Source organism: Biomphalaria glabrata, chromosome 6 (assembly GCF_947242115.1).
Source record: "Biomphalaria glabrata chromosome 6, xgBioGlab47.1, whole genome shotgun sequence".
Taxonomy (NCBI): Eukaryota; Metazoa; Mollusca; class Gastropoda; family Planorbidae; genus Biomphalaria; species Biomphalaria glabrata.
Window position 1 is genome coordinate 11,741,289 of NC_074716.1, and position 288,358 is coordinate 12,029,646.

Below are 288,358 nucleotides of genomic sequence, written 5' to 3' on the forward strand. Positions count from 1 at the left end.
CTCAACCCATCGTATTCGTGGTCTGCCGTTTGATGGCCTGGATTTTCTTTATCTAAACATTACCAAGGACTTTCATTTGAGCTTGATGCTTGTTGATATACTCTTAAATACAAGTAGATCTAGATAAAGAAGGCCGATTTACAAAACAAACGCGGGCTTCTTTCCACCATATTAGATAACCAACAGCAACACACACTTCCTTATCCGCTATGGGGATTAACTCTCACACATTACATCCTTCTTTCTATTATACACCTGAGCACATATTTTATAAAAATAAACAACATACCCGGTATTAACAATGCTGATAAAATAAATTTAAAAAAAAAAAGAGCTACATTGACTAAAAAAATATATAGTTTATATTCATAGTCTTTTTTTGCCCTTGTTGACACGCACAAATATAGAGAGACAAAAGTTGAAAAAGGCAACCGGTATTTATACTTCATTGATGGAACGGTACCGTAGTTGATGTGTTCATCTTAGGCAGCCAGTGCCTATACCAATACCGGTATATTATAATATTAATGTTCAGGAAAGTTTTGCGAACACCTGTATGCCTAATGAACTTCTCTTATATGATTTAGTCAATAGCGAAACATTGTATTGTATGTGGTTAGGGACTATTTTCAAGCAGAGTTAAAGAAATGAAATCTAAGACAATCAGAACGAATTTCATCGGTCAGAGAAGAATGCAACCCCATGAAGAAACGACATGCCATTTGTGGGCCGGTTTATATGGTAATGCCCGCGCCGATTTTGATACCCAGTCCGCCCCTGCGAATGAAATTATATCAAAGACAAATGAGAGATAAGAATGGAGAAAGAAGGTTAACAACAGATCTTGTGTAGTGCCCCAACCGTCCCGCAGATCAAAGGATACGTGAAAGTGAATGTAAAGTTAGATGTGAACCTGGCCTAACTAGTTTGTGGTCTATAGGGCAGATGATGTAAAGTTCATCTGTTTTTGTGGCCTACGGTTAACGAGGGTGTCATGTAGCCAGCACAACGACCAACCGCCTTTGCTTTTCCCCAACTAATGTCAGGTACCCATTAGAGCTGGGTAGACTCAAAAGTTGAAAATCCCAGTCTTCACCAGGATTCGAACCCGGGACACTCGGTTCGAACTAAATAAGTTAATTGTTTTGAAAAGGCTCAATCTCATAGTGGAATCCTCAAAAAAAAAAAAAAAAAAAAAAACGCTATATAGAAAAAATGTTCACAAAAATGATATTTATAAGATTACTATTTGTTTTAAATTAGGTCTAACATATAATGCATACTAATTAGCTTTTTCTTATAAAAAATTGCTTGCAGAATTAATTTTAAAAATTAGAATTTTCGCTTTCAGGAAAAAAAAAAGTAGCCGTTGCATCAGAACTTTGAATGGTCTAAAATATTGTGAAGTCGGATTTTCAATATCTCTTCTAGTTTACGAGATCTAAACGGGACGGACGGACAGACGGACAGACATTTCGCACAAAACTAATAGCGTCTTTTCCCCTTTCGGGGGCCGCTAAAAATTGCACAAATTCTCTGAACGAGATAATGGATATTACATTTGAAAAAAAAAAAAAAAAAAAAAAAAAAAGGAATTTGACAAGCCTCGTGAGAACTCTAAATTTAAAATATTTATAAATTATTGTTTGATTATTGGTTTGCAATCTAAGCTGCAAGTCAGGTCTCACTACCGGTACTTTACCATACACATTTTGAAACTTTTTCAAGAACAAATCAAGTCTTAAAATTTCCTTTCAAATTCGCCATCTTCCTAATACATCAGCTTCCTTCGCAACAGCCAATGAATTTCAACTTGTGAAGTGAGACAAGTCATTTTACTTTGTTGATTTGTAAATACAATAAGTTGCTTGAATCTATTAAGGAGATCCTAGACTTCATTCATAAATTATTATTTTTCTACCAGCTGTCTTAATATTTTAATTGTTTATGTGACAGAGAAGATCTGTGAAAATGCGAATTCAGAGAGCCACGTGGAATTTTCTAAGATTACACATTCGGTAGACCAATTTTTCTAATGAAAAAAAAAACACAAAAAAAAAAGGGTTGCAAAGATAGTTTGTGTAGGAACATAAACTCAAAATCGGCCCCCGAGGTGGTCCACCCAGGTAGGTAAAAAGGCAGGTTTCAATATTTTCAGAAAGAAATTTCAGAATGAAATTCTATCAACGGCAAATGACAGAGAAGAATGGAGAATGAAGGTTGACAGATCTTGTGTGGTGACCCAACGGTCCAGCAGACCAAGGGATAGGTGAAAGTGATGGTGAAGTTAGATGTGAACCTGGCCTAGCTTATAACATATAATGATTATCTAATTGATCTAATTGTTTTGTAAAGGTCTATCTCTTATTCGAAGTCTCACGAAAATACATTTCCGTAAAAATAAAAAAAATCCTTTAGTTAAGTTTTTAATATCATTCGGTCTCCACAGCAGTTCACGCGATAATATGAAAAAATACTTACTAATTGTTGTTTTAAATTAAGTTCCTTTTAAATGCATACCGGTACTAAATAGTTTTTTTTTCTAAAAAAAAAAAAAAAAATAAACAGTTTTTTTTTTGTAAATGTTATAGTTAATATGACAGAACTTATTTAACTTAGCAACTTTTACATCTGTAAATATATATGGTTTTTTTTTACAAAAAAATCTAAAACCGTTAGTATAAATGTGTTAAGTATATGATAATTGGATATCTCCCTTAATTAGTGCATGGAATGGGTCATTGGTTAACATGCATGACTAGATAAATTACTCTTAAAAAAAAACTTGAACAAGTATCAAAAGACTTGCAGACTGAATTCATGTAAACATAGAGTTGAAGCTAGGTGCTGAAACAAATGATACATACATATATTAAACATAAATAAATAACAGCACCAGGGACCAAGTTTTTAAGAGAGAAAGTAGTGAATTAAAATGCTACGAAAATAAGGACATGCGCCGACCGAGGATCGAACCCGTGGCACTGGATTCGTCACCGCCGCCTAGCGATAACGCAACAAGCGAAACTAACCTCTAGACCATCGGAATGTCCAAAAAAAACATTCTTCTGATCCAGAGTCATTTCGCCCATGACACTTGATTCGACACTACCGCCTAGCGGTTCGAGCCTAACGGCTGTATGTGTCGGCTCTATCGAAGTTGTTAGTGAACGGATGCTGCGAGGGTGGGGGAGTGGCTAGCTGGGTCTTGTGACCTTTGACCACTGGGGTGGTAATTTGCATACGGGTGATGTACACGAACTATTTTTTTTTTGTGTTGATTGGCCCGCTTTGTGGTACTTAACAACAGTTTCAGGAATTCAATCGCACCAACAATAACACTTATATTTCTTGGAACCTTTGGGCTTCCATAGGAAATGAGGACAGATCCTTCCGAAAGAATCCCAATAACTTCGTTCGTCTCTTAAGTACTGAATAAAAAAAAACCTTCTACGCGGGCTGGACTTCGTCCGTGAGCTATAGTTTGCCTATCACTGGTATGCACCATGCTTTTAGCCTAGGTAGTGTGTTAACTAGACTATAGTTTGCTTGTTCCAATAGTAGCCAAGTAATATGTATATACCTACCATATCTATGTTATTTGAAACTACATTTTAAAAAAATATTTTCTTGAGTTTTTGTTTTGTGTTGTTTTTGTTTTAGAGAATTTGTGATGAATGGGTTTACAAACTCAGTCTATAGAAACAATATTAACGACACTCGAGCCAACATTAATAAATGACCCTTCAAGGTACTTGCAGTTAATGACCCTTGAACTAGTTGACCACAGTTGCAACAACTTCAATAATAATTCAACTCAGACATACTAATCATATGATATTGCCAACAGATTTTAATATAAGGCTACGTGACTAATCCACTCTTTTTAAAATGAGTTATTATTAGTCCGAGGCGCGTTGGCTGAGTGGTAAGGCGCTTGGTTTCCGAACCGATGGATCACGGATTCGAATCCTGGTGAAGACATTTTTTTTTCTTCATGATTTTAAGGGCGCCTCTTAGTCCAAGCAGCTCGAATGGGTGCCTGACATTAGTTGGGGGAAAGTAAAGGCGGTTGGTCGCTGTGCTGGCCACATGATACCCTCGTTTACCATGGGCAATAGGAACCGATGGCCTTTACATAATCTGCACTATGCATCGTAAAGTCTGAATACATATATATGAACTCTATTGATTTTAAAGGAGAAAGTGGAACTTTAACTTTTGGTGTTGAAAATGACGATATTGGTATTTCTTGTTCTTTCCTTTCTTTCCAATTGTTATATAGGTGTTACCGTCACCTGTTTCTCACTGCTATGAATATTTAGTACAAATACATTATGAAAATATGTTATAGTTTTTAAAATGAAATCATTTAATAATTTTTTCTTTTTTTTTATACACTATTTCACCCAAACGACTTTATTTTCTTAAAGTTGCCTCCATTAGTCGTAACATTTAATCTCTAGGTATACATCATAGACTATATATTATATAGTCTATGGTATTCATTGCGAGTATTCATGAACTAGAGAAGTTACCAGGTATTTCAAAAGAACATGAAGTTTGTTGAAAGAGAGTTGTTCTCCTTGATAAAGCGGAACTATATACAGGTAATGGGAAATAATAATAATAATAATAGTGTGTCGTTTCTTTTACTTCTTGATTTTCCTTCCACAGGCAAAAAAAAAAAATGTCCGAAATCTCACCACTGCATCTTTTTATGGCAAGTGGCCAACATATTAAAGTCAAACACACCAGTTGAGATCTAGTTCCATCCCCCCCACTCCCCCCCCCTCCCCACCATCGATGTTTCATGTCATCAGAACTCAAGGCAGTGCTAGCCTCAAGTGGTCGAGGAAAATAACTTTGTGGTGAAGTGGCCCGATGAGGACTGGCGACCAGTGGCCGGAGTCTGTTGACCTCGGTGAAGAGTGGGATAGTTTGAGGCAAAGTTGCACCTATTACGTGTGTCATAACTTGTGGCTTCATACATGCCAACTACTTGCAGGGGGAGAATTTTTTTTTTTTTTTTTTTTTAAGCAGACGACTTAATTGCTTCATGATGTCACAACTCTAAGTGAATGGAAGGTATTGCTACGTGACAAGGACTACACGAAAGACAGAGTGGATTGGGTTACATTGGTAGCGGCACGGAGTTCAGATGTACTGTTTTTACAAAGCTTATATCAACTCTGTCTATCAGATGAAATTTTTGTTTTTACAAAGCTTATATCAACTCTGTCTGTCTGTAACAATTTTTGTTTTTACAAAGCTTATATCAACTCTGTCTGTCGGGTACAATTTTTGTTTTTACAAAGCTTATATCAACTCTGTCTGGTACACTTTTTGTTTTTACAAAGCTTATATCAACTCTGTCTGGTACAATTTTTGTTTTTACAAAGCTTATATCAACTCTGTCTGTCTGGTACAATTTTTGTTTTTACAAAGCTTATATCAACTCTGTCTGTCGGGTGCAATTTTTGTTTTTACAAAGCTTATATCAACTCTGTTTGTCTGTAACAATTTTTGTTTTTACAAAGCTTATATCAACTCTGTCTGGTACACTTTTTGTTTTTACAAAGCTTATATCAACTCTGTCTGTCGGGTGCAATTTTTGTTTTTACAAAGCTTATATCAACTCTGTTTGTCTGTAACAATTTTTGTTTTTACAAAGCTTATATCAACTCTGTCTGGTACACTTTTTGTTTTTACAAAGCTTATATCAACTCTGTCTGTCGGGTGCAATTTTTGTTTTTACAAAGCTTATATCAACTCTGTTTGTCTGTAACAATTTTTGTTTTTACAAAGCTTATATCAACTCTGTCTGGTACACTTTTTGTTTTTACAAAGCTTATATCAACTCTGTCTGTCTGGTACAATTTTTGTTTTTACAAAGCTTATATCAACTCTGTTTGTCTGGTACAATTTTTGTTTTTACAAAGCTTATATCAACTCTGTTTGTCTGGTACAATTTTTGTTTTTACAAAGCTTACATCAACTCTGTCTGTCGGGTACAATTTTTGTTTTTACAAAGCTTATATCAACTCTGTCTGTCTGGTACAAAGCTTATATCAACTCTGTCTGTCTGGTACAAAGCTAATATCAACTCTGTCTGTCTGGTACAATTTTCGTTTTTACAAAGCTTATATAAACTCTGTTTGTCTGGTACAATTTTTGTTTTTACAAAGCTTATATCAACTCTGTCTGTCTGGTACAATTTTCGTTTTTACAAAGCTTATATCAACTCTGTCTGTCTGGTACAATTTTTGTTTTTACAAAGCTTATATCAACTCTGTCTGTCTGGTACAAAGCTTATATCAACTCTGTCTGTCTGGTACAAAGCTAATATCAACTCTGTCTGTCTGGTACAATTTTCGTTTTTACAAAGCTTATATCAACTCTGTCTGTCTGGTACAATTTTTGTTTTTACAAAGCTTATATCAACTCTGTCTGTCTGGTACAATTTTCGTTTTTACAAAGCTTATATCAACTCTGTCTGTCTGGTACAATTTTTGTTTTTACAAAGCTTATATACTCTGTCTGTCTGGTACAAAGCTTATATCAACTCTGTCTGTCTGGTACAAAGCTAATATCAACTCTGTCTGTCTGGTACAATTTTCGTTTTTACAAAGCTTATATCAACTCTGTCTGTCTGGTACAATTTTTGTTTTTACAAAGCTTATATCAACTCTGTCTGTCTGGTACAATTTTCGTTTTTACAAAGCTTATATAAACTCTGTCTGTCTGGTACAATTTTTGTTTTTACAAAGCTTATATCAACTCTGTTTGTCTGTAACAATTTTTGTTTTTACAAAGCTTATATCAACTCTGTCTGGTACACTTTTTGTTTTTACAAAGCTTATATCAACTCTGTCAGTCGGGTGCAATTTTTGTTTTTACAAAGCTTATATCAACTCTGTTTGTCTGTAACAATTTTTGTTTTTACAAAGCTTATATCAACTCTGTCTGGTACACTTTTTGTTTTTACAAAGCTTATATCAACTCTGTCTGTCTGGTACAATTTTCGTTTTTACAAAGCTTATATCAACTCTGCCTGTCTGGTACAATTTTCGTTTTTACAAAGCTTATATCAACTCTGTCTGTCGGGTGCAATTTTTGTTTTTACAAAGCTTATATCAACTCTGTCTGTCGGGTGCAATTTTTGTTTTTACAAAGCTTATATCAACTCTGTTTGTCTGGTACAATTTTTGTTTTTACAAAGCTTATATCAACTCTGTCTGTCTGGTACATTTTTTGTTTTTACAAAGCTTATATCAACTCTGTCTGTCGGGTGCAATTTTTGTTTTTACAAAGCTTATATCAACTCTGTTTGTCTGTAACAATTTTTGTTTTTACAAAGCTTATATCAACTCTGTCTGGTACACTTTTTGTTTTTACAAAGCTTATATCAACTCTGTCTGTCGGGTGCAATTTTTGTTTTTACAAAGCTTATATCAACTCTGTTTGTCTGTAACAATTTTTGTTTTTACAAAGCTTATATCAACTCTGTCTGGTACACTTTTTGTTTTTACAAAGCTTATATCAACTCTGTCAGTCGGGTGCAATTTTTGTTTTTACAAAGCTTATATCAACTCTGTTTGTCTGTAACAATTTTTGTTTTTACAAAGCTTATATCAACTCTGTCTGGTACACTTTTTGTTTTTACAAAGCTTATATCAACTCTGTCTGTCTGGTACAATTTTCGTTTTTACAAAGCTTATATCAACTCTGTCTGTCTGGTACAATTTTCGTTTTTACAAAGCTTATATCAACTCTGTCTGTCTGGTACAATTTTCGTTTTTACAAAGCTTATATCAACTCTGTCTGTCTGGTACAATTTTCGTTTTTACAAAGCTTATATCAACTCTGTCTGTCGGGTGCAATTTTTGTTTTTACAAAGCTTATATCAACTCTGTCTGTCGGGTGCAATTTTTGTTTTTACAAAGCTTATATCAACTCTGTTTGTCTGGTACAATTTTTGTTTTTACAAAGCTTATATCAACTCTGTCTGTAGGGTACATTTTTTGTTTTTACAAAGCTTATATCAACTTTGTCTGTCGGGTGCAATTTTTGTTTTTACAAAGCTTATATCAACTCTGTTTGTCTGTAACAATTTTTGTTTTTACAAAGCTTATATCAACTCTGTCTGTCTGGTACATTTTTTGTTTTTACAAAGCTTATATCAACTCTGTCTGTCGGGTGCAATTTTTGTTTTTACAAAGCTTATATCAACTCTGTTTGTCTGTAACAATTTTTGTTTTTACAAAGCTTATATCAACTCTGTCTTGTACACTTTTTGTTTTTACAAAGCTTATATCAACTCTGTCTGTCGGGTGCAATTTTTGTTTTTACAAAGCTTATATCAACTCTGTTTGTCTGTAACAATTTTTGTTTTTACAAAGCTTATATCAACTCTGTCTGGTACACTTTTTTTTTTACAAAGCTTATATCAACTCTGTCTGTCGGGTGCAATTTTTGTTTTTACAAAGCTTATATCAACTCTGTTTGTCTGTAACAATTTTTGTTTTTACAAAGCTTATATCAACTCTGTTTGTCTGTAACAATTTTTGTTTTTACAAAGCTTATATCAACTCTGTCTGGTACACTTTTTGTTTTTACAAAGCTTATATCAACTCTGTCTGTCTGGTACAATATTCGTTTTTACAAAGCTTATATCAACTCTGTCTGTCTGGTACAATTTTTGTTTTTACAAAGCTTATATCAACTCTGTCTGTCTGGTACAATTTTCGTTTTTACAAAGCTTATATCAACTCTGTCTGTCTGGTACAATTTTCGTTTTTACAAAGCTTATATCAACTCTGTCTGTCGGGTGCAATTTTTGTTTTTACAAAGCTTATATCAACTCTGTCTGTCGGGTGCAATTTTTGTTTTTACAAAGCTTATATCAACTCTGTTTGTCTGGTACAATTTTTGTTTTTACAAAGCTTATATCAACTCTGTCTGTCTGTTACATTTTTTGTTTTTACAAAGCTTATATCAACTCTGTCTCTCGGGTGCAATTTTTGTTTTTACAAAGCTTATATCAACTCTGTTTGTCTGTAACAATTTTTGTTTTTACAAAGCTTATATCAACTCTGTCTGGTACAATTTTTGTTTTTACAAAGCTTATATCAACTCTGTCTGTCTGGTACAAAGCTTATATCAACTCTGTCTGTCTGGTACAAAGCTAATATCAACTCTGTCTGTCTGGTACAATTTTCGTTTTTACAAAGCTTATATCAACTCTGTCTGTCTGGTACAATTTTTGTTTTTACAAAGCTTATATCAACTCTGTCTGTCTGGTACAATTTTCGTTTTTACAAAGCTTATATCAACTCTGTCTGTCTGGTACAATTTTTGTTTTTACAAAGCTTATATCAACTCTGTCTGTCTGGTACAATTTTCGTTTTTACAAAGCTTATATCAACTCTGTCTGTCTGGTACAATTTTCGTTTTTACAAAGCTTATATCAACTCTGTCTGTCGGGTGCAATTTTTGTTTTTACAAAGCTTATATCAACTCTGTCTGTCGGGTGCAATTTTTGTTTTTACAAAGCTTATATCAACTCTGTTTGTCTGGTACAATTTTTGTTTTTACAAAGCTTATATCAACTCTGTCTGTCTGGTACATTTTTTGTTTTTACAAAGCTTATATCAACTCTGTCTGTCGGGTGCAATTTTTGTTTTTACAAAGCTTATATCAACTCTGTTTGTCTGTAACAATTTTTGTTTTTACAAAGCTTATATCAACTCTGTCTGGTACACTTTTTGTTTTTACAAAGCTTATATCAACTCTGTCTATCGGGTGCAATTTTTGTTTTTACAAAGCTTATATCAACTCTGTTTGTCTGTAACAATTTTTGTTTTTACAAAGCTTATATCAACTCTGTCTGGTACACTTTTTGTTTTTACAAAGCTTATATCAACTCTGTCAGTCGGGTGCAATTTTTGTTTTTACAAAGCTTATATCAACTCTGTTTGTCTGTAACAATTTTTGTTTTTACAAAGCTTATATCAACTCTGTCTGGTACACTTTTTGTTTTTACAAAGCTTATATCAACTCTGTCTGTCTGGTACAATTTTCGTTTTTACAAAGCTTATATCAACTCTGTCTGTCTGGTACAATTTTTGTTTTTACAAAGCTTATATCAACTCTGTCTGTCTGGTACAATTTTCGTTTTTACAAAGCTTATATCAACTCTGTCTGTCTGGTACAATTTTCGTTTTTACAAAGCTTATATCAACTCTATCTGTCGGGTGCAATTTTTGTTTTTACAAAGCTTATATCAACTCTGTCTGTCGGTTGCAATTTTTGTTTTTACAAAGCTTATATCAACTCTGTTTGTCTGGTACAATTTTTGTTTTTACAAAGCTTATATCAACTCTGTCTGTCTGGTACATTTTTTGTTTTTACAAAGCTTATATCAACTCTGTCTGTCGGGTGCAATTTTTGTTTTTACAAAGCTTATATCAACTCTGTTTGTCTGTAACAATTTTTGTTTTTACAAAGCTTATATCAACTCTGTCTGGTACACTTTTTGTTTTTACAAAGCTTATATCAACTCTGTCTGTCGGGTGCAATTTTTGTTTTTACAAAGCTTATATCAACTCTGTTTGTCTGTAACAATTTTTGTTTTTACAAAGCTTATATCAACTCTGTCTGGTACACTTTTTGTTTTTACAAAGCTTATATCAACTCTGTCTGTCGGGTGCAATTTTTGTTTTTACAAAGCTTATATCAACTCTGTTTGTCTGTAACAATTTTTGTTTTTACAAAGCTTATATCAACTCTGTCTGGTACACTTTTTGTTTTTACAAAGCTTATATCAACTCTGTTTGTCTGGTACAATTTTTGTTTTTACAAAGCTTACATCAACTCTGTCTGTCGGGTACAATTTTTGTTTTTACAAAGCTTATATCAACTCTGTCTGTCTGGTACAAAGCTTATATCAACTCTGTCTGTCTGGTACAAAGCTAATATCAACTCTGTCTGTCTGGTACAATTTTCGTTTTTACAAAGCTTATATCAACTCTGTCTGTCTGGTACAATTTTTGTTTTTACAAAGCTTATATCAACTCTGTCTGTCTGGTACAATTTTCGTTTTTACAAAGCTTATATCAACTCTGTCTGTCTGGTACAATTTTTGTTTTTACAAAGCTTATATCAACTTTGTCTGTCTGGTACAAAGCTTTTATCAACTCTGTCTGTCTGGTACAAAGCTAATATCAACTCTGTCTGTCTGGTACAATTTTCGTTTTTACAAAGCTTATATCAACTCTGTCTGTCTGGTACAATTTTTGTTTTTACAAAGCTTATATCAACTCTGTCTGTCTGGTACAATTTTCGTTTTTACAAAGCTTATATCAACTCTGTCTGTCTGGTACAATTTTTGTTTTTACAATGCTTATATCAACTCTGTCTGTCTGGTACAATTTTCGTTTTTACAAAGCTTATATCAACTCTGTCTGTCTGGTACAATTTTCGTTTTTACAAAGCTTATATCAACTCTGTCTGTCGGGTGCAATTTTTGTTTTCACAAAGCTTATATCAACTCTGTCTGTCGGGTGCAATTTTTGTTTTTACAAAGCTTATATCAACTCTGTTTGTCTGGTACAATTTTTGTTTTTACAAAGCTTATATCAACTCTGTCTGTCTGGTACATTTTTTGATTTTACAAAGCTTATATCAACTCTGTCTGTCGGGTACAATTTTGTACTCGCTATTTCTCCCAGGTCCCATTCTGGGATCGAGTTGAAGCTTTGCACAATAATTCATTGTTCTCAACCAAATATGAACTAACAAAATGAAACAAAAAAAAACAATTAATTAATTTATTAGTGGTAATTAATTAATTTATTTTGGTATTGATTAAGGGTATTATAATTTTACAATATTGATATATATGGCTATAAATACACAGTTCTTCCCCTTAGAAAAGTTTTTGTTAGAAGTTTGTTTTTTAATATATATATATTGCTTGTTTTTTGTTTTTTTTTGTGTAGATTAAAATAGATTAATCATTAACATACATCTGCTGGTAACAGACTACCTGAAACAATGTCTTTGGTCACGAAGGTGCGCAACCAGGACTTTACTGCCCCTCGATTAGAGGTCATCCGCAGTGGTGTGTCAAGTCACGATACTTATATTTTATTTTCCTATTTATATCAGCATTAATATCTGGCATTATAAAATAGTGTTTTTAAACAATAGCTCTGAGGGGGGTAATTTTTATAGAAAAAAAAATGTAACCAATTAAAATTGCTAAAAAAAAAACACCACTTTTTTTTTATAGAAACAAGTAACATTTTAAAAGTTTTTAAAAAGACAATTTCTCCTTTATGCAGCAGATGGCCTTTTGTAAGATGACCTTGCTCTCAATAAGTAATGAATGATAGATTCTTTGAAAAAGGGAAAGTCATTAACCCTCCCCTATTCCCCAACTCGTAAATCGTAGGCCACAGAAACAGATGACCTTTACATCATCTGCCCTATAGACCACAAGGTCTGAATGAAGGACTTTACTTTTTTTTTTACTGTTATTCCCACCACCCACAGAAAAAAAATCCTGGTGAAGCGTATGTATAAATCTAATCAAAGTATATAAAATTTCTAGTCTGTGGCAGCATTAAAAGATAGAGGTCTAGACTGAATACTGGATCTAGACCTATGGAATAAAAAATTTCTAGTTCTCTGATCAAGTCGGTGCGCTAAATGTTCCCCAACATTTATTTATTTATTTAATGAAGACATGCGGGAATACCCGCTGACGTTTGTGTGTTCAAGATTAAAATTGTCTAGACCTCCAGACCAAAAGTAATTTTAGAAGATGATGTTTTGAAAAATGTAAACGGTCAAACCAGAGTTTACCCTGTGTGGTCCAATTAGTTAGTACCGGTAACTCTTTTCCAAAAGATATCCACAAATTATCAAATTTTAGGAAAATCTTTAGCGCCGTTTTCGAGATCCGTGTCCAACCACCTTTAACCTATAAGAGTTTTTAAGCTGATAAGAGGTACTATATAAATGATTGTAAAATAAGCACAAATTAAGATAAGGAAATCTTATTCTCTCTCACCTATCTGGAAGGATTAAGCACATCAGTTTCTTTGATTGAATTTAAAACTGTACATTACAATATAAATTAAAGGCACTGAAACCAGTTAAACTACACTTTTGTATTTTCGATCTAAAAAAAAAATGTATTGATTCTTGCATTGTTCCTACAACCGGACCTCATGTTTCGAAACTTTAGAACTCAATGAATTCGCTACAGGGCCGGTCTTAGGCCACTGCAACCTATGCGCCGCAGTGGGCCCCGCACTTTCATAGGCCCCGCGAGTAAATTATTAAATTAAACCATTTTAACTTATTATTAAAGGGTTCCTGGAATTCTCCTGATATTGCAAAATCTCCTGAAATTATTAAAAATCTTCTGAAAACTCATGCAAATCTCCTTAAAAAACATACAAATTATCATTTCGGGTTGTCATTCAATATGGACAACGCCAATCCTACTCGCGATAAAATAAAACGGCATTGTCGGCTTTCATGTAATAAAAATGTAGACCTAATAATAAGTCGAATTTTAACCAAAACAAAAAGTTTGAATACCACACTGGCATACAAATATTGATCTCAATCTATCTCGACCTCTTCAAAAAAAAAACAAAAAACAAAAGCAATACTTTGCTAGTAAATCTAAAAAGCAGATCTGAATGTCTTTGTTGGAAAACTACTAGCTACTGCAGATGGCTCATAGAGTTAATTTGACAGTGATTTTGTACTTAGTAAAGTTTGAATATAATGCAAAGACACATTTATTTTCTAATACAAAATCTTAATTTTCACTTATTATCCTTATTCCTACCCAGACTGGGTCCCGCGCAATCTGTTTCGCATAGGGCCCCGCAATCTGTAGGACCGGCCCTGATTCGCTACATTCTATGACGTAGACATAGGCATTACCTTACAGCGGCGTGAGCAAGCGATGATCCCCAGAGCTATCACTTTAATGCCCCAAACAAAAACAACAGAGGACTAATTACCTCAGAAAGTATCACATAGACATAGGGCATGAAATGCTCTGAAAATCTGTAAAATGCCTCGAGGCTTGTTTACGCCGCACTGCTATCTACACACGTGCAGCGTGTCATCACATTAACTCAGCCTGGGCCTCTAGAGAAAATTAATTGATTTATTTAATTTTTTTTATTTAAGAACCTCAATTCTAAATGAATCTTAAACCTATTGTTAGTAAATATTAATTTCTTTAATATTCGACCGTGTCAAATGTACAATAAGGCTATCTTCTATTGACCTTTACTGTTCATAGCTACTCCCCCAGATTTTAAAATATTTTTTCTTTATTTACCCCCCCCCCCCCGCTTCACCAACACTCGAGGTACACGATTGTCCAATCAGGACCAGTGGGTGTGTGACTTTTTTTTCAATATATTTTTTTTTTGGGGGGGGGGGGCACATCCCACAATCTTATGACTTTCCCCACTGATAACACAGGGAACCCTATCGCGGCCAATCTCATGACTTTCCCCACTGATAACACAGCGAACCCCATCACAGCCAATCTCATGACTTTTCCCACTGATAACACAGCGAACCCTATTACAGTCAATCTCATGACTTTTCCCACTGATAACACAGCGAACCCTATTACAGTCAATCTCATGACTTTTCCCACTGATAACACAGCGAACCCTATTACAGTCAATCTCATGACTTTTCCCACTGATAACACAGCGAGCCCTATTACAGTCAATCTCATGACTTTTCCCACTGATAACACAGCGAACCCCATCACAGCCAATCTCATGACTTTTCCCACTGATAACACAGCGAACCCTATCACAGCCAATCTCATGACTTTCCCACTGATAACACAGCGAACACCATCACAGCCAATCTCATGACTTTTCCCACTGATAACACAGCGAACCCTATCACAGCCAATCTCATGACTTTTCCCACTGATAACACAGCGAACCCTATCACAGCCAATCTCATGACTTTCCCACTGATAACACAGCAAACCCCATCACAGCCAATCTCATGACTTTCCCACTGATAACACAGCAAACCCCATCACAGCCAATCTCATGACTTTCCCACTGATAACACAGCGAACACCATCACAGCCAATCTCATGACTTTTCCCACTGATAACACAGCGAACCCTATCACAGCCAATCTCATGACTTTTCCCACTGATAACACAGCGAACCCTATCACAGCCAATCTCATGACTTTCCCACTGATAACACAGCGAACCCTATCACAGCCAATCTAATGACTTTCCCACTGATAACACAGCGAACACCATCACAGCCAATCTCATGACTTTCCCCACTGATAACACAGCGAACCCCATCACAGCCAATCTCATGACTTTTCCCACTGATAACACAGCGAACCCCATCACAGCCAATCTCATGACTTTTCCCACTGATAACACAGCGAACCCTATCACAGCCAATCTCATGACTTTTCCCACTGATAACACAGCGAACCCTATCACAGCCAATCTCATGACTTTTCCACTGATAACACAGCAAACCCCATCACAGCCAATCTCATGACTTTTCCACTGATAACACAGCGAACCCCATCACAGCCAATCTCATGACTTTCCCACTGATAACACAGCGAACCCCATCACAGCCAATCTCATGACTTTTCCACTGATAACACAGCGAACCCTATTACAGTAAATCTTATAACTTTTCCCACTGATAACACAGCAAACCCCATCACAGCCAATCTCATGACTTTTCCCACTGATAACACAGCGAACCCTATCACAGCCAATCTCATGACTTTCCCACTGATAACACAGCGAACCCCATCACAGCCAATCTTATGACTTTCCCACTGATAACACAGCGAACCCTATTACAGTAAATCTCATGACTTTTCCACTGATAACACAGCGAACCCTATTACAGTAAATCTTATAACTTTTCCCACTGATAACACAGCGAACCCTATTACAGTCAATCTTATGACTTTCCCACTGATAACACAGCGAACCCAATCACAGCCAATCTCATGACTTTTCCACTGATAACACAGCGAACCCTATTACAGTAAATCTTATAACTTTTCCCACTGATAACACAGCGAACCCTATTACAGTAAATCTTATAACTTTTCCCACTGATAACACAGCGAACCCTATTACAGTAAATCTTATAACTTTTCCCACTGATAACACAGCGAACCCTATTACAGTAAATCTTATAACTTTTTCCACTGATAACACAGCGAACCCTATTACAGTCAATCTTATGACTTTCCCACTGATAACACAGCGAACCCAATCACAGCCAATCTCATGACTTTTCCACTGATAACACAGCGAACCCTATTACAGTAAATCTTATAACTTTTCCCACTGATAACACAGCGAACCCTATTACAGTAAATCTTATAACTTTTCCCACTGATAACACAGCGAACCCTATTACAGTCAATCTTATGACTTTCCCACTGATAACACAGCGAACCCTATTACAGTCAATCTTATGACTTTCCCACTGATAACACAGCGAACCCTATTACAGTCAATCTTATGACTTTCCCACTGATAACACAGCGAACCCCATCACAGCCAATCTCATGACCCACTGATAACACAGCGAGCCCTATTACAGTCAATCTTATGACTTTCCCACTGATAACACAGCGAACCCTATTACAGTCAATCTCATGACTTTCCCACTGATAACACAGCGAGCCCTATTACAGTCAATCTTATGACTTTCCCACTGATAACACAGCGAACCCTATTACAGTCAATCTCATGACTTTCCCACTGATAACACAGCGAACCCTATTACAGTCAATCTTATGACTTTCCCACTGATAACACAGCGAACCCTATTACAGTCAATCTCATGACTTTCCCACTGATAACACAGCGAACCCTATTACAGTCAATCTCATGACTTTCCCACTGATAACACAGCGAACCCTATTACAGTCAATCTTATGACTTTCCCACTGATAACACAGCGAACCCCATCACAGCCAATCTCATGACTTTTCCACTGATAACACAGCGAACCCCATCACAGCCAATCCTGACTTCCAGCTTTACGGTCCTGCCTATCTGACTGTGGAAAGCTAATTACGTCCTCAGCATCAACACAACAGAGGCGTTACCTCATAGCTTTGAACTTAAGGTTAAAGAGAAAAAAAAAATCATATAGATTTTATGGGAAAGAACCAGACTATTTTTTAGCATATAAATTAAATCTTTAGTAACTCAATTATTCTTTTTGTTTATTGCTTTAAAATATGTAGGCCTATAGTATTATTTTTAAATAGATTTTTCTTTAGAGTTACATTGTTTTGGATGTTAATCTCTATATATACAAACTTTTCTATGTACCGTATTTAAATTTTCTGGACAACACATTTTTTTTTTACATTTAGATTGTTCGTTAACTATTATAGGAAAATTTAGATTTAGATTTTCGGATTAAAAAAAAAAGAATATATTAAATCTGCGATTGACATTAAACTATTGGATTTACTTATAGGCAGCGTAAGCTCAGATTTAAAAAAATGTTTAGTATTAAATTGCCTTATTTTGATGACAAGGAGCCCATTATCTCAAATAGCTTAGGGCCTTATCAAGGCTAAATCCGGCCCTGTCTTAAACCACATCAGCTTCAAGTAAAAGGAGACGCAAGATATATTATCTTCCAGATTATAGAAGAGCTAGTTTGTAGGTGCTTTATTCAGTTTTGAATATTTGACCAAAAAGGCCTAATTGAATAAACAACAACAGAATTCTAGTGCCTACCGGAGTTGCTAATAATTCAGAATTCTTTATTTAAAAAGTGAAAACCAAAAGATTGCTTATGAACGAATATATGTCTTCTTATGTGCTCCTTTATTTTAACACTTAGTCAGTCAGCTAAAGAGAATGACTCTTTTGCAATACGTTGTGCCGCCTTTACATGCCCTGTCCACTTTTGTCCAAGTGTTTGTCTACATACACACTTCCGTTCAGATGAAAGCTAAAAAAAAATAATTCATGAATGAACCTTTCAGTAGCAGACTCGAGAGATGACCAATGGTCTAAGGTTTCATTAAGAGGCTAATCGGTCCTTTGTAAATTAAGCTCCGGCTGTTTGGCAGACTTCAGTGTGAACTTGTAATACATACAATTATCTTATCACACTTATCTCATCATCTGAATTAAACACATACACACGGATAGTCTCAAGATACTAACAGCTATGATGGAGCACATTAACAGCTGTGATGATTCACATAAACAGCTATGATGGTGCACAGGCTAAAGTCTTAGCGTATTGGTCAAATTAAAAAAAGCATAGCAGTGGATCAAAGCCCACACCATGTTTCGTAAAAACCAAAATGGACTAGCTGTACTATTTTGTATAGCATGTGTGACTCTCTGTCAGGTAATAAGCATCGTGTTCTCCAGTATTGTATATTTTATATTTAAATCAATATTCTTGAGATATATCCATTGTTGTAGTGATTGTTTTAATAAACTGACGTGACTTAAATATTTAAAACAGCCGTCTGATAGTACGATGTTCTGGCAAAGGAAAAGACTCCAACGAATTTATTGTAAATTGCGATCTAATCAGGTTAATCATAACTTAAACAGGTTACAAATATACACAAAAAAGTTAGAGCAAAAGAAAATTTAAACTTTTTTTAAGCAGTAAAATTAGTTTTTTTTTTTTTTAAGTTTTTTGTAAAGATTAGTGACTGAATTGAAAAAAAAAACCCACAAATATCCGAAAGTGTTATACGTACATACATACATACACCCATCCATACGCTTTACTTTCTGCTTCATAGTATAGTTACGTTCTGTATTTAATATATTGAAAAATGAAAATACTTTTAAAAAGGTTGTATTAGTTCTGATTATTGACCTATCAATTCTGTTTGGATTAGTCATGTAATACGATTTGTAACCTATCTAGAGTAACAAAAAGAAAATCTGTGCGAATGAAGATATCTTTACCAATTGTTTTTGTTTAGCGCAATTTAAAACTTTTAGCTTTCTAAATGCGCTATGATCCTATCACTTGTTAATACACTAACCATTGTGTCAGCAAAATGCTTATGAAAATCAAAGGTTTCATAGCTATCTATTGTTAATTTCAAGCTTTTAATCAACGACCTAATTCTCTATACAAAATATAAAAGGGACGAATTAAACATATAAGCTTACCGCCACATCTGTCAAGTATCATTTCTTTCTATTGTTCAAGACCTAAAAAAATACCAATAATTAAATAACTTTATGATTAATTTGTGTTACTGACTCTTGAATTGTCAGGTGTAAGAAATAACAGCGCAAATTTCAACTTAATCCATGATTGGTTGAGTGAGAAAAAAGTGTCCAAAATTGTACCAGACAGACAGACAGAATAAGTTCATATAAGCTTTGTTTAAAAAAAATGAATGACAATCCAAACTCTGGACTTCAAGACCACAGCGATTGTCCAGATCAGACTGACCACTTCATGTTATTGTTATTAATCCAAACTCTGGACTTCAAGACCACAGCGATTGTCCAGATCAGACTGACCATTTCATGTTATTGTTATTAATCCAAACTCTGGACTTCAAGACCACAGCGATTGTCCAGATCAGACTGACCACTTTATGTTATTGTAATAGTCAAAAGCAGATGTCACATCCATAAAAAAATCAGCAATTGGATGTTGACCTCTATTGTATGTTGTTATCAAATTTATTCAATCTACTTTAGAACCCTCTAAATTATTTTTTTTTTTAAAAGAAGACGCTATGTCAGTTTAGAAGATTACAACTTCTCTTACAAATGGATAAAAGAGGCCAGTTCAGTTAGTCACATCAAAACCATTAGTTTCGTCTATCTTTTCTTTTCTTCCTACTTGATGACTACTTAGTCGTGTCGTGGCCACTCGTTAGAGAAGGCCTGAACATTGACCTGCGACGTCACAACCTGTGGGCAGTCCCCCAGACGTCGAATGTCAGTGTTCAAGCCTTCTATAACGCTTGGTCTCGGTCGTATCCGCTCCAGGCCAACCATGTGACAGTCTTGAACCGAAATCCTCTCGGCCATTATTATCTGCTGTCTAATTTATGTAGACTTGACAGATTTGTTTGTATTCAATCCTCTAGATCAGTGTTTCTCAAACTTTTTCTATAAAGGAACTTTTCTTATTTTTAGGTCAGATCAAAAATAGTTAAACAATATTCTCAATTTAGATTTTTGAAATTATTTTCAAGTTGAAAGCTATGATAAAATATACAGACCTAAGCATCAGAAAAAAATGAAGGTTTAATGACTTTGATGGAATTGTGTGTTCTTGAAAGTTTAACTTCTTAATATCAGGCACGATTTTTGATAGGTTAAATTTTAATATCTGAGGGGTATCAAGCCACCTACATATAGGCCTATACTTTGACTTTGTTGCAATATAATTTTTTTAAAAGTCCTGCTTCTCAAGGTTATAGGAAATAAACATATAAGAATAGAAAATAGTGTTGAAATATTAAGATACTCTTAAAGACAAATTGATCAGATATCTTTTAATGGTTGAAATTAGTTTCAAAGTAAAGTTAGAATCTAGATTAGTTCAAATTTCATAATGATGTTATATATGTATTATTTTTTTATGTTACCGATAAGAACTAATAAAATCAATTTTTTCTTTTCTGTCTACTTCCGAATAATTCATGTGTTGGCCTCCAAGTTAATTGTTCCAATAGTTCGTGGAACACCAATTCCAGCCTCACGGTACCCTAGTGTTCCGTGGAACACAGTCTGGGAAACATTGCCCCAGATCCAAGTTATTTTTTATGCTTACATTTTCATAACAATTTTTACACAAATCTACAGCTTTCTTGAAAATGCATTGCGTATTCTATTATTTGTTTCTTTTTACACATTAGCATAATGAGACCATTTTTTTTTCCACTATTTGTATTGACTAATTAAAATATTTATTCTTTTGAATTCAGAGCGTTTCGGCAGCGACATATTACCGCAGCAGATACTATAAAACATACGCTCCTGCTAAAGCAGCGACCAAAGACAGCGGCTCAATTTTTCCTCACCCTTCAAGACATGGGTCGGCCACATCGACGTCTTCCACTACAGCCAGAGAGGCTTTCCAAAGAGAAATGTATCCCGCAAGAAACATAGAAACAAAGCGGCAGACTTCAACAACTAAATTCTACCAGCCGATACCAACAATGAAATTAGTGAAACCGACACCATGGCCTGATATAAAGAAAAATACAGTCACGCAAAAACCAAATCTGATGACACAGCCTTTAAAAGTCAATGAGGCAACATTAAAAACATTGACGGGAAATTCAACTACGACTTTCAAAGCAGACGATGTTAATATGACCAAAGGATCATTGCGTTATACGGCTTCCCCTGATTATAAACCCAATTTCAAGATAACATCAGCACAACATAATGCAAGCAAAATTAATCCTGAAAGTCGTATCTTTGCGTCGCCTAGCTTAGCATCATCAAGGAGTACAGCGCCAATTACTCAATATTTTACTTCCGCTAAGCAAAAACATAAAAACAATCAGGATGATATAAAAACTACAATTTTGTTCAAACGAGACAATTTCGAGGATTCCCCTAACACACCTTCAACAAATAAATTGTTTTCTTTTTCACAACCTACACATGATTCAAACACACAATTACCTTCCATAGACAACAAGGGAGATAAAATGGAGAGCACCCCTCCACAAAATACATTTGTGACTAAAGATAACTTTAAACAAAGTGTCACGGAGGCTAGCGACATTTTTCCCACATTCTCTGACAGTGTCAGAGGCAATGGTAAAACCACACAATCAAAGGATGGATTCAGGGCGGAAACGAAGGACTCCACATCTAAGAATACTAAAAGCAAAACATTGAAGCCCACGTTAAATATAGAACATACCGAAATATCTTGGTATGAGCGAAGGTCTTCTACTGGACATAGAATTGTGACTAGTGGAAGTACTGACGTTACACAGGACTCCAAGTCAGAGCGACAGTCTTCTTCTGGACTTAGAGTTGTGACTAGTGGAAGTACCGACGTTACACAAGTCTCCAAGTCAGAGCGACAGAATTCTTCTGGACTTAGAGTTGTGACTAGTGGAAGTACTGACGTTACACAGGACTCCAAGTCAGAGCGACAGTCTTCTTCTGGACTTAGAGTTGTGACTAGTGGAAGTACCGACGTTACACAGGTCTCCAAGTCAGAGCGACAGTCTTCTTCTGGACTTAGAGTTGTGACTAGTGGAAGTACTGACGTTACACAAGTCTCCAAGTCAGAGCGACAGAATTCTTCTGGACTTAGAGTTGTGACTAGTGGAAGTACTGACGTTACACAGGTCTCAAAGTCAGAGCGACAGAATTCTTCTGGACTTGTTGTGATTAGTGGAAGTACTGACGTTACACAGGTCTCCAAATCATTGAGGAACTTTTCTAACGAAAGAGATGTAAGCACATTGTCCTACAAGATACCGTCGCGGTCAGAACCACATAGAGTAATAACAGCTCATAGTAAAGATATAATGTCTTCAAGTAGCTCAACTCCTGAAGTCAACGAAAATAAATTAAATAAGTGGGAAATAAAAACCCAGAAGTCCTTGGAGGGTAGAACGCATTCCAAGTCTAGTGCAACGCTTAACCCTTTGGAAAACGTGGGAAATAAGTTTTCCAGAACCGGCGAAACTTTCACGTCAAGCCAACAAAGCCAAGTGGATACAAACGTAATTAGCAGATTGACAACTGCTACCGTCAGATCCGAAGAAGTAACCACACGGGAAAGATCAACACCCACAAGTGCAACTCTTAAAACCACCTCTACAACAACACCGCTGATAAACACATCTACAAGGCTTGAAACAGAAGACTTCAACAACGGGAAAAATAACAGGGACAAAAGTAGACTTCCAGACAGAAAGGAAACACAGACTACCATCGGCAGCAACAGACATGGCGGAGATACGACCACAGCAACAACTAAGACTTCAGGTGAGCTTAGCCAGCATTCTGCACCACCAAGTTTTTCAACTCCACTTAACACAACTACGTCTAAAGTAAATAACAAACTGGCATCTAGTACAGGTCAATACAAACTGGCATCTAGTACAGGTCACTACAAACTGGCTAATAGTACAGGTCAATACAAACTGACTAATAGTACAGGTCAATACAGTCGCTCTACACACACGCGCCTTACCATACCCTTCAGTTGGCCAGGAGACACTTCCGTAAATAAGGCTCTTGAGGATGACGGATCTAGAAGTTTAAATAGGACATTTGGCCAAACGTCCATTTCCACTAGCAAATCTACAACACAAGCTCATACTAATGCGACAATACTTCCTGTAATATCTTCAACTATAACCGCTATGAATTCTTCTTTGTCAGATAAATTAATTATTACAACGGTTCGCTCAGTATGGCACGATAAAAATTTTTATGAATTAAAATTAAAAGAGTATTTTAAAGCCCTGGAAAAAGTGTATAAAAATACTTCTGCTGTACCAGAAGAAAAATCCACAAACGTACCGCTCTCTCAAAGCAGTTCTGACAAATTCCAAGTAGCAACTGATGCCTCAACAACAACCGATGATTCTAATAAAGAAATAAAGACACAACCATTTCGTAAAGATGAATTGGAGGGGACATGGAATAATAACAATATCAATGATGATAAAAACCTCGAGAGAGATGTATCATCCAGTTTTAAGTATAAAATGTCACCAGGTCCTAACTTTAAATCAAACATGGAGCACTATTCCGGAATAACGTCACCAGAAACTTCTTCAGAATCCAAGTTTTATACATCAGTTGAAAGCATCGCCACTACAAATAGTGTAACGTCACCGGATAATTTAGGTACGCAATTGCTTCAAAGTACTGCGAAATTTAATTTGAAAGTTACAGATACATCGGAAATACCTTCAAACATACCAGTAACCAGAGCTATGTTGGTGGATGAAAAGATATTGCCGTCGGTAACTAACAGTGTCGACAAATCAATAAAAGTCATACCGAAAAATATTAAAGGGGAATCAGCAACATTAAAAGTAAGCAACACTCCTGCAGATTTAGCTAAATCAACATTCTCATTGCCAAAGGTGTCAGAAACATTTACTCCAATACACACCAGAAAGATATTTGCTATCCCAACAGACAGTCTTAGAAGCAGAGACCCAAAGAAGGCTCCAGAGCTTTCAACTTTATCATTTTTAGAAATGAAAGGAAATAATATGACGACATGGACAAAGCCAATGGCAAGCACTCCAATACGTTTGGTTGCAGAAACATCAACCAGCACTCCCGAAAATTTACTTACACCAACTTCACCTAACTCTCCAGAAAGAAAGACTACAGCAGCAGCATCAAGTACAATACAGTCAACTACACCCTCGAGCAAGTCCAAGCCTATAACTTTAGAAAACTCTGAGGCAACAGCGTCGACATCTCATAGTAAATTTGAGCCTTCTAGTACAGTTTCAAAGATAGTTAAAAAACCAACTTCTTTACACAACAGAGCAGCAACAGTCCCAACAACCTCATTAAAAACAAAACTGTCGTCTGCTACTTTTTCAAACTGCACTACAACAGCAACGACAACTCCAGAAACAACATGGACTTTTTCAAACGTATTTAACAAATCACTGACATTGACAACATCTTCACCATTAACTCACGAAACATCCAAAACTACATCAGAAATAGCAACAAAAACATCTATTACATCAAAAACACTAGAAACCAAACCATCAATATCAAGTTTAGCACCAACAACAACAAGATCCACAACAACGTCAGCCCAAACAACAGAAGTCATTACATCAACCTCAGCAGTACCATCCGAACCATCTACAGCAATATTTACATTATTAACAAAACTATCCCAATTAAACACAACTAAAATACTTAATATAACCCAAGTTATAACAACAGAAACAACAGCAATAAAAACTGAGCTTTCTGTAACAGATCAGATAAAAACAGATTCATCTACAAAATCCGAAGCATTCACAACACAACTTTCTCCAAAAACCGAAGCATTCACAACACAACTTTCTCCAAAAACCGAAGCATTCACAACACAACTTTCTCCAAAAACCGAAACATTTAAAACAGAGAAATCTACTCAAAGCCAGGCTATTACACAAACATCTACTAACCAGGTATCACTAAAAATTGATTCAGTGACCACAGAGTCATTCAAAACATCAAATACACCATTTACTAATATGCAGGCAATAACCAATGAACCATTTACAACAATATCTGAAAAAACAACTGCACCTAGCACGGCCAACTTGCCGAGAATAAAATCTATATATTTTCAAACACTTCTAGAAACTACAGAAAAATCCTCCTTTCTGCCATACACAACAAATACCATCTTCATCACAACACCACAACCAACATCACTGCCCGATTCAACAGAGTCTACCAGCACCTCAACATCAACATCTCAGCCCGATTCAACAGAATCTATTATCACCCATCATGATACAACAGAGTCTATTATCACACAGCCCGATACAACAGAATCTATTATCACACGGCCAGATACAACAGGATCTATTATCACATCTCCATTGCCAACACCCCAGCCTGATACCACAGAATCTATTATCACACAGCCAGATACAACAGAATCTATTATCACACAGCCAGATACAACAGAATCTATTATCACATCTCCATTGCCAACACCCCAGCCCGATACAACAGAATCAATTATCACACAGCCTGATACAACAAAATCTATCATCACAACATCATTATCAACACCTCAGGAAGTCCTTCACATAGGTAGTCCATGTTCTCCAACAAGAGATCGTTGCTCCATGTTTGTCAACGACACTGTGTGTCTAGAATATAAGTGTACATGTACATGGTACGCTTACCCCGTCTTTAATGTCACATGCAAAAAATGTGAGTATATTATCTTTATGATAATAACTATAAGTATTCATTTAGCTGTTCTTTTTCGCGATTAAAAAATAAAAACTCTAACTATATATTTAAAAAAAACTAATTACCAGTCAAAAATTAAATATAAGTGGGAGCCTAGCCTAGCCTAATAAAATAACCAGAAAAAAAAAAGATTAAACACATTTGTTATTCCATATGATATAATAAATGCTATTTCTTCATTAGAGCACAGAACGAAATATATGGATGTGCCAGGAGAAAAAAAATTATAAGGCCTACTTATTAGCGTTCAAGTATCCAATTAGGAAATATGTAAAACTTTTTTGTAAGGAACGTCTGTAATTGATAAAAGAAGCCCATGTAAATAAAATAAAGTTACCCTTTCAGACCTTGATAACTTTAGGTCAGATGATAAGGACATCTGTTTCTGTAGCCCACAGTTAACGAGGGTTAACATAACTGTTCCCCAACTAATGTCAGGTACCCATTAGAGCTGGGCGGACTCAGAGGCGCCCAAAGATCCCGAAATTAAAAAAAAAATCCTAGTCTTCACCACGACCCCCCCCCCCCACTCTCCCTTGTAAGCCTAGCGCTCTACCACTTAGACACCGCCCCCCCCACCCCGCCCATGTAGACTGGAGAAATTATTATTAACAGCACTATTTGAACAACTTTGATTGATTAATGTGCACTGCGACAACCCCAAGTAAACGTCCGAAGATAAGATTTGTGTCGTAAAGTTATGTTGTCTTTGGTAGGCTCCGTGATAAGCTCATTTGGATAACAACTTTAAAATAAAAAATTAGCATGAGTTTGTTTTAAGATAAAAATGCTTTTTTGAAATAAGTTGTATTATAATCAAGAAGCTTTCAGTGCAATTGTCAGTGTAATCGTCACTTTAAATGAAACTTTAGCGTTTTTGTATAACGTTATTTTCACAGATTCAACTGAGGACTTCACACAGGTCCGTATTCTCAAAGTCACCAACGACAGCATACTGCTACAGCTGCCGACAATTATGTCCCCAGACCATCGTAATGTTTTAGACACTGAAATAGCCTGGTCATCGCCAAGCTTCTCTACTTCAGTATGGACACGTATGTCCACTTACCATCTGACCAGTCTGGTACCTGGCACAGTCTACACAATCAAAGTGCAGATTGTAATGAAGTCACACCAGGACAACTCTAGGACGTTACAAGTGGACTTTCCCTTGTTGTCGGCCATGACAGGTACATTTAACAATAACCTATATCAGCTTTTCCCAAACTTTTTCCATAACGGAACACTTCACACATTCTGGGTGTTTAGCGGAACATTTTTTTTTTGTTTTAGGAAGGTTAAATCACATGGTGGACAACTAGTTAATCATTTCCAGAAGTTTGTGGAACACCTATTCAAGCTTCGCGGAACTAGGGTTCAGCGGAACACAGTTTGGGAAACACTGGTCTATATCGAGCTGCATTACTCTTGCACTTTCTTCTAATCCACAGAAACCTTCTGTCCTTGCCGCCACTTTTCCACGTATTCTGTTATCGACTATCAAGAGAACAAACATATTTATGTTTATAAACTAAAGTGACTTGAGCCTGATCGAAGTTTAAAGTAATATCTTGTAATCCTGGGGGAAAAAAACGAATATAGGCTAACAATGAAACGAAGAGTTTAACATTAAATATGGAATATTCTGAGCTAGAGGACAGAAACTCCACAGTATTTCCTGATAATTCTTATTTAAGATAAGATAAGATAATTTTTATTGATCCAATCAAATAGAAATTCAGTTTGGACAACGATTGACAACCTCAGCGTAACAACTGTAAGAATAACATTTTAGATGCAAATACGAACAACATTCACACACGAAACACATACACACTCACAACCAGCGCTTTTTGAATTAGACTTCTATGTACTTCTCGATGATGACAGATAATGTTGTAACACTCTGACCGACAAAGGAAAGGAGACAACCACTTCGTTCAGATCTTATGTAACAGTGGTTTAATGGGTGAAGGTTATCTTTGAGAATCGAGAGTGTTTTGGAAAGGCATCTTCCTTGGCATTGTTTCTTCTAGAGATGGTAGCTGTGTTATATACGAGTGATATACGATGCTTTTTTAAAGTGAAGAAGCAGAACTGAAATAAACTTTGTGAAATAAAACGCTTTTATTCCCCATCCTGGAATCAAGAAAATATTGAACACTCACTATAAATACACAATTTAATTTAATTTCACTTGTAAATTCACAGAAGTAGACATAATAAACTTATTTTGAATAACTCAACGACCCCGCTTGTTGTCTACCCGTGTGTATAAACCCAACTCCTCAAAAATAGCTGGAAATTTCAATGTCTATTATGAGAGCAAGGTATCGCTTTTGCTCAAAGCTAATTATTTGTAAACAATATATTTATGCAAACAACACAACTTTGTGGCGTAATTAGGAGTATCTTCTCAAATTAAATTTGCTATAAATATCTTATTTCTTCAGACCATGAGACCTTGACGCGTCCATTACGTGACAGTGACATCCTGATGGGAGGAAATTTTTCCCATTGTCGGACCCCCCCCACACACACACAGACATATACACAGGCAAATACACACACATATACACAGACAAATACACACATATACACAGGCAAATACACACATATACACAGGCAAATACACACATATACACAGGCAAATACACACGTATACACAGGCAAATACACACACATTTACACAGACAAATACACACACATATATACACAGGCAAACACACACACATATATACACAGGCAAATACACACACATAAACACAGGTAAATACACACACATATACACAGGCAAATACACACACGTATACACAGGCAAATACACACACATATACACAGGCAAATGCACACACATAAACACAGGTAAATACACACACATATACACAGGCAAATACACACACGTATATATGGCTCCTTTTGTCTCGAAAGGCAATGGATGCTCCCAATTGAGTCACTGGTTTTGGCTTAATCTTGAGACGGGGCAGAATCTGGTGTGGCTAATCAAGCCAATTCTAGAACGGCAGACTTTGCCACAATTCGTACATGTGTATGCCTCTGATTTATTTAAATCTTATTTGTTTAAGACAACCAAACAAGTTGAAAGTACAATAACGTCTGTTAATAAAACTATCTGATATCAACATTTCAGATCCACCGGAAGTTGGTGAGATGTATGGTGACACCGGGCAAGACGGCATTTTAACATTCCGACCTCCTGGTGGACATTTTGACGGATGCGCCGCTTCAGTGGTGGAATTAGACTGGTTCAACCAGTCTGTTGGGTAAGACACATGATAGTTTGAGAATAACACAAGTCTAAACGAGCCTGATTTAATGAATTCTTAATTACTTTTGATCAATAAAACCCTTTCCCTAGCTCGATGATAAGATAAGCCGTAGGTTTTTACTAGATAGGATAGACTAAAAGGAATACTAGTTTTGGCATTTTACTTCCTACATTGAGCAGTGCAAGAGGCACATATCTGTTGCCCATGTTCTTAAAAGAAGTCATTGTTAAAGGTAATAGTGAACAGTCAACAATTTAACAGCTTTAAAATGATTTCATCTATGCAGTATTGTATTATGATCCAGTTATCATATACTTTTTAGCTGGGTTCCACGTGGAGATGATTGCTTTGGTCCCCTTTCCAAGGATTCTGGCTATTTTTCAAATTATCAGCACAAGATCGTTTCCTATTCTGTTAGCCTTTGAGAGACACTAACATCCTCATTAAGTCTTAATTCATCCTTTCTTTGTATCACTGTCACTTCCCAAGCCGTGGATTCTGAAATACAGTCTTGTTTTATTCTTATTTAATTTAACTTTATCTTATTTTATACATGTGTCATTTTGTGTGACCTCCTAGACACACTCAGTGGACAAACTTTAACTGCACACATCTGAACATTGACCGCCCTAAGCCTGGTTACAACTACATAGTGAGTGTGTGTGTGAATGTCAGTGATGGTCACTTGGTGACCAAGTCCAGCAGCTGGAGGACTTTCTTTGTATCGCTCACCGGTGGTGGTAAGTGGACAAAAACATTTTTAAATACACGCTGGGCCAGCAGTAGACAGAGCTGACCGTTTTCTCCAAAGTGCGCCTGGCAGGGGCCCCGCAATGCACATTAAGCATATCACTATCAGTCACGGCTCTTGTCACAGGCTTTTAAAGATTTAGGACTTAAAAGGGTTAACATATTCAGTGTATCGTACGATTGGCGCAAATTAACCAACTTGCGCCTATTGTGTTCGAGCTGCTTCCAATGCATGATGTGTATTAAATGCTGTTATTATCATAATATAATAATCTAATTAATAGTAATTGTTGTTATTGTACACTATCATACACTAAATTGGGCCCCGCAATTCGTAAGGCCGGCTAAGAAAACACATATATAGCTATATTTATATTGCCACTCTAGTAGTATTGGGCGCTTCATTAACTAAACGACAGAACGGAATTAATAATTATGACTAGTAGATGCAGCGGATAGATTTAACGGTTCAAATATTAATTCAATTTTCAAATCTTCAATGTTGATATTGCTAACTGTTTAAGCGTTGACAGTATTAACTTTTTTTTTCTTTTCATATTTTTAACATGCTCAGAGCGCTATGGTCCAATCTCTTTGGGGACCAGTTGGGGGAAGGGGGGTATTATATGTGGTAGAAGGTTTTTTCCGTGCTTTCTTTGGGCGCTCAGTAAACACAACTCTTCTGGAGTCGGGGGTCAAACTCAAGCCCTCTATATGGGTGGAAGAGAGGCGGTATGTATGGTGGAAAGAGTTCAAATGTCAAAATTTTCATGTTATTAATTGGTAACAGTTTGCTGTTAAAATGTTGACATTGTTAGCTTTTAAAATGTAAATAATCATCTGTAAGCTGTTGATATGCTGATGTTGTAAAGTAATAAATAGTTTATATAATATTATGGTCAAGTTTAAAAATGTTGATATTGTTAGTTTTGAAGTATTGATATTGTTGAAAAAATAGTGATAGTCATTTGCTTGTACAAACTGCACTCCAATCTCACAACATTTCTAAAAATGTGGAAATCTTGTCCTGGATTTTCAGTTTGTTTTTAATAATGTTGAATTACGGATATTTAAATAATAATAATAACCAATCAATACACCCTGTTGTTATAGCAACCTCGCGGACACACTCGAAGCCCTAAACATTCCAAAGAGGATCCTTATTACCTGCAAAAAGGCTTTACTGCTGCTTTTGTAAAGTGTTTTTCATGTTTCGGATGTTCCTTCAGAGTTGAAGATAGTTTACTTCCTAGTCCAAACCTCCCGCAGGACGACGGGGGATGGGAGCTTGCAGGGTTTGAACCCGGGACCATCGATAAATCCAAACGACAGTCCAGCGCGCAAACCGCACGACCAGGCAGCCATCCTGTTGACAAGCCACATCATCAGAAAATTTCTCACTGGACACTGTTGAGGGGACTACATGGAATTTTGTTTCCCTTTAACAAAATTCGACACTGGCAGTGCCAGAGAATGAAAATTTATTATTTCCAAAATAGTAATAATAATAATAATAATAATGAAGCATATTCTAAAACTCGATGTTTCAATAATCTGTATTATCCTTGTGGACATTTATCTTACACTTGTGCATTGCAAATAACATGACACAACAAGTGTTTTATGTTTCTCTTGTTAGTACCAGGTAAAGTGGAAGATCTCACAGTGACAAATATTACTAGCACTTCGGCCCTAGTAACGTGGTCAGCTCCGAAAGTAACCAATGGCTATATCACTTCATATGACGTCATTCTGAGGTCATCTCATTGGCAATGCTATGCCACTTTGACTAATGCCGTTAGAGAAACTACCCGGCAGTCTGACCAAATGGTAATTCATTTCTTTTTCAGTTTTTTTGGCATTGTAGATGTAAACATTGAATTTTTTTTTTTAATTAAACATAAAATTTAAACTTTGCAGTTGTTTTTTTTTTAAAGAATAATACTATTTGCTTTCACTTCATATCATTGCCACAACTAAATCAAAAATTTTAGCCAACATTCTGACAACATTTTGACAACATTGCCCAACATTAGTCCTTAAACCAAAAACTAAAATCTAGGTTAAAAATTATTATATGTGAATACATGTATATATGTATTTGTAACTTAATTTCTTTGTTCGTAAAATTTTTGCCTAACGATGCAAGACATTAATTTATAGTTTCTGCACTTAAAAGTTAAGTAGACAGTAAATTTATGGGTTGTTTTTTTTTTGTGTACGCAGTAAAGTTTATAATTTTGTAAGAAATACATGTAAATGTTTGATTATAATCATTTCAAAATTAAACTTTATGTTCCCAATAGAAACTTCATTACCCACTGTGCTCGGTCGAGAGGGAATCACGTGGAAAAAATGAAGGAATAACACTGATGAACTTGACTTTAGCCACTGATTACGTCATCAGTCTGGTGGTACACAACAATTTCAACAGCAGTCCAGCAGCAACCATACATTTAACTACAGCCTCTGAAAGTGAGTTGCCCTGAGTCGGAGAGTTGCCAAATTGAGATATTTATTTAACCAAAAAAAAAGTGATTAGGTCAAAATGTCCATTGTTGTTAACATTTTAAGAGATTTTCATAAAAAAATCTTATCTTATAAATTACAGACGTTCCTTCATAAGAAACGATATTTAATCTTTAAAAGATTGTGCATATTAATTAAACCTGTCAACTGTCAGTACTAAAACGTATCAGGAAACAAAAACAAAGCATTATTTCCCAAATAAAAAAAAAACAAGAATATTTTATTGAATAGTTATACTAGGCCTATATTTTTTTAAATAGATACAGACTTTGATATATTTATCAAACAAATACCTAGCAGATCTAGTCATCTGTTTTTATAGGTTATAGATTACAAAAGTGTTATGTTTTTAAACTAAAATACTTTATTGTCAGTGTTTGCTTTTGGACTCTCTAAGTCTCCATCCATACTCTGCAAGATATGATAAGAAAGGAAAAGCTTAACAAAACGAGCCACAGTCTTTTTATAACTGAAGGCAGCCAAAGTGTCTTTAACATAGAAGTCTCATTCATAAAGGGTTGGTCATGTGTGTGTGTGTGTGTGTGCGGATGTTAAGCATGTGAATGTTGTTTGTGTTTACATGTATAAATGTATTGTTATTGTTATAGTATTAATACTGAGGTGGACAATTGGTACTCTTAGTGAATCTCCATTTGTTTGGACCTATCAAATTATTTTATCTTGAATCTAATCTAACATACTAGTTAACCGTATTTACGTACATTGCAATACAAAATAAAATAAGAAGTAATAAGATGCAACTTTGGAACATAGAGTTCGTCCATTGAAGTCCGATGGTGACCACTTTCGTCATGCAGGGGGGGGGGGGGGGCTGAGGGCTTTGCACGGCGGTTTTTATGCCTCCTCGTGTGGCTGGTGAGACCTATGTGAGCCCGGAATGTTCGGCTGTAGACTAAGCATGTAATTCCAGATGTAGCTTATGTCAGTTGCTAGTCGCTGTGCTGGCCACATGAACCTAGTTAACCATCAGCCAAAAAAAAACCAACTGATGAGCTTACGTTGAGGTTGTATGTGTTTAATCGGGGGGGGGGGGAGTGCACACAATAAACACTTTCTTGCAGTTACACATCATACAGTATAATAAGTATTGTTTTTGTGTTGACGTCACTTCAGGGCCATTGTCTCCTCGAGACGTCACGGCAGGAACAACAGCCTCATCTGTGATCATAAGATGGACACCACCTTCAAGATATCCAGGGCCAACTGATTACGTCATAGTTTTGACAAACTCTACTTCAGTGATAGGTTATCATGTGACAGGTTCGTTATTGGCGTACTTTTCCTTTAGCATTTATATAAACTTATTTCTAACAACCCTAATGTTATCACTTATAGTGCACGCAATGACCTAAATATAAATATTTATTAGTAAAAAAATATTGGTATCAATGTAGCAATCTACTGGAATTTTCTTTTTTTTTTTAATTATTATTTTTTTTTGCATATATTCATGCCAATATGACAAGCTTAATGCGCTCTGATCTCCTTACCACAATAATTGTTTTGTCATGTAAATTTTGGTCGCTCCTTCCAGAAATGAAGCTTATTACCTCATAGCCCAGACATCCTTCTGGACAGCAGGGTATAAAAACAGACAGGGTTTGAACTCTGGACCACCATGACGACAGTCAGAAGCCCATATCAGACGACCAGGTAGCCATCTCCTAGTACATGTAACTATCGCTTCATATCTCATCTACCAGCTGGGTCTCGGCTTTCGTCGTCGTAGGGGCGCTGTGTGTAATAAAATCCCTTCACTTTTCCCGGGCAGCTGTCTCTCTTAGAAGGATATTTAGTGAGAGGCCGGTCGATTCTTTTACATTGTCCTGCTAGATTTTCCTTGAACTACCATTTCTGTGTGCTCCCTCCACTGTTGTCTACAAAGAAGGATGACCATGGCATAGCCGCATGCATGAGCTTTCTGGTACCCATACACTACTGTAGCTACTATATCTTATAAAGTGTGTTCTAGTCAACATATGTTGAAAGGGTTGTCAGGATTCAAAATGGCTGTTTCTTTCTACGCTATGCGCAGAGTTTAGTCGGTAGCCTCTAATTGACGAACCCTGCGAAAAAGACTTACGCAGAAAGTAGACAAGCTCCAATACGTATGTTAAATGAAGAACAGGATGGCTGCCTTGTGGAAAATGGCTGCCTGCTCGAGGATAGCTGCCTGGTCATGCGGTATGCGCGGTGGACTATCGTTTGGCGTTCTCGATGATCTCGGGATTATTCCTGTCCGCTGCCATCCCCCTTCGTCCTGCGGGAGGTTTAGACTAGGAAGTAAATTATCTTCAACTCTGAAGGAACATCCGAAACACGTAAAGCAATCCTTTACAGTTGCTAACATAAATATTGATACATCTGTCTGATTTTGACAAAATATACTATTCTCTTAAGGTTATAACAGCAGCAGTGTAAAGATTCCTAACCTAAAACCGGGCACATGTTACACAGTACAAGTTAGGTCCAACACGACACAAGGCACATCAACCAATGTGACACTACACCATGTATGTACACTGGAATCTAGTAAGTGCTCTGCTGAACCTGAACAGCTTTATAGTATGTAAGTGTTCATATAATACTTTAATAGGACTAATATGTCGTAACTCAATGATTCTCAAACTTAACCTGTGAGGGCCCCTCATCTATACTAAGTAATGCACGTTTGTGCCCCACTGAATGAGAAACCCTGTATTACGCACTCTTTTAACTGTTAACATTATAGCAAGCAAAATTAAAAAAAAAATACTTTAAAAAACTTATATAAGAAACGAACTGGACATATCAGCCATATATCTCAATTCTGTAAGATTTATATCCCTTTTCCTATATCATACAGAATCAATTAAATACCACTGTTTAATTAACTAATAAGTTAATTTTCTGTTAGGGTTAATGAGTAATTGTGCAAAGTTTAAACTTGAACCGCGAATTGGAATGTGAGAGAAATAATGTAAGATTTGTACTAGACAGATGGGCTGAGTTAATATAAGCTTTGTACCAGTGACGCAGCTAGGGTGGGGGGAGAAGGGGGGAGAATTTGAAATCCCCCGGGGCACCCACTTGAGGGGGACTCCCAAATGAGTGTTTTTTACATTAAAAATTAAATATTACTCAAAGTGCAGAAGCCCCCAATCAGGTCAGGCCCCCCGGGCCCCAAAACGATGGGAAATTCCTAGCTACGCCCCTGAACTTTGTACAAATATCATTTTAAAAAGTGCAATTTTTTTTTTATTAAAAACTTATTTTTCCTCCTCTCCCCCGCTCCCCACACCCAAAAAAAATCTGCTGTTACTAAAATCTATAAAAATCTATTATATATTACTATATAAAATAATCTAGTTCATGTCACCCAATCCTAACTTAAAAAATAATTAATGACAAGAGAATTTCAACAATATTCTCATCATATAAAACGCACGGCATATAAAAATCGCTTTGGTCTATTAATAGCCCTCTAATTGTAAATATAGTAGGCTTACATCTTTCTCCACTGTAACATTATTCAGAGTCCGACAAGGTGACTTGGTTGAATGTCAGTAGTGATCCTAGAAGTATTCACTTGGCGTGGACGTCTCCAGAACATGTGAATGGACGTCTGCAGGGCTACGTCATCTACCTGTGGGCAGGTGCAGTGTGCTTGGAACAAGTATTGCTGTCCCCTGACATGCCAATCCAGGTAAAGCAATTTTAAGATGTAACAAAAAATATCCCAACAATCTTAAATGTTAAATAAATAGATAGACTTTTATAGAAGAAAAGTAGTTAATGCGTTATATAATGTTTAATTAAATTCTTGTTAAATAAAATCTGACACCTAATTATTTGTGATTTTTAGCGTCCTTCGAAAGAGGAATAGACCTGTCATTTGCATTTGATAGAATTTCATTCTGATATTCTTTCTGAAAATATTAAACCTGCATTTTTATCGGCCTCGGTGGACCACTTCGGGGGCCGATATTGAGTTTGTGTTCCCACACAAATTGTTTTTGTAACCTTGTTCAAAAAGAGTTCGTTTATTAGAGATAAATCAAGCTCGTGTCTTATCTGATCTCTCGGTTAAAACTTCACCACCTAATACAAATTGTGATTTTGTTGTACGCAATATAGATCTAGATTAAACAGCCAGACCGCGATTCTACATTATTCTACAACATAATAAGCTGACATAAAAAACTGACATTAAAGGCAAAGTGATAGTTCAATCAAAACATGGGTCTTTCATGTTGATGTTAAGATAACTTGTTTAGAAACCGCCATTTGTAAGCAATAATTACTTCGTATTAGAAACGAGATTTTCTGATAACTGTTCTAATTTTGTTTGCGATAATCAAAAGTCGTATTCATTTTTTTTTGTTCCTAATGAAGCTAGATGATGCACTGAAATGCAACAATAAGACTAGAGTTTCTGCTATCAGTCTTGCCGACAGAACGGCGAAATACACAATACACCAATTAGTATCATGTAAGCAGTATCTTGTCAGTATCGCTGCTATTAATGGAGCAGGGGTTGGGATGACGTCAAACACAACAGTCACCACACCACCACAAGGTAAGAACCATTCTTTTCTACTGTTACCTTCAATGAAGTCCAGTAGGGAATCAGCGCCGACGGCGCCGTTATCTCGTTGATGGTTAGAAAGGCTTTTATCCAACGAACAGGCCTGGACATGGGTCTCTTCACCCCTGTCCTTTCTGAGGGCTCCCAGTAGTAGCGGCCATAGACTGGGCAGAGACCGTGCCACATAAACAGCGGCACCGCTCCCGGTCTTGGGTCCACTCGCTATAAGTGGCCGACGGCAACGCTAACTATGGGGACACTGATGACGGCCCCCTTTGTGGAACGGCGTGGCGGACTTGTTAGATTGGGGTGCTGGCATTTGTTCCACCCCCACCCCGAGTGAGATAAAAAAAAAAAAAAAAAAAAAGCTCACACATGGTATCTGGCTTAGGTCTAGTTCGCTACCCGGTACTTAGCCTATCTAGTTCCACTACTAGACGTTTCCACGGAGGCACCACGCTGAGGCGGCGGGAGCTGTAATCCTCATTCTCCTGCTACCAACTGCCACTAATTTAAAAACTACTAAGCTATTATGTTGACACTTTTACATGACACTATTGTATTTAATTGCATCTCTTAATTTTACACTTCTTTAGTTTCCTCTAGGTTTAACAAAAAAGCTACCTGGTAAAAAAAGGGAGCAAAAAAAAAAAATAATAAAAATGTCACGTCAAAATGTTATTTTTATTTTTAAAAGATTGTAACCTATGGTATTTCCATTGTGTGTGTGTGAAATATTCTCTACGATTTATATGATCTACAGGACAACAAATTGTTAATTTGATAAATAGCAAAAGTTATAAAAATAAAAATTGTCTTATGCTTGAAGATATATTGCAAAGAAACATCACTAGATAAATTGTTGTATAGTTTCAGTCATGGGCGTAGCCAGGATTTTTTTTCGGGGGGGGGGGGGGTTGAACCCCAAGAACCCCCCCCCCCCTGGCTACGCCCATGGTTTCAGTATAGACCCCCCCCCACCCCGTGTCAGTTCTATTTATGAATATGTTTCTGTTTGTCTTTATATCAGAAAAGAGTCCTTGTAATCACTACACATTTCCATAAGGATCAATAAAACTGTCTTAGTCTGTCTTATTCTTTGAGATCTTGCGATCTATACTGGAGATGATGACAAGGTCATCTGTTTCTTACTCTTACTGTTAACAGGGTGTCACGTGGCCAGCTTAACGACCAACCACCTTCACTTTCCCCAACTAAAGTCAGGTACCCATTAGAGCTGGGTGTAATCAGGGGCACCCAAAAAAATCCCGAAATTCAAAATCCAAGTCTCCACCGAGATTCGAATCCAGGACCCCAGGCTCGGAAGCCAAGCTCTTAACTACTCAGGCACCGCGCCCCCTTTACTTTCAGTTCTCTATGTTCCTCTATTCCGTTCATATGAAGCTCCTGTCCATGATAGTGGAAGCTCAACATAGGTCGATGCTTGTATTTTTCAGTGCCATCTATTTTGCTGAAATGTAGAAGCGAAGCTCCTGGAGCCATAACTTTTCATTGGGAACAGCCGCAGCATTCCAACTGCAACATCTCTTATCATTTGAGTCTGTACAGAGGCAGCAACTTCTATACCAGCAGTAGCAACACTTACACGGTAACTAATTCGACAGGTAAATTGTTTTTATGTTTTGACTTGAAGTATTTCTTAACGCAAAACTTTTTGACCACTTTGTGAACAGGTGCATTTGCGTGTGGGGCTGTGTATCTGTATAGGCCTATATATAATATATATAATATATATATATATATATATATATATATATATATATATATATATATATATATATATAATTAAAGTTCCTCTTTCAGACCTTGCGATCTATATAGGGCAAACGATTTTAAAGTTATCTGTTTCTTTTGTTTTACGTTTAACGAGCAGGGTGTCATGTGACATTTGGCCACAACGACCAACCGCCTTTACTTTCCCCAACTAAAGTCAGGTACCCATTAGAGTTGGGCGGACTCAGGGGCGCCCTAAAATCGAATATGAACCCAGGACCCAAAATATATTTTTTGCGAATTGTTCGTATTTTAATGTCCAGCCTCACTGCAGATATCAAAACGTGATAAGTGTAGACTGGGTCACTAAGGAGTTCTGTCTGGTAGTGTGCTATGCCCTTTCCTTTACCACCCTCACGCTGTCCTGCAGAAGATGCACAAGGAGGTAGTGATCTTCATTTCTGAAAGAACGTTGGATACTTATAATAAAACATTACGGTGTATGTTTGTCTAGTGTCTGGACTCTGGTGAGATATTTTATAGGATTGATGCAGGGAGGGTATGAAAGGGGTGGACGGAAGAAACGAGACGACATCAGACAGAACCACCTGCAACCATTAGGCTATACATCGTAAGCACTAGTCTTAAAGTGAGTTGAACTAGATCTATACTGTTTCAATTATTGGACATCTTGTAATTGAATGTGTTTGTATACTTCTATACATTCATTTGATTTGTTAAACCATCACTTGTTATCTGTTTAAAATGACTAGTTTTATGTGTTTGACTAAAATACGTTATGAGAACTTCAATAATGTTTATGTTGTAAGTAATATACCCGCAAGTTGTAAGTTATTTGATTTAAAGACCGCATCTAAAACCGAGAGATTGGAGACAGGCCTACTAAAGCGATTGGACCCCACGATGACCTGATAACTAGTGTAAAAACACGGAAACTAAAACTCTATGGCCATGTTAGAAGGTCTTCGGGGCTCGCAAAGACTTTCCTTCAGGGAACAGTACCAGGAAGAAGAAGAAGAAGCTGACAGAGAAAGCGATAGGAAGACAACATAATAGCATGGACTGGCCTGCCGTTGAAAGAGGTTCTAGCCAAGGCAAAAGGCAGAGAGGAATGGAGAAAGACGGTCGACTAATCTTGTGTGGTGTCCCAACGGTCAAACAGACCATGGGATAGGTAAAGGTGAAGGTGAAGAGTTATGACGAAGTGGACCAATATTTCAAAGTGATGAGGCAAAAATGAAGTTTCCGAATCTCTTTCAAAGCTTCAACTATTCAGTAAAGATGTCAAAACCTGTAAGTTACGATCAATTTTGTCCAAATTTGAAAGGGAAGATTCAATCACGAATCTGTCAAGAACGCAACACGTATTGTGCATCAGATACTTTGATGAAACCACACTAAGAAAACTTGCATGGCGTTGGTATAAATACCAAGCTAGGCGACTGATTACAAACGACGAAGAAATGGATGAAATGGGAAATGGATAGACACGAAGGAAATTTTCGATGATCGACTTGAACATTTCGATAATTAGATCAAAGCGCCGAAAGAAGTCGATATTTTCCCCATCGTTTCTATCGATACCATAATGAAAAATGTAATTTGGGAAAATGACAATAAATAAGTCTTTTCTAAAATTCGAATTTTCTTGTTATGTTACTCTGGGGAGGGGGGGGGTATTGTATTGAGTTTTTTTTACCAATTGGGGAGGGGTGGTGTAAAATGGGGATTTTTCGGCGTTTCTTAAAATCAGAGCAAGTTGTGGCCTAAGTTGGTATTTAAGGCGTTTCTTAGGGGACCTCTGAAACGCCATCCCCCTTTCGCTCATAAAAAAACCCCAATAAGGTTGCCTTTACACATTCTCCGCCCAGAATTGCTAACGAACTATAGGCCTAATTATTATTAAATCAATAAAAGACATTTTCTCAACATTAATGATTACTGGGATCTTGCCTCCCCATTAAAAATATTCAGCTCTTAGGTCTTAAAAAGAAAAAACTTTTTCGCTTACAATGTGGTTGACATGTATACGCATTATTAATTAAATTTGTTAATGAACAGAAAAATTCGATTTACATACATGGCGGAAAATACTAGATCTATAGATAGGTAGCTTTTTGGTGTAAGGAAAGAAAGTGCTGACAATCTATGTTTTTTTTCCTATGTACTTTTTTTTACCTTTACCTTTACCTATCCTTTTTTTTCAGCACTTTAGAATCCAATTTTCTTTCTTCCCCTTTGTAGTACAAAATAATGCTCAAATAGAGGAAGCATTTATTACTTGCAACTTACAAACAAATGGACAACTAACTAGCGGGTATAAAGTAGATTGGATACGAATAGAGCTATTGAAAAAAATCAAAGATATCAGGATATACCACTGATTCGTTTAAACCAGTGATTCCCAAAGTGGTCTATATAGACCCCCAGTGGTCTAGAAGACTTTCAAGTGGTCTACGAAAGTGAAAAAATAAATTCTTTCATACACTAATATATGTATGTATATAATATGTACCTTAGTTAATCCTTTACATATCTATCTTGCTATTCAAATGAAAAATTGTTGTATTTAATTCCAATACTTATTTAAAAGCTTAATTTTGTCTACATGTGACTAATTTTTAACATAAAGAAATGTAGACTGTACAGCAATAATAATTTAAAATTGGGAGATATTCTTTCATTGTCAAACAAGCGGTTGCCTAATTGCCTTTTTATGACAATATGAAACGAATTACGCTGGAAGATCATTTGAGACGATGCCATCCTGACAAAATAGATAAAAGTTTGACAAACTTTCGAACAGTCAAAATAAAGAAGAGAACCACAAAATCTCTCCTACATTATAGAGAGAAGATAATGGTTTGTGAGAGTCTTACAATATCTCTTTACTTATAGCAAAGTACGGAAATACTAATAGATACAACATTGATTTTACCAGCCGCTGTAGTTTTAAAAGTGTTTTACATAAGCCTACATTTGATAGTATTTAAAGAATTTCTGTACGCAATAATACAGTTCAAGGGCACTTCGGTGGCATGAGTCATACCATTAAAAACTTCTTATAACTCTTTGCAAACGACATATATACAGTTTTGTATCTGCGGCGTCGCAGGCTCTGACAGGGTGTAGCGCTGTGTGCTGCAAACTGCATAAAGTTCGCCGGCTCCTAATTTTTCCTCAGGGTCGACCCTCGAAAACTTTCCCATGTTTGGGTATAGTTGCAAGGCAGCAGAGTTTTAAATTCAAGTGGGTAGCAAACCTTGGCTAATGAGCCTTACTAGTTTAGAAGCCAGTTATCGCCCTTAGTGACAACTGTTCCGCGGACTCCAATATTTGTGCCGCACCTGAAAGATCAAGAAATACTCGAGAAACTGCTCTTTACGAAAACTTTTACAATGATACTTAAGGCAAATTAATTAATTGATATTTAATGTTTGAAGAACTACAACAAATTCCCATATGAAACATAATATCCATAACAACGGATGATACACCTGGAAAAATAATTCCAGTATGTTTGATGATTCCAGCAATACATAATACATATTAATTGTTATTTTAATTGGTTTAAATTTGAATTTTATCAATAAAAAAGATAGATCTCTATAACTTAATTTGTAGCTTTAAATTACTTTTTTCACTCTTCAACTCACTAAAGTTAGAAATTAGTTTTAAAAAATGATGAATGTGCAAAAATTGCAATGCAAGTTCAGCAGGGGGTCTACCAAAAACCAGAAAACATGGCAAGGGGTCTACGAGACAAAACGTTTGGGAACCACGGGTTTAAACTCTAATGATTGTGGTTATTATGGATCATTAAAACGAACGTTAGCGGTAGGTGGGTTAGATGATTTTTTTTTTAAGTCTATTCTAAAGTTTGATTTTGTTTTCATATTTCAGAGACGTTACACACTTCGTTGACATTTGAGAACCTGGACATTTACTGGCCACACAAAGTGATACTGAATGCGTCTACATCATTTGGCGCGTCCAGCAATGTTCACTCTGATATCTGCAGATCCCGAAGTGATGGTCAGTTTATTTTATAGAAATACACTTTTGGTGTAAGCTTCTCAAATATTTTTTAGTATCATTAACCAGGGTGACCAACAATTTTTAAGTGTCAAGATATCCGAATATATATTCACAAGAAGCATAAATTGATGAAGTTATATGTTTTGAAACTCTTCAAATAACTTCACAACACTCTCAATTTATACTTAGACTCTTAGTTGGCAACAGCTTTAGTTTATAGGTGACTTTTTTTAAAAATGTGTTTGATTGTTCTGTATCACTATGAATCTATGGAACAAAGAGATTTAGAAATTAACTTTGTATGTTGTGTTTGCACTGATCAATGTCTTGTTCATATGTCTATTACCCGATATGTCTTGTGATTAGTGTCTGTTCATGTGTTTATGTCTTGTAATCAGTGTCTGTTCATGTGTTTTAATTATTAATCATTTAGACCCTCTAATCTAATGTCTTGTTGATTAGTGTCTTGTAGATCTATCTTCTCTGTGATGGTAAAATGTTAAATTTGTGATCTATAGACCCCTATAGTCCTATAGTAGTATAGTCAACTGAAGTCATTGCTAATGATTCCTCTTCTCTGTTTTTGTCCAGTTCCTGGCCTTGTTAGCAATGTGATAGTGTCGCTGCCTACAAGTGATCAACATGTTACTGTGACCTGGGAATGTCCAACAGAACTAGATCGGCATGGTGACATTCAGGAGTTTCATGTCAGTGTATCAGCTGAGGTAGGTATACACACACGGTTACCAAACTTAATAAATGTGTCAACCCCAAACACATTGATATTAACTTATTAAGACTTTTTCTTAATTTTACCTTCATCTTCTGATCAACCTAAACCGGGAGGATGGTGCAGGCAAAAGTAGCAGATGATCTGTTGCTTGGTGATGCCACATGTAAAGCTGCTTTAAAGATACCAACCTAAGAAGTGAAGAGAGAAGCAAATACAATAATGTAGAAAAGATCAACTGATATTATATTAATACTTGTTCATGATACTTGGTAGGCCTACTAGTCTATCTTTATATCTATGGCCTCCTTCAGTCATGAAGCATCTGTGGATAATCTCATATACATGAGAGAAATTATCTATGGTAGGAACAATGTGAAACAGCAGTCGCCCCCCCCCCCCAATCTGATCTATCAAAAGGAAAGACAAGTGCCGATACAGTTTGAGATCAACGGAGCTGCAGGCTCTGCCAGGGTGAAACACTATTTGCTCACTCTTCTGATTTTTCCTTAGGCTTGACTCCCAAAGCCTTCCCCATGGTAGCAGAGGTTTGAATTCAGTTTTCCTTCTTCTAGATGGGTGGGCCTACTATTAAACTATTAGCCTACTGGGGCATCAAATTTGGCTTACTAGTAACTTAGGCTATACATACACTTGGTAGGCCTACTGGGGCATCAAACTTGGCTTACTAGTAACTTAGGCTATACATACACTTGGTAGGCCTACTGGGGCATCAAACTTGGCTTACTAGTAACTTAGGCTATACATACACTTGGTAGGCCTACTGGTACATTATACTTGGTAGGCCTATTAGTAAATTAGACTTGGTATGATTGGTAACACAAGGCTTATTTTAAAATATCGCTGTATATGAAATTGTTCTATTTCTTTAGAACTGAACTTTTATCTTTTAAAATATCAGACAGAAAAGATGAAAACTACAAATATAATCTGTAACAGGGCCGGATTTAAGTAAGTGGAGGCTCTGGATCAGGATTTCGTGTGAGCCCCTATCCTTATTCACTTATTCAACAACTTTAATAAAAATCCACTTTATTATAATGCTTCGATGTAAAAGCTTGCCATATCTGAGAAGAAATTAAAAGAGTACTCTTAGATTTAATATCATTTTCCTTTTTTTTAGGAAAAAAAATACTAAGAATATTTTAGTAAAAAAAAAGTATGTTGCTGAGTTTGTGGAGGATCACTAAACTACAGACAACCAACCATCAAAACACATTTACTAAATAACACCTTAACAAAAGAATCAAATCCACTGGAGCTCAAAGTAGGCACGCTTGAAACAATTGAAAGCTATAAAAAAACAGCTATCCATATTTATACAGACGGATCGGCTTTCAAAGCTACCATCAATGCTGGTCTTGGTGCCTTCCTGGTCTTCCCTAAAAATAAACACTTTGAGATAAGCGCACCCTGTGGCGATTACTGCTCAAACTTCCAAGCCGAAATTGAGGCAATTACCATAGCACTCCAGACAGTGGAAAACAAATTATATGAAGGAGTGCAACCACCATCAGATATTGTTGTATTTACAGACTCCCAATCTACTCTACAAGCACTTAACAGCAGCACCTCAAACAGCCCAAGAGAGTTGACAACACTCATTGTGATAATCCATCAGATGATATCAAAATTAAATATCAATATCACACTACAGTGGATCCCTGGACACATTGGCATCATGGGAAATGAAAAGGCAGATAAGCTATCAAAGGCAGGTTCATCTATGGAACAACCAGATAGACCTGTTAACTACCTCACCCTAAGGTCAATGTTAGTCAACAATCACAAAGAGGAGTGGCTCAACCAATGGGCATCAGGAAACACAGGCAGAGCCATGTACAAAGAAATGACTACGCCTAACAAACTGGACAGTATTAACTTCCTCCCCCGCAAAGAACATTCTACAATCTTCCAACTAAGAACAGGACACACACCACTATTAAATTACCACCTGAACAAAATAAACTCCACACAACTACCCTTTTGCAGACACTGCGCCCACCCCTTTGAAACCGTAAACTATATCCTCTTTGAATGCCCCTCCCTAATCCACCTTAGGCAGACCCTACTTCCACTACAGCCCAACATAACCACCACCATGTATGGCAGTGCTGAACAACTGAAGAAAACAGCACACTTTTTTTCCTTGGCACAGTCTGCAAAAGATCTCACAGCTCAGCAGCAATAATGCTGGCTAGAAGAAGAAGAAGAATGTGGAGGATCACCCCTAAGTTGACACACTGCTTAAATCTGTAGCTGCATTTATGTATTATTAGTAGTAATAATTAAAAAAAAAGTAAAGGTTTCTGATCCATTGAAATTCTGACATACTTTTTTTACTATACTGTAATGGCCTCTCCTGCCCTCCTTTAAATCTGGCCTACACCCTCTGAGGCAAGGTGTCCTGGATTTGAGTCTCGGTGAAGGATGGGATTTTTAATTTCAGGATTTTAAGGATGCCCCTTAGTCTACCCAACTCTACTGAACTCTACCCAACACTAATAGTTACCCAACACTAATAGTTACCCAAAACCTATAGTTACCCAACACCTATAGTTACCCAACACTAATAGTTACCCAACACTAATAGTTACCCAACACCTATAGTTACCCAACACTAATAGTTACCCAACACCTATAGTTACCCAACACTAATAGTTACCCAACACCTATAGTTACTCAACACCTATAGTTACCCAACACTAATAGTTACCCAACACCTATAGTTACCCAACACTAATAGTTACCCAACACCTATAGTTACCCAACACTAATAGTTACCCAACACCTATAGTTACCCAACACCTATAGTTACTCAACACCTATAGTTACCCAACACTAATAGTTACCCAACACTAATAGTTACCCAACACTAATAGTTACCCAACAGCTATAGTTACCCAACACTAATAGTTACCCAACACCTATAGTTACTCAACACCTATAGTTACCCAACACTAATAGTTACCCAACACTAATAGTTACCCAACACCTATAGTTACCCAACACTAATAGTTACCCAACACTAACAGTTACCCAACACCTATAGTTACCCAACACTAATAGTTACCCAACACTAATAGTTACCCAACAGCTATAGTTACCCAACACTAATAGTTACCCAACACCTATAGTTACCCAACACTAATAGTTACCCAACACTAATAGTTACCCAACACTAATAGTTACCCAACACCTATAGTTACCCAACACCTATAGTTACTCAACACCTATAGTTACCTAACACTAATAGTTACCCAACACCTATAGTTACCCAACACTAATAGTTACCCAACACCTATAGTTACCCAACACTAATAGTTACCCAACACCTATAGTTACCCAACACTAATAGTTACCCAACACTAATAGTTACCCAACACTAATAGTTACCCAACACCTATAGTTACCCAACACTAATAGTTACCCAACACTAATAGTTACCCAAAACCTATAGTTACCCAACACTAATAGTTACCCAACACCTATAGTTACCCAACACTAATAGTTACCCAACACCTATAGTTAACCAACACTAATAGTTAACTGACATAAATTGAGGAAAACTAAAGCAGTTGGTTGTTGTGCTGGCCATGTCACACCCTTGTTAACCATTGGCCATAGCAAAAAGATGAGCTTTCCTTCACCTTAGAGATCGCAATGTCTGAAATGGGTTTTACTTTTACATACAACAGATTACTAACATGGTCTGAACAAAGTAAGAATTTAATTCAGATAATTCTTATTAAGAAAATTTCCTAATACATTTTTGATATTGGAATGAGAAATGATACACTTTTTGAAAACAAATAATTGATACAATATTAACAGTTGCATTTCTTTTTAGTCTCTTCAGAGACATGACTTGAGTGACACTTTAACTAGAAAACCCATACATTCCACAATATCTGCTGGAAGACAACCCTGCCAACGCCAGTACAGTTTCTCAGCCAAAATGTTTCCACAGATCAACTATACACTTCAGGTAAATATAGAAAGATAGAATGCTTGAGCTAATGAATTATTGTTTTCTACATTTATAAATTAAGACAACTACTAATTCAAATGACAAAATTTATAACTAATTCATATGAGAATGCTTTTTTTTATTTTAAGTCAAAACAAATTTTGATTTTATCTTGAGGGAAAGAGAAATATTAGATTTAATGATAAAAGTGAATACAAAATATAGTGTTCATTAAGAAATTTCTAACTAACAATCATCCATCCATCCATCCCTGTGGTGTGACAGCCGATGGAGGTCTCTGTCTTGCTTTATCACATCCCTCCATTTAGATCTCTCTTATTCCTTTCAACTCTACGCCCGAACCAAAGATCTGCCTCATGGCTACATGACACCCTTGTTAACCATGGACCACAGAAACAGATGAACTTTACATCATCTGCCCTATAGATCACAAGGTCTAAAATGGAACTTTACTTTTTTTAAAATTTTGCAAGGTTGGGGCTTTAAACTAGATACGAGCTTCTGCTTTGGCTATGGTTGGAACATTGTTACCTACACACCATTCCCTCTCCCCCCACCCCTCTATATGCAGCTATTGGATCCAAAGTGAAATGCAAATATCAACATTATAGCAATACATTTTCTTCCTTGTAGGAACATCTGTAATTTACAAGATAAAACAAGATAGAGATGTAGCAATATATATTTATTAAGACTTAATATAATTTTAGTAGATTGATGTACAATTTATTTACTATAACATTCTCAGCTTGACACTTGACAAATCAAAGGTAGAAATTTTACCCAAAACTCTATGGCATGTCTGTAGGTACTTTAACAAAGTACTTTCTTGCCCACTAAAAGTACCAAACAATTGATATCTAGCAGTAAGCCTATAAGTTTAGCTTTCTGTCTCAAGCTGTTTACCCAAGCTCTTGAAACTGTATTTGGGACTGAAAGAAAATTTATCACGAGGAATCTTAAGCAAACTTTGTTACGTTCATTGCTTTGTATGAAAAAAAACTAGTTCTTAATATATGCAAATTTAAAATAAAATATTAATATTTATGAAATGCATCTGTTCACATTAAGATACGAGCCAAAGTGAAAGATGTGGACCAACTGGGAAAACCTGAAACAAAAAGTATTTATTTACCTGCCCAAGGTTAGTACAATTAATAAACTCGTGTTTTTCTAAAAATGTTTGTGCACTGGCATATAAAATATTTATTTAATTTTAATTAAATATTAAAAAATATTTATTTAACATTTAATTTTACTTATTGTTCTATTACCTATCTATTATATCAAACAAAACACACTTAAAGTTTTAAGTGGATGGTTTTGTTATAAAACAAAAAAAAATATTTTTTTTCAGAAATGAAGATTATTATCTTATCTTAAGTAAAATTACTTATTGTTCTATTACCTATCTATTATATCAAACAAAACACACTTAAAGTTTTAAGTGGATGGTTTTGTTATAAAAAAAAAAAAAAAAAAAAAAAAATTTTTTTTTTGTTTTATAACAAAACCATCCACTTAAAACTTTAAGTGTGTTTTGTTTGATAAAACATCCTTACCCAAACATTCTGCAGAGCATGAGGTGATGGTTGAGGGCAGGTCTGATCCATTGTAATGAGAGTCTGGAGCACATACTACATGACCAAAAAAAAAACAACTAAAACAACCGAATTATGCATCCTATACTTCTTTCAAACTGAGCTTCCTTTGTAAAAAGGACGAATGCAATTTAATATCTAAAGTTAATTACCGGAACTGATGACTTTTCTCATACAGCAAGTTTTAGCAATAGTCCTTGGTTTCTATTCAATCCTTCATTCCTTCAGAAAACAAAACAAATAAACTCAGACAGGGAGGCTCAGATCTTAAAAATATTTGCAATGCTTTCCATATCAGGCAGTCCTTTTAAGGAGCTACTCTGGGTCAGGCATCTCAACATGGCATCTTGATTAAAAAAACAACTTAGAAAGACGTGCATCTTAGTTTGGTAGTTCACTCATCATTTTAGTAAACATATGATGTATTATTCCGCTGTTCCCTGTTCAGTTCTAAAAAATTATATTTTGATCGAATGATCTTGTTTAGAAAGCCTTAAGTAAAAATCATATTTTCAGCGATTTGGGTAACAATTGGACCTTCTTTGAATTGTTACCTTTCAAAAACCACTTTAAATTTGTTTACTTAATTCTTAGCTAAGTTGAGACACGTCAGAACAACATGATTTTATTGATATTTTTAGCAAATAATAAAATTATTTTTTTTTTAAGCTCCACTAGCTCTGCTGAATACAGATAACTTGTTGAAGCACTGGACATCTACTGACTCAACAAGCAATAGTTCCATGAGTGTCAATATCTGTCTGAAGACTTTGATGGACAACAGTCATGGAGAAATAGTAGCTTTTGGTGTTCTAGTGGCTATATGCCTGGATGAGGCTTGTGGAGCAGGTAGGTCTTGTAGACTTGAATGGTCAGATAAATCATGAATCGTTAAAATATTGTCTGCTAGAACACTACAAAGGCAGTCTGATATATATACATATCATAGTCCATAAGGTTGACAGTCTTTGGGGGTACTGATTATAGTTAGAGTATATTAAGATTTGTTTTTAATAATTACAATAACATTTTCAAAATACATTTTTATCACATTTTTGAAAGATAGCATACCATCTATTACCAGGAAAAGTTTGCAATATAGTGACAAAGTTAAAAACATGAGTGACCTCTTTGACTATGACATAAATTAAATTAAAAAAAAAACATTGATGGATATCACTTGCTTATTGAAAGGGAATGTTTCGTATGATTGACAATGATATGGTACTCAAAAGAATGGAACTTTGAACATGTTGGTTATTAAATCTATAACAGGACACTGTGCTAGTCACTTGATATTGTCCTTACTAGAGCATATTAATCTATTTTTCGGTCTTAAACTGTAAATCCTAGACACAGCTGAGCAATTTAACAAATGGCCAACATTCTATCAAGATCAACTAACATGGAGTCAAGCCAAGGAAAAATCTTTCACCCAAAGCTACCGAGCTACAGATGAGAGCTGGGAGCAATTCATACGAAAGAGTCACACAGGTAAGTCTAGCCACTGGCATGTTCCCAGTGCAATTAATTTTATAGTAGCAATCAATGGAAAATTGAAATCACATCAACTCGTTTATCTATGTTTGATTTAATAATAATAATTATCCTTGAGAAAATGAGTTTTACAATCATGAAATACAAATAATACATTATTAAAGCAAACAATGAACAATAGCACACAAAATGTACATTCATTCCCCAGTGTCTCTTAAACATTACATGTGAAATGGACAACAGGAAGTTACATTTGGCTCAACAACTTCATTGTCAAAGGAACAAAAGAGTTCTAGTCTCTATTAGTCTTTGTAATCAGTGTCTTATTTCTTCTTTGTGATGTTAAAATGTTCAAATCATGAACTAAAGAGTGATTTTTCTGAATAGCTAAAGAATTACTCAACCCCAACCAAATCTTCAAGGAAATTATCAAGTGGAATATAGAACAGACTTATTTATTGTGCAGGCAATGCTATACCACTGTATTATGCACATTTATGAATTAAATATCCCTAATGGAGAAAATAAAAATATTAATAATCAATTTTTTGTTCTAAAATACTAAATTTAAATTAACTTAGGAATTAGCATAAAAAATGTTAGAAAGTGATTTTGAAAAAAGTTTTTTGTGTATAGAGTTTAGAATTTCATGTTTAATTCTTTTTGTAATATCTACTGGATATATAAACTACAAATGTTAATGTTTTGTTGTTGATCTTTCAGAAAAAGTTAGCAATGTCAACTTTACAGTTGGTGACAATGCCAGTTGTGACATGTCCCATAAGGAAGTGTTTTGTAATGGACCTATATCACCTGGGCAGCATTTCAGGTAAGTTTTGTTTTTCAAGACACCTCTCCATTTTAAAAATCTTTTCTTAGAGATTAGGGATGTTTCTTCAGAAAATTGCAACCCTTTAGGTATTAATGTTGTAAACTGCACTGTTTACACTATTGGTTTTCATGGAAGGCTGATATGTATCATTTTCTAATGGCACTTTGAAATTAAGTGTTCTTAAATGATTTTTTCCTAGCACATAAACAAAGAAATGTACTTATTCTTATCATTCTGAGAATGTTTAGGTAGCTGTTGCATTTATACACTCCCACCCTAACTACTGCCTTGCTGTGCTGGCCAGTATACCTGATGACAAATTGCTAAGTTGCAGCATATTCAGATTAATGTTGCATGGATAGTTCTACAGAAGACATAATTCTACATACTCTCCATTGGCTTGTTGTGAATGCATGAATTAACTAAAAGTTGGCCACACTTTGTTATCAGTGCATTTACAACAAAGAAATGCCCTCGTACCTTAGTGAACCAATCACTTCATATGTCCCTCAGAGAGCTTTTTCCTTAATGCATTCCACATTTTCATTAAAGAACACAATTGTTTGTGGACTATTTTATAACAATCACCAATAGTTTCAAACTAGCTTGCTATTGTGAAAACCACTTTTTTTCACTACATTCAAGAAAAACATTAGACCTACTTGTGGCTGAACAGATTAAATCTTGTGTAGCAGTTTCCTATGGACATCATTCATAAGCCATATGGGAAGAATTGCCTAAGAAAAGACCTGGAGCAGTCATCCAAACAAAATAATACTAATAATATTCACAGCGAACTCAAGAAAAAAGATTGTTTAAAGAAATATGCTTTTAACACTAAAAAGATCTGATACACAACTTTATAGTTTCTTCTTATCTTATCTTATATAATACAAACGTTACTTCAAAAAAGAAGATGATTACATCCAACGCATCAAGCATTCAGTCATGCATATTAACCAATGACTTAAATTCTGCCAAGTCACTGGTTTTCCTGGCTAGCTCAGGCAACCCATTCCATGCTCTTAATAGCAATAGGGAAGAAGGAGTATTTGTACAAATTTGTCCTAGCATATGGGATGAGGGATGTGCCTTTATTTTTTGTGTCTTTATGAGTATTTTATTAAATTTTGTTTTTGTATTTGAAGATTATGGTTCAGTGTTTTATGTATAATTGCGACTTTACTTTCAAGTCTTTTATCTATCCTGAAGACTTTCTAAATTTAGTGATTTATCTAAAGGTGTTACTCTAGGTGTTACTTATAGTTTCGACCTGATTCAGTAACATGGCATAAGCCAACATGAGTAACATGGCATAAGCCAACATGAATTATTTCTGAATAGTCAAAAGAAAATTTTAGGACATTCATAGGAGTGTGTCAAGCATGCATTCTCTTCCCATGTTTTTAAAACATGTTTTTATATAGCATATCATGAAACTCATGAATTATTTATTCTTAGCTTGACCTTAAACAGGCAGCTGGTTTCTCAATTTCAGGTTTGTTAATGATGCTGAAGAAAATGCAGATTTGATAGAATCTCTCCTTTTTTTATATATATATACTGGATGCTGCAGCCAAAGAAGTACACATGGAAATTAGTGATGAAAAATAATTGTTTATGGGGGAGATAATATCAGATAATACACACAGCCAAGTGGTCAAACATTAAAAGAAATTGACTCATTTAAATATCTATGATGGAACATATTAGAGCGGGGGGAAGGGTTAAAAGAAATAAAAACTTGTTTAAGCCTAGCATTCTATGTCAGAAGTAAATTGTGGAAAATCGGAAAGAGTAATATCACCTTCCAGTAAAATAAAACCTGTATTCTTTGCTAGTGGCTTCTTTAGTCCTATAGCATTGTGAAAGTTGTTTTGATTTCTGATGTTCCTTCAGATTTGAAGATTATTACATCCTAGCCCAAACTTGCTGCTGGACAGGAGGGAATGACAACAGGCGAGTTCAAACTCATGACCATTGAGACCATAAAATGATTGTTGGACACTGACCAGTGAGGCTGCAAGAAGAATTCAAGCTTTTGAGAGTATATGGTACAGAACACTCCTGGGCATCAGATATTAGGAAAAGAACAAACTTAAAGAAGAACTCCTCATAAATGTAAAGGTACAGTGGAGGGAACATTAAGAAAGTGTCATCCAAAGAAAAACTGGCTGGATAATATAAAAAAAATGAATCTGACCTCACTCTTGATATTCTGCTAAGCACAGCTGCTAACTGAGAAGAGTGAAGACATTTTGTTTTGCAAATCATCCCAGCACCCTCTTGATGTTGATAATAGGCCAACTAGTCTTTTGTTTAGTTCATTAACTACCAGTTCATCTTTTGACTCATTGCTTCTGAGAATGAGACACCAAACATGGCAATGTCTGCTCCATTATCTCAGTGATACATCAAGTGAAGCTAATCTCTCCTTCAATGTCATATGAATGTCTATGCTTGCTGTTAAGTCTCTGCTGACTTTGCAATGGGAAATTGTTAAATTTTTGCCTGTATTTTGAATAGAAATAAATTAATATAAATCAAGTTTTTTTTTATTTTTACATCCAAACAGACTTGAAGTATTTTCTTGCACCCTTGGTGGCTGTACTTCAGTAAGTTTACCAAGGCTATTTTACTCTTCCCGTAAGTATATACCTTGTCGTTCAATATTTTACTATAGGACTAATAGAACTTACGAAACAAACACAAATCTTTTTAAATGATTATGTATGACATTGTCAAGCACATTTCTAAAGATTGATTCACAATTAACTTGATAATTTGAATGATAAATATTAATTTTGGATAGAAGTTGGTTATACTAGATAGTAAGATAGACATGGCCAATAGCAACTGAAATCTACAAAAATAAACTGCAACTAAATTAATATTTCAATCTCTTCTATAGAAGATTTCAGGCAAGGATTTTGTTGCACTTTATGTCTTCCTATTATTTTTAATTTTGTTTAATAAATGTTTTTAAAGTCAATGGCTCCTATTAGCTATTTTATTTTCTGTTGTGGCCTGCATATTTAGGTAAAAATCCAACCTTTGACTTCAAAAAAAGTTGTTTTTTTTTTCATTTGTTCTAATTTCAGCTGTTCACACTGAAAGTTCTTCCGACTCAATTGTCATAGGTGGAGCTGTAGGTGGGATGACTCTAGCAGCTGTAGTGCTCATCATTGTAGTAATCATCAGACTGAGACGTAAACTAAACAAGTAAGTTGTAACTTTATTTTAATATAGAAAGTAAGTTGTTACATTATCTTATTTAATCAAGTAAGTTGTAATTTTATTTTAATATAGCAAATAAGTTGTAACTTTATCTTGTTTAATCAAGTAAGTTGTAACTTATTTATCAAGTAAGTTGTAACTTTCTTATTTACCAAGTAAGTTGTAGCTTTATTTCATTTATCCAGTAGTTGTAACTTTATATCTTATTTATCAAGTAAGTTGTAACTTTATCTTTTTTATCAAGTAAGTTGTAACTTTATTTCATTTGAGCAAGAAAGTTATAACTTTATTTCTGAATCAATTTGTAATAAAGTGCAGCTCAATACAAATGAAGGAAGACAATGGAGTAAATAAAGAGAGCATTACTTGATCATTATTCTATTTTATATACATTTTAATTTAAACATAAATTTAAATGTAATGTAAAAAAAAAAAGAATTAAATGATTTTTTGACTTTGTTGGTTTCAGATTTCACATATTAAGTCATTGTAAGAAACGAAACAGTGAGTTGTCCCAAGTGGTAGCTCTGAATGATATAGACGTTTGCAAGGATGATGGGAAATCAAAGTAAGTAGTTGTCATGAGAATCTCCCTCTACCAAGATTTAATGGCCTGTTTTCTGACCTAGACTTCATATTGCTTTTCAGGAATATCTTCAGCTTTTTAAAACATGTATTAGCTGAAAATATTTGAAAAAAATGTTTTGCTAAAATTAATTTTTAAAATTATTTTCTTTTCAGACCAATTAAAATACGAGAATTTGAATCTACATGGTCCAAGTTAACTGCAGATGAGAACACCTTACTGAATTTAGAATATCAGGTAAGTTAAAGTTTTAATTTTCAAAGATTTCTATGACTCCTAAAAATGGATCAAAAAAATGTTTATCAGTCTTACTAAATAATATATATATATACTATCATGATTTTTTCAAACTGTGCTCCTTATAAATGAACTATGATACTCTCTGGCCTCTGATATACCAATGTATTTTAACTCTTATTTTAACTATTTCTACTTTAAAGTGCCATAGACATAAATAGTTTCTACATATGCCAACTAGGATAAGAATCATTTAGTTAAAATGCCACATAAAAATGAACAAATTTTTCTAGGAGCTGGATGAATTAAGTCCAATCTACTCCATGGATGTTGGCTCTGATCTGGATCACAGAGCAGACAACAGATGGACTAACATTATCCCTTGTATGTTAAAGAGTTTTTCACTTTACATCATGAATATTATAATAGATTAAAAATAATATAAAATGATTATTATAATACAAAAAATACATAAACTTTGCTAAATAAGAATGTGTAAATACATGTTTAATGAAATGTTTGTAAGAAGTAGTAGAAGTATACATTCTTGCCGCAGGTTGAAATTGTATTAGCCACATCTATTGAAGGTCTCTTCAAGACAATGATAACAAAAATAATCAAAACTTAATATCTTAAAGTGAAGGATCTTCTGAAATCATATTATGATGCATTATAAAAAAGCAGAGAAAAAAAGAAGAAATGAATAAAAACATCCACTTCTGTTTGGTCTTCTTTAGCTAGACCAGCGTTTCCCAAACTGTGTTCCATGGAACCCTAGTGTTCCACAAGACCTGAATAGTTGTTCCTTGAACTACTGGAATAAATAATTAGTATCTCTCTTAAAATTAGCAGTCTTCTGCTAAATACTCTGAATGTGCCAAGAGTTCCATTAAGGAAAAATGTGTGTAACACTGAGCTAGATCATTGAAATCTAGAAACACATAACTCCTGTTTGATGGTCTGTGGTTGGTATTTGGAAGAAATCATTGGTTTGATGACATTTACAGCGTTCTCAATTTTTTATAATAATTCTATAAGAGGGAAAGAAGTTAAAGAATTTCAGCAAACATTGTACTAGAAAAATAATCATCAAAACTTTAGTTTGTTTTATTGACTAATTTAAATAGTTTTATCATTTGATAAAAGATGATGTCTTTAGAAAATAATAATTTTTTCTAACATCCTTTAATTTTGCAGTTGATCACAGCCGAGTGAAACTAAAAGTCATCCCAGAGGACCCACACGCACAGCATGATTATATTAATGCTAATTTTATATCGGTAAGTGATGGTGTCTTGTACAACTGGAAATCAAAAGCTTATTAAATGTAACAGTGCTATTCCATACAAGAAGATGATTCATTTGTATTAGAGCTAAAGTTAGGTGCTCCCATGCCAAAGCTAATGCTGTCTCCTAAGTCTCCTTAGAGATTGATCATAGCCTTGGTTTTCTATTCAAATAATTATAATAATTAAATAGACTAATAAAAGAACAATAAAATGAAATAAATTGCCAACTGAACCTTGTATGACTACCTTAAGGTTTAGACTTGATAAGATTTGCTGATAGATTCTCTACTTTCTAATCACTTTGTGCTGTATGTTGTTGGGTGGTTGTTAAATCTAGTTAAGTGTAGTGTAGATAATGTTGATTACTTGTAATGTTATCTCTGAGTTTCATAAGTAGCCTACAACTCACCACAGAACAAACAGTATTGAATGAAATAATACAGCCTATTTAAACAACAATTTATTCTAGAAAATAAGTGCACTGTTGACAAGGTCACTATTTGCTACAAGCCCTCTCTTCGTCTTTCATCCATATATTTTTGAACCTCTTTCCGTTCTAACTTTTAAATGTAATGCTGCATCACTAAGGAAAAAACTCAAATTAAACCCAACTTCTACGTGTCTTTCTATTGAGTCATTATAATGTGTTTCTGCTATAAGGATTATAAAAGTTTAATTGTACTTATCAAGTAGACCTATACAAACTTTTCTGTCAGAGGCCAACAGATGAAAGCCCCAAAATTCTTATCAATTAGATTAGCCCTTTCTTTTTTCTCTGTTCCATATGAGTGCCATCAGAACTTATTTTTTAATCATTTTTAGCGGCCCCCGTAAGGGGAAAAAGCCGCTATTAGGTTTGTGCAAAATGTCCGTCTGTCACACTCAGATCTCGAAAACTAGAAGAGATATGAAAAATATTATTTCATCATTAAATCCGGCTTGAAATGTTTAGGTGCAACGGCTACTTTTGGTTTTCTAAAAGCAAACCGTTTAATTTATAAAATTAATTATGCAAGCGATTTTTTCATAAAAATACACCAATTCTAAAACAATTACGTAAATGTAAGGGAGGCAATGTTACAATATGCTAACAAAGATGGACAATTTTTGTGTATTTTCAGTATCACTAAGTCAAATATATTTTAAAAATGTACAGGAAATGTTTACAACAAATATAAATAATAGTTAAAGACGTTTTTTCTGGTCAACTAGCTGCTAAAATTAAAAGAAAACATTTCTGTTTGTTTATAAAGGCTAATAATGCACTTTGTATGTAAATATCAGTAGCGTAACGTTGCAACATGACCAGGTGCTAAACCAATTCCTTAAACTTTTTTTAAAAATCAGATTTTATTTATTTTTTGTTTAGTGCCCCCATCCGAATAAAAGAAGCTTATTTTTGTGCGTTTTGTCTGTTGGTCGGTCTGTCCGTCACGATTAGATTTAAAAAACTAGAACTCTAAAAGCTATTGAAAATCTGATTTACCCTTTAATGTTTCTCCCATAACATCTCAATAGTTTTAAGTATCTAAAATTGATTGTTCCGGATTTTTTTGTGCAAAACTAATCAACGCCAACAAATGTTTGTTTGCTCTTCTAACTTATATTACATTCAATTTCCATGCTTAAACGTTGCAAAAGCACATTATCAATAATATGTTGTTCCGTTTTTTATGTAAATAGCATATTAATGCTAAATCAAAATCTCTATACTGACTTATATTTCATTAAGTGTAAAAATGTTCCGGATATTGTTTTATAAAACATGAATTATGCCTAATGATTATTTGAAATAGCATAAGGCTTTTAAAAAAAGTAATTTACTAGAATTGATTACTGAAAATTACTTTTTAGACATTTAATTTTCTTGTAAAACATAACATAGAAGTTTTGTAATCGATAAAGAAAGTTCCGGATTTTGTTTCTTACAAATCGTCGCCAGAAATTTCCGAATTTATTTTAAAATCTACTAACGCCAAATAATTGTTTGAACTCCCTCTTCTAATTAATAAACAAATAATCTTCTCATTTACGAAATAATGTTTTTACGGATTTTTATGAAAAATATTTTAACTCACTACTCTCTTACAGTACATTTAACTTTCTACCTAAAACATAAAAAAATCTAATTATCGTTAATATTATGTTCCGATTTTTAAGGAAAACAGAATCCAAACACCAAAGTAAGGTATGAAAATCTCTCCACGTGGCTGTAGTACATCTAATTTTTATACGAGACCATCCAAAAAATTTAATTAACGGTATTACATTTATCTGAAATTCTCTTTTTCTTTTACTATTTATACAAACATCCGGAACAATCTATTATATAAACTTTTCAATTGTGTTCATACCTAAAAATTATTGCGATGTTTTGAAACGTAAAATAAAGGTTAATCAATTTTTAATAACTTTTAGTTGTTTTTTTTATATCAAGATGACGGACAGACCGACTGACAGACAAAACGCAAAAACAATGCGGCTTTGATCCTTTTTAAATAAATTCTATTAGAACTCAGTGCACCAATGTCTATGAACCCTCGTTAAATATCTTGTGTAAATAAAGACATTTTTTTTTATGGTACCGGTACTAGCCTATTGTGAGGTAATGGAATTTTTTTTCTTTGACGTCATATGAATGGACTCTTTAAATGTAATGTTAAAAGAACGCACTTGGTGCACCAATGTCTATTAACCCTCGAAAAAATTGCTTTTTTTAATGAAAACATATTTTAGTCTAACTAAGCCGTGTGACGTAGTGTTTTTTTTTCCTTTGACGTCACATGGAATGAATTCTTTAAATGAAATGCTAAAAGAACGCACTCGGTGCACCAATGTCTATGAACACTCGAGAAATGGCTCGTGTTGATGAAGGTGATTTTTAGTCTAGCTAGGCCTTGTGACGTAGTGTTTTTTTTTTCCTTTGACGTCATATGGAATGAATTCTTTAAAAGAAATGCTAAAAGAACGCACTCGGTGCACCAATGTCTATGAACACTCGATAAAAGGCTCGTAATGATGAAGGCGATTTTTATTCTAGCTAGGCCGTGTGACGTAGTGTTTTTTTTTCCTTTGACGTCATATGGAATGAATTCTTTAAATGAAATGCTTAAAGAACGCACTCGGTGCACCAAAGTTTATGAACACTCGATAAATGGCTCTTATAGATGAAGGCGATTTTTAGTCTAGCTAGGCCGTGTGACGTAGTGTTTTTTTTTTCCCTCTGATGTTATATGGAATAAATTCTTCAAACGAAATGAAAAAAGAACTCGGCATAGTAATGTTTATTAAGCCTCGTTATGTGACTCGCGTTTAAAAAAGGAATGATATCTTGATTTAGATCTAATCTAGATTTTTTAAACTAGATCTAGATTTTTATTACAGTATATCTAGATCTGGATTTATATTCTAATTAAAATTATTTTAGAGTCTAGATCTAGAATTTCTAGATCTAGTTTAGACTAAAATAGACTAGATTAAGATGTAGAATTTCAATTTCTAAACTTAAAGTGTAAAAAAAAGTGTAGATTTTCATTTCCAAACGTTTTGATCAATATTGTAATGTAAAAATATACTAAAACTTATCTACTATTTTTTATTAAATTTAAATTTAAATTTACGGCAAATGAATCTTTGAAACATTATTACTTTGACCATCGGATGGCTGCCTGGTCGTGCGGTTTGCGCGCTGGACTGTCGTTCAGATTTATGGATGGCCCAGGGTTCAAACCCTGCCCGCTCCCATCCCCCGTCGTCCTGCGGGAGGTTTGGACTAGGAAGTAATTATCTTCAACTCTGAAGGAACATCCGAAACGTGTAAAACATTTTACATCAAAATTAAATCACCTCTTGAATATTATTTGCGAATATGCAGATCCGACAGGGATCCGACTTCGACGGGGGCCGCCTCTGAGTTTGTGTAACACAAACTCTCTTTGTAATCTTGTTTTTTAAATTTTCTTTATCTTGAAAAAACTTTAAAAGTCACAACATTATTTGCAGGGTGCTGACACAAGCAGAGACTACATAGCAACCCAGGGGCCACTGACTAGAACTGTTGCTGACTTTTGGAGAATGGTTTGGGAACAGAAGGTGTCTGTGATTGTCATGTTGTCAGACTTTGAAGAAATGGACAAGGTAGTGCTCTAATCACTTTTTAGGAAACATTTACATCTATCTATTCAATAAATTATTAATCCAAATTTCACATATTTTTGCAAACTTCATTTTAACTTGCAAGCTGAAATAAGATGTTTGTTAAACATAGAAAAACCAGCCCACATTTATCAGACTGTTATTCAATATATACTAAATTATGGTTTAGATAGATCACTTTGGCAAACATATGTAGGTTTTGAACAATTTGAGGTAGAGTAGTTTGTGTTTGTTTGTTAGAAATATTATCTTAAAGTATATTGTGTTGGCCTCCTTCAGTTGTTGGTAGAATGACCTATAATTCATCTCAAAGAGCACAATCTGTCATCATGATCATACACTGCACTAAATTGTAATGTTACTACTAAATAGTAATGTTATAATGCCTACTTTATTCTATCTGAATTTCCTGAATAAAGAGAACCTCCATGATGAGGGAAAAAGTGGCCAAATATTATGAGGATGATGGTGAGTGTAACACAGCACAGCATGGTCACATGTTGATTACCAGGACCGGGAAACTAGACGCAAAGGACTGGGAAATTCGAACCCTTAAACTGACTCATACCACAGTGAGTTTATGACAATATTATAAAATCTTGATGTATAAGTATATTTTATTATTCATAATAAATGTCTAGATATAAAATTTCTATATTTATAATTTTGGTTTTGTTACTGAATGCTAATTCACTTCACTCTGTATAACATTTTATGTATGTCTATATTGTTGTTTTTTATAAACAAACTTAGTAAGTATGGTTATCAAATCTTTTTTTTTTTAAGCTACAAAATGTAACATAATGTACCTTGGTATTAATGCACAGTCATTCTTGTAAAGTAATTTTTGCACTTTTTGTTTTACCAAAGTACATGTATAATTATAATATCCAAAAGGATATAACGATACCAATTTGATAATTTTAACTTTAAGCATGTTGATCTATCAACCAGGAAAAGAAAAGTCGTTTTGTAAAACATTTCTTCTTCAAATACTGGAGTGACCACGAGGCAGACATCAACCCTGAAGACTTGATTGAGTTTGTCCGAGTGGTCAGATCAGAGACCAGCAGTGAGCCACCTGCACCATTGGTTGTCCACTGTAGGTGAGTCTTGAGGACCAAAGCTTTAAATTTTGTTGTCAATGCATTCTACATTAAATGTAAAATAATTAACTCTACATATTTTAGACTTCTATTCAGCAAGGAGTGTGTCTGTGCTGTTAAAGGTTGATATGAGTCTATATAATAATAATGAATGATCTTTAACTTTTTTTATGTATTTGCCATGACTACTACCTTTTAATCTTTATTTTTTTAATTATTTGTATTCTATTGTTGTGATGTATTTTTTAATGTGCAATATTGCTCACATAATTATTAAAATTAAGTTTGACTTCCAGAATGATAAGACATTTTCTTGTTATCCTGATTTTTTTTTTTTTTTTTTAACTTTTGATTTAACAAAATTACCTCCCCTGTACCTTTTCAGTGCTGGTGTAGGAAGAACTGGAACATTTATCGCAGTTGACTACTTCAACAAGCTGATCACGCGAATCAAACAACGTGTGGAGAAAGGAGGCTCAGCCAGTGAGCTGGACAACTGGACAGTGGATATCTTTGGAAGAGTGCTGAGCATGCGAGAGAAAAGAAGATTCATGGTGCAGACCAGAGTAAGTATTTTGAAATGAAAGGGTTGTGGTTCCTGGATAAGCTTGAAATCAAAGGCAATGATAGTACATAGTGCACACCAGGTTATAGAATGCTTTGTTTTTTTTAGCACAGGCATTAGAAATGAAGAAGTATTGAAGTTATTCCCCTTTAATTTCAACTAAAAATAGTCTTTTTTTTTTTCAAACATTAGCTCATTCTTAAGAAACTGATAGCTGCTTATAAGAAATGTGCATTTCTTTTTACATTTTTTAAACCAATATTTTTTTTTTTTTGCTTTTAAAAATCTGTCATTGATTAGTAGGCCTACAGATTGACAGCATTCTGAATGAGGTATTATTAAGAATCACTAAGTATTTGTTGTAGGGTCTAGCACGAGGATCAAAATTTTATCTCAAATTTAGAATCATAAGTGAAAAACAAAAATGTTATGCAGAACATTACCAGGTAAAATAGTTTTGTTCCTAATTCCCATTTTTAATTATAAAAAAGTAAGACAGTTGGCATTGTTGTATTGAAAAAAAATATAAAAAATTAATTGATTATCTACATCTCTAGATAGGCAAAGCTAGGCTTGGTAAGTTAATCATGTTAATCCCCATTACAGGTGTAGGACTTAATCATCTTCTTTTTTTGAAGTAATGTCTGAATTTGATAAGATAAAATACTTCCCTAAATAAACTTTTGCAAAAAAAAAAAAAAATTGTTGTAGGCTCATTATTTTGGCAGAAACTAAGAGATAATAACTTCAGTCTTTGTGTTTTTTTGTTTGTTTTATATTTGTTCTTGTAATGTGTGGCCGTTTTTTTTTTCTTTTGCTGTTTATAAATTGTAAAAAAAAGAACTCTACTTGAATTACCAAACACTTTGTTTTATTGAACAAGATCACAGTAAACACATTCACATATGACTAATCAATTGACACACAGTGGACATGACCTTCTGACATGCTGGACACGGACACATGCGGAAACAAACAACTCAGTTATACTACAGAATTATTCAAATCAAAATAATTAAGCTTACAATTGTTTTCTAGAATTTCAATTAATGAGCAATGCAGTATTTCCTGCGGCTACGTATCCCAAGCTGTGACCTACATTTTTTGCCACATTTAGGGCAAACATAATCATTGTCCGCCGGTGGTCGATTAAGATTTTCTTTTCGCCATCTGCATCTGTCCTCGGCAGAGATTAATAAATACAAAGCATTTGTTTTCAAACTTAAAGCTTTATTTGCATATCCAACTTAATATATTATGAAGGTAGGTACCAATTAATGCATATCATATGACATGCTACTTATGGGCTGGTTCAAATGGTCTTGCCAGGGCCAATTATTCCACACACTCCAGTCTTGCTTTTGGTACTTTCACTTCTCACTTCGCTTCCTTCTTTGCATTGCTCTAACTAATAAGTACAGCAAAGTTCTTTTTAGTTTAACTTTTGGTATTAATTTCATTTGTTCTAAGGCCCAGTATGCATTCATTTATAATGCTGTCAAGGTAATGCTGACCCAGGCCTTCAATCCAGGAGAGCACACAGCACGTTCTGGCCAGAGAGAACCTTCAGGACCAGCCAGAGAAGACGCTGTTTATGATGACGTAGGTAAGCCCTAGCAATAACGAAGCTCTTAATCCCAGATTCACCCTTTGGTTTGGGAAACCAAGCAATTAATCATGAGACCACTGTGCTTTTGCTTGTATTCAAGAGATAAACCATCATTTTATTCTAAATTTTCTAAGTTTTCTTTATATTGCTTTTTTTTTCTATTTGTAGACTCACTGAAAGGTCAAGTAGCTCCAGAGTCCATACCTACCAGCACTCTTTAAAACAGAATTTGTCTCAAAGTGAAGTTTTTAAGGATTTTAAACTTTCTAATGGCTATTTTTAAATAATGGGAGCAAACTTCAATTTTGTTTATAAAGCATCAGAAATGAATACAGGAACATTGTATTCAATATGAATCTACATTCGAAATCTTAAACTAGATGTTGACCTAAAAATATTGTCTAAGATCTACTATACATTCAATGGTCATTGACACAACATGCAGTTCAATGTACCAGAAGAGTACTTTTTATTGGGCAATGGCACAACCTGCACTTACTGTTGCTCTTTATCTATTTTACATTTAATGATCAATATCACAGAGTGTGGAATATTTATGAACAGTAAATAATGTCAAGAATTCAATATAATGTATTAACAATATAACGTCATATGAATAGTTTTCATGCAATGCCATGCATATGTTGGAGGTCTATGTTGGGAGATTGGTTTGTAATGTTCATGAATTAACATTTTCTGTTATTTGTATATATTATTACGTCTTTTATTTATTGTTATGCATATTGCATAGGCATATATGTATATAATATGTACATTAATGTAATGAAAATGAAATAAATGTGTACAAAGGGATGCAATATATAATGATTATAACAAAATGTATATTTATACAACAATATGTGTACCATGTTAACTCATCAGCTGACAATACTCTGTGCAGATTGTTAGAAACAACATTATTATATACATTTAATATTAGTATACAATTTCTGAATGCTTTTGCCACAATTGTCAGCATTTATCAAAGCTATTCATTAAGCCAAAATATCCAAATTGATATCTAACATGTTTGTACAATATAAGATAAAATAAGATAAGAAAATTTTAATGGTCCAAACAAATGTTATTCAGTTTGAATGCCATTGTCCATCTTAGTATTACAATTATAACAATAATAATATAAATGTTAATAAAACCGAAGACAAAACAACACATCACAAACACACACACACATGACCAGTGCTTGATGAATTGGGATTCTGTGTACTTCTCAGAGACGACAAATGACCTTGAAAAACCCTCGCTGAAAGTGGAATAAAAGAGTTTTAAAAATCTTTCTGTACTAGTCTTATTGGAGAGAAGCTGAGCACTTCATCCAGATCTGATGGAACTGTAGTTTAATGGGTGTAGATTATTTTTAAAGATTTTATATGTTTTAGTAAGGTATCACGTTCTTCAAGTGTTGGTAGCTATCTTTGATTCTTCTTCTGTCTAGCTTTTTGCTGCTGAGCTGTGAGCTCTTTTGCTGACTTTGCCAAGGAAAAATAGTGTGCTATTCTCTTCAGTTCTTCAGCTCTGCCATACAGGGTGTTGGTTATGTTGGGCTGTAGTGATAGTAGGATCTGCCTAAGGTGGATTAGGAAGGGGCATTCAAAGAGAATATGGTTTATGGTTTCTACAAAGGGGGGAGTTGTGTGAGATGTTTTGTTAAGATGGTAATTTAACAGAGGTGTGGGTCCTGTTCTTAGTTGCAGGGGAGGAAATTAATACTGTCTAGTTTGGTCTTTAGTGATATAAGGTAATGTTTAATTAGTCCAAGGCTTTCTGACAGAGATCTGTCATCTTCAAACACTTTTGTATTTTTACTTGTCTTGTAAGTTAAACAATGTTTAGGTAGATTAACATAAGCAGCTTGTTTTCTTGGTTTTATTTGTAACAAGTATCTTAAGATACTTTTCTTTGTTTGTAAAAAATGTCTAGAAATACTTTTTTTTATTTGTAACAAATGTCTAGAAATACTTTTCTTTATTTGTAACAACGATCTAGAAATACTTTTCTTTATTTGTAATAAAGGTCTAGAAATACTTTTCTTTATTTGTAACAAAGGTCTAGAAATACTTTTCTTTATTTGTAAAAAATGTCTAGAAATACTTTTTTTATTTGGTTTGAATCTAGTTAGTAATTATTAGTAATAATAATATATATAATATGATGTTCTTAAAATGAAACCTTTTTTTTTTATTTTGCTCAAAATATTGAAGAAACCAAAGAAAATTTAAGAGAAAACATACATTTGAATTTGTTTAACTTTTGTTTTATTTATTTATTTATTTTTTACAAAGAAATTATTAGATCAAATAGTTTGATGCGTTTTTGCTTTTTACAAATGACTAAACTGTTTTTGTATTTTTAAATTTTTTATTGGACAGAATTTTTCCTTCTCCCAGATACCTCCTCCCCCCTCCCCCCTTTCCATCTGGCCCTCAAAAAGGACCATAGCACATTAAGTTATTCTATAAGCATTAAAGCTACATGAAACAATAACAGTTGATACAAATATTTCCACTTGAACAAATTATTATCTAGATCAACTAGAAATTACTTACATGATTGAATCAAAATAATTAATGCAATTTCACTCAATATAAGTGTGACTTCTATTTAATTATTTATTTTTTTTTATTTTATCAAAATTGTAAGCTCTGTCATCCAGGGGGCTTAGGGCTTTGCACATTGGGGTTTTGTGCCTCCTCGTGTGGCCGGCGAGACCTAAGTGTGGTAAAGATATTTGGCAGCATACTGGACAGGTTATTCCTTGTTTCAATACCATTGTTTCATAATGGATAGTCTGTATTTTTTATAATCTCTTATTCCCAATAGAAAAGAAAGGAGTAATTTATAGGTACTTTGCAATGAAGGCTTTCTGAGACATTTTTTTTTTATTATGTTACGAATTTAAAAAAATAATTTTCAAGGGGAAATAAAGCAGCATTTTCTAAATAAAATCTTATTATTTCCCTTTATCAAGCATAAAATTCATGGTGTGTATCTCCACACCGGTCACTTCACCGCCAATGAAATAAATGCTTATAGGCTAATGCATTGAAATGAACAAGGAATCGTTGTTGTTGTTGTTGTTTTATTTAATAGTAATAGACGTACAAGGGGTAAATATAAAAACTAATTGGATCTTTTCCTTACTGATTGGAGCCAGATACTTCAAATCACTCAACTATGAACAAAAATAATAGTACTTCTTATTTACAAGTTACACATTTTTTGAAGAAAACTACCGATTACCTTGGAAGAATCTGCAAATATTTATTTTTTTAATAGTAAGCTCTCCTTCCTGTAGGAGGTTGGGGCAAAGAAATGAGAAACTTCATTTCTCTAAGATCACCCCAAAACTTTCTAGTCAAGTACACGAATTATTAGTTCAACTTCATACATTGAACACAGAATATTTAGCACAATATTTCCATATTAATATTTCACTTGCTAGAATTAAGATTTTATAATGCAATCAAATATTTTTTCTCCTATCTGCTGGGGAAATAGAATTATGAGAAAGCGAATTCATTTGTCAAACATTTTATTAATCTCAATTACACGGTTCCCTCTTCGAATATGTCGACATGAAATATAAACATCATATACTAAATAATTTCTTAATGGAGATTTGACGAGATGAAAGTTTTATGATGATACAAGTGATTGGCCTTGACATACTAAGTAAACCATTCACTAAGTGTTTTATTCGTGGGTGGCACGAGGAGAAGAGGGACTACGAAATAGGGGGGGGGGAGCATTAGGAACAGGGAACATTTTTTTTACTTACTTCAGTGCGGGCTTCTTGAGTCCAACAAGTTTTTGGGGAGGAAGAGGAAACTCGTTCTACTGACTATTTAGTTCAACCCAGTCTTGTAATAACTTAAGTAAGATCAGCCACTTTGTAGGAACGAACAGGCCGGATGTCACATTGTTGGAACGAACGAACAGACTAAATGTCACATTGTTGGAACGAACGAACAGACTAAATGTCACATTGTTGGAACGAACGAACAAACTAAATGTCACATTGTTGGAACGAACGAACAGACTAAATGTCACATTGTTGGAACGAACGAACAGACTAAATGTCACATTGTTGGAACGAACGGACTAAATGTCACATTGTTGGAACGAACGAACAGACTAAATGTCACATTGTTGGAACGAACGAACAGACTAAATGTCACATTGTTGGAACGAATAGACTCGATGTCACATTGTTGGAACGAACAAACTAAATGTCACATTGTTGGAACGAATAGACTCGATGTCACATTTTTGGGACGAATAAAAAGACTAAATGTCACATTGTTGGAACGAACAGACTAAATTTCACATTGTGGGACCGAAAGTACTAAATGTCACATTTTAGGAACAAACACTTCAATCTCACTTAGTAGGAACTAACAGACTAAATGTCACATTGTAGAAACGAAAAGACTAAATGTAGCATTATAGGAACGAACAAGCCAAATGTCACATTGCAAGAGCTAACGTACTAAATGTCACATTGCTGGAACGAACAGACTAAATGTCACATTGTGGGACAGAACGTTCTAAATGTCACATTTTAGGAACAGACTTAAATGTCACTTAGTAGGTACAAACAGACTAAATGTCACATTGTTGGAACGAACAGACTAAATGTCACATTGTAGAAATGAACTAACAGACTAATGCGTGGTCGAGAACTTGACTTGGCTACTAATGAAGTTGTGTTAACTGAGCGCGTAAAGGCAGCACGGAAAACCTTCTACCAGATACCCCTCCCCCCACTGGTCCACAAATGAGATTGGAACATAGCACTCTAAGCATGCTACTAGCATGAAAGTAGCGCCATATAAAAGCTGTAATTTTTTTTTGTCACATTGTGTGAACGAACGACCACGTTTTTTAGGTCATTGATTTTGTAGCAGATTAATAGCGCACTTGACTTCCAAGGTGAGTAGGCTATAATAGGCTCGGATTCTAAATATTTCCATCAGAAGTGGTGAGAAGTTAGAAGTGATGTGTAGTCTGGTGGTAATAGTAATGGTATTACCTTGGCAGTAAAAAGTATGAAATCTCCTGTATCCAATGATTATAAGCTGATACTCTTTTTTTCTGTTGGCGATCATAAAATTGGTCATTGTTCAGTCAACACGTTATCTCTGGTAGAAACGTGTCAATTCAGCTTTTCTATCTTAACCTCACAAGAAGTAAATTCTACTACATAAAATTTCTCGAGTAACTGTTCTTTGTCCCCGAATGTTACTGATAGATCAGCATGTAGCAGTCAAGTGATTACAGGTTGATACTAGTATTGATTTTCTGGAGTCTATAAATTATTTTTTTTAGCTTCGCCACTCGAGTGCGAAAAACATTTAACTTGTGTTGTCGACTTTTGCGTAATTAAAAGAAAAGGTCCGCAATTAAACGTCTTAATGAACTCGATCTTACGACGACCACGTTCATTACACACCGTACGTGCGTTCTATGTACCTGGAGTCTTGAACAGGCAAATGCAGACTCTTTCTGAACTTAATTCTATTCGACCTACGTCTTTCTTGGTTTATTTGCTTCTTTGTTTGTTGTTGATGCATTTTAGTACTATGAACGATACGCCAGAAGAAAGCAGAAATCAGAAAAACGCTTCAATACTTCAATACCAATATCTTACCCTTTCTTTTTTTAACCCTTTTTAACCTCTAGTTATCGAAGCCAGGAGTGTGACTTCTGAAGCTCTGAACGGAGGCTTAGGTTTGGTGATGGGAGTCCATTTCCCTGACAAGCTGGGGTAGATTGCAATATTTATTCCCCTACTAACTCCGGAATTGTTTTTCTAGTGTACAAAAGATTTGTTTATGAGAAAATACTTCCGAAAAAAAAAAGATTGAATGGACATACCTTAATGAATATTCATCGCCTAATTGTTAAGGAGTGTATGAGTAAGTCTGTGTGATTCTATGGTGACTGTAGGACGGTAGTTCTGAATGATGCGAGATAGATGACATTGTCGTCAGTCCTCACTCAAACCTTTTTTTTTTTTTCCTTTGGGGGTAGGGCAGAGACTTTGAAAAAAAAACTGCTTTAGATTTTAGACTTAAGACCGTGTGCAATATTCTTTGTTGAGTTCCGTGTCTTAACTATTGTGTATGCCTCCAGAAATATAATCAAGACATAAACTAGCCAGCAGTAGAGTCACTAGGGTCGGTGTCAATAGGTGCGGTAAGCTCCCCAAGAAAAAAATAATCTCCCCCTAAAAAAACAAACTCTTGTTTATTTTGTTTCTTTTTGTTGAACATTAATACTGTAAGCTAATTAATTGATTGGTTACACACAAAAAGGGTTTTCGATTCTATTTTTTTTTTTTTTTTACATTTATCAAAAGTTATAACGTAAATTAAAATTGTCCAAATATTGAATTTAAAAACATTATGAGTTTAACATATGTAGGATTGGCGTTTTCCATATTGAGTGACACCCCAAAATGACAATTTTTGTGTATATATTTCCGTATATTTTAAGGACTTCATATATTTTGCATCTTCGGGAGATTCCCAGAAGCTCTTGGTAAATCGACAGATGGGCGCGGGAAATCTATTTTAAGTTATAAAATGATTTAATTTAATAATTTATACACCTTGAATTAGCGCGGGTCCTATGAAAGTGCGGATCCTATGAAAGTGCGAGGCCCACTGCGGTCGCATAGGTTGCAGTGGCCTAAGACCGGCCATGCAAATAACAGCGTATTCTACGCCGCCGGTCGACTAGTGTTTACTAATTTTCATATAGTTTGCAAAGAGAGAGAATAATAATTTTTCAAACATAATTTACAAAAAAAAAAAAAAGGAAAATAATAACTTAAATTTAATATAATTCTTTTTTGTTAATATTTGTATTGTGTTTCAAATAAATCGTTTAATATATAAAAATACGATAGAAAAAATATCAAAATTATTTTTATTTAAATAAAATCATGAAAAATCTGGTATAAATGTATTACAAAATAAAACAATATATAGAAATTTAATTCGCAACTTATTATACCTTGAATAATGAAGCATTATTTACAATGAATTTTTTCCACAGCCACACCAGTGGCGTAATTATAGCTAATCCAATTGATGCAGATACTATTGTAAAGAATCAGATATTTGGACACTTAATGTCTATTCCTATTCCTCACACTCACCAATTACTATCAAAAAGCTTCAGTGGTTCACAACCTTTTCAGTTCCGCGACCCACTTTTACAACTGAACACTATGCGGCGACCCTCAACCGTAAAATAATATTTTCGCTAATGTTATAAAATCGTATTAATAATGTAATGTGATATGAATTGCCACAGCTGTATGTTTAATCATGAATCACTAACTATTTCAGCTTGTAACGAAAGTACAAAAATAAAAAAAAAATTAACTTTATTACCCATTTATTTACTTATATATAGCGTGATCTTATATACATCTTTTATACTTATATGGCAATTATGGAAGCATTATGGAGCATACATAATAAGCATACATAATAAGCGAAGACAACTGTATTCTACAATTGGGAAAAAAATTGTTGCCCCTGTTGGGTAAACTATGATTGTGAAAGTTGAGTTTATTTCTGTTTCCTTAGGTCCAAATTTTAAAGGGCTAACAGACGTCCGGAAAAAGAAGGACATGTCCACTTTTCGAAGTCGCGTCTTCCGTAAGGTAGGCATGTGAAAATGTCCGGCTTGTACTCTGTTGTTTACTACAATGACATATTGTCCAGCAGTCGAATTAAAATCCCTTAGATCTCTTGGCTTTAACATCCAGTAGCACTCATTAATTTTCTAATTTCCTCACGGGTAGTAAAGATTATTATTATTATTATTATCTTAGAAACGAACGAGTATTCAATCTTTAGCACTGCCAGGGTCGAGTTTCGTTAAAGAGAAACAAATTTCATTGTTGTTCTTTTATCAGTTTCCTCTGAGAAATTTTCTGGTGATGTAGCAGACATAAGCCTATGTTCGCTTTTGTTGGCCTTAGAGTTCCAAGTGGGACGCACAACTTTACTAGACAGTTTCAGATGGTGATGTAGCAGTACCGCCCTCTGACAGGCAACGAGAATCTTCCTAGGAATGATAAGGGATATTTTGTTGAATTCCTGGACGAGTTTTGACTATAACATTGAAGAGTTTTATCATCACATTTATTTATACGGAGGAACGATTTGATAATGTCTATATTCATTTCTCTCGTCCATTTGATCCTTTTGGCTCCTCTTGTTCTACCACCAACAGCACCTCTCAATTGTGTGGGGGGCGAGTTAGGGAGTAGACCGACCTCTTGTGTCTGGTCATGAGATTGTAAATTATCTTCAGTATTATTATTATTAAACGAAGTAATGATAATACTAAGGCTTGTCTCGAGTCCGAAGATTAATGAGGAATGCAGTATTTCCAGTGGCTACAAAGGCCCAGCTGTGACCTACATATTTGTCATGCATACAGCATATAAATGTATCAAGTGTTGATATGGTAAGCTATGTATGTATTGTTTGAGTAGTGTTGCTGTTTCGTAATTAACTGTTATAGTTATGTTACAGAATCAAATGCTTTAACTATGTTAAATATATATATATATATATATATATATATATATATATATATATATATATATATATATATATATATATATATATATGCGTGTTTGTGTATAATGTTATCTTGGTTTGATCTTTCTTTCTCTTTTCTAAGCCTTAGTCTTTCTTTGGGCCTCAGGCTTCATGTAGCATGGTGATTTTCTAATGTAATTACCAATTTGGTCATGTACTTTGGGGTAATAGAATTTGGACAAAGTGAATTCATTTAGTCATTACGTTCCACAAATCACGAGGAGATGGGGGGGGGGGTTCGTCTTTTATGGTGACATGACGTTCAATAAGCAAATAATAATTCTCCTTACGAAGATTTGATTGGGCTATTGTTGATTGATGAGAGATGTAATTGGCCTAGACATACTCAATCTATTAAACAAGTTTTCTTTTTGTTTTCCATAGCAGAGTCACTAGAGTTAGTTACACTATGTACTGGTGGACGTTAAGTAAAACAAAGTCTCTTGTTACATGTTTTGGATGTTTCTTCAGTGTTGAAGATAATCTACCTCCTAGTCAAGCCCTCCACTGGATGATGGCTGCAGGAACGGTATGAACCCGGGATCATCGAGACCATTGAACGACAGTCCAGCGAGCATGTCGCACGACCAGACAGGTAGTAGTAAAGAAGTTGTAAGAAATATATGTCTTTGGAGCAGGGCCTGTTTGTAGTCCTCTCTAAGTGCTGGTGCCGAGACCAATGTTCACTTCTAATCCGTCTTCTATTTCTGAAAAGGACAGTCAGATTAAGCATATCGTGGGGGATCTATCATGTCATAAATCACATTCTATGTAAAATAACAGGTTCATACTTTCAAATTAGTTTTGGTTGGCCTCCTTCAGTCGTAGAACGACTATGGTTCATCTCGCACACTTCCTCTTGTGGCTGTGGAGACCTATTATGGAGAGACACTACCGTCCAGAAATATCGCAGGTCTAGTTGATTTCGCTTCGGTGGTAGAGGAGCTGGCCATTTTTCGCATTGTACGTTTTTCTTCCTGAGCTGAGGCCCATGTTCTTTCGCTGTCCATAGCTTTCTTGGTCACTGTCTCTCTCCATCTGGTGCGGTCTAGAGCTATGTCTTCCCAATGGTCAGTATTAGTTATTGTATTAGTAACATATTTCCTTGGTTAAGAGTAAAACGTGTTAACTTTTTAAAACCTTTTTCTCTTTCAAATGTTACCGATGGATCTGTTACATTATATATAGACTCTTTTTTTTTGGTAACGATATTTAAATCTATATTCACTTTGAAACCTCGACAATATTTAATAAGAATCGCTGAAAAAAAAAACATTAAAAAAAATTGTCAACAATAAAAACCAGAGCAACAACAAAAAAAACTCTGAAAATAAATGTTTTGTTTCACGCCTGGAAATAGAGATCTCCACATTTTATCGAGGTGAAAGAAAAACTCTGAACCTTGCGCAATGTTCTGTTTTCATTGAAAGTTGACATTTCATGACACCAAGCAACAGTTGTGCTTGTCAGCTTGTTATGGAAACAGGAATTTCTTCTAGTATAAAGTCATTGGGAAGACAATGCTAGTTAGAGTGTCGGATCGTTTGTCGTCATGTTCTGGATGTTTTTGTGATATGAAATCAAGTCAGTCTTTTTTGCGTTTCAAATGAGTCTTAATGTGTCATTTAATTTACCTCAAGGGGTTTTATTCAAGGTTATCTGACATGACCTCCAAATGTCTTTCAAGATACGCCGCTGAATGGGCAGAAGTGACTGTCAGGGGGAAGGTATGGTGATAGTGATTGTGTTATTTCTTTGTTGATATTTTAGTACAAAAGAGTTTTATCCCTTTGTTTATTTCCTCATGTATGAATGTGAACGGTATACACGTGATGGGTTTAGTTCCTTGTAGGATAGAGAGAGCTTGGTAGCCAGTTGCTTCCTGGACTTGTGTTTGTGTTAGTTGTTACAGTAGAAGAGGACAGTTTTGTGTTTAGTATCACTGAGTGTTTTGTATATAGATAATTAACGTGTGATTTAACGAGAGAGAGACTTTTTCTAGATTCTTTTAGAAATATATTTGTTATCAATAAGTGTTTACTATAGATCTGCAGTAATCGTTCGTAAGTTACCCCTAATGAGAAACTGACAGGGACGTAGACAGAAAAACAGTTAAGAGGTTTGACGTACTGGCAGAAGGTTTGACATACTGGCAGAAGGTTTGATATACTGGCAGAAGGTTTGACATACTGGAAACAAGCTTGTCAGTATCGCGCTGCTCCGTTGACACCTTAATAATAATAAGGCTTGTCTTCGAGTCCGAAGATTACTGAGGAATGCAGTATTTTTGCACACCGGTTACACCAAATAACTTTGTATTTATAGTTGTTTTTAATTCGCCAATAATGAAAATATGCGATAATATGACCCGCCGCTTTATAGGCTTATAAACATTAGGATGCTAGATCGGGTAGGGCTATTGATACGGATATATTTACTATAGTTCCGGCACTGCCTGTGGCGCTAGCTATATGTGTGTCCAGGCCCAAGACAAAAACATTGTAGAGATTAAAGAAATTGTCCGAAACTTTGATACTTTCACTGTGACCTACATTAGTCCCCCCCCCTCCCGCCTTGGCACCACCCGACTCCGCTTCCAGGCCAGGTCTGACATGGGCTCGTGGTGTGGGCGTGATCAGACTTTTTCTACGGCGCATTAAACTCTGATGACAGAGAGACCAGAAAAAAAGGAGGGGGGGGATATTATAGCGAGAGAGAGAGAGAGAGAGAGAGAGAGAGAGAGAGAGAGAGAAGGAGCGAGTTACTCACATGGAACTTAATAGATAGCTAGTGGGAGAGAAACTGAGCAGTGTGTCCAGTAGTGTGACATGGAGTTTTAACATTTCTCATTAAACTTCATAGATAGCCAGAAAGAAAGTGACCAGTGTGTCCAGTAGTGTGAGATGGAGTTTTAACATTTCTCATTAAACTTCATAGATAGCCAGAAAGAAAGTGACCAGTGTGTCCAGTAGTGTGACATGGAGTTTTAACATTTCTCATTAAACTTCATAGATAGCCAGAAAGAAAGTGACCAGTGTGTCCAGTAGTGTGACATGGAGTTTTAACATTTCTCAGTATAAAGTTTCATGACTATCCTCAAAGGTTAGTTTTTTTTTTTGTTGTTGATTACATATTAAAATAACATGTTTATCAGGTCTTCAAACTTTTTATGTTGAAATCTATATCCCAAACTTTGAATGTAACATCACTTGATAACCAAGTGCAAACAAAAGTGGAAATCAATGATAGCAGGCAGTGCATTGAAAATTCTTTTTTTTTTTAAATCTACATTAGAAAATAATTTCCCATCTATGAATGAAACTTTTATCATTTTATAGATGCCCCCGAGAGTCCAACAGCCGCTAAAAATTTTGTGTCCGTTAATCCGTCTGCTAGTAGAAAGAAAAAAAGCATTGAAAATAATATTTCACCATTCGCGGTAGCTGGATAACTATAGGTAGAATATCTACATTTGGTTTTCTGAACGCTTATCCAAAAGATCCAAAATCCAAAATTAATTTTCAAGTTTGACTTGTAAATCTAGTCAAATGTAGGTCAGTGCTACGAAAGAGGAACAAATAAAGAAAGGCAACTGAACTTTTGGCCAAGCGCACTTGTGATTTAGAGATCTGACTGTCATGAGTATCAAGACTTCGTCTTTTATGGCTCGAGGCCAGCGCTAAGGCTTACCTCTACCGCCCCGCGTGAAAGTAATTCTTCAAAGTTGGTTGCAAGAAGGTGTAAATTTGACATACCTGTATTTTACAACAAGTTCGAATTGTCTGGACCAGCGACTCGGACATTCGACAGCTGTTTGGTTTACTTATGCGACATTGAAAATATGTCTAAATGGTTGTTGTGGGATTGTGGTAGAGGGAATCTTTAAAGAAATATAATAAGGCTTGTCTTCGAATCCGAAGACTTATGAGGAATGCAGTATTTCCCGTGGATACGCAGCCCCAGCTGTGACCTATATATTTTGCCACATCCAGGACAAGCATAACTATTTTCCGCGGTGGTCGATTAAGATTTTTTTTCGCCCACTGCGTCTGTCTTCGGCGGCGGATTTTCTTTTGGTCTAATGAAATTTAAGGCTACATTAAAATTTCTAATAAATTAGATGTTTGTACTTTTACGATTTCATTCTCTCAACGATATAAAGGTGACCTAAATCTGAGTTGAAAGTGTTTTAAATCTGAGTTGAAAGTGTTTTTAAATCTGGGTTGAAAGTGTTTTAAATCTGAGTTGAAAGTGTTTTTAAATCTGAGTTGAAAGTGTTTTTAAATCTGAGTTGAAAGTGTTTTTAAATCTGAGTTGAAAGTGTTTTTAAATCTGGGTTGAAAGTGAGATTGCAACCCAGTTCATCATATTACTAGTTTATTGAAGCGAAAGTTCAGATTAGAGGAGCGAATGAAGCGAAAGAGAGAGAGAGAGAGAGAGAGTGAGTAAAAGAATTTTAAAAAAAGAAAGAGATAATGAAAAGAGAGGGAGCTTGAGAGTAGAGACAGGCAGAAAAAGAGAGCGAAAGAGAGATGTAGACAGAGACCGAGAGAGGGAGAGAGACAAAGAAAAATCAAATGGAATATACAGTAGGAAAAGAGAGAGAGGAAGAACAAAAATTAGACACAAATTATTTAATTATTTAATTGCTTTTTAGATAGCGCAGCTTTTATGCTTACAGACATGCTCAGAGCACTATAGTCAGAGCACTATGGTCAGAGCACTATGGTCAGAGCACTATGCTCAGAGCACTATGGTCAGAGCACTATGGTCAGAGCACTATGGTCAGAGCACTATGGTCAGAGCACTATGGTCAGAGCACTATGCTCAGAGCACTATGGTCAGAGCACTATGGTCAGAGCACTATGGTCAGAGCACTATGGTCAGAGCACTATGCTCAGAGCACTATGGTCAGAGCACTATGGTCAGAGCACTATGGTCAGAGCACTATGGTCAGAGCACTATGGTCAGAGCACTATGGTCAGAGCACTATGGTCAGAGCACTATGGTCAGAGCACTATGGTCAGAGCACTATGGTCAGAGCACTATGGTCAGAGCACTATGGTCAGAGCACTATGGTCAGAGCACTATGGTCAGAGCACTATGGTCAGAGCACTATGCTCAGAGCACTATGGTCAGAGCACTATGGTCAGAGCACTATGGTCAGAGCACTATGGTCAGAGCACTATGGTCAGAGCACTATGGTCAGAGCACTATGGTCAGAGCACTATGGTGCAATGTTTTTTTTTTTGTAAACTAGTGGGGAAGGAGGAATCTGGGAGAAGGTTTTCCGTGCTGCCTTTAGGCGCTAAGTAAACAACTCTGCTTAAGTCGTGATTCGAACTCGAGTCCCCTTGCTAGGTAGCCAAACTGTTGCAAGGGGTTTTGGCTTCTCAACCACACCGTTCACAAAGCAAAGCATAAAATAAAGTGATTCAGAAGGACAAAGACACTGAGACAGACAGAGAGAGAGAGAGGGAGAGAACTAGACAGAAGTCGAAATGTATAATATATTTAAATCTAAATGCAAAGAAAATGTCATAGTTTAAATGCGATTTTTTTTATGGCGTTACTATTTCTAGTACCAATTCTTGACATTTTCATACTTTAATGACGTCACACTTACACGCAGCAAAAGTCCAACTTTAAATTTTTAATATGAAACAATATTGCGCAAGACCCAAAAAAAAAAAAAAACCTTTTCAATCATTTTATTTTGAACTGAAAATGTAAAATTGTATGAAGAGTCCAGAGAGAAATATGTCCTACTGTGAAAGATGATGGCCTGGGTTAGTGAGGTTGTGGTTATCGATCCCTTGTAAGAACTATCGTTTGGTCTTGGCCTAGACTCCAGGCAATGTTGTCAACTATTGCGTGCCACATGGACAGCGAATATTAATGCAATAAAGTAAAAGAATTAAATGGGCTATTTTCATAAATGAAGTCTTTGATGTCTCCCATCTACAAAATACGGAAATATTGATAAGCCATTTAGTTCACAAATCAACTAATCATTTCTGTGCACTTTTGGAACCTAATTACTTAGCTCTTTGGCTTAAAGCAAAAAATATTTAATTCAACTGTGATCTTTCTCTCTGTAACAAAAAAAGAATTTTTTACCTCTTTCAAACCTTGCGATCACGTGTCATATGTTTTTGTGACCCACAGTTAACACGGGTGTCTCATGTGTCTCATGTGGCCAACATAAAAACCAGCAGCTTTTACCTCTTCAAGCAGCCATTAGATTTGGTAGGACTTAGGTCTGCACACACAAAAAATCCAGAAATTCAAAGTTATAAACTGGGATTCGAACCAGAACCCTTCCGTTCAGAAGCCACGTGCTTTACCACTGTGCCACCGTGCATCCTTGTATTGTTTACTTTGTGTATTAAGTCCGAAATCTCTTCCAAAATTACTTCTTACTATGCGTATATCAACTCTGTCTGTCTGTCTGTCTGGCCAAAAGTTTATACACGTTATTTCTCCGACACCCAATCTCGAATCAAGCTGACATTTTGAACAATTATTTCTTTTACCTGACAACACAAGAATCAATAATGAAAATAAACCAATTAGTTAAATAAACTATTGGTATTAAATTGTTTTGTTTGGTATCTCAAACAAGGAAAGAAATAGTACTTGACTAAAGTGGTATAAACTGAATTAGTCCCCTTTATAAATTGCCGTTTGGGGCTTAATACAAATTTAATTACATGACTGATCCAAACTAATTGATACAGTTTTTTAAAAGTATTTTTTTTCTCTTAGTCTGGAAATTAGTAGCTTTTAAAAGTAGAATTACAAGACCAAAAAATTGGAATACTTGCCGATTGTCAATGCAACAATTAGCATCTGTACTATACATGGCCAAGTGTTGTTAATTCTATTATTGAAATCAGCTTAAGGTTAATGTTTTTAATATGGGGAAAAACTATGTGCATAATTTCACGTTTACTCTGACGCTGCGATGTCGCATTATGTCGCATTATGTCGCTCCTCTGTCGCCGTGGCGTTGCTTGAGTCGCGCCCATGTCTCTGCAGTGTCCTTACTATGTCGCAGTAGTGTCCCTACCGAGTTGCTCCTCTGTCACTTTGGCATGAGTATTGTGTCGCTCAACTGACGCTGTCATGTCGCTAATGGAAACACGATTTAATATCAAAACATAAAAAAAAGATTTGCATTAATGCATATTTATTTCTAAAGGTTTTAATAATCATATTTTAATTTTCACTTAAACTTCAAATGTTTCACTTTCTTGTATTAATTATGAAATAAATACACCTAGAGCCTAGCTAAACCTTTTAACTGATTCCCGTGACCCTGTGGATGTTATCCTCTTCACAAACCTTTCTTCATTGTCTAGTGGAAATACGTTTTGAGACTCACTGATCAAAACATTGGCCTAGGATTTCATCAAACGTATGTAGGATGTTGCACTTCGACAATCTCCATGAACAGTGTGAAAGATTGACCTAGACTTAATACACTAACAAAAAGCTTCTACTTAAACAAGTGAAGAGCTTTTAACGTCAAGCAATACCACTACCCCCACCAACTATGCAAGTGAAGGACTTGACAACAAGTGTTTGTTTTTTTTTTAAACACCTCATTAAAAAACAGAGAAGTAATTGCTAAGGTCTAGAATTTCTTCTAAAGACACGCACAAAGCAAAACAACTTGTTGAATAGCAATAAAAATAAGGATACTGACGTCATCACGGGGAAACATTACACCATGGAAACAGATTTGGAATGTGAGCAGCCAGTGAAATGTGCAACGCTCCTACCGATTGATAACATAGACATTATTTGATGGCTGCTTGTACACATTAATTGTCTCTTGTAGCTAGCGAAATAATTGAGACTTCTTATTATCTTAGTAAATAAATAAATTTCTGTGCCAAATACACAAATATTTTATTTTCTTCATGGGCATGTAAATTAAAATATATTCCGGTGTATTTATTTTAAATAAACGATGTATTCATATAAGCTATCAACAAATAGTTAGACTTGGACTTCCGCTATCAAGTCACAGAGAGTAATTTCTTAAGTTCTAAGAGTCCTACTTAAATTACACAAATTATACCTTTTATATAGCGCTACTTTCATACTTCAATCCAATCTCAGTTTTGGAGCAGTGGGGGGCGGGGGGGGGGTATCTAGGAGGTTTTTTCTTGCTGCCTTCAGGCGCTCAGTAAAAACAACTCTGCCCTCGGGTGTCGAACCTCGAGCCCTCTTCATATGTAGCCAAGCCAAGCCAAGTTCAAGCTCACTTAGCCTCGCGACCACGCTTCCCTACTTAATATCTTATCTTATCTTATATGATACAGACGTTACTTCAAAAAAGAAGATGATTACGTCCTACGCGTCATGCATTTAGTCATGCATATTAACCAATGACTTAAATTTAGCCAAGTCACTGGTTTTCCTGGCTAGCTCAGGCAACCCATTCCATGCTCTAATAGCACTAGGGAAGAAGGAGTGTTTTTACAAATTTGTCCTAGCATATGGGACGAGGAATGTGCCTTTATCTTTGTGTCTTTCAGAGTGTTTTATTAAATTTTGTTTTTGTATTTGAAGATTATGGTTCAGTGTTTTATGTATGATTGCTACTTTACTTTTGAGCCTTCTGTCCTGAAGTCTTTCTAAATTTAGTGATTTTACTAAAGGTGTTACTCTAGTCAAATGTGAATATTCGTTTGTTATGAATCTCACTGCTCTATTTTGTGTCTGTTCCAGTTTTTTAATGTTTTCTTGAGTTGAGGGGTCCCAAACAGAGGATGCATATTCTATTATTGGCCTAACCAAGGTTAAATAACATTTTAGTTTTATGTTCTTATTTGATTTATAGAATTTTCTTTTAATAAATCCTAATGCTTTGTTTGATTTTTTTTTGTAGTTTCATCAATATGTGGATTCCATGACAGTTTTTCATTTATTATAACACCTAGGTATTTTGCGTTTTTAGTCTGTGTTACTGGTTTGCCATGAATAAGATAAGTGGAATTAATTTGTTTTAGTTTTTTTGTTATTCTTAACAAATGACATTTTTCTGGGTGGAAATTTGATTCCCATTTCTGTAATTCATCTAATTCTCTTTGTAAAATATATGTGTCTTGTGTTGTTGTTATTGTTCTATATATTATGCAATCGTCTACAAATAATCTGACTTTTGTTCCTGAAGTAATGCAATTTGGTAAATCATTTATGTAAATTAAAAATAGTAGTGGACCCAAGACTGTTCCTTGAGGTACACCTGAGTTTACTGTTATCGGTGTTGATTTAGAGCCATTTATTATTACAGTTTGTTCTCTCCCTATCAGATAATCTCTAATCCACTGATGCAGTGGACCATTAATGCCGAAATATTTTAATTGTTTAAGCAAACTATGGTGGTGAACTTTGTCAAAAGCCTTCGAAAAATCTAGTAAGATAGCATCTATTTGTTCACTATTATCTAAACCTTTTGAAAAATCATCAATTAGTCCTATTAGTTGTGTTTCACATGATCTATATTTCCTAAAGCCATGTTGGTATGGTGTGAGGACATTATGTTTGTCTAAGTGGTTTATGATGTTGCTACATATTATGTGTTCTAGGATTTTACATGTGATGCTGGTAAGTGATACTGGTCTGTAGTTTCCTGGGTCAGATTTTTCTCCTTTTTTAAATGGGGGGGGGGGGGGGGTGGGGGTGACATTAGCTTCTTTCCAGTCCTTTGGTACTCTGCCCTGGTTAAGTGAAGCCTGAAAGAGTATTTTGAACACTGGGGCTAGCTCATTGCTTAGTTCTTTGAGTAATCTAGCTGGAATACCATCAGGTCAAGAAGCTTTATTTCGTTTGGTGTTAGCTAATAGTTTTTGAATTCCATTTTCTTGTACTACTATATCTTCTATGTTGTTTACTTTGTTCAAATTCAGTAATATGTAATATGTCATCATCATCATCATTCCTTTGAGTTCCTCATGGAACATAGGGCCTCGACATAAACACGCCACTCTCCACGGTCTCTTGCTAGCTTTTTGATGGTGTCCCAGCTCTTCCCGGTCTTCTCTGCTTCTTCAAGTACACTGCGTCGCCATGTTCTTTTTGGTCTTCCTCTGCGTCTTGTTCCCTGGGGGTTCCACTCTATGGCCTGCCTAGCTCTGTTGCTGGTATCTTTTCTAAGGGTGTGACCAATCCATCTCCACTTCCTCTCTAAGATCTGCACTTCTATATTTTTCTGTCCACTCATCTCCCACAGTTTGGTGTTTTCTACTTTGTCATACCAGTGTATTTTTAGGATATTTCTCAGGCATCTGTTGATGAAGGTAATATGTAATATGTAATACTAGAATATGTAATATGTAATACTAGAAAAAAACATAGACACACTTCCCAGTGTCGCCCAGGTCTCCCAAACAGTTGACTAGTATCACACAGGACAGCACTTAGCCCCAGACTGTTCAGACTCTCATGACTTCAGCCAGATCTACAACAGTTCTTCCTTCCTGTATCTACATGTCTTCAACTACTTGTCTTGAATGCTGCTCTGATGCGCACCATCAGTGTGGTGTGAGAGAGGAGTTACAACATTGCCCCTTTCGCAGCATTGTTCGTCCCGAGCAGATTTAGGTGCCCTACAAGGTAGTGGACGTTGGTCAGTGCAGGTGGAGGTCGGTATGTGGGAGCCACAGATGGCAGGGAGCGTATTTTCCACGAAGCCATTTGCACTATTCTCTGAGGGTGCCGCTTTCTCTTTCTCCAGTTGGCCAGTCCGTTCTTGAGACGATGTCGTGATCGTTGCGTTGACTTCTTCATGACCGTTGTCGTATAGAGGTAGTGGCCTTCCCTGTTGTTGTCATCAGAGCAGTTGGTCCGGGACGCCGCTTCAGCAGACCTTCTCTGTGGACGTCCCATGACATACTTGTAGACCCACACGTTGCCATGGTTGCAAACACATTGTGATTGTCAGCCGTGTCACTAAGGTATGCCCACGAAGCATCCTTGCAATGTTCAATGTGTAAAAGATCATTAAGTGCTGAATCGGGTCCAGCTGAAAATGTTTCACCATTGTTCATGTTACTCTCTCTAGTGAAAACAGAAGTTTCGAAGTCCATTAGTTTCAGACCCTGTTGGTGGGTTTCTTGATATTTGCATTCCCATCGTGAAGCGCCGCATTACAGTTCTTTGTTTAACTCCAGGTAGCAGTCATCAAGCTTCGAAGTCTATTCGTTGACACTGGACGATAGATAGGGTTTTTTAAATTTTAAAGCGACAGGTTCGGACGCTGGCCCAAAGTTGTCCAGGTCGTAGTGGTACTCATAACAGGTACAGCAATAGATCCAGTCACAAAGCAGGCTTCTTCTCTTTCTTCCACTGTCTCTTTCTTTTCAGGTCTGTTATAATCGTTGAAATCATGGTAGCAATCGTTTTCACATTTCTCATCTTAAAAGGCATAATGGTAGGACTTGTTATCGTTGTCACAGACAGCACCAACGCATTCTTTGTAGCAACAGTCTTGAATGAGTGACGGTACCTTGTTGAATAATGTTTGACTTCTCTCTCTTAAAGGATCGATCCGGCCTTGCACGGAATGTATCAGTTTGTCCATCAAATGATTCATCGAATCCTGCAAGGCTCTCTCTCTTAAAGGATCGATCCGGCCTTGCACGGAATGTATCAGTTTGTCCATCAAATGATTCATCGAATCCTGCAAGGCTCTCTCTCTTAAAGGATCGATCCGGCCTTGCACGGAATGTATCAGTTTGTCCATCAAATGATTCATCGAATCCTGCAAGGCTCTCTCTCTTAAAGGATCGATCCGGCCTTGCACGGAATGTATCAGTTTGTCCATCAAATGATTCATCGAATCCTGCAAGGCTCTCTCTCTTAAAGGATCGATCCGGCCTTGCACGGAATGTATCAGTTTGTCCATCAAATGATTCATCGAATCCTGCAAGGCTCTCTCTCTTAAAGGATCGATCCGGCCTTGCACGGAATGTATCAGTTTGTCCATCAAATGATTCATCGAATCCTGCAAGGCTCTCTCTCTTAAAGGATCGATCCGGCCTTGCACGGAATGTATCAGTTTGTCCATCAAATGATTCATCGAATCCTGCAAGGCTCTCTCTCTTAAAGGATCGATCCGGCCTTGCACGGAATGTATCAGTTTGTCCATCAAATGATTCATCGAATCCTGCAAGGCTCTCTCTCTTAAAGGATCGATCCGGCCTTGCACGGAATGTATCAGTTTGTCCATCAAATGATTCATCGAATCCTGCAAGGCTCTCTCTCTTAAAGGATCGATCCGGCCTTGCACGGAATGTATCAGTTTGTCCATCAAATGACTCATCGAATCCTGCAAGGCTCTCTCTCTCTCTTAAAGGATCGATCCGGCCTTGCACGGAATGTATCAGTTTGTCCATCAAATGATTCATCGAATCCTGCAAGGCTCTCTCTCTTAAAGGATCGATCCGGCCTTGCACGGAATGTATCAGTTTGTCCATCAAATGATTCATCGAATCCTGCAAGGCTCTCTCTCTCTTAAAGGATCGATCCGGCCTTGCACGGAATGTATCAGTTTGTCCATCAAATGATTCATCGAATCCTGCAAGGCTCTCTCTCTTAAAGGATCGATCCGGCCTTGCACGGAATGTATCAGTTTGTCCATCAAATGATTCATCGAATCCTGCAAGGCTCTCTCTCTTAAAGGATCGATCCGGCCTTGCACGGAAAGTATCAGTTTGTCCATCAAATGATTCATCGAATCCTGCAAGGCTCTCTCTCTCTTAAAGGATCGATCCGGCCTTGCACGGAATGTATCAGTTTGTCCATCAAATGATTCATCGAATCCTGCAAGGCTCTCTCTCTCTTAAAGGATCGATCCGGCCTTGCACGGAATGTATCAGTTTGTCCATCAAATGATTTATCGAATCCTGCAAGGCTCTCTCTCTTAAAGGATCGATCCGGCCTTGCACGGAATGTATCAGTTTGTCCATCAAATGATTCATCGAATCCTGCAAGGCTCTCTCTCTTAAAGGATCGATCCGGCCTTGCACGGAATGTATCAGTTTGTCCATCAAATGATTCATCGAATCCTGCAAGGCTCTCTCTCTTAAAGGATCGATCCGGCCTTGCACGGAATGTATCAGTTTGTCCATCAAATGATTCATCGAATCCTGCAAGGCTCTCTCTCTTAAAGGATCGATCCGGCCTTGCACGGAATGTATCAGTTTGTCCATCAAATGATTCATCGAATCCTGCAAGGCTCTCTCTCTTAAAGGATCGATCCGGCCTTGTACGGAATGTATCAGTTTGTCCATCAAATGATTTATCGAATCCTGCAAGGCTCTCTCTCTTAAAGGATCGATCCGGCCTTGCACGGAATGTATCAGTTTGTCCATCAAATGATTCATCGAATCCTGCAAGGCTCTCTCTCTTAAAGGATCGATCCGGCCTTGCACGGAATGTATCAGTTTGTCCATCAAATGATTTATATCGAATCCTGCAAGGCTCTCTCTCTTAAAGGATCGATCCGGCCTTGCATGGAATGTATCAGTTTGTCCATCAAATGATTCATCGAATCCTGCAAGGCTCTCTCTCTCTTAAAGGATCGATCCGGCCTTGCACGGAATGTATCAGTTTGTCCATCAAATGATTTATATTGAATCCTGCAAGGCTCTCTCTCTTAAAGGATCGATCCGGCCTTGCACGGAATGTATCAGTTTGTCCATCAAATGATTCATCGAATCCTGCAAGGCTCTCTCTCTCTTAAAGGATCGATCCGGCCTTGCACGGAATGTATCAGTTTGTCCATCAAATGATTCATCGAATCCTGCAAGGCTCTCTCTCTTAAAGGATCGATCCGGCCTTGCACGGAATGTATCAGTTTGTCCATCAAATGATTCATCGAATCCTGCAAGGCTCTCTCTCTTAAAGGATCGATCCGGCCTTGCACGGAATGTATCAGTTTGTCCATCAAATGATTCATCGAATCCTGCAAGGCTCTCTCTCTTAAAGGATCGATCCGGCCTTGCACGGAATGTATCAGTTTGTCCATCAAATGATTCATCGAATCCTGCAAGGCTCTCTCTCTTAAAGGATCGATCCGGCCTTGCACGGAATGTATCAGTTTGTCCATCAAATGATTCATCGAATCCTGCAAGGCTCTCTCTCTTAAAGGATCGATCCGGCCTTGCACGGAATGTATCAGTTTGTCCATCAAATGATTCATCGAATCCTGCAAGGCTCTCTCTCTTAAAGGATCGATCCGGCCTTGCACGGAATGTATCAGTTTGTCCATCAAATGATTTATATCGAATCCTGCAAGGCTCTCTCTCTTAAAGGATCGATCCGGCCTTGCACGGAATGTATCAGTTTGTCCATCAAATGATTCATCGAATCCTGCAAGGCTCTCTCTCTCTTAAAGGATCGATCCGGCCTTGCACGGAATGTATCAGTTTGTCCATCAAATGATTTATATCGAATCCTGCAAGGCTCTCTCTCTTAAAGGATCGATCCGGCCTTGCACGGAATGTATCAGTTTGTCCATCAAATGATTCATCGAATCCTGCAAGGCTCTCTCTCTCTTAAAGGATCGATCCGGCCTTGCACGGAATGTATCAGTTTGTCCATCAAATGATTCATCGAATCCTGCAAGGCTCTCTCTCTTAAAGGATCGATCCGGCCTTGCACGGAATGTATCAGTTTGTCCATCAAATGATTCATCGAATCCTGCAAGGCTCTCTCTCTTAAAGGATCGATCCGGCCTTGCACGGAATGTATCAGTTTGTCCATCAAATGATTCATCGAATCCTGCAAGGCTCTCTCTCTTAAAGGATCGATCCGGCCTTGCACGGAATGTATCAGTTTGTCCATCAAATGATTTATCGAATCCTGCAAGGCTCTCTCTCTTAAAGGATCGATCCGGCCTTGCACGGAATGTATCAGTTTGTCCATCAAATGATTCATCGAATCCTGCAAGGCTCTCTCTCTTAAAGGATCGATCCGGCCTTGCACGGAATGTATCAGTTTGTCCATCAAATGATTCATCGAATCCTGCAAGGCTCTCTCTCTTAAAGGATCGATCCGGCCTTGCACGGAATGTATCAGTTTGTCCATCAAATGATTTATCGAATCCTGCAAGGCTCTCTCTCTTAAAGGATCGATCCGGCCTTGTACGGAATGTATCAGTTTGTCCATCAAATGATTTATCGAATCCTGCAAGGCTCTCTCTCTTAAAGGATCGATCCGGCCTTGCACGGAATGTATCAGTTTGTCCATCAAATGATTTATCGAATCCTGCAAGGCTCTCTCTCTTAAAGGATCGATCCGGCCTTGCACGGAATGTATCAGTTTGTCCATCAAATGATTCATCGAATCCTGCAAGGCTCTCTCTCTTAAAGGATCGATCCGGCCTTGCACGGAATGTATCAGTTTGTCCATCAAATGATTTATATCGAATCCTGCAAGGCTCTCTCTCTTAAAGGATCGATCCGGCCTTGCACGGAATGTATCAGTTTGTCCATCAAATGATTCATCGAATCCTGCAAGGCTCTCTCTCTCTTAAAGGATCGATCCGGCCTTGCACGGAATGTATCAGTTTGTCCATCAAATGATTTATATCGAATCCTGCAAGGCTCTCTCTCTTAAAGGATCGATCCGGCCTTGCACGGAATGTATCAGTTTGTCCATCAAATGATTCATCGAATCCTGCAAGGCTCTCTCTCTCTTAAAGGATCGATCCGGCCTTGCACGGAATGTATCAGTTTGTCCATCAAATGATTCATCGAATCCTGCAAGGCTCTCTCTCTTAAAGGATCGATCCGGCCTTGCACGGAATGTATCAGTTTGTCCATCAAATGATTCATCGAATCCTGCAAGGCTCTCTCTCTTAAAGGATCGATCCGGCCTTGCACGGAATGTATCAGTTTGTCCATCAAATGATTCATCGAATCCTGCAAGGCTCTCTCTCTTAAAGGATCGATCCGGCCTTGCACGGAATGTATCAGTTTGTCCATCAAATGATTCATCGAATCCTGCAAGGCTCTCTCTCTTAAAGGATCGATCCGGCCTTGCACGGAATGTATCAGTTTGTCCATCAAATGATTCATCGAATCCTGCAAGGCTCTCTCTCTTAAAGGATCGATCCGGCCTTGCACGGAATGTATCAGTTTGTCCATCAAATGATTCATCGAATCCTGCAAGGCTCTCTCTCTTAAAGGATCGATCCGGCCTTGCACGGAATGTATCAGTTTGTCCATCAAATGATTTATATCGAATCCTGCAAGGCTCTCTCTCTTAAAGGATCGATCCGGCCTTGCACGGAATGTATCAGTTTGTCCATCAAATGATTCATCGAATCCTGCAAGGCTCTCTCTCTCTTAAAGGATCGATCCGGCCTTGCACGGAATGTATCAGTTTGTCCATCAAATGATTTATATCGAATCCTGCAAGGCTCTCTCTCTTAAAGGATCGATCCGGCCTTGCACGGAATGTATCAGTTTGTCCATCAAATGATTCATCGAATCCTGCAAGGCTCTCTCTCTCTTAAAGGATCGATCCGGCCTTGCACGGAATGTATCAGTTTGTCCATCAAATGATTCATCGAATCCTGCAAGGCTCTCTCTCTTAAAGGATCGATCCGGCCTTGCACGGAATGTATCAGTTTGTCCATCAAATGATTCATCGAATCCTGCAAGGCTCTCTCTCTTAAAGGATCGATCCGGCCTTGCACGGAATGTATCAGTTTGTCCATCAAATGATTCATCGAATCCTGCAAGGCTCTCTCTCTTAAAGGATCGATCCGGCCTTGCACGGAATGTATCAGTTTGTCCATCAAATGATTTATCGAATCCTGCAAGGCTCTCTCTCTTAAAGGATCGATCCGGCCTTGCACGGAATGTATCAGTTTGTCCATCAAATGATTCATCGAATCCTGCAAGGCTCTCTCTCTTAAAGGATCGATCCGGCCTTGCACGGAATGTATCAGTTTGTCCATCAAATGATTCATCGAATCCTGCAAGGCTCTCTCTCTTAAAGGATCAATCCGGCCTTGCACGGAATGTATCAGTTTGTCCATCAAATGATTTATCGAATCCTGCAAGGCTCTCTCTCTTAAAGGATCGATCCGGCCTTGTACGGAATGTATCAGTTTGTCCATCAAATGATTTATCGAATCCTGCAAGGCTCTCTCTCTTAAAGGATCGATCCGGCCTTGCACGGAATGTATCAGTTTGTCCATCAAATGATTTATCGAATCCTGCAAGGCTCTCTCTCTTAAAGGATCGATCCGGCCTTGTACGGAATGTATCAGTTTGTCCATCAAATGATTTATCGAATCCTGCAAGGCACTCATTTGTTTCGCCTTGGTTTCGTAGCAAGTCCTGCCTGGTGTTCAGGAGCTCGCCAATATTGATAAGCCTTTAAGTGAGCATCTGAACTAGTGTGACGTTGTGCGTTGTCTGGGAATTTACATTCTTCCTTTTTTCGACTTTTTGTAGATCATTTGTTAAGGTCATTCATTTGTTAAGGCCATTCATTTGTTAAGGTCATTCATTTGTTAAGGTCATTCATTTGTTAAGGCCATTCATTTGTTAAGGCCATTCATTTGTTAAGGTCATTCATTTGTTAAGGCCATTCATTTGTTAAGGTCATTCATTTGTTAAGGCCATTCATTTGTTAAGGCCATTCATTTGTTAAGGTCATTCATTTGTTAAGGCCATTCATTTGTTCAGGCCATTCATTTGTTAAGGTCATTCATTTGTTAAGGCCATTCATTTGTTAAGGTCATTCATTTGTTAAGGCCATTCATTTGTTAAGGCCATTCATTTGTTAAGGTCATTCATTTGTTAAGGCCATTCATTTGTTAAGGCCATTCATTTGTTAAGGTCATTCATTTGTTAAGGCCATTCATTTGTTCAGGCCATTCATTTGTTAAGGTCATTCATTTGTTAAGGCCATTCATTTGTTAAGGCCATTCATTTGTTAAGGTCATTCATTTGTTAAGGCCATTCATTTGTTAAGGCCATTCATTTGTTAAGGTCATTCATTTGTTAAGGCCATTCATTTGTTAAGGTCATTCATTTGTTAAGGCCATTCATTTGTTAAGGTCATTCATTTGTTAAGGTCATTCATTTGTTAAGGCCATTCATTTGTTAAGGTCATTCATTTGTTAAGTCCATTCATTTGTTAAGGTCATTCATTTGTTAAGGTCATTCATTTGTTAAGTCCATTCATTTGTTAAGGTCATTCATTTGTTAAGTCCATTCATTTGTAAAGGTCATTCATTTGTTAAGGTCATTCATTTGTTAAGTCCATTCATTTGTTAAGGCCATTCATTTTTTAAGGCCATTCATTTGTTAAGGTCATTCATTTGTTAAGGCCATTCATTTGTTAAGGTCATTCATTTGTTAAGGTCATTCATTTGTTAAGGCCATTCATTTGTTAAGGCCATTCATTTGTTAAGGTCATTCATTTGTTAAGGCCATTCATTTGTTAAGGTCATTCATTTGTTAAGGTCATTCATTTGTTAAGGTCATTCATTTGTTAAGTCCATTCATTTGTTAAGGTCATTCATTTGTTAAGTCCATTCATTTGTTAAGGCCATTCATTTGTTAAGGCCATTCATTTGTTAAGGCCATTCATTTGTTAAGGCCATTCATTTGTTAAGGCCATTCATTTGTTAAGGCCATTCATTTGTTAAGGCCATTCATTTGTTAAGGCCATTCATTTGTTAAGGCCATTCATTTGTTAAGTCCATTCATTTGTTAAGGCCATTCATTTGTTAAGGCCATTCATTTGTTAAGGCCATTCATTTGTTAAGGCCATTCATTTGTTAAGGCCATTCATTTGTTAAGGCCATTCATTTGTTAAGGCCATTCATTTGGCCATTCATTTGTTAAGGCCATTCATTTGTTAAGGCCATTCATTTGTTAAGGCCATTCATTTGTTAAGGCCATTCATTTGTTAAGGCCATTCATTTGTTAAGGCCATTCATTTGTTAAGTCCATTCATTTGTTAAGGCCATTCATTTGTTAAGGCCATTCATTTGTTAAGGCCATTCATTTGTTAAGGCCATTCATTTGTTAAGGCCATTCATTTGGCCATTCATTTGTTAAGGCCATTCATTTGTTAAGGCCATTCATTTGTTAAGGCCATTCATTTGTTAAGGCCATTCATTTGTTAAGGCCATTCATTTGTTAAGGCCATTCATTTGTTAAGGCCATTCATTTGTTAAGGCCATTCATTTGTTAAGGCCATTCATTTGTTAAGGCCATTCATTTGTTAAGGCCATTCATTTGTTAAGGCCATTCATTTGTTAAGGCCATTCATTTGTCAATTTCTTTTTTTTTACTTAATTGCATTATAATTTTTTTTCTAAACAAAAGTACTGATTGAAAGGATTAAATACTTATATATTGCTGTTTTTTTTTTTACAAAGCTTATTCAGCCCAATCTGTCTGTCTGTATGGTAAAAATTTGAACAAGTTTTTCTCCCATTTCCCATTCTCGGATCAAGTTAATGCAACATCCGGAAATAAAACAAGTGCCCCAACCAGATATAAGCGTGCAATTATGGAAGCAAGTCTAGTATTCAAGATCATAGAAAAATACTTTCCATTCCACCGTTTCCTGACAAGCCAAAAACATATCTAGTAATCCATTAGTTCTTTGTCCTCTTTTACGCTGATATTTTATTTTTATTTTAGAATTTATCTAACCCCAAACTCCATTATCTGTGCGTGTTTAATAATTCAAAGTTAATAATAAATAGATCTAAGAACTTGTTCGAAAATTGTATGATACTAACCATTGTTTGATACCGTGATATCATAACCAAGAACTACATCATAAGGACACATTCTCTTTGATGTCCCGGACTTCGTAGAGATAATGAGCTTACGTAATAATAGAATGAAACTTTGATCACGCTGAGACTACAAGGTCTGTCGAATAGAGGGATAAAATGGAAGGATCGAAGTGAAAGATCTCATTTTGTGTTTTTTTTGTTTGTGTGTGTGGTGTGGTGGTGGTGGTGTGTGTGTGTGTGTGTGTGCTGTCGATGTCTTGTTGTTGTTTTTCATTATTTAAACACTTCTTACTATTAAGAAATGATATTTACTCATTTGAACTTTCAGATTTAGAGCTAACAAAGTGGCTGAATTGGTAAGATAATATTTATATGAATATAATGGGGCTTAACTAGCAGTATAATATGTCTGATAATAATATTAGTAGCAATGTCCTCGATTACTGGCGACTGCAGTGTTTCATATGAATAAGCAGACCCAGTTTCGACCTGCATATTTTCCCACAAATGATGCTAACAAAGCCGTGTCCGCCAGGAGTTTATTTAAGTTTACGTAATGTGCGCCTGTCTACTCAGGGGGCTTGTCTTTGATCCTCAAATGTGTGTCAATGACATATTCTCACTGATACAGTTGGCAAGACTATTTGATATTATTGGAGCCATGTTGAGTACATCTGATCTAGCAACTAGACGTCACGTAAATGTATGCGTGTGCTGGCGATGATAAATACGAGACGATGTGTTGACTGTTTACATAAAACCTTGTAAGAACAGTGCTACCAGTGAGTCATACCCAATGACGTCACTTACTCACACTATACGTGTTCTTTACATCCGGTCTCTAATTACTGTAACCTCAGGCACATTACAAGGAAGCATATCAAATTAAAAAAAAAAAAAAAGCAAATGGGGTTTTGAATATCTTGACATCGAGTCTCGCCCACCTAACAGCACGAGATCCAATGTCCAGCTGTTCTAATTATTGTGGGTTTGATACCATTAACGTCTGCTCCGCCCAGCATGTCATGTGACATTTAGATTTGTTATTACTTTCACAGGTGCACGTGCCGACCTTTGTGTTAACTCAACGGATTTGTGCTGATCTATTAAATCTATCAATCACTGGCGGATCCAAAACTTTTGAGTGGGGGGGGGGGGCGATTTTTTCCAAGCCCCAACCCTAATGCCCAGTAAACCCTAACCCTATGTATAAACGTGCGTACAGCATATATATATATATGAGAATTTTTAAAAAGCAGTATTTCTCAACCTTTGGCGAAAAACAAAACAACTGAGGCAGTGCTATAAGGTTCTTTTGTGGGGTTCAGGGCGAAGCCCCGACGACAAAAGCGTTTTCTTGCTTTTTTCACTGCAGAAAAGTATTCTCCTGACATTTACAGCTCATTATTCATCAATGGAATTTGGGGCGAAGCCCCTCCGCCAAAAGTGTTTTCTTGCATTCTTCATTGCAGTAACGCATTCTCCTGACATCTACAACTCGTTATTCATCAATGGAGTTCGGGGCGAAGCCCCGCCGCCAAAAGCTTTTTCTTGCATTTTTCACTGTAGAAACGCATTCTCCTGACATCTACAGCTCATTATTTGTCAATGGAGTTCGGGGCGAAGCCCCGCCGCCAAAAGCGTTTTCTTGCATACTTCACTGCAGAAACGTATTCTCCTGACCTAAAGCTCATTATTCATACTATTAAAAAAGGACCTTTTGAATAATGTTGTACTTGAAAAATATTCTAATATGAATTTATAGGCCCTTAATACATTGCAAAAAATCCTATTTGTTCCTTGAAGATACCCCACATATTTAGATTTTGGCTTTGAGGATCTCCGCCGAAAAAAAATTATTCGATAAATAATATTCAATAAAATCAAAGTATAAATTTTTATAGTCCCAAATTTATTTAAATATCAGATTGAGTAAAGGTTAGAAAAAGGCGACTATGAGAAAATGATTTGGGTTTAGAACTCATCTCAATCGTGACTCTTATACTGAAAAATTTCGTTAGAATTCTAACTTTTCCAATGCAAAGTCTTTCTTAAAATAATTATGATAAATTCATGTGAAATTGCATAAACTCTGTCTGGAAATGGGAGGGGCGGTAGAGTGAAAACGATTAATCCTCGCTCCTTTAATAATTTCTGCTAAAGATTGCATTTGGCATTAAAGAATAGGGGTGGGGCGACTCGATATAAGAATTTAATTTATAGTATATATAAATTATATTAGTGACAGATGTTTTTAATTTGTAATTTCTTTATCACATCCACTTTAGTTTTCAGGGTTTTCATTCCCAAGTTACTTTGGCATAAAAAAAAAAAAAGCCAGCCGGAGTGAAAGCAGCATTGTGGATACCAACTCATTTTTTTGTTGTCCCATATACTATAGAAACCACAGGGGGAGGGGGTTGTTGTGAAGTCCGATGGATTATGACAGATTGTTAAGGATTTCATTGATCCTCGCTAAGTGCTATGAACTTGGTTTCATGTGGCAGCTCGGCGGATGACCTTTGATTATATCAGGGCCGGCTTTAGGCATAGGCAAACTAGGAAGGACCTCCGATTAGTAGACGGCTGGTAAAGGATCTCAAATACTTTTTTTAAAGAAGATATTAAGAAACTTATCCCCAACGTCATAGTTGGAGTACTTTAGGTTTTTAAAATAATATAGTGCGTGATTTTTGTTTTTCGCTGTTTATTTTTGCAATTCATTTACTAGGACTGAGATCCTCCCGCGACTTTCGCGAAATTGAGCTCTATCCACAAAGATCTGTTACTGGCGATGTCTGAAACATCTTTTCCCCGGGTGTCCACTGTTCTGAGGTCTTCCATTAAAGTGTGGGGCCATGTTATACGAGGACGTCCGTGTTTGCGTTTTCCTTCTATTGGTCTTGCCCTGTCTCCGCAACTCTTGGTAGGCGTAATTCATTCTGTCGGAGAACATGTGCCGCAGACCTCGTGCGACGCTCGGTCACAACCTCATTTAAGTGGTCGATTCCTAGTTCTGCATAGATTTTCCTTGTTCGATACCCGATCTGTGTAACTGACTCCTAAAATCCGCCATTTTTGTAGAGCTATATTTATTATTTTCTCAACTTTGGCAGATAACTGTTTTTATTATGACTGTATTAGATATATGTATTTCATTTGGGGCCACAAAATTCACTTTGCCTAGGACCTCCAACTATCTAACGCAGGGCCTGCTTATAATATAACAAAAACAAAAGTCTTTTAATTTCACGTAAGGCCATGCCTTGTTTTGTGTGTTAACACCTGACTCTCTTCAGACCTCCCTCTACCTGCAGTGAACACCCTCGATCTTTGACGGAATATTACAATTAATGAGAATTCAAGCCACAGTGAGCAACACGATATAACCCATTTTTACTAATTCCATTAACCGAGTTACTGGCGAGGTTAAAATTGCAAAGCAGACATACACAGTATAAACTAACGACCGACTATTTATAGCGGCTCAACATTTACTACAGAAAAAAAAAATTCTGTCAAGGAACAGCAACAACAACAACATTTTTCCCAGGTGGAAGTTGAGCTTCGTTGAATCGATTTGAAAACCATTTTGTCAGGAAATAGGGCAGCCCCAAATGTGACGCTGGCAGTAAGTAGGTCAGACATTGTTTTCTAGCTTCTGTTAGATGTGGTAACAAGTTGACCTTTACGAACTGTATCAACTGTACAACAATGCAGACATAAAACTGGATGGCTGTCTGATCTTGCGGGTTGTGCGCTGGACTATAGTTCGACGTATATATATTCCCGGGTTCAAACCCTGCCAGCGTCTTGCGGGAGGTTCGGACTAGGAAGTAAATTATCTTCAACTCTGAAGGAGTACCGGAAGCATATAAAACATTGTACAAACAAAACTTTTTTTTTTACTATAATGTTATATCGTATTGATATGCCTTGTATGCACCCTATTGTATTATATTATACTTTGTATTGTACCGTCAGTGGCGTATCAAGTTACCTTTGGGCCGAGACCCTTCGTTACAGAAGGCCTGAACACTGACTTGTGACGTAGCAACCTGTGGGCAGTGGAGACCAATGGCTCGTTGCAATGTTGTACACACCTGTGACGTGGCAACGAGCTATTGGTCTCCACTGCCCACAGGTTACGACGTTGCAGGTGTCCAGGCCTTCTAAGATGACTGGTCTCGCTTGGGCCCGGGTTTAAGAATATGACACTAGGCCGGTACGTTGAGTGTGACTTGAGCCCAAATCGAGCAATATTGTATCTAATAATATAATAATATAAGAGAAACATAAAAAACGACAACAATTGAACAATTTTATTTTGGCTTTGCCACAAAGCACAAGTTCTACAAAAGCAAAGTAACCAATAATAACTGTATACAAACAAGCAAAATGCTCAAATTAATAATAAAAGTAATAGTAATTATAATAAAAGCGGTAAAAATAATAATGAATCATAAATATAATAATTAACAACACTACCGCAACCATCAGATCTCAAATGATACTTTCAGTGAAATGATTATCTAAGTGTGCATGTTCCTCATGGGATAAATGTAAACGAGGTTCTCAGACTTCGGGTCATTGGAAAGGTCACTGTCATTGGTTAAACCATGTAACTTGCTAGGAACCCGATTCACGTGCTGAATGTTCAGATATTCTGAATGCGCCTTGTTTGTCACACTTTTAGGAGCCTGAAGACTTCCCACAGTGCTTTGTTTTACATCAACTTTATAGAGGACAACAGTTTTGGAAGCTCCCTTGTTTAGATAGAAACACCTATTCTACTCATTATATAGGTCATGTGATATCAACTTAAAGGACAAAAGTTTTGAAAGCACCCTTGTTTAGATAGAAACACTTATTCTACTCATTATATAGGTCATGTGATATCAACTTAGAGGACAAAAGTTTTGGAAGCACCCTTGTTTAGATATAAACACTTATTCTACTCATTATACAGGTCATGTGATATCAACTTAAAGGACGAAAGGACTAATTGATAATTTTTCAATAGGACTAGACAATAATGAGCAAGTATGAAATAGACGCCCATTTAATTAGACGTTTCTACGGCGTTTGTCAAAATTTACCATCATATATTTCTTAAAAAAATTAAAATATTTTGGCATTAATGGTTCATTAAATCAATGGATTCAGATTTCCCAATAGGAGAGAATAAACTGTAATAATAAATGGCTCCGAATCAACACCAATAATAGTAAACTCAGGTGTACCTCAAGGATGAGTCTTAGGCCCTCCAATTTTTCTAATTTACAGAAATGACGGATCAAGTTTTAGTTGAGATTATTTGCAGACAATAGCATAATATATAGAACTATAAAAACACCACAAGATACTGACATTTTACAAAAAAACAATTATCAAAGCATTCACCTTCACCTATCCCTTAGTCTGTTGGACCGTTGGGGCACCACACAGGATCTGATGACCGTCCTTCTCCATTCTCCTCTTGTCTTTTGCCTTGACTATAATTTCTTTCAATGGCAGGCCTGTGTATTTCTTAATGTTCTCTTCCCATCACTTTCTCTGTCTCCCTCTTCTTGGTTTCCCTTGTCTGTAAGACAAGATTATAAGATATGATTATAAGTTCGAATGTGATCACGAGCTTGGTTTTCGTTGACATAGTTTGAAAATACTTCAAGCGAATGTGAAGAGTCATTGTCTTAGGCGGATGTCAGTGTTCAATGAAGTTTTATCACGCTCATATCTGCAATATTTTAAGTTTCAATATCACTGCCTGGTATGGCAATCTGAGCATTAAAAATAAAAATAAACTTTATAGAATCCTAAATGCTGCTGGTAAAATCATTGGCATAAAACAAACCCCATTTGGGCAGTTGTTTGATACAAACATCTATAAAAAAGCTAACAAGATCCTCGAAATAAAGAATCACCCTTTGTGTCAGGATTTTGTGATTTTACCATCACAAAAGAGATACAAGACACCGATAGCAAAAACAAACAGACACAAACACTCTTTTGTTCCCCTGGCAATCAAATCATTAAATAAGAACAATCTGGTATAAACTTTGTCACGTGTAAATTATGAGTGAGTCTGGTGTGAATGTACACTTTGGTTTCTTATAGTTATAATGTTTTTTTTGTTTGGTGTAATGCACAAATTGTAAGACAAATTTACTTACGGACAATAAAGATTATTATTTTTATTAGTAGTAGTAGTAGTAGTAGTAGTAGGATGATGTGCAATCGAACAAATTCATATCGAACTAATTAACCATTGATGGATTTTTATTTTTACTTTGATGATACATAGGGCATTCAACAGACTAACACTTTTTAACGTTGCTTCCATCTAAATGAACACCTCATGAGTGAGCAAAGCTTTTCCTCCTGTTGGCTGCCACAAGACTGTTGAACAACCAACACATTATACCTTTTTTTTTTCACTTTCCAAAAGATACATTGCATAAAAAAAAAATTAATTTTATGGTATCACAACAACAAATGTAAGAACTTTGTTCAGAATTGTTTATAGTTCTCGGTTTCCTTTGCTTGTCCCTTTTCCAGCCCTAGACATACAAGCCACATGGGCTTTCATCTCAAACGAAATGCATGATCTTCGAGTTTTGAATGTCAGTGTCTTTATTTACTGGTAAAGTCCAACAGTTCTAGGACATATACACACACAGAAGTAGTCGCAGATATATATAGGAGCACCAGCGAGTGGCCAAAAAAATATATCAGTCTTTCATGTTCATTACAAGGTCGAAGATCCTAAACTATCACTAGTCAATGATTTCCTCGGATCGTTCACCAGCTGACAGATCAGCCTGAAGGCCCATTGATCTGATGATATTATGTCCAACACTTAAAGCTGGGCTAATCAACAATGTTCCTGGACAACACTGTCTGAGTAAAAAAGAAGTAATTACCCAAACAATGAAATGTTACAAATACTATTTACGTATACTATTAATTTATGTAATTAAAATAGTAGATATGTACAGTAATATTAAGGAAAGAAATGGCAATTAAACAAAAACAAAACAGAATTTAATGAAACGCCGTACTGACAATTAAAGAGCTACCTCCCTTTATTGAATCATAATTACAGTAATAAAAATTTACACGATATATTTTGCTCGACCATAAGAGATATAATTGAAGCGTAATAAATACAAAATACATTTAAATAAAGTAATGTATTCATTTGAATCATTTCCATTCTTTAGTCAACACATTTTTTCCTTTACTAGAGCTATTGTGGGTCATTTATTTGTCGTGAACGCGGGCGTAAAAGATCACTCCGTGGCATGGCTGCTGTGGACGATGTACTATACTATATTGAACTATATTGTGTTATACCATATTGCATTGTAAAATACTGAAGGTACCATATGGTAAAGTACCTTACTGTATTGAACTATGTTATATGTACCATACTGTATTGAACTATGTTATATGTACCATACTGGATTGTACATTGTCATTGGGTCACGTTCTGTTGTATCTTGTTGTGTTGTATCTTATTGTGCTGAGCCTTATCTTCAGCTTCACATATTCCATAGTCAGTTAGACCGTTGGGGCACCACACAAGATCTGTTGACCGTCTTTCTCCATTCCTCACTGTCTTTTGCCTGAATTTCTTTTAAAGACAGGCACGTCCATTAACTAATGTCTTCCTATCGCTTTCTCTGCCTCTTCTTCTTTTCCTGGTACTGTTCCACGAAGGAAGGTTTTTGCGAGCCCTGATGTTATTATGATATCATCATCATCATCTCTTCTTTCCTTTGAGTTCCTCGTGGAACAAAGGACCTCATTAAAAACACGCCACCCCCACGGTCTCCTGCTAGTTCCTCATGGAGCATAGGGCCTCAGTAAAAACACGCCACCCTCACGGTCTCTTGCTAGTTCCTCATGGAGCATAGGGCCTCAGTAAAAACACGCCACCCTCACGGTCTCTTGCTAGTTCCTCATGGAACACAGGGCCTCAGTAAAAACACGCCACTCTCCACGGTCTCTCGCTAGTTCCTCATGGAACGTAGGGCCTCTGTAAAAACACACCACTCTCCACGGTCTCTCGCTAGTTCCTCATGGAACATTGGGCTTTCATATGAAATATTTATTTATTGCTAGTTAGTTACCTATTTGTTTTTTTTAAGAAATAAAGTCATAGATTGAAAATCCAATGCAATCCTTATATTAAAATTATTTTGTGATACAAACCGAAGCACTTTAAAAAATTGATTCTACGTAGCTAAAACTGCAAAAAAAAAAATTATTATTATTAATCCTTTACCATTTCAAATGTACAGCTTAAAAAACAATTCCTTTCATTTTGTACGCCGGATACACCAGAAAGCTTGCGCTTCTAGTTTTTTTTCCCATCATGTCTTAAATCTTGAATAAAAATGATAAACCTGCAATTAAAGGTTTGTTATGCATGGATGACTGTATGAGGCAACTGATCAGACATAATTAAAATAACAGCAAGCAAAAAGAACAACAAAGTGAATTCTTTTTCCGTGTGTGTGTGTGTGTGCATGTGTGTGTGAGTTGTCTTCGTCTGTGTCAGGGTAATATCTCTTCTTAATTTTCCGGTTTTCCTGACAAGAAATGTGGGATCAAGGATTAATGTTTTATCACAAATGCTGGTCGTTGTGTGTGTGTGTGTGTGCGTGTGTGTGCACATCCGTTTGTGCATGCGCTATCTGGACATTGAATGGAAATAAAGGCGTGGGCTACATATCTCAGCTAAAGTACATACACCTCTCTCTCTCTCTGTCACTCTTTTTCTCTCTCTCTCTCTCTATCTAACACACAAACACGAGCTAAAACACAGACACAGATGTCGGTCAACATTCACACAAAGGATATATGACCACCACTAATCGCTTGGTTAACCTTTCTCTGCTGAATAATTCAATTACGCAATCGAATAATTGGTAGAATAATTGAACAACACGGGGGCTATGATTAAATACAACACTGTTAGGGTCAACGTTAACCCAGGCAATAAATAGCCTAAGTTCCCAAGTTATATCATTTATCATCAGATTATCGCATACGTAATTTTACCTCAACATTTTCTTTGTTATGAGAGCGAGCCACTGAATTCAGCAGACTGCTTTAGACTCGAGTTAAATCGCAACTGTGCTTATGACGAAATTTCTGTTTATCTACTCTTACAGGCTATATTTTCCAACTGGGTTGACCCAAGATCCCATAACGGTGCTATCATGGTGCAGGGTTTGGGGTGTACATGACTGCATATCGCCCCTAACTTTTCTGTTGTCGGATGTTTTAGGCTACGCTTTATAATGTAGTCTATACCTAACTTAATTATTATTGAAACTCTATGACAAGTAGCTGAACGAAGAGAGACAGAGAAGATAAGGATGTTTAAATAGTGGGATTAGGACTGAGATGATGAGTCTTGGTTCTTCGGTTCTACTCGTCCAGAAAGTTCGCAGGTGACGCCCCTGGTGTACATGTACCTCCATAGTGTCCCAGTCAGTTGCCCCTCTACAGTTGTCCCAGGAATGACCTTAAACGACAACCTACACTTCCCGGACAACAAAGTACCTCTGGATCTACTAGTTCCTCAACCCTATTAGCCTGTCCACTGGTAAAACTCCTTTCTTCCTGCTAGTTCTCCTGTTGGGCGGAGCGGAACAAGCCTCTAATCGGCGCCTATGACATAGGTCACGGAGGTCACGCTCTAATGCTCTTTCTTGTTCTTACTTCTTGCTAGAAGACGTTACTTATCTTCTTCACTTGGGCGGAAGCTGATATCGCCAGCTTTCATCACAATATGTTCCATCCCGGTTCTGAGCGGTGTGCTGGTGCGTAACTGACTATTGGTGCCAGAGCAGAGGTGCACCAAAGTTGCCATGCCTTAACCAATTGCCCTGAATGGGATCTCCGACATAAGCAGGTTGCCCTTTCCTCCCCGTTACCTGAATGAAATATCAGTTCAAGTAATTTTTAAAGTGAATGGTAAAAAAGAAATTAATTTCAGAGATATTTAAATCTACCGATAATAACCTCAGATAACAATCCTGGACAAGGAAAGTGCAAAGTCACGAAAGGAGCCTGAAGATTATTTTTTTTTTAACCAAGAAACAAAAAAAATCAACAACTTTAGAAGCCTGCAATAGGGCCTACCAAAGTAATTAGCTCCAGGCCTCCATATTTTTAGCTCCACTCTCGAAGAGAGTATTTTTAAAGTAAGCCGAGTAAGTCTGTTTACCGTGACATTGTCAAGGTCTTCTTCCACTATACATATGTATGTGTCATGCTAAATGTACCCAAGTCCTGGATAATACCATAATGACACGTACAATGACAAAATAAGATTCAGAATGCCACTTTACCGACATATAACATGTTTAATTACATTATTTTCACTATAATACAGAAAAATAGTTAGAGTCTACACTTAGACTATATATATCCAAAAAGTCCAACTGTCCTGGACTAGGAACAAAAAACACTGCCTTATCATGAGTTACATTGTTCAACAAAACATCTCACCAAATAAAAACAACCCAAAACAATAACAGTTTTGAAATCAACCACCTGAATTGCCCCCCTTCTCCTCTACAGTAAACAGGAGACCCAGGCTGACCAGAACTCAGTCCTGACAGACATACGAATTTAACATGTCTGTCATGATATAACATTTTGACAAGTATATCTGTCTTTCATGATATAACAGTTTATCGTCTATGTCTATGTCTTAGCTATGTCTATGTCTTAGCTATGTCTATGTCTTAGCTATGTCTAAGTCTTAGCTATGTATTAGCTATATCTATGTATTGTCTTTGTTAATGTATTGTTACTATCTGGTCGAATCTTGACTTCATGACAGCTATTTATAGAAGCATTAATGAGCACCACATGGGGCTCCTACCGAGTACAACTAGTGGGACTCAAACTCTACTTAGTTTAAATGGATGAGGTAGAGCATTGGGATTTCAACTCAGTGCCAGAAACTCAGGGACTGAATTCAACGAATTCCCTCAATCCCCAACTGCGTATAAGACAGTTGGTAGATATTGGCTGCTACTTTTTATTGTTTACACTTTACTTTAGATCTAGACAACTAACATTTTATAGTAGACGTGGTCAGTTTCAAGGCAACCTCTGAAGATCTCTCTCTGTCTCAATATTCTCAGCATGGCCCTAGTCACTGCATCAAGTGTAAAATTAAATACTTTATGCAACATTTAAAAAAAACAAGATTAGAAAACAATTATCATAAGTAATTAAAACTAAAAAAAAGTGAGTACATTCAGGAATAATTGTAGAGACGATGTGAATGTCGGTTGCAAGTTGTATTAAAATTTACCAAGAATTTTCATATGTTGTTTGTTATTGCTTTAATTAAACTTTGAGATAAAATTTACCGTGTATGGTAGTATTGCCACTGATGCCTGTGTATATGTTTTTCATTTTATATATATGATGTAATATATTATATTATATATATATATTTCCGAACTAAAGACTAAGTACTTTAAAAAAAATTTTTTTTTAAATCTCGCCTGATATTGAAACCACTTTAGTTACTTTTGTTTAAGGCTATTAACTGTACTTTGAAGATTTCAAATAGAAAATATATAACATATGTAGATCTGGATCTGAGCTTGTTACTAAGTTGTCAACTCCCCTTTCTCTGCTTTGTTAAATACGAAACTGTTGGAAACTACGTGATTATCTATCCCTGATCTTCTCAGTGGCGTAGTCGCCCGTAGTCATGTATAATTGCTATTTTACTTTTAAGTCTTCTATCTTGAAGGGTCTCTAAATTTAATGATTTTACTAAAGGTGTTACTCTAATCGAATGTGAATATTCTCTGCAATTGGATTCAATGAATTGCAAATCATCGGAGTTAAGAAGTGTTTTTAAAATCAATTTGTATTACTTTGGAAGAGTATTTGTATCCAATTTAATGATTTGTCCAGCCATAGGTTTTAAACTAGAACTAGAGGTCTACACTTCAACTACTGACGTGAAAGACAATACAATAGAACACCAACATGGCCGCCCATTCATGGAGAGAGAACTAGTACCAGAAAGCAATCATGAACATTGACGCTTGTAATGTCCCCTGAAATGTCAAGTGTTTGTTCTCGTCTATATTTAGACTCCAAAGAATCGTTAGAATTGACCGTGAAAGTCAGCCAATGTTGACCGAAGGCCAGAGATTTATGTGGTTCGGTGTCGGTTGCCGGGCACAACGATTAGCTTAATTTACTCACAGGGTTGGAGTGGCATTCACAGGATTGAACATTCACACTCAACAATCACACATTGCAATAGTGAGTTCCAGGCGGACCACATGCAGATCTATTTAAGTCACATAGCAGACATACGCATGGCATACGCAGACATATATAATACGAGTATACGGTAAGAAAAGCAGGCGAGGTGGCTGAGTGATAAAGCGCTTGGGTTTGAATCCTGGTGTAGACTGGGATTTTTAATTTCGGGATGCAATGGGCATCTGACATCGCCTCCATGGTCCAGGGTTCCAATCCTACCCGCCGCTATTCCGCGTCACCCTGTGGAAGGTTTGGGTTTGGATGTAATAATCTTGGACTGTGAAGGACCATCCTGTAATAATGCCGACGCACTGTTCAACACTTGGGATGAACGGTTGTTGAGACGAACTAGATGGACAGTTGATTCCGGCTAAGTGAAAGGAGAAACCAAATTAGAAATTGAATCCGCCTAAAGCTATAGAAGAGAACATCGCCAGTGGACAGTCCAGCAGGTGAGAGACAGAGATTTTGCCCTGCTCCGTCAGAACTACGACTCCCGAAGCCGTCACTGTGGATAGAGCGTCGAAACAGTGTCGCACATCTTGTACGAGTGTCCCCAGCTCCGCGAGCTGTATGGTAGCTATGAGGCACTACGCCGAACGGCCCAGTTTCTTGCCAGAGCACTACGGGACGACTAGTCCTTCCTGCTGTGTTCCCAATCAGAGTTCATCTCAGGTGAGAAACAGCGAGCATTCTCTGTGTGGGTTGTCTAGTGAGGAAGTCTGGGAAACTGTGGAAAATTCGTTCCTGTTAAAGTTTTCTTGAGACAACCAGAAGATAGAACTGAAACACTGTTTTAGTGGAGAGATACTGAACCTTGCAAGGACATGAAGACACATAGGCGGCGCCAGAGAAAGCTGTAGGCCACATTTGAGACCTGATAACAAAGACGCATGTATGTCTCACATCTTTTATCCCTTGTCAATAAAAAATTATTCATCCATTAGTCTTTTAACCTTGATCCCTCGTTGAGTTGCCTCTCTTAGATCCGTTACGTGTATCTTGTAAAAGCAATGATTCTCAAACTGTGGTCAGCGGACCTCCCAGGGATCCGCAAGACGACCGTTAAGGGTCCGCATAAAGATGAATTGTATACAATTAAATTAAAACCTTCGCTAATAACCCGTTTATACAATATAATAATTTGAATAATGATCAACTGGTCGTCACCACTGATTACTATGTCTGTTACGAGCTACTCTATGACTATTGTTGACGCAGCTCGGAAAAACAACAATGATTGTTAACTGTCCAATGATAGAAGTGTATTTTGTGTACGAATATCACATTTTTTTTTACAAACCAATCAACGTCGTTCTTTCAAGTTCTCTGATTTTCAAGCTATTCAAAGAAGTAGGTCAAGCCTCGTTTTAAAGTTTCCAACTGAAGACCCTGAGACTTTACACACACCGACATCAGTCTGGTTACTATGATTAATATGAATGCAAAACAGTAGAGAATTATTAGCGCTGTGACAACAGTGTTGGTACCGGTCGTTGACTTGTAGCACCAAACTGCTGGTAGACACCTGAGCCGTTGTAGGCGTTATGTATCTTATGTAATAAAACTTCAAATAATTTCCTTTTGTGAACAAACTAAATAACACTTTATTTATAATATAAATAGAGCTGAGTTGAAATCAGATAAAAATAACTGTAGTTGATTTAAGTAATACTATTCTTTAACAAAATGTAACTCACTACAATAACACAACCTTTCAGTTTCACTTTCTGGTGTTATCGCTCCTAACTAAGACCAAGTGACGACAATGCCACCCACCTATGTTACATTACTCTTTTGTTCCCCTGGCAATCAAATCATTAAATAAGAACAATCTGGTATAAACTTTGTCACATGTAAATTATGAGTGAGTCTGGTGTGAATGTACACTTTGGTTTCTTATAGTTATAATGTTTTTTGTTTGGTGTAATGCACAAATTGTAAGACAAATTTCCTTACGGATAATAAAGATTATTATTATTATTATTATTATTATTATTATTATTATTATTATTATTATTATTATTATCATTCACAACCAATCGCTAACCTCTTCCCACCATCACCATAGAAACACACACACACACACACTCCATAACAAACAGGAAATGAGACCAATCTAAAGGCTTCATATGTTATGGCATTGCGAATCGAGAAGATGGGATAAAAGCACACACAGTTGCCGAGAGTTTGAATATGCGGCTTTAGAAATATGCGATGTTGGTCAGACCAACCAGGCTGCGTTAAAGGGAGGGGGTCCGCCATTATCGTTCTGCTGGTAAAGGGGTCCCTGGACTGAAAAGTTTGAGAACCTGTGATGTAAAGTAATAAAATCAACCACTACCACATAGACACATATACTCTACGATGTGGTACGTGGTCACGAAGTCCAACTTGCTTTATCTATTTCTTCTTTTTATTTATTCTCAACTACCAACTCTTTCGCCTCTCTCTCTCTACCCCCTCTGCCCAGAAATGACCCCTGATGTTGACATCGCCAGATGCCAGAGTCTGTTTGCTTTACATTTCCGTAACCTTATAGTCGCCATCTTAGTCAGGGGACATCATTCAATAATCTCCAGAGCTATAACCAGTAAGTCCTCGGAATCGAGTTTTCGTAAAAAAAAAAAAATATGTGCTAAATAAAGCCTAGGTCTTGTTTCATACAAATAAAAGCATTTGAAAACTATACTCTCTCACGAAATGAAGTACTCGACACTGAAGAAGAGGAATATAGTATGTCGGTAATTTAGTGATTGTACCAAGTCTTATATTCTACGTATATTCTAAGAGTATCAGTTTTGATTGCACTAAATTCATATCTATAAAGTGGGATATAACTCTAAACCGACTCAAATAGTTCAAACTCAAAAAAAAAACAACATAAAGATATTTCATATACCGGTACTGAAACAAATTCTCGCAAGTATGCTAACACTTTTACCAGTGCCGTTAGATAATGCAATAAACAGGAACTAATGATTATATAGACTTTAAAAAGTCTCTAATTAACATAAACGACTAGATTTAACATGGTCAGGACTATTTTCCTTTAACACATGTAGGAGTTTATATGGTACGAAAATAGATTTTCGAAGAAGTAATACTTTGACATTGACAGAAACATGTCGCAGGAGGATCTCTGATAATAATAATAATCTTTAGAAGGGTGTAAAGTTGTTAATATAGTTTACATTATTATTATTAGTATTATTTCAATAATTTCATTTATATGCAAAAATTATTTAAAATAAACAAAATCATACATAAACATGATTATATTTCTTTTCAAATCAATATATATCTTATAACACACATACTCCGTATGTTACACTTCCACAGTGTTTTTGATATACACATGTAATTATGCTCTTGTTTATGTTATACAGTGTTAGGCGTTTCCGCGCTGTCTTCTGCAGATCTCATCAAACGTAGGTAACACTTAAATAACAAAATCCAGTAACACAGGCAAAAGGCCAACAATAGGCCTATAATATAGTCGACGCTTATAGTAAATGTCGAACAAGACGTTTAATAATAAGAAAGGGAACCGTCGAATGTCGTCAAGTTCAATCTTTATAAAAAGCTGCCTCTCTCTGAAGCCGTCAAATGTATTCTGTTAACATTTCGCTATTCTTTCTAAATTCCCAGTCTTGCTTTTATTAGTCTGTAAAAATGTTTGTTAAATGTTTGACATGTTTCGGATGTTCCTTCAGAGTTGAAGATAATTACTTCCTAGTCCAAACCTCACGCAGGACGACGGGAGGATGGAAGCGGGCAGGGCTTGAACCCGGGACCATCGATAAATCTGAACGACAGTCCAGCGCGCAAACCGCACGACCAGTAAGCCATCCTACTAGTCGCTTCATTGTCTTCAAGTTGAAACTTTCCCATTCTTTGAAACAAATAACTAATGCCTAATCGTGCCATAGCAAGTGATACATTAGTCACCTAGCCAAAAGTAATTGAGGCAGACACCTCAGATCCCGTTCCTAATGAGGCGCTGGGGTTGCCCATTTGAGTTTATAAGTTGAAATAAAATGTATTCCGTTAAATGGGCAAGTGTTGCACTTTGAAATCAAAAGCCTCGTCTTCTGCGTGGTGATCTCCTCCAGGTCCAAAGAAACAATCAAGTCTTTCCTATTCCTTTAAGTTATTACACTCGTTAACTCAATGTTAACTCGAGGTTTAGGGTTACGCCCCTGCAGAGGCGTAGTCAGGGGGGCAAGGGGAAAAAAATGCACCAGAAGCCACCCTCAGGGGGGTGCCACACGCAGCCTATATTTCTATGTAATGTTCGTGGAAAATGGGGGGAGGGTGCGCCAATACAGTACCTTGCCCCGGGCGCACGGTTTTCTCAATACGCCTCTGCATCCCTGGGAATTGATCGTGAATGACAGCCTGGTCGTGTCAGATTCGCTTTGAACTGTCATCACGAATGTGCAAAACTCAAACTCTGCCCTCCTCTGCTATCCAACGGGAGGATGGGGCAAGGATGGGTCATGATCTTCATTTTTGTAAGAGATGACTGAAAGATGTACCACAAACAAAACTATGGTCTAAGTCGCCGCCCCTGCAACTGCATGGAACTAACTGGTCAGTTGCTTTTTTTTTTTAATAGCTTTTATATAGCGCAATTTTAATGCTTATAGCGTTCTCAGAACGTTTTTGTTGACCAGTGGGGGAGGGGGAATCTGCGAGAACGTTTTTGTTGACCAGTGGGGGAGGGGGTATCTGCGAGAATGTTTTTGTTGACCAGTGGGGGAGTGGGAATCTGCGAGAACGTTTTTGTTGACCAGTGGGGGAGGGGGTATCTGCGAGAACGTTTTTGTTGACCAGTGGGGGAAGGGGTATCTGCGAGAACGTTTTTGTTGACCAGTGGGGGAAGGGGTATCTGCGAGAATGTTTTTGTTGACCAGTGGGCGGAGGGGTTACTGCGAGAATGTTTTTGTTGACCAGTGGGGGAGGGGTATCTGCGAGAATGTTTTTGTTGACCAGTGGGGGAGGGGGTATCTGAGAGAATGTTTTCCGTGCTGCCTTTTTGGCGTTCAGTCGAACCTCGATCCTCCTCGACAGGTAACCAAGCCAAGCCCAAGCGTATCTAACCTCTCGGACACTCATCCCATTCTTTGTAATGCTCAGTTCAATGGTTTAGATCAGGGGTGGGCAAATTACGGCCATCGAGCCAAATACAGCCCGCCGGAGTGTTTTATGTGGCTCGCGGACACCTACTGAAATCAGGTGTGCCCACAGTATATACATATAAATGCAAATATATAAAAAATAATTATAAATATCTCTATAAATGATTGAAGCTGTCTCATTATAAAAAGTTTCAAGTACACGAAGATTATTTTTATTGGCTATACTTCAATACACTTAGTCAAAGACACAACCTCGATGCTACGAAGAACTGTGTTGAGTGTTTGGTATGCTTGGAACAAGATGGCGAGTGTAACAACTGATAGAGAAAACGTTTATATTTTTGTTTTTTTTTAAATAAAGAATATCCCAACCACAAACTCTAAACAGGAAAGTTTGCACAAAGTTGCACAAAACTATAACATATTATTGACCAACAAATTCAAAAGTTCTCTCATATCAGAGCCAATCAGAGGTAGGAGATCTAATCTACATATCCACAAACAGCTCCAAAAAGTACGTGAAGAATTAGAAACAAAATATTTTGCTGCAAGCCTAGCACGGGCATGGTAATGAGAAGAATATAAAATCTCAAGAAATGTTTATGTTCCTTGAAGGACATTGACTGTGACTTTGTTACTTTTATTTCTAATGAAGAGTGGGAGACAGATTTCATGTATTTCATGAGAACTATACCTCTGAGAACTATACCTATGTGAAAAAGTATTTTTTTGTGGAAAGGAAACAAACGTAATCCCAAGTCGATTATGACTGACTGTTATTTGACAGTCCCAAGGATAACAACTAGTAAGCTAGTTCCACAGTTCCGGAACATTACACACGAGTGTAAACAGTTAAATACTTTGCAATAGGTACAACTGTACATTTTTTATGAATTCTTGTGATTTTAAAAAAAATCCTAATTGGTTTCAGAAATTGCTAACTCTTGTTGTAATTCCTCAATAGGGAGTATGAAAAAAAAAATGAAAAGTGAATGTATAATGCAATATAAATATGAATTAAAAGACATTATACACAGCGAGCGTATTTTTGTAAGTTGTGTTAGATAGCTAGTTTAGTTAGTTGGGTTACGCACTTTAATGTACTGACAGTGAACGGATATTTTAGAATGACGACATAGACTTTGGGGTTAGAGGTTAAGATTGACTTTTAGAAATCAGTTACCGCTAGACTCTTGAGGGGATAACATCGTTTTAAAGTGACAGACTAGACTGTGGCCCATTCTGTAATAAACGTTTGTTTGAAGTTCACCTTGAGTCAACTTGGTCATTGAGTCTGTGTTCCTGTTTAGTACCTTATCTATATTTGTGACTTGTGCATGTTTTCCAAGAACTCGCGATTGAAATACATCAAACAAGGTACGCATGCACTTAGACTAAATAATCATCTTTAGAAATACTTCAGCTACATCTGACTTACACATGCATCCGTTACAGTTGTAAGTACATACAAACGCACACGCACGTATATTATATCTTTGTGTCCATTTGACAATATGATTACTTTGTTTTTGTATTTCCTTAGTTACGTATATATATATTGTTGTAAACTTGTTCCCCCCCCCCCGAGTGACCTCTTGTTTTCCCACGTGAAAAACTTGTTGAGTTGTGTTTTGTGCTTGGAGGGAAACTGACCTGAGGGGTGTGCTGATGTGTTAACAGAGGAGGTATTAGTTTGGATTTCTTGATTGAGGATTGTTTGTTTTTTCTATTGTGTTAGTGAATAGGGATATGTAAATTCGATTTGGAGATTGTGACATTATTTCTTTTGATCGGGGGTATTAATTGATCATAGTTGGATTGTGCTTCTGCAATCGGAGAGATACCAGCGATCCTGAGAGCACGGTGAGTTATTTTCTTTCGTTCAATGCCACGTCGTAACAATACTATATGTGTGCGGCCCCGCATTCCATTTTTTTTTAATGCGGCCCTTGATACTAAAAAGGTTGCCCACCCCTGGTTTAGATTACAGGGTTGCTGTTTTTTTCCTCATTTACTGCCGGCATGCCCCAGTATGTCGCGCTGAAGCTCGAACGCATGTTTTATGTAGACTTGTTTATTTGTATAAGTGTTTATCTTGATAGCGAAATACATTTACATCACAACATACACACAACATACACACAACATACACAACATGCACAACATGCACAACATACACAACATACACAACATGCACAACATGCATAACATACACAACATGCATAACATACACAACATACACAACATACACAACATACACAACATGCATAACATACACACAACATACACAACATACACAACATGCATAACATACACACAACATACACAACATACACAAAATACACAACATGCATAACATACACACAACATACACAACATACACAAAATACACAACATGCATAACATACACACAACATACACAACATACACAACGAAGTTACAAAGAGAAAAAAAAAAAAGGGGGGGGGGTCTGTCGATGTACGGGCTGAGGATTGAACCTGCCACTTTGGCGAGAAGACGCTTTCTCTACAGTTCCCTGTAAGCCTGTCATCTTCATATTACCACTGTCAACCCCAGCAAACGACATAAAATAATAATAAAAAAAAAAGAATAAAGCATCAAAAGAAACGAAACGCAAATCTTAGATAATTGGATGTGACATTTGTCTCGCGTTGATCTCTCTTCAACGTCCACCCTTCCCTTTCTATTTCTTTCTTCAAAAACATTACAAGCGACCACCCACCCACCCCTTTTTGACTCCCCCATCCCCTCCGCCACAAACACACACACAAACACAAAACGTAGTATCTTCCGCAAAGAATAGTTCAGCCGTTTCCGGAAGGCGGTAGCGATTATGAGAAAAAAAAAAAGGACTCCTCTAAAGCAGAAATAATTCTGTGTCCATTTTTTTTTCTATGTTTTTAGAAGATGAAAAACGTGGGCGGGGCTTATCTAAAACGGCCCCCCCCCCTCCAGATATAAAGCTCTAGGAAATGTTTACTTTAGAAAGGTCAGATGTAAGGCTCTTATTTCATTAGAATCTGCGAGTAGCCGCGGGTCATTCATTTATTTCGGAACAAGAACGACTATAGAATCCTTGAATTTAGCACGCATGTACTCTATGAATGTGTAGGTCTACGTGTGTTGGTAATGGACGCGTGTGTATGCTGCTGAGGACGTGTGTGTATGTGTGTGATAATCATTTGAAGTCAGAAATAACTTAAATTTTTTAAAAAAAGGAAATTAACACTCACAACTGGTTTTGATTGCTTCTTGTGAGTGAGAAAGAGAGAGCGATGGTCAGATGAAGAGAGAGTGGAACAGAAAGAGAGAGAGAGAAAGAAAGAGAGAGAGAGAGAGAGAGAGAGGAAATTGGAAAGAAAACTACAAATATTTTAATTTTGTTGGTTCTAACTTTGGAAAGAGTACACCCACCGTCAAACAAACAGATTTAAATTAAAAGGAATTCTCAAATGCTCAAACAATAACTGCTCTAGAAATTCTTTAGTTTTGTGTAACTGTGAAAACTTAGAACATTTCTTTATGACTAAAATAATGGTGTGTAACAAAACAGAGTAATAGATTCTTTTGGCACCAAATTGGAGGCAGCAGCAGCTACGGGATAACTACTACAGAAACCACACAGTTAAGTTTGTTTATTTCTATTGTAGTTATCTGAGTAGCTCTTCACTTTCAATGTTATTTCTCTTTACACAGTCTGATGAAAAATGTAAAAGTCAATGGATAAAAGACTGCATGATGGGAAAAGCCCCGCAGTTCATTTTTATATTTCCGGTTCCGTTTTCTTTCAGGAAGACGTCTGACATTCTCCTAGTTCCAGGAGAATTAAATCATCAGCAAGGATTTGTGTGGAATTAAAAAAAAAAGAGTATTCCTAAACAATTGTTTCCTATGTTCTAAAAAAAACAAACAATTCTGTTCTAAAATGGACAAATAAAGAAACCTGCCGCTAAACACGCTGTACTAAGAGACAGACAGTTAAACAATTTCCTTATTACAAAGCATAGATCAACTCAATTGGTCTGTCTGTTTATGTGTCTGGTAAAAAGTTTCTACAAGTTATTTCTACAACATCCATTCTCGGCTCAAGTTGAAACTTTACACAATTATTTATTGGCGTAGACAAAACATGAATCAATTAAAGAACCAACCTACTTTTCAATTAATTACTGGTTATTGTTTTGTTTGATACCAACAAGGGACATTAATCCTTCAGAATAACAGATATGTCTAAATGCGTAGGATTTCATCCCCTTAGCTAAGTGAATACGTTATTTTCCTAAACCCATTCTCGGATCAATAATAATAATACTGGCATTCATAATACTGACATTTATAATACTGGCATTCATAATACTGACATTTATAATACTGACATTCATAATACTGACATTCATAATACTGGCATTCTTAATACTGACATTCATAATACTGACATTTATAATACTGACATTCATAATACTGACATTCATAATACTGGCATTCATAATACTGACATTCATAATCAATTTAAAGTAAATCCAACCCTTTACAACCTGAGGTCATAATAAATGTCCGAAAGGCATGTCATGGGCCGCATCAAGGCGAAATGGTCGTTTCCGTTGGTACTTTAAGGCTTCACTATGCTTAGGCGTCAACTTTCCTTGGCTGACATAGAAGAGAGCACCTGGTTGCATGCGGCCTCAGAACGAGACAGTCACGAAGGCCGCGGGATACACATTTGAAGCCAAAAGAAAATCCGCTGTCGAGGACAAACGCGGCGAAAAGAAAATCTAAATCGACCACCTGCGGACAATGGTTAAAGCTTGCCCTGGATGTGGCAAAATATGTAGGTCACAGCTGGGGCTGCGTAGCCACGGCAAATACTGCATTCCTCACTAATCTTCGGATTCGAAGACAAGCCTTATTGTGTGAGCAGAAGTTTCAATGAGTCAGACAGCACTGCGTCACGGGCTGGTTATAGCCCGCGGTCCATAGTTTGTCCGCCTTACAAAAACGTTGCGTACAACCATTTGTTGTTTCCTCGTCAAGGCTCAATGAGGGAAGAACGATGAAGGGTCGCCCAGAGAAAAGCTGGCTGGAACAACGTGACAGAATGGACCTGACCTCTCTCTTGATGTCATCCTAGAACAACTGATGACAGGGAAAACTGGAGGGATCTGGTTACGCGAACTGTCACAGCAAACCCACGACAAAAGTCAAGGGACAGATGATAATGAAGGTGATTCTAGAAGGTCACGTGATATATTTATGTGCTGGTAGGTAGAGTGTCGGCCTAAGGTAATTGGAAGCCCTAGGAGAAACACACATAAAATAGACCTAAAAATAAAATTACGCAGTGAATTCAAACCTTCCTGCATCTTTATCTAAATCAATAAATAAAATAAATTCATAAAGCTAAATTCCCGTAGCGTTTCGTATGGCACATTAAATCATAGTAGAAACTAAGAGTTTGGCTACTAGACGAATCATCGACGTCTGCTATGTTTGAGACTTGATCCGAGTTTCGCAATGTTTTTCTCTAAAATTGTTTTTTGAGTCCTTGCGCCCCCCCCCCCCCAAACCTATCAGACTCCCAAGGCTGTCTAGTTTGCCTATGCCTAAAGCCGGACCTGATAGGTATCTCTATAATAGGTACTCCTTACTTCATAGATACGTATCTCTCCTTGCTCTAATAGATATGTCAGAATACATTAATTTATTATTAATAACAGTAATTATATAAATATATATACCCGCAGCTGGCAGATAATTGCTTAAGAAACAGAATTAAGGCACTCCTTAAGACTTGATGTAATGCTCTTATCTTCAACTCGAATAATATTCATGTAAAAATAAAATCTGTATATCTCTGTGGCATCAGGTCGAATGGAAGTAGATCTCCATGGTGCTGGGGTAATCAAACGAGTTTAATCTCTCCCTGGATATATTAATACATTTACATATCAACTAAATATAGATGCACGCGCCGTGATGACACGATACATTACACGGGAAGTAATCGATGAAGACAAAATATGACGTCTTGCTCTATAAATAGCCGCGATACATCAAGGGAAGTTATCATAAGGCAGCATTATGAAATGACAATGTCACGTGATTTAGAGACCTATCAGTGCTGTCTAAGAATTAATGTAAGACTTGATATTGATAGGCAATGGCGACAGGGTTATGATTGAAAGCAGGCTGATGAAGCATAAAATATTCACAAGAAAGACAATCTAAAGCTAGGTCAGTCAGGTTCTGAAAGGTAACAGAAAAATCAACTAAATCTAATGTTATATATATACATGCATTTGATAGTGCACAGTACCACATCAAATTTACCGTTATATATTTCTCTGGTTCTGGCTTAATCTGCTTGTAGACACACAAATCAATGCAAAGACATCGACAACTCCAATTTCAGTTTCTAAAAACTTTATTTACGATTCAAAGTCTTGCGATTCGTCACCCTACATAATCAGACTTCTCTGCGCTTACTGTACTTCTGTTGTGGAATTAGCTTTTTTCCTAGGTGATGGAGAGGTTAAGCGATTGGTTGGTGACTATCCAGTGAGTATGATGAAATTACAATAGGTTCTAGCGTAATGCAAATGTGAAACAGCAGACGATCTTAAGACAGGAAAGGGTACAGACGCTTTGTAATGAGTTAGATTTCGTTTAAATATCTGTTTAATTCTTAACTATTACATCTATATCTAATGTCAAGTTAAATCTGTGTATATTGTAATAAAAGTTATATTGCGTTTATAATGAAGTTTGTTTAAGTTTAACTTAGTTCGTTAAATATATAATACGCCTACATCGGTTATGTTATACTCGCTGTTGGGAGATACAAGCTAACAACCAACAACATCTTCCCAGCACTTTAATGAACATTTCTGCATCTAACTTTTCTCAACTGTATAGTGCCGTTCTGTGCTCTACTCAACTGTTCCAAGTCGCACTCAAATCTACCGAATGGTAACTGTACCAAGCGTACATCTCACTTAACTGTATTGACCCTCTTGGGTGTTAGTCCTTTAAATTATAAAAGCTTTAAATTGTAAATAGCTCCGATAATATGGCAGAGGCATACAGCGCTTGTCGGGTTTCAATTCTGAAAGAGCAAGTGACTATATCACTCACCGACTTGTTTGCAAACGTACATTGCAGGTACAGGCTGACCTCAGTCAAATGTGTCGCTGGAGTCACGCATGGTGACCCGTACCTGTCCAGGAAGTTCAATTATGACAATATTACAATATGCAATATGCCGAGATATTAAAACTACAACCCGCGAGCCATAAGCGGCCCTTAGAAAACTCTTTCCTCCCCACTGTGCATAAATGAAGCTGCAGAAGGTTGATTGCAAGGATTTTTCGTTGTGTTGTTGTCGGTCGTTGACTTGTAGCACCAAACTGCTGGTAGACAACTAAACCACTGTAGGCGTTTTATATTTTAAATGATAGAACTTGAATAAACTTTTTGTGTGAATAAAACTAAATAGAACTTTCATTACAATCTAGACAAATTCAACTTGAGAAGAAAAATCTAACGCACTACAAAAAGAAAGTCTTTACACTTAAGCATCCTGAAGTCGTCTCCCATTCTTAACATAGTTTATGGTCAAGCCGCTTGTATTGCATCATTCTACTAGACTGTAATTAGACTAACATTAAATTAATGCTCCCTCTCTCTCTCTCTCTTTCACTCTCCAACTAACAATAAATACTTCCCTTTCCGTATTACCTAGGAAACTGTCATATACTCTTTAACACGCGGTGATGCGGTTCGTGACAAGGTCGAAAATGATTGGGTAATGTTGTGGTTTATTGACAGTGTCGTAACTAGAAAGTGTTTTCTATTGACAAATTGATTCAAACAGCCCCAGGCGTAGCTGAACTGGATAAAAAGTATTGAATTAAAAGGCCAACTTATTGACTTATTGAATGTGTGGCAGAGATCCTAAGTGAGATACATTCAATCACTAATCAACCGAATAGCTGACAGTCCTTGAATGGTCTAAAATATCATGATGTCGGATTTTCAATATCTTTGCTAGTTTACGAGATCTAAACGGGACGGACGGACAGACCACACAAAACTAATAGCGTCTTTTCCCCTTTCGGGAGCCGCTAAAAATAATATTTTTGGGACTTCCAAAAAATACAACTTTTCTAATTCGACTTTTCTGTAGTAGAGTTTTCAGCAAAGTGAAAAATGCCATTACGTGAAAAACAAAACTCCCCCAAATTGAAAGATTTTAAAATTTGGATAATTTTATTTGCATAAATTGCATTTTGTTTAAATGTGAATTTGAAATTTTAAAAGTTTAAAATCAATCGCTGAGAGAAAGGCAGACATCTTGCTGCATTAGTTGGACTTGAAATACTACAAGCACAGATTCATTAATATCCCATGGGGTTTGACTTGCTTCTTAATGTATGACATTGTTGTGTTCAAAAATGTCAAGGTAACACTGAGACTGTTATGGAAACGCTGAGACTATCAAGGTAATACGGAGACTGACAAGGTAACACGGAGACTATCAAGGTAACATGGAGACTTTTCAAGGTAACATGGAGACTTTTCAAGGTAACATGGAGACTTTTCAAGGTAACACTGAGACTGTCAAGGTAACACGGAGATGTTGTCAAATCAAGGGAGATAAACAAGTAAACCAAGGGATGACCCTATAAAGTCACCACTGGATACTTTTCTCCTTTGAATATTAAACTGTACATTGGATATAAAGTCACCCTAAGAAAGACGCTAGTAACACCACGACATTTAGATCTACAAACTGCAGAAGTGTTTACAGCTCATCATCATAAAGCTGGCTGGAAGAAGAATAACAATGATGGATTTATAAAACTATTTAATAGAGAAAGATGCTAGATACTTTTATAAATAAATGGTATCCATAGAATAGAATCCATAGAATACTAATTTAATCATATATATATATATATATAACTATATATACCAACATACAGAGAGAGAGAGAGAGAGAGGGAAAACTATTTTGCCTTTATTTGATTGGTTGGAATCTCAAGGGGATGTAAGCAGATTAATCACGAGCCAGACGTAGGAAAGAAATCAAAGGGAAATAATAAGACATGTTTAAATTGATAAATGTGTCCGGGCTCTGTCAGTTCATTTTTCTGCCTTCACTTTTTGTTGGTTTGTCTCTTTTTGGTTATTACATTTATTGACATCCTTCGTTCTACTTTAAATAAAGAATTTGTATTTAATTACTACAAAAAAGAAACAAATATCATTTACTAAGTTATTTGTTTATATTATGTTTATATAAAAACTTCAAAAATGCGTGCTCCAAATGTACCCATAGCGGTAATATTACATAAGAATACCCGTGGAATAACGTTACCTTGCATATGATTCATTTCAACAGCTCCATTTCCTTGCATCATAGATCGAAGTGCTATCGTATCGATCAATTCAGTAGCCCCCGACTATTTGAAAGTCCCAATCGGGTTGATACAAGCCAACCCAACTGTACTCCGAAAACACAATTTGAATCCAAACGGGGGCGGGTGAGAAAAGTGCTCACGGGTCGGCAAAAATAAAATTAGAAACATTGTCCAAATATACTCTAATGATAATCCCAGCTCCGCGCTCACCCTATCCTCTATACTCCCCCCCCCCCCCCCCCCGATATGATTTGGCAGGGCTCCGGTAAGATTGTCGGCCACATAACAAGCGCGTCACTTGTTGTCAACAACATCCTTTGTTTTGTGATATTGTTAGTCAAGAAACCCACCAACATTCAGGCAGACAATCAAAGTCCAATATTGCGGTTCAAGACATATCTCATAGCAACCAATCAAACCTCACGGTCGCTGTAACAATTTAAAAAAAAACATTAAAAAATAATTTAAAAAAAAATCAAAGTTTATATCAAGTGTACTTGCATCAATTAGTTTGGATCAGTCATGGAATAAAATTTGTAATAGATCTTGACTAACAATAAAAAAGACACATAGAAATAAAAAAAGAGAACGACCTGAATTCGAACTCATGGCGCAACCTTCCTAAGCCGACACTGTAACCACTCTGCTAGTGAAGAGCCTATAAATATGGAAGGCTGTATAGTTATCTATTGTTTCTATAGTCTCGTCCTATTTTCCAGGGTTGAGATCCCCAAGACTAAAACAACAATGTATAAGGGGGGCAAATTCAGCCTTTACCACCACTTCAGTCAAGTACAAATTCTTTCCCTTGTTTGAGATACCAAACAAAATAATTTATTTCCAATAATTCATGAACTAATTTTTGTTTTAATTCTTGTAATGTCCGGTACTTGGGTGTGGGAGAAATAACGTGTACAAACTTTTGACCAGACATACAGAGTTGATATAAATTAAATTATTATTCTCTCTCTCTTTCCATCTATATCTATCTATCTATCTATCTATCTATCTATCTATCTATCTATCTATCTATCTATCTATCTATCTATCTACCTATCTATCTATCTCTCTCTCTCTCTCTCTCTCTCTCTATATATATATATATATATATATATATATATATATATATATATATATATATATATATATATATATATATATATATATATATATCCGGGCGTTAGTGATTTGAAAAGTCTGGTATTTACTTACAGCCGTCTTTCTGGTGTTCTGTGAAAGATCAGTGATGATTTCTCTCACTAATAGTAGGCTACTTTGTATAACGCTTTGTTCCCCGATATATCTTACCTTAATTTTATGTTTACGTACGACGCGATACCCCCATATGGATTTTCTTGAAATTGTGGATGAAATGGACCGTTTATAATATTCCGCATTCGGTTATCCGGACACACTATATGTTGGCATATCTGGAGGGAGAGAGAGAGAGAGAGAGAGAGAGAGAGAGAGGGAGAGAGAGAGAGAGAGAGAGGGAGAGAGAGAGAGAGAGAGAGAGAGGGAGAGAGAGAGAGAGAGAGAGAGAGAGAGAGGGAGAGAGAGAGAGAGAGAGAGAGAGAGATGCCTAACTTGTTAGTTTACAAAACATCCTTGTCAATCTGGGCTTCTTCTCGTCTCTCAGACCACTGAAAGTGATTGCATTATTTAGTCAGGGCTCTTAAAAGACTCACAAAGAACAAGTTCAAGACACCACCGAGTATAGTTCAACACTGATCAAGAAACATTGCCCTAGAGAATTAACAAAGCTCACTTTATTGACGAGCGGCTGGTTTTAATTGGAACTTAGGTCTGTGTTTTTCGCTCTTATTTATGGTTTCCTTTTTTTTTCAGTACGGCTAAAACAAAGTTGTGTTGGGTTTTTTTTCTCTGTCACGTGATGTATGACACCAGCTGGGGAAATCTCCTTCGGCTTTTGTTGTGATCATTTTCATCATGGCATTTCTGCTACAGGATGTGACATTCAAAAGAACATTTTCATCTTAATAAAAATAATCTTCAGATAATTGGTGCATTTCCTGGGAAGAGAGGATCATGTGACAGCGGCCATCTTTTTTTCTGTGTTTCTGCTCTTTTAGAAGGAAGATCAGAGATCTCCAACCCCACCCGCCTCTGATAGGGACCCTAAAAGACCCAAACTTCATCTTAGACTCGCATGGAAAACATTCGGCGACAACCACTGGCGGATCTAACCAACGAACACACACACACAGTAACGCAACAATTTGCAGAGAAAGTTATTTATATGTGTAGAGAATGGAGTAAACCACCAATCTACTTAATACATCCTATTGTTAGATATTTTAAAGTATTCTTGAGTTTTGTTGTCCCCCTGTAATATAGAAATCTGAACATCTAGATCAGGTCTCTGCCAAAGATAAAGTTTTCTAAATGTAAATTAGAGGCTGGAATCAACATTTCTTAACTTTTACCTCGACCATCTTCAGCTCCACCCTAACCCTAACTACCATTTTACTATCACATAAACTTTTTTAAAAACAATTCACAAAACAAATAAATCTCAGAGAATGGGAAGACTCAAATCCACATGTTAAACGAATCAATCGCTTCCTTTCATTCACTTCACAAGACAAATATCACGGACCTATATAGAATACATCTATGTCTGTGGCACGGATTAAAGGGACATTTATTTGGCCAGGGCAGTCCACGAAACGTCCCCCAACCTTGAACTTGAATGTCTATCTCTACTTGTGTTATTGACAACTGCGTAATTGTGCCAAACCATGCAATAAATTATGTCATAGTTTTTCAACTATCGCCCACATTTACTTAAAAGTTCTTTTGTCCTTGGCAGTCACTAGTCAGTCTTCCCGTAGGTAAGGCCTGAGAATTCTTACTAAAACCGCTTCAGATACCTTTCAGGGTAAAAATAAAAAAATAGCGTCATTCCCAGAAGAAACCAGACAACGGATGGCATTAATCGACCCATCGTTTTCTCTAGCGACAACGGCTTCATCTTCCTCAGTGGTGATAAATTATGCCATGATAGCCAAACCAAAATGCCGCTATCGCACGATCGGTTACAGTATACGAAAAATTTTCTGTTGTTGATTTTACGACAAGTTATTTTATTTCTTTATTGTTATTTATGTTATTGTTATTTCTGTTATTGTTATTTATGTCCTTGTTTACAAGATAGTGATTATAAAAAAAGACGTTTTGTTGTCGTTTGGGGGCTCGGCGATCAAAACGAAGTTAACATTTTAGGGCAGTGACGCCCAACCTGAATCGTCGTGCGGGCCATTTTCATTTCCAGCACTCGTGTCGCGGGCCTCATCAACGAAAAGATACAGGGGATTTTCTACACCTTGTGCCGACGTTTCGGCGGGCCTGATGAAACAATTTCGCGGGCCCAATGTGGCCCGCGGGCCGTATTTTGGGCATCACTGTTTAGGGTTTCGACAAAAGTTTGTTATCCTTTGCTTGCGATGACTAAGTCATGTTGTAGAACGCGATGACTAAGTCATGTTGTAGAACGCGATGACTTAAGTCATGTTGTAGAACGCGATGACTTAAGTCATGTTGTAGAACGCGATGACTTAAGTCATGTTGTAGAACGCGATGACTAAGTCATGTGGTAGAACGCGATGACTAAGTCATGTGGTAGAACGCGATGACTAAGTCATGTTGTAGAACGCGATGACTTAAGTCATGTTGTAGAACGCGATGACTTAAGTCATGTTGTAGAACGCGATGACTAAGTCATGTTGTAACTGTTTGACCACATTTCAGTAGGTCCAGTGCGGTGAGATTGTTTGCCATGGATGTAGTGACGTACTGGGACTTGTAATTTCAATTATTTCTTTTGAACTGAGTTAATTAAAGACGGCATGTTTACTACGTGATGAAGATGGTAAGCCCCTAAGTGTACTTTTGTGGCAACATTTCCCCAGAGATAGCCAGAGAAAACAGAGCATGTTTTACTAAGGAACTTCCGAATAATGAGAAATGAATCGTTGAGGCTAACAAATAGAATGTCTGAAGATTAAACATAAAGGTCTAATTATTTTTAAATCTCATCCTCTATGTGTGGCATAGCTCCGGATATGTTGTTAAAATTCAATGTATACTGGGTATAGTATTTATTAAAGTTCTATTCAGTTTCTTTTTGTTGTTTAAACAAGAGGCTAATTCAAGTCTGATTAAAGTTCTTATTAAATACCTTATGTCCCGTAGCATAGAGCAGCTGTTGCATTAAATTTATTTTTAGTTTTCTACAAGTTTTCTCCAAAGCAATGTCAAGGTTGATTGTCGACGGGTTCTTGGAATGAGCTTGCTTTTTTTTTTTTTTTTTTGCAACAGAAGCGATGTTAGTTCCATCAAAGGAGCGAGATTTGTTTGTTTCTTGTTAGTTGTTGCTAAATATAGTTTGAGGGAGGTAATAAAACATCGTTAAAATGACGGGTAAAGTCAGTTGTAGTTATGAGCTGGAAGGAAGAGAGTTAACTTGTTGAATTGTATTGTACAGTGTGTATTTGATTTTAGTGATTCCTAGTTCCAGATTAAAAGCTTTGTATTTATTGTTAAAAGATCTTAGTAGTTTGAATTGCTTGTTTGCATTTGAATCTCCAGCATAACGACATTATTTGAGTGTTCAGTAATTGTTCAAAAAAAGCTGTCTACACTAAATTATATCGTTACAAACGCATTGTCTGATCAACACAATCTCATCGTAACATCAAGACATAGCTGCATCTATCACCAATGATCGTTACATCGTATATACCACGTCTACATCGGTCTAGTTGTATCAGCTATTCAGGGCTACAAACCAAACTACAAATTATTAACACTGATACTACGGAGGTAATAACATTAGTTTATGTTTCGTGTCTTGTTGAACCAATGGAGCTACGGGACACTGCTTCTTAGGCGTACTTGGGTAGGTGATGTAATTACAGGAAAAACTTTACACAAATTATAAATGCTAGAATACAGAAGTAATTTTTTTTTTGTTGGTATTGCTTAGGTAGATGGAGTGACTATGATCGATGCGTCAGATGCATTCACTTGGACCACAAGCCTGGCGAGCTAATTCAGTTTGGTACTGGCACTATTCACTGTCACTTACCCATATCTCGGGAGTTTGATGTAGGAATTAGGTCGCACGTCTGTCCCATGTCACTGGAGGTCATACAATATTGATCAAACCAGTAGCAGAGGGTGGGCAGGGGGAGAAGAACTGAATAGATAAGGGAAGGGGGGTAGATGTACTTTGTTTTGCTACACTATGACTTCTTTTAGTTCATTTATAGTGTTGCTAATTTCTATATAAATTTGAATACGTATGATCGCTGACACTTGCGCCATTTATAATTGTAACATGAATTTCAAAACAAAATGCTTTTTAACCTTTGTTTTACTAATAGGACAACATACGACCCCTGTTTGGTAACCCTCAACTCAAGAAAGCATAATTAAACTATAACAGGCGTAAAAATAGAGGACGCAATTATTTTCTCTCTTGAAAGAACGTCTATAGTCTATAAGATGTTATTTTATAAGATATTACTAACATTATACATAAGTCTATCACACGACGCGTAAAATATCATAAAATATCATAAGAGTCAGAAATAGTGTCTAGTTCAGGGGTGGACAAATCACGCCGTGGGCCACTTTGTATTACTCTCCTTTTTTAAAACTCCCGGCTCCAGCTTCTTTCAGTTTGGCCCATCTCTGGGGTGAATTGGAAAAAAAAAGTTGAACAATTCATGTACAGTTCTCAAAAAAAGATGACAATCGCTGGATCTATGTTAGCAGAATGAAGAGCTGCCAGGTTCAGAGAGTGATTATCACAGTTCAGAAATGTTGCCTTTGGATTTATGTCTTAGAGTCAGACGGCCACTCATTGTGGCTGCTTTATCATAGGTTTGACCTCTGCACAGATTAAAGTCCAGTCCAATGTCTTTAAGAGTTTTCAGAACAAGTTCTTCATAATGTTGTTCATCAGGTTTCATAATTTAAAAGTAACCAATGAATGACTCTTTTATTTCGAAATTATCAACATCGAAGTAACGAACTATTAGGGATACCTGTTCTTGACGAGAAACATCGAGCATCAGAGAAAAGTAACAAACTTGCTTTACTCCCCCCCCACCCCCAAAAAAAAATATGGCTTTTATATAGCGTTACTTCATGCTTATAGCATGTTCAGAGCGCTTTGGTCCAATCTCAGTTGTGGACCAGTGGGGGGAGAGGGTATCTAGGAGGAGGTTTTTCAGTGCCTTTAGGCGCTCAGTACACAACTCTGCCCGAGTCGGATGTCGAACCTCGAGCCCCTTTCCTACAGCCAAGCTAAGTTCAAGCACATTTAGCCTCTCGACCACGCTTCTCAACAATAGATTCCCAAACTTTATTGCCCATCAAGATTATTAACTCAATTTGAATTTCTGGTGACAAATAATGTGTCTTCCCATATTCGATTCTATGTAAGTGGTGTTTCGTAACTTCATCAAACTTTGCAAGAAATTTCAAAGATGCTAAGAATTTCCCAGGATTGGGTGAATTGAGTTTTTTGTTGTGACCACGTAAGCTTGAGTTTGTTTTTGCTAAGTACTAAATAGCTGCTGCTACAAGCTTCAGAATATCTCTCCAATACTGCTGATTTTTTTTAATTTTTGCATGAAACATATGTGACAGTTCATCTGGTTCTGCCTTAAGCTTTTCTTCTTCTAGCTTCCACTTCAAAAGAGCTTGTCTGTGGTGGACTTCTTCTTCATGGTCTTTCAGTCTCTCAGGTTTCTTCCATTTGGTGAAACCAACTCCAGTTAGCCTCAGCCTCAGAAAACAGTACACATGCAAAACTAAATAGACATCCCAAGTGTGGAGAAAAGAGGAGTTCAGATTTCTCCTGTTGGAAGCTTTCTAGTGAACCATGATGTCAAACTTCGTGATTTATTTTGGGTAAAACTCTACTGGAAACAATACCGTCCATCTTTGTTTTGGAAAAATAAGTTACCATTTAACAGAATTTTGCTCGCAGTTCCTCAGATAACATTCCAGGCTGGATCTATCCGAAGTATTTGTACTTAATTACAGCTTCTTCCACTTCTGGAGAAGGTGATTTTGGAAAACCATCACTTGACTCATCATCTATATCACTTACTTCAGATGTTTTCTCTGACTGTGGTAAAAGGTATTCCCCTGGAGTTTCTTCAGCATTACTTCTCTCATCAAGATACATTTTCACTTCTCCAACTGCTGTATCTTTGTAGTTAGTGATACTTCTCTTCGACACGTTCATGGTCTCCTTTGTTTTCAGTGCTCTTATCAGGTTTCTTCTTAGATAATAAGGATGATGAAATAAACTACCTTATATACGAAGTTACTTACTGAGAGTAACACGGCACTAGTCAGCGCTATGGATGTTACTCCTTAAAATTGAGAGTAACTCCTCACGGAAAGAGTTACTACTCTGTGTGGAATACATGCAACAGGCTCACTGACTTATATAACGTGAAAAGCAAGATTACATGAAAGTGACGTAATATTTAATTTATTTAAAAACACATCTCGGACACTCATTTAGGGGCCCCCCTCGAGTGCGGCCCAGGGAGATCTTCAAATTCTCCCCCTCCTCCTCCCAACCCTAGCTACGCCACTGATCAATACTGAATAGTTTGGAACATACGGATGCTGTGATGACTTGAACTATGCGCACTTTTGGAAGCAGTGTTTGTTCCCTTAGTAAGTTGGTGATATAGATGTTTAAAACTTTGTGTTCGAGATAAATGTCTATGTCTACCTTAGTTAATATAGATGTTTAAAAAACTTTGTGTTCGAGATAAATGTCTATGTCTACCATAGTTAATATAGATGTTTAAAACTTAGTGTTCGAGATAAATGTCTATGTCTACCATAGTTAATATAGATGTTTAAAAAACTTTGTGTTCGAGATAAATGTCTATGTCTACCATAGTTAATATAGATGTTTAAAAAACTTAGTGTTCGAGATAAATGTCTATGTCTACCATAGTTAATATAGATGTTTAAAAAACTTTGTGTTCGAGATAAATGTCTATGTCTACCATAGTTAATATAGATGTTTAAAAAACTTTGTGTTCGAGATAAATGTCTATGTCTACCATAGTTAATATAGATGTTTAAAAAACTTTGTGTTCGAGATAAATGTCTATGTCTACCATAGTTAATATAGATGTTTAAAAAACTTTGTGTTCGAGATAAATGTCTATGTCTACCATAGTTAATATAGATGTTTAAAACTTTGTGTTCGAGATAAATGTCTATGTCTACCATAGTTAATATAGATGTTTAAAACTTAGTGTTCGAGATAAATGTCTATGTCTACCATAGTTAATATAGATGTTTAAAAAACTTTGTGTTCGAGATAAATGTCTATGTCTACCTTAGTTAATATAGATGTTTAAAACTTAGTGTTCGAGATAAATGTCTATGTCTACCATAGTTAATATAGATGTTTAAAACTTTGTGTTCGAGATAAATGTCTATGTCTACCATAGTTAATATAGATGTTTAAAAAACTTAGTGTTCGAGATAAATGTCTATGTCTAGTAAATGTCTACCATAGTTAATATAGATGTTTAAAACTTTGTGTTCGAGATAAATGTCTATGTCTACCATAGTTAATATAGATGTTTAAAAAACTTAGTGTTCGAGATAAATGTCTATGTCTACCATAGTTAATATAGATGCTATTCTGATAATTGTATTCAAACTAGATTGGCGCTATGCTGAAAATTCTTATATGGCTCACAAATAGTACTATAGATGCTGTAGTATGGCTCACTATCGGTGCTGTACATGTTAACTTTTGGCTAACAAATGGCTCTATAGATTCTTTTATTTGGCCCACAATCGATGCCATAGATGCCAACATTTGGCTCACAATTGGTCCTATAGATGCTGACATTTGGCCCATAATTGGTACTATAGATGCCAACATTTGGCTCACAATTGGTCCTATAGATGCTGACATTTGGCCCATAATTGGTACTATAGATGCCAACATTTGGCTCACAATTGGTCCTATAGATGCTGACATTTGGCCCATAATTGGTACTATAGATGCTGACATTTGGCCCATAATTGGTACTATAGATGCTGACATTTGGCTCAATTGGTACTAAAGATGATGACATTTGGTCCACACGAGCTGCAATTATATAACACAAGCATTCTAATCGGAAACGCAAGAGGCTCTTGTTAAGGGGCTGTAGTTAGGAGGCTGTACTGTGGCACACAAATTTTGAACCTAATAGTTTAGAAAGTTGATTACGCAATACAAAACTGTTGTGACCTTTGTCGGTGTTTGAATAATCCCGTGATACAGTCAACTATCAATTACAAATGTAATTTTAAGTTATCTGCCCCTGAGGCCTAAAAGTGGACACGAAGGCCTCTAAAAAGAGAGGTAACTGACGACTTTTACGATAGTTGCAGGAATGCCTGAGTAGTCACCCTTTGTGCTTGAATTAATGCCCTTGTGAAATCAATGATCAATCTTTTTTGTTATTCTAGTGAAAGCTTACAAGCAACTTAGTTTGGAGATAAACTTTTTCGATGTTATAAGGTTCATCCGCCCAGGTACTTGCATACATAATCAAGGGGTCATTTTTAGCGGCCCCCGAAAGTAGAATAGACGCTATTAGTTTTGTGTGGTCTGTCTGTCCGTCCGTCCGTCCGATATTGAAAATCCGAAATATGATATTTTGGACCATTCAATGTTTTGATGCAACGGCTACTTTTTTCTTTTCTTAAAGAGAAAATTTTAATTTTTAAAATCAACTATGCAAGAAGTTTTTTCATAAAAATACACCATTTTTACAACTATTCACTATTAATAGTAACAATGCACTCTCGTGGTTTTTAGGTTTTTGGGCAAAGAAATTTTTTGTTTACAAATGTATTGCTAAGTTAAGTAAGTTCTGTCATATTAACTACTACATTTACAAAAAAAAAAGTTAATTTTTAAGTAATTTCATTGCATTCTTAAGTAATTTCATTGCATTTATAAGTAATTTCATTTCATTCTAAAGTAATTTCATTTCATTCTAAAGTAATTTCATTTCATTCTAAAGTAATTTCATTTCATTCTAAAGTAATTTCATTTCATTCTAAAGTAATTTCATTGCATTCTGCATGTACACTTGTATACTGTGTTACTGTCTGACGAGTCAGGTCAATTTGCTTACTCTTCAGTTTCATTGCAATGTTTCTCTTTCCGTTTGTTTCCTAGTAAAAGAGCGAGGATCTCTATCATAGCTGCATCTTGAAACCTAATGTTGTTGTTTTTTTTGTCATTTTAAAGTAACTGTGTGTAACAATAGTGTGATCTTGTAAGACGTGTTCCTACATTACTATCAGACAACGAACTAACGTTATGTTTCAATGAGATGTGTGTGCCTTGACTTCTGCAACCAGTGTAATGCTTTCTTTCAATATAACACTTATAGAATAGCAAACTGTTCCCCACCCCTTCCTTCTGAGCATCTTAAAATATCTTCCAGCAAACAAAAGTACATTATCTATTTCTGTCTCGTGGCAACAGGCCGCTTCGGTTTCTTACATTCGAGTGGTAAATAAGTGCTAAAAAAATTGTTTTTTCTTTTGACATTATGAATTGGAGTCTATGATTGGTTAAGTGTATGCCACAGTATTTGTAACAGCAGAAAGATACTTTAAATTTTAAAAAAATTCTACTTAATATGCCTATAGTTATTTTCATTTATTTTTATTTATATATTTATTGTTGCTTTTTGACGTAGTGATAATATACAAATTATGAATTTGTGTTTTTTTTTAAGAAATACATAGTCCTTTATTATTATTTCATGTCTAGATAAAATTTAATATTATTATGTATTATTCTTTATTAACAACGTATTGGGTAAGCCTCAATGGCTTCTCTTGTGTGACACTTTGACTGCCTTGTATAAAGACGTGATTTAGTTTGAAATGGTCAAATGGTTACCTACGAAATAATAAAAATCCTAATAATTCCAGTCTTAAAGATTACATGCTACAGACAAAGTTTTCAAGGGCAGTAATGCACCTCACGTGTCCAGGTTTTGATTACCTTTTCCTTGACACCATTACCAGTTACAATCGATAAAAATTTACGGAGCCAAATAGTGAGACTATCGATCTCTCATGGATTATCTTTTGTATTATATCTTCTTTAAGAATTGAAAGATTGTGGTTTACAATCCTACAATCATAGACAGTTACTCATAACTATGATCATTAACAGTCAATCTAAACCACCATTTCAAACAAGTAAAATCAATAGAAATTTAAAATATAATTTTTTTTTATAAACATTATAAATTACACAGGTTTCCCCACACCTTATACAAGCTGCCATCATTACGTTTGAGTTAATCAAATCATCACCAGAGTCAATTAAAGCTGCTTTTGCCACAGTCCATCAGATTCAACCCAACCCACAATCATCGTCAGAATTCAAAGCCCGACCTTCACATCGTCAAAGTAAAAGAGAAACGCAATCATTGCCAGAGACAATAAAACCATACTCCTCATCTTCAGAGTCGACGAAAAGATAAAAGTACAACCATTCCTCAAGTCACTGATATGGCATCTTACACAACTCAGTGCCGAGTACATTCACTCGTAAGGGACGTAAGCGACAATTTCAAGCACGCGCCGTAGATCAATGACCTAACTGATCTGACACAATTTTTTTTTTGGAAAGATACGCAACAGGAAGCCATGGACTTAGGTATCAGTTTGACGAAAAAAGTAACTAGTGAACTCCTAGAACCACTGCCCAGTGCTCAATATCGTTAGGAAATTGAACGAAGCCATGACGGCTTGTTAATGGGTCATTCCTTTATCTATGTTCCTGGTCCAGACCGCCTCAAATGACATTCCACCAAACCCCTTCCCATTTCCTAGTCACATAGCGTCATTCTTAGCGACGGCAAGGGAATGTACTCTAGTGGATGCAATAACCGTTCAATGTACTTTAACAGACAAAAACCGTAACGATAAAAATGACAGTGTTATTATAGAGAGTTTCTAGTAAAAGGTTTCTTATAGTGTATTCATATTAGCAACCTCGATGAACTGAGTTAGAGTTACCAATGTTATCAGTATTAATTTTCCAATACTGAACACGCGTTATAGTTTTTAAATGCACTTTAGCGTATATTGAAAAGTTTTAGTCATATTTATTGGTGTATCCGGTGTATGAAATGTTGATAATCTAGGTGTTGTCAACAGCTTACAATATATTGTGTTTTAGTACCGCAGAATACAATTACTATGCTTGAATTTCTAATCCTACGCTTGTAGCGCATGTTGGCAATCTTTCATATGCTAGGATAAATTTGTACAAATGCTCCTTCTTCCCTAGTGCTATTAGAGCATGGAAGGGGGTTGCCTGAGCTGAGATGAGCTCCCATTGGTGACAAGGCGGGGAGACCTAGGTTTCCCGTAGTGCCCTGGTAAGGAACTCTGCTGTGTGGCGTAGTGCCTCATAGCTTCCATACAAATTAAGTGTACCACTGGATACGTCTACCCGCAGCTCGCGGAGATGCGGACACTCTTGCAAGACGTGCGCCACTGTTTATTCTGATTCCCCGAAGTGTCGGCAACGGGCATCAAAGTTTGGCAGAACCGGGCGAAATACGCACCTATGGGGCAGTGTCCCGAACGCCACTGCGCTATTATCGATTGTTCCGACCTTTTTAGCCTCCACCACGGGTCCTCTCGATTTGGGCGACGCATGTGCTGCCAGACTCCCCAGGCAGTTTCGGAGTCATCCCAGGATTTCAACCACTTGTCATGTACCCACTCCCGTATAACTGTGGTAGCCTGTTGGAACGTGCTTGGTGTTTCGAATGTGGGCACGGCCAGCGCTCCTTCTCGTGCTAGAGCATCAGCCACGGCATTGCCCCTCACGCCGCAGTGCGAGGGCACCCACTGCATAAAGATGGCAGCTCCAATAAGTAGGCGGATGTTATTTGCGGTTGCCCGAGCTAGCCAGGAAAACCAGTGACTTAACAAAATTGCATAATATGCATGACTAAATGCATTACGCGTAAGACGTAATCATCTTCTTCTTTGAAGTAACGTCTGTATTATGTAAGATAAGATATTGCATCGTTCACATATTTTATGCTGCCTGTTTATTTCCAAATCGCTTCCAATTTTTCATTTTTCATTTTGTTTCGTTTCTATTCTGGTCCCATTATATCCCCCTCACATTTACACTTTTTCATTTTCCATGTTACTGTATTTTATTGCTTAAAGAAGTTCAACCGAATAAAAAAAAAAACAAGGTTACAAAAACAGTTTGTGTGGAAACACAAACTGAAAATCGGCCCCCGAAGTGGTCCACCCAGGCAGGTAAAAGACAGGTTTCAATATTATCAGAATGAAATTCTATCAAAGACAAATGACAGAAAATAATGGAGAAAAAAGGTTAACAGATCGTGTGTGGTGCCCCAGCGGTCCAGCAGACCAAAGGATAGGTGAAAGTGAATGTGAACTTAAATGTGAACCTGGCCTAACTGATGACTTATAATGAATATCTAATTGATCTAATTGTTTTCCCCAACTAATGTCAGGTACCCATTAGAGATGAGTGGACTCAGAGGCGAAAAAGATTCCAAAGTTGAAAATCCCAGGATTCGAACCCGGGACCCCCGGTTCGGAAGCCAAGCGCTTTACTGCTCAGCCATCGCGCCTCCCCTGGCCTAACTGATGTCTTATAATTGATCTAATTGTTTTGAAAAAGCTCAATCTCTTATTCGAATCCTCAAAAAAAAAACAACTTATAATTCATACTAATTAGCTTTTTCTCTTTAAAAAAAACTGCTTGCATAACTGATTTTAAAAATTAGATTTTTCGCTTTCAGAAAAAAAAGTAGCCGTTGCATCAGAACTTTGAATGGTCTAAAATATTGAGATGTCGGATTTTTAATATCTTTTCTAGTTTACGAGATCTAAACGGGACCGACGGACAAACGGACAGACATTTCACATAAAACTAATAGCGTCTTTTCCCCTTACGGGGGCCGCTAAAAATATATTTTAAAAAATATTTTCTTTGGTTAGGTCTCCTATGGCAGTTATGAATGGTCTTCAATATTGTGATGTCGGATTTTCACTATCTTTTCTAGTTTACGAGATCTAAAAGGGGCAGACGGACAGACAGGCCACACTAAACTAATAGCGTCTTTCCCCTTTTCGGGGACCGCTAAAAATATGAACAAAGAGCAGATTACTATGATTAACTTAAAGAAGAAACTCCCCAAGGCTATGACTGTTAGCGTACTATTTTGTATTTTGACTCTTTCAAATACTTCAGTGCAGGGTACTGTCGTAGAGCATCAATACAAATCCCTCTCCTGTCAGAATGTTAAAAATGTGGCATGACCTTCCCTCACCACTGATAACGGGGATAACTAATGGATCAGTTTACTCTCTCAGCAAAACATTTGTTTTAGTTGACTACTATTCTGAGGTGCGTGTACTTTAATGTGGGCAGGAATTGATTGAGTTCTTGAAGAGTAACAATATGCTTACAATGTTTATTAAACTAACGAAGAGATTAGAGACTGGGTTACTACAGCTATTGGACCCCACGATGACCTGCTAACTATTGCAAAAAAACAAAACAACCGCAAACTGAAACTCTATGGCCATATTACAAGGTCTTTGGGGGCTAGCAAAAGCCTTCCTTCAGGGAACAGTACCAGGAAAAGAAAACGAGGCAGACAGAGAATATTTGAAGGTGAAGGTATTTTACTCTTTGATAAGTCAAGAACTATAGATTCTTCTAATAATAAGATATGCAAACATAACATTAAAAAAAAACTTATTAAAAAATACCTTTAAAAAACAAAAGCTCATACGAAGTTTTAATTGTATCAATAAGTATGGTTTGGATCAGTCATGTAATTAAATTTGTAATAAATCTAGACCAACAACAATAAATCTGAGCGAGTAATAATAAATATACCAATTGTTTTCGTTTAGCGTTATTTCATGTTTTTACCTTTCTCACTACGCTATAATACTATCACTTATCTGGACCAGTGGGGAAAATGGGGGGAGGGGGGGTAATAGAAAGAGATATCTGGGTGGATTTTACCGTAATTCGATTTTAAAAGCATTTCCAAAATAATAATAATAATTCGAACTCGTGGCTCACAACTACTCGGGCAGACGTGCTAACCACTCTGCTAGTGAGGTACTTATGACTAGAGAAGATTGTAGAGTTATATATTGTTTGTTTCAATTTAGAGCAGCGACCTATGAAGGGGACTAATTCAGGTTATACCACCTTTTCAGTCAAGTACAATTTCAATCCCTTGTTTAACCCTTAAAGTGCTGAGCTGTTTTACAATGAGTGCATACAAAATGGAATTACCATTCTGATGTTTAGAGGCTAAACTACCACACGCGTTTTAAGGGTTAAGATACCAAACAAAGTACCAACAGTTAAATAAATGATTGTTGTTGTTGTTTTTTTTATTGTACTTGTGTTGTTAGGTAAAAGAAATAATCGTGCGAAATTTCAGCTTGATCGAGATTGGGTGTCGGAGAAATGACGTGTACTAGCTTTTGGCCAGACAGACAGATAGACAGACAGACAGAGTGAGTAAAATTCTGTAAAAATTCCAATCACAAATTTTATTGTAAACAGTAACTTACAATTCTCTGTGTCTGTAGAAATTATAATTTTAACTCTACTCTATGTATGCCCGATGACTGAAAAATGTCACGCGTATCGTAAAGTACCTCCAAATTACGAACGCTATAAAAGATTCGAACTAGGAACTTTCGAGTTGCAGGGAAACGCTTTGTTGCCAAGTCAGCAGACCTTATCATTGATTCAGTTTCGCTGATTATGTTATATTGTGATTAGTTGCTAATACTTTGCATACTATGACTAAAAATAAAGTTTGTGGGAGATATTCAAAATTGAGAATGTATAGAGCTAGAAGAGGATAGAACTCAGGTAAACACTCCGGGTGCCTGTTGTGAAGCATAGCTTTTGTTACTAATGTTACATCTCGGAAAAGCCGAATGTAGTTGTGTGTTGTGTGTGCCAAGTGTTCCGGTCATTATGTTTGTTATAGTCCTCTCTCAACTTAGGGCTAGTACAAGTGCCCCCTTCTTCCCTAGTGCCATTAGAGAATGGAATGGGCTGCCTGAATCAGCCAGGAAAACCAACCACTTGGCAGAGTTTAAGTCATTGATTAAAATACATGACTAGATTGACGCATGCGTAGGACGTAATTATCTTTTTTTTTTTAAAGTAACGTCTGTAATATATAAGATAAGATGAACTCCAACGTTGATTGGTTTTGTTCGTTTGTACTTTCAACATTTTTATGGAATGTTCGTTTATTTGAAATTACGTTCGTTTAAGCCACCTCGTAATTTTAAAAACTCGTTTTATTTCTCTCTTTCTTTTTTTCTTTTACACAACCACTCACACACATTAACACACACGCACAGACACTAACACATCTGTTTTTTTTCTCAATCTTTTTGAAACACCATTTCTTTCGAAATATCTGTTGTTCGGATGTTATTTTCTTTTTACAAATACATCAATATTGAACTTAAATGTAATATTTTATTGTAATGAAGTATCACCATTAAACCCCTATCAACCAAAAATAACACTCCGCCATGTTCGCTTTTATACCTAGTTCAGAGTTAATGCTAACTAAACCACCCAGATCCTAGCCACACATTTCTCGAGCTTCTAGTAATGATGCGAACTGACCTTAACTCACGGCCACAGAGTCCTTCAATCATACAACTCACTCTGGACAGCATGAACTAAGGACATGGGCAGGATTCACACGTGTTTTGTTTTTGTTTTGTTTTGTTTTTTAATTTATATCTCAAAGGAGAAAAAAATCAGCCATTTTGTTTGTAATCGTAATAAACTCAGAAAAACAAAAACTGAGGAGAACAAAACGTGACTGTTAACCCTTTAGACGCGTATGGTAGTTTAGCCTCTAAACTCTAAACACTAGCATTGTAAATCCAGGTTTTTGTATAATTGTAAAGAAAAAAAGTTCAGCACTTTAAGGGTTAAGTGTAACACCAAATGTCGACCTAAAAACAACTGAATACCGATAATAAAAATGTTATAGTTTAGCTTCAGTCAGATTGAACTGGGTTGAGTCAAATCTTAGTGGGTGGCCATAATTTCTAACTGGGTTGATATTTAATTTGACTGGGTTGACATCTAATCTGAGTTGATATCAAATGTAACTGGGTTACTGTCAGATCTAACTTGATTGACATCAAATCTAATTGAGATGACGTCAAATCTAACTGGGTTTAGATCAGGTCTAACTGAGATGACGTCAAATCTAACTGGGTTTAGATCAGGTCTAACTTAGATGACGTCAAATCTACCTGGGTTGATGTCTAATCTAACTGAGATGACGTCAAATCCAAGTGGGTTGCCACAAGATCTAACTGGATTGTCGGGGTTTCTATCAATAATACTGTATCAAAGTTCTTTTTATTGATGGTCAAGCCAATAAAAGCCAATAAAGAAAGAATAACTTTTTTTTTTTCAAAAGTATTACATAACTAAGCTCTACGTCATTGCATAGAGAGCATTATGCACCATAAGGGGACAGACATTTAAACATAAAAAAACTTAATCTGATCACGTGTTATCTAGAATTATCCAGCCTTCTTTATGTTTTCATTGTCCTTTGTAAATAACAGCCAGATACGTAATGGATAATTAAGTAAGGAAAATATATTGATTCTGTTTTTCATTTTGTACCAAAGTTTATGTATAGATGTTGTTGTTGTGTTTTGTGTGTGTTTCTGTTTGTCAGAGAAACGCGGTAGTTTCCTGTTCCTACCGTCGGTACTGGTGTCAGTATTTATGTCAGTACTTACGCCTGGTACACATGACATCTATTCAACGTCAATGCTGAGAGGTATTAAGTGCCAAAGAGCAACAAAAAAAAATTCCTGTATGGTAAAAGAAAGAAAGAAATTCTCTCGCGCATGCCTAGTTGAAATATCCGGTCACGCGAGTCTGTTTACCTATCGATTCTCTCCCATGTTATTTATGGCAAGGTATCAGGCAATGTAATAGAATTAAATCTGATACATCAATGACATATATACTCCCTAATGGTCATTCCATAAAAGTTAATTCAAGGTCAGCATAGCTTAAATTATATATACACTGTCCTTGACTTTGTACATTCATGGACACTCTTGGACGAAATCTTAAAAAGTAAAGTAGCAATAATGTATACAACACAGATTCATTACTTGCAAATCCAAAAACATATGTAATAGCATGCAAAGAGAGTATGTGTTCGGGCTTTAACTTTGTGGCGGCCCCTATAGGGTCCACCCATGGGTCACCCGTTAGGTAAACCATGCAGATCATCAAACAGATTTCAATATATTCATCAAGAAAAATCAGAAGCTATGATATCAAGAACTCCCCCCATCTTCCCCTCCCTCTATAAAAAAAGACGTTTGCGTGGCGAAAGTGTTGCAGACGTGATTGTATTGTCTGGCCTGCTGACGGTGTTTATAATTACATTGTCAATATTGGAAGAGGTAAATAAACTGATTATCATGCCAGCCTGACCTAACAGATGTGCTGAAATGATGATCTTTATTGATGATTTAAAGGTTCTGATGGATGTTTAATTTCCCATTCGTGGTTACTGGAAGGAGAAGAATTATAAGATCATTCAATAACAACATCAGTAAGGCCAGGTTCTCATTGAGCACTATCACCATAACAACGAGTTCACTAAATAGATATGAATATTTACAATGTAATAATTATATTAACATTTATATTCCCCAGAGCCCTTATGGCATCATGCCTTTATTTTGCTCATAAAATACAATAATATCGGAGACACTTTGGCCACGCGCACACGTCTTCTTGTACTGTCCGCGTTGTGGTTGTTGATCATTTGTTGTTCATAGCTTCTGATATTCATGTTGGGAATAATGCCTGCCTGAGTTGAGCACTCACATTTAGCGAGAAAAATAATCGATTCTAAGGGCTATAATCATGAAAACTATGCTATAGAAGATCTTTCAAGAGTTAGCGAACTTTGTTAAGTCGTGATCTAAACTTCAATAAATGTAAAATATAAAATAAAATGTATTATTTTTTTCTACTTCAAATATAAATTATTTAAAGCTTTTAATAAATCATTGCTATCTTGTACTAATAATAATTTCTTGTTAATTCCCAGTGAATAAACAAACAAAATCAAGGACCAGCCACTCCTATTTTTTTTTATCTCAACTAGGGCCATGACACTGCTTAGATTTAACTTAGAACAGTGTTTCACAAACTGTTTCTTTAACTGAACACTTCGCACATTCTGAGTATTTAGCAGAACGCTTTGCTTATTTTTTTAAGAGAGATTAATTCATGTGGTAGAAAGCTAGCTAATTATTCCAGTAGTTCGTGGAACACCTCTACATCTCGTGGAACACCTCTACATCTCGTGGAACACCTCTACATCTCGTGGAACACCTCTACATCTCGTGGAACACCTATACATCTCGTGGAACACCTATACATCTCGTGGAACACCTCTACATCTCGTGGAACACCTCTACATCTCGTGGAACACCTCTACATCTCGTGGAACACCTCTACATCTCGTGGAACACCTCTACATCTCGTGGAACACCTCTACATCTCGTGCAACACCTCTACATCTCGTTTAACACCTCTACATCTCGTGGAACACCTCTACATCTCGCGGAACACCTATACATCTCGCGGAACACCTCTACATCTCGTGGAACACCTCTACATCTCGTGGAACACCTCTACATCTCGTGGAACACCTATACATCTCGTGGAACACCTCTACATCTCGTGGAACACCTCTACATCTCGTGGAACACCTCTACATCTCGTGGAACACCTCTACATCTCGTGGAACACCTCTACATCTCGTGGAACACCTCTACATCTCGTGGAACACCTCTACATCTCGTGGAACACCTCTACATCTCGTGGGACACCTCTACATCTCGTGGAACACCTCTACATCTCGTGGAACACCTCTACATCTCGTGGAACACCTCTACATCTCGTGGAACACCTCTACATCTCGTGGAACACCTCTACATCTCGTGGAACACCTCTACATCTCGTGGAACACCTCTACATCTCGTGGAACACCTCTACATCTCGTGGAACACCTCTACATCTCGTGGAACACCTCTACATCTCGTGGAACACCTCTACATCTCGTGGAACACCTATACATCTCGTGGAACACCTATACATCTCGTGGAACACCTCTACATCTCGTGGAACACCTCTACATCTCGTGGAACACCTCTACATCTCGTGGAACACCTCTACATCTCGTGGAACACCTCTACATCTCGTGGAACACCTCTACATCTCGTGGAACACCTCTACATCTCGTGGAACACTAGGGTTCCACGGAACACAGTTTGGGAAACACTGCCTTAGAATATCATTAACATCTAATGAAAAGTAAAATGAATGATACCACAAACCTAGTTATTTCGTGGTATTTATCTTACAAACACTTCTCTATTTTTATTTTGGAAAATTTAATCATTTTTTTGTTCTCAGGCAAATATTAGGATTGAAACTATTTTCATAGCATTAATATTTAAATTAATATTTTCTGTTTTTCGACCTTCAAAACACTGTTCACTAATCAACTTAATTATAGCATGAACTATATTTAAATTAAAAGTGATGAGTTAAGCTACAATGAGAACTTGTAATTTGCTATGTTATTATTTTTAATTTAACAGTTTTCTCCCTTAGGTGTAGTCTCTTTCAGAAATGTAAATACAAAAATGGTTTCAATAAAATATTTATTTCTCATCTCATCACTAAAGAGGTACATTTTATTTTACATTCCCTGAGTGACGTTATTGTTAATAACTAACGATGGCGTGGACGCGAGATGGCTAAGAGCCTAAACGTTTGGCCCCCGAACCTGGAGTCTTGGGTTCCAATCTCAGTGAACCGGGATTTGAATTTGGGATTTATACGGCGCTCAGAGTACGCCCATATGACTGATTCTTGCTGGGGAAAGTAAAGGCGGTTGGTTGTTGTGCTGCCCACATGACACACTGCTGGTCAAAGAAACAGATTAACATCATATGCCCTATATATTGCAAGGTCTGAAAGGGCAACTATATTTTTTAACGATGGCCTCATGTAGTCATACCAATGTCTAAGTGATTTCACATTTCTTCAAAAGATTTTCACGTATTTGAAGTGCTGCAGGTCGCTTTAAAAATTTGTTTTTTTTTTTTTTTTTTTAATACTGCGCGAGTCACATTTAAGCAAGTAATTTCGTTTGTAACATCGTCTTTTGTTAGGCCTACATATAACTAGCCTTATCCACTGTAGATGCGTCTCGAACAAAGGGACATAACTAGTTAATTACAAATGAGATTTTCGATTTCCTCAGTTAGTTCCCTTTAATTGATTTAACGTTACTTTTTTTTAAATGTATTAACTTTAGTGAATATAACAATTTTATGTTACTTTAATTTTAGACCATGAGTGATAACATCTTACACAAACCTGTGACCTTGACCTTGGTGACGAGACCACCACGAAAGAACTGACCACAACAAATACACCTCCATCATGGTGTCTGTCGTGGCCCTGGGTGTGGTGTGTGGATTCGGAGTGGTGGCCGCACTGTTTGTTGGCGTCTTGGCCGTCTATCTGCTATGCCGACGCCGAGGGGCGTCCAGCGGCTCCCTACCCGTGGACCGGAGCTCCTACGAGGCAGTCGGGGACTACAAGCCGCCGTCCTTACTGTCCATATCATCAACGACGTCTCAGGTGAGTAACGTAGAACAAAGGGACAGACATGTGTTCCCTCGTTAGAGTTGTTTTAAAACTTAAATCAACTCTGTCTGTCTGTCAGTCTGTCTGTTTGGTAAAAAGTGTGTATACTTTATTCCTTCCACACCCATTCTCGGATCAAGTTGAAACTTCGCACAATTATTCATCGACATTGACAAGACGTGAATCAATACATACAAAAGTAACCATATTAAAACAATTAATTACCGATTGTTAATTATTTTGTTTAATAGCAACAAGGAAACTAATGCTTCAGTGTTCACAGTGATCAAGTTAATCTTTTAAACAATTATTTATTGTAGCTAAGGAATCATGAATCAATAAACAAAAATACTCAATTAGTCCATGAATTATTGGTAATTAGTTATTTTGTTTGATATCAAATAAGGGAAATAACTTGTACATTATTGGTAAATATAGTTTTAAGGACGGAATTCCTCAACTTTAGATTTTTTTATTTTTTTTTAAAGGATTATTTCTATTTTACTTGTGTTAATAATGTAGTTATCCCTGAGTGTGCCTGCGTTTGTCATTTTAGCTTATGTAAGTTGTAATAGTAAACTCTTGAACAAAAGATCAGACGTGTTACTTTTACTGACATCACGTGAGCAACTGTTATTGGTTACAGCAGGTATAGAAATAGAGATGGAAAACTTTTAACCTGGGACAGATGATCTTAAAAACGGTTCTACCGATTTTCATAGAAATCTAACAGTTGTTATCGCTGAGAAAAGAATTACTAGCTCGTTGGCCACATGGAGAAAACTCTAGTTTGATCGCTATAAGTTTTTAAAATAAAAAATAAATAAATTTAAATTTGGCTAGAGACTTACAAATCTGTCTAGGTCTAGAGCCAACATGGCGTAGTCAGTGTATTACCGTAATTATGCGATAACAGTAAGTAGGTATAAGGTTGCTTCAATTTAATTGAAGTTTCTAAGCGTTGTTTAAATTTTTACGTAAATCTAATATAGCTTACATCTACCAACACAATCTAGAAGTAGACCTCGACTAGATCTTAAAGAGATTTAAATCAGAACTTTAGGTCTAGAGTTAGACCTAGATGTCAATATAATAAAATATACCATTAAATGATCACATCATTATGATTCAGAAAACGCGGTCTTTCAAGACAATCAAGCAGCTTACGATTTGACAGGTTCGAAACCCAAATGGATCAAATATTTTTTTATTATTTTTTTCTAATTACTCTATTATATTTAGGCTTTAATGATAAAGGTTTTGTCTTTTTTTTTTTAAAAAATAATTTTTTAATGTTTTTCTTGTTGTATTTGTTGGCATTAAAAAAAATGAAATGTTTCGCATTATAAACTATAAAACACTAAACAATGTCTTCAAAGTGGTAAAATAAAAGGATGGATGCAGGATTACATTATGACATTGCTCACGTTCTGGACCACTCACAGTTCGTCTCTCTCTCTCTCTCTCTCTCTCTCTCTCTCTCTCTCTCTCTGTCTGTCTCTTATTATTCTCCACTCTTTCCTTCTCTCAGAGTCTCTCTCTCTCTCTTTTTTTAAATTTCTTGTCAAATTTTTCCCAAATCTCCCAAATTCCTTTCTCTTTTACCCTTTCTCTCTCATTTAGTCTTTCTCTTATTCTCGCTCTTTCTTTGTCTCTTTCCCTCGGATACTTTCTGATCTGACTGCTAATTCCACATTTCATTATACAGTCCTCCGATCTAATCAAATATTCATGAGATTGAAATTCTATTTCCGGGTGAAATATTTTATCCGTTTGTCCTTGTCACATTTCAGCTCATTACCTCTGACACCGAAGATACAAAAAAAATATTCATCAAGTTTGACATGGCCACAGTAACACATCATAAACACACTAGCACGCACTTACCTATATATATATATATATATATATATATATATATATATATAGATAGATATAGATAGATAGATAGATAGATAGATAGATAGATATATCATGGGCGTAGCCAGGGGAACTTCCCCCCCCCCCGGAAATGAAATCCCCCCCCCCCCCCCGAATTTGGTGACTGATTTTTTGCTTCGATTTTGTTTAGGTGAGATTTTAATACTAAACCATCACTTGCTCCAGCACAACCAAGGGGGTTTTGAGTTTCAAACCCCTACCATGGGGTTTTGAGTTTCAAACCCCCTACCAGGGGGGTTTGAAACGGGTTTGAGTTTCAAACCCCCTACCATGGGGTTTTGAGTTTCAAACCCCCTACCTGGGGGTTCTGAGTTTAAAACCCCATACAGCAGGGGTTTTGCAGTTAAATCCCCCTCTTCTATAAAAGAAAACACAAAAGATGCAAACGACAATCCCCTAATTCCAAGAGCACAGTTAAGGAAGATTTTGATTTTAAAACACCCTCCAAAATTTACAATAAACCCCCTCTTCCATATAAAAAAAGAAAATTACACACTCAAAATTATATGAGCGTAGCCAAAGGGGTTTTGAGTTTATCCCCACCCCCTCCTCTTCAATAGGCTTTGAAGCTAAAAAATACCTCTCAAATATTTGTTAAAAAGCAAACTCAAAATGTTATGAGCGTAGCTAAATGGGTTTTGACTCAGTTTTAAGTTTAAAACCCCATTCAGCGGGGTTAGAATTGAAGCTAACAATACCTCTTTAATACTAAAAACAAAGCAAATTATACAATCAAAATTCTATATTTGCATTAATATGGGTTTTGAGTTTAAACTCCCCTCCAGTGGAGTTTGAAGCTAAAAAATACAATTATACACCTAAAATCTATGAGCGTAGCGTTTGTAGCTAAAAAAAATACATCTTCAATATAAAAAAAAAGCAAATTACGCACTCAAAATGTGTGTGTTCGTTGGCTGGTCTATGTTTGTATTTCAAAACACATCTCTTATACGAACATGTAAAAAGATAATCCTAGCCACCAATAAATTAACAAAACATACTTTAGTTGAAAACTGGTTTTAAAAAAATTAACTTTACCGATACTAGTTATTGCATAGTTTTGAAACACAGATCCTTCTTAAACATAATGTAATAAGATAAAATATGAACATATACCTATCTTAAGCTTTCGCTTAAATTGAAGTTTTAATTACACTTAAACATAGAACTCAAACAAGGAAGGCCATTCCTTTATTCTCTGTGGGCTGATCACAAAATATAATTAGTTGCATTAAAGATAATTATGTTTTAAATAGCCTCTATCTGAATGGCTTCGTTTTCGCAATGCATTGTTATAAAAACCCTAAAAAAAAAAATTATGATAAATCTATTCGCTGCATTAGTGCCAAGGTCTCCACATTAATGTTTTTACTGGAAACAATTTCTCACATATATCCAAACTCTGTTTTCTTTGGAGCTGTGTATGGCCTTGTATTTCCTTACAAATAAATAAAGCTTGTCTTGGAGTCCGAAGATTAATGAGGACTGCAGTATTTTCCTTGACTACGCAGCCCTAGCTGCGACCTACAAATTTTGCCACATCCAGCGCAGGCAAAACCTTGATTGATTTCGATTTTCTTTTCGACGTCTACGCCTGTCCTCGGCAGCGGATTTCTTTTGGTCTCAAATGGGTACCCTCCAGCTGTCTATCTCTGAAGCCGCCTGCAACCAGGCGCTCTTGTTAAAGCAAAATGGCGCCTAATGACGCTGATGTTTAAAGCGTTTCCGTTGGGCACCTCTGTTACGTCGACCACCTTTCAGCTCACCAAAAAAAACTGCTTTGGGCATACGTTACAAATTATAACGAAATATTAAAACACGAGCTTATTATTAACATGTAATTAACTATTGAATGACTATCAATTTCGGTCAATGGATGACCCGTACGCGAACTGGAGATGGACTGGAGATGGACATCTATGAACACATCGGTCACATGGGAAACATTCTATCCCTCTGACATCAAACAGCAATCCAATTTTACTATAAAGGGCAGAGCAGACCAATATTAAAAGTAAGGGGAGAAAACTCTATATTTAATCTTGAGATTTAATGCAGAGAAGCTTTATATTGAAATTAAGAGCAGAGAAGTCCAATATTTGGATTAAGGGTAGAAAATCACAATATTGAGATTTAGAGCAGATCAGACTAATATTTTTATACATATAGATTAACTGCAGAGATTTTAAACTAAAATATGCATGTTGACTATTTAAAGAAAATGAAACTAAGATTAAATTTAGGAGTACAATCTTTTTCTAAAATTACTTTTCTATATAAGTAACAGTGGCACAGATGTGATAACAGTTTCAGCATTAGAAAAAAATTTGCAATACACTCAACGAAAATTCTGCCCCGGGGCCTCTATTTACCTAAATCCGGCCCTGATTATGAGAACGCTACAAGTGAACCCCTATAACCACGACAATGTTGCCGATCGTGTTCTGTTATGCGTTGTTATTAAAATGTGAGAAAATGTCTATATATGGTAATTAATGAACACTTAAAAGCTTCTGACCCCCCAAAAATTTGAATATTTTTTTTTAAATCTCTACTGTGGTGGCCATTCTCTTGTGGAGACCCCGGGGCAGAGGCGCCACCTGCCCTCCCCTTAACCCTGCCCTGTCCGGACTGACGTTATTTGACATCCCTTCAGTAATGAATAGAGTACAACTTGAGGCACAAAAATTAAGACCCATACAAAGTTCACGTCTGCTTTATACATATTCCAAGGCAAAGGTCAAGGAAAGATTAGATCACACCATTGTTTGAACGTCTGCAGGTCATTACATTATTAGTGTTTATGTCTGGTCTGGTAAGAAAAGGTTATTAAACTCTTTCTAAGGGTCAACAACCTGGATCGACCTGTCGTATTACTCACCCCTAACACAACAAATATCGTGCTATATCTTCCATCAGTTCAATATAACCAAATTGAAACTAGGAGGCTTATATTTCAGACGGACCTTCGAAAAGCTTAAACTTCTCTACTCAGGAAGGAATCGGGTAAATTACAATTTTGTATTCTCATTAAGAATCAACTCGATTTGTGTATTTAAAGTTTTGTCTCAGTCGGCAGTAAGTTGTACAGTTCGATTCTTTGAAGTTTGATTTTTCAGTTGTAATTGTACTAAAAGATCAGAAGTAAATTGGTAAGGAATGTGTCTGTCTAGCCTCAATTTAGTTAATCATTTGATTTGCATTTTACCACAAAGCATGAATGCAAAACATAGAGAGTAAATTTAAGCAAATACAATTGCACAAACAAATATGCAAATAAGACTAATTATTTTAAATACAAACACATCAATACTCACCCCGATTAAACAAAATAATTAGGGAATCTGAATTATTACAATAGAAGGGTTCACTTAATAGACCCGTAGAAACCTTATAAATACAAATTCTACCTGGCTACACACCATTTTTTTTTATTTTCGAGCTTTATTAGAAGTGAAGAGCTCGAATCAAGGGGAAATAAGTGACTACCTACTACAGTGGTTAAATGAAACCTATCTTGTCAGCAGGAGACATGCCAGCAGGAGACATGCCAACAGGAGACATGCCAACAGGAGACATGCCAGCAGAAGACATGCCAACAGGAGACATGCCAGCAGAAGACATGCCTTATTTGCCATTGCAATAGTTTAACTGATAGATATCCCTTATGTTTGGTAAATTGATCAAAATTGATCTAATTGATCAAAATAAAATTGTAGACAGATTCGATCTTTAAATTTTAAAAGAAAATGAAACATAAACGGAGTTTGAAGTTTCGGAGCTGAAACTAATGATTAATAAACATGACCTGAGACATATGTATCACAGATTTCTGATATTGCTCCTCCTTGTGATCGAAGATGAGCACAATTCTCATATCATATGAACTCGAAGATGACTGTAAAGTCCAATCCTCGCTTTAAAAACCTGCAGCATACAGTGGCATGGGTAGGTTTGTTCAGTTGCAGATAGGCCTGCATCTTCTCTCAGCTTTCTGTTGGTTCGGCGCTCTTTCACCCTGGCCACTCTCCTTGCTTTGTATCTCGTGACTCCGACACTCACAGCCTCACGCCATGAGAAGCGATAGAGAGCTGGTGCTTCCCAGCCGTGAATGTCAATATCACACACATTGAAGGAGCTTTTAAGGGTGTTTTTATAGCGCTTGTATTGATCACACTGTAAGCACTGTCCTGTACAAAAGTCGTTTAGGAAGTCGATTGCCTGCATTCGGACTGCATGTCCCGCCCATCGAAATTAGGACCTTTTTACTGTGGCATTGATACTATTCATTTTAGACAACTTTAGGATTTCAATATTCTGTATGTGGTCAGATAAATGCACCTTATGAATTTTGCTTAGACAGCGTAGACGGAAGGCGTTTAGCTTTTTGATGTTGCGGAAATATAAGGGTCTGGACTCTAATACATATAAGAGTGTAGGGAGCACTAAGGCATTGTAGACTTTCAATTTTGGGGATATGCTGAATCCTCTCCGTGCACTGACACTTGTAACACAGAAGTCCACTTCATCCTCTAGGTTGGCATTTGCTTATATTGTGCTTCCCAAATAGACAAACTGTTTAACATTTGCTAGTTTCTGGCCATCTGTAAGAATGTCTGGTTCTGTGACATTTATTTCGAGGAGGTTGGTGCAGCACTTCTGTCTTTGTTACATGTAGGGTGAGGCCAAAGTATTGCAGGCGTTAGTGAAGAGGGACAGAATATGTGTACCACAAAATACTGGAATAATTTACTAAAACGTGAATTGATCTCTCTAAAAATAAGCAAAGTAAATACTCAGAATGTGCGAGGTGTTCCGCTAAATACTCAGAATGTGCGAGGTGTTCCGCTAAATACTCAGAATGTGCGAAGTGATAAGGAAAACGTTTGCGAACCACTGCCCCACTTCAGTAGTTTAATACTAAGGCTGAAAGTTATCGTTGCAATAGAATAACAAAATATGCTTTCCATAAGGATTTTTTTTTAAAATCTGGAACTGAGTCTGTCTACTTCAGTCTGTCTACTTCAGTCTGTCTACTTCAGTATTTCTCAAACTTTTACCTTTGACCCCCACCCAACTAGAAATATAATTACAGAATCATTTTCCGTTGCTGTTTTTTTTTAAGCATATAAATTTTCCGAATGTTTCGAATGGAATTTTACGTCAGGAATGTTCAGTCTGTTCAGTCTATTTTCTTTCCAAAGTAGTTTTGTGTAGATACTTTCTACGTACCTTGTACAATAGAAAAAAAATCTTTTTAAACATAGTAGTTGTATGAAAACACTATAGGAATACTGAGAACTCCCACTAGCGTCAAGCGTTTTCCTGCTTTCTGGGCCTCACAAATTCATTCACCTGGCGTCGTTAAATCAATGATTCTAATAGAAGGGCAATAGTCAAATAAAGTGAAAGCAAAAACAAAACGGTGGGTGAACTTTCTAAATGATTCTACTTAGATGATGAAACGATTTTTCGTTATTGAAGTTATTTGAATATATATCAATACATTGGCAATAGATGCCATTTTTACTACATCAGTATTCAGATGTGGATTTATAACTACGATGAAAATACACACAATTTTGTTTTTCGCTTGAAAAATAGTGGAACGCCTTGGCGCCCCTTGTCAACACTTCGCTCCACGTTTTGGGACGGAGGGCGCTTCACAGTTTGTTTTACACTAGCGATGCCTTCGTATGTATACATCAATCACAATTTGTTTTCATCATTTGGACCACATTGAGCCAATTCTATGTTAAAGAATTGGATGTCATGTAAAGAGAACATTTGTTCAACTCTGTGAAGGTTTTATACACTTTGAATAAGTTTACCTTGGTCTGACCAAAAATAAAGCGTCTTAAAACTGTGACAGTACAAAAACATGTTCCATTTAATGTCCATCCTATGAATCGTCTCACTCTCCGTACACGAGACAACGATGTAGGCGTTCGGTCACAGTGGACAAGAATAGACATAGATAATGGATCATAATGTAGTTGTCTCGCAGAGTTTGAAAACAATTATACTGCTAGTATATTAAAAAAATAATTTTTTTAATGTGTAATTAAACAGAGAAAAATAATGAGAATTAAAAAAAAAAAAAGAATTGTGGGTAGAACTATAACGTTATCAGTCGGGGTTAAGAACTTGAATTAGCTTTGTCTAGCAAATGCGAGTAACACTATCAAATACTTAAAGGGGATAAAAACAACAGAACTGTGTCCACATTTATCTTCATCTTTTATTTGAAATCAAACTCAAGTTTGTACAAAAAATAACTGTACATTTAAAACGAATTAGAAAAGTTATTGACCTAAATTATCGACTCTTAATTCTGTCTTCGAAACATTTGAACCGAGTTCTCGAACGCGAGTCGACTGGCTAATTGATATATTTACCGAAAAGTCGTAAAATGAGTAGATTCATCGATTGGCAGACTTGGAGAGCTGCAGACGACACAAAGGTCAATGTCACTCCACCATTGGCCAGTTTTCTAAGACTGACTTCAGGCAGTCATGATTGATGCCATACTTTGCTAAGATTTCTTCAATTTCCTTGCCTATTTTTTTCTCTGAAATTTTTAAACCAGAATAATAGATGTTAGATTTAAATTAAGGTATACTAACAGGTGTTAGCACTCAAAGTTGCAAGCACTAGTTGTTAGCATTTGTTTATTTATTTATTACTAGAAATTGTTAGCACTAGACGCTATCATAAGCTTTGCAGTTGTCAGAATTAATAGAAGTTTGGTTGTTTAAAGATTTATATAACTTCAACAGAAAGAATTTTTAAACAAATTTTGCTGACCATTAAAAATTATAGTTTGTCAGAATGCTAAAAAGAAATACGTATAACTTTTACAATATGATAAACTGTAACTCATTAATTAATTTGTAGGAATTGTATTGCCTCTAAACAGAATTTAAGCCATAAAATATATATTACTAGCAAGGCTCATCATTATAGAAACTCCTTGTTGCACAATGTAATTACATTTAGTAGAAAAACAAAAAGTAGAAGTTCTTAAAAGTCGAGAAGTGTCTCTGAAATAAATTTAGAAAGCCTTCAGGATAGAAGACTTAAATGTAAAGTAACAATTACACATAAACCATTGAACCATAATCTTCAAATACAGAAACAATATCTAATAACATACTCAGAAAGACACAAAGATAAAGGCACATTCCTCGTTCCATATGCTAGGACAAATTTGTACAAATGCTTCTTTTTACTTAGTGCTATTAGAGCATGGAATGGGTTGCCTGAGCTAGCCCAGGAAAACCAGTGACTTGGCAGAATTTAGGTCATTGGTTAACATGCATGACTAAATGCATGACAAGATAAAAGTTGAACGTAATCATATTTTTTTTTAAAGTACTAAATGCATGACAAGATAAAAGTTGAACGTAATCATATTTTTTTTTAAAGTAACGTCTGTATTATATAAGATAAGATAGATTAGATAAGATAAATTAAGATAAGATATAAGTATATTAGGACAGGTCTTTCACCTGCCACTAGGCTCTCACTCCTTCTCTTGTCCAGTAAGAAACAGTGACATTATCTATTTTGTGTAATAATCTCGTTAAATAGAATCATGTCATTACTAACAGCGTTTCAGGCGCCCACTGTTCTATGGCGCCCCCCGGTGGTTTTCCCATCGATTGCGTGACGTCATTGCGGCTAAGAGATTTAAGCCGTACGTGACCCACAGCTGTTTAAGTCCTGAACGTCAGGCCTGGCACGGACATGACAAATTAGGGCACCTCAGCACTGACCAGGTCTGTCCGCTGACACTGTCAAGAGACTGATGTCTCCGATGGAACATAGATCAATGTTTTTGTAGAGATAAGATCATAATCATTCGTTATCTATCTATCTATCTATCTATCTAGCTAGCTAGCTAGCTAGCTATCAATCTAGCTATCAATCTAGCTATCTATCTAGCTACATCTATCTATGTAGTAAAAAAATATATAATTGTTCTTAGATATAAAAAAGTTCCACTTTCACACCATATGATCTATAGGGAAAATGATGTGAATGTCTTCTGTGTCTGTGGCCCACGTTTAACGCGGGTGTCATGTTGCCAACACAACGACCAACCGCCTTTTCTGTACCCTAACTAACGTCATGTACCTATAAGAGCTGGTTGGACTCAGATATAAGAGCTGGTTGGGGCTCAGATATAAGAGCTGGTTGGACTCAGATATAAGAACTGGTTGGACTCAGATATAAGAACTGGTTGGGCTCAGATATTAGAACTGGTTGGACTCAGATATAGGAGCGTGTTGGATTCAGATATAAGAGCTGGTTGGAATCAGATATAAGAGCTGGTTAGACTCAGAGACGCCCAAAGGATCCCAAAATTATAAATTCCCATTCTTCACCAGGATTTCAACCCAGGATCCATATGTTCGGAAATCAAGAACTACCACTCAGCCACCGCGCCTCCTTCAATCTATCTGAACTGATATACATCTACACATCTATTTCAGACGAAGGGGTTCATTTAACCTATACCTTTCTTTCCTTATCCACTACATATTTAATACGTGTTACTTAAAACTGAATTATTGGATCAGCATGTTACACAAACAGAAGGAGTGGAAAGGGTTAACTGCTGAAAGCTCACTCTTGTGGAACGATGAAAAATGTTGTTTTCTACACACTGGACACAGTGGCGTAGATAGGGATTTGGAGCCCCCTGGTGTGGATGGCTTGACCTCTTTATGAGCCTCTGCACCCTCTGCATTTTGACATTTGGCATGAGATATGTAAAAAAAATCTGACACTCAGTTGGAGGCCCCTCTCAAGTGGGGGCCCTGTGAGATTTTCCAATTTAGACCCCCTCTCCCCCACTCTAGCTACGCCATTCACCAGACGTAGGCCTTTTTCATTGTTCAATTTGCTCTATCACCACCTGAGTCTAATACTGATTGCGACTAACTGGGTCACAGTGTTCTTATTAGGTCGATAACTCATTGGACTAATGAAGGATTGTTGGCTACTATCTAGGCTACTTACAAACTGGGTCAACTACTGATTGAGACGTCTAATAATTGGGTCACTTAATGTTTCGACTATTGGCTGGGACTATTGTTAAGTTCATCTGTCCTACTCACAGAGTCAACTACTGTTTGCGATGAATGCAAATGAGGTCACCAGTCACTGTGTCAACTACTGCATAGATTATAGATGTATGCTAATGAAGTCACCTGTCACTGAGTTGACAACTGATTGAGATTGCTACTCCGCTCACCGTGTGACGCCCGTGTCTACAGATTGAGATGTAGACTACTTGGGTCACCTCACACTGTGCCGACAACTGATTGAGATGCATACCAATCGACTAATCGATCACCTACTGAAACGAATATTCAAATAAATCAACGAACTACCATATGTATTAAGCTGATGATAACAGCGCGCGACACTTAGACGACTGACGTCACATCATGATGAGCATGTTGCGCAATTCCAATTCTCCCGCCCCACCCCTTAGCGCCCTTACCTTCGCAGGACTCCACCACTCTCCATTGGCACATAGTCGCCCCCCTGACAGAAATGCCCAATAATGTGACACGTTTCCAATCCATACCCCCAACCCCCTCTCTTTCCGCCCTTCTCCTTTCTTTCCGAGAATAACATTTTTTTTTACCAAATGTGTAATGCTTTTCTTCCTTTGTGTGTGGAGTTTTTTTTTGTCTTGCGTGTTTTGTGTTGTTTTTTTTTTTTTGGAAAGAAAGACTGCTTAGGGTTAGGGTAAAGGTTAGGGTGCTTATTCAAATTTGAATAACCTGTATGATTTGTGCTTAGGTCTCGGGTTAACTCTCACTGCGACCGCTCCATCATGACATGCATCCGGTGGCCCATCACATCTTTTATTCTTCCTACGACGCCCCTCTCTTCCACCACCTCGAACTAAGGGCGACAGCTGAACTAGGACGTGACGCCCGGGCAGCGGGCGGCAAAGTTTATAGATTTACTTTCTGACAGCAAGCGCGGGATAAGCTCGGACCCCGCCAGCGAGGGTAATAGAGTCCCCCGCCTCACACACACACCAACACTCGCCCCCCCCCCACCCTGTCACACACGCGCACATCAACCCCCCCCCCCCTCATTTTCATCCGGTCTCCAGGCATGGGGGGATGAAATCACAGCGGTGTTTTACTCAACCAACGCAGCAACTACGTGATGTTATCAAAGGCCAAAAAGGCTAGAGAGTTATTACGGAGATATAGGATTAGGCACACATTGTGTTCATGCTGCGGTCTACGTTTAAACCTGGTGTGTTCAGTTAGACGTGTGGATGGATATTACTTTACTTATTCTGTTGTGTGTTCCAAATAGAGAGCGACCACAACCTGCTCTCGATAGTTACAAGTATAAGCCAGTGTCTCACTCGATATGTACATATTGAACAGCCGAGAATGACTGGTAACTATTGCATTGCTATGGCCCGGCGTGCCGTGCGGTGTTAGTTGTTTGTTTTCTCCATGTTAAGTGACATAGACAGACATAAACACAGACTAAATTAGCATAGACAAACTAGACATATACGAACTAGATATAGACTGAACTAGATATAGACTAACTAGACATTAACACAGACTAAATAGATATAGACAAACTAGACATAGACAAACTAGACAAATACGAACTACATTTAGACTAACTAGACATAGACACAGACTAACTTTCGCTCTTGTAAAAGCTTATTGTGTAAGAGTAATTATTTTTACAATTATGAATACATGGAATGCAAAGTCAGAGAATCAGTCCCGGGCAGAGATCAATAGGTGCGAACAGGTCACTAGCATTCAGAATAGCTAAAGAAAAAAAAAACGCAAGCATAAAAAAAAAAATTCAAATCACATTGCCTCGATAATATGTGACCTATAACCTATTTATGACTCCCTGGTCGTTCGATATGCGCTTCGGACTGTCACCACGGTGGTCCCGAGTTCGAATCCTGCTCTCTTCCATTCACTGCTGCCTAGCAGGAAGTTTGGTTACAGCGTAACAATCTTCTAGTCTGGTGAAACGTTCACACAATGTATTAACAATCTTCTAGTCTGGTGAAACGTTCACACAATGTATTAACATTAACAATCTTCTAGTCTGGTGAAACATTCACACAATGTATTAACAATCTTCTAGTCTGGTGAAACGTTCACACAATGTATTAACAATCTTCTAGTCTGGTGAAACATTCACACAATGTATTAACAATCTTCTAGTCTGGTGAAACGTTCACACAATGTATTAACAATCTTCTAGTCTGGCGAAACGTTCACACAATGTATTAACAATCTTCTAGTCTGGTGAAACGTTTACACAATGTATTAACAATCTTCTAGTCTGGTGAAACGTTCACACAATGTATTAACAATCTTCTAGTCTGGTGAAGAAACGTTCTCACAATGTATTAACAATCTTCTAGTCTGGTGAAACATTCACACAATGTGTTAACAATCTTCTAGTCTGGTGAAACATTCACACAATGTGTTAACAATCTTCTAGTCTGGTGAAACATTCACACAATGTGTTAACAATCTTCTAGTCTGGTGAAGCGTTCACACAATGTATTAACAATCTTCTAGTCTGGTGAAAAAACATTCACACAATGTATTAACAATCTTCTAGTCTGGTAAAACGTTCACACAATGTATTAACAATCTTCTAGTCTGGTGAAAAAACGTTCACACAATGTATTAACAATCTTCTAGTCTGGTGAAAAAACATTCACACAATGTATTAACAATCTTCTAGTCTGGTAAAACGTTCACACAATGTATTAACAATCTTCTAGTCTGGTGAAAAAACGTTCACACAATGTATTAACAATCTTCTAGTCTGGTGAAACGTTCACACAATGTATTAACAATCTTCTAGTCTGGTGAAACGTTCACACAATGTATTAACATTCTGTTCTTTTCTTTATTTTTTAATTCTTGGTAATATTACATCATAATAATAATCATAATATTCGTTGTTTTTTTTAAGTTGGTGGCTGGGGGGGTTGGGGTGGAAGCATTAGCCGTATGTTCATTACATAAGTTCTGACCTAAATAAACTTTCTGACAATAAAATCTCTCTGAAGTTTAATTGGTTTGGACCAATCAATTTATCGTATCTTAATTTTTTTGTAGTTCGAGAATCAAGTTTCACTGTTTTCTACAAAGCCTATATCAATTCACTCTGTCTGTCTGGCAAAAAGTGTGTACACGTTATTTCTCTGACACGCAATGTCGGATCAAGCTGACATTTTGCACAATTATTTTTTTTACCTGACAACACAAGAATCAATTTAAAAAATTAACCAATTAGTTACTTAGCTGTTGGGGATAAATTATTTTGTTTGGTTTCTTAAATAAGGGAAAGAAATTGTACTTGACTGAAGTGGTGGTATAAGCTGAATTAGTTCCCTTTATAGATTGTTGCCTGGAGCTTAGTAAACACAAACATGAAATAAAAACACTAGAAAACTGTATAATCTTCCATGTTAATAGACTATTCGCTAGTAGTGTGGTTACCGAAGCCTGAAATAGCTTTAGCCCACAAGTTCGAATTCAGATTGTTCCCTTTTTTCTTTAAAATACATTGAAAAAGCGATCACCCAGATACACCGTTATTGCTCGCCCTACCCCCTTTCCAACTGGTCCAGACAAGTGATAGGATCATAGCGTACTGAGAAAACTAAAAGCATGAAATTGCGCTAAACAAAATCAATTGGTAAAAAAATATTTCTAATCACACAGTTTTTGTTAGTCTAGAAAACTCTAGATCTATTACAAATTTAATTGCATGACTGATCCAAACTAGTTTTTGATAAACTTATAATATTATTTCTTTTTCACATTTCTGAATTCCAGTAATGACCACACACACAAAACAACAACAACACTTCTTAAATCACATTCCATTTCCGTCCTCGCTTTGTTGTTCTGGTCAGTACTAGTTTCAAGGATGTCACCTGATTAGGTGCTGTATTGAGTCTGGAGAGAAGTACCAGAGGATAGATCTAAACAGTTTCAGTTTAAAAAACGTCATTCTTGTTGATGATCTTGAGATATTCAAATTCCTTTTGTAAAAACTCTGAACAGAAACGCTGCGCTTGTTCCCCATGCATGCCATAGAATTCAAGAGCAAGTCACTCTTGGTAGGATAACCATCAGGATAACGAAATAACATTTATTTCTCAAACTTTTAAAAATATTTTTTTTGTTTCTTGTAAATGTAAGAAATGATTGAATATGAACACATTTTCAAGTCATGAATGATTAAATAATCTACTCTTAATCACCACTCTGATAAATCTGTATGACTTGAAATTCTGAACAAAGCCTAAGTAGTAGGCTATTAAAATAGAACGTGGTAGGGTCTACAATGTACACAGAGCCACACATCTCAAATAATAATAAGGCTTGTCTTCCAGTCCTAAGATGTTAATGATGAGTACAGTATTTCATTTGGCTACCCAGTCCCAGTTGCAACCTACATATTTTGCCACATGCTGTACAGACATAGCCGTTGTCCGCCGATGGTCGATTAAGGTTGTTTCGCCGGCAGTAGATTTTATTTTGGTTTTAGACCAGTGTCCCGCGGCATTTGTAAGAAATCTGATGCTGTCTCGTTCTGTAACCGCCTGCTGCCAGATGCTTTCTGCATCTGTCAGTTAAAGCAAGTTTGTGCTTAAGCTGATCTGTAAGGCATTTCTGCTTTAAAGAATTAAATACGGTTTAGAGAATATATCTAATTAATTTCTTTACTTCTCAGCGTGAAGTTTAAACATTTTTCCATGCTATAATCGAAATTGAAAAACAAGAAAAATATTAAAATACTTTTAAAAAACGCTTATATTCAGTGCAATTGTGTCAGTTAGTTTGGAGAGAGAATGGGAAATCTGTGTGAAGGTTACCGTGATAGCTTTTTAAATGTATTATATAAAAAAAAAAGTTGTTTGACTTTAATTCGAACTCATGGTCTCAAGCCTCGTCAAGCCAATACACGAACCACTGTGCCAGCGAAGTGCTTATACAGTTTTATATTATTTTTGACAAAACGACTTGCCTAAGAAAAGTTATCCTTTGATCTTTATATCGTTGAACTCGCACTATGAGATCTAAAGAAGTCAGAGCACACACTGAAGATTTCGACTTATATCTAGATCTAACGATTTGAAAATATCTTACGATGTCAGCTATAGTCGTATAGGATTTATCCATAAGTCAAAGCTAAAAATACTTAAAAATAGAATTGTCTTGAAGAATGTTTAGGTCTACCCCACAGACCTATATATATATCTTATATCTAGACTGGAAAACGGAAACCAATTATAGATTAATGCACAGACCTATAAATATATCTAATATATTGTATTGTATATAGATATTTTCTAAGGTGTAAGGGAAGTCTTATCTTATATGATACAGACGTTACTTCAAAAAAGAAGATTACGTCCTACGCGTCATGCATTCAGTCATGCATATTAACCAATGACTTAAATTCTGCCAAATTCTGTTACTAAAGTTTAGAGATTTTTACTATTGGTGTTACTTTAGTCAAATTTGAATATTCATTTGTTATAAATCTCACGGCTCTATTTGGCGTCTGTTCTAATTTCTTTATGTTTCATAGAGTTGAGGGTTTTTATTATTTTTGGTCAAACTAAGGTTCCAGGTTGATTTGTAGACAATTTCTTTGAAAACATCTTATTTCTTATACATTGTTTCATCTTCTCATAGTTTAATTTTTTTTTTTGGGTGGATGAATGGTGGAATTTAATGATAATTTTTCATGTATTATAGCACCTAAATATTTCAAGTTTTAAATCTGTGTAACTGATTTACCATAAATTAGAAATTTATTTGTATTTTTTTTTTGTTACTCTTAATAATTGGCATTTCCGGTTGTAAAGTTTCAATTTTTTTTGTTTAACCATTTATAATTGAAACATTAATAATATCGATTTGTTGTCTACACATCAAGAAATACTGAATTTGTTGGTGTAATTATGTAATACCAAAATATTTTAATTTTTTAAACTAGATACGAACTGTGTCGAATGCCTAAGTCTTAACAAAATGGGAATCTTTGCTCATTATTCTATACCCTTTGAAACATCATCAATTAAATCTATTAGTTGATGTTTAATGTAAGTGTATAATGTATATGTGTAAGTGTATAAGTGTATAATATAATCTCCCAATGATCGTCCCAGGGACTAGAGAAACTATTGAAATCAAAAGTGTGTATTTTAATAAGCTTATCATTACTTAAATAATGTTATATATTTTCTTGTCTGGGAAATGTCTGTCAAGATAGTCTGCGGGGAAAATACGATTAACTTCAAGCAATATCAAGTCTGTTTAAAGAAAACATGCCAGCCAACAAATAATATTCAACATAAACTGGCCAAACAAGAAACCAATATTGTCCAGGGACACGGGATGGTTTACTCCTCCTGTTGTTAATCCTGCAGCTCGCGAAATAGACCCCCCTGATAGATTACTCCGCTTCTTCGTTCGTTTCTGTAGTCGAGTGATTATCTCTTCTTTAGGTTCTCTGCTGTGCAGTACAGAAAAAGAAAATCCCCCCCCCCCCGGACCCCCGATTGCAACAAGAGTTTGAGTAAGGGCATTTCTATAATGGTCAATACTAGGCTACACCTTCTCTACCCCTTCTCTCAACTGCTCCTCTTATGGGTTGAGTTTGAGTGAGCAATGTATTTCGAGTTACCAGCCCTTGGTTTCCTGAAGTACAAGTCTCATGTCAGGGAATGAGGAAGTATGATCTTTTGAATTCAGTGGCCAGATTTTCTCTAGGAAATCTTCTCTGCCAGAAAAGGTTAATCTCCCGCTCTTTTTGGTTCTATTAGTTTTCAGCCATTAGTTGTTGTTGTTTTTTTAATGTAAATGATACGAAATTCATCATTTATTTGTTTGTTGGTATAATGGATCAAATACAAAAAAAAAAAGTTTTTATAAGTTTCCAACAAGAAAGATAGTACAAAGTAAACATAATCCTCTATGTTGTCTTTGGGAGATCTAATTCGTTTTTGGTTTCAAAGTCTTATACATTTCTTAATTATTATTATCGATTGAAAAAAATCCAGTACTTTTTTTTCCTTTTGAAAGTGAATCCTTTGAAGCGAAAAAAAAAAATCCTATAGATCTTTATCATTATAGAGGTCGGTCGTTGTGGAGGCCACATGACACTCTCGTTAACCGTTGGCCACAAAAAAAAACAAACGATGGCCTTCATATCATCTGCCCTATAGATCGCAAGGTCTGACAAGGAAACTTATCGTCATAACAAGGGAGAATCATAGCTTAGAAGTAAAGAGTTTGGCTTACTAACCGATCTGTCTCCGGTTCGAATCTCGGTGAAGACTGACATTTTTGCGATTCGGAATATATAGCCCCCCACCCCTCAAGTCCACCCAACTCTAATCTATACCTGACATAAGTTTGGGAAAATAAAGGCGGCTGGTCGTTGTGCTGGCCACATGAAACATTTGTTAACCGTCAGCCATAAAAACAGATGATTTCTACATCTATTGGATGTAGATATAAATCTATATATATATTTCGCAACACACAAACATACCTTAAATATTCAATACATATTATACTTACCCCCAAGCCTCCATGCACCTTCCCCCCTTCCAGCCTAATTTTAATCCTAAGTTTTTTTGTGGTTTTTTTTTTACCAGTTTTGGTGTTTGTCAGCATATAGTAGCCAACGTGTCAACAACGCTGTATTTGTACCATATTGTTTATGTTTGTTTAAATAAACTTGGCTTGGATGTGTTTCTGTTCGAGCAGAGAGAAACGGTTTAGGAGACACACACATAAAAAAGGGAGAAAGATTCAAAGGGCCATAACCCGTGTTCACTTCTGCCGTATCCAAACCAACACCAGAAATGTACCTTCACGAGCCTTTCTCTCCCCTTTCTGGGTGTTCAATTTTAAAATTGAGATGGATGAAGGTTTACTGGGCTTCTCCACGGGTTATGGATTACGTCTGATCACATGACCTCTGATCGCATGACCTCTGATCACAGTTATTAGTATTGAAGGTCACGTTTGGTGAAGGGGTTCCTATTGAGACATTATCTCATGATTCGTGTCATTGGGGAAAATGGGTGTAGGCTGAGTTCAAAAGATGGAGGTTGTTTTTTTTTTACTCAATGAGCCACACTTGTAAGACTTTGCGCAGAAAAAAAAAAGTATTGAGATAAAACTGTGTGTCCGACACTTCTCTAGCATCATTATCGCAATGCAAAACGAAGCACTCTCTATCTATTGTTTAGGTCATTCTATGCACGTGACTCTGAGGGTGTCTTAATCATGGTAAACTATTAAAAGGTACCCCTCTCAGACCTCGCGATCTATGGGGGGGGGGGGGAGATGATGAGATCGTCTGTAACAGTCTCTCACGTTGAGCGAGAGTTTCATGTAGACACCACAAGGAGCGACCACGTTAACCTCATTAGAGTTGGGTAGACCAAGGGACAGTACTTAAAAAAAAATACGGAATCAAATGCCAGTACTCACCGGGACTAGAACTCGGGACCCATTGTTTCGGAAGCCAAGTGCTTTACCATTAGGCCATTACGCCCCACTGTCTTAAGCATGTAGAATGTAATCGCTCTCTGTTAGCAAGTTTAATTCTGTCCAAGTGATGCTGAAAGGGGGGGGGATTAAAATTGGTCAAAATGGTAACATGTCCGAACATTAGCTCGTCATCCCCCCAACTGTAGATGACTTTTATGTTCTGCACCATTCTTGAATGTACAACTTTTTTTTAAGTAACCATCAATCGTGAAGCGTCCATAATTATTCTTCACATTCCTATCCACACATAGCCCCATACAATCACAACATATCTACACATAGCCACAAACAACCACAACATAACACATAGCTACATACAATCACAACATATCTACACATAGCCACATACAACCACAACATATCTACACATAACTACAAACAACCACAACATAACACATAGCTACATACAATCACAACATATCTACACATAGCCACAAACAACCACAACATATCTACACATAACTACAAACAACCACAACATAACACATAGCTACATACAATCACAACATATCTACACATAGCCACATACAACCACAACATATCTACATATAACTACAAACAACCACAACATAACACATAGCTACATACAATCACAACATATCTACACATAGCCACATACAACCACAACATATCTACACATAGCCCCATACAACCACAACATATCTACACATAACTACAAACAACCACAACATAACACATAGCTACATACAATCACAACATATCTACACATAGCTACATACAATCACAACATATCTACACATAGCCACATACAACCACAACATATCTACACATAGCCCCATACAACCACAACATATCTACACATAACTACAAACAACCACAACATAACACATAGCTACATACAATCACAACATATCTACACATAGCTACATACAATCACAACATATCTACACATATCTACATACAATCACAACATATCTACATATAGCCACATACAACAACAACATTACTACACATAATCACATACAACCTATTGAACCTATATACTACATACTTCATTATGCACTGAGGGTATAATCTAGTATTTCATGTTAGCTGAGACACTGCGGGTCAACTGGTACTGACATATAGGTAGTATTTCTAAGTTAGCTAGAATACTGTTGGTCAACTGGCACTGACATAGAGCTAGTATTTCTAAGTTAGCTAAGACACTGTAGGTCAGCTGATACTGACGTAAAGCTAGTATTTCTAAGTTAGTTAAGACACTGTAGGTCAGCTGATACTGACATAAAGCTAGTATTTTATTGTTAGCTAAGACACTGGCGAGTGGAAAGGTGTTTGAGTGTGTTTCTGTAAGACTGTTTATAGCTAGGACACTGGTGAGTGGAAAGGTGTTTGCGTGTGTTTCTGTAAGACTGTTTATAGCTAGGACACTGGCGAGTGGAAAGGTGTTTGCGTGTGCTTCTGTAAGACTGTTTACACTTGTTCGTGCTCCAATGTTTGTGTATGTGTGTCACACAAATGTGACATAATCATCTGTTTTGATAAACCAGCTCTTATATTACATGATATGATAAATCAATCAACCCATATGACGAGGCGCGTGACGGGAGTCAGGCCTGGAAACAACCCAAAACAAATGCATAAAGAGCATTAGGTCAACATAACATTGCACAATAACACACACACACGTATATGCAAACACACATAAACAAACTTGCTTACATAGCTGTCGACGTACTTCAGTTTCACACATACACACACACTTCACCTTGTGGGGGGGAAACAGATGTGTGGGCGCAAGAGATCAATAACAGGAGTCCTTTTTTTTTTTAATTTTAATTTACAATACCGAAAATAAGACATAAACATAGACGTTAATCTAGTTTCAGAAGTTACGAAATTTGCATGGCTGTAAAAGTCGCAGTAATAAATGTTACAACATGTGTATAAAGTACTGTGAAGTGGGACTGGTACTACTGTGAGCGACCAAATGTTTGAAGTGAGTTCTAACACATAGACATTAAGGTTATTGATTCATACTTCTCCTCTTACGTAGTAATTGGTTGCTTGCTCTTCTCACAATAACCCGCTAGAGTGTGTCCTATGTTTAGTGTGTAATACTTTATAGTGTGTAAAAGTTATAGTGTGTAATGCTGATATATTCAAAGTGTTTTGTGGTGGCGTTTCATACAATATCATTGCAATATCATTAGAATACGTTTCAATGAAATCAAATTTCTCGTTGGCTGTGTAGTTATAGAAGAGATAAAGAGGATGTGACTTATAGGAGAAGTCAGTGACTAGTTGTAGACCAATCGACATCAACACCGGAAGAAGACAAACAAAAAAACTTTCACCAATCTTGAACAATGGAGCTTTGAAATCTCAACAGCTAGACTTTTTTTTAACCAGAGCTGGGCATTATCGGATTGGGACAAACCAGTTCATGTGTTAAAAACTATTAGATTAAACAAGACTAGGGTGTTTTGGTGTTGTTGTTTTCTCTCTTTCTTCTAAACATAATTTCTTGAGCTCACAGAGTTCATGTCTGCTGGCTTGTTCTCTGAAGTTGATTACTTAATTGAATGAACTCATGTCTGCGTTGAGTTTGTTGGTTGTAGCGTAATACTCAAGCCAGTCTAGCAGAGTCAAACTTATGACGATTGCAAGAATTATCAGCTTATTCGCTCGCATCAACAAAGCTAAGATTTCTAGTGCCCTTGTCGCAAGGAGAGGGACGTTTATGGAAGCTTTAAGGGCAGCCGTTTGCTTGTTCGCTCCAATAAGACGATTCTAAGAGCTTCTCCCAGACATGATGCAACTGTCAAAATTTTTAGCCAAGTTTAAATCGTCTCCGACCACTCCCGAGGCTGCCTTCCGCCAAACGGTGGAGTCGGCCATGAGAAAGCATCACGCAGGGGAAGATCTCAGTGGAATAAACAATAACGAATCTGAATCTGAGGTAAGCCATTAAGGTCACGTAGAACATCAAGGTCATCTTGAAAGTAGACTAATATCAGCAACTGTCTTTTTAAAAGAGTTGTTTTTAAATGGATAGTTCTCTTTTCCTACTAGGTAGCTGTTATAAAAACTTAAGGTGATATAACAATGATAAATATGAGAGCTGATATACGCATGATATCGAAACTAAATGTAGAAGGGGATATAAATATGATATTTAATGTATTATGAATTGCTGATATCTTATCTTCTTATCTTATATAATACAGACGTTACTTCAAAAAAGAAGATGATTACGTCCTACGATATAAACAGGAAATCTAAAATCTGATATAATTAGGATAACAGATAAAAAATATGGTAGGTTGAAATAAATATTGCAGGTGATCTAAATATTATTGCTATAAATAAGATAAGAAATCAAAAGAAAATCATGATTTTATATTAATCACAATTAGCTATGTTTCTGAATATCTATACTATAAAGTAAAATGTGAGGTGTATGTATGTTACTTATAGACATTAAAACCACTTGACCAATCTTGATAAAACTTGGCAGGAATGTTTCTTGGGTACCAACTTAGACTTTAGTGTATGTATTGTAGCCCTAAAACAAACGTAAGACCCTAAAAAAAATAATGTCCGACTCTATTTTATTTTATGGATCTAGGCCATGTCTACAATGTTGACAAAATGTTGACAAGATCGAAAGGATTTAGACCTAGATCTAATTTTAAGAAATACGCTTTGCTCAGATAGTTTTTTACTTTGATACATGAAAATACAAAAGAAGATCCATTGATTTCATTATATCATAAAATTAACCTTCAATTTTGTGTTTCAAAAGCATTTTTTAAATAAATTAGTTCCTGATATCTGTGACTACAGATTTCCTGGCGAACATTCTTTCATTAGACAATACCGTAATGAATTGCGAACTAAAAATTAATTCGTTTAATTGGTTACTTTATAATCCCATCCCTAGATCTAAAACTCTAATTCAACTCTAAGATGATAAAACTTCTCTTTGCACAGATAGTTTTATACTTTAACACATAAACATACTAATTATAGTCCATTCATTTCATATTTTGATCAAATAAACATTCAAATTTTGTTTTCTAAAGCATTTTTAAGAGACTACATTAGTTTACGAAAGCTGCGAAGCCGAGTTGAGATAGACCTAGATCTATATTCATTCATGAATCGAGTACTTAAAATTATTTCGTTTAATTGTTCACTTTATAATCCCATTCATTTAACAAAGCTATCGCTCTTTTTGTTTTTAATAGATATGAATGTATCGGCTTCGGGTAAACCCATTTTCGCAAACCTAATTTTATTTTCGTAGCGAAAGAGAAAAAACTTGAAAGGATCTCTAAACACAAACTTAGACCCGCAGGCCGCGGGTAATGTCAGGCTAGTATATATATATATATATATATATATAATTTGTAAAGTAGAATGTGAGGCGTATGTATGTATGTCCCCGTATAAAAATCAAAACCGTTTGACCAATCTTGATAAAACTTGGCAGAAATGTTCCTTGGGTACTAACTCTGTTTGGGACCTTTCAACTGAAGAAAACATTAAGAAACTGGAACAGGCACAAAATAGAGCAGTGAGATTCATAACAAACAAATTTGACATTTAACCCTAACCCTAACCACATTTGACTAGAGTAACACCTTTAGTAAAATCGCTTAATTTAGAAAGCCTTCAGGAGACAAGACTCAAAAGTAAAGTAGCAATTATACATAAAACACTGTACTATAATCTTCAAATACAAAAACAATATCTAATAAAATACTCAAAAAGACACACAAAGATAAAGGCACATTCCTCGTTCCATATGCTAGGACAAATGTGTACAAATGCTCCTTCTTCCCTAGTGCTATTAGAGCATGGAATGGGTTGCCTAAGCTAGCCAGGAAAACCAGTGACTTGGCAGAATTTAGGTCATTGGTTAATATGCATGACTAAATGCATGACGCGTAGGTCGTAATCATCTTCTTTTTTGAAGTAACCTCTGTATTATATATATATATATGAGATATGAGATTATGACTTCGTTTTGACCAATTTTAGGTTATCACCTTGTAGCAGCAAATTAACCACATTAAATTTATGAAACAAGTCTGTTAAACAGATTATGTCCGATTCCCGCTTTTTTTTTTTTTTTGTTTTAAAATTGGATCTTTAGCACTCAAGAACTCAGACAAAATATTGTCACACTGTTCAAGTCACACATAAGCCTTTCGATAACTATCATACTTCAGTGTGATGGAGCTATTGATCAAAAAGTAGTTCTTTATAATTTCTTGATTGATAACAAAACAACAACAAATATATGATAGTAATAAAACTGTTATCAGGCAAGATGAACTAGTCTATCTTTTTGCTTTTAGAACTATGTCGTTTGCAAGTAATTACATAAGACTTTAGTGTCCTAACTTATTCTATCATTGCACCTTTGAGCTGTATTGTTTTTCAGAGAAATTTTTTCTATGATATCAAATATAGCAATGTGTAAAACAGATTTTAAAACCTCTTCAATAGTTAGCAAAGTCAGTTTTTTTGCCTATAGTATGCAGTTTTCTAGAGTTTGATAAAGTAAAGTATTGTAAAATGCTCACAAACATCTTCTTTTTTGTGATGTTTAATCAAACATTTTTTCTAATGTGGCTTTCTACAGTTCTTTTTAAACTCGGTCATGTACAATATTACTTTCATGTAGACAAAATTAAACTTATTAAAATAAGATGTTAAATTTTAAAATAAAAAAAAAATCATTCAACAGGGTTAAAATTGAAAGGATTAACTAAGGTACAAATCGTTAATAGAAAATTAAAATAAAAGTTTAGACACGCTTTAATAAGAGCCACTATCGTAGACCCCCATTTACAGCTCATAGACCCCCAATTTATTTTTTCACTTCCGTAGACCCCTTGGAAGTCCTCGTAGACCCCTGGGGGTTTCTATAGACCACTTTGGGAACCTCTGGGTCTAAACCAGGGGTTCTCAATCTGTGGGTCGCGACCCCCTTGGGGGTCGATTGACGATTTGCCAGGGGTCGCCAAAGACCATCGAAAAAGTTTATTTTTGTCTATTCCTCTATTGCTGTGGGGGGGGGGGGTCGCGACAGAGTGGGGGATTGTAAAAAGAGGTCGCGAGCTTAAAAAATTGAGAACCGCTGGTCTAAACTACAACGCAGTGAATCACAAGAGTAGAGAAATGTTTTTAACACACACACACACACACTCACTCACACACACAACATTTTTAAATTTTAAAATGCTTTCTTTTAGGCAAGTGAGTTATTGTGGTCTAATTATTTTTAAAATAACATTTTGAGTATGTCCTATTTTTTATTATTTGTAAAAAAAATAAAAGATTTATACATAATAATATTGATTAAATCTTTAGTTAGGCCAATATTAGGACAAATTCGTAGTATTTATGTACACCATTAGGATGTTGAATATTTTAAAAAAAATTAATTTAATGTTTCTCATCTTAATGTCCTCAGGGATTGTTCTCCCAGTTATTGTACTTGTTCTCTAACATTGACAAGGCCTGTCTCAGCGGTTGTCAGCCTCTTTAGCTCGGCGACCCCTTTCTTCTATTCCCCACTTTGCGTCGACCCCCAGCTGTAACATTATTTTCGATCATAAGCATAAGTAATTGTAATCTTAAGGCAAATATCTAATAGGTATTGCAAAGGTTTATGTTTAATCACGAAACTAGATGCAATTCTATTATTGTAATTTATAGTCTTCGCTTTATAATTAAATTACAAATAAATGAAAGTAAATCTTGGACTTGCTTTTATATAGGCCTACTTGTCTGTTCATGTTATATAAAATAAGTGACAATTTGAAAAGCATGGCGAAGCACGGGTGGTTGATTCATCATAATAAACTTCACTGCTGCAATATTCTGAGCTTGTTTCTGTTTCACCAGCTCGGAGTTCTCAGGACATTCTTTGCAACATCTTCTGCATCGAGTCTTGTTCTATATTTAGACTTCATCACTAACAGGCTGGAAAATTCGAAACTATTTCTTCCCGTGCTAAAAGTCGAGATCCTAATTGTACGGGCTGTTCCAGAATAAAACGATTAGCTTCAATAACATGCACTATAAAACGATGGAGTGGTATTGATTATAAACGAAATACATTTTTCACAGATATCAGAAATAATAGCTAGGATTTCAAAACGGCGTAGCTTAACGTTAATATTTAGCCTGCAAGAAAGATAATGTTTGAAATTATTCTGATTCAACCTGGATCGTCTATCCTCGAATGACAACAAAATTGTAACTTTTAATTTTAAAAACTTTGTTCAAAACAAGTTTTACGCTTTAGAATAAAAAAAAAAATTCAATATTTTCTATGGCCTTAGGCGTCCCCTGGAAAATTGTCATTCGACTCCAAGGGGGCTGCGATCCACAGGCTGAGAACCCCTGGCCTATTGGGTTCATAGTGCTTGTTGATTATGATTATTTCTCTATTTAGCTTGTCTAGACAGAAAACATATTAAATTTGAGGTCACAATGACTTTAATGCAGATCTACATGAGATGGTTAAATTTGGTCGGTCACATCTGGGTCTACATAGCCAGTTGAAATACTGTACTTTAGGCTTGGACTTAAGACTAATCTCCTTGTGACCTAGGTTAGCTTAGCAGACACAGTACAAACCACATTTAGGCAGTTTTTGAGAAAAACATTCATACGAAAGCTAAAAAGATTTTAGAAATTAAAAAAAATCATCCTTTGTTTAGTGCAATGCACACATTTTAAGACGAATTTCGTTATTAAGGATAATAAAGATTATTACTATTATTATCTAACCTCGTAACAACAGACATTTTAATTACAGTACAATTTTTGATTTTTTTTTTAGTGGCCCCAGAAAGGAGAATAGCGCTGTTAGTTTTGTGTTGAATGTCTGTTCGTCCGTCTGTCCCGTTTAGATCTTGTAAACTAGAAAAGATATAGACAATCCGATATCATGATATTTTAGACCTTTCAAAGTTCTGATGCAACAGCAACTTTTTCTTTTCTAAATGCGAAAATTGTAATTTCTAAAATTAACTATGTAAGCAGTTTTTTCATAAAAATACACCATTTTGCAACTATTCACTATTAATAGTAAAAAAAAATCAGGGGACACTATATAATAAAGGGCATCACAATTTACCATATTTTAGCACATGCTAAAGAGATTCACGAGAGAACAGTGAGATTCATAACAAACGAATATTCACATTTGACTAGAGTAACACCTTTAGTAAATTCCCTAAATTTTGAAAGCCTTCAGGCGAGAAGACTCAAAAGTAAAGTAGCAATCATACATAAAACACTGAACCATAATCTTCAAATACAAAAACAAAATTTAATAAAATACTCTGAAAGACATAAAGATACGGCATACACTTTGTCCCATATGCTAGGACAAATTTGTACAAATAATCCTTCTTCCCTAGTGCTATTAGAGCATGGAATGGGTTGCCTGAGCTAGCCAGGAAAACCAGTGACTTGGCAGAATTTAAGTCATTGGTTAATATGCATGACTAAATGCATGACGCGTAGAACGTAATCATTTTCTTTTTTGAAGTAACGTCTGTATTATATTAGATAAGATAAAAAGATAAGACATTTATACAAATTGTTTTATATTCATAGTCAAAAATGCATTATTCTTTTCATTTTTATTACTAAATTAAATAATTTCTATCATACTAACTATTACATTTACAAATAAAATGTTTTTTTTCAAAGAGAATTTAAATTGAATATAATTTAAAACAACATTTTAGTACTGTCTTATGATGTACACATGAACTATATCGTATAGTGTACCATGCCACTTTAGCAAAGGGAAAAGTCATTTTTGTTGCTGTTGTTAAGAGATTGGCCCTTTAAAAAACAATTAGATCAATAACATAAGTAAGGCCAGGTTGGGTCACCACACAAGATCTGTCCACCGTCATTTCTCTCTGTCCTTTGACTTAAATAAAATTTCATTCACTGACGGGCCTGTCCATTCTTTGATACCATCGCTTTCTCTGTCTTCCTCTACATCTTCTTCCTGGTATTGTTCCCTGAAAGAAGTTCTTTGCGAGCTATGTAAACCTTGTGAAGTAACCATAGAGTTTGGGCTTACGTTTTTTGACAGTCATCATGAGGTCCGATCGCTTTATTAATTCTGTTTCTATCTCCTCATTCGTGATGCGGTCTTTGTAAGGATTTAACAAAGATTTAACTATAGCTTCAAAACTATCACTTCACCGAATACATATAAATATAAACAAAGTAATTATAATAACATTAATAAATCTCCGTATCCTGTGATAGCAAGTCGTTAGTTAAACTAACAATACATCAGTATTGTCAACACTTTTGTCACGAGCACGTCTCTTCTTGTTGTATCGATGGAAGTAGGATTGTAGTTGTTGATAGTTTGTAGTTCATAGTTTCTGATATTCTTTTTGAAAATATTGAAACCTAACTTTTTACCCGCCTGAGTGGGCCACTTCGGGGGCCGATTTTGAGTTTGTGTTTTCCCACAAACTGTCTTTGCAACTTTGTTTTAAATTACTTTTTGAATATCGCACCTTTAATATTTATAGCATGCTCAGTGCGCTACGGTCCAATGGTTCAGGTGGATATGTGTGGCCTTCTAGCTGGTAACTCTTTCCCAAAGATATACACAAAATGTTACATTTCTAGGAAAAACGTTGAAATCATTACCGTGAAAGGTGTCCACCCAATTATTTTACCCCACCACTTTCGCCTTCACTCCCTCCCCTCACCCGAAAACAAAATATCCTGGTTAAGACTTTATGTTATTCTAATTTTAAGCCTATAGATCTAGACTCGGAAGACGGTGCGCAAAAGGTTCCTGAACATTAATTTATTAATCACTTTAAGGAATTGTGGCCATCTATCTATTAATTCTTTTCCCAAAATTATACATCAACTGTGAAATTTCTAGTAAATTCGATAGAGCCGTTTTTGAGATCCATGTCTAGGTTCCATTTGTTGAATGTGTAACGTGAATAGAGGAATTGTAATAATAAGAATATTTTTTATGTCTCTTTTGTACTTTTATTTTCAACCAGCAAATAAATAAAGTCTTTTGATGGCAGTAATTCTCTTGTAATTGACACTTTATACTAACTGTTAATTGAGAAATTTTTAACGACATTCTACATATATTTCCACCAAACATTTTTTTAAAACTTATATTGTTATTATTTTTGTTTGTTTGCAATTGAGACAATATTTTCAAGCAAGTATTTCATTAGCCAGCATGCACGTCACGTCTGATACTTAATCACTTCTGACACCAAAAAAAAACTGCAATAACAATATCAATAACATGTCTGCAACGAAATGTTAAGTTGTCATTGTCTACCCCCAACAGGATCTGCAGATATCCCGAGAATCACGCGCCATTCAGCCTAAAACATCGTCCATGTCAACAACGTCACGTTCGAGCATGCGCAGTGAACAGTTTACAGACGACACCAGCAGCATTAGCGCCAAGAGCGACGCCAGTGTGGATAGTCTCATATTTGATCCCAATTTCGGTAAGTTCCGGTTCTGTACGAATGGAAAGAGTCAGGTGACATAATTTGGTCAAGTGTTAATTGCAAAGGCACGGGTGCAAGACAAAAGTCATGTTTAAATGTGTAGAGCAGGGGTTCTCAACCTGTGGGTCCCGACCCCTTTGGGGGTCGATTGGCGATTTGCCAGGGGTCGCCTAAGACCATCGAAAAATGAATTGTTTTTGTCCATTCTTCTATTGCTGTGTGTGTATGCGGAGGGGGGGGGGTCGCGGCAGAGTGGGGGGTTGTAAAAAGGGTTCGCCGAGCCTAAAAGGTTGAGAACCGCTGGTGTAGAGTGTCGATCTATTTGCTGACCACGTAGACTAGGAGATACAATGTATCTGTAGAAATGGGACTTACTTGGCTGGATTTAAGTAACTGGAGGCCTTGAGCCAGTGGCGTTGCCAGGGTTTTGGGGGCTCGGGGGCTTGATCTCTTTAGAGGCTCATGCATTTTGACATTCCACATCATGAATTGAGAAAGTGGCGTAATATTTAAAGTACAAAATAAATTCGGACACTAATTTGAGGGCCCATCTCAATGGGGTAGGGAGGGGAGCGTGGGGATTTTCAAACTTGGATACTCCCCATCCCTCATCTTAGCTACGCTAATGCCCTAGGAGAAGAATTTTTTCAGGACCTTATACTTTTTCGGAAGCTTTAATAAACATATACTTATATTAAGAGTAATCTAATAGCATGTCTAGAATAAAGAAATAGAGTATTTGTACATTTAATCTAATTTTTTTCTTTAAAATAATAATTTTGTGTTGTGGAGGGTAAGACCGTGGTTTGACGCATTGCCGCGAATTCTGAGCTGCATTTATATATGACGGGCACTCTACAAGTGGACACTTATTTAACCACGATAGTTCTACCAAATGTATAAATAAAACAATTACAATACGGAACAGTTTTTACCCGTGAAATAAGTATATTTTTTTTTTGGCTCGTTTGTAGGGGCCTCTCTCTTGTGGATACCCCGTGTCAGTAGATCCCATCTACCCTCTCCAAAATCCGGCCTTGGGGAATTTTCTAGGATCTAAGTCTCATCTACCCTCTCCGAAATCCGGCCTTGGGGACCTTCCTAAGATCTAAGTTTCCAATTCAACGTGAGAGTGTAACTTTCGGAGACTGAGGTTTTTATCTTTGAAAAAAACAAAAACATTCCATTTATATAGCCTCCCCCAATAACTAACACATTAAAATTTATCTTCTGTTATTTATTTCTTATAATTTCACTTCTCAACTTACAAATTCTTTACCGGAAAAAAGGTCGGAAGCAAAAAACAAATAACATGACACGCTTCTCGAAAACGGCTCTCACGATTTTCTTAGAAAATGTGACAATTTATGACAGTTGATGTATATCTTTGGAAAAAGAATTTACTAGCTGAACGTCACACTGCTTTTTATAACTAATATTATCCTGTAAGTAAAATTTGGTCTAGACAATCTTTATCTACGTCAGCGAGTGTTCCTGCATGTAGACCTTTTTTATGCTTGACTAGATTCATGACGCGTATGACGTAATCGTCTTCTTTTTTGAAGTAACGTCTGAATTTTATAAGATAAGAAGATAAGATAAACATTCATGTCATTTTTTTTCACACCGTCTGGATATGTAGATCTACCACCATACTCTGAGTAGATTTATACATTCGCTTAGCCAGGATTCTTTTCTCGGAGAGGTGGAATGTTTCTTTTATGTTTTAATCTATCATTAGACTTGTATAATCGCTCTTAGGAAAATTAATCAGATTCATAAAGTTAAAAATGTTTTGTTTTTGTTTTGTTAATTTTTTTCACTTTTTAAGTTTCTTTTTTTTTTTGTGTGTGTGTTTTGCATTCAATATTTCACAAATACTAATCCTATGAATGAGATGACAAAACAATAAAGAATTTGTAATATTTAAAAAAAAATTAAACAAAGCTTATACGAAATGTAATTGTATCAATCAGTTTGGATCAGTCATGTCATTAAATTTGTGATAGATCTAGACCAACAGCAATAAATCTGTGCGATTAGAAATATTGTTTTACCAATTCTTTCTGTTTAGCGCTATTGTATGCTATTAGTTTTCTCCATACGCTATGATCCTATCACTTGCCTGGACCAGTTGGGAAGATGGAAAAGAGCAGGGGTGGGGGGAGGTAAGAAAGAAAGAGATATCTGGCTGAATTTGACCCGTAATCACTTTTCTAAAGCATTTAAATAAAATAGGGTAACAAACTGAATTCGAAGTCATGGCTCACGCCTCCTCAAGCAAACATACTTAACACGTATATGAAAATAGATGATAGTTTTTTTCGAGCTTACTTTAAAGCGGCGACGTGCAATGGGGACTAATTCAGCTTATACCACCACTTCAGTCAAGTACATTTTCTTTTCCTTATTTAAGATTCGAAACAAAACAATAAATTATCAATAGTTAATTAACTAATTGCGTTTCTTTTTAATGATTATTGTGTTGTTGGGTAAAATAAATAAAATAGCAAAAATTTCAGTTTGATCCGAGATAGGGTGTCGGCGAAAGACAGACATACAGACGGAGTTGATATAAGTTGATATATAACGTAATAGAACCACGGTGTATCATATGTATGTCGGTCATCTAGCTTTGTCAGTTTTATTTATCTCCTAATAGCCTTAGCGGTTATGTTGTATCTAGTAAGTCCACAGAAAACCATCCCATAGAGGGGGAAAAAAAGGAAGAAAACAGATATATCAATTGTCCAGATTGGGCTATCCAGACAGAGTAAATGTCAAATAAATCTCTGGATATTTTTTTTATTGTTAGGAAGAATTGGGACAATGGATATTGGCTTTATCGACGCAAGATGGTGAATATGATAGAAGCGATTTATATTATTACCCGATTATGACAGAAATATTAGTCTAGCTTTCTCTATCTCATAGATGTTATATGCATAGATGTTATATGCATAGATGTTATATGCATAGATGTTATATGCATAGATGTTATATGCGTGTGCAAATCGTTCTGTTTGCTTAGAGTGTTCTTTTCTTAAATGAACTACAATATTAAAAATACAGTGTTTCTCTGTTTTATTATTTTCGTTTCTGTACTACTTTCTTTTAAAGTGATATGGACTTGTTGGTTTTTTTTTACTAGTATAGCTCTAGTTCAGGCTTACTAAATATTCGATAGAAAGAAAGACACGACCTCCTTTTTTTTCCCCTAAATGATGAAAATTCTGGCTTTCATTTTATTGTTGATGGAATCGTATATTGTTCATCAATTGAATTGATTCTTTTATATCTTCTTGATTTAAAAAAAAAAAATTCAACTTTTTCATAAACAGCAGAAAGGTGTTCATCTCCATCTTGAACACGGGTTTGTAGTTCAAGTGTTCATCTCCATCTTGAACACGGGTTTGTAGTTCAAGTGTTCCTCTCCATCTTGAACACGGGTTTGTAGTTCAAGTGTTCATCTCCATCTTGAACACGGGTTTGTAGTTCAAGTGTTCATCTCCATCTTGAACACGGGTTTGTAGTTCAAGGCTGTTCGAAGGAAACGTTCTACTCACCTAAGTTAACGCGTTAAGGTCCCATGAGAAGTGTAAACAGGAAGTTGATTTATACATTGGCTTTTCGTAGCTTTTGGTTTCTACTTAGAAAAGTAAATATTTAGGGAAATTAATTAGAAATGAAACCATTTTTTTCATCCCATATTTCTAAAAATCTCAGATAGAAAAACTAAATTTAAAGGAGAAAAACTTATTTACATAATCTATATACACATACTCACTCACTCCATATTGAGGAAGATTATTTAAAAACTAATAAGGTTTTATTATACATCTTTATCTAATACTGAATCGTCTATGGAAGAGATAATGTATGTTCACTTGTTCCTCTAACCAACTGTCAACGTCCATTTTTTGACAAAAAATCTAAAACCATTTGCATAAATGTGTAAAAAAATATGGTAAATAGTTATCTCCCCTACTAAAGTGCCTTCAATGTTTGTTGCTTTTAATAGTGAATATGGTTTAAAGTGGTATATTTTTATGAAAAAAAAACTACTTGCATAAGTGATTTAAAAAGATTTTCACTATCTTTGCTAGTTTACGAGATCTAAACGGGACGGACGGACGGACGGACAGACATTCTCACAAAACTTATAGCGTCTTTTCCTCTTTCGGGGGCTGCTAAAAATCAATTCCTTCCTTATGAAGCTGATGGTGCTCTATAATTTCTCATTTTATCTATTTCTTGTAATTCTTCACGTCTGCAAATAATCTTTCTAGTGAGCATACACAGTTACAGTCAATTTCAAGTTGATTATATTTTGAAAAAAAAAAAAGGTCCAACTAGAGTTTTCTTTGTGGAGCCAATTAGCTAGAAATTGTTTTACCATAAACTGACAAATTTCTTGGATATTCGTTGAAACTGTTTCCTAATCTGTGTCAATTCAGTGTCTTCCTATGAAGAGTTTTGCAAGCTAATAAACAATTCGGTGTCTACCTGTGAAGAGTTTGAAAGCTTATAAAAGGAACTGTAAATTTTTAAAAAATTCTATTTTAAAAGAAATTAATGATCTTTAATTAAGGACTTTTTGGTTCCTTGTTCATGCAATAAATATTGTACCTCTCTAAAAATGGAATAGAAAGCCATTTTTTTCTATAGTGTGAGGGGGGGGAGGCAAGGAAGGGGTGGGTCGTCGCGGCACATTCGTGGAACTGTCCATAAAAAGGAACTAGATTAACAGGGAAAAGTGACCATAACCTTCAGTGATGTTCAACCCTGTACATTGCGTGTGCTGAGAAAGTAAAATGCTCGCTTATCATGTGTCAGTCGCTACGCCTGACGGCGGTCGCATGCTGCCGTGGCGGCATTTCAACAGTTATGTAGCATTACAGGATAGATCAGCCTCCGCACTCGTTGGATAGGGGCAACCGGATGTAGCTCAACGACTCTTGACCCTTAAACAAAGGTATCTCATTAAAGGATCATTTAGTTGATGGCGGAATTCGGAACTAGAGAAGTCAATGAAAGCCAATCTCTCATTCTCGGCCACTGGGAGAAATCTTTTCTTGTGGTTAAGAGTCTCAAGGGTCTTCGTCCCGATTCGTTCAGAGGGAAAGGATGGGGCAACAATTGGACGCTAGAACTAAATCCATCATCTGGTTTTAAATAAAACACCCTTCTTGCATTTGTTGAAGGAAAAGCATGTTTCCCTTTTTTATATTGAAAAACACGTTCCTTTAAATCAGCGGTTCTCAACCTTTTAGGCTCGGCGACCCCTTTTTACAATCCCCCACTCTGCCGCGAACCCCCCCCCCCCCCGCACATACATACAGCAACAGAAGAATAGACAATAACAATCCATTTTTTCGATGGTCTTAGGCGACCCCTGGCAAATCGTCAATCGACCCCCAAGGGGATCGCGATCCACAGGCTGAGAACCCCTGCTTTAAATTGAAGCGAATGTTTCTTTTTATTGAAGCGAATGTTCCTTTAACTTAAAAAAGCATTTTCCTTTTAATTGAAAAGATGTTTGTTTTAATTGTAGCGAATGTTCCTTTTAATTGAAGCGAATGTTCATTTTAATTGAAGCGAATGTTCCTTTTAATTGAATTAATGTTCCTTTTAATTGTAGTGAATGTTCCTTTCCATTAAAGCGAATGTTCCTTTTAACTGAAGCGCTTGTTCTTTTACATTTAATGACAATCCTTTTTTTTATTTAAATTTTTAACAAAAAAAACTTAGCGTGACCATTGTAGTCAAATAGTTTCCCTGGTCTTGATTATAAAAGTACAAAAGAAACAAAATAATTTCAAAGCCAAAATAGACTTAAAAAAAAAAAACAGGAACTCCAACGTTCTAGTCTATCTGGCCAGGAAGTCAATCAGTGGAAACAATTCGTCACTTTGGACAGGTCAAACTTGGTGTTGACTGTCTAAAAGAAGATTTAAATTTTCCATATCACCAACTTCCAGTGACTTCAAAGACGTCATAGCAAAAGGTCGTTTGCACCAATCAGGAAGAGAACGGCGGAAAGTTCTGGACTTCTTAGGCTGACAATGCTATCGATCGTATTTTGTTTTTACATTGACTTATCTTATAACTACTAAAGATAAAGTTTAAAAGTTGGATTATTTTATTTCTACCGATTAAATTTCTTTGAAGTACTGGATCAAATTCGTTTGTTATTATTATTTCCAGCATATATATTTTTTTAGAAAGTAAAATATGATCACTAATGACCTAATACAGAAAATAGTAACTCGAATAATCTCTATTGGTGATTCTCGTGCATGGCAAATTTATATCTTGCAATGTTTTCTTGGTGTATCTGGTGTAAAGAATAGGAAGTAGTGATAAGTGAAGTAGGCGGCTAATTCACCAAATAATAATGCACTTCGCGGCATTGTTTAATCCAATCTTTCAACTCTTTCGCTCGAAGCATACATTAATTTTTTTAATTGTTTAATTGGCGACATTGAGTTTTGTAATGTGTTGTCCTTGACATTGTGTTCATTTTTGTTCCTTTATTTCCAAATCTCTTCGAATCTTTTATTAACACTAACCCCTAACCCTAACCTTTTTTCTTTTTCTTACGTTCTTCTTTGGGTTCCATTTTATCACTGACCCTTACTTCAGAGCTAGAGAGGAAGATCCTGGCAATGGAATTGAGATGCTACAGAAAGATCCCAGGTAACAGATACAGGGAGATTAGAGACAAGATTCATGCAGCGATCGGACCCCACGATGACCTGCTAATTACTGTCAAAAACGCTAACTAAAATGTTATGGCCATATTAGAAGGCCCTCAGTGCTCGCAAAGTCCTTCCTTCAGGGAACAGTACCATGAAATAGAAGAAGAGGCAGACGGAGAAAGCGATAGGAATATAAAATAGAGGAATGGACAGGTCTGTCATTGAGGAAGATTATGTCCAAGACAGAGAGGAATAGAGAAGGGCGGTCAACAGATCTTAAATGGTGCCCCAAAGGTCCAACAGACTAAGTGATAAGTGAGGGTGGTGAAGGTGAAACATTCGTAAATAAAAGTCAAGTATATTTTCTGTAAATTATATTTTTTTAGCCTTCATTCAAGATATTGAAAAAAAGTTGTACACCTACAAGGACTTGTTGGACTATCTGTCTGGAGCTAGGAGCACTCTCAGCAACACTCAATAGACCAGGGGTTCTCAACCTGTGGGTCGCGACCCCCTTGGGGGTCGATTGACGGTTTGCCAGGGGTCGCCTAAGACCATCAAAAATAAGGATGGTTGTTGTCTATTCTTCTATTGCTGTTGGGGGTGGGGTCGCGGCAGAGTGGTATATTGTAAAAAGGGGTCGCCGAGCTTAAAAGGTTGAGAACCGCTGCAATAGACTGTGAGAAGAAAGAAAGTGAAATGGACAGCAGAATGAGCCAAGATATACGCTCTAACTAAACCATGATCATAACTCAGTGATTGAACTCTTTCTCTAATTGACTCAATTTTTAAATCTGCTCTTCCTTATAATTCTGGGCATCCCGTCAAGCACAAAATCAATATCTGTATTGCCTTGAACGTATTTTGAAATGGTGATTCTTTTTTTTTACTAATAGTTGTCTTGTAAAAAGAAACCATAAGAAAGCATTGGTAGCCGTAGGCTAGAGAATCGAGACGTTCTTTTTTTTAAAAATATCTATTTCGTTCGTTCCTGGGGGGAAAAAAATGTTCCTAAAACCTGATGCTATTTTTGGTAGCCATTAGAAACCAAGGGCGCTAACTCTTGGCTATCGGCAAATGTGGCTATTGGAACGGGCCCTAATGGTAGCCGGCGACCTAATAAAATGTCAAAAAGCTGATGAACAGTTTATGGGGGGGGGGGCTTATATTTGAGAACAAAACGTTGAATAGGGGAAACTACATTTGAGTGTTAGGTACAAGCATCCTAGGCATAGAACGTACATGTTGAACAGGCTTTTCCTAAACAGGACACACTATCGTATATCTATATGTAGAACTATCTACATACGGCTGTTAACGGGAAATTGGGGTTAAAAAAACAGCAGCCTTATTAACTTTGTGGGCCCATACAAAATTGAAAACCTGATTGAATGCAGTACGAAATTTTGGTACAAAACATAAAACAATGGCACATTCCTGTCTCACTAGTCTCTCTCTCTCTCCCTCTCTCTTCTCTCTTTTCTCTCTCTATCTCTCTCATTTCTCTTTCTTTCTCTTCTCTCTCTATCTAATCGCTCTCTAGTTGCTCTCTCTCCCCCCTCTCTCTTTTTAAAAAGTACTTGTATGCGTTAATTCTTTAAATCATTATTACCCCCTTCCAGAGCAGGCACAATTTAATTTTGGAATATAAACACACCAGGTCTTATGACATTATATTAATGTACAGCTGTGGTGTTAGTTGTTTTGTTTTTTATATTTGTCGTACTTTATATGTGAAGTTTTAGTTCTAAACATAGCCTGGACATCTGAGAGTAGTGTTTTTGTTTGCAGGTTTGCATTAAAGAATATTAGTTATATCTCATTCTTGATGTCTTCTAGAAATAGCCAAACTGTTTCATTAGTAGGCGGCAGGCCTTATTATTATAATAATTATAAACATTAAATTATTATTCATTATTTCTGAAACAAAAATAGGTTTTAAAACAAGGTTACAAAAGACAGTTTGTGTGGAAACACAAACTCGAAATCGGCCCCCGAAGTAAAATGTTTTACATAATTCGGATAATCCTTCAGAGTTGAAGATAGTTTACTTACTAGTACAAACCTCCCGCAGGACGACGGGGGATGGGAGCAGGCAGGGTTTGAACCTTCGATCGTCGATAAATCCAAACGACAGTCCAGCGCGCAAACCGCACGACCAGTGGTCCACCCAGGTAGGCTTCAATATTTTCAGAAAGAACATCCGAATGAAATTATATCAAAGACAAATGAGAGATAAGAATGGAGAAAGAAGGTTAACAGATCTTGTGTAGTGCCCCAACCGTCCCGCAGATCAAAGGATACGTGAAAGTGAATGTAAAGTTAGATGTGAACCTGGCCTAACTAGTTTGTGGTCTATAGGGCAGATGATGTAAATTTTATCTGTTTTTGTGGCCTACGGTTAACGAGGGTGATGTAGCCAGCACAACGACCAACCGCCTTTGCTTTTCCCCAAATAATGTCAGGTACCCATTAGAGCTGGGTAGACTCAGAAGTTGAAAATCCTAGTCTTCACCAGGATTCGAACCCGGGACCCTCGGTTCGAACTAAATAAGTTAATTGTTTTGAAAAGGCTCAATCTCATATTCGAATCCTCAAAAAAAAAAAAAAAATTTCCGCTACATAGAAAAAATGTTAACGAAAATGATGTTTATAAGATTACTATTCGTCTTAAATTAGGTCTAACATATAATGCATACTAATTAGCTTTTTCTTAGAAAAAACTGCTTGCATAATTGATTTTAAAAATTAGAATTTTCGCTTTCAGGAAAAAAAAAAAGTAGCCGTTGCATCAGAACTTTGAATAGTCTAAAATATTGTGAAGTTGGATTTTCAATATCTCTTCTAGTTTACGAGATCTAAACGGGACGGACGGACAGACGGACAGACATTTCGCACAAAACTAATAGCGTCTTTTCCCCTTTCGGGGGCCGCTAAAAATGTAGCGTGATATTTTTTTGTTTGTTTTTGTCGTTGGGCCGCATATGAGCCCTTGAAGGGCCGGTCCATACCGCGAGCCCGGTGTTGCCCACTTTTGTTCTAATGAAATAAATCTGGGAGAGTGCTACACAACTGTCTGAAACCATGGATACCAGCTAATGATTGGCAAGGTGAAAAGTGAGTGTCAGGTTCGGTAACCCTAAATATAATAGATAAATGTACGTCGCAGTCACTTCCCCTTGTACCAGCCTTGCAGTCTATTGTTACGCTTTCTATGAAGAATTTCCATCTGTCATTCTTACAAATAGAAGAGTTCTCTGTTGAATAGCACACGGTCCTATGTATGGCCACATATTCAATCCAGTTATCCAGATTTTACAGTCTGGTCAGTCCTGAGAAGAGATGACAAAAAGCGCCAGAGGCTGATGCTCAATTACAAAAGAACCTGAGCAGTACAATCAATCACCAGTTGTACTCTGTCTGTCCTATGACACCAATTCTTTCATGTTGATACCACAACGTCCAAATTAAAGTTCATATGACTGCACTCTTTCCTATGTAAAAATGTAATACTTGAATACCATTAAATGTGAAGTCTGATTATTTTAATGCTTCTGCGTTCTTATTCTAAACTTGAAGGGTTCAGAAAACTAGTGTTAGACATGAGAAGAACTGCACAGTGGTTTCCAGTTCATAACATTTTTACAAAGCTTAATAATAATAATAATAATAATAATAATTTTATTTATAAAGCGCTGTTAACAAACAAAATGTAGGCTCAAGGCGCTGTAATAACATTACAAACACTACAATAGAAATCAAAAACTAATCTAAAAAAGTTTTAATTAAGTAGGTCTTAATGTTCTTCTTAAAAGTGGTATAGAATGTTGTCTGTCTGAGATCAATGGGGAGTGAGTTCCAAACCTTTGGTCCGTGCACTGAAAAAGCCCGCAGACCGTAGCTTTTGAGGGAGAAACGTGGCACCACTAAAAGCGTTGAGTCCATTGAGCGCAGGGCTCTCTAGGGCACATATGGAGTAATCAGTTCGCTAAGGTACAGGGGCATCTCATTGTTATATATACACCGATGACAAAGCTTATATCAACTCACTCTGTGTGTCTAGTAAAAAGTGTGTACACGCTATTTCTCCCACACCCATTCTCGGATCAAGCTGAAACTTCGCACTATTCTCTATTACATCTCCAGTCCATAGGCCTATCTCATGTGGCAGTCGCCCTGTGACTTGCGGTGTACATCTCTAAGCCGCAGAAGGCATCTACTGTTGATGCGAATGTGGATTTCCTGGAACCCTGCTCTTCGCAAGACTTGCTCGTTGGGGATTTTAAGTTGTCACTACTAATATTAATTGGAGGCTCGGTGGCTGAGTGGTAAAGCGCTTGGTTCGAATCCTGGTGAAGACTGGGATATTTAATTTCGGGATCTTTGGGCGCCTCTGAGTACACCCAGCTCTAATGAATACCTGATATTAGTTGGGGAAAAGTAAAGGCGGTTGGTCGTTGTGTTTGCCTCATTCCCTTGTTAACCGTTGGCCACAGAAACAGATGACCACCATCTGCCGACAGACCACAAGTTTGAAAGGGGTACTTAAGTTGCTGTTGTTTTTTTTTTTGAGAAAGCGCCACAAAATTGCTCACACTGTAACAGTCATAGATAGGTCATTTAGACTTAGTTTTATGTGTGCTCTTATGAACTTATGCGCTGATGTTCATTGGTTATTATTATAAGATGTGTTTCACTCTAGCAGCCGTCTCCAAACATCTCGTAATAAAGAAGTGAACTAATTGGATTCTGTTCTTTCTTCCTTTTTTTAACAAATGGAATATCGATTGAATCTCAGATACAGTATAATAAAAAGAGAAAGAAATGATTCCATGACTGTGCTTTGAATGCAGATTTCTCTAACCGAAGCTCAGTGCTTATGATACGGAAACGCTCAGTGTGATTAGTGGGTTGAAACATTTCATTATTAGAAGCCTATGAATGGTTGCGTATATCTCCCAGATAGATCTAGTTCATGTGTTCTTTATCATTCTCTCTTTTTTTTTCTCTCCCTCGCTATCTTTAATGTTCATGTAAATGTGATCACTCTATCTTCAAATAAAAATGTTCTTGAAATTTTCTCTTTCTCCCTCTTTCTTTCTTTCTTTCTCTCTTTCCGCCAGTCTCTTGCTACTCTTCATTTTATCTTAATGTGTTCTCTATTTCTTCCTTTCTTTTTCTATCTCTTTCGTCTTTCTTAAAGTCTCTCTGACTTCTCTTTCTGTTTCTCTGACTTGTCTTTCTGTCTCTCTGGCTTCTCTTTCTGTCTCTCTGACTTCTCTTTCTGTCTCTCTGACTTCTCTTTCTGTCTCTCTGACTTCTCTTTCTGTCTCTCTGACTTCTCTTTCTGTCTCTCTGACTTCTCTTTCTGTCTCTCTGACTTCTCTTTCTGTCTCTCTGACTTCTCTGTCTGTCTCTCTGACTTCTCTTCCTGTGTCTCTCTTACTTCTCTTTCTGTCTCTCTGACTTCTCTTTCTGTCTTTCTGACTTCTCTTTCTGTCTCTCTTACTTCTCTTTCAGTCTCTCTGACTTCTCTTTCTGTCTCTCTAACTTCTCTTTCTGTCTCTCTGACTTCTCTTTCTGTTTCTCTGACTTCTCTTTCTGTCTCTCTGACTTCTCTTTCTGTCTCTCTGACTTCTCTTTCAGTCTCTCTGACTTCTCTTTCAGTCTCTCTGACTTCTCTTTCTGTCTCTCTGACTTCTCTTTCAGTCTCTCTGACTTCTCTTTCTGTCTCTCTGACTTCTCTTTCTGTCTCTCTGACCTCTCTGTCTGTCTCTCTGACTTCTCTTTCTGTCTCTCTGACCTCTCTGTCTGTCTCTCTGACTTCTCTTTCTGTCTCTCTGACCTCTCTGTCTGTCTCTCTGACTTCTCTTTCTGTCTCTCTGACTTCTCTTTCTGTCTCTCTGACTTCTCTTTCTGTCTCTCTGACTTCTCTTTCTGTCTCTCTGACTTCTCTTTCTGTCTCTCTGACTTCTCTTTCTGTTTCTCTGACTTCTCTTTCTGTCTCTCTGACTTCTCTTTCTGTCTCTCTGACTTCTCTTTCAGTCTCTCTGACTTCTCTTTCAGTCTCTCTGACTTCTCTTTCTGTCTCTCTGACTTCTCTTTCAGTCTCTCTGACTTCTCTTTCTGTCTCTCTGACTTCTCTTTCTGTCTCTCTGACCTCTCTGTCTGTCTCTCTGACTTCTCTTTCTGTCTCTCTGACTTCTCTTTCTGTCTCTCTGACTTCTCTTTCTGTCTCTCTGACTTCTCTTTCTGTCTCTCTGACTTCTCTTTCTGTTTCTCTGACTTGTCTTTCTGTCTCTCTGGCTTCTCTTTCTGTCTCTCTGACTTCTCTTTCTGTCTCTCTGACTTCTCTTTCTGTCTCTCTGACTTCTCTTTCTGTCTCTCTGACTTCTCTTTCTGTCTCTCTGACTTCTCTTTCTGTCTCTCTGACTTCTCTTTCTGTCTCTCTGACTTCTCTGTCTGTCTCTCTGACTTCTCTTCCTGTGTCTCTATTACTTCTCTTTCTGTCTCTCTGACTTCTCTTTCTGTCTTTCTGACTTCTCTTTCTGTCTCTCTTACTTCTCTTTCAGTCTCTCTGACTTCTCTTTCTGTCTCTCTAACTTCTCTTTCTGTCTCTCTGACTTCTCTTTCTGTTTCTCTGACTTCTCTTTCTGTCTCTCTGACTTCTCTTTCTGTCTCTCTGACTTCTCTTTCAGTCTCTCTGACTTCTCTTTCAGTCTCTCTGACTTCTCTTTCTGTCTCTCTGACTTCTCTTTCAGTCTCTCTGACTTCTCTTTCTGTCTCTCTGACTTCTCTTTCTGTCTCTCTGACCTCTCTGTCTGTCTCTCTGACTTCTCTTTCTGTCTCTCTGACTTCTCTTTCTGTCTCTCTGACTTCTCTTTCTGTCTCTCTGACTTCTCTTTCAGTCTTTCTGACTTCTCTTTCTGTCTCTCTGACTTCTCTTTCTGTCTCTCTGACTTCTCTTTCTGTCTCTCTGACTTCTCTTTCAGTCTCTCTGACTTCTCTTTCTGTCTCTCTGACTTCTCTTTCTGTCTCTCTGACTTCTCTGTCTGTCTCTCTGACTTCTCTTTCAGTCTCTCTGACTTCTCTTTCTGTCTCTCTGACTTCTCTTTCTGTCTCTCTGACTTCTCTTTCTGTCTCTCTGACTTCTCTTCCTGTGTCTCTCTTTCTTCTCTTTCTGTCTCTCTGGCTTCTCTTTCTGTCTTTCTGACTTCTCTTTCTGTCTCTCTGACTTCTCTTTCAGTCTCTCAGACTTCTCTTTATAGGCTCTTTTGTCTATCAGCTCTCTGTCTTTCTTTCGTTCGTTCTCACATTCCTTCTCTCTCTGTCTCTCTCTCTGTCTCTCTCTTTCTTTCTCTCTCTCTCTCTCTCTCTCTTGCACCATGACTCTCCAATATTTATGCTCTACTATATTTCTCTCTACTTTCTATCTCATTCTTTCTTATTTGCTCTCTCTGTCTCTCTCTCTATGTCTCTCTCTCTATGTCTCTCTCTCTGTCTCTCTCTCTCTATGTCTCTCTCTGTCTCTCTCTCTGTCTCTCTCTCTCTGTCTCTCTCTCTCTATGTCTCTCTCTGTCTCTCTCTGTCTCTCTGTCTCTCTCTGTCTCTCTCTGTCTCTCTCTGTCTCTCTCTCTGTCTCTCTGTCTCTCTCTCTGTCTCTCTCTCTGTGTCCCTCTCTCTGTTTCTCTCTCTGTCTCTCTCTCTGTCTCTCTCTCTGTCTCTCTCTCTGTCTCTCTCTGTCTCTCTGCCTCTCTCTCTCTGTCTCTCTCTCTCTGTCTCTCTCTCTCTCTCTGTCTCTCTCTCTGTCTCTCTCTCTCTGTCTCTCTCTCTGTCTCTCTCTCTGTCTGTCTCTCTCTCTCTCTCTCTCTCTCTCTCTGTCTCTCTCTCTCTCTCTCTTTCTCGCCAAAGATCTATGTACTGACTCAGAAGACAAGTTATTGGAGACGTCAATACATTTCCCATTCCCTGGTTTAATATCTTTGGATGCATGCTTTAGTTATCTCCCATTTCATAGATTTAAAATATTTCTCTCTCTCTGTATCTCTCTCTTTCTCTCTCTCTCTCTGTATCTCTCTCTTTCTCTCTCTCTCTCTCTGTATCTCTTTTTATCTCTCTCTCTCTCTCTCTTTTCCCCTTCTCTTTTAACTCTGCTGTTATTACTCTTTGTTTCAGATATGTCTGTTTACTAGTGCACACATATACTATAGCCGTATAATGTAGTGAGTGCCCTGTACAAACTAAACACACGCCGGCCTCTTGTTCTTTTCCGACGATTAGGCCCAATTATCGATTCCTCGGGCGCCCTTCTGCTCAGGGTGTTATTCGACCTTTTCTTTCATGTCCGTCGTCCTCTGTCAGGTCATCCTGGACAGACAGCGTTGTCTTGCATGTCTCTCAAATTGGGGGACACGTATTTAGACCGGAAGTGAGGAGAAAACGTCTCGACGTCAGAATGATCTCCACTCATCCTGACGTCCTCTGTACTGCTTTGAAGAATGCGACAGCGATTTAGGTTGTGAAAGATTCTGAGGCGCGTCTCGAAAAGCCAACTGTAATTCTTAAACCAATATGGCCGACGTCTGCTAAAAGCGACAGAAAAAAAAAATTTCATGAACGAATTTTCAAAAAGAAAAAGAAATAGAAAAAGTTGTTATTTCAAATTGTCTCTTTCTCTCTTTCATTCTTCTTTTCTTTTTTTTTTCTATCTTTTTCATATTCTCTCTCTCTTTCTTTTTCTCTTCGTTCTCTTTTTCTCTCTCATACTCTCTCTCCATATCTCTTTCATGTTTTTTCTTTCTTTCACCCTCTCTCTCTTTCTTTAAAGACAACTCTTGTTGTTTATAGCTTGGTTAGAGCTAAATTTCATTTTCTTTCCTAATAGTCATCTATAAACAGAGCAACTGGATACGCAGTTCTATTAGGTTTAAACTAAAACCTTTTTTTTTTACTGGCGCCAAGATTTTTTTGAGCGCCTTTGATATCACCTTTAAGAAAAACCCAACTTCACTGAACTGAGTGATAGTGTATTGTTTCAAAGACATGTGATCTTTTTGAAGTTTGTATTTTTTAGTTTGTTAATCAAAATTTCTTCGTCAAACTTTTGAAGTGAATCTGGTGTGAATGTACATTTTGTTTTCTATAGTTATAATCTTTTGTTTGGTGTAAAGCACAAATTGTAAGACGGATAAGAAAGATTATTATTATTATAATTATTATAATTATTATTCAAAGAGAGAAAAGCTACATGTATTATAAAAAAATTATGGGTAAAAAAAACTTTTTTAAAAAAAGCTTATATCAGGGGAAATCATCACAGCATCACTACCATTGCTCGCAATACTGCATGGTTTATCTTATTAATTACCACCAATTGATTAACTAATTGGTTAAATTTTTGGATTGATTCATGTATTGTCTTCGACTATGAATTATTCTGAGAAATTTCAACTTGACCAGAGAATGGGAAGTGGGTGAAAAAAAATGTGTAATAGAATCTTGCCAGATAGTCAGACAGACAGACGGAGTGAGTCAATAAGCTTTGTACAAACAAAGTTTAAAAACAAAAGTTGCGTTTTTATTTTGTTTTTTTGTTGGATCAAGAATGAGGGAGCTGAAAAGAAAAAGAAGAACAAGAGAGAGGTCTTGAAGGGAGACAAGATCGAGAAAAACTGACAATCGTTTCTTTTTAGTATGAATTTCTCCCCATTTGATATACATCAATCAATATGGACTGCTTCATGCTACCTGCAGATCTAACCTGCTGCTTTTAGTTCAATATCAACACTCTGTTATAAGAAAAAGTTCCCCTTTCAGACCTTTCTATCTATAGGGCAAATGATGTTAAGGTCATCTGTTTCTTTGGCGAACGGTTAACGAGAAGGGTGTCATGTAGCCAGCACAACGACCAACCGCTTTTACTTTCCTTAACTAAAGTCAGGTACCCATTAGAGTTGTATGGACTTAGGGGCGCCCTGAAATTCCCAAAATTCAAAATCCCAGTCTTCACCGAGATTCCAACCGAGGACCACAGGTTCGGAAGCCAAGCGCTTAACCGCTCAGCCACAGTGTCCCCACTCTTTGATATTTAATAGCTGTATGTTGAATGGGGCTTTTTAATGTAGCAGCTGTTATCTTACTGAGGCTCCATTTTTTAATTATTGTAAGTTGACTGGGCACTTTTTTAACAGCTTTACTTTGACTGGGGCTCCTTGACAACTAGGTGAGAACCCAGTTATCTGTGACCACTTAGAGAGTTTATTTAAATATCTGGTTTCTCAGTGTAGAGTTTTGAGCGCTATTGATTTTGTCCAAGCTCTCACCAGTGGGGAGGGGAAGGATTGGTCAATTTGGTGCTTGGAAAAGATAACACTCTGCCTTGTGAATCAAATCAACCCGTTAAAGTTTTAGCCTGGTCTCATGACAACTGATACAATCAAACATTTGATAAATATCTCACTTAGGGAAACGAAGGCTCCAAACTTGCGGGAGCGTACCCAGGCGATGTGGATTGGACGGTAGGACGATAGGAATTTAAAGAGCTCCTAGGAACTCATTCCGAAGTGAACGAAAATCCCATTTATTTCTTTTTTGTAAGACATAAAATTGGTTTGTAAGAATGCAAATATCGTAGTTTTTTTTCCTCTTTTATAAACACTAAAAGAGAGATACGCCTCTGTAAAGTCTGGGACAAGTATCAAAATAAATTAGTTGTCTGCTGCGCAACGATGTTATCAAATAAGTTAGTAAACATTTTTTTTCGCACTTTTCAATGGTACAAAAACTTTCTTGATTTAGGAAGTATTGGCAGACGTCAACAAGACCCACATCATCTGAAAGTTTCGTATTGCTGTATTCTTACTTACTGTCACGTAACATAAAGCAGCCATTGCATTTAGTTTATTTTTAGATGTATATCTGCAGCGGAAGGTCATGGTTGTATGTTGTTAACAAGTAATGACAAGTTTATTTCAAACGATGACGGGTTTTCCCGTAAGCTTTGAAAATAGTTTGGAAGTTTCTAGAAAGGGGGCAAGATCTAGTATTTAAAGACTTGCTAATTCTGTTTCGAAAGAGCGACGACTAGAGTAAAAGAATTTAAATTGAACTGTATTGTACATCTACTCGTATGTGGAGGCCCCGGGGCAGCATTTTTGAGAAGACCCTTACACTTTTCGTAAAGCTCTAATAAAGATACACTTATGAATACAACTACTTATGTCTAAAAGCATGCTATATTTTAGAAGAAAGGGAGTTCTTGTATATTTAATCTCACTTTCTTTTTAAAAAAAATATTCAATATGCATATTTTAGATTTTTAAAAAGTGTATAGTTTTTGGAGGGTAGGATCCTTGGTAGAAGCACTGGCGAAAATCCGGGGCTGTATTTATTTATTCCGAGATGGTACAAACGTTAGCTTCTAAATCACGAAATTTATGCCAGCCTTTAAAATGCGAAAAAAAAAATATTAGGAAAAAAAAACAAAACAACTTGAAAGTTTCTGACCCGTCGAAATTCGGATATATTCTTATCTCTTTTGTGGAGGCCCCCTTCTTGTGGAGTCCCCTGCCCTTCCTTAAATCCGGCCCTGACCTAACCCTTCTTGTAAAGTCCCCTGCCCTTCTATAAATCCGGCACTTGCCTAACCCTTCTTGTAAAGTCCCCTGCCCTTCTATAAATCCGGCACTTGCCTAACCCTTCTCGTGGAGTCCCCTGCCCTTCCTTAAATCCGGCCCTGACCTAACCCTTCTTTTGGAGTCTCCAGCCCTTCCTTAAATCCGGCCCTTGCCTAACCCTTCTTGTGGAGTCCCCTGCCCTTCCTTAAATCCGGCCCTTGCCTAACCCTTCTTATGGAGTCTCCTGCCCTTCCTTAAATCCGGCCCTTGCCTAACCCTTCTTGTGGAGTCTCCTGCCCTTCCTTAAATCCGGCCCTTGCCTAACCCTTCTTGTGGAGTCTCCTGCCCTTCCTTAAATCCGGCCCTTGCCTAACCCTTCTTGTGGAGTCCCCTGCCCTTCCTTATATCCGGCCCTGGCCTAAGTTCTCAGCAGCGCTAAAGAGTTAAATACTTGCCTTACCATTCAGCAGCAAATGAAAGCTTTCTATTCTCTAAAAATATATATTTACTTCTTGACTTGTTGAATTTGTCAAGGACACTCTTGGATAAGATGAAGATAAAGGAAAATTGAGAATTCGAAAGAAGAGCTACACACATGGGAAGTATGGTGAAGGGGGGGGGGAGAGACAAATCAGAACAGAAAGCAACCTTGTCGATAATGAGGTCTAAACATTCCCCCCCTCCTCCAGCTACCTCCCCTCTCTTCTTTGTATCACTTGTTGCTCTGTCCACCTGTCTGCTCACGGCAGTCTCTGCTCTTCTCTCTCTCTCTCTCTCTATCACACACAGACGTTCGTGTGTGAGTTAACCTCTCGCTCACTCACCACTCATCCTCTGTCTTCTTCAGATTTCCTAACCCCCCCCCCCTTTTTTTCTTGCCCCAATCCCCCCCCCCTTTTCCACCACCACTGTTCATGTCTATCGATTCCTCTGGACAGAAATACACCTTATGACGTCATCACAAATGGCGTCTTTCAGTCGTCGGTGTTTTTGTTTTGCAGCCTTTTAGGTCGTTTTATTATTTGTTTCAACGTTGTTGTTTTTATGTTTACATTTTCTTTTTAAATACGTATTTCCTTTCTACTGTTCTTGTTTCTCTTCACTTAAACATAATTTAGACAATTAAATTTTTCGTGTCATCTATCGGTATTTTTTCTATGTTTAGTGGCCAGTTTTTTTTCAATGAGTCTGGCCATAACTTTAAAATTCAATTGAACGTTTCATATCTCACTTAAAAAACAAGTTTTCGATTTTAAAATTATTTTTCTATGTATTTATTATTTAATTATATTGTGAAATCATGTTTTTTTCCATAAGTTTTTTAAATTGTATTATATATAACTACAACACAAGCACTTAATTCGACAGTCAGCTTAAAATTTTTAATGAATGACCTAATTCTCTACACAAGGTATATCTCCCTTAGCAGCTTAGTCATGGATACAAATGTATATAGACTGGAAAAAGGAAATAACTTCATGTAACTTGAAAACCTGTATATCTATTGTTGTCGGATTTCCGAGTTCTGAAAAGTTGCATGATCTTCAGCCTTAGGGATTAAATAACACTAACTTCATGTAACTTGAAAACCTGTATATCTATTGTTGTCGGATTTCCGAATTCTGAAAAGTTGCATGATCTCAGTCTTAGAGATTAAACAAAACTACACTGCTTATAAATCATCATCATCATCATCATTCCTTTGAGTTCCTCATGGAACATAGGGCCTCGACATAAACAAGCCACTCTCCACGGTCTCTTGCTAGCTTTTTGGTGGTGTCCCAGCTCTTCCCGGTCTTCTCTGCTTCTTCAAGTACACTGCGTCGCCATGTTCTTTTTGGTCTTCCTCTGCGTCTTGTTCCTTGTGGGTTCCACTCTATGGCCTGCCTAGCTCTGTTGCTGGTATCTTTTCTAAGGGTGTGACCAATCCATCTCCACTTCCTCTCTAAGATCTGCACTTCTATATTTTTCTGTCCACTCATCTTCCACAGTTTGGTGTTTTCTACTTTGTCATACCAGTGTATTTTTAGGATATTTCTCAGGCATCTGTTGATGAAGGTCTGTATTTTTTTGTTGTGGCTTCAGTTGTTCTCCATGTTTCAGAACCATACAGTAGGACAGCCTTGACATTAGAATTAAAGATTCTTAGTTTAGTCTTGTTTGAGATGTAAGGAGATTTCCAGGTTGGTTTTAGCTGTGTAAATGTCTGACGTGCTAGATTTATACGGCGTTTAATGTCTTCATCTGTTCCACCTGATATACTGACTACACTCCCAAGGTATATAAAATTTTCTACTTGGTCTATTGTCTGAGAATCCAATACTATGTCTCCACTTTGTTTATTGTTTACTTTAAGTACTTTAGTTTTTTGGTGGTTTATTTTGAGGCCTACTCTTTTTCCTACTTCGCTTAAAGCTGTGACCTTTTCTTGCATATCCTGTAGTCTGTGTGATAATAGGGCTATGTCATCAGCGAATTCCAGATCTTCCAGCTTTTGTGTGAGAGTCCATTGGATTCCTTTCCCTGCGTTAGAGTAGGCTTCTTTTGTGACCCAATCCAGTACTAGAAGGAACAGGAGTGGTGAAAGAAGACATCCCTGTTTGACTCCTGTTGTGACTGGAAATTCCTCTGACAGCTTGCCACAGTGGGTTACTTGGCAGGTGAAACCATCATAAAGGTTCTTGATTATGGTTATTATTTTATTGGGGATCCCATAATGTCTCATTACAGTCCAGATAGATTCTCTGTCGACACTATCAAAAGCTTTTTCAAAGTCAACAAAAGTTGCATAGAGAGGAGATTGCCATTCGACACATTGTTCTACAATTATCCTGAGTGTAGCTATTTGGTCAGCACAAGATTTCCCTTTTCTGAATCCTGCCTGTTCTTCCCTTAGGTGTTCATCACATGCTCCCTTTATTCTGTTTAGTAGGATTCTGCTAAAAATCTTGCTTGGTACTGACAGCAAAGTGATGCCTCGCCATTTCTCACATTGTGATAGATCTCCACTCTTTGGTATTTTAATTAGCAAGCCCTTTTTCCACTCACCCGGAGGTGTTTCTGTTAACCAAATTTTGTTGAATAGTTTGTGCATTTGGTCAACTATTTCACTTCCTCCTTCTTTTAGGACTTCGGGTGGTATGTTGTCAATTCCAGCTGCTTTACCTGTCTTCATTTGTTTGAGTGCATTCCTTATTTCTTCTTTTGTTATTTCTTCCATGTTTATGTCTAGTGTTGGTCCTGCATTTAGATCTGGTGGATTTCGTGGTTTAGGTCTATTGAGCACTTCTTGAAAATATTCTTTCCATCTTTCAAGTTGTTCATTTATTGAAGAAAGTAGTTTTCCGTATTTGTTTCGGACTGGAACATTGCAATTAGCCTTTTTGGTACTGAGAAGTTTGGTGATTTTGTATAGTTGTTTTATATCTCCTTTACCTGCTGCTTCTTCTGCCTGTTCTGCCAGATTATTGTAAAATGATCGTTTGTCTTGTCTAAGCATTTTGGTGACTTTCTGTGAAACTGCTTGGTAGTCTTGTTTTGATTGTTGCTTGTGGTTTCTTGTTTTTGCTAGGTTAACTGCCTGTTTAGCGCATTTCCTTTCTTCGATTAATTTCCATGTCTCGTCACTAATCCACTGTTTTTTCTTCTTAGGGTTAAGGCTTAGTACTTCATTGCTTGTTTCAGTAATAATTTCTTTGAAATTTTGCCAAGATTTATCGACGCTTTGTTTGGCCTCATCTAGTTGTAGCACAGCAAATCTATTTTGAAGGGATAGTTGGAATTCCTTTTTAATCTGTGTGTTGTTGAGCTTGTCTAGGTCAAATCTTTTCCTTTTGTTTCTTTCTGTTTTATTGCTGGCCAGCTTCATTTTTAGTTTGGCAACAACTAGGTGGTGGTCTGAGCCAATATCTGCTCCTCTTCTGTTTTGTACATCTAGTAATGTGCTTCTCCAGTTCCGCCGTATGGTAATGTGGTCGATTTGATTCTCTGTTTTATTGTCTGGTGAAACCCATGTCACTTTGTGGCATTTTTTGTGGGGGAAAATGCTGCCTCCTATCACTAATTCATTAAATGTGCAGAAGTCTGCAAACATTTCTCCATTTTCGTTTATGGTGCCAAGTCCATGGGTGCCCATACTTTTCTCTCTCTCTCTGTTGTCACTTCCCACTTTGGCATTCAAGTCTCCCATGACGATCAAAACATCTCTTGTAGGTATTTTGTCAACTATACTTTGCAGTTGGTCATAGAATGTATTTTTGTCAGTATCACTTGCAAGGTTGGTGGGAGCATAGCACATAATGATGTGAACATTTTTGAACTTAGACAAAAATTTGGCTCTAATTATTCGTTCTGAAACTGGTTCCCATTCTAAAAGACTTTTGAAAGCTTCCTTGTTTAGTAGTAGTGCTACACCATTTTCATGTAAGTCATCTTCTTTTTCCTTTCCAGAGAAGAGAAGGGTTTCTCCTGATTGCAGTCTTGTTTCACCGAATGTGTTCCATCGAACTTCACTCATTCCCAGGATCTGTAGTTTGTAGTTGGCCATTTCCTTGGCAGTTTGTGCACATCTACCTGGTTCTAGTAAAGTGCGGACATTCCATGTTCTTAAGTTAAATGCTGCCTTCTGAATAAGGAAGTGTTTCTTTTTCATTGGTTTAAGTAGAGTGGTCGGCCTCACAGGATTCGTTTGACTTTCCCTGCATAGCTTCATAAGTCTCCTTTGTGGAGCTCTACTTTCGCCTCTGACAATGTTTAGTGTTTGTGCTTTTGTTCTGGTTTCTATAACACTTTTTTTTTCCATGGACAGGTTGTTAGCCTATCGCACAACCCCTGTGTCCCGGGGAGGGGGATGCACCTTTTGTCTGGCCTCTTTCCTAACAGACCTGTCCGGCTTGGTAGTACCTGCCAGGAGTGATGAGCTCCCGCCGGTATAGCTCTGATGGTCATTGAGGCACTCAAGCTGTCACACCACGGCAAGGTATGTGCATCAGGTGACAGACTGCTTATAAATGCTGTATAATAAAGTACACAAAATCGCAAGTCACAAATTTTCGTTTCTACATTAATTACCACAATCCTTCCCAGAGCAAAAAAAAAATGTTCAATTAATTTTTTAAATTTATTTATTTTTGCTTTTTATCGGCCCTCGTATGATGAAAAACCTTAAAAACTTTGTCTTTCTTTATGTCACCTGCCACTTTTATACTTAAAGAATTTAAAGGCATTGAAAAGCTGATGTCTTCTTTAAATAAACAAATATATATCCTTTAAGCAGAAATCTCATGATCGATAATAGGTTGCTCAATCTAAAACAAGGCTAAAAGATTAAATAGCTTTTCTAACATATTGTATAGTTGTTGTTGTTTTTTCCAAAAGGTATAGAAGTCTCTTTATCGATAATATGTAGAGTATTCAGTTGCCATTTTTTTCAAGTTGAAGGCAAAGCCAAATGATTCTTTAAAATTGTATTACTTTAGAGTTTAGACAGTCAAAACCAAATCATGGCCCTAATTATTCTTTCTCCACTGGCGGATCTAATAGGGGCCGCCTCTGGGTGGACTCTGAGCTACTCTCTTTCTAATCTTGTTTATATCTAACTTGTTTTATTTCATTTCCTTTTCTGCTCCATTAGTTCTAAACTATTCTGCTAATTATTTTTAATTTTTACTCTGTGATGCAAAGCGAGATGCAGAATAAGAATAACAATATCTTATCTTATCTGATAGTAGATCAATTGTCTTTAAGTCTTAAGTCGAGACATTAAGGATTACTGAACTAATGAAAATATGCGTACTAAATAGTTTACCTATTCCATGACATAAATATTTTATATATATTAAACATCTTTGAAATGTTTTTATTTGTATTTGTTTCTGTAAAATGTGCTTCCCCAATACAAAATAATATAAAGTCAGAAAAATAAGTGAAAAAAAAAATTGCATAAAGTCAAAAAAGTAAATTAAATTTTACATGAAATGATGATCTAAGAATGTAAAAAAAATATGAACTCTTGATCTATATCCAGATATTTGTAGATTAGGTTTTACACACGCCGTAATAGTTCTAGAATCCATGGGGCGTAGCCAGGATTGTTTTTCGGGAAGTATTCTATTGTTTGAAGGATCCCCCCCCCCCCCGATATAGATATATATATAGATATAGATATATATATTTTTTTTATTTATATATATATATATATATATATATATATATATTTATTTATTTATTTATATATATGAGTGTGTGTGTTTGTAGAGGTAATTATTCGTTACTACATTCTGACCCTTCATTCTTTTGGTAGACGTTTATTGTACCCTAAAATAAGTTCTTCCTGGGATTAGTGGAAAGATTGTAGACATCCTGCCCTTGCCAGCTAGTGGGTCTAGGAAAGAGCTGGGCTTTCCCCCAGCGGGGTTCGGGCCGGAGCCTCGCCGTCAAGCATTATTTCCGGTATTTAAAACAAAAGAAAATGTATATTCTGAGGTATCTACAGTGCATAATCCTGTTATTAAAAAGTTTATTAAAGAACCCAAGCGACTGGTAGAAATGTGTAACCTCTCTTGGCTACGCAAATGGAATTAGGTGACTAGGTTTTTTTTAGATTCATATCGAAAATGGAAGTTTTATCGTTAAAACCATCTGTTTGGGGGGGGGGGGGGGCGGGGAACTAAAAATCTTTAAAGATTTAAAAAAAAAACAACTCAAAACCCCTTTAGCTGCGCTCGTAGAATTTGGTGACCTATATTTGCTTTAAAATAATAATGAAGAGGGGGGTTTTAACCACAAAACTATCTGTAAAAGGGGGGGGGGGGTTAACTCAAAACCATCTGGAGAGGGTTGTAAACTTAGAGCCCTGGTGGGGGGGGGGAGGTAAAGTAAAAAAAAAACATGGTTTTTAGTATCAAACCCTGCTGGAGTGGGCTTAAACACCTAACCCCTCTTGGCTACGCTCATAGAATATGATGATGTTGTATGCTTTAGTCTTATATTGCATAGGTGATTTTGTCGTAAAAAAATTGGAGGGGGTTTTAAACTCAAAATCCCTTGGCTACGCTGGGGCAAGTGATGGCTTTACATAAAATCTCATCTAAAATAACAAAATCAAAGCAAAAAATCTGTCACAAAACTCCACGTTCCCCCTGCGAAGAGGGGATTTCATCTCGGGGGTGGAGGGGTTTAAGCCCAAAGAATTCCCCTACTGGCTACGCCCATGCTAGAATCTATATATCTCGAAAGCTGCAACACTTTTGTGAAGGTACCAGATCTAGATCTAAATCTATAGACTAGATCTAGTAAAAACAATCTTTAGGTTACGATCATAGACATATATAAATATAGACTGGCCGAAGGAAGTAGCTTCATGTAACTTGAAAACATGTATATCTATTGTATTCGGATTTCCGAATTATGAAAAATTCCATGATATTCATTCTTAGAGATTAAACAAAACTACACTGCCTCCTTATTTACAATATTTATATATAGGTGTGTGGCTGAAATAGATATAAATACTTAACTTTTATACTGCTCATAAATGCTGTATAATAAAGTACATAAAATTGCAAGTCACAAATTTTCGTTTCATAAAACTCTTTATTCGGCCAGTCTATATTTATTTATGTCTATGGTTACGATTTATCCAATAAGTCTTGGGTCCTTAGTGGTGATGTAGAAAAGACAGCAGATATATCATATAGGGAATATTGACACTTAACCCCACGCTGCAGCTTAGCATGCATGACTAGATTAACACATGGACGTACCATAATTCTCTTCTCTTTTCAAGTGACCTCCTTAATTAATAAGATAAGAAGGTAAGATTTCTTTTACAAACTATACGGGACTAACGTGGACATATATTAAATAGACATTCACGATTGTTACCTGAGTTGCCCTGTAACTTCATCTGAATAATATCTTGAATAATTTAAACAAAATATAATGTACTGTAAATAATTGACGTCTTGCTGTCACTAATCTTTCACTCATTCTCCCCTTTGGAACGCTCACACCTTGACAGACACCCTCGAGATTTCATCAGCATCAATTCAGCCAAACCTTACGCACACCTTTTTTCCTCAGTGCATCAGAAATACACACACACGCTTCATAACAATTTTAGTCAAACTGAATTTGCATTTGTTTTGACCAATAAAATTATCTTATTTTATCTTATTTTATCTTATTTTATCAACAGTACTTCAAAATATGATGCTCAATATATATATATATATATATATATATATATATATATATATATATATATATATATATATATATATATATATATATATAGTTGACAGCTCTTTCAAATGGGTCAGTTCCGGCCAGCGAGAATCTTGTGTTATGGGCTTAGTGAAGTCTTGAGTTGATTTAAAGAAAACAAATAGGTTAATATTGCTAGGGTAGATACAGTTGAACGTCTAAATGCGAGTAGGGTTGATCACTCGATGCCTGCGTCTGATGGGGCGAACTAAATTGACCCAAAATATTTTCACGTGACTTTAACAATATATTGCACATGGGTCCAAGGTCCTTGAAATTCTCATTGAGCTCAAAGCTCCGATCCTCCTCCCACCCCCTTGCTTTTTTTTTCCCGGTCCATCTACACCAGAGGACCGATTATCATCAGAGGTATACGTTAAGGCCTTAACAGCTCAGTAGCATCGAGGCAAGTTGACATTTGCATGCTCTGTGGCGTATGTTATGTACTACTAAAGAGAATATGTTATTTTGTTCCGCCCTTTAGCGACGGTAAGAGTAGTGGCGTAATAAGACAGACGAATGACGTAGTAGAATAGGTGAACAAGAAGAACAATATGGCGATAGTGAAAGAAGAAAGTTGGTTGGTATCATGGGCGTAGCCAGGATTTTTTTTCGGGGGGGGGCCCCCCCCGACCCCCCCCCCCCCCCCAGCGAATTGTTTTTTAAAATATGTATTTGTGTGTGTGTGTGTGTGTGTGTAAATAATCTTTATTGCATTCTGACCTTTCATTCTTTCGGAAGACGTTTATTGTGCCCTAGAATAGGTTCTTTCATGAGTTAGTGGGAAAATTGTAGATTCCCCGCCAATAGTAGCAAGAGGGTCTGGGGGAGCGCTAGGAGCTCCCCCACCGCGGGGCGAAGCCCCGCCGCCAAGCACTATTTCTGATATTGAAAGCCAACAAAATGCATATTCTGAGGTATCTACAGTGCATTTTCCTGCTATTAAAAAGTTTGATTTCAAAAACCTAATGTGCTATTCTTACTGACTTAGACCCTACCGCGCCGTTCGGAGCATTTGACGTCAAGCTGTTTCCATAAAAATCTGTCACTGGTAATGTCTGAAGCCTCTTCCCACCTACCATGAGGACCTCAATGAATGAGTGGCGTCAAGTTGTACTACGATATCATTGCAACTCTTCTTATGCGTAATTCATTTTGTCGGAGAACATGTCCCGCAAACCTCATGCGTCGCTCTCTCACAATCTTACTAAAGGGTCGACTCCCAGTTCGGCATAGGATTTCCTTGATTTAAACCCGATCTCTATAACTGACTACTAAAATCTGTCTTAGCCATCTTTGTTGAGCCACATTTAGTGTTTTTCAATTTCGGCAGATGACTATTCACTGCAGTTTATTAAGGGAGCCCTGCCACTGGTAAAAATGTGTAACCACTCTTGAATACGCTCTTGGAATTAAGTGACTGTAGTTTGCTTTAGATTTTATATCGAAAAGAGAAGTTTTATCGTCAAAATCATCTGTTGGGGGTTTTCCACCTCAAAATGCTCTGTAGGGGGATCTTAAACTCAAAACCATCTGGAGGGGTTTTAAACTTTAAACAAACGCCATCTGTAGAAGAGGGGTTTAAATTCAAAACCCCCGATTGGATTGGCTACGCTCAAATAATTTTAGTGTGTAATTTGCTTTTTTTTTATATTGAAGAGGTATTTTTAGCATTAAACCCCTCTGAATGGGGGTTTAAGCTCAAAATCCCTTTTGGCAACGCTCATAGCATTTTGAGTGCGTAATTTGCTTTTTTTCTTACACTGAAGATGTATTTTTTAGCCTCAAACCCCCCTGTCGGGAGGAGGGGGTTTAAACTCAAAACCCCTTTGGCTGCGTTCATAGATTTTAGTGTGAGTAATTTGCTTTTATTTATATTGAAGAGGTACTTTTTAGCTTCAAACTCCACTGGAGGGGAGTTTAAACTCAAAACCCCTTTGACTACACTCAAAACATTTTGAGTGTGTAATTTGCTTTGTTTTTATTATTAAAGAGGTATTTTTTACCTTCAAACCCCGCTGAAGTGGGGTTTAAACTAAAAACTAAGTCAAAACCCATTTAGCTACGCTCATAACATTTTGAGTGCGTAATTAACTTTTTTTTATATTGAAGAGGGGGTTTATCGTAAATTTTGGAGGGGGTTTTAAAATCAAAATCTCCCTTAACTGTGCTCTTGGAATTAGTGGATTTTCGTTTGCATTTTTGTTTTGTTTTATAGAAGAGGGGGGGGGGTAACTGCAAAAACCCCAAGTAGGGGGTTTAAAACTCAAAACCCATAGTAGGGGGTTTTAAACACAAAACCCCTGGTAGGGGTTTTTAAACTCAAAACCCCCTGGTAAGGGGTTTTAAACTCAAAACCCCATTGGTTGTGCTGGGGCAATTGATGGTTTAGTATTAAAATCTCAACTTAAATAAACAAAATCAAAGCAAAAAAGCATTCACTAAATTCCGATCCCCCTCCCAAGGGGGGGGGATTTCATTTCGGGGGGGGGGGGTTTGAACCCCAACCCCCCCCCCCGGCTACGCCCATGGTTGGTATTATAGCGAAGGTTAAGAGGACTAGACAGACTTCCCAGTTATTAATAAATGTATTATTTACAACTGTAAAAAGTCTTTATCAAGTGTATATTGTTAACTGTAATGTTCGTTGGCTAATTTGGGATAGTTAATGACATAGAAGTGATGTTACTTAAGATACTAGCCACAACACGTACAAGACTTGCTCTTCCAGGTTTTATGTTTGTGTCTCTATCTTTAAAGGATGACATTTTTTTTTTAAAGTCAACACTTTTAAAAGAAAAGAAAAAAATCTGTAGCGCCTCATACGAAAATTGAATTTATACACTAAGTTCTGGGTTTATTTAGCATTCTGGAACTTGTTTTTTTTTTTACTGCTGGCGACCAGTAACAAGAATTGTTGCTCACACATTATGTCCCATTAACTCACTTTTTCTTTCTTCTCCTCTCTCTCTCTCTCTCTCTCTCTCTCTCTCTAAATGGGCTTAACATTTCGTTAAACCTGGGTGTAAGCGCACATTAACGCGTGTGTGTGTGTCCGCTCGTGTGCCAAGCCAGGCTGAGTAACTCTGACATAAGGAGCGACAACCAGAGTGAACGCACATGCCATAACTCGGACTGATCATTTGTCTTCTCCTGACGTCTATATCGTTCTGTGGCAGTGGATGTCCGAGGTTATATTGACTGCGGTGTCAATTGGATGTCAGTGACACAGGTGGCCCGCCTGCATTGACGTGTGCCATTCACCTCTAGTCTAAACTCTCATCCGACACAAAGTTGGGAATACTCTGTTGGAACTTGCAATAACATGACATGTTCTTAATGTGATTCGAGGAGGAGTTTTATAAATGGAGTCTTTAGTGTATCCCATCTACAAAATACGGAATTATTCACAACCTTTGTAACTTAAAAATGATACAATAATTGTGTAGACCTGTTAGAGCCTCAGAATCTAATTGTGACGCAACACTGCGTGGCACAACAAATTATTTCTATCTTTAGAGCGTCTCTGACATTGTTCAATTTCGTCAATATATTTTAAAATCTTTTTTTTTAATTACTTTTTTTTTCCTTGATTCTAGAATTCCCATATTTCTCCAAATCGTTTTGTCTTCTTTTCCCTTTGCTATTATTTATGTACTACTTACGTAAACAAAGAGAAGATTATTGCTTACTGTGGATACATTTAAAGGTTATGATTAAGGTGAAGAAACTATGACAAATACAGTCAGACTATGTAGCAGCAGCGTGTAAACCTAGTTCTAGTATTAGCATGTGATAAGGACATTCGGATACTTTGCATCTCCCATAATGTCACAACCTAGTAAGTACAGCATTCTCTTTCACTTATTCTTAATGTACTTGTAGTCCCCACAGCGCCCGTCGCTTCATATCTCCACTGTGTGTTATCGATTTGAACGAAAAATCGATGAGGCTATTATATCGTCTCGATTTATTAAGAGGATTGTAGATGATTGAGACAGGATTGTACATGATTGAGACAATCTAGTTACCGCGCGTAGAAGTAAGGTAGTAATGGGAAATATGGGATGCACATAAACTGAGTGATTCATATCTATTTTACTAACATAATCTCCAGCACCCTTCATTTTGTCTTTGTGTACATAAACTGAGTGATTCATATCTATTTTACTAACATAATCTCCAGCACCCTTCATTTCTTTCTTTGATAACACTTTCTAATTTTAGCTCCGACTTTAATATCTCTGAAAAATATTTGTTTCATTGTTTTAAATCTTTTTTTTACTAATATTAATAATAAAAAAAGCAAATGAGATATTCGTTATTTCCTGTATCAACCTTTAGGGATTCCATTCCATTCTGAAATAGCACTCGGAATAAGTTTTTTGTAGATGTTAGTTCTATCAAAATTTAACGGAATGCGTCTTTTTATGTTTGCCCTTGGAATAGCCGTGTAAACATCTGAATGATGTCTGAAGTTTATCATTAAAATCTCAAGTTAAAAAAAAACTTGTGAACTTTTTAATCAAGCTAGAAAAATCAATATATATTATATATTGATTTTTAGGCCATGCAATTAGAATCAAGTTCAGTTTGATTCAAGTGCAAATCTTGGCAGTTTTGTAGATGTTTATAATACAGTAGAAATTGAAAAAATGAATAATTTTTTAGAAAATCTGAATACTAAGTACCAAAACGCAAACTAAAACTCTATGGCCATATTACAAGGTCGCAAAGCCCTTCCTTCGGGGAACAGAACCAGGGAAAAAGAAGAGGCATACAAAGAAAGCTATGAAAAGACAAAATAAAAGAATGGACGGACCTGCGATTGAAAGAGGTTCTATCCAAGGCAAAAGACAGAGAGGAATGGGAAAAGACGGTCGATAGATCTTGTGTGGTGCCCCAACGGTCAACAGACTAAGAGATATGTGAAGGTGAAGTGCCAATTGAAATGAATTGTATTTGTTTGTTCCCTGGTCAAAACAAACGTCTATTTATACTTCAGTTGCTTGACTTTCTTGTCTTCTTAAGTTTATTCTACAAGGCTCAGATTCTGTTCAGTGTTAAAATCTTCTGAAGGCTATTCTACAAGGCTTAGATTCTATTCATTGATTATAACTTCTTAAGGCTATTCTACAAGGCTTAGATTCTATTCATCGATTAGAACTTCTTAAGGCTATTCTACAAGGCTTAGATTCTATTCAATAATTATAACTTCTGAAGGCTTTTCTACAAGGCTCAGATTCTGTTCAGTGTTAAAATCTTCTTAAGGCTATTCTACAAGGCTTTGATTCTATTCATTGTTTATAACTTCTTAAGGTTATTCTACAAGGCTTAGATTCTATTCACTGTTTATAACTTCTTAAGGCTATTCTACAAGGCTTAGATTCTGTTCATTATTCATATCTTCTTAAGGCTGTTCTACAAGGCTTAGATTCTGTTCATTCTTCATATCTTCTTAAGGCTGTTCTACAAGGCTTAGATTCTATTCATTGTTCACATCTCCTAAAGGCTATGCTAGGTTTACAAGGCTTAGATTCTATTCATTGTTCACATCTCCTAAAGGCTTATGCTAGGTTTACAAGGCTTAGATTCTATCCACATCGAGTATTCACATCTGCTTTCCTTTGTGTAGTGTGTCAACCTTGGTGCAACACATTCTTATCGATATTCTTGATATTCTTACTTGTGGTTGTAGTTACAAGCCGATAGTTTACCTTCGCTTAGGATAATGACTTAAATTTGTAAGTGCCTATCACAAGAGTATTTAATTTGATTTTTTAAAAAATAATCTATACAAATTTAATTACGTATATTTTAATTATGTTTGGTTAACATAATACACCTCGCCTCACTTGTCCTTTAGTCTGTTGGACTGTTCGGGCACCACACGTGATATTTTATTCATATCTTATCATTCCTCTCTAACGTTTGACAGGTTAAGTCTTTTCCGTTGACAGGGTCCGTCCAATCCTCGATATTATCCTGCCACCTCATTCTTTCTCACAATCCTCGATATTATCCTACCACCCCATTCTTTCTCACAATCCTCGATATTATCCTACTACCCCTTTCTTTCTCACAATCCTCGATATTATCCTACCACCCCATTCTTTCTCACAATCCTCGATATTATCCTGCCACCCCTTTCTTTCTCACAATCCTCGATATTATCCTACCACCCCATTCTTTCTCATAATCCTCGATATTATCCTGCCACCCCTTTCTTTCTCACAATCCTCGATATTATCCTACTACCCCTTTCTTTCTCATAATCCTCGATATTATCCTGCCACCCCTTTCTTTCTCACAATCCTCGATATTATCCTACTACCCCTTTCTTTCTCACAATCCTCGATATTATCCTACTACCCCTTTCTTTCTCATAATCCTCGATATTATCCTGCCACCCCTTTCTTTCTCACAATCCTCGATATTATCCTACTACCCCTTTCTTTCTCACAATCCTCGATATTATCCTACCACCCTTTTCTTTCTCACAATCCTCGATATTATCCTACTACCCCTTTCTTTCTCACAATAACAAATGTAACCTATATCTTTGGTTACATGTCATTTCCTCCTTCTAAAGAATGTCAATGAAAATGAATAAACAAAACAAAAAAATATTCCACACTAGATCTAGTTGCTAGCGTTACAGTGAAAAGAATGTTTTATTTGCCTTTTAGTGATGTCTGCTGCCCAGATTGAGCATCAAAATAGTGTTGCTAATTATGCTAAAACATCTTGCTGTATGTTTTAATCTCCTAATTAAAATTAAACCTACTAAATATTTCTGTCACAAGGGGTTCCTATTTGTATTATTTTTCTGAGCTATTCGTGGTAAGCACGCTTTCTCTAACGAGATAGATAAAGCTGATCAGGAAACTGTCGTTGACGTGTGTCGTCTGCTAAATCAATAATGGCGGTGACACAGGGGCATGCTGAAAGGACCAACTATTGCCTCTAATCGAGAGACTGCGAGAATCAAGTGCTACCGTCTAGAGTACAAGCTTTAATCTATACCAAACAAAAAAACTAATAATTTCTTTTTCTAGCTTCTAGAGTACAAGACAAAGTTCTTTTCTTATTTTGTTTTCTAACACTAACGAATACTTTGACATGTCACATAAATAAAAAGATCAATGTGGCCTAGAAAATGTCGTCCTCAAAAGTCATTAAATGATTTTTTTTTCACTTGGCTTACTAAATGGCTCTACAAATTTAAATTCTCGAATATAACTTTTTTAAAAACTTATTCGTCTTATTATTTTAAGTTTCGGCCATGTTTAACGTGGTCTTTATTTATTTATTTCACGATAAACTAACCAATGGCAAGGACGCTAAATGGAACTCCACAATAGCCAGCGGAAGCAGTGTTAAAAAGGGGAATAAGGCAAACAGTTTTCCATTGTACAAACATCTCCTATCAGCACTTCCGGTAATTTGCTCACCGGATACACCAAGAAGCTTGCTATTAACAGTTGTTCCGCCTCGAGCTAATGAAAAGTATTGCAATACTTCGTTTGAGATTTAGATGGAAATGTAGTTCTTAGCTTTGTTTCAAGATCTCAATGAAGTTCTATCATCAAACATCAATATTATTCATCTGCTTTAATAGGCCTACGTATTCTCTTTAAAAAGTCCGAAATATTTGCATTGCTCATGTTCTTAATTTACGATATTGTCTTTTATTTGTATCTTAGATCTCATTAATATACATTGATGGCAACCTGCTCGTGTGGGTATGCACTCTGGACTATCGTTTTGATGGTCCCTGGTTCGAATCCTGCTCACCGCCTTCCCCCGCAGTCCTGGGGAAGGTATGGGCTAGGATGTAATAATCTTCAATTCTAAAGGAACATCCAAAAAAGTAAAACAAAGCACAAACTTTTGGTCATTTCCAACAGTTGGTCTTACCAGATGTTCGGCCAAAGGAGGTCAAGTTGATCCTTTTTGGGTTGGTAGCATCCGGCTGTCGACCTTGGCCCAATGTGTTGAAATCTCTGGCTTTCACTAATTGCTTACTTCAGTTTCCTATTATCTTATCAAATCATACTCAATGAATAGGCGATTAGAATAGAAAGTCTCTTAAGTCCCCCCAGCTCACATCGTGTCGTTTTACAATGCATCTTTTGCGTAAAACTATTGGGCAATTATTGGCTTGGAAGAAAGTCTTTGCAGTGTTACTTCTAAAATGGCTATGTTCTGACATTTAATATTGCAATAAGTATATTCATTATGGCTTTAGTACGAAACATCAAGTGATACAAACTCTCTACGTTATAGGATAAAACGTGCACATTGTAACAAGGTAAAATAGCGCATTTTTTTTCCTAAGAGACTTAAAAACATCGCGTTTACTGTTCTAAAGAAGCTTTATTGTGGGGCGTCTCTGTTTCGCCGACCACCTGTCAGCTCACTAAAAACAAAGATCACTTTTAGCATATGTTCTTCCCCCATACAGGACAAGTGCCCTGCCCAGCGTGACTGTCAGACTATAAGTGGTTCATACAATTTCGCAAGAATATCGCTGTTAGTAATGCGGTCTTGCCACCGTATGTCCATGATGATGTGCAAATATCTTTGGTGAAGGCGTTCGAGAAGTCTTAGTTGCTTTCTATAAAGTACTCATGTCTCAGATTTACAAAGAGGGGTCGAGAGAATCACTGCTTGGTAGAAACTGATTTTTGTAGGCAGGCGGAGCTATTTATTTCGCCACACTCTCGCTTGGATGCGTCCAAAAGCACGACTATCCCTGATCACATATCAACCTCCCTTTAAAGCAATGCGTCATTTCACACTATGCTTCCCAGATATGTGAAGTTGTCTACCAGGTCTATGCGCGGTGATCTTTGGGCTGAGTAGGTTTTATTGAGTGATTTCTGGAACGTGACTTCCGTTTTACTGAGGTTTTTAGGTTAACCAAAAGAGGCGGCAGCGTAATAAAAATTCGTTGACCGCGAGTTAAATATCATCAGGGCCGGTCTTAGGCCACTGCAACCAATGCCGCCGCAGTGGGCCCCGAACTTTCATAAGCCCCGGCTAATTGTATGTGTAAACTATTAAATTATATCATAAAAGCTTATAATAGGGCTCCTTGTTTTCAACGAGCTCCTGGGAATCTCCTGAAATTGCAAAATATACAAACAAGTCCTGCAATCTCCTGAAATTATTAACATCTCCTGAAAACTCATTAAAATGTCCTTAAAATAGACAAAATTGTCATTTTGGGGTGTCAATCAATATGGTAAACGCCAATCCTAGGTGCGATAAAAAAAACGACATTGTCATAAATTTAATGCAAAGATGGAATTTATTTTCTAATATAAAATTCTTATTTTCACTTATTATCCTTATCCCTACCCTAACTGGGCCGCGCGCAATCCATTTTACATAGGACCCCGCAAATGTTAGGGCCGGCCCTGGGTATCATGTTCAGTGTGTGCAAGTAAGGCGTAGAGAAGCTGTGTTATGACCATTTCCAATGTTTTAGTATGGGACAGTAGACTTGCAATAATTCTCCAGCAAAATAATAACAAAGTAAAAGCTACCTACGGGTCTACGCAATTAATATCTGAATAAAAGTGTAAACAATTTATTAAGCTTTTAAAACACAATAACTAATCATACATCAACAAATTTAATTTCATTATTTTTCTTCAATAGTTTCATAATAGATTAATCTACAATAAGACAGTGCACAGATGTTTAATGGGCCTCATTCACCAATGGTAAATAAACACATTTAGCCACGTCATAATATTGATAAAACAATGAAAAATACGCATCACGTGACAGCCTTTATGGACTACATAATTTGTATAGAAGATATAGAGATTCACGTGGCTAAATGTTTTTTGTTTACGATTGATGGATGAGGTCCATTAGTCCAATTAAAACTTGTTCTTGTTTGCGAAGAAATGTCTTAGTGTACTGTTGTGAGCCTAGTGACGTAAGCGGTGTCAAGTTTTTTCCCTTTGACGTCACATAGAAAATTTTCATTCATAAAACATTCTAGCCAAAATTAATTTTTCGATAATGAGACATTTTCAAACCGATATAACGGTCGACCTCGAGTTTTCTCGATGTGGCTAATGAGTTGAACATTTTTTTACTTATTAATATACACATACCTTGAAATTTCAAAGAAAATCGTTAGAGCCGTTTTCAAGAATTGCTCGCTTAGAAGTATAGGATTTTGTTTGTGTCTATAAGGAAAAGTGGAAATGATGTACCGCATATAAAACATAAGTAGTAGACCTAGTGAAAAAGAGCAATATTATTTTAAAAATGTGGTAGTCGTGATATTGTTTAGAAATGCTTTACACGTATTGTCTACATGTACATGTAGAGCAGGGGTTCTCAACCTGTGGGTCGCGACCCCTTTGAGGGTTGAATGACCATTGGAAAATTGGTGGGGGGGGGGGGGAGGGGGGAGGGAGTTGGCAATTTTTTTTTATCTTGTATACAAGCATATTTTTACCAAAAGTGGATATAGATTTACGTAACTATTGGTAACGGTGAGGGACATTACTCAAATTATATTATTACTAAACATATTATGAAACGATCGTCAAGCTTGAATGAAAAAATATATAAATAAAAAGTGTGGGTGACATATATAAACGAAGACATACTGCCAGAGGATACCGAGGGCACTTTTAGTAAATGAATCATCCTTGTTAGAAAGTAGGCATGTTTTTTTTATTGGTTCTTCTTTGTTTTTTGTTGTTTTTTTTTGTTTTTATAATTGTTATTCAAAATAGATGTTAGCCTACAGACCACATCTCCGTTGTTGCAGAATACATTTTTCAACAAATGAATTGACTGTCCATCAATGCGTCGAAACCACATTGCAGGATAATTATTTATTTGGTGAAGATCCAATCACGGCACGTATTATAGTCAATGTAAAGGATTTCGATTTGGAACAACTCACGGACTTCGAACAAAAGAAAGATAATAAAAGAAAAGAGAATGACGATCATTTGGCGGTAAAGTTTTACTTCAATAGTTCAAGCAAGAATTCAAAGACCACTATGGCAGCATTTGTAATGAAGTTCTCTCTGACGTGTGTATTGAAGCCGAACAAACGTTCGAGCTTTGCCGATAACGACATCCAGTAGTTTACTTTTGAATCCTGATGAAGTTCAGACTTGACTCAGATGGCAAGTACCATAGTTAAACCATATCAGCCTATGAAGCTTCTTTTTCTTTGGTGGCTCCCAGAGTTCTGAAACCTCACACCATTACCAAGGAGTTATTGTCAGCGGCCAAAGACATTGCTCGTTATGATTGGAGCCAAATTTATTAATAAATTTAGTGCAATTTCCATACCTTATGACACTATTCACAGACGATAAGTTCTGATATTAAGAAAATGATGTCTACTTCTTATACACTATTTAGCATCCAGCTTGATGAATCCACAGGCGTTGTAGATTGTTCAAATTACTAGTTCCGGTATACTTAGGATAGTGTAATGTAATGGCGATTTTACAGATAAGTTTCTATGCAAACCTTTTATAAACGACATCTACAGCGTGAGATGTAACTGACAAAGTTGGTTAAATTTGAAAAAGTAAAAGACTTCTTGGAAAAAATATTTGTGGTGTCAGCACAGATGGTGCTCTTAGTATACTTGGATGTCGGTCTGGATGTCAATGTCTGCTACAGAATGCGTCACCATAAGAATCCATTGTAATTCATTAAAGATTCATCGACATATATTAGTAATGTCAATAGAAATGCATCTAAATACGTCTCTTCAATGTCACTTACACAATTTTGGATCAAGTGTTTGCAGTCATTCTGTTCTATATCACACTTTTTCAAGACTTCCTCTTCCATTTCCAGCATTGTATCTTTGTGAAACATGTTTTTTTTTCTGCCTGTCAATGATCAAGTCTAAATCATAAATAATTCTTAAACTAGTGAAATAAAAACAAGAACCAATCTTCGCACTAACTTTGACGTGTTTGAAATACTGTCTTAACAGTTTCCATGATTTAATACTTTTTAAATTATACAATATGTACGAAATGTGAATATTATAAATACACAATGAAAAGTAAATAAATAAAAATAATAAAATCTGCTTTTTTAAAAATTAAAACACAATTTTCTTTACACTAAATTGTAACAATTAAATTAACATCATGGATGTTAGATATATACATTTTGAAAACCATTTATAATCATTAGCTAAATCACATTTACCTAGACCTATGACAATTTTTTTGGGTTGGGGGTCGCCCCCTGGTGAAAAATTGTATTAGGGGGTCGCGAGCTAAAAAGGTTGGGAACCGCTGAATTGTAGAGTAAAAGAAATTGTGATAAGCTATGTTGTTGTTTTTTTAAGTTGTATGATAAAACTTGTTAACCCTTTTTAGCACCACAGACTCAAATGTTCTCAACTCTTCCGTTTGTGGCTCAATTTATAGTTGATTGAGTTGGCAACATTTAAATTCAGTCTAGTGTCCTTGACATTGATTAGTTTATTGTGACCATCTCCAATTTGGGACAAACTTGAACTTTATGAATAGATCTAGATACATTAATAAATGAAAAACTGTCATGGAATCCACATATTGATGAAACTACAAAAAAAATCAAACAAAGCATTAGGATTTATTAAAAGAAATTTATATAAATCAAATAAGAACATAAAACTAAAATGTTATTTAACCTTAGTTAGGCCAATAATAGAATATGCATCCTCCGTTTGGGACCCCTCAACTCAAGTAAACATTAAGAAACTGGAACAGACACAAAATAGAGAAGTGAGATTCATAACAAACGAATATTCACATTTGACTAGAGTAACACCTTTAGTAAAATCACTAAATTTAGAAAGCCTTCAGAACAGAAGGCTCAAAAGTAAAGTAGCAATCATACATAAAACAATAAACCATAATCTTCAAATACAAAAACAAAATTTAATAAAATACTCTGAAAGACACAAAGATAAAGGCACATTCCTCGTCCCATATGCTAGGACAAATTTGTACAAATACTCCTACTTCCCTAGTGCTATTAGAGCATGGAATAGGTTGCCTGAGCTAGCCAAGAAAACCAGTGACTGGGCAGAATTTAAGTCATTGGTTAATATGCATGACTAAATGCATGACGCGTAGGACGTAATCATCTTCTTTTTTGAAGTAACGTCTGTATTATATAAGATAAGAAGATAAGATAAGACATGTAGACTCGAGTGAAAGTAACTGAAACTATAGGTCCATTCTAGATCTAGTCTGTATAAATAAATAGAAGGAAATAGCTCTCAGATTACATACCATTTTATCAATAAATTGACTGATTCAATTATGTTACATTGAATTATGTTGACTATTGCCCTCCATTCACAGGTGCTATCCGTCCGGACCTCTATCCCAGGAAGGATATAGTCTTACAGCAGTCATCTTTAGACGGAGGTCAAGGTCGATTACATACGCGGCTGAAATACGACTTCCGGACTTGTGATTTTGTGGTGCATTTGATTGAAGGTAGGTCAAAGTCAGTGAGTTGTAAACACATTTCAGAAGATCGACTGTCCGCAGCGCATACAAGACGTCCATGCAGTCTATGCAGTGCCAGGATTCTAGAAAATAGAATTAGGCCAACATTTAGCCGAGCAAGACAATTTTAGATTAAATTTTAGATTTGCATATATGGAGGAAAATCTATAAATAGCTAGCTATTTGGTGTATCCGGTGTACAGAATAAAGTGTTGATAAGCTATGTATTTTTAATGGTAGATATATAATTTTTTCACATTTTAGCACTACTCTCTACAGAAACAAAACTTTCCAAGATCTTCCGTTAATAGTTGGCAATTTTTTATGTATTTAGTTGGCAACCTTGAAGCGCCATTGACATTGTTTAGTTTATATTGAAAATCCCCGATAAATGACTTTCAACAGTTTATTCAGATATGGAAACTATTATGTCCTAGACCTAGAATGCTCGTGCGGTTCGCGCGCTAAACTGTTGTTGGTTCATATACTGCGCCTGCTATCCACCAGCCTCCTGCCGCTCCTGCGGGAGGTTCGGAGTTGAAAGCAGATTATCTTCAAGTTGAAATCTGAAGGAATAACCGAAACATGTCAAGCATTTTACAAACATTAATCAACGAATGAATGTGGTAAGCTTGTGAAAGATACACTTGGAGCTAATTGTTTTCACTCCCTGATTTTCCTATGGGGAACATAAGCTATAGCGTAGGTGAGGTCCTCGCAAAGGACTCTTGGACATTTTTTAGAGAAGAAATACCTAAACTTGGCCTCAACGTTATATATATTAGAGTACAATTAGATTTTTTAAATAAATGGCAACATTGTTTTTTCGCAATATATTTTTTTAAATTTTTTTTTGCTTTCTATTTCATTTTGTTTCACCATATTCACTTCGCCTAGGGCCTCCAATTATCTAAGGCCGGCCCTGCGTAAGCCCCCCCCCCTCCCCACTTACTTTGGTGCACTCAAAAATTGTTCCATTTGAAGGAAAAAGCAAAGGAAAAAATGTCTTATGTTGATTACGAGAGGCCCCATTATGTCTCAAATCGCTTAGAGCCTTATCAAGTCCAAATCAGGTCCTGATTGTTCGGCAGTAAAACGCTAGTAAACAGTTACTTAGAGATCATTAAGGTTTGTGAATTGACTCTGATGTATTTTCTCCCATAAAGTAACTTACAATATGATGAAAATATTTTAGAAAGATGATAGATCTACAAATAATGGAATTTTTGCGGACTATAAGCTTCATTAATTAAATCGAAAGCAACCTAGTGTTTTTTTTTCTTCATTTTTTTCAGTCTTTGTCCTCCTTTACGTCCTCATTTTTAAGTCTTTGTCCTCCTTTATGTCCTCCTTTGTAAGGCTTTGTCCTCTTTTCTGTCGTCCTTTTGAAGTGCAGGTGACTGGTAACCCTTTCATGACCAAAACTCGTGATCACCACTTAGGCCTATAAACGTATTTGACTAGTTACGGAAGGTTTGAAAGGGTTGCTTGAATCAGCCAGGACCACATAGACACTAATTAACATACATGACCACAGTAACACATGAAATGCATAGCAAGAATTATCTTCTCTTTTGAAGTAACGTCTGTAATGTTTAATTTAAAGATTGTATTATCATTCTATTTCTACAAAATGTAATCTGAATTCTCATACATTTTTTTCTTGTTATTGGACAGCTCAAGATCTACCGCCTGCAGATCCAGTGACAGGTACTTTCAGTGATCCTTATATCCGGATATCTCTCGTACCTTGTGTGGATGAAAGGGTCAGACAGTCCTCCGTAAAAAGGCGGACACTAAATCCTTACTTCAATGAATATTTTAAGTTTCCTTTAGATTTTGATGACCTGAAGGTAAGTCGCTGCAGACCAGTAGACATACGTTCACAGCTTAGTGGCTACCTACTCACTGAAGCTTTTAGATGTATTGTATTTATGTTATCTGATTGTTCTATAAAGAGATATGCAGTTAAAGTGAAGACATTGTTGGTATTTGGTATAATATATGCCTAACGGCTATTGGTGTCGACTTTGTTAAAATTATTGGTGTAGTGTGAATTGTTGGTGAAGTGTGAAGTGTTAGTGAAGTGGGGCGAGGTGATGGGGGTATGTGACAGTGGCAAATGCATGCTTGAAAATGATACATGTCAGAAAGATCATTTTTCGGTAGACTGGATGGTCTATTGCTTAGTTTGCTTAGCACTGCGTCGCTGCAAGGCGGAGTTATCATATCGGAGGGTCACTGGTTGGTCAGTGCAGTCACTTATTTCGTTATATTTCACCATTTTTCTCTCACAAATTTGGTCCCTGGAGCTGCCTTTATAGTTGTTATATGTATGCATTATTAACCTAATCGCCAGCAGTCACTTCCTGTTGTAAAGACTATTGTCATTTGCTTCATTTCTCTCATTCACTTTTTCTCTCTCTATTATTCCTTTATCTTATTTGTGTGTGTGTGTGTTTATTGGGGGCACCACTGCTGATATTCAGTTAGTGGAGACCATGGGCATGATTTTATTGCATGCCCATACCCTCGTTCGAGTTGTTTAATAAAGTAATGGCATAGTAGAGATAAGTAGATTTACACTCACATTTTAGGTTTAAAGAAAGAACAAGAGCAAATTTGTACATTTAATCTTCTATTTTCCTTTTTTCTTTTTATTTCCTAAATTGTATATTATTGAGTTTGTGGAGAACCAAGAGGAGAGAACCACACAAGATTTGTCCACCGTCTTCCTTCATTTCTCTCTTTTGCCTTGGCTAGAACCTCTTTCAATGGCAGGCCCGTCTATTCTTTTATGTTGTCTTCCCCTTTCTTTGTCTGCCTCTTCTTCCTTTTCCTGGTACTGTTGCCTGAAGGAAGATTTTTGCGAGCCCCGAAGACCTTTAATATCGACATAGAGTTTTAATTTGCTTTTTTTTTTTACTGTAGTTAACAGGTCATAGTGGATGTCAATCATGTAATAACCCAGCCTCTAATCTCTTTGTGTTGTATTCTAAGGAACCTAAGTATCACATTTAGAGGCCGCCATAGATTCTGCAGTGCACTAAATCTGCCCTTCTGGTAATAAATAAGGCATGTCTTCGAGTCCGAAGATTAATGAGGAATACATTATTTCCCGTGGCTGCGCAGCCCCAGCTGTGACCTATATATTTTGCCACATCCAGGGCAAGCATAACCATTGTCCGCAGGTGGTCGATTTAGATTTTCTTTTCGTCGTCTGCGTTTGTCCTCGGCAGCAGATTTTCTTTTGGTCTCAAATGTGTATCCCGCGGCCTTTGTAAGTGACCTCCAGCTGTCTCGTTCCGACGCCGCATGCAGCCAGGGCTCTCTTCTATGTCAGCCAAGGAAAGTTGACGCCTAAGCTGGTCTTTGAAGCGTTTCCGTGTGGCGCCTCTGTTACGTCGACCACCTTTTAGCTCACTATACGGGATACGTGCCCTGCCCAGCGTAGCTGTTGGACCATAAGAAGTCCCTCTATACTGCCCATACCGGCGTTCGCAAGGACATCGCTGTTTGTAGTGCGGTCCTGCCACCGTATGTCCATGATGGAGCTCAAGCATCTTTGGTGAAAGCGCTCAAGAAGTCTTAGTTGTTTTTTATATAGTGTCCATGTCTCAGAGCCATATAGAAGGGTTGAGAGAACCACCGCCTGGTAGACATTGATTTTCGTAGGCAGGCGGAGCGATTTGTTCTTCCAGACTCTCGCCTGAAGGCGTCAAAAAGCGCTACTGGCCCTGTCCAGACGGTTATCAACTTCCCTTGAAAGTGAGGCGTCATTTGACACTATACTACCTAGATATGTGAAGTGGTCTGATAATAATAAATTTGCTTTCGGATGAATTATTGTACATTCTATTTTGATGACGTGTTTTGCTAATAACTTTTTTTTGTTTCCTATTGTACAGGAAAAAACTCTGGTATTTCATTTGTTTGATTATGACAAATTTTCCCGCCACACATCTCTAGGGGAAGTGGAGATCAGCATGGCCAATGTTGACGTTAGCAACAGTGTGGAAATGTGGTGTGATGTTCAGAAGCAGCATAAAGTACATCTGTCTTTTTTTATTTTTCAAATGCTCATTCTTAGTCAATTAATAGTTGTTGGACTTGTTGCGAATTATTACATCCTAGTGGGCTGAGGGGGTTAGCAAACTCAATACCATCAAAACGATAGTCAAGAGAGCATACCATACAACCAGGCAGCCATATGTTGACATAGAAAGAAAGATAACTCCACTTATCTTATCTTATAAAATATGGACGTTACTTCAAAAAAGAAGATTATTGCTATTTACTGTGACCACATTTAAAACAAAAATATTCATCTTAATTCTTTTAAACGTTTAAAAGGAAATGCGGAGCATTGTCTGATACATATTTTTGCATAAAAAGCTCTACATAATAATAAGGTGTTTGATCCTAATCACTTAGAATTGACATTTAGGAAAATAATGGATTTTAGGGTAGAGAATTATCTAGTTTGATTTTCATATACTTGTACAATACTCAGATAGTATTCCAGAAATGGGGTGTTGGGGGTCAGGGATTTTTTATATTGTGTTGATTGTTCTGGGGTAGAGGATACTTGTATCATTTTTCTGTCTCTAGTGGTTTCAATGGTTAGGTTACAATGGTTAGGTAGTATGTCTTTGATATTAGATAATATTTCTATTACTATTATTATACTTTTAGGTTAATCACTTTTCAATTGTTTATGATTTAATACTTGTGAATTATGTTAACTTACAAATAAAATAAAAACAAAATACCTATAAAAAAAAATATTTTAAAAAAGCCCACAAAAGAGGCAAGATGGCCCATAAAAGAGGCACATAAAGCCCTAAAAAGAGGCAAAAAAAAGAGGCCTAAGGCCCAAGGATTCCTATGATGATAAAGCTAAAATTGAATAGTGCAAATTCTGAGGTTTCCTTTAAAAAAAATAAAAAAATTATGAATACACCAAATAAGTTTATTTTTACTAAAATTTTGTCACTTACATTTGTTATCTAATATATAAAGCAGAATGCAATGTGTATGTATGTATGTCTTGCATAGAAATCAAAACCGTTTGACCAATCTTGATAAAAAATGGCATAAATGTTCCTTAGATCATGGCGTAGACCGTAGAGTATGTTTTATGTCCCTCCCACAACAGGCGGGCCCCAAAATATATAAAAAAAATAGATAAATTTATCTCAATATAAGAAATACACTTTTTAACAATCTACTTTTATTTTTGCAGCTAAAGAAATATACTTGAAAGAAACACTAGTTAAGTTTGATCTAAATCCAATCCACTAGATTAGTAATACACAAACTACTTTTCAAAAAAAATTAATGAAACATACCGTTCATGCATCCATACACACACCAATCTTAAATCAAGATTTAAAAGTGTTTTGTTTTCTGTGAAGTGGATTCATACATTCACAGAGCACACGGACAATGCATCCTAAGTGATTCCATGTTTTGTTTTGGATTGGATTCTTTAAGATCTTAGGAAAACAATGAAGATATCTGTTCTATCTGAGATTTATTTTTTTAAATGTGTTTTGTTCTGTTTCATAGTTAAAACAATCATTATAGTACTGAAACAAAATGTTTTATTAGAAAAAAATAGCAACTGTTTTATTTTCTATCACATATTCTTGACTTTCACAGGTAGCAGGTGAAAGTGGTGAAATTCTTATATCTCTGAGTTACCTCCCCACTGCTGAAAGACTGACTGTGGTTATAATGAAGGCCAAGGAGCTGAAGCTTTCCACTGCAGCGCCATCTGCTGGTATGGTCACTTTTAAACTTTGGCCTACTATTCTTCCTTCCCAATACAATAAATGTTTTTATCAATTCACTAAATTATAAAATAATTTATTTTGATTTTCTATTCAACAAAAAGCTCTATTTCTAGTTGTTATATTATTCAACATAAGACAAGCATTGCTATAAATTTCCAAATGCTAAATATTTTTTTTGTAATAATCAAGAACAAAAATTTCAGAAATTTATAGAAAATATATATGGTATATATATATATATATATATATATATATATATATATATATATATATATATATATATATATATATATATATATATATATATAGATAGATAGATAGATAGATAAAGAGAGAGAGTTTGTCCATTGTGGTTTGATGATGACCACTTTCGAAATATCCAGCACTTTGCACTGCCTCACTGTGGCTGGTGAGACCTATTTGAGCCTGGAATGTTTGGCTGCACACTGTTATTCCTGCTAATGCTTGTCTGTTGCCTTGATTTTTTTTCTTGTTTGTTTGTAAAATGTTTTACATGTTTCGGATGTTCCTTCAGAGTTGAAGATAATTTACTTCCTAGTCCAAACCTCCCGCAGGACGACGGGGGATGGGAGCGGGCAGGGTTTGAACCCTGGACCATTGATAAATTCAAACGACTGCCCAGCGCGCAGACCACACGACCAGGCAGCCATCCTTTGCCTGTTTAATTCTCCCTGTGGAGTTTTCTTGTCCTCTGCAGATTTTGCACTAGTTTTTAAAAGCTCTGTGTCACAATACTTTAACAGATGACTTTGAACATACACTATGATCTTTGCCATGATGTAAGGAATATTTATGCCAAGTTTTATTACGATTGGTCAAACTGTTTTGATTTCTAAGCAATACATACATACATACATATGCCTTACATTCTGATTTATATAATAAGATATATTGTGATAGTTAGTTTGCTTGTTCTGAGTGTCCAGTTTCATGTACCACTTTCAAGTAGTTGACAGAAGAGTAATGTGTTGTTAAAATGACTGAGAAATAAAGTTAATAGCTACATACATATATAATAAAAATATTTAATGTGTACTAGACTTCTGTTGCATATATTTAGTGTGTACTAGACTTCTGTTGCATATATTTAGTGTGTACTAGACTTCTGTTGCATATATTTAGTGTGTACTAGACTTCTGTTGCAATATATTTAGTGTGTACTAGACTTCTGTTGCAATATATTTAGTGTGTACTAGACTTTTGTTGCCTATATATTCTCCTCAGATCCTTTTGTTAGAGTTTCACTGATGGTGGATGGGAAAAAAGTGAAGAGGAAGAAGACTTCAGTCCGCAGGGGTTCTGTCAATCCAGTGTGGAATGAAGCTCTTGCGTTCAATGTACCTGCAGAGGTTCTACCCAAGGTCAGTCTTGAGGTCAGCGTCCTTGACCATGACCTTATTGGCCATGGAGAAATGCTAGGCAGATGCTTGCTTGGAGGCACAGATAAGCCTGGAGAGGAACAGGGTCACTGGAAGGACATGCTGACCAATCAGAGAAAGTCTGTAGCAATGTGGCACATTCTTCGTAAATAGACTTACAGGCTGAATATTTTTTTTAAAAAAAAGAATCAGTTGCTTTTCTCAGGACATTTCCCACAAAACAAAATTTTTTCCATTTTTAATACTCTTATGGCATTGATTATACAGATAAATTATTAATTTTTGCATATTGCACAATGGAAAAAAATGTGTAAGACAAACTTCACACAACTCTGTAAAAGAAAATATTTGCAATTTTGGGGGCAGTGAAATGAAACTAGGAAATAGAAAAAAAAAGAAACACTGTAAGCCAATGGATAATTGTTTCATAATAAATGCAGACTGTGTTTTGTTTTATAAAGTTAAATGAATATTTTTTTCTAAAAGATGAACATTTTAAATATTGAAGTTAATATCAAAGCATGATACCCAATTTAAAATATTTTATAATTTATACAGTATTATAATGTAAACAATAACATTTTATTTAAAATATCATTACCAAGAGCATTTGATTTCATTCTTATACAACATACCTAATACTTACAGTGACAACATTTATAACAGACAACATCTTCTCTATGATCCTGTACATTCATTGTTGAAGTGTTTGTTGAATTTGATGTTGTTATTTGTTTGTTTTGGTTACAATAACTTGTTTGTGTCATTAAAATTCACAGTGGTCATGCCCTATAATACATTATACAATTTTCATTTTTAAGCTGGGGCTCACTACCATATTATACAGTGCAACACGATTATGTATGGGGCGTGGTAGCTGAGCAGTTAAGCACTTGGCTTCCGAACCTGGGGGTCCTGGGTTCGAAACTTGCTGGAGACTGGGATTGTGAATTTTGGGATTTTCAGGGTGCCCCTGAGTCCACCCAGCTCTAATGACTTTAGTTGTGGAAAGTAAAAGGCGGTTGGTCGTTGTGCTGGCCACATGACACCTTGCTGGTTAACCGTTGGCCAAAAAAAGACATTAACATCATCTGCCCTATAGATTGAAAGGACTGAAAGGGTAACTTTATTTTTTTTTACCCCATTGTGTGAAAGGCTCTTGACCAATTTGTTTGTACTCTCATCTGTTATAAGTAACCACACAGATTGTGATCCAAGCATTCAATTACAATTCTATAGAAAAAGTTTTATATCTTAAAAGTAAGTTGAATTTACTTTAGCTCAATGAGAGCAATGCTTTCTTCCATTAAATAGATCTATAGTAATTTCATGACTTATTTCTGTTTGATAGCTAGTTCTTAGGCTTAAGGTGTGAAGTGGCTGAGGTATAAAGTGCTTGGCTGCTGTATCTAAGGGACTAGAGTTTAAATTCTGGTGAAGACTGAGATTTTGAACTTTTTGGATTTTAAGGGCCTCTCCAAGTTTCCCCACCTCTAAAAGGTACATAGCCTATATTGGGGAAATAAAGGCAGTTTGCCATTGAGCTGGCCACATGACACCTGTGTCAACCATTGGCCATGAAACAGATGAGTTTTACCTCATCAGCCTTCATAGCTTGTACTGCATATAGGGTGTACCCTACCTATTATACTTATTTATTGTTATTTCAGCAACAATCAATTTTTTGTTTGGGTGTGGGGGAATATGTATAAATAAAAAAAATATTCTAAAATTAATTATCACTTTTTAAGTTATTATTTTTTTTAATATTAGTTATGATTATAATATTTTCCAAGCCTATAAAGAACTTTTTATGATTTAATGTAAATAATATGGATGTCATATGATTTGTATCTTAACTACAACACAGACAAATGTTTGTTATCTTTGTTCTATACATTTGACTAAAACACCACTTTGAAGACTCCATATGAATTGTTTTGTAATTAGCTCAAATTTTTATTCTAAAAAATGTATTATCATCAATATTACTTTTCAATAATTAATTTCTGTAAACATTTGCCATTGATAAAACAAAATAACTATCGTAGAACATTTGTGGACCAGGTGATAAGGCAAGGGAAGCAATCATTGAAGTTAAAAAGATCACAGAAATCTTTGAGCTACTTCCTCTTCTTCAATAATACTTTGTGATCTCCCCTTAGCACTATTTCTGCTTCATCGTAAAGGTTAACCGTGCAATGGTAGATTTAGATGATACAAGAAGAAGAGAATTGGGGTTTACAAATTGAAACTAATCTCTCTTGTATCCTCTCATGGTTTGTAGATTGAAAGGCTGTAGGCTGGAGATATAAAAGTTGGCAGACCAGGTAACAAGGATGTGTAAAATTGCATGACCAGATATATCTGCTTCATCATAAAGGTTAACCGTGCAATGGTAGATTTAGATGATACAAGAAGAAGAGAATTGGGGTTTACAAATTGAAACTAATCTCTCTTGTATCCTCTCATGGTTTGTAGATTGAAAGGCTGTAGGCTGGAGATATAAAAGTTGGCAGACCAGGTAACAAGGATGTGTAAAATTGCATGACCAGATAAGGCCTGTTGGCTCACAGAGCCTCGTAATTTCAGTAAAGAGATATTGTCTTAAACCCAAAGTGCTTAGTGTTTCACTATTAGTTAAAAGTGCTTAGTGTTTCCCTATTGGACCAAAGTACTTAGTGTTTCACTATTCGCCAAAAGTGCTTAGTGTTTCACTATTAGCATGTTTTTTAAATTTTCTTTTAGAATGGTGGGAGTGGTCTTTGACTGAAATTACTGAGGCCTCCCTACAGAGAGGGTACAGTCACATGATGTACTTAGCTCATAGCATTCTGGTCTGAAGCGAAACCAAGGATAATTCTCCAACTGCATCCTTCATTTGCATAATTGTATGCACTCTTCCAGACGTAACTTTTACAGTTCTAAACCATATTTGTATTTTATAAACTATACTCAACTCAGTGCTGCTCTTCTGGAGGAAATATCTAGCTGAAAGTTATGAAACCCTTGGGGGCTCTTTTAGTTCATAATTATAAGGCTCATTTGCACAGGGCCCCCATTTCAAATTCTTCTGATAGAGTGGCACTTAAAAATACTATAGTGTGGTCATTGAGTGATGTCGCCATCTGTCATGCTTGTGGACTCTTCTATTTCATCTTTCATGGTCATCTTTGTTTTTAAGAGTAAGCATTTGGTTATTAATTACATGTCTTTACGTAATGGCCAACGCATATCTGAATATACCGTGGGAGGTCAGATAGCAAATGTTAAAAGTATTGCCACCAAAGTATGTCACATAACCAATGTGACAGGTATTTAAAAGACAAGGCCATGACTTGAATATGAATTTATTTTTTAAAACTACATTTGTAGTTTTGTATATCAGTGGCAGTATTTCATAATCACATGTTTGTGTGCAATAAGTTAAAGTTGTATTTGAAAGTGTTGTCATGTTGTCTCCCTTTTCTTTCATTATAACCATGGACTGTGTGCTTTTTAACTCTGTGATAACCAATTTGTTCATTGTACAATGAGTCTGCATTGCAAAGTCAGTTTCTGTCTCATTTTGAAGTCATTCCATGAGACAAACCCTGTACAGTCAATACGTTTCCCTTATTGGTGATATTCGTCAGTTATTGTTGTGTTGTATTTTACTTTGCCAACAAGTGTTTGAAATTGATGTAAATTGTTGTATATAAATTTATATATATATTGAATGAAATTAAATATTATTTTGTTACAAATTATTTGAAATGCAAGCGAGCTGCAGTGTTATGTTTCGATTTTTTGTATTTACTTTTTTTTTAAATATCATGAAATTTTATTTTGAGAAAATTGTCTTTAGAAAAATATTTATATTAGTGTTTATATTTTTTATTCTATTACATATACTAAAATTTACTTATAGTATCCAGGGCTATGGTATAATGTTTGAATTTATTATGGTAGGCTAAATTAGCTCTAAAATAGTATGCATGTAATTAAAAATAGCTCTCTTTTTTTTTAGAGAAGAACATTTGTAAAGAAGAAAAAGATACACACTTGGATAAAGAGCCGGATTTAGATTTGATAAGGCCCTGAGCTATATGATATGTGGGGCCCCTTGTAATCAACATAACATTATTCTTTCTTCAAAATAATTGAAAATATCTCTGGAGCTATTTTCGAGGGAGGGGGCCTAAGCTAAAGCGTATGTGGCCTATATGTAAATTCAGCACTGTTTGGAAATGTAGAGATGTTATTTGTTATTACATTATTTAACTAGAGAACATTACATTGTAGGCCCTATCTCTAGTATTCATTTAATTTTATTAATATGTTTTTTTTGTTTCTTGTTAGATTTAATTATAGAGCTACTATGTAAATAGAAAACAGTATTTTATTTCTGAAGCAAGTCATATATTTGTCTACAAGTTCTTATCGACATTCATATATTTCTACATTTCTATTTGTCCATATAGATATCTCGTGTCACGTGGTCGTTATGTCACGTGGTCGTTATGTCACGTGTCCTTTGCTGAAAATAAAGTGCTCTTTATAAACCAAATCTTTTTAGCGTTTTGTTTCTTTATTTCAGAAAGACCCTGGCTGGTATTTAATTGACATTCATCTGTCGATTGGAAACACAAATAATGTAGACTAAATGGCATATAGTGGCTAAAGAAAAGATTTACAAATATCCACTATGTTCATTTGCTTCACCAGTAGATAGTCTACATTAGCTGAAAATCATCTGCAAGACAGTAAGGTGATTTTTAAGAAGGCCTTGTGATCTGTAGGGATGATTTAACTCTTTCTCTCCTAACTGACGATACCAGCGTTGATTCCACCAGAATGTGGTAAATAATTACGGAGAGAAAGAGTTAAAGGTCATCTGTTTCTATTGCCTACTGCTATCATGTCCTGTGACCAGAATAATGATCAACCACCATTACTTTCCACAGCTAAAGCCAGGGGCGTCCTAAATTTCCCAAAATTCGAAAATCCCTGTGTTCGCCGAGATTCAAAGCCGGGATCCCTCGGTTCAGAAGCCAAGCAATTTTCCACTCAGCCAACTAGCCCCCAGAAAGGTGACACGTTCTCGTTTGAAATGTTTTGTTTGGAAAAGCGTTGACGCTGACCAACTACAGTCGCAATATAGGAGACAAACAAAACTGACCATTTTACTGTGCGACAAAACAAATTCTGCTAACATATGGAATAATGACAGTGCAACGTATCATCTCAAATTTAAACTGTTTCGCTGCTTGCACAACCTTTTAGAAAGAGCATCAAAAAACCACGCGTACAACGCAATCATATTTAAATTTAAATATATCTCATCAAAGTTTTCAATTGTCGTTAAAGCGTTTCATTAAACAGTTACTTGTTAGATAATAATAGTAATAGTAATAAAATAAGGTCATAACATAATAATGATATTTTAAATATATAAACTATGTGAAGTACTCTACTTGATAAAGTTATGTTTTATTATTGTCTTTTTTGTTGTTGTTGTTGTTTGTTTTTTTAAAACAAATTTTGTTTTGTTTTGTTTTTTATTAGCTAATTGTTTAATATTACGGTACCTATGTATAAACTCGTTGAGATCCATGAATTTATGTTATTAGTCGACAGTATCTATTGTCTTGTTACTACGATACAGTTACAAAATTTACACTTTTATATTGCATAACATTCTGACCGCACATAACCTTCGATAATCAGAATTCCAATCTGGCTCATTTTACACAAGTTTCACCCACATTTTGACCATGACTTGGACAGGTTTTGGGAACATTAGACTCTTTTCATTATTTAACTTTTTTTTAAACAGAAATTCTTCCTTGACTCAATGTGGGTTTAGTCATTCTCAAGTTACCTGAGTGTGGCATGACGTCGTACGTATTTCCGGACCGCACCCATGAATACCTTGCTACGCCACTGCTCCTGTTATATTAGGTGACAATACAGCACATGTTTGTCAGAACAATTTCCCGTTATTGACTCTGCCCTTGTACTATTGGCAATGTTTTTAAAATAAAATAAATATAACAAAAAATGATAAAATATAAATATAACTGACATTAACTTGAACTGTGTCCGAGTTTCTTTAATAGTATCACTTCCAGGCTCCAGCTATTGTCTTGTTTTTTTTAAACATTGTATAAGATGAAGAAGATATAATTCCATATTTAATTATTTAATGTTCGATTTCAGGCGTAATTACATGACCAATTAGCACGTTTTAACATTAAATCATTAACCTATTTATTTTTGATGACAATAAATCCCATTGAGTTTCCCAATGTTGATATGAACAGACCTTGGCAATAATAATACATCTAATGACCTAATTACAATAAATATGAGGGCGTGAAATAATAGATTGAAACACAATTCTAGTGTCTATATTCCGTATCATTGTGTACCACTGATGCCTGTTGTTTATTTCTAAAAGGAGTATTTTGTAATTGAATGGACTTGTTAGAGTTTAAGCTTTGTATTGACTCTAGCTTTTGACAATATCTGTTTGTGTTCCTTCAGAATTGAATAGGCCTATTATTGCTCTGCTTCCTGGCCCATGCCCCTTGCAGGACAATGGGGGGGGGGGGTCGAGCAGAGTTCGAACACGACACCATTGAAAAGACAGTTGTTTTTTTTTTTTAGAAAAAAGTTTAATCCGAATATTAATATATGATTATTGAATGATATGGTTGTTCCTTAAATGTTTATTATACTATTTAAATATATGCACAAATTATGTAATTATTTTGGGGAGCTGCCGTCGGAAGACAAAAGCAGTAATCTGGTGATCTAAATATTTACACATACATTGATACATTGGATCCTGTAATAATTTTTAAATCTGCCATTGATGTACAAGGGCAGTAATTTATTTATTGATGTTCAGAAACAAAACGTGTTCAATAATTTTGAAATCAATCTATTTTTTTCTGTTTGTAAAACAGTTTTTAATCTTTTTAGAGTTAATTCCCATTCTGAGATCATGTAGAATGTAGAGTATTGTAGAGTTAAATTTTATATAAGTGGAAGCCAAAACATGAAGAAGATATATCGACCAAATAGCAAGGGCTGCGGGATGGATTTAGGAAAATTTCTCATCAGAACTGAATGTAATGTAATGACTCTGCCACTACTTGGATTCAAAATGACTGAGTCAAAGTTAAGTCAAAATAGAAGCCTTTTTACAAGCATTCGAATTGAACAGAACAAAGACTGGGACAAAGAAATCCACGAACGCGAAGTCCACGAATAAACTTGTCCATAAACACACAAACTTCAGGAACAAACACAGCTAGGAACAAACAAAAAAGTCAACAATATTTTAATACAAACACAAACAATTTAGCTAAACGAATGCATCTAATTCTTTAATATACTTAAAAATACAAAATCCATTGATTTAGCGCTTTGACAATTATCATTAGTGACATCTCTTCTGTAACGACATATCTATTGGCTATGAAAATATTTGATAACAATAATTTGTAACAGTATGCTTTACGTTGTAAGACAAGAAAAACATTTTAGAAAATTTTTAAAAAGACAAAACCTCCATCGTAGAACTTAAAATATAATAAAATATTTTTTTAACCCTTAAAGTGCTTACCCTATTTTACAAGTGTGCATATAAAATGGAATTACAATTCCAGTGTTTAGAGTTTAGAGGCTAGACTACGACACGCGTCTAAAGGGTTAATTGTTTATAAATATTTGGTGATTTGAGCACCGACAGCTTCGTGAACGTGCGTCGTTACCTACTCGGCCAGCGGGCAATACTCGTTGCCACGTCATAGGTCTGACGTCATGACGGTGACGTAGCAAAGAGCTATTGGTCTAAATCGCCCACAAGTTGCGACGTCGCAGGTCAGTGTTCAGGCCTTTTGTAACAATCGGTCTTGGTCAGACTAAGTTTACTACTCAAGCCAAATTTACATTTATTTATTTATTTGAAAAATTATAAAGGTCAAACTAGAGCTTTCCCCTTGTGGTCAAGGAGCTAGTAATTCTTTCCTCAATACATATCAACTGTTAAATTTCTAGGAAAATCGTCAGAGCTGTTTTTGAGATCCGCTGTACGCGTCCAGGATCCTGAAGATTCACGAAGGTTCCATGAAGTTCTGACTTGAATAGAGGTGTTGTACAAAAAAAAGATGTACTCCGACAAGTACTTTAAGGTACCAAATGGGAGCAGACAAAACAAGTTTCAATGTGATCTTTGCTACAACAACAACAAAAAGTGTATTGCAACTATTGGTAAATATCTTTGTGATCTTTGTATACCAACTTATCATTCACAACGTCAAGCACTACGTCATTCACTACGTCATTTACTGCACTGTCACAACGTCATTCGCAGTCATACACTACTTATTAGTAGCATGTCTTTTTCAACATTACATAATTACCGGGTTTTCAATTTAGGTTTAGATGCCATTGAGCTTGACATTAAGTCAAAAATAAAAGTTCACATTCAATATTTTTTTCATGAAAAACAAAGTTAAATCACCCAAAAATGTCCACCATTAGGGCCAAAAAAAGAAAATAAATCTATGAAGCAAATTATTTCACCGACCAGTGGCGTAACTAAAGGGACTTTTGACGACATGAGATAATGAACTTAATAAATATATAAGTCAAATGTGTGGAATACATGGAAAATGATCACCTATTTACATAACAACATGAATAGCAAGATAACATGGCATTGGCTTATTCAATGTAAAAAAAATAAAAATGGATGGACCCTCATTTGGGGCACCCTTTTAAGGGGCCAAGTGGGGGTTTTGAATTTGGACCCCCCTTTCCCCAGCCTTAGCTATGCCACTGTCCATGACACAAATACAGTCCAAATATAAACATTATGTCAGTCGAAATGCTCCTGAAAAGCTCTTTGCCTTGATTTCTTCAGTGCATCGAGAGAAAAGATAAAGTCCTTCACCTTCTTGTCTATGTTCATCTTCTCCTCATTATGAGCTCTTATAATCCTCTGCAGCTTGAAACTCACACTGTCGTCTGCTTCAATGTCTTGGTTTGCAATCTCTAAAAGTTGGCGCCTCGATTTTGTGGCATGCGCCGAGAGACAAAAAGCCGTGGATACTTCCGGTACCGGAGGCGGGCTAGGTTCCTTGTTTCTTGCCGACTTGGTGAGGCTTCTGTTGTAAGATGACCTGACGGCAGACGAGAGGCTTCCGTTTGAACGCACCCCAGTTGTGGTATGGGGTCTCGCGTCTTTTGATTTGTCCTTTTTGGCAAGGTTATAATTGACAGTGACGTCGACTGCTGGCACGACTGTGGTGTACCAGTGAGCTGGAATTTTGTCTAATTTCAATGTGCGCATCATGGCTTCGATCCTCGCCTTTTTTCCGACAGGCGCTGACCTTGGTATCAACCTGGGAACTTTTGGGATAGTTCTAGCCGATAAGTCTAATGCATCCCTCTCCGAATCCGAGTCCTGAGATTCGCTGGTATTTCGGCTGCTATTGGTGTCAGAAACATCAAGAAAACTTTTTGTCTTTGGCTTCAGCAAAGAAACAGGTCTCTTAGAGTCTGGCCTGAGATTCACTTCACTGGAACTCACTGAGTCACTAGTAGAGTCAGATACTACCGATGTTGGTCTTTTCATTTGTTTAACAGACGTCGACGTCAATGAGTGATTCAACTGATTTGAGCTAGATTGACGTTCAAGTAATTGATGGGAACTAACTTTTCTTTCCATTGTCCTAACAAGATTTCCAGAACTTGCAGATCTTTGTTGGAGGCCAAAGGATTTCTTTATTTCACGAATCTCTGCATCGCGAACAAGTTTCTGGCGAAATTGTTCTCGTTGTAGAATATCTGTAATACATTGGGTTAACTGGGTTATATTATAGAACATAAATGGATTTGTTTTAAACTTATAAGGCAGAAATTAAATGACGATTAAAATGAAATCGGGAAAAGAAGACAAGACAGATAGGTAGGTAGGTAGTTAGGTAGGTAGCTAGGTAGGTAGGTGAAGGTAGGTAGTTAGGTAGGTAGGTAGGTAGGTAGGTGTAGTTAGGTAGGTAGGTAGCTAGGTAGGTAGTAGGTAGGTAGTTAGGTAGGTAGCTAGGTAGGTAGGTAGTTAGGAAGGTAGGCGTAGGTAGGTGTAGGTAGGTAGTTAGGAAGGTAGGTAGGTAGTTAGGAAGGTAGGTAGGTGTAGGTAGGTAGGTAGGTAGATCGCTAGGTAGTTAGGTAGGTAGGTAGGTAGATCGGTAGGTAGTTAGGAAGGTAGGCGTAGGTAGGTGTAGGTAGGTAGGTGTAGGTAGGTAGATAGATAGATAGATAGATAGATAGATAGATAGATAGATAGATAGATAGATAGATAGATAGATAGATAGATAGATAGATAAATAGATAGATAGAATTTTCTTTATTCATTAAAATGTTAGATGTCTTTGACTGTGGTAGTAAGTGGTGTCTGAATAGTAGGTTGATAAAAGTCTTCATTTGAGACACATAACTCGACAGTACAACTGAGGAAACACATTTCTGCATTGTTGTTGTCTTGCACTCATCAAATCAAGAACCTCAATTACAATTTCTTTCCCCATCTAGCAGCCTGCTAATAAGTACAGCACACGATTATTACTTACCAATATCAAAATTTAAGTCTTGGTCAAGTTTCTCGTTTTCAAAGTAAACATCGCTATGATCGATTCGCAGTAAGGTCGACTGACCACGTTGACGAAATATGCTGGCTAGTGTCTTGGCCATTTCTTGTAGGCACGAGTGGAAATTTGTACTGCAAATATAAAATGTGATTTTTTATGACGATATGTGTGTGTATTAATATAGTGTTTGGTTTTCAAAAAGCATAACTCATGACACGCAGTGTAGATAAGATAAGATAAGATAAGATAATTTGTATTGATCCAATCAAATGAAAATTCAGTTTGACTACAATTGACAACCTCAGCGTAACTACAGTACAATAACAATATAGATGCATATACGAACAACATTCACACAAGAAAACACATACACACTTATAACCAGCGCTTTATGAATTAGACTTCTATGTACTTCTCGATGACGACACATGATCTTGTAACACTCTGACCGAAAGTGGGATGAAGGAGTTTTTTAATCTTTCTGTTTTAGTCCTAATGGAAAGGAGACGACCACTTCGTTCAGATCTTATGTAACAGTGCTTTAATGGGTGCAGGTTGTCTTTAAGAATCGTGAGTGTTTTGGAAAGGCATCTTTCCTGAAAAAGCTTTTAAAGAGATGGTAGCTGTGTTTGAGTGACATACGATGTTTTTTTTTTATTAGTCTAAGTCTTTGTGCCCGGGAAGTGTTACCATACCAGCAGGTGATGGCAAAGTTAATTAGACTGCTGATGGTTGCTGTATAAAAAAGTTTAATTATTGTTTTGTCGATGTTAAATTTCCTTAGCTTTCTAAGATAGAAGAGCCGTTGGTAAATTTTTGTGTAAAGGTTTTTGACAGTGTTCACTCCATTTCAGTTAGTTGTTGATGGTTGTACCTAGGTATTGATATTCTTGCACTTGTTCTATGGTTCGGTTGTTTATCGGAATTTCTGCAAGATGGCCTTTATGTTTCCTAAAATCTCTTATCATTTCTTTAGTTTTAGATAGGGCAGTTTAACTTTTGTTCCCCGTCATAACAAGTGTGCTCTTAGAAAACAAGTGACCAGTCCACTCAAGTTTCCATTTGTTTGACTCTAAGCGACTTCATTCGCACCATTCCATAAATAGAAGTCTGATATTATTAGGGCTAAAACTGAAAGATTCTTAAAAACTTCTTTATCCCACTTTCGGTTAGAGATAAGATAAGATAAGATAAGATAGTTCTATTGGTCCAAAGAAACGGAAATTCAGTTTGACTACAATTCTCCACCTCTGCATTAACTACTATAATTAAAAAATAACAATATAGATGCAAATACAAACAATGTTCCGACACGAAACACATGCACACACACACACACAACCAGCGCTTTATGAATTAGACTTTTATGTACTTTTCGGTGATGATAGATGACCTTGTAACGCTGTGACCGAAAGTGGGATAAAGAAGTTTTTAAGAATCTTTTAGTTTAGCCCTAACAATATCAAGTAACAAAAGATAAACTGCCCTATCAAATAATCACACGACTGAAACATGATTTACGATTTCAGGATTCTCCTGCCTAGTCAAACAATAACCTTTCCAAATTTAACTACAAGAAATCATCACATGTCAATGATATGATCACATCCATTATTTCTCACGACAGAAAGAGTCAAATAACATGTAACGACGAACGATCTAATTAATGTCAAATTTGAGTTCACTCGCTTTGCACAAAGCTTATATCAACTCTTTTGTCATTCTGGTACAAATGTTGTACACGTTATTTCTCCCTTTTCCAATTCGTGGATCACGTTCAAACTTTGCTCAATAACGCATTGACGATTGCCAAACATGAATCAATCAAAAAAAAATTACCAATTAGTTAATTAATTAGTGGTAAGTAATTAATTGTGTTATACATAAAAAAGGTGACAAATCTCGCAGTATTGAGACCTATGGCAGTAGTATATAATTTTTCTATTTCACTTTGTTTTGTTTTTTTCTAACGACTACTGAATAAAATAGTAGAAGTAAAGTAGCCCTTTCAGGTCATTGCAGGTTAACGAGAATGTCATGTGACCAGTACGCAAAAAAAAAATGTCTATTAAAACAATGTAGTAGGCTAGCACTTACCTCCATTTTTTCTCTAAAGCAATGGACTAAATAAAATGTTAGAAACTGGATGTGGTATCAATGACTCTATATTCCGCTTACTAAAACCTTAGCATCAGGAGAAATGTAGTTTATAGAAATAAAAATGAAAACACCTGTACAATAGCTACACACAGGTATAGTCGACAGTCTACGTTAATATAACGAAGACCCGCCTACAAGTACGAGAATCTCTTCTTTATGAAACTTTGTCCTAATTCTGGTCTCTCAGAATGTCTTGAAAACCTAATAAATCCCACTGATTCATCGATGTATTTTGAATTAGAATTCATCGATGACTGTTGAATTAGAATTCATCGATGTATGTTGAATTAGATGCTATTAAAAGAAAGCGAACTCAATCTTGCTAAAGAATATTCTCTTCAGTTGTGAAAATGTAACGAGCGCCGCCTACAGCTGAGAAAATCTTTCATTTATAAAACTAGAAGTCTAAGTTCTGATCTACGAAAATGTTTTCACTTTTTTAAACTGCATATATTTCAATGATTCGTCGATGTATGGGGAACTAGACCCTATTAACTGAAAGCGATCTCACACATGGTGTAAAGAAGCGCATAAACTATTTGAATCATTTTACACGCAAACTGCTTTAATGCAAACATTTGCTAATGCTTTTACAATGTGTTAAAGAATGTAAAGAATATTTTATCTACTCCCAAAAGGGAAATAGCCGCTATTAATTTTGTGTGTTCTGTCTGTCTGTCTGTCCGTTCCATTTATATAATGAAAGCTACAAAAGATATTAAAAATCCGACATATTTTAGATCTTTCGAAGTTCTGATGCATTGGTTATCTTTTGTTTCTGAAAGCATACATGTTAATTTATAAAATTAACTATGCAATCAACTAATGAAGACATTGTTTGTCTAATATGTGCCTAACGTCTGTCTGTGTCGGCTCTGTTACAAATTGTTGGTCGGGGGTGACGAGGTGGGGGCAGAGCTAGGCGGGCCATGTGACCATTGACTACTGGGGGTGATAATTGGATGTTGACTGGTATCAGAAAAATGTTTTTTTGGACATCTCTAAGGTCTAGAGCAGTGGTTCCCAAACTGTGCTCCGCGAAGCCTGAATAGGTGTTCCACGAACTACTGGAATTAATTAACTAGTAGGCCACCGAGTGGATTAATATCTCGAAAAAAAAAAGCAAATTGTTCCGCGAGATACTCAGAATGTGCGAAGTGTTCCGCGAGATACTCAGAATGTGCGAAGTGTTCCGCGAGATACTCAGAATGTGCGAAGTGTTCCGCTAAGGAAAAAGTTTGGGAAACACTGGTCTAGAGGTTAGCGTGCTTAGTACTGCGTTACTGCTAGGCATGTGTTGCCGTACAGGGGGGTCATTGGTTCGTCCAGGTTCGACGCAGTCCCTTATTTTTCTCACATTCACCATATTCACTCTCTTCTCTGATTACAAATTTCCTTTGTCCTAAAATGTGCTTTTACAGGCAGTATTCTAGGACCAACATTAACATATATATATATATATATATATATCCTCCTTCGTTGTCGAAGATGAGCACATTTCTCATTTCCTATGGACTCGAAGATGACTGTAAAGTCCAATCCTCTAGGACCAACATATGTCAGTTGTAAACGAGGCTCACAGCCACTACACTGCATGGAAAATTCAGATCAAATACTAATAAGATAACTGTAGTTTTCATTTACATATTAGCTTTTTGTGAATAACCAACACTTTCATTAAAGCGAACATTCTTTAAATGATTCTTGTTTTCTTTATATGTGCCTCGTCTAGTTGGCTATCGCACATAAATCAAATCTAGCTTCGATGATATCATTCACTGGATTCAGTCATTTGACTTAACTAACCTTTTATTTTGTTTCGCTTAACGCGGTCCAAGTTTTTCCTTCACTTCATTGAGAACAAAAGTGAAAAAGAGCGGCACAAATAGATAGTGACAAGATCAAGCTTGTGTGTGTGTGGTTTGTGTGCGTCCTCGCGGAGATCAAAGCCACCGCCAAAACAAATCTCTTTAGTCGTGCCTGCATGTGCTCAATAAATAGAGTAGACATGGACACCAAATGACAAGAATGTTGTGGTTTTTTTTTAAAAGAGTAAACAAAGTGTACAAAAGAGTAGATCTTTAGTTTCTGGGATATCGTAATCCAAGGCGATTGAATGAGGGGTGTGAAAGCGGATCTATTCATAGAGTTACGGTTCTTTTAAATGTTTCTCGTAATGTTGTTTATTGCATGTGAAACAAATGAATTTAAAATGGAACCACCATTCCAGATCGGGAATATGATAGCTTTGTTCGTTATCTGATTTAACTGCGAATGTGTGGTTCTGTTTATCAAAGTGATTTTGTGTAGGAAAGTCTGGTTTATCTTGTCTTAAAACAAGTTCAAGGATTTTCAGAAAAAGTTTACCGATTTTTTTAAATATATCGCTTTTTATTTTTCAGTTTCATTAAGTATTAAAACATCATAGTATCAAAGAATACACTCCCAACTTATTTTGGTATTACTGATCTACTGGATTGAATTTAGATCAATGTCAAACTTGGAGAATGTTCCCTTCACATTTTTTTTTATTTGCCACGAAAAGAAGAGTATGAAAATGGGCTTACCCGTTCAGCCGACATATTCATATCCAATATAAATTTCTATGAAAACGGGTTTACCCGATTTGTTAAAAAGTTTCGCTATTTAATAAAGATACAATTAAGTACTTTTTTTTTCTATTTTTAGGGCCCTCCGGTAGTGGGAGGTCTCCGCCATGATCTAAGAAACTTGTCAAGTTTTATCAAGATTTTTCCGACGGTTTTGATTTTCATTCAGTACATACATACACATATTCATGCATGCGTATATAGCCGTATGCATGTGCATGCATGCTGCCGGTTTTATGCTTTTGTATATATATATATATATATATATATTAATGAGGTATAACACTAAATGATTACATTGTTAAATAAATTATTAACAGCACAATTTCATATCTATCAATGTGTGAAGAATGTTTGCAACTTAAGTCGTTTCAGTTGGAGCATAGAACTTAGAATACTGGAAGAAATTAATAGATGCCAAAAAAAAATGTTATAGAATGTTGTTTTGAGATCTCTAGACCTGTTGGGAAATGTTAAAGTTTACATGACTTATGTCCTTTGGGGGTTGACTAGATTGTGAAATGACTGTGTGATGACTAGTTGTGAGATGACTGTGTGAGGACTAGCTTGTGAGATAACTTGATTGTGATTTGTAAAATGACTTGATTGTGAGATGGACTTGAATGTAAGATGAAATTACTCCAACCAATGCTTGATTACTTTATGTAAAAAATATTATTAAAAAATAAATATAAAATATTTGTGGTTGGTTCCGTGTAGGATTCAATTTTCATTGAGCAGGCCACTATCAAAACATATTTAAACTAATCTGTCATAGTCACCTCCAGTGGCGTAGCTACCAATGTGCGGGTGGTGCGGGCCGCACAGGGCACCAAGTGGAGAGGGGCACCAAAATATTAATTAATTTCCTATTTCCGTGAGCTTTTCAGTAAAAACGACTAATTGTATGGACACGAGCAAGCATAAACGACTGTATTTTAAAAATGAACTAACGATTTATAAACTAGTCATGTCGCTATTTTGTTTCATCTCCTCGACTATTTCTTCCATACAATGTAAGATATAGAACAGTTTGAATCTAATTTACTAGATTTATTTCGGACACACGGTACATGTTGTTACTACACTGATCAATGCTCTGTAATATAAAGAAGAAGAAGAAGAAGATAGGCCAACCTTTTTTTACTTCAGTGTTTAGTCCATTAGTTTAATTTAGATATTGAGTTTACAAATATATTTCTAAACTCTAGCTCCAAACAATTGTCTTAGTTTATTCATTTCTTTATGATTCTTTATAGTTTAATTTTGGAAATAATTCTATTGTAATGTCAATATTTCTACGAGGTTTTTATAACTAACTAATTAATTGTAATACTGTAACGTAAACAAAATGATGAACAATGCTCAAGACTGACTATTCTGGCTGGCGCCTCAAAAACCATTTTAAGCTCAGACGGAGAAATCGGCATCTCTGGTTCTGTCCGGTCTGGGTAGACTATAAGGGCCCCATACCCAGATCTATCGGGGTCCCTCATTACCGACCCATCGGTATAACAGAAAATGGCATCTGGTGAGTAGGATATTAGTGTAGCTGATGCCAAGTTTTGTAGGATGGCAGGTGTTAATCGCCTCTTGGTGGCTCCCTCTTGCCCTATAAGGGACATGCTTATTTGTGGGGCCGGCTTCTCCTCCACGGAGGGCAAGTACTAATTATTCTAATTGGGATTCTGTCAGTGGAGAGCCCAGCTGATTTTGACAAATTGGTTGCAATGTGGAGGAACGATCGCGTTTTATGCGGTTCCTCTCTCTCCACTGTCGCACTAATATTGAGGTGGGTAGCCTAGAGTCGCCCCTTTTATAGCGCTCATAGGCTGTAAGTACCGCCCTCTTCCTCCTTAAATGTAAAGGGGCCACGTTTGTTAAGATTTCAGCATCGTTTGTTGGGCTTGTCCGAAAGGTGCCACAAATGAACCTTAGTGCCTGTGATTGTACTCGGTCGAGTGATTCGAGGGCAGTTTTACTAGCATATACTTGAACTGTATAGCTGTACTCAATTTGTGATCTGACTGCCCCTAAGTACAATGTGCGTAGCATGTAAGCTTTGGCACCCCACTTTGTGTTGGCCAGCTTTCTCAGTAACGCTAACTTCTCCGAGGCTTTTCTTTCAACATCATGGACGTGCTGGAGCATTGACAGTTTTCTATACAGGGTCACCCCTAGATATTTGGCGTGTTTTCACGTTGGAGTCGCAGCCCACCGAGTTGAAGCTCGAATAGAGCCTTAAGAATTTCGATCCCTAGGCTGAACAGGGACCAGGTCGTTTTGGCAACGTTTATCTGAATGTCACTTGTTGCAATACGAGGAGATGGTTTGGAAGTCTGCTTGTAATGCCGCCTGTATTTGGTCGGCTTTCTTGCCGGTTGAACAGAGGACAATGTCATCCACATAAAGCAGTTTCTTTGACCGCAGTGAGGTGCGTTTCTTAAATTTCTTAAGTCTAAAGAAGCATCGAGACAATTTCAAGTCACATCATTGCCAGAGTCCACCGACTATAGGCGAGCTGTTAATGGGTATGAATTAACTGAACAATTAAAAGCAACAAAGCAAGATGAGTCATTGAATCCAGAAAAAAATGATGAGGCCGACATCGTGAAAAGAAGAAAATACTTCAATACCGCAGGTTCTAGAGACTAAAGGACAGCACACAAGCATGTCCTCAAAAATTCATACTGAAGAAGCTGAACCATCAGACAGTGTAAACAATACAGAACTGAACGACATTGGAGATTGGCCTGATGTCATCACAGATAATATTTGCATACACCTTGTCACTCAAGAATCTGAAACAGTTCAGAGAGGCGTATAGACATCAAGAATCAGCAAAAGGAAAGGCTAGAAAGCTTTCAAATGCTTGGTTTTTCCGGCAAATGTCAAACGGCGAGAAAGTTCTTAGAAAGTGGATGTGTTATTCGCCAAAAAAAAAAAAGAATCCTTTTTTTGCTTCCCCTGCACACTCTTCTCAACAAGATCAAGTACCAAATCTTCATTTAAATCCAAAGATGGATTCAATGAGTTGTGGAGGTTATCCCCGAAAATAGAAAAACACGAGACCAGCAGAGCTCACATTCAGTCATCGCTTGCTTGGAGGGAACTTGAAGTTCGCCTGAGAGTAGGGAACAATATTGACAACAAGGCCCAAGATTTGATTATACAAGAGACGAAAACCTGGAGAGTTAGTAAAATTACTATCAAAGTACGATCCTCTCTTGAGGGAGCATGTGCTTCGAACTAAGCTTTGTTCCAGACCGAATACATACATGTCTCCACAAATAAAAAAAGAATTTATTACAAAATTGGGGGATCAAGCTAAAAAACAAATCATACAGCAAGTAAAACAAGCCAAATATTTCTCTATTATTTTTGACAGTACACCTGACATCTCAAAGCTGGATCAAATTTCCCAAATTTTACGGTATGTTGTCATGGAGAATGACGGGGTGCAGGTTCGTAAGTCTTTTGTTGACTTCATAGACACAAAGGACACGCATGCTGCTGGAATCGCTGAGATGATTCTAGAGAAATTGCGTTTGGATGGCTTAGACATAATGGACTGCAGGGGTCAAGGCTATGATAATGCTGCGGTCATGAAAGGTCATTAAGGTCATGAAAGAATTAACAATATTTGATTAATGAATACATATTATTTTTGAAAAAAAAGTAAGGTTTTGCAATGTTATTAATTAGTTAGTTGTTTTTTATTGGGGGGGGGGGCATCAAGATGAGGTACCGCACCAGGCATCATATACTCTACTACGCCACTGGTCACCTCTATTTAGTCTATTTTAGTGAAAAAAAAAACAACAAACAAACAACGGCAACTGTACGAATAAGAATAGATCAAACCAATTACCAATTTTCCAAAAGATCTACACAAAAAAAATCAATAGTGATTTCAAATGGGAATTAAACAAATCCACATTCAAATTAATGTATTACATAGGCTTGATCTGACTAAATCGTTTCATCTCCAGGACTAATTCAATAAAGCGAAGAGTTAATACAGCTGAAACAAAAATTGTTTTGTTTTTGTACGATATCTGTCTTTCTCTCTTTTTTTTTTCTTTATTTCGCTCTCTTCTCTCTCTCTCGTCCTTTCTTTATTTTTCTCTCTCTGTATACTTTCTTTCTTATTCTTCTCCACTTATGTATATAGGTGCTAAAAACAATTCGATCTACTTCAAGAAGGTATAAATCAAGATCTTTTTTGTGAGGGTCACCAAATGAAAGGAAACACGCCAGCAAAATATGTAAAAGAAAAACATTAAACTTGTTTCAGCTTTGCATACTGAGCATAAAAAAAAAAAGATCTACGACTGTTCAGCATATGACTTCGACACTGTCTCTACTTGAGCTCCATTGCTTATTATTTGTTCTCGTTTGATACAGACGTCAAGAATCAAGGCCACATGCAAACAGTTGTAAATCAGCCAATGTACAGACAAGTTCTCGCGCTAATAACTGTCAATGTGTTTTGTGGCGTCATAAAGCCAGCAGACCGTCATTAAAAGACCAGCCAACAAGCTATGCTAGCTATGTGGAGATCTTTGTTCTCATAAGTAGCACGCCATTCAGTCAATTAACCACAAGGGTTCTACAGCTGTGTACCTTGATTTGATTGGTGTTCCAGTTTAGGCTTATATTTTGTTTTGTTTTTGTGTGTGTTTTTTAAGGCTGATGGTTACGTCTATTAACCAAGTCAAATTACAGTAGGTCTTAATACTGACCTGAGACGTCCTAATCTGTGGACAGCTTAGACCAATAGCTCGTTGCCACGTCACAGATCCGACGTCACGAGCTGTAACGTAGCGACGAGCTATTGATCTAAACTGCCCATAGTCTGGGACGTCGCAGGTCAGTGTTCAAGCCTTCTCTGACGAGTGGTCTAGTACTAAACCAGCAGTATATGTTCATAACTTAATACAGACCGAAAACAAAGTACAAAGTGAATATTAAATCATCGTGAATTGACCTGCAATTCAAGAAAATAATAAGCCTTGTGGTGCTAATCATAGAGGAGTGACTAGTGAGGCAACCGATCCAGGACCCGCACATGATGGTTGCCCCACCATAGGAGATTTCCTTTGTTACCATCAGCTTCGGAATTCAGAAAACGAGGACTTATTGCTCAGAATTTTGGAAGTATTTCCCCTCATCTATATGATCCCAATTACCATAAAAGTTATTGAAGTATTATTCTTTGTTACTAGATACTCTAACGTCAGTACCTACTTATGGTACTATATTTTGTAACAATAATAAGACTTACCTACAACATTTTAGGGGGGGGGGAAGAAGGAGGACGAACCCGTTAGAGGGATGTGTTACGGTATGCAGCTACGCTTTTGGCTCCCTGGCCCGCGTATGACACTCGACCGCGTACTGCTAAAGCCGCCTCTGGTGGGTTCTATTTTTAAGTTATAAATAGCACTGTCAAATATGATTATAACATAAATCATATACCATCTAATCTCATCGGCACGCGTGTGGCGGGTCACATAACCGCAAAAACTCCTATGAGCCTCTGTGGCTTAATTATGCACAGTAAGCTAGTGTTTCGAGAGGCCCGATAGCACCTCAATACGGGCTGGATATGGCCCTCTAGCAGCTCGATACGGGTGGAATATAGCCTGATAGCACCTCAATACAGGCTGGATATGGAGCGGTAGCACTTCAATACGGGCTGGATATGGTCCAATAGCACCTAAATAGGTCTGGATATGGCCCAATAGCACCTCTATGCGGTCTGGATTTGGTCCGATAACACCTCGATACGGGCTGGATATGGTCCGATAACACCTCGATACGGGCTGGATATCACCCGATAACACCTCGATACGGGCTGGATATCACCCGATAGCACCTCGATACGGGCTGGATATCACCCGATAGCACTGGATATGGTCCGATAACACCTCGATACGGGCTGGATATCCCCCGATAGCACTGGATATGGCCGTCTAGCCGTACTTTAAGCACCACTGAACTATACATACAGGACATTATTTTCAATGTAATCCTACATTGTACATAAATAATTCATATCTGAAAAATCGTTTATATTTGACAGTTGCTTTGTGGTACTGGGAGTATAATCCATATAATATAATGCATATAATAATCTCAGTCTGTCACAACGAATATTTGTAACAGATAATCTAGTTCATGTAACCTTATTGTGTAGTCTGCATTCCGTGCTTTAAACTATTAAGTGCAATGTCGCTTTCAGACCTTGCAATCTATTGGGCAGGGGATGGAAAGGTCATCTGTTTCTGTTGCACACGGCTAACAAGGGTGACCAGCAAAACGACCAACCGCCGTTACTGTTCCCCAACTAATGCCAGCTACCTATTAGAGATGGGTGGGCTTAACAAAGATCCCGAAATTAAAAACGTCCTAATCTTCACCAGGATTCAAACTCGCGACACTCAGCCACTAATGAATACATGCAAACTAGTTTTACAAAGCTTATATCAACTCACTCTGTCTGTCTGTCTGATAAAAAGTTTGAGCACGCTATTTCTCCCACACCCTTTCTTGAATCAAGTTGAAACTTTGAACAATAGGTGTAGACAAAACATGAATCAATAAAAATAAAAACAATTAATTACTGGTTATTAATTATTTTGTTTGATACCAAGAAGAGAAGTTAACTATTCAGTATTCACAAATATGGTTAAATTTGTCGGGTTTTGTCCCCTTAAATAATTGTACATGTTTTTTTTTCTCTCACACCCATTTACGGATCAAGTTGAAACTTTAAACAATTAGATCTATTTATTTTCCCTTTTAAAATATGAATCCATTAAAAAGAAATTAACCAATTATCAATCAATTATTGGTCATTATTTTTTTTATTAATAAAGGGAAATAACTTCTACTTTCTTTGGTGATAGAGTTCTCCTCGTTAGATAAGCTTTGTTTTTATCTGGATATTGGTTTAACAATTAGATTTTATTTGAAAAGAACTAAGGTTCAATTGAACCTGTTAAAACAAAAACAAAATGAAAGAAAAAGAAAAGAACTTGTCACACAAGCTCTAGCCGGCCCCTGTGGGTAACAAAACTGATAACACAAACGTGCAAAAGAGCTTACAGCTTCTAGCTGGCTAGACAAAGAACATTTCACAAACGATATTTTTTTCTACATCCCCTCATTAAGTCCTCATTAATCCTGTTTGCGTCATACTCATGCTTGGGCAGCTGTATATTTAAAAAATAATTTAAAATATTTAATCATTTTACCTTTTTTTTTGTATTTGTCCCACATGAACACACAATCACATCGTTTATTTTCTTAGTAGTTCCACAGATTAAGATGCCTCCATGACACGAAGCCGTGTTATCACCTCATTCGCGAGTCGCTTCGTAATTGGCTCCACCTTAAATCTCGATACGGATGACTTGCCGTTCCGCGTGCTTCATTTTGAAACAAGGTCCTTACCCAGCATGTCAACAACACTAAATCTGTTCACAATCAGTTGTACAACGATCAATTGGTTCCCCCCGAACAGAAGTTGGCTAATGAATTGGTGTGTTACAGTGTAAGACAATCCACATTGCTCTATCTTTTCTCAATGAGCTAAACCCCTAATCCAAAATCTGTCAAATTGTCACAATGGGAGCGAACTCATTGCCCGTTGTTTGATGTCTGAACTTGCAGTAAAACAAAACCGTTCCAAGCGTTAGGAACAAACCTTAACAGCCGACAGCCCAAAATATCCCAGTTTTATGTTACAAGGGGTTAAACGGTAGCGAGGTATGGTTGGGGGGGGGGGGGTGGACGACCATTAATACAAGAATACATTTAGTCTTTCTTTGTATAGGACTGCGGGTAATTGGTGTTAGTTGTTTTATTGTTTTCGTTCTATATAAAGACCAGACCCCTCCCCCCCTCCGTATGTGGGAGGCCTAGGTTTGGTTTTTTATAACGCTAGCACATATGTGGCAAAGAAAGCCCAAGGGCCTCCCAGGTTGAGCAAACACCTCTACGCTAAATTGCACAATTTTATAAAGGTAATGTGTTGGAGATAATTTTGAAAAAATAAATGAAAGATCGATTTTAATTATCCACCTTTTGAAGTCATTATGAAGTCTGATCTAGTTTTTTTTTTTGTGTTATTGTCGTGTATTCTCTTACTGACTCCTGAATTTGTTGTGGTGTTTCTTCTTTACTTTTTTTTTACTTCATCATGTAGTGATACAGGACTACGTTTTTTAATTTCATCATGTACTGATACAGGACTACGTTTTTTTAATTTCATCATGTACTGATACAGGACTACGTTTTTTAACTTCATCATGTACTGATACAGGACTACGTTTTTTAACTTCATCATGTACTGATACAGGACTAGTTTTTTAATTTCATCATGTACTGATACAGGACTACTTTTTTTTTAACTTCATCATGTACTGATACAGGACTAGTTTTTTAATTTCATCATCTACTGATACAGGACTACTTTTTTTAACTTCATCATGTACTGATACAGGACTACGTTTTTTAACTTCATCATGTACTGATACCGGACTACTTTTTTTAACTTCATCATGTACTCATACAGAACTACTTTTTTTTAACTTCATCATGTACTGATACAGGACTACGTTTTTTAAAACTTTTTTTCCTTCTTTAATTAGCCAAAAAATGTTAGAATGACATATAGAGAGGAGAATTTTAAGTACTAAACGGCTTCCAACTTGTTCTTACAATTTTTCAGTCTTCTTTTTGTATTCAAATAATTTATCTTATCTTATATAATACAGACGTTACTTCAAAAAAAAAAGATGATTACGTCCTACGCGTCATACATCTAGTCATGCATGTTAACCAATGACTTAAATTCTGCTAAGTCATCGGTTTTGCTGGCTGGCTCAGGCAGCCCCTTCCATGCTCTAATAGCGCTAGGGAAGAAGGAGCAGTTGTACATTTGAACGAGGAATGTGCATTTATTACAGTCTGCTTTACTCTTTATTTAGGCCGATTTATACATGTCACATTATGTTTATGTCTACATTGTCCTAATCGTAATCACTAAATGTGTATGTCATTTTTTAACCAGGGTATTCTGGATGGAAAGTTGTTTTCTGTTTGTCTTGTAGGTGACAATGTTTTAATTCAAAAGAGTAAACAAAAACAGGAATGAAACTTTTTAAAAAATTAATTCCTACTTTATGTTCAAACAGTGTAGTAAACGTATCATTCAAATTTTATTTGTCATAATTTTGTAACACCAAATGCAAAAGGGATATCACTGATATTCGGTAATAAGGAAAATACAAGAATTGTTATTTCCCCTGCGTGCCTTTGAGGCCAACTGTGTGAAAAAATATTTAATTCAATAATTATTGAAGTAATCTTTCTGAAATCGTAATAAAAATACGCTGTCATGCAGCACGACAATGAAAGGCTGTCAAAATAAATTATTCAAATATTTGACTATGGGATTGCAAAAGTAGGTCACAAATTCGAATGAAGTCGCTTGAGTACTAGAATGTTGCCTTCCAGAATACTGGAATTCGTTCGGTAGGCCTATGGCCTATAGCAATTTTAAAATGAAATTTATAATAAACTGGTGTTTTTTTTTGTGTGATGGAGATGTCTTAAACATCTTTTTTACTTTGTCAAGAGAGTCTCTACAGTGCCTTAAAGACTTTAATTCATTGGAAAGATATTTCTATATTCCAGACTTTGAGATAAATAGTTAACGTTACCGTTGTACTTTGAGAACCTTCTACTCGGGCAACAATTTGTGTAGCCACTCGTGACGTCACCCTGAAAGGGGAATCTCCAATAATCTTAAGGAAAAATAAACTTTCAAAAATATGCCTACTAAATATTTTTTAAAGAAGGAAAATGACATAAAATGTAAGAAACATAGCATAAATTATTAAGTCTATCAAAGTGTTAAAAATAGGATAGGGCCCCTAATAACATATCTTTTCCAGCGCATACGCTTATTTAAATCATCCCCGTTCAGAAATGTTTAACGGCTATGTGTGGTAGTCTCCCTCGTAGCACACTAATGTATATCTATATGAATTATTTGCTTGGGAAAACTTCTGTAACATTGGGACTAATCATCTCATCCTCCTCTCTGCCTGTGGTCCCTACTGGGGCATTCGTTCAAGCCCCCTTTAACCAGCTGGGAAGTTGAAGGAACGATGTAGGCTCCCATAAAGTGGTCCAGTAGGGTTTTTAAAACGTAATGAAAAAAATATTAAGATATTTAATTGAACAATAAATTTGGTTTTATTTTGCACGAGCAGATACCCGTACATTTGTAACTAATATTGAGTTTACACAAACACTATTTAGACTTATCAGATGAAGTTTTCTGGTCTGTCTGCATTGTAACGGCACCCTCCCCCCTCAAACACACACACAATACACATACTACTATTAAGTGAAAGACCTTTCTTTCAACAACACACTTTTGGTCCTTGTATGTTCAGTAGTACAGCCAGCATTACAATAATATCGCATTATTTTGAGGGGGGGGGGCATTCTCCAATAGAAGGCCCTCATTCCCAACCACAAACTTTGTGTGTGTACTAGATATGTTCTTCTTTGTAATAGCGTTGGATATAAACAGAAAGGAACATGCCCTAGATCCCAACATCCTGCGTTCTGAGCTTCAGAAATTCTCGTGCAATTTACAAAGCCTTTACCTGGTAGTAAGTGTTTTAACAGGGCATGTAAATAAGAAGTTAAATTTAAAAAAAGGGTTAGGATGACCCAATATCGCATTGTTTTCACCCCATTAATGAAAAAAAGTCGCAGGTCAAATAAAGTCAAATAAAGATGGAGTCAGCACTGGTCACTATACTACTGGTCAATGCTATGTGTATATAGCGAACGCATGTTTGTGATAAACCTGAGAGCAGTACGATCATCTTCATGTGAAGTAAAACGTCTTGAAGCAAACCATTTCTTGTCACTCAAAAGTCGTCAACCAAACGATGTAAAACAGTATGGACAATCTTGACCATTGTGACACAAGGAAATCGAGAAGAATCACGTAAGAGGAGTCAAATTTTGTTTTAGGCGCCTCTTGTTGAAACAGAACATGATTTACATTTTTAAAGGCCTTTATATTGGAAGAATATATAATGCCTACTCCAGCCTCACAGAGGTGTAATAAAGAAAATTTCTTATCTCTGTGATATATTGGATTTTCCAGTGTTAAAAAATACAGTTAAAGCAATTACAATATAGAATTACTTTTATCGTCACAAAACGAGGTCTTGTGTGGGAGAACAAACACTCCATTGAACATTGCACTCTTTTGTCTCTATCCAGAAGAAATGAAGAACGTAATACTAGCTACCAGTCTAGACTCTAGATCTACTCATCTAGAACTAGTGAATATAAAATGATAAGAAATGGGTATACTACTTTACTACACTACTAGTACACCACACTTACTACATTACAAACTCTCATTCAATAAATAACAATAAATAATAATAAAAAAAGACGACGCCTAAGACTAAGTAGGATGTCATTTATAATATAAGCAATCCCGACATGATCAACTTCTAATCTTTCGCCTCAGAACTGGACACAACAGAATGAGACAGCATATGTTCCGGAAGCTGAAATTTGTGTGAGCATGCGCTCCCAGAGCTAGTTTTATATGCAATTTTAGCTTTTTTTTAAATGTATTTTTGTTGTATAGGTTAGAGCTATTTTTATATATTTTATTTTTATAGGTTAGTGTCAGATTTTATAATTGTACTTCCGCATATTTATATAGGTTAGTGCGGGATAGTATAAAGGGATGTACTACTTGCTGTCTTAAAACAGTTGAGTGTACATTTGACTAGTGGTCAGTACCATATCTGTCTGTGTGACAGCTGAAGATCTTTGTGGTCTGTCGTCTAATTATATTTTTATTCCTGTACCTGGGACGGCCTGTAAGTGTAGAAATATTTTATATTTTCTTTTACTAGATCTATGTCACACTGTGTAAATATGCTAGATATATCTTAATTTAGTTTTTTGGAATATTTTTCAAAAGAGTTGACAGCTGTTCCCAACATGCTGTATTGAAGATGGCGGCGTCCATCAGTCCTAATAGAATTAAAAATATAATATAGTTTTGCATTGATGTATTGCAGGCTATTGTTACTGCTTTTAGCTGCTGCAATTACTCTGCTGAAATAGCTGCTGCTTATAACTGCTGTTGTAGATCTATTCTAATTCTAGAGAATCTAGTGTTATTTTGTTTCTGCTATTGATAATTTTGTTATTGTTTCTGTAGATCTATTCTAGATCTAATTCTAGGGAAGCTAGTGTTATTTTGTTTCTGTAGTGTTGCCTTATTAGTGGTTTAGTTATAAGTTAATAATAAGTTATAGTCTGTTTCTGTTCTTAGTGAATACTAATAGTTAATGTACTAAGGCTAAGATGTTCTTGTTTTAGTTGTAGTTATGGGTTGGTTGTAGTAGTAGGATATTGTAGATCTAGACTAGTTTATTGTAGTTTGTTTGTCAATCTAGGTCTAGGGTAGTAGTTGTAGTGATTTAGTTAGATAGTTGGTTTGGTTACTTTGTTAGTGTTTGTAGAGGTGTAGATTTAGAGGGTTTTAGTTAGTTGATGGGTTCAGTAGTAGTGATTAGTCAAGTTAGTGTATATATTATATTTTATTATTGATTTATTTTTGTATGTAAATAAAGTTTCTTTTTGTTTTATTTATCGTAAACTAAAGTTTGTTATCTTGTTTTCACTTAGTTAAGTTAGTATAGTTAGTTGTCTGGTTACTTAGGTGACTCTAGCCCCTTGGTCACCATACCGAGGTGCACAGATTAAGCCCACCCAGTAGCGCAAACATCTGCCTACTGTTGGTAAATTTTAATGTTGAGCAGAGAATAGGTCCTCCCACTCGCGCCTGCCTGAGCTGCTCACATTTGGAACTAGGGAAATTTGTGAAATGTCACCAGAGAATGCTGACCATGTCCTTCTAAACTGCATTCTTAATCATGAGGCCCGAACAAGACACTGGCCCCAAAACACACACATAGAAAGAAAACTATATCAGTCTATATACTATATAATATAATAATAATAATAATAATCTTTATTATCCGTATGGAAATTTGTCTTACAATTTGTGCATTACACCAAACAAAAAACATTATAACAATAAGAATCTAAAGTGTACATTCACATCAGACTCACCCATAATTTACATGTGACAAGGTTTATACCAGATTGTTCTTATTTAATGATTTGATTGCCAGGGGAACAAAAGAGTGTTTGTGTCTGTTTGTCTTTGCTATCGGTGTCTTGTATCTCTTTTGTGATGGTAAGGATCTTGTTAGCTTTTTTTATAGATGTTTGTCTCAAACAACAACCCAAATGGGGTTGTTTTTTTTTTTTTTGCCAATGATTTTACCAGCAGCATTTAGGATTCTATAAAGTTTATTTTTATTTTTAATGCTCAGATTGCCATACCAGGCAGTGATATTGAAACTTAAAATATTGCAGATGTGAGCGTGATAAAACATAGCCAAGGCCTTTTCGCTAACATTAAACGAGGACAGTTTTCTTAGTAATCGTAATCTTTGCTGCCCTTTTTGCTGATATAATCAGTATTTGCAGTAAAATTTAGTTTATTGTCTAGGATAGTACCAAGGTATTTAAAGGTTTGCACAATTTCAATAGTCTCTCCAGCCACAGAAACAATATCATTTTCCTTCTTGTCCCTACGAAAATCGATTATCATTTCTTTGTTGTTTTTTTACATTTAATAATAAAAAATTATCTTTGCAGTATTTTTCAATGTGTTCTATTTCTTTGAAATACTCATTTACGTCTGAGCTCTCTGAGAGCAGGGCAAGAAGAGCCGCATCATCAGCGAATTTTGTGAAGGAGCAACAAGAACTATCGGATTGAAAATCATTGGTGTACAAAATGAACCACAATGGCGATGTCACAGTCCCCTGGGGCGCCCCTGTGTTAACTATGCGTTCATTAGATATAACATTGTTTACCCTAACCCTCTGAGCTCTCTGGGTCAAAAATTCATTAGCCCATAGAATTATGTATGGACTAATCTGCAACGCTTTCATCTTTTCAATGAGTAAATGAAGTTGTATAGTGTTAAAAGCTGATGAGAAATCAATAAAGAACAATCTTACATAAGTGTTCGGTAAGTTCAGATGTTTGTAGACACAATTTAAAATATTTAGTATGGCATCGTCTACACCTTTACCCTTTTGGTAAGCAAATTGTAAAGGTCTAACTTATTACAAAGATCATTCAGAAGAAACATTTTAACCAATTTTTCTAAAAATTTAGACACAATGGAAGTAAATGAAACAGGTCTATAGTCATTCATTTCCTTCGGTTTGGAAACCTTTGGCACAGGTACAATTATAGATGACTTCCACACAGGTGATATCTCATGGTTTAGTAATGAAGTAGAAAAAATATCTTGGAAAGGTTCAGCTAGTTGTTCAGCATATTCTTTTAAGATTCACCCTTTTATTCTATCAGGCCCACCAGCTTTCATTGGGTGGACGTTTTTGAAAATGTTACTATTTAGTAATCGCATTGTAACAATGACAAAATATTACCTTCCATAGTTTATAAGGTAAAGTAAAAAATTTTGGGGGCTGAATATTTTCTATACAATTAGCAATATTTTTTCCTTTCACAACAATCAGGGGAGATAACAAAAGAATTTTATTTCAGTATTAGAAGGAAAGAGTAAACTTATAATTACATAACTCTTTTATGATAATCATTATAAAAAGTACCGTACAGTATATAACTTTTATTGTAAAATTTAATATAATACTTATAATTTTAAAACTAAAACAGATACTAATTATTAATATTTAAAGTATAGAAATATATTATAAATAATTTTATAACTTACAAATGAAATAAAAAGAAACTTTTTTAAAGCATTACAATTTTATTATTTATACTGCAATTTCTGCAATTTTTGTGAGATCCGTGTCCGAAATTTCTAGGTTACTTTTTTTGATGGCGTTTACTCGCTTACAACACTGACAATAAATTTTTTTTTCAAAGTAACTCACACCACTACAAACTTGGAAATATGGAGAACTGTTAATGCCAAACTTAAAGAGAAATAACCAATGCTTAGTCCCAAGGGAATTTACAAGAATATATACAAATCACCGGAAGATGTTGACCTATCAATTGTTCCATAAACAAGGAACTCCAATGGTATTCTCACATTAAGTCTTAGAAAAAAGACTCAAAAACTACTAAAGGGGATCTTCATTCTTGTTACCCTTGAGGAGGTGGAACTGGGTGCAGTGCTTCCTGCTCTGTACTACCAATGGTGTTAACTTATTGACAATCAGTATTATGCCAAAGTTTATTGATTCTGTAAATATTTTTTGTAAGGAAATGCTCTTACATCTTGTTCCTAGCTTCATGTTGTTACACAAACCTTATATTTATATTTAACGCAACTAACATATTGCCACTTTGCATTATAGATGTCAAATTAATAATAATAGTAATAATAATCTTTATTGTCCGTACGGAAATTTGTCTTACAATTTGTGCATTACACCAAACAAAAAAACATTATAACTATAGGAAACCAAAGTGTACATTCACACCAGACTCACTTATAATTTACATGTGACAAAGTTTATACCAGATTGTTCTTATTTAATGATTTGATTGCCAGGGGAACAAAAGAGTGTTTGCGTCTGTTTGTCTAAGATTCAGTTGGAGTTTTAAAAAAATAACAAAAAAGAAACCAAATTGGTTCATTGTATGTACATTTTTGTAACTCTAACAGACCCCAGAAAGTTTCTGATGATATAGGATTGAGAAAATGAATTTTAATAACCCATAAGTCCTTTAAAAAAATTGTTTTGGAGTATTTGATTTGAGGAAAAGCTTCAGGATTTTTTTAAATTGACTTTGTCATCATTTTTCTAGACCTGTCACCTTGACGTCATCATTTTCTGGACCCTTGCTGCAGCCTACTCCACGATCATGCTGGAAATCCTGGAATGTGTTTTTGAAACTATTTCCTTTATTTAAAAAAATGTTTTTATAAAAAAAAAAAGGAAGACAAAAAAAGTTTACTCACTTACTTTTAATTATTTATTTAAAAGCTAAACTTAACCGGTTTTTTATCAAATACCATTCCCAATTTAAAAAAAAAAAGATCTCATATGACGCAATCAGATTATCTTTACTTATCTACTTTAATTTTTTTTTTTTTAATATTGAGGTACTAGCCTACTTTCTTCCAGCCTCCAACAAAAAAGCTAAATCAAAACTACAAATAGCTACCCTTCAGGCTCCAAGCTGGCAAGGGAGCTATGTGTAACTAACAAAATCCCCTTTTAAAATGGGCAAAAAATACCACAGAAGATAAACTTTAACAAGGTTAAACAAAGGACGAATAATTTATTTCATCCAATCTGGACATATGCATATATATAGTACATTGTGAAGCATAACCTATGATCAGCCAAATATCAGTAACCCCCCCCCCCAACCACCACCTTACGCAACCGAATTATCTAAAGGAACAGCTTGGTGTCAGCGGCATCGCGGGCTCTGCTAAGGCGTAGCACTGTGTCCTGCAAACTGCCGCTCCTGATTTTTCTAGGGGTTGACTCCCGAAGCTCTTCTTATGCTTAGGTATAGCTGTGAGGCTGCACATGTTTAAATTCAGTTTTCCTTCTCCTAGGTGGGTAGCAAGCCATTGCTAACAAGCCCCTCCCGCCCGAAGCTCAGGCTACTGGTTTAAGATTCTTTATGATTGTGTAGTTATGACAATACCTATTTAAGACTAAGACTGCCTTATTGATCCTTATGGAAATTTGTTGTGATTACAAAAAGGGGTGGGGCGAGGGACCAGTATAAAAACAAAACAACAGAAACATTTACATAAATAGAACAGACACAACATCGTTCATTGAGCGACTACACATAGATATCTTGGTACTTTTCATGTTTCCCGATTAACGAATGGCGCTGATATAGTTTAGTTAGCAACGAACGAGTGCTTGTATTTACTAAAAAAAAACGATTTTTTAATTCGCAATTTTGACCCAGTATGTTTTTTTAACTGAAGTATCAAATAATAATAATAATTTTACTTATAAAGCGCTGTTAACAGACAAAATGTAGGCTCAGGGCGCTGTAATAACATTACAAACACATACACGAGAGCTATAATGACAAACTAATCTAAAAAGAAGTTTTAAACAGGTAGGTCTTAATGTTCTTCTTGAAAGTAGTGTAGCATGTTCTCTGTCTGATATCAATGGGGAGTGAGTTCCAAACCCTTGGTCCGTGCACTGAAAAAGCCCGCAGACCGTAACTTTTGAGGGAGAAACGTGGCACCACTAGAAGCGTTGAGTCCATTGAGCGCAGGACTCTCTCAGGGACATAGTGCAATATTATACTTCTAGTACAATTTTATAATTCCGTCCATTTTTAAGCATTATATAAACTCTTATTGTGCGTAAATTTCACTAGAACTTCTTTGGGGGGGGGGGGGGGGGGGGGCTTGCTTTGGTAAACCTTTTATAGAATCTATTTTTCTTTTGGCTATATGAAGTCGATATTGACTGAATACTTGTTTTAGAGGGGGGGGGGGGAGCGAAGGAACAAAAGCAATAGGCCTATAGAGCTTTTGAAATTTGTAAGTGCCGATGTACACGAGAGTTAGGGGAGGTGACTATATATGAAGGAGTGAAAAAAGTATCATAGAAACTTTCAAAGATTTACATAAAGAGCTGAAAAGCCGAAGAATTAAAAATGTAACAACAGTACTAATGAAGGAAAAGGGACTAGCAACCATTCGGCTCTTCCTGGAAGAAAATGTCGGACTTGAGAGTCCGATTCCCCTCTTTTTTTTCATGAATGATAAACTGGTGTAAAAATTCAGTTCGTCTGAGAAATACATGATAATCATAGTATGTAGCAAAATATATCGGTCACAGCTGGGACTGCGTCGTCACGGAAAATACCGCATTCCTCATCAATCTTTGGACTCGATGACAAGCCTTATTAATTTGTAAGCCTAGTTTTTAACGTTCAGCTTCTTTTCTCATTTAACCGCTGCAATTTCAATCGTTATAGACGAGTAATAACAAGTGAGATGTTCTATCTTATTGTATCGCCCATTGCAGTGATTAGTGATATATATATATATATATATATATATATATATATATATATATATATATATATATATATACTAGCCGGACATTACTCGTGGCCGATATATATGTATGTGTATATGTATGTATCTATGTATGTATGTGTGTGCGTGTGTGTGTGTGGTTTAGTAGAAAGCGAAACATTTCCCCTCACCTCCAAAAAATAGTTCCTGGCTACGTCTAGGATGTTGAAAGGTATATCTAGTGCTTCTGTAATGCTTGTAATGAATTTACAGTATGTCAATTCAAATTCCCCTCCCTTTGTTAGTTCAATATGCTAGGAAAAATGTGTACAAATGCCCCTTCTTCTCTAGTGCTATTAGGGCATGCCAGGAAAACCAGTGACTTGGCAGAATTTAGGTCATTGGTTAATATGCATTAAGCGTAGGACGTAATCATCTTCTTTTTTTAAGTAAAGTCTGTATTATCTTATCTTATATAATCTTACATAAGATAAGATATATAGCTCCTAACGTGGCAGTACTGTGGATGAGATACTTCTGTAATACCCATCATCCAGTTCTTTTTTCACCTACCTCTAAACAGAAAAAAAAAGTAGAAATGGTCCTCCGTGAAAACTTTTTTTTTCTTCTTTTACAGAAAACTTTGTGGGCCTAAAAAGGAAAACGTATTTTTAAATAGTCACTGGCTATCTTGTGGCTAGTTCCCGTGTGACGTCACACTGGAGGACGTCTTTGTTAGAGCGACAGAAACCTAGCATTCACCAAGACAACATTGACACAGTTCGATGTCTGTGTTTTCCCCCCACGAAGTCGATTGAATTGACTTTATGAGAATAGAGAAAACCATGGGCTAGGACTTAATGTAATCATGGTTTGGTCCGGACTACTTTTTTTTTTTTACTTCGCTTATATCAACCCACTCCGTCGGTCTGTCTGGTCAAAATCTTGGACACGTTATTTCTCCCTCTTCCCATTCTCGGATCAAGTTGAAACTTTGCGCAATTATTCGTTGTCGATCACAACACGCGAATCAATACAAAAATTAGCAAATTATTCAATCAGTTGTAATTTTAATTAATTTTGTTTTGATATGAAAAGAAAAGAGAATTGGGTCATTCAATAAAAAAAATTTTTTAACTAACAATGGACTAATAAAACTTTGAATTTTATAACTACTTGAATAGCTCAACGACTATATAAGCGAGTTTCTCTTTATAGAGGTACCAGCATTGAGTGTTATGACATTAAAACTAATAAGAAATCGCTAATGAACTACTGTGATGAACTGTTAGGCCCGACTTGTAATAGCTATTACATTCATTGGAGTGTATCACGAAAATAATAACCATCAAAGTGAATGTCAAGGTTGTTTATATAAACAATAAACAGAATGTTTACTTTTCCAGAAACAACAGTAAGTTTCAAATGGTACTAAATTTAGACTAATTAGTTAAAAATAAGCACAAAAGAAATTTCTCGTTCCTTATTTCTATGTTGGAAAAGGCTGTAGGAAACACATTTGAGACCAAAAGGAAATCTGCTTCCAAGGACAGACGTAGTCGGCGAAAAGAGAAGCTATACCGACCACCTTCAGCTGGCTGGGTTTAAATATTAGGAATCACAGTTTTAGGATTGCGTAGACACGTGACATGCTGCACTCCTCGAAGACAAGCCTTTTTATATGTATTTCAGTTCCCCTTTCAGACCATGCAGTCTATAGGGCAGATGATGTAAAGGTCATCTGTTTCTGTAAAGGTCATCTGTTTCTGTGGCTCACGAGGGTGTCATGTTGCCAACACAACGCCCAACCGCCTGTACTTTTACCCAGGTACACATTACAGCTGGATGGAATTAGAGGTACTTTAAAGATCCCGAAATTAAAAATACCAGGATTCGAACTCGGGATCGCGGTTCGGAAGCTAAGCGCTTTAACACTCAGCCTCCGCGCCTCCATATTACATATACGAGGGAGGATAAACTGCGGGACCCTTCAGTGAATATGTTTAAAGCTTCATATTGTATACTTTTATCATTCTGCTATTGAAATGAAGTCCTATTGTGTGATTGTAGTGTGTATTCAAACTCTAGAAGATTTCAAAATGATGATTAAAAGTTTTATTTCGTAAAGAAGATTTGTTATTTCTTCACTTAACAATACCGGTACAGATTCTTGAGGTAAAGAGAGATTTTTTGTGAACTGAAACCTTTTAGGGTCCGTCCGCGTCAGTCTCTGGGTGCCGCTCCCCTTCCCCCCCCCCCCCGCCAAAAAAAAACCAACTCCCACGCACTGATTGAGCAAACTTTGTTCTTGAGTTACCTGTCTGGTAAAATGTTTGAACGTGTTTTTTTCTCCCATTTCCCATTCGCGGATCAAGTTGAAACATTGAACAATTATTTATTGTACCTGACAAGACATGAATCCATTTAAAAAAAAATAACCAGTTAGTTTATTAATTATTGGTGGTTAATTATTTTGTTTGATATTGAAACAAGGGAAATAAATGCTACTTAATGAGAGAAGTGATTGATTTGATTTAATACACTTATTATACATACACGTTTTGTTCTCCAACTTCACATTCTCGGATCAAGCTTAAATTTTGCATAATTATTCATGGTAGGAGGTGGTTGAGGGATTAAGCGCTTGGCTTCCGAACCTGGAGTCATGGGTTCAAATCTCGGTGAAGACTATGATTTTGAATACCGGGCGCCCCTGTGTCTGCCAAACTCTAATGGGTACCTGAATTAAGTTGGGAAAGTAAAGGCGATGGGTCAATGTGCTGGCCAGTTGCATGTCAACACCATCTGCCCTATAGATCGCAAGGTCTGAACACAAATATCAGACTCACTTTTGGTAAAAAAAATGAATATGCATCCTTGCCCCTGTCCCAGAGTCAAGTCTAAATGTGCATGGAAATGGGCTGGGTGTTTAGGTTGTACTGAGCTGTCTGACCTACATAACTAATGCAGTAATAGGGTGCTGAAAGACTAATTGGCAGTGTTCAACTTGTCTGTCAATAGTCACAGCCAGGGTCAGAAGTGAACAGGAACACATTGTTAAAAGATCTCGAGTCTTGTGTCTTGAAATGAGAACTTTGATCACCTGGTCATCACTTTGATCACCTGGTCATCACTTTGATCACCTGGTCAGCACTTTGATCACCTGGTCATCACTTTGATCACCTGGTCAGCACTTTGATCACCTGGTCAGCACTCTGATCACCTGGTCATCACTTTGATCACCTGGTCAGCACTTTGATCACCTGGTCAGCACTTTGATCACCTGGTCAGCTAATACATTTTGTTTAAGGAGGAGAAAGAGAACGGGTTCCATTTAACAACAGAACTGTCATAACGATTGCACACTGACTTCTAAAACAGTATTTCTTCTTTCTATGCTAGGACAAATTTGTAAAACTGCTCATTCTTCACTAGCGCCATTAGAACATGAAACGGGTTGCCTGAATCAGCCACAAAAATTCATGGCTCTTCAGAATAAAGTCTTTGAATAACACGATCGATTAGATTAACCCCTTCTCCTACATGATAAGAAACAAAATAAAATGCCGTTGTAACCTGCATTGTTCTATTCACGTCTTGTCCCCTTTAGATCGTTGGGAATCAGAGACTAATAAACTTGCCAAAACGCTTTGATATACTCTATACTCTATACTCTAGGACAAAACTGTATTTTGAATAAGAGCGCACCATTTGCACCAACAGACCCGAAACCTAAGTTGTGAAACACGATCTAACGACTTCCGTCCAAGACTGAATGCGTCGTCTTTCCGTTCCGCAGAGAAGAAAAGAGTCAACAGTATTTAGATAACTGCTGAGATGAAGTCGTTGCCTGAGAACGTGGAGCTGAGTGGACCCTGCCATGGGAAAAGCAGGTTTGAGGCTGAGCTGGAAGCAATGCTCGTTGCACTGCAGTGGGTAGCTGAAAGAGTCGGAAATGGATCCACGACCCCCAGGGTACGTGGCCATTTTCACCGATTCAATCTCTGCACTCGATGTCCTTGAAGGGAAGCGTTCCTCGCGTGGTGGAGTGTCTTCTGTAGCTCAATGTAAATAGTTTTATTCAATGGGTTCCAGCCCATTGTGGTCTGGTCAGTCATCAGAGGGCTGACTTTTTAGCGAAGTCCGCGGCGCAAACGAGCACCTTACATGATGAACCGTGCACTCTCGTGAGTGTACGATCCCTAGCCGACACCTGTTTGTTGGCACTTTGGTTTTACAGTTGGGACGCTTCTGATAAGGGTGAGAGCTACATAAGCAGTTGAGTAGATCAGGCCGAAATGACGCATGGTGGGAGCTCAGCCGTGCGGAACAGGCCGTCCTAGCCCAGTCCCGAGTCGGACACTGTCCAATAGGCGCGTTGGATGGTTTAGGGAGAACTACGACACACGGTGCCGCCATGGCGTCGAGGACGAAGAAACAGTAGACCACATTCTTAACGAATGTCAGGTTCTGCATGGGAGACGATCGGGACAAGGATTTGGTCCGTGTGCGGCATTAGGGCTGTCCTTGTGCGGCATTATGTGACCTTAAAACTCACTGCCCGCCTCCTCTTCCGAGCTCTAGGGGAGTAATTCTCAGCCTGGTTCGCTACCAATGTCGTTTCTGATTCGGTATGTCTAGCTCTGTTAATAGATAAAGAAAATATATATCTAGTTCTGTTACAGCAGCGAAGAGAATTATTAGTGTGCATGCTTTTTTTTTTGTTTGTTTTGTTTTACCATTTCATCATCATTATCTATTGTAAACTTAGATCCGTTAGACGCATTGGGCGACAAGCTGTCTTCATAGAAAGAGGTCTTCAACAATGATCGCAATCAACTGATGTCCACAGCCCTGATGTCTTCCTTGAAGGTACAGCGCAAGGTTATAGTAGGAAGTCCATGTTTGCGTTTTCCTAGTGTCGGCTTCTTATTGATACCTTTGGGTCACGTGATTCATTCTGCAGGATCATACTTACCGCAATTCTAGATCGTCTTGTCAACAAACATGTTCATTTATCCTGTATACTTTCGTTGAGACTGTCCAAGAGGTAGTCTATAAAACTACTCGTGCTCCAAAATATTACACATGTACACCAATGATTTTCAATCCGATAGTTCTTGTTGCTCCTTCACAAAATTCGCTGATGATGCGGCTCTTCTTGCCCTGCTCTCAGAGAGTTCAGTCGTAAATGAGTATTTCAAAGAATTAGAACACATTGAAGAATACTGTAAAGATAATTTTTTTATTATTAAATGTAAAAAAATCCAAAGAAATGATAATCGATTTTCGCAGGGACAAGAATGAAAATGATATTGTTTCTATAGCTGGAGAGACTATTGAAATTGTGCAAACCTTTAAATACCTTGGTACTATCCTAGACAATAAACTAAATTTTACTGCAAATACTGATTATATCAACAAAAAAGTTCAGCAAAGATTAGGATTACTAAGAAAACTGTCCTCGTTTAATAGTAGCGAAAAGGCCTTGGCTATGTTTTATCACGCTCACATCTGCAATATTTTAAGTTTCAATATCACTGCCTGGTATGGCAATCTGAGCATTAAAAATAAAAATAAACTTCATAGAATCCTAAATGCTGCTGGCAAAATCATTGTCAAAAACAAACCCCATTGGGCAGTTGTTTGAGACAAACATCTATAAAAAAGCTAACAAGATCCTCGAAATAAAGAATCACCCTTTGTGTCAGGATTTTGTGATTTTACCATCACAAAAGAGATACAAGACACCGATAGCAAAGACAAACAGACACAAACACTCTTTTGTTCCCCTGGCAATCAAATCATTAAATAAGAACAATATGGTATAAACTTTGTCACATGTAAATTATGAGTGAGTCTGGTGTGAATTTACATTTTGGTTTCTTATAGTTATAATGTTTTTTGTTTGGTGTAATGCACAAATTGTAAGACAAATTTCCTTACGGATAATAAAGATTATTATTATTATTATTATTATTATTATTAAATATAATATTTTTTAATGTAACATTTTGGCTAAGCTGAAACTATTCCTCCTTGAACTACATTAACCTATTAGTTTGAGTATTTCAAACCCTGGTTTAGGCATGCAGCCCATAAGACTAAAGGGTATCATCACTAAAACGTTCACTCCCCTTGTGATATATCGAATTTGTGTGGATTGCACAACATTACCTCAGGAATAGGAGATCTACTTATAATTACCTAAACATTCGTTATAGACATTTTTAAAAAGTTCGATTCCTGGTCAATGCCCTAGCTAGAGATAGTAATTCTGTTTATAAATAGTTGTACTAGTACCAGTATTGTTTCATTAGAGTACTTTACATTAGTAATCAATTAGTTACAGTTTCGTTCCGAGTTTTAATTAATGTTGCAACATTGATTTATCCAATGCCTCTCCCCCCATGCCCCAGTGCTGTTTTGTTTGTGGGTTGTTTTTTTCTCTGTATCAATCTTTGTCGGCGCAGATTTATTCTTAATTGTCATTTTCTTAAAATGGAATCTAAATCAGAGGTTCTAGACCTGTAACGTCGTAGTGTCACAACTTGGATTAGGCTAACTTCTGAACTCCACATAGCCAAATATCGAATGTATAGGCACAAATAATAATGCATTTATACACTAGCCTTAATCAAGATAATTCCACATCTCTTTTTTTTCTGGGAGCTGTACCGAGTGTGGCGGATTTCTTTATTCGTAATATTTTTTTTTCTTTTTGCCTTTTCCTAAAGTCGTTCGAAATAAAGTTACGGCGCCACACTTTGTAGTTATGTGTACGTGTGATCTGAGAAGACCGTAAAAGATTCCCCAGGGCCTGTCTTTGGAAATTCTGAGTTAGGAAATCACACCAAGCTCCACGCCTGAGGAACTCGGAATGTTGAGATTTTTTTTTGTTCATCCCATGTTTAAAAACATGAAAAACTACTTGTTTTCGCCATCTTGTCTGTACGCATAGCTCCTCTTTCATCACCCCCTCCCTTTTTTATATCTGGCACGTGCAATAACAACTTAGTCCAAACACATATATTACATCAGTCAATACTCCTATAGATTTATGTAATGGAGGTAGTCTCGGCTACAATGCTTTTAAACTTACAGTTGGTATCACTGTGGTGGTTACGACGTGTCCGCTTGTAGCGTGCTAGTAATAAATAAATATTTCTCCGGATTTACAGCAGCGCGTCAATTCAGGGCCTTACCCTTCAAAAACTCAAAAATGTACTTGTTTTTTGTTTCTATTAAAAATATTCATAATAGATTATTTTCTTTAAAAAAGGAGATTAAATGAACAGGTCTTCTACTTTTAAATTTTGGAATGTAAGTAGATATGAATATTATTTTTAGTAAGTGGATTTTTATTAAGGATTTCGAAAAAATAAAAGGGGGGGGGGGCTCCACAAAAATCATGCCTCAGGGCCTCCTTATACTTAAATCCGGCACTGTATTAACAGATCCCATAGCCATAGCCCTAATACCTGATTACGTCACCACATGTGTCCGAGATCAGCGTCACGATGTTTAAACTCCCTCTTTCTGAGAGGAAAAGAACCAGCACCACTTAAATGTTTTTTTTTCTGTTTTTTTTTTTATTTTTCAGTTGTTTTTTTAACCGACGAAACAAAATGTAAAACGCTCAATTAAAACGCAATAATTATTAAACGATCGATGCCTACTGTGATTTTTTTCCTAACAGGCAATGTTTTTACATTTTGAGAGCAGAAACAGCTGAGCAGACGTAGAGTTGTCATTGTGTTTATTTTGAGTTGAATGGCCATTCGATCTTTTTTTTACAAAATCCATAAAATGATCTTTAATGACGCCAGTGCTTGTATCGGATGGTCAGAGTTAGTTCTACAAATAAGAAAAAATGTTTCTCATTTTTGTTTTATTTTTAAAAGGGTTCTTAATACAAATAAATGTTTTCATTTGTAACAAACTTATTGTGTCTAAGTTCGATGAGAGTTTTTTTATAGAGAGGTAAAGTAAAGTTCCCCTTTCGGACCTTGCGATCTATAGGACAGATGAACTGTTTCTTTGACCAACTGTTTACGAGCAGGGTGTCATGTGACAGTACAATGACCAACCACCTTAAAAAAATCCCGAAAATAAAAATCGCAGTCTTCACCGAGATTCGAAACCAGGACCCTAGGTTCGGAATCTAAGCGCTTAACCACTCAGCCACAGCGAGACTGGAAAAAAAGGGGGGGGGGGTAACAAATAGCCTCCTTCATAAGTATCACATTAAAGACAACTGACAACGTTTATCTTCTCTGTGCATGTTCAACACAAAGAATAGCTTTTTTTACGAGAAAAATTGTCTACACTCAGGGCATGACTGAGAGGTGACACATACTATGACTTAAGGCCCCCGCCCTAAGAATATTAGTACTGGCATATAATATTGTCTCCTCTTCTAGTAGCTCTTGAATGAGCTGGAACTTCTTTGATCTGGTTACCTTTAAACTCTTCCTGTGTTGTGCAGTCTTTCAGCATGGGGATGTTGTAATGCTGGCAGTAGCTGGATCCTCCTGTTATGTGCAGTCTTTCAGCATGGGGATGTTGTAGTGCTGCCAGTAGCTGGTTCCTCCTGTTATGTGCAGTCTTTCAGCATGGGGATGTTGTAGTGCTGCCAGTAGCTGGATCCTCCTGTTATGTGCAGTCTTTCAGCATGGGGATGTTGTAGTGCTGGCAGTAGCTGGATCCTCCTGTTATGTGCAGTCTTTCAGCATGGGGATGTTGTAGTGCTGGCAGTAGCTGGATCCTCCTGTTATGTGCAGTCTTTCAGCATGGGGATGTTGTAGTGCTGCCAGTAGCTGGATCCTCCTGTTATGTGCAGTCTTTCAGCATGGGGATGTTGTAGTGCTGACATTAGCTGGATCCTCCTGTTATGTGCAGTCTTTCAGCATGGGGATGTTGTAGTGCTGGCAGTAGCTGGATCCTCCTGTTATGTGCAGTCTTTCAGCATGGGGATGTTGTAGTGCTGCCAGTAGCTGGATCCTCCTGTTATGTGCAGTCTTTCAGCATGGGGATGTTGTAGTGCTGACATTAGCTGGATCCTCCTGTTATGTGCAGTCTTTCAGCATGGGGATGTTGTAGTGCTGGCAGTAGCTGGATCCTCCTGTTATGTGCAGTCTTTCAGCATGGGGATGTTGTAGTGCTGGCAGTAGCTGGATCCTCCTGTCATGTGCAGTCTTTCAGCATGGGGATGTTGTAGTGCTGGCAGTAGCTGGATCCTCCTGTTATGTGCAGTCTTTCAGCATGGGGATGTTGTAGTGCTGGCAGTAGCTGGATCCTCCTGTTATGTGCAGTCTTTCAGCATGGGGATGTTGTAGTGCTGCCAGTAGCTGGATCCTCCTGTTATGTGCAGTCTTTCAGCATGGGGATGTTGTAGTGCTGACATTAGCTGGATCCTCCTGTTATGTGCAGTCTTTCAGCATGGGGATGTTGTAGTGCTGGCAGTAGCTGGATCCTCCTGTTATGTGCAGTCTTTCAGCATGGGGATGTTGTAGTGCTGGCAGTAGCTGGATTCTCCTGTTCAATTCTTTTTCAACTTCAGTTTACTGCTAAAGAAAAAATTGGGGATGATTTGTTTTTATCCTTTATACAAGATCAGCCATTAACAATAATCACAATGTTGTTATATGATCTCATTTCATGGTTTGAAAAAATGTAGTTCGTTGTCTCATAGTAGAGAGCAAAGTTAAGTACCTCTTATGAGGTTTTGGATTTGGGAGGTGTATTTTATTCGGTGTTGCCTATCTTATTCGGCATCGCCTGTCTTATTCGACATTGCCTATCTTATTCAATGTTGCCTATCCTATTCGACTTTGCCTATATTATTCGATGCTGCCTATCATATTTGTTAATGTTTTGGACCAGGTGATACATTTGCAACTTGATTATTTCAATCCATATACTTTTAACAAGTCTGGACATCCTGCAACTATCTGTTGACTCGATTATTTCATATTCCGAATTGCTTAATGCCCTATGATGCTCCTATACGAGACTGTCTCTCCAACCTTGTATATGGATGTTACAAAGCGCGACTTATGAGTTTTTCGCAACATTGCGAGGCGGGTTAAAAAAATCACTTGTGCTTAGTTTAACTTGATCGCAATGAAAGACATTGTAGGCCTACGCACATCTGTCCCTTGACTTTCGACGCATTGCTCCAATTGCTAAGTAGTTTCTCCATTGTACAGCCATATAATTCTCTCCCCTCTTCTCCTCAATAGTTATTGAATTCTCTCCCTTAACAAATGCCAACTACTTGAGCCTCTTCAGTCTATTGCGTGCAAGTCAGTACTACACGTTCTGTCTACATTTCTTTAACTCTACACAACTCATACGTTTCTCTTTCGGGTTTCTCTTCAAATATATTCTTCTTTTTTTTTCAATAAGCATTAAGAAAACTAGGTCAAAACATTTTCAATCGACGCCAAAAAAAACACTTTTGTTTTTTAGTTCAGAGCTCGCATGTAGCCAAAATATCTCTTCAAAACACTTGACATCGTTTGTTGGGCATATTTCACCTAGATCAAATTTCAATTTGTAGCAGAAGTAAACAAGTAGATGAAAAGTCAAGTTATCTGTAATTTTTAAACCCAGCTACTACAAGTTGGAAAGCTGCTTTGGACAAGACACTGTCCAGTAGGGGGGATGACCGAATGCAACCTTTTTTTGACAAGCATAAAGGAAGACGGCGTAACCATCGGCCCACACAAGAGTGCTTTAAAGACCGAATCAGGAATCAGTTTGCACTTAGAAAGCAGGTGGGGGGGATTCTAAAAGCCTCAATTGAGGCCCAAAGAAAAGCCCTTATTGATGTTAGGAAGCAGACAGCGAAAAGAGAAATTTAATAGAACCTCGGTCGATAACAGCTTTGTCTACGTCCGATCAGACAAAATATGAAGGTCATGTGAAATACTGCAATTATTCTTGAACTTCCACTTGAAGATGGTTGCAATATTAGATGATTTTTCTTAACTTTTAAGCAACTTTTCCATGAGAGACTGTATCGCAGATAATATAACTTTTCATCTTTGTAGATTGTTGACTATCCTTTATCGTTATCTCCCTCTCTTCTCTCTCTATCTCTTCTCTCTCTCCCTCTCTTCTCTCTCTTATCCCTCTCTCTCTCCTCTCTTACTCTCTCTTCTCTCTCTCTCTTTCAGTCAGATTCACTCTACCCTTTGGCCAAATGTCAGACTTCTGCTGTAGATGCTGTGTCTTCAACAATCTCTACATAATGAATTTCTCTACAAAACACTGGCTTTTATCATAGAAATGACCTTGTAGGAAATATCAAAGTTCAAACTGTCAAAAATTAACTATGTATTTCTTTCCCTCTCCAGCCAATCACTAATTAAAAATTCAGGTAACATCAGCAAAGGATGAGATCAACGTTAAGTCTTATTCATCAAATTTAATTTAGGGGGAATTAACTAGTAAGTTTTCTTTTTTAGGATACAGCGGGAGTAGTCCTTCCTGTTGTCTTGGCCCCAATCGCAGTGCATATCTCTGATGCTTGGAACTGACAGACTTGAGATCCAGATCTAGATTCTAGTTCTGGATCTACTCGAAATGTTTTTTGATTTGTTTTGGTAATTTTGATGAGTTGGTAGTTTTGTTTTGTTTTCACGCTCTAACTTCTTATACTTTTTGTGTTGCTGTCGTCATGTTGTAGGCTGTTTTTAAGTGATTATTTAGTCTAGCCCGGGGTCGGCAACCTGCGGCTCGTGAGCCACATGCGGCTCTTTGGATGGGAAGCTGCGGCTCTTTAGTTTCATACGCAAATATTATTTATTTTATCGAAACATTTTTTTTTAAATAGTTCTGAATATTTTAACGAGGATAAGGCACCGATTCTGTCTCTCAGCCACTTGTACTCACTTTTCACCACACCCCTACCCCATTACACAGTCCGTCGGTTTTAATTCGCTTTGATGCAAGATGAATTGGCATCTTAACCAAGCTTTGACTGAGACGTATAGTTTGTTGTTTCAAGTAAATGAAGTGGAAGCGAATTATCTTCTCAAAGTTAGAAGCAATCTGAAAGTAATGCTAATCTGACAAGCTTTGAGGTACCACTAGAAATTGCACAAAAAGGCAAACCATTTACTAATGGTGAGTATGTCAAAGACTGCTTCCTACGTGCATCTGAAGAACTGTTTCGTGATTTCAAAAACAGCCAGAAATCTTGGAAAATAAATCAAAGATTTGCCACTATCCGCTGAAACAGTACAATACAGAATAGCTAAAATGTTTTCCAATGTAAGATATTTGGAAGATATTCAGCTTTCTGCTGTCTTATCACTTGCTATAGATGAGTCTTGCGACATAAAAAAACGGCACATATGCGAATTTTGTCAAGTATATGTGTTCCCAAGGTCCAAAAGAAGAACTTCTAGGATTGCGACCGCTCTGGAGATAAACTAGAGGGAAGATAGAGCGAATGCCGTGTAAAAATACCTTCAAAACTTTAAGATCGATTTAACTAAAATCATTTAAATAGCAACTGATGACAGGAAAAAATAGAATGGCAACTAGGAATTTTCGGATCAAAATAAATCCCCAAATTCTTACGTTCTCTCTACTACACCAAGTAGCGCTTTGTGTCCAAACATTTCCTACCGAAATAGTTGAGGTCATGAATTTGGTAACCAAGATTGTTAACAGCACTTTGTCAAAAGCACTCTACCATCGTCAGTTTAAAGAATTCTTTAACGAAATAAAGACTCAGTATTCCTATCTCCTTCTTCCCCCAAAAATTGCTATGACTTTCCAAAGTTAAAGTGTTGAAACGTTTTGCTTTGTGCTTGAAGGAAATAAATACATTCCTAAATGATAAAGGCATTAATCCCCCTGAATTAGAGAACGACAAATAGTTGCAAACATTTTACTTTATGGTGGATATAACATATAACAGAGAAATTAATGAGCTGAATCTAAAACTGCAAGGAAAGGAAAACCCATGCTTCATGGAGGACTTAGACTTATATAGATTTAAACTTACTTAGACTTACTTAGACTTAGATCTTCCAGTGTTGTTTGATACTTCGAAATGCAAGATAAGTCTGTGTCTAAGTCTGTCTAAGTCTAAGTAAGTCTAAGTCTGTGTCCAGATCTAAGTAAGTCTAAATCTTAATCTGAATCTAAGACTAAGTTAGTCGAATTCAGTGTCTAAGTATTGGTCTAAGTAAGTCTGTGTATAAGTCTAAGTAAGTCTGTGTATAAGTCTACGTAAATCTGTGTATAAGTCTACGTAAGTCTGTGTATAAGTCTAAGTCTAATACGTCGATGGTGATGTCATTTCAAAGCGCAGGACTTCCGAGAGTAAATCAAAAGTTTTAATGTTATTTTTTGTTTATTTGTTAGGTATTGCTTGATAATGAGTTTTTTCCCTACTTTCATGTATTTACAAACACACTGCGGCACAAACAAACATAAATCTCCACAGGCATACATATGCCCGGACACACACACACACACATGTGCGAGTTTACCTGATGTATCACTCCGACATAAAAACTAACAACAAACTCTCAGCACCCACCCACGCAAACACTTGTCATTACTATTTTTTTTACTCTCCACACGGTAGTAAAAGCATTATAACTCAGTCAGTGTGTGATAGGCGATTCCACAAGATTATAGTTAAAATCGATTCCAACATTTTTTTTCCGAATTTCATTCTTCATTCGTTTTAAATCTTTAAATTTATTCCCACCCAAAAAATAGTTATAAGTATTTTCTAAAGCACTTAATTAATAACACTAGATAGATAGATAGATATTGGTAGTTTAATGTGTTTTAATAGCATTGTAAATCTAAACTACTAATGAGTTTACAGTTCTGCATTTGTGTTAAAGAGGTGTAGGAATCATTTGTAAAACGAAGTTAATTCCACAGATAATCGATTATTAAACTTTACGATACAATGAGCATCAGCATGGAATGAAACCCGATACTATGTTGCTCACAACTTGACCTTACATAAGTGATTTTACAATTTTCCTTTACAAACCTAAACACTCCCTCATGCGCGCGCGCACACACACACGCACACACACACACAACTTCGAACATAAAACAAGACTTTGTGCCAAGTGAGAAACCAAAAGGTACAAATAAATACTTTTTTTTTTTAAATATAAATGAATCTACTTTGTTTACAATTTGTCCTATTTGTAAACCTATGTTAGTCGCTTAGACTGTATTATGTTTGATACCGTACTTTATATTGCATTATGTTTGGTATACCTGTTGTGAGCTTAAATAGACCCCCACCCCCATGGCCGACAACGGCTTTGTCTGCATCAGGTGTGGCAAAATATGTAGGCCGCAACTGGGTTTGCGTGACATGTGAAATACTGCACTCAAGCCTTAATCTCCGAAATTGTTTTTGAGGAAGTATTTATGTTTGTGTGTGTTTGAGTGTATTTTTTTACTTTAACTTTAAGCAGGGGCGTAACTAGGGATTTGGGGGCCCGGGGGGATTGACCTCTTTGGGGGCCCCTTGCATTTTGACATTCGACATATGTCATGAGATAATGTACGCAAAAATATATAAGCCCCAAATCAAATTGGTTCAGTATATCAGTAAACTTAACAAAAAGTAATCATTAAGACTCTTTTAATGAATAATACCGTTGTTTATTAGTTAAATAATGCACAAGTGACAAATCTAAATTGATATCGCTTCACGTCGTGCATTCTGTGCAGCAAAGACATCTATAACATCAACTACATCGATACTTTCTAGTATTTGTGACTTCACTGACATTAAAACCATGATAAGCCTTTCTTGCGTCATTGTGCTCCTGAGATACTTTTTGATGAGCTTGAGCTTTGAGAATGATCTCTCACATGACGTAATGTCGTAATGGAAGTGGCCTGAGTTAGCAGTATTCGGAGGAGGTTGCAAAGTCTGAGCACACGTAATTCCCATATGAAGCCTGTTTCCTCAATATGTCTATTGGTGATTGTATTACTGTTTGTTGATGAAAAGTGCTCGTGCATCAATGACATCATTGAAGAAGCTATTTTCCATTTATTTCATCATACAAACAGGAAAAGTAGCACAGTTTGTCACAAGCGTGTCTTCTAACTGGTGTCTTGGTTCAAGAAGAAACCCAAAGGTATCCATTTCCTTCCCAGCCTTTGGAATCTGCCCTTCATCTCCATATGAAATCTGTCCAGCACTTCTGTCACAACACGTTTGAATTGCAGTTGTGTTGACAGTCCTACATTAGAACTCAACTTCCCATTAAGTCTTTTCTTTCATATGGTTGTTTTGATTACAGGGAATCCATAGTATTCACTACCTTCTTTTGCTTTTTCGATGGATTGGGTTTTTGTCAGTTTCTCATCATTTTGCAGAAAGCATGAAAGGGTACTAATTTCTTTAGCAGATTCCCGTATATGCAGTCCAGACTTTTGTAGTTTTTTCCGAACTATATTAATTGGGCACAGGAGCTTTGACCAGAATTCCAGATAGGCAAAAAATTCTTAATCTTCCACTGCATGAAGAAGATTCTGTGCTAATATTATATGGCATTACGTCATTGTTGGTTGTTTACGTTTTGTGCGAAAGCAAAAGGATTCAGGGTATACAAAAGTGGGAAAGATCCATATCTCGTTATGCTAGAGTATAGAAATACTCCGATAAGTGGACTGCCGTATTCACCATCACAACTGCTGACGAGTAGAAGACTCAGGGAATCATTCCAACTGATCACAAACTATGGAAACCATTGGTAGCTGAAAATGCAGAGACATTACTCAACGAACGACAGATGAAAAGCTAAGTGAAATACGATGCAAAAGCAAAACTACCTAAAGATTATTCTGTCGGAGAGTTCGTCTAGATCAAACATGGAAGAAAGCAGTTGTCATAAAAAACATTCAGCACCCAGATCTTACATCATAAAGACAAACAATGGAAAAACATACAGAAGAAATCAACGCTTTTTAAATAAGAGTTTCGATGAAGACATCTCTGGGTACTATGATACCGATGAAGACAATGAACTGCAAACTGTTGCAACAAACGAAACAGACAGTTATAGACCAACGTCTAGAGAACTTGTTCAGTCAAGACAACCAGAAGTGGACGAATTGTTAAAGTTCCTAGTAGACAGTGCCGGTCGCAGTGGGCGCCGCGCTTTCATAGGACCCGCGCTAATTCCAAGTGTACATTATTAAATTAAACAATTATAACGTATATAAACCTCCTGATTTTTCAGGGCCTCCAGGAAATCTCATAAAAAGGCAAAATATACGATAAAGTCCTGAACTTTTTTTGAATTTATTCAAATCTCCTGAAGAATAGACGAAATTGACGTTTTGGGGTGCCAATAAATAAAAAGTGGCATTGCGAGCTTTCATTTGATAAAAATTTATTGCAAAGACGAAAGTAGGCCTATTTTCTAATTAAAAAAAAATAATTTTGACATTATGCTTATCCCTACCCAGACTAGGCCCCGCGCGATCCGTTTCGCATAGGGCTCCGCAAATGCTAGGGCCGGCCCTGCTAGTAGATATCACTATTAAGAACTTTAAAAGGAAGGGTGTGATAATAACTTCGATAGGAAGGATGTATTAATATTATATGATATTACGTCATTATTTTTTGTTTATGTTTTGTGCGAAAGCAAAAGGACTAGATCATAAGATGTAAATAAAAAGAGAGAGTTTCCATTGGATTGAGGAAAGATGAATAAAGGGGTAATAACTCGAGTGTGAAGTTTAATTCTGAAATTACAGACGCCAAACCCGAAAAATGGACAATTTTAGCATTGTTAAGAATAACTTTTTAGTTATACTCGATTCTGTAAATTTTGCTTCAAGGTTAATTAGTGTAGCCATATAATACTCGCCATTTAGATCTATTATTAGTAAAGGTAACAAGATACCTGGAATTCGCTGTATATCATGCAGTTTTATTTGTGGCAACAAATTATAAAACGAGAGAAATTTTTCGTCGTTAAAAACAGATCTCTGCGGCAAAAATATTTTTAAAATATCTAGATTTAGTCTTTGTGATAAATTAAATCCATAAATGTTGATTTAAAAAAGACACCCGTTGACACTATTTGTCAATCAAATATATTAATTTATGTATTTACAAATAAATTTCGGACACCCATTTGGGCCCCCCCCCCCGGGGGGATTTTAAAATTCCCCCCCATCCCCCCCTTAGTTACGCCACTGACTTTAAGTGTAGAAATGAACTGAACATTGGCAGGGTGTACCGTTGTAGGCTATGCATAATTATGTTCAACTATAATGCATCTTATCTTATAAAATACAGAGTTACTTCAAAAATGATTATGATTACCTCCTACGCCTCATGTATCTGGTCATGCATGTTAACCAATGACTTAAATTCTGCCAAGTAATTGGTTTTCCTGGCTGACTCAGGCAACCCATTCCATGCTCTAACAGCGCTAGGGAAGAAGGGTTATTTTGGACTACACTCCTTTGCATTTTTGTGGACTTTTCCTCTCGTCTTACAAAGTCTGCCAACTTTCATATGGGTGTCACTCTACGATGTGTCTTCTTCTTGTTTGACGCTGGTCATACACCTGGCGCCCTCTGTGAGCCTAACCATACCTTTAGGGTCACGTAGTCACGTTCATAGCGCGAGATCGAAAAAACAAAAGATAGATTTAACAAGATTACATAATAAGGTCAAGGAATCGAAACATCAGACCAGTTGAGACAAACTGTAAACTAGTTCAGTGCATATTGCAACTGGTGTGGAAAGAGTTAAACGTCCTGATTCAAATGATAACAATATAAAAAAAAACTTCTACGTTTGGAGATCAAGCGACTATGGAAATTGACTATAATTATGAATTCCCAATGCCATATTAGCAATAGATTGATGAAAACTGACTTTAATGAAACCTAATCATACCTTGAAAGATACTTGCTACCGTTCAGAGGGAAGTACCGCTGCCACATCATTCGAAAATGTATCAGTGCACACTCTTAAGACATTAATAAATGTTTTGTCTCCTTCTAAAAATCCTTCTAAAAATCTCGACTCTTGCATTGCCAGAGAATGATTATTAGATCATGATTAGAATAATAATAATAATAATAGTAACAAAAATTTTAATAGTTATTTTCATATATGTTTTCTAATAGAACTTTTTTTCTCTAAATTCAGGAGAGGAATCTTGTCGTTGTTGTTTTTTTACAATTATCTCAGTTCTCCAAATCCTTGACTTTGACTAAAACGTTTCGATGACCAAGTATACTAGAAAGAAAGTTTAGTGGAATACAATTTTATTTGGAAGTGAAAGAAGACGGAAGCAGACAGATTGGTTCATTCATGTGTTAGAACCATCATTAACCTATTTCACACACACTCAATGTCTCACAGATACACCCAATAGGTATGACGCTCTGATGTGACAATTCTAAAATCCGAACTAACCTTTGTCTGAGGGCTAATGGCCTCCACCAGTGCCATCTACCTGTTCGCTCTTAATAATCACTCGCTGATTAAACTTTGACATCTCATCAATCATAGTCTACTTTCGCGACTCCCCACCCACCCCCTCTCCCAACACACAAAACACTATTTGCCTCACCAAACACCTGGCTATTCAAAAGTAGATGTCTACTTACATTAGAACACAACTTCCGTACCTAATCACCCCCCCCCCTTTTACCATTCTTTTATGTTTTCATCGTTAAGGGCACCCCCCTCCCATCATTTCCCTCCCTACCCAGTCAGTTCCACAACTTTCAGCCCTACCCTCTAGTTCTTTCAGACTTGACCTCTCGCAATGAACTGAAATCCCGAACATCCCCCCCCCACCCCACCCCACCCCGTGGTGCCTCGACCTAAACTGTGTCGAGAATAAAAGTAGCCGTTCTTTCTGTGCTTCTGTTTTGGAGTGAAAGACAGGCGGAACTAGGAGAGAGTTAGTGCTCTTGTTTCTTTCTCAACCGTGTGCGAGGTAATCTAGTTTCGTTTTTTATTTTACGTCTCTGTCCATGTTGGCCTGAGCAATCAGGTTCGAGTCTAGATCTAACTCTAGACCTACCTACAGGTTTTACTTAACTCTGAGCACGCATGTGTAGATCCATGTTGTTTCTTTCTTGGCTCTGAATGAGTAAGGAGGGCTCTCTGGAGGAGGGATCTGTTGATGAGGGACCGTACAGTAGGGATCTGTAGTGACCCTCATACAATTATATCTATGTATTAATAATGTCTTAGAAAGTTTACCAGACGAGTTGAGCTTATAGATGTATTGTTTTGTAACTTTAAAATCATCTAGAATCTAGATAGAAGTTTTTTTTTATATGGAAGTCTATTTTGCCATGTACGCTTGTCTTCGGCAGTAGATTTCGTTTTGGTCTAAAATGTGTATACCACGTTTTTTTTTTTTTGTAAGAATTCTCTAGCTGTCTTTTTTTTTTTTTTTTTTGGAAGCCGCCTGCTGCAAGGGTCTTCTATCTGTCAGGTAAAATCGGTAGGTGCTTAAGCCGGTCTTAAAAGCGCTTTCGGTGTCGGTGTGGGGGGCACCTCTGTTACTCTGTTCAGCTCCTTCCATACAGAATTTATACTTAGGTTTTAAAGCGCAAAAGTGCAGACATTCTGAAGACAAGATCTAGCTGACAAGTCCAAGTCTCTATCCTAATGTTAATTCTATGAAAGTTCTACGCTGTCTCTTGATATTACTAATGATCTCGGCCTTGTCTAAAATTACTTTTGATGTCCCCGTTCACAGTCCGTTCTTTTTGGTGCTCTTAAACTACTTCTAATACATTACAATGCTGTTTAGCAGGGTCGGCTTTAGACCGATTACTCAAATTGGGTCTCGCAAATGGCAGGGCGCCCGCAATTTATCAGTCATGGTTCTAGTCACAGGCTTTTAAAGTTGTAGGACTTAAATGGTTAAAATAGTTTGTGTATCGAACAATGTACGTAACTTTAATTAACCCACTGCCGCCAATTGTGTTTTAATTGCTTCCAATGTATGTTGTATAATAAATGTGTATATGATGATCTAATTAATAGTAATAATATGTTATTGTAAAAAAAAAAAAAAGCATCCATTAAATAGGGCCCCGAAATTTGTAAAACCGGTCCTGCAGTTTAGATATGCATGTAGTTGTCAATAATAGACCTAACATAATTTTATGGATAATTAGCTTGGTTTTATAAGTTTGAAACGTTCCGTCAGGCATGAAGATCATTATGTCCTAGCAGCCTAGCTCAAAGCTCTTGCAGGACTGCTGAACGTAAGATCACTATGTCCTAGCAGCCTAGCTCAAAGCTCTTGCAGGACTGCTGAACGTAAGATCACTATGTCCTAGCAGCCTAGCCCAAAGCTCTTGCAGGACTGCTGAACGTAAGATCACTATGTCCTAGCAGCCTAGCCCAAAGCTCTTGCAGGACTGCTGAACGTAAGATCACTATGTCTTAGCAGCCTAGCCCAAAGCTCTTGCAGGACTGCTGAACGTAAGATCACTATGTCCTAGCAGCCTAGCCCAAAGCTCTTGCAGGACTGCTGAACGTAAGATCACTATGTCCTAGCAGCCTAGCCCAAAGCTCTTGCAGGACTGCTGAACGGAAGATCACTATGTCCTAGCAGCCTAGCCCAAAGCTCTTGCAGGACTGCTGAACGGAAGATGATGGAAACATTCAGGCGTCGATCTCAAGACCTTCGTGGGATCGAAGCCCAAATCAAGCTATCAGGCAGACATCCTACACTACAATTTTGAAGCTGTCACTGAGCCGTAAATCCTATGTCTGGTTTAATGCATTTAAACCCTAACATATTTATGAGAACAGGCTCGACTATGTTCACTTCATATGGTACGTGATTTGTGGACCGCATAGTATACTAATGGTTGGCACGGTGGCTGAATGGTAAAGCGCTTGGCTTCTGAACCAAAGGGTCCCGAGTTTAAATCCTGGTGAAGACTGGGATTTTTAATATCAGGACCTTTATGGCACTTCTGAGTCCACCCCTATCTAATGGGCAGCTTACATTAGTTAGGGAAGAGTAAAGGCGGTAGGTCGTTGTGCTGGCCACAAGACACCCTCGTTAACCGTGGGTTAGAGAAACAGATGGGCTTTACATCATAAACCCAATAGATCGCAAGGTTTGTAAAGGGAAACTTACTTGTCTGCGTAGGCAATGAAATATTGATAGCAAATGTTCGCACGTTCTACAAAAATGCAGACAATGATTTTTTTTTTCTAACACTGCTATTTCGTTGTTCTAAAAAATGTTTTCTGTGTACAGCACATTTAATTTAGTTAACTGTGTGTGTTGTCTGTGTGGATCACACATAATCTCAAACCTCACTTTGCTGCTTCGACATTTTTAACATGTTGTCTATGCAGATCACACATAATCTCAAACCCAAGCCTCGTTTGTTTTAGGTTTAGATCACGTTTAATTTCAAACCTTGACCTTTTTAAAATTAAACTTTCATTTCGTCCTTGGCCTTCTTTGAACCGTCATATATTTTTTTAAAATAATATTCTACGCAACCTAGCCCATATGTTAGATGCTGTGTTTAATGGGGCATTAGTTTACCTGACCGGAAACGTCTGGAAGCACACAGCAGCTTGAGTTTTGTAGGATCATTTCACCGGGAACATTTCGGGCCAGAGAAACGTTTCACATGAGGGCGCCACTTTAGATTTTGTAAGTGGTTTATCTCATCGAGCCGAGTCTATCATCGCGGATCGAGTTAGGGCTAGCAGACGTCTAATGCTGGTAGAATTTACAGGTCTATACGCTTGGTGTTGGAGAGAGGTCATCTGTCCTAAGTGGATATTTGTCTTGTTTGGGGGGGGGGGGCAAATACTTGAGTGTTTTTTCATATCGAGATTGAAGAACAAATTTTCTTAATGTATTTTAATATTTTCAAAAGCTTAGCTTCATAAGATGTAAGCCTATTGGATATGTTTATAAATGGCGGGAATCTATAAATAGATAGCTATTTGGTGTATCCGGTGTACAAAATAAGCGTTGTTAAGCTATGTTTTTCAAAGATATACTTTTTAGCACAGTAAATTTTTAAGCTCTTTCGTTTTGAGCGCCAAATAATTTCAATCTGATGATAGTATTAGACTTTCACTTTATGACTTGCACAAAATGAACATTTATGTCTCCCAGCACTTCAAATGTTGTTTTTTTTTTATAAAAGTGCCATTTTTTAAATGCCCAATATAATTGGGTTTTTTTTTTTGTTTGTTTTTTTGTTTTGTTTTGTTTTTTTTTGTTATAAGCTAGTACATTCATTTAAAAAATTCACTTAGAATTTTATCACATTTTTTGGTTTATAGTTGGTAACTTTGAGGTTAAATTTAGCGTCCTTGACATTGTTTAGTTTATTTTGAAAATCTCCAATATCGCATTCTCCTACTTTGAAATTTGTGTTAGACATCAAATAAAATTGTACTCTTTTCATTGCTTTCGTTTCTTTCCCGTTGTAAATGAAGATTATAAAGAGGAAACAACAATATAAGTCATTTTCAGATTTCTTAGCAATAAAAAGTAAAGTAGCAATTATGCATAAAACACTGAACCATAATCTTCAAATACAAAAACAAAAGCTAATAAAATACTCAGAAAGACACAAAGATACAGGAGTATTCCTCGTTCATAAATTTGTACAAATGATCCTTCTTCCCTAGTGCTATTAGAACATGAAATAGGTTGCCTGAATCAGCTAGGAAAACCAGTGACTTGGCAGAATTTAGGTCATTGGTTAACATGCATGACTAAATGCATGACGCGTAGGACGTAAATATATATGAAGTAACGTCTGAATGCTATAAGATAAAAAGATAAGAAGGTGATAGTTTTCAATGGCAGACCACGAATACGATGGATTGATGACGTAGAATCAGATCTACAACAGCTGAGAGCTCTGGCATGGAGACGAACAACACAGGCTAGGTCTGAATGGAAAGATGTGTTGAATGAAGCAGGCCAGGGACGTCCTTAGTGCCACTGGGACAGATGAACTGGAATATTTTTTTTAATTGTTTTGTAATTTTTTATTGTTTCAAGTAATCTAGATTCCATACAGCATAAAAGAAACGGACTTTGAAATATTGTTTTAGAAATGTGCATTCAATGGGAATGCTTCATTTTGGGAAAACAACAGAAAGAAATGCGGACGAACATGCAAGACAGAACACAAACAATGAGTCTTAAAAGATTTCAATTGAGCAGCCTTTGAATGCACACACAGAATTTCAAGACAAAGAGGAAATTAAGTTTTATCAAACTGGCCATAATTCAGAACTAAAATAACTTCCTTTTGGAATTACTGACGACTTTCGCTGGGAATTGAACGACACGAGAGACAGAGGGAGTGGGTCTGTCTGTCTGTCTGTCTGTCTGTCTGTCTGATAACAAGTGCACATGTTCTTTGTTCTTTTTATTTTATAACACTTTTTAAGAGTTTAAAAAAAAGCAAAACAATTTTGTGAAATATATATATATATAAATCATACACACACACTTACAAATATACACACACTTACAAACATACACACACCTACAAATATACACACACACTGCTCGTTTGGTTACGAGTCAGCAGTTTTGAAACTGAGAGAAAGAGATGAGGATTTAACAAAGAGCAAGAAAGTGTGAAGAGAAGTGAGTGAAAGAGTGGAGGAGAGAAAACGAGAGAGGGAGATTGTCAGAGAGACAGAGAAAGGCAGAGAGGTATTCTGTAACCGAGAGAGTCAAAGAGAAAGAACGAGAGAGGGAGATTGTCAGAGAGACAGAGAAAGGCAGAGAGGTATTCTGTAACCGAGAGAGTCAAAGAGAAAGAACGAGAGAGGGAGATTGTCAGAGAGACAGAGAAAGGCAGAGAGGTATTCTGTAACCGAGAGAGTCAAAGAGAAAGAACGAGAGAGGGAGAATGTCAGAGAGACAGAGAAAGGCAGAGAGGTATTCTGTAACCGAGAGAGTCAAAGAGAAAGAACGAGAGAGGGAGAATGTCAGAGAGACAGAGAAAGGCAGAGAGGTATTCTGTAACCGAGAGAGTCAAAGAGAAAGAACGAGAGAGGGAGATTGTCAGAGAGACAGAGAAAGGCAGAGAGGTATTCTGTAACCGAGAGAGTCAAAGAGAAAGAACGAGAGAGGGAGATTGTCAGAGAGACAGAGAAAGGCAGAGAGGTATTCTGTAACCGAGAGAGTCAAAGAGAACGAACGAGAGAGGGACAAATGCAGAGAACGTAATTAAGAAACTGAGAGCCAAAGGAGGAGAGAGAGAAAAAGAAACGCATAAAAAGAAATAATGAAAGAGGGAGAGAGAGGATGAGGGAGCGATAGAGAGAGAGAAAGAGATAGTTGTTTAGAGATTCTGAGATAGCATAATGAAATTATTTTTCTGTCGTTATCCATTAAGTGATGACATTTGTTTTAGTGGACAGCAAAACAATAAAATGATTTTGATGAATTCCCCTGGCCCCTTTTTTGTCTATTTTTTTATTTTTAATTAATCGATGCTTAAAAATAGGAATCGCTTTCTATCGACACCGACATTACAAACCAAATTCGATATTCTTCTGCTTCCATTTCTCTCTAGAACAAAATATGGATTTTTGAAGTCTTCCTTCCATTTTATTTTTTTGTTCTTGGACTGAAATTGAAAAATTAAATAAAAGAAAACAGTGCTTACAATATTGCGTTACGATTCGTTTCGCCATATGTTATGTCATGTTAAATTATGTTCCACCATATTGTTTTGTGTTACGTTGTTCCGTTACGCTGGGTTACGTTCTACAGCAAAATAAGCTACGAGAGGAACCAACGTGAACTTAAAAGAAAAGAAAGGCAGGGGTACGCCTTCTGTTTACTTTGGATTGTACTTGTTTGATAGTGGTGTGTTTAGTTGTAGTGATCGGGCTGTTTGTGCGAGTGTGTTTCTGTGTGGGTGTGTATGTGTGTTAGGTGAACACCATGTGGTAGACCGCTTGGCCACCGAACCGAAGATCTTTAGGTGCTGAGGTTTAAAACCTATTTGATAAATTTCGCTTGGGGGTTTTGATGATATTCAGGAGGCACATTGGATGGGTGGTTAAGCGCTTGGCTTCTGAAACGATGGGTCCCGGGTTCGAATCCTGGTGAAGACTGGCATTTTGAATTTCGGGTTCCTTGGGCGTGAGTGCACCCAGCTCTAATGGGTACCTGGCATTAGTTGGGGAAAAAATAAAGGCGGTCTCATGACACCCTCGTTAACCGAAAGCCACAGAAGCAGATGACCTTTACATCATCTGCTCTATGGACCACAAGGTCTGAAAGGGGAACTTTGCGAAATTCATGTGTCCATTCTTTTCTTTTATGTGGGTAACTTAGATTTAGTTCTACTGTAAAGAATAAAGTTGGTCCAGTGCAGGCCAAACAACACCCTTGAAATCTTTTGACATACAAATACCACAAAGAGGGTAATCAGTAGCCTACAAGAAATTCAGACGCTGGAGAGTTATCTTTCGTGAAGAGTTTGATGAGTTGTTGTCCCTGTCTGGTACGATAGTTGATTAACTAATTGTTTATTTTATCTGGGCTTATGTTCTGCAGATGCAAAGCCAGGTGTTGGTCGAACTACGTAGCTTCATCAAAAACAAGTTGAAAGATCGTTTTGTCTATGGTGTTGAAGTTTTTTTTTAAAGCAGACTTGTCTTTGGTGTATTTTCGTGTAGATTTTGGCAAGGAAAACATGAAAGTTGTAACTTATAAATACTTATATGCTCGGTTAATTATATAAAAATTTTCTTTTGTTTTTCTGGACTTCCAAAATGTACACACCGTTCTAAAATGTATTGATTACTTCTTGATAAAGTCTATCACTAGTGTAGATAAGGTCAACAATAACTATGTCGTCTGTAAATGTAATAAGATGAGAAAGGTGTTCTTTGTAAGGCTTCGTTTGTCATCACAGTCAGTGGTAAATAGTTTCAGGGAAAGAATGTTGCCATGAACTGTGCTTGTGTTTAGAACACAGACCTATATATAATATAGCTACAGTGGACGTGCCTATTTCTGAACACTACACAAAAATGTCGCTAAAAACTTCAACAAAGCTGAAACAATGTGTTCTTTTGTAAAGTAGTTCTAAAAGTAATTTTTGTTCAAACCTAACCTATCTAACATACAATACTAATTATAATGTTGAGTCTGAATGGTCCGAGTAATTCAACTCCCATTTTTTTTTCATATCGAGAATCTAGATCTATAAAGATATAGGTAATCAGTCTATTTAAATGTACAATCTAAAATCATAAAACGATTGAAATCAACAGGCTTCAATTATTTAGACCTAGGGTTTTCGTAACAATATTTCAAAGGAAACTAAAAGGAAATGTCTTTATATCATACATTTGCGTAAACATATAGTTCTGTGATTAATAGCCCATTCTAGTTAATATCCGCTAAATGGAATTGCAATATTTCTAAACTTTGAAAACTAAAGATCATCATTTTTCTAAGACAGAAAAGAGCGAAATCCCAAGATTCACAGCGAATTCTCTTGAAGCTCTAAAAAAAATTTTTTACAAACAGTTACAGTCATATAAGATAATTTGTCAATAATATCACGTGGTTTAATAAATTAAAATCAAATTGAAAGAGTCTATGAAATGAACTTTAAAACTTTTATTTATGTTTTTAACAAGATATTTTTCTTAACTAAATCTAAAAAATCTCAACTCGGGTAACTCTGTACATGTTTTTCTTTATTAAGACCTCCCTTCGGACAAATTCATTACGAAAGTCTAGTCTCTCTGACCAACTGGTAATGAGATTTAATTAGCCACATCAATGACATATGGTTAGTTTTATGTCTGAAAATGAAAGTCGATCTATTCATTGGGTGCACCTTAACGTATTGACCTAAATTCTCTAAACAACTGGAAAAGTTCTGTATCTCTATACTTGCAAGGGCAATAGTGATTTTTTTTTAAATTATGCTTTTTGTGTCATTGACTAAAACAAAAACAAAAATTCAATAAGTTTAATTGTACAAAAAAAATATTTTCTAAGCAATATGTTTCTGTTTCTACATTTTTTTTTTATATGATTGAGACACTGGTTTGACCAAGGAATGCACTCTTATAGAGAGGGAGACTCGTAAGTATCACTATAAACCCGATAATAATCTAATGGGAAAAAAATGTTTTATTTTCTTCCACACAGAGCTTCGCCTCTGATTGGATAACTTCACTAAAACATTGTGTCCAGGGAAATAACTCCCAACTCTCAGAGATAAACTTAAGGAACGTTGTTGTTAATGTTTAAATTATTGTTTGTGTGTGTTTATGTGTGACTGTGCTTGTGCGCTTTTTTTTTTAACCGGAAAAGATAAATGTTTATCTTGGTTCATCTAACTGTCAACTATTGAAAATTTCTTTCCACCAACAGCAGTGTACCCGGTCTAATGTTTCTTAATAGGCATCTAGAATAGTTTTTTTTTTAATTTCCAAATACTAGCTCTAGTAATAAGAGCTAAAGAGAATCCAAGATATTTATATGTTACAAGGTGACACAATGGTATGTGTTAGTGACCATGTGACACAAAGGCATGTACTGCTGACCATGTGACACAAAGGCATGTACTGCTGACCATGTGACACAAAGACATGTGCTGCAATGTGACACAAAGGCACGTACTGGCATGTGTTAATTGACACGTGTCACTTAGTATGACATGTCTGTAAACAAGTTTGGGAAACCTTGAAACCTTGGCTATACTATGAAACCCAAGGGCCCTGACTGTTCCATTCATTAATTACTCATCTATCAACTAATTATCCCACTTGTGGTGGACGAAACAAAAAAAAAGGAGAAAAGAAAAAAAGTGTTATAGAATTCACAGCCCAGAGGGTAGTGTGTTTGGGAGCGCGTTTTTAAGTGGGCCGTTCCGATTAAACGTAACACATGCTAGAATACACGGGCCAAAAGAGGGATTGATGAAATGCGGGCAGTTTTATGGAAAGTACAAAAAGATAATGGTGGTATGGCCAAACTTTTACATGAGCATTACGATTTGCAGGGTGTAAGAAGACAAGAGAGCCACGGCCCAAAAATATCATAGCGCCCATGAAATAGTTCGGATCAGAACTGGAGAGCAGAAGACTATTGAGATAAGTGTACTTTAAGGTGGAGATTTCTTGGGAAGGAGGAGAGAGAGAGGTGTTACTCGAATTTATACTTGAATTCGCTGGCAAAATTAATTTATGGTGAAGCTTTTATCTGTGGCCTTTTATATTATCGTTATAAGTAAAATAAAGAAGGGGTTCATTGCGGAAAAAATATACTCAGGGAACAAATCAGGGGCATAACCGGTGGGTAATGCTTGTGCTTGTATAGAGTAAATGTCTATTGCACCATAGTAGTGTCAGCAGGATAACCAGGATTTTGTTTCAGCAATAGCGAGGTGCAGCAGCTTGACAAGTTGCTAAGGGAGACAACCTGTAAAACAACAAAAAGAAAGAAAAATATTAATATTTTATTCGTTAATATCACACACACACAAAATGTAAATCTTTTCCTTAAGGAATCAGATCTATTTTTTTTTTCTGAGAAATGCTTTTTGGTAAAGTTTTTAAAGAGTATTTCGTCCTTACAAGAGTGATACATTAAGATAAATCTCGTTTTGCCATCTCGTCAATAGCTACATTCTCAGCAATAAAATCCAATGTATTCATGTTCTTATAATTCTTAATATATCCTAGGTGTCTTATTTATCTCTGGAGCTTCTGACCGTTTCATTAAATTCTGTAGATAGATGTCATAGGCTTCATTTCAACTGATGCAGTCCGCACCTATCGCACACCCCAAGAAACGCCACTGATTGCAGTTTCACTGCATTGTTTACTAGTAGCTCAGAAACAGAAAAGAAATAAACAGATTATTTCTAAATATGTTTTGTGTTGATAAGCCTAGTGCAACGATGACAATAGTGGCCAATTAAAAGATCTTAATCTTTAAATTAAAGAATAATATTAATGGACGCATCTTGGAATTATAACAGTATGTTGTCATTGATGTCATGTCTAATCTGATCTTCTTATCTTCTAGTCATGCATGTCAACCAATGACCTAAATTCTGCCAAGTCACTGGTTTTCCTGGCTGGCTCAGGCAACCCATTCCATTCTCTAATAGCACTAGGGAAGAAGGAGCACTTGTACAAATTTGTCCTAGCATATGGGACGAGGAATGTGCCTTTATCTTTGTGTCTTTCTGAGTATTTTGTTAGATTTTCTTTTTGTATTTGAAGATTATGGTTCAGTGTTTTATGTATAATTGCTACTTTACTTTTAAGTCTTCTCTCCTGAAGGCTTTCTAAATTTAATGATTTTACTAAAGGTGTTACTCTAATCGTTTGTTAAGAATCTCACTGCTCTTTTCTGTGTCTGTTCTTTTTTTAATGTTTTCTTGAGTTGGGGGGTCCAAACGGAGGATGCATACTCTATTATTGGCCTAACCAAGGTTAAATAACATTTTAATTTTATGTTCTTATTTGATTTATAGAAATTTCTTCTTTGTTTGATTTTTTTTTTATAGTTTCATCAATATGTGGATTCGATGACAGTTTTTCATTCATTATAACACCTAGGTATTTTGCGTTTTTAGTCTGTGTTACTGGTTTACCATGAATAAGATAAGTGGAATTTATTTGTTTTAGTTTTTTTGTTACTCTTAATAACAGACATTTTTCTGGGTGGAAAGACATGCTCCAATTTGATTCCCATTTCTGTAGTTCATTTAATTCTCTTAGTTTAAATTTCGTATCTTGCGTTGTTTTTTTTATGTTTTTATTGTTTTATATGTTAAGCAATCGTCTGCAAATAAGTTTAATAACTGTAAGAAACTAAGACATGTGTATTGTAACAGCAGGACTTTACTCTCTGTATTGATGTTATTGATGTCTGAGTTATGACTTATGAGAAACCTATGATCTTAGAAGAATCCTATACACGTCAACCTTGAGCTACACTGGGATGGTGGGACTGGTAAGATTAGCCGACCTGAAACAAAAAAACAAACATATATGTTAATTTTCAATTGAGAAAAATGCATGTATTGTAGAGATATGAATTGTCAGTTAGCTGCCGAGTTAGCTCGACCAAACTTGTTCAACGGGCTATTAGTTGATTACGCCAAAAGCTTTTTTAAAAAAGTTGTTTGTTTTTTTTCTGTTGTTAGGGTAATGTAAGGAAGGCCTGTCTGGATAGCACTGAGGAATTATAAAAAGATCTTTTTCGTTGCAATTTCTGCATTCAGTTTATACGTTCAAAAAAATAATAAAGGAAAAAGCTTTTGTATTTCGAAAACGGCTCTACTTTTCTTTTGACAGTTTATGTATATCTTAGGAGAAAGAAGTCACTAGCTAACTAGCCACTCTGTGAAAACTTTGGGCTATAATTTGTTCAGAATTATTAAATCATCTTTAAATTACATTTGGCTTACGTAGTTTTAGGATGGAAATTGTTCCGAATGACTATTTTGGAAGCCTATGGCTGAGTGGTAAATCACCTGGCTTTGGAAAAAGAGGTTCCGGGTTCGAATACTGAAGACTGGGATTTTAATTTTGTTATCTTTGGGCGCCTCTGAGTCCACCCAGCTCTAATGGGTACATGACATTAGTTGGGGAAAAGTAAAACCGGTCGGTCATTGTGCTGGCCACAGGACACCCTCGTTAACCGTTGGCCACAGGAACATATGACCTTTACATCATCTGCCCTATAGATCGCAAAGTCTGAAAGGGTAACTTTACTTTTTTATGTAAGTAAGTGCATGTGTTCTATGATTCTATCCCTACCTCTATGCCAACTGAAGTACCAGGAAACTAGTTAAATTATAGAATAACTTTATGTCCGACAAACATTTCAGAATTATAGTTTGCATGATCTAATTAAACGTATTTTACATCTAGCTTTTTAATTCCCTTTTTTTTTGTACTAGATCTATGTTGTGACTGAGTGATATCGATCCACCTCTAAGACCATCACTTTTTAAGCTCTTTATGTGGACAGTTTGAGATGCGCTACTCCTCCGTCTCTAGAAGCCCTGACAGAAGGCTTCTGACCTATGTATTGATTCATTATTTCCAATCACTCCCCTCTTCTTTTTGTACCCATTCTAGTAATCAGTCAACTCACACACGAAACAATTATTTAGTGTACAACAGAATTACGTCTCAAATTTTGGAATGAAAAAAATCCACTACAGAAAGACGAGAAAGTATTGATAAAGATATGCGTTCATCATTTGGTTTCCCTGTCCGTGAATACAAATGAAGATTGAATTATAAGCTGGCTCTATTAAGACTTGGATGTCTGGAGCTAATAAAGAACTAAGCTGGGGAGTCTCTAATTGAACCGGGAACACGGGAAACTTATTGATTTAATAAGCCATGAATGAAGCAAACTCTGACTTGCATTTATTAGTGTAGAAATTAGTGGAAAAAAAATTTTCTTCATTTTGTCCTTTACATGAAATATAAACCAACACGACAATAGACTGTTTAGCATTAGACCCGTTAAAAGCCGGAACCAATCAGATGATAAGGCCTATATAAAGCTCAGTCGAGTTTCAGACAAGCGTCGCTACCTGTAATGGGCAGATTCTCAATTTCGATTTCCTGTAAAAAAAATAAAAAATTACGGAATCTTCAATGCTAACAAAATACTTACACCCCCCCCCCCCCAAAAAACAAAACACTTTTTATTTTATAAATTTTAACTATAAAAAAAGAAGGAAAAAGTAGGTTTATTTTTATTACATTTTTCTAAAGAGAATAGAAACTGCTTAGAAATACTGCCCTGGGCTTCCGCTTACTTAAATCCAACTCTGCTATAAAACAGTCATCTTTTTTTTTTCACAAACTGTACATTAATTATTTCAATATTATTTTCTTCTAGCTCTTTGCTATGATATGATGTTAAAACAGAAAAAGGGGGGAGGGGGGGCGCATTATGTAACAAACATTACGTGTTACATTCCTAGAGCGGTGTGAGGTGGCTAGTTGTTTAAAACAGGTAATGTAGGACAGAGGTTCTCAAACTTTTTTGCCCCGGAGACCTCTTTATAGTCTAAACAGTTATGAGGGACAAACTATCTCTCTTATCTTCTTATATAATACAGACGTTACTTCAAAAAAGAAGATGATTACGTCCTACGCCTCATACATTTAGTCATGCATATCTAGTCATGCCTATTAACCAATGACCTAAATTATGGTTTTCCTGGCTAGTTCAGGCAGTAGGGAAGAAGAAGCATTTGTACAAATTTGTCCTAGCATATAGAACGAGGAATGTGCCTTTATCTTTGTGTCTTTCAGAGTATTTTATTAGATTTTATTTTTGTATTTGAAGATTATGTTTCAGTGTTTTATGTATAATTGCTACTTTACTTTAGAGTCTTCTATCCTGAAGGCTTTCTATATTTAGTGATTTTACTCTCCGATCGGATTAACTGGTTTTTAATGAAGAAGTTATTTTGAATGTATACAATTTTCATCTTTCTTCTGAACCCCAACGATCGGCGCCTTCGCGGAGGTCACGCTACGATCGTCTCGCGGACCCCCGAGCACAGTTTGAGAACCACTGATTTATAGGAATGGACCAGCGAACGTTTCCAATACATCGTTTGGTTTATAGCCTCGAGACATGTGACGTCCCAGTCTTAAAAACAAAAATAGTATCTTACTTTGATTACGAAAAGAGGTATTTCAGGAATATTTTCGTCTTGTGGTAGATGTTTGTTTTCGTAGTTTTGAATATAAGATTATTTAAAGGTTTAGCGAAAACTTCTAAAAAGAAAAAAATACGATATTTTAAAATATATTTTCTGAACATTAATATGAGAAATGAAATATTAGTGAGCATGAGATTTTTGTAAAAGACACAACAGGCTGCGTGGTAAATTGTTAAACTCCATACAGGCTGCTCAGTAAATAGTTTGAATGATTTCGAATTTCAAGACGGCGAGGAACAAGAGCAACAATAAAAAAGATGTTCAGTTAATCTTTTTCTCTTGAATTCTAATTATGTTACTGGTGATCCGGTACAGGACTAGATGTTGGCCTGACCGTCTTGACCCTCTGGGGGATGATCATTAATAGTCTTTACGTCAAGGACATGGGCGTTTAACGGGGTGGTCTGGAAGCGTTTCAGTAATAAGGATTGACAGAAGGAATTCAATCAGTAATTTTGGAATTGATTTAAGCAGCACTTCAAAGTTGTCTGTGTCCAGTGGTTGGACTGGTCAGTTAAATGTCTCATGAGAAGCTGACATGAGGAGGAAGGAAAAAGAGTTACAGAACTATCTTAAAATTTGATTAGAAAAAAAAAGCACTCTACTAAACTGCTCGCTACCTTAATGTTTTTAATAGAACGTAGAATTCTGGTGCTTAAAAAAGTAATTGGCCACTCTATTACAATGTTTTCTAATAAGATAATAAGAAAAACAAAGGCAGTGATGTCCAAACTACGACAAGTGGGATAACTCTCTGCTATCCGGCCTTTCGAAACACCTGCCCACAGGTCTTAATGGAGTTTCAGTTCGATCGGACTAAACTTTTTGCTTCGATGTTTCCCGAGACACGCATGTCGGGCATACATCTGTCCCCCAGGGACCTAGAGTTCTATTAGATCTAACTAGCCCAAGAGTGTATCTATCGTTTCACAGTAATGTTTTTCTAATTAATTAAAATGTTTTTTTTACCAATACATTTTTTAAATTTAATTTCAGGTGTACTCCAACATGCAGCTGCTAAAGGGAAATCAATCAACCATGGCCTACGTAAGCAGACTGCTACTTCTGCTCACCCTCGCACACAGCACCAGTGTCACAGTGGCCGAGTACGACCACACCTGTAACGTGTTGAGTAGGCCGCATCGTAATGGCAGGTGTGGACGCCTACTGGTAGACACTGTCAACCTGCTGTGTAACTCCTTCTCGGGACTGTTGGTGAAGAGAGATACCACAGAGAGAGGTAGAGATTGTATAGATAAGTGATTGTTAAATAGTAGTACTATTATAGATGTATCGATTTAGTGATTAATTTATAAGGGCGAAAGAAAAAAGGCAGTAGTCAGCGTGCCGCATCGAAATAAATGATAAGACATAATGGAATACAGCACAAGTCGTAATTGTCCATTGTCTTTGCTTTTATATAAAATCTAAAATAAAACATGTACAAAATGCATAAAGCTACGTAAACCCAAGCATGCATGTCAGGTTTTATGCATTTAAAGCCTACCATATTTATGAGAACAGGCACGAGTATGTCCCCTTCATATGGGAGGCACGGTGGCTGAATGGTAAAGCGTTTGGCTTCTGAACCGAGGGGCCCCGGATATGAATCCTGGTGAGAGTGGGTTTTTATATTTCGGGATCCTTAGGGCGCATCTGGGTCCACATAGCTCTAATGATCTAATGAATACCTGACAATAGTTGGGGAAAAGTAAAAGCGGTTGGTCGCTGTGCTGGCCACATGGCACCCTCGTTAACCGTGGGCCACAGAAACAGGTAACCTTTACATCATCTACCCCATAGATCGCAAGGTCTTAGAGGGGAACGTAACTTTCCTCTAGTATATTAATTTCATGGCTGATTTCGAAACCCATTCCGCTCCTGCTCTACAGCCCCGTGATCTGATGCTTTCTAACCCCTCGAAAATGTTTGTGTATGTATGCAAACAGAGTGTGCAATTTGAATATGGCATAATATGCTCGAAAATTACACTTTTATGTTGGTCTATATGTGGCAGAAAAAAATAACTACTAGCTCTCTGAGAATCCGGCCTTAAGAAACACCTGCCCACAGGTCTTAATGGAGTTTCAGTTCCATTGGACTAAACTTTTGCTATGTTTCCCAAGACACGCAAGTCGGGCATGCATATGTCCCAGGAGCGTAGCTAGGAATTTTCCATCGTTTGGGGAGCCCGGGGGCTTGACGTCTTTGGGGGCCCATTGCATTTTGCGCAATATTAATTTTTAATGTAAAAAACAACACTCATTTGTGCCCAGGGGGGATTTTTTTAATTCTCCCCCCTCCTCCCCCACCGTAGCTGCGCCACTGGTATGTCCCCCAAGGATCTAGAGTTCTATTACATCTAACCCCTCGAAAGTTATGTGCAGATGCCTGTGCATTACTCACAATTGGAATATGGCATAATATGCTAGAAAATTAAGCTTTAATTTTGGTCTATATGTGGCAGATAAAATAAAATAATGAATTGAGAGATTTCAATTTCAAATTTAATGTATACATCATTTTTGCATGTACTAAACGCTGAAGGTATATTAATTGAAGGTATGCTAGTCACAAGTGGTTCTGTGTCGTTTTCTTGGTGGTCGACTATCTGTATGTTAACTTTATCCAGGTTACATTAAAGAAATTTTAAAAGATACAAGTCTGAGTGGTTGTTCAATTTTTCAAAATTTGAATTAGTTTGTTTATAAATTTCTGATGTTTCATCAGAAATGAATAGAATTACCTCCTAGCCCAGACCTCCAGCTTGACGGCAGAGAATGGCAACGAGCAGAACTGGAACTATTAGATCACGACGACGACAGCTCAGAACGCATACCACACGACCAGGCAGCCATATTATTAGAATGGTGTTCTGACTGTCATAATACATGCTTGACTAATTGACTTGTTGGTTGATGCCAGTCTCTAGAATGGCTGATTAAATAGCTT

At 36.6% G+C, this 288,358-nt stretch overlaps 4 protein-coding genes across 12 annotated transcripts in view; 3 read left to right on the plus strand and 1 right to left on the minus strand.

Moving 5' to 3' along the window:
* The first annotated feature begins 18,089 nt into the window (after positions 1-18,089).
* On the plus strand, positions 18,090-67,514 carry LOC106074838 (receptor-type tyrosine-protein phosphatase eta-like). Of its 3 annotated transcripts, none has more exons than XM_013235711.2 (31): positions 18,090-18,452; positions 21,022-25,990; positions 26,932-27,222; positions 29,184-29,316; positions 29,902-30,062; positions 31,712-31,902; positions 32,379-32,547; positions 33,736-33,882; positions 35,023-35,154; positions 36,138-36,307; positions 36,997-37,180; positions 38,647-38,814; positions 42,848-42,979; positions 43,574-43,707; positions 47,584-47,721; positions 48,796-48,868; positions 49,995-50,174; positions 50,679-50,819; positions 51,546-51,651; positions 54,230-54,300; positions 54,756-54,876; positions 55,361-55,459; positions 55,633-55,714; positions 56,008-56,098; positions 56,912-56,994; positions 61,006-61,140; positions 61,578-61,730; positions 62,113-62,264; positions 62,650-62,830; positions 64,300-64,435; positions 64,607-67,514. In XM_013235711.2, the coding sequence occupies exons 1-31, from the start codon at positions 18,387-18,389 to the stop codon at positions 64,657-64,659; spliced, it is 9,042 nt and encodes a 3,013-aa protein (XP_013091165.2). In that variant the 5' UTR covers positions 18,090-18,386; the 3' UTR covers positions 64,660-67,514. The 3 variants fall into 3 exon arrangements, with proteins under 3 accessions (XP_013091165.2, XP_013091166.2, XP_013091167.2); XM_013235712.2 differs by having other exon boundaries at positions 64,300-64,431; XM_013235713.2 differs by having other exon boundaries at positions 21,022-23,056.
* An 8,332-nt stretch (positions 67,515-75,846) lies between these two features.
* On the plus strand, positions 75,847-223,611 carry LOC106074836 (synaptotagmin-1-like). Of its 6 annotated transcripts, none has more exons than XM_013235704.2 (8): positions 75,847-76,188; positions 141,375-141,669; positions 171,595-171,760; positions 211,715-211,852; positions 213,542-213,717; positions 215,773-215,913; positions 217,529-217,649; positions 218,908-223,611. In XM_013235704.2, the coding sequence occupies exons 2-8, from the start codon at positions 141,469-141,471 to the stop codon at positions 219,213-219,215; spliced, it is 1,251 nt and encodes a 416-aa protein (XP_013091158.2). In that variant the 5' UTR covers positions 75,847-76,188; positions 141,375-141,468; the 3' UTR covers positions 219,216-223,611. The 6 variants fall into 6 exon arrangements, with proteins under 6 accessions (XP_013091158.2, XP_013091159.2, XP_055888787.1 ...); XM_013235705.2 differs by lacking the exons at positions 75,847-76,188; positions 141,375-141,669 and adding exons at positions 153,780-154,056; positions 163,456-164,163; XM_056032812.1 differs by lacking the exons at positions 75,847-76,188; positions 141,375-141,669 and adding exons at positions 153,780-154,002; positions 163,456-164,163.
* A 2,808-nt stretch (positions 223,612-226,419) lies between these two features.
* Positions 226,420-242,120, minus strand: LOC106074834 (uncharacterized). 2 transcript variants are annotated; one of them, XM_013235703.2, is made up of 3 exons: positions 241,734-242,120; positions 229,685-229,833; positions 226,420-228,905 (listed from the first exon to the last, which is right to left on the minus strand). In XM_013235703.2, the coding sequence occupies exons 2-3, from the start codon at positions 229,803-229,805 to the stop codon at positions 227,935-227,937; spliced, it is 1,092 nt and encodes a 363-aa protein (XP_013091157.2). In that variant the 5' UTR covers positions 229,806-229,833; positions 241,734-242,120; the 3' UTR covers positions 226,420-227,934. The 2 variants fall into 2 exon arrangements, with proteins under 2 accessions (XP_013091157.2, XP_013091156.2); XM_013235702.2 differs by lacking the exon at positions 241,734-242,120 and adding an exon at positions 231,800-232,356.
* A 29,363-nt stretch (positions 242,121-271,483) lies between these two features.
* Positions 271,484-288,358, plus strand: part of LOC106076723 (molluscan insulin-related peptide 3-like) — a 19,081-nt gene continuing 2,206 nt past the window's right edge. The window contains exons 1-2 of the mRNA XM_013237543.2: positions 271,484-271,620; positions 286,403-286,646. Coding sequence (XP_013092997.1) covers positions 286,415-286,646 — 232 coding nt within the window. The 5' untranslated portion in view covers positions 271,484-271,620; positions 286,403-286,414. The remainder of the gene's footprint in view (positions 271,621-286,402; positions 286,647-288,358) is intronic.

What these genes read in the sequence shown, in the direction of transcription:
- LOC106074838 (XM_013235711.2), top strand. Translation starts at nt 18,387, where the DNA reads ATGTTTCGTAAAAACCAAAATGGACTAGCTGTACTATTTTGTATAGCA. An exon ending in AGATCAACTATACACTTCAG is followed by an intron (nt 47,722 to 48,795) that starts GTAAATATAGAA and finishes GTTCACATTAAG; the next exon opens with ATACGAGCCAAAGTGAAAGA. An exon ending in TTAATGCTAATTTTATATCG is followed by an intron (nt 56,995 to 61,005) that starts GTAAGTGATGGT and finishes CATTATTTGCAG; the next exon opens with GGTGCTGACACAAGCAGAGA.
- LOC106074836 (XM_013235704.2), top strand. Translation starts at nt 141,469, where the DNA reads ATGGTGTCTGTCGTGGCCCTGGGTGTGGTGTGTGGATTCGGAGTGGTG. An exon ending in TATCATCAACGACGTCTCAG is followed by an intron (nt 141,670 to 171,594) that starts GTGAGTAACGTA and finishes TACCCCCAACAG; the next exon opens with GATCTGCAGATATCCCGAGA. An exon ending in TAGATTTTGATGACCTGAAG is followed by an intron (nt 213,718 to 215,772) that starts GTAAGTCGCTGC and finishes CCTATTGTACAG; the next exon opens with GAAAAAACTCTGGTATTTCA.
- LOC106074834 (XM_013235703.2), bottom strand. Translation starts at nt 229,805, where the DNA reads ATGGCCAAGACACTAGCCAGCATATTTCGTCAACGTGGTCAGTCGACC. An exon ending in AGACTTAAATTTTGATATTG is followed by an intron (nt 228,906 to 229,684) that starts GTAAGTAATAAT and finishes AATGTATTACAG; the next exon opens with ATATTCTACAACGAGAACAA.